The 243,793-nt window shown below is 42.6% G+C and overlaps 5 protein-coding genes across 14 annotated transcripts in view; 3 read left to right on the forward strand and 2 right to left on the reverse strand.

Moving 5' to 3' along the window:
- The window catches only part of plxnb1b (plexin b1b), a 261,451-nt gene extending 209,549 nt beyond the window's left edge, over positions 1-51,902 (reverse strand). Inside the window, exon 1 of one of the 4 annotated variants that reach the window (XM_043707786.2) lies at positions 51,557-51,902. The gene's annotated coding sequence lies outside the window, so the exon portion shown is untranslated. Of the gene's footprint in view, positions 1-45,606; positions 45,626-50,928; positions 50,948-51,556 lie in introns of those variants that run through there. The other 3 variants (XM_087994156.1, XM_087994155.1, XM_087994153.1) reach the window with 3 other exon arrangements.
- Positions 51,903-106,893: 54,991 nt separating this feature from the next.
- LOC122558886 (mitogen-activated protein kinase 14B) lies at positions 106,894-137,307 on the forward strand. Its single transcript, XM_043707798.2, has 12 exons — positions 106,894-107,082; positions 113,641-113,770; positions 113,877-113,935; positions 117,968-118,079; positions 121,332-121,361; positions 122,817-122,864; positions 126,935-127,049; positions 128,741-128,812; positions 129,731-129,810; positions 133,771-133,849; positions 134,239-134,412; positions 137,170-137,307. Exons 1-12 carry the CDS (start codon positions 106,964-106,966, stop codon positions 137,229-137,231), a joined length of 1,080 nt encoding a protein of 359 aa, XP_043563733.1. The 5' UTR covers positions 106,894-106,963; the 3' UTR covers positions 137,232-137,307.
- On the reverse strand, positions 134,435-218,284 carry ccdc51 (coiled-coil domain containing 51). Of its 3 annotated transcripts, XM_043707795.2 has the most exons (5): positions 158,094-158,319; positions 156,352-156,694; positions 154,332-154,496; positions 151,824-152,193; positions 134,435-138,732 (listed from the first exon to the last, which is right to left on the reverse strand). In XM_043707795.2, exons 2-5 carry the CDS (start codon positions 156,640-156,642, stop codon positions 138,485-138,487), a joined length of 1,074 nt encoding a protein of 357 aa, XP_043563730.2. In that variant the 5' UTR covers positions 156,643-156,694; positions 158,094-158,319; the 3' UTR covers positions 134,435-138,484. The 3 variants fall into 3 exon arrangements, with proteins under 3 accessions (XP_043563730.2, XP_043563728.1, XP_043563727.1); XM_043707793.2 differs by lacking the exons at positions 134,435-138,732; positions 158,094-158,319 and adding an exon at positions 218,164-218,284 and having other exon boundaries at positions 144,385-152,193; XM_043707792.2 differs by lacking the exon at positions 134,435-138,732 and having other exon boundaries at positions 144,385-152,193; positions 158,094-158,318.
- Positions 159,099-213,711, forward strand: brpf1 (bromodomain and PHD finger containing, 1). 4 transcript variants are annotated; one of them, XM_043707789.2, is made up of 14 exons: positions 159,099-159,473; positions 164,696-166,243; positions 173,923-174,079; positions 174,809-174,940; positions 180,746-180,874; positions 181,036-181,348; positions 184,771-185,082; positions 195,549-195,836; positions 197,842-197,989; positions 198,383-198,516; positions 201,591-201,706; positions 204,486-204,640; positions 205,510-205,651; positions 213,140-213,711. In XM_043707789.2, exons 2-14 carry the CDS (start codon positions 164,706-164,708, stop codon positions 213,254-213,256), a joined length of 3,681 nt encoding a protein of 1,226 aa, XP_043563724.1. In that variant the 5' UTR covers positions 159,099-159,473; positions 164,696-164,705; the 3' UTR covers positions 213,257-213,711. The 4 variants fall into 4 exon arrangements, with proteins under 4 accessions (XP_043563724.1, XP_043563723.1, XP_087850284.1 ...); XM_043707788.2 differs by lacking the exon at positions 159,099-159,473 and adding an exon at positions 164,084-164,102 and having other exon boundaries at positions 184,774-185,082; XM_087994157.1 differs by lacking the exon at positions 159,099-159,473 and adding an exon at positions 164,085-164,102.
- Positions 218,285-218,454: 170 nt separating the features above from the next.
- On the forward strand, positions 218,455-243,474 carry ogg1 (8-oxoguanine DNA glycosylase). 2 transcript variants are annotated; one of them, XM_087994161.1, is made up of 9 exons: positions 218,455-218,664; positions 222,661-222,803; positions 224,126-224,565; positions 229,631-229,810; positions 235,038-235,216; positions 236,328-236,475; positions 239,602-239,656; positions 239,744-239,793; positions 242,289-243,474. In XM_087994161.1, exons 1-8 carry the CDS (start codon positions 218,641-218,643, stop codon positions 239,757-239,759), a joined length of 1,185 nt encoding a protein of 394 aa, XP_087850287.1. In that variant the 5' UTR covers positions 218,455-218,640; the 3' UTR covers positions 239,760-239,793; positions 242,289-243,474. The 2 variants fall into 2 exon arrangements, with proteins under 2 accessions (XP_087850287.1, XP_087850286.1); XM_087994160.1 differs by lacking the exon at positions 239,602-239,656 and having other exon boundaries at positions 218,458-218,664.
- The last annotated feature ends 319 nt before the right edge of the window (positions 243,475-243,793 follow it).

Consider the following 243,793-nt stretch of genomic DNA (forward strand, 5'->3'; position numbering starts at 1 on the left):
CCTTGTGGATTGTTCAATATGCACCACCAGGCTGCCAGTACCACACTGCATTCACATTGGTCAAGATAGTGATGATGTGCGCAGCTCGTGAAATAAAACAAAAACAGTCAATTGCACTAAACTACTAACTGGCAATGCTGTTTGTGATGTGCCTTGCAGGGAGGTTAGGCGCTATATGGAAGTGAGTTGTTGCTTGCTCAGTGATTCATTCGGATGTTGATATTCCGGATTGGCAGAAGCGAGATGGTGGTTTCAGAGATGCCACTGGTGGAGGTTTAACCTGAGGGTCACTGTACCTCAGGGCAAGGGGTGAAGTTGAGAAGGCAGGACCTTCCTAGAGACCTCAACCTGTGCTGGAATTGAACTCACACTGTTAGCATGACTCTGAATCATAAACCAGCTGACCAGACAATTGAGCTAACCAACCCCCCACCCTTGTTGAGTACTGGAGTCCCACCAGTAAAGGCTCAGCCACAAAGGGTAAATCTAATATCAAAACAGCCCTCCTCAGCAATGCGCCTTAGAGGCACTTGAACCCAAAAACAGAATCCTTATTTTCCTTTGCATTTTCCTGGTTTCAGCAAGGGGATTGTTGCAGTTAGTTGTTATCAGACAACTGATGCTTGCAGGTTTGTATCCTCACTATTCACTACATATTGCTGTATCACTTTTATTTGCAATGTTAGATACAATAACACAGTGATGCTGAGGCATACAGTAATGGGGTAGGATTTGTTGAACTCTGTTCAACCATTAATAGAAATGACAAAATGGCATCCATATCTAAGCAAGGACATACCTGCGCTGGAGGCACTGTAGTAATTAGTTCCTAGGATGACAGGGTTGACCTATGGCGCGAGGGTCATACTCTTTAGAGACCTGGATTCTCTCTGCATTAAAATGTATGAAGGTCTACAGGGGCTTGACAGAATAGACACTGGGGTTGTTTTTCCTGCTTAAGGAATCTAGAAGTTGGGCCAATTATTTAGAATGGCAATGAAAAGGAACCCATCATTCAAAATGTTGGAAAACATTAGATTTCTTCAGCCCAGAGGGTTGTGGATGATCTATAGATGAATGTACTTACGTCTGTTAACAAAGAAGGTAACTGAACTGACGTCTTTCCACATATGCTTCCAGACCTGCTGAGCCTTTCCAGCAAGGCCTGTTTCTGTTTCCATTTCTTGGTTGCCACGCTCATCTGTCCAATCTTTCCTCTGTTTACTTGGCACATCCAGGCTATCTTGAGAGTTGGTGACACCTCACTTTCCAACCCTATACGGTGTTCCATACTTCCAGGTACAATACGGGGTTAAAAGAGAGCAACAGGGTCAATCATTGGCTGGTGCCTTAAGTCATAGAATTGCACAGCATGGAAATAGACCCTTCAGTCCAACTCATCCATGCAAACCAGATATCCCAAATTGATCCTGTCCCACTTGTCAGCACTTGACCCAGATCTTTCTACACCCTTCCTACTTTAGAGTGATATGGGCCAATTACTGGTCCTAGACTGAAATGAGGGCAATAATCTAGCTATGGCTCTCTCCCTGATGACTCGTCCCTACAATGTGAATGGCAATATGCTTGAACATAGAAGTGACACCCCATTATCGCTCGACTCTTAACCCAGAGACCTCGGCAAATGTTCTGGGTTCGAACCCCATCACAGCAGATTATGGAATAAAAATCTGGAATTAAAAGTCTAATGATGACCATGAATCTATTGCCAGTTGTTGGAAAAACACTTGTGGTTCACTCACGCACTTTAGGGAAGGAAATTGCCATCCTTTCTGATCTGGCCTACATGTGACTCCAGAGCCACAGCAATGTGGTTGACTCATAACTGCCCTCTGGGCAATTCCAGTATGGGCAATAAATGCTGGCCTTGCCAGAGATGCCCTTATCTGATTAATGAATTAAAAAGAAATCTCACCAAGGAGGCTCAGAGTACTACAATTCAATAAAATCGATAAACCTCTCTCTATTAAAAATTATTCTATTGCCTTGAATGTCCACGAACATTCTTTAAGAAAACAAATTTGCTTTCCTTACCCAGTCTGGCTGACATGTGACTCCAGACCCATAGCGCCGTGGTCACTTAACCTTCCTCTAAGTGGCCCAGCAAGCCATTCACAACTGAGCTGCGAGCAACAACTTTCTTAGGGAACAATTAGGGATGGTCAGTAAAAGCTGGCTGGCTCACATTCTTTGAATTACTAAGAAGAAAACAAACCTGCAACTAGCCTTTGAATAGCTGCAGATCCAAAACAAGAGCACTGCGACAAAGTAGAGAGAGAGAGAGAGAGAGAGAGAGAGAGAGAGAGAGAGAGAGAGAGAGAAATTAGTTCACCTGGCTGTTGTCAGTATGGGAGCTGACCTTATGAGGTCGTCACACTTACAGACAGAATGAAACGTTGAAATGACTGGAATTCTTTCGCCTGCAAAAACATCATCCCAGGGGAAGTTTAATCTGTAGCTAATCAGACATGATGCAGCTGCTCCTGGGATTCAGCTGGTTCCCCAGAAATGGCAGGAATGTCCCTTTAACCGGGGCCACTTCAAACACAAGTGCTCAGAGTCCATTAGCATGATTTCCAGACGGAATTATTCAACCAATTGGTTTCAGCAGGAGGCGATGAATCCTTCTCCCTCTCCTCCAGGCAGGGTCCTTTCATGCTGGGTGCACCAACAGGGGCGGTGGGCCAGATGGGGTTCAACAGAGACCAATCAACAGCCAGCATTCCAGCGACACAGCACAGCTTCCTTCACGACTAATTAACTGTACCGACATCAAGGAGTCGGGGAGAGAGAACAAACACTGCAAAAATCACCTCAAAAGCAGCAGAAGCAGAAGGGAAGTTTGATTTTTGTTTAAAACCCGTGTCCGTTGGATCATGGATTAAAGGGAGGCCCTGTTAATCTTTCCTGTTGACACAAGCAGATGTTAAATTCAAGAGAAAGGTGATCTCCACAATCTCACCCCCTGCCATCCCCCCACCTACTGATATGATCATAGAACAGTTAGTCACCTCATTACTGTTTGTGGGAATTACTGCCCACATCAAAAACACAGTCTTTACCTAAATGGCAGTCACTTCATTTCACTAAGGAACATCATACAAACTTTTTGGGAATGTCATATTTCAGCAAAGGTGCTTGTCTAACTCAGCTAATGTTCTGGGGACCCGGGTTCAAATCTCGCTATGGCAAATAGTGGAATTTGGAATTAAGGCACTAATGATGACCATGAAGCCATTGTCAATTGTCAGAAAAACCCATCTGCTTCACTAATGTCCTTTAGGGAAGGAAATCTGCCATCCTCGCCTGGTCTGGCCTACATGCGACTCCAGGCCCACAGCAATGTGGTCGACTCTCAACTGCTCTTTGGCCAATAAATACTGGCCTAGCCAGAGGTGCCCATATCATGTGATTAAATTTAAAAAAGGATAGAAAATACTGGAAATACTCTGCGGTTTAGGCAGCATCTATGGAAAGAGAAGCAGACTTAACCTTTCCAAACAGTCATATCAAACATTAACTCTACTTCCTCTTCACAGATGCTACCAGACCTATTGATCTTTCCAGTATTCTCAGTGTTAAATCATTTGAATGAAAAGGCCCTTTCCAAGCTGATCTATTATTTTCTGGTTTTTATTTCGGACGTTCAGCAGCTGCAGCATTTGAGTTTTGTCATGATGATTACTTACAAGCCGTGCAGAGAATACTTCAGTCCAGCTCATTGAGCTGTCTTCATTGTTCCCTCTTTGGGATAGCTGACTGTTGAGTTTGTGTAGAGGATAGAGTCAGGCCTAGCATAGGTACAGGCATTCTCATGATTCAGAATGGTCTCTGTGCTGCTGCAATGTCTTTCTGTCCATCTCACTATCCCTCACTCAGCATGAGACATCTCTCTGAACCAAGTACTATCCCATCCACTGGAAGTTTCTCCTGGTCAGCAGGGGGTTCTGCCACATGACCCAGAGTCAGTACCCGCTGAAGGTGATAGGAGGACTTTCAGCTGGGAGCAGACTGCATGGAGGAAGTGGTCAGGGTGAAGGACTGATTCAATGTAGGAGCCAGCATCAGGCGAGCCCAACCACTGGCAATGAGAGACACTGACCCTAAACAAGCTCCAGCCTCTTTCAGTCAGCACTTTCAACATTCACCAGAGCAGCAAAGTGACTCAGTGGTTAGCACTGCTGCCTCACCGCGCCAGAGACCGGGGTTCGATTCCAGCCTCAGGCGACTGTCTGTGTGGAGTATGCACATTCTCCCAGTGTCTGCAGGTGCTTCGGTTTCCTCTCACAATCCAAAAGCTGTGCAGGTTAGGTGAACTGGCCACGTTAAATGGTTAATGCTAATCCCTAAACATAGTGTTCAGGGACATGTAGGTTAGGTGTCTTAGTAAGTATAGGATAATCAGATAAAAGGGTAATAAATATAGGATAATAGGGGAGGGGAATGGGTTTGGATAGGTTGCTCTTCAGAGACTTGTTGGGCCGAAGGGCTCATTTCCACACTGTAGGGATTCTATGCTATGAGATTTCCCATTCTAGGTCACTGCTCCTCCCACTGCCTATTACAGCTCAGCAGTCCTGCCCCCCCTTCCTCCCTGATAACAAATCAGTGCCTGCTCCATTCCAGTCAGCAATATTCCCATGCCCCTCCGTACAGGTCAGGATGCTTCCCAGTGCCCACACATCAAAACATTCACAGCCAGCTCATGTCTCCTCTCCCACCCTGACCACCTCTTGTGGTCCCTCCCATTCGCATCCACCCAGGGACAGCGTTCTAACCCTCCAACAACACGGCCACAAAACAAACAAATCAGCACTTTGATGCTATTTATTCAACAAATTAAAAATGCACAACACAGACCCATTGCAAATTTGCAGCAGATGGACTGGGAGACAGAGAGATAAAGGGAACACAGTTGGATGAGCAGAGTGTAAAATAAGTGATGACCATGGAATCTGCGTGTGGGTTTCAGACTGGCATTAGCCACGTTTGCAGATTGCACTCAAATTGGGAAGCAGCACAGCAGAGAATGTTTGAGGAGAGCAGGAAGTTACAGAGAGATCTATACAGATGAAGCAAGTGAGATAACGAAGGCAGATTGAGTCCAAGGTGGGGAACTGTAAGGTTATCATTTTCAGATTCAAGAAAGTCAAACAGGAATGTTTTTTAAATTAGGAGATACCAGGAAATGTTGAAAGAGAATGCTGCTCGGGTGTTTAAAATACTTGATCACTAAAAGCTGGAGCATGGACACAAGAACTAATCAAAAAGCCAAATGGAACACCAATCTTTAATGCAAACGTGCTGTAATAGCAAATGAGTGAGGAAGAGCTTTACTTAGAGTCATAGAGATGTACAGCAAGGAAACAGACCCATCGGTCCAACCCATCCATGCTGATCAGATATTCCAAACCAATTTAGTCCCACCTGCCAGCACCCAGCCCATATCCCTCGAAACTCTTCCTATTCATATACCCATCCAAATGCCTCTTAAATGTTGCAATTGTACCAGCCTCCACCACATCCTCTGGCAGCTCATTCCATACACATACCACCCTCTGTGTGAAGAAGTTGCCCCGTAGGTCTCTTTTATATCTTTCCCCTCTCACCCTAAACCTATGCCCTCTAGTTCTGGACTCCCTCACCCCAGGGAAAGGACTTTGTCTATTTATCCTATCCATGCCCCTCATAATTTCAGCCTTCGACGCTCCAGGGAAAACAGCCCCAGCCTGTTCAGCCTCTCGCTATAGCTCAAATCCTCCAAACCTGGCAACACCTTTGTAAATCTTTTCTGAACCCTTTTCTTCAGAACAGCATTCAATTCTGGGCACAGCACTTCAGGCAAGGTCAACTAATCTCGGATATAGTGGAGAATTACACAAATTTTGTTGTATTTTAAATGTTCTTTCACAGGATGTGGAACTCACCTTAAGGCCAGCGTTTGTTGCCCAATTCCTGATTCCTCTGAACTGAGTGGCTCACAAACATACAACAAGAAACAAGAATATTCCACTCTGCCTTTCTAGACTGCTCCACTACTCTAATAAAATCAGGGCTGATCTGCTTCTATCCTACATTCCTGTATATCACCAAAAACGGTTCATCCCTTCGATAATTAAGAATCTCTTCCTGCTTGCTCGGATGTTTCAGAGATTTGGAATCACCTGAAGGCTAGACTGGCCAAGGATGGCAAATTCTTTTACTGAAGGCATGAGTGAACCAGATGGGAATTTTTTTCCTTAAGCTACAAATCAATGGTGGTTGTCATGGTCACCAATACAAATGCTAGATTGATATTCCAGATTTATTAATTGAATGTAAACTCCACCAGTTGCCATGGTGACATTCGAACGCTTGTCCACAAAACAACAGCCTCTGGATTGCTAATCCAGTGACATTACCACAACCCACTGCCTTCCTCCAGTACATATAACACACAGAAACAAGGCATTTCACCCTATTGACTGGCCCTACCAGCAAGTTGTAGGGCTGAAACAGTTAAATCATGAGATTATAGAGTCATAGAGTTATACAGCGCGGAAACAGACCCTTCACTCCAACTCGTCTGCACCAATCAGACATCCCAATCTGACTTCGCCCCATTTGCCAGCATTTGGCCCGTATCCCTCTATTCATATTCATGTATCCATCCAGATGCCTTTTAAATGTTGTAATTGTACCAGTCTCCACCACTTCCTCTGGCAGCTCATTCCATACATGTACCACCCTCTGCGTGAAAACATTGCCTCTCAGGTCCTTTTTAAAGCTTTTCTCTCTCACATTAAATCTATGCCGTCTAGTTTTGGACTCCCTTACCCGAGGGAAAAGATCTTGTCTATTTATTCTAGCCATGCCCTTATGATTTTATAAACCTCAATAAGGTCACCCCTCAGCCTCCAGACAAAACAGCCCAGCCTCTTCAGCTTCTCCCTATAGAACAAATCCTCCAACCCTGGCAACATCCTTGTAAATCTTTTTCTGCACCCCCTGTGGCTACATGTGGTAAAATCAAGTTTAAAAGTTTGAGTGAGGATTTCAAACAAACCAGATGCTGGAATCAAAGACCTAAGAACTATCTACCTTTGAGTCAAGGACTGATTAGGGATAGTCAGCATGGCTTTGTGCGTGGGAAATCATGTTTCACAAACTTGATTCAGTTTTTTGGAGAAGTAACAAAGAGGATTGATGAGGGCAGAGCAGTGGGTGCGATCTACAGGGTAAATGGACTTCAAGTAAGATGTTCAACAAGGTTCCCCAAGGGGACTAGTTAGCAAGGTTAGATCTCATGGAATACAGGGAGAACTAGCCATTTGGATACAGAACTGGCTCAAAGATACAAGACAGAGGGTGGCGGTGGAGGGTTGCTTTTCAGACTGGAGGCCTGTGACCAGTGGATTGCCACAAGGATTGGTGCTGGGTCCACCACTTTTTGTCAATTATATAAATGATTTGGATGTGAGCATAAGAGAGATAGTAAGTTTACAGATGACACCAAAATTGGAGGTGTAGTAGACAGTGAAGAAGATTATCTCAGATTATTTAAGGATCTTGATTAGATGAGCCAATGGGCTGAGGAGTAGCATATGGAGTTTAATATACATAAATGCAAGGTGCTGCATTTTGGAAAAGCAAATCTGAGCAGGACTTATACACTTAATGATAAGGTCTTAGGGTGTGGTGCTGAACAAAGAGACCTTGGTGTGCAGGTTCATAGCTCATTGAAAGTGGAGTCGCAGGTTGGTAGGATAGTGGAGGTGGTGTTTGGTATGCTTTCCTTTATTGGTCAGAGCACTGAGTATAAGAGTTAGGAGGTTATGTTGCAACTGTACAGGACATTGGTTAGGCCGCATTTGGAGTATTGCGTGCAATTCTGGTCGCCTTCCTATCAGAAGGATGTTGCGAAACTTGAAAGGGTTCAGAAAAGATTTACAAGGATGTTGCCAGGGTTGGAGGGTTTGAGCTATAGGGAGAAGCTGAACAGGCTGGGGCTGTTTTCCCTGGAGCTTTGGAGGCTGAGGGGTGACCTCATAGAGGTTTATAAAATCATGAGGGGCATGGATCGGGTAAAGAGACAACGTCTTTTCCCTGGGGTAGCGGAGTCCAGAACTAGAACACATAGGTTTAGGGTGAGAGGGGAAAGATATAAAAGGGACCTATGGGGCAACCTTTTCATGCAGAGGGTGGTATGTGTATGGAATGCGCTGCCAGAGGAAGTGGTGGTGGCTTGTACAATTACAGCATTTAAAAGGCATCAGGATGCGTTTACGAATAGGCAAGGTTTAGAGAGATATGGGCCAAGTGCTGGCAAATGGGACTAGATTAGATTAGGGTAACAGGTCAGCAAGGAAAAGTTGGACCGAAGGGTCTGTTTCTGTGTTGCACAACTCTGACTCTACGAGTGATCACTTTTTAACAGGAACTGATAAAATGCAATATATCACAAAATTCTAACCAGAACAATTTGATTCCAGTTCTATTCAATGCCAGTCATAATCAGGACTGTGTTTTGTGAAGGATTTTTGAGCTGAAGATTTTGCAATTAGAGGAAAATAGATTCCCACCACATGAAATACATCATTATAATTGGGTACGCAAGGAGAGGATTGGATCAGCTGTGAGATCACTGTAGTCGACTGGTTTGTCGACACTTAAAAACAAAGTTCTGGATTAGTGGTGCTGGAAGAGCACAGCAGTTCAGGCAGCATCCGAGGAACAGTAAAATCGACGTTTCGGGCAAAAGCCCTTCATCAGGAATAAAGGCAGTGAGCCTGAAGCGTGGAGAGATAAGCTAGAGGAGGGTGGGGGTGGGGAGAAAGTAGCATAGAGTACAATAGGCGAGTGGGAGAGGGGATGAAAGTGATAGATCAGGGAGGAGGGTGGAGTGGATAGGTGGAAAAGGAGATAGGCAGGTAGGACAAGTCCAGACAAGTCATGGGGACAGTGCTGAGCTGGAAGTTTGGAATTAGGGTGAGGTGGGGGAAGGGGAAATGAGGAAACTGGTGAAGTCCACATTGATGCCCTGGGGTTGAAGTGTTCCGAGGTGGAAGATGAGGCGTTCTTCCTCCAGGCGTCTGGTGGTGAGGGAGCGGCGGTGAAGGAGGCCCAGGACCTCCATTTCCTCGGCAGAGTGGGAGGAGGAGTTGAAATGTTGGGCCACAGGGTGGTGTGGTTGATTGGTGCGGGTGTCCCGGAGATGTTCCCTAAAGCGCTCTGCTAGGAGGCATCCAGTCTCACCAATGTAGAGGAGACCGCATCGGGAGCAACGGATACAATAAATGATATTAGTGGATGTGCAGGTAAAACTTTGATGGATGTGGAAGGCTCCTTTAGGGCCTTGGATGGAGGTGAGGGCACAGGTTTTGCAGTTCCTGCAGTGGCAGGGGAAGGTGCCAAGACTGGAGGGTGGGTTGTAGGGGGGCGTGGACCTGACCAGGTAGTCACGGAGGGAACGGTCTTTGCGGAAGGCGGAAAGGGGTGGGGAGGGAAATAGATCTCTGGTGGTGGGGTCCGTTTGGACATGGCAGAAAGGTCAGCGGATGATTTGGCTTCAAAACAAAAGGTCCAACACATGAATAATGCACACTGACAAGATAGGACAGCATGTTCAGTCAACAACTTCAAAAGGTGGGTGGATGGGAGAAAATTGATGAAAAGAAAGCAAGATAAAAACCAAGACAGCACTGGAACTCCCTTCCCAACCATCACCCATAACCCGTACACAGAGAACAATTCCTATTAATTCCTGTAGGAGACTGAAGCAGCATTGATATACAAACTGGGTTTCACTGATGATCCATGGAGGTCTGTGCGGATACTCCATTCCAACTTCAGAGGCTGCCTTGCCTTCCAAACGCAGTTCGACCGAGCTTATGTTTGGCAGCCAGAGGTATGTGGGCAGCGTGGGAGCTGGCATTCCAGACCGATTGAAGCTCAGTCCCCCCCATGGCCCCTTCACTCACTTAGTCAGAGCTCACTCTCACAGCAGCTGCTGCAGGGCTGGCGAGATGTTAAAATCCACTTCACACCATCCACTAAATTATTCACAGTGGTGGGGGGGTGGGGGGGGGGCACAGAGTACTAATCAACAGACTGCTGGAAAGAAAACAAGGGGGGGGGGCTTAAAAAGCCTCGTATTGGAATCAGAGAATAGCAATGAAGACGAGAAAGCAGCAGAGTGGAACACCAGGACCTTCTTGCCACTGCCATTTCTCTCTAGCATTACAACCACGACATTATTATTAATGCAAGCCCACAGTGCAGACTGACTGCCCATTTACCTGGGTGGGGGTATAAAGGCCAAGCCTGATCCAGTTCCTACTCATTAAGCAGAGAGAAACAGCTTCCAGCTAAGGATGGTGATTGTTTGCTCCGCACCAGTGAGCAGAAACAGGGAAAGGTGCTGACAAACCCACTGACATGGACACAGCAGCAGGGTGGGACAATGGACTATCCATTTACCCTTAGGCTTGGGCTGCCACAATGTCTGCTTACCCAGAGCTGGGTGTTGCAACAGGTTCATTAGTATCTAACTCAAACAATGCTCTGATAACAGCAACAAACCAACTGCTTTTCACAGCCTGGGCTAATGCAGCCAGATCCATCAGGGAGCCTGGCCCGGTCAAGACCGGGAACAGAGCCCAGCAGGGGCTGGGGGACAGCAAGAAACCTGGCCCAGCAGAGGTCAGGAGCCCAGAGGCCAGGGCACTGCAGGGAGCTTGGTTCAGCAGAGGCCGGGACAAAGGAAGGCTGGCCCAGTGTTTATCAGGGATCTGAGCCCAGTACAGGCCGAACTAAAACAGGGAGCAGAGCCCAACCAACTTCCAGGAGAAATCATCCCCACAAGCAGAGACAGGAAATTCTTTACGTGGAGTATTTGATTCGACTCACAGCCACTTAATTTCTGGTTTACTGCCACCAAACAGGGGATTATTATATATTACTATAATGCTTTATCTGATACCCTAATCCTCCATAAAGACCATCATCTGCCAGCTCACTTCTCCTTCCATTATACATGGCAACGGAAACAAGGGAAGCAATGCTGCCAATGTGCTCAACCACAAGCTGGTCTTGAGAGAAACATATGGAAGACTGGAAGATGATTTTTAACATTCCTGGAACCTAACTCTAGCAATGGAACTCAGGCACCCATTAGAAACAGCACAATATCCTAGTGCAGTTCACACAAGGGCAAGTTCGATAAAAGAGGGCCAAATAGGTTTTTAAACTGGCCATATAACATATGGGAAACAGGAGCTGTGCACAGAGTGTAGATTCTGTTTCATAGGCTTTACATAAGAGATGCCAACTAACCTTTGCAACTGTGTAGGAGGGAGCTGACAGATCACTAACTCTCAGATTTGCAGGAAAAATGAGGGTAGGAGATAAGAGGTGAAACAGCACAGAATGTACCAGAGAATGTTTATTCATTGCGACATGAGAAACACTAATTTATTACAGTGAGGAAAGCAAGCATGACTTGTGTTATCCTGTGTATTCTCCCATTTTCTCTCACACACACACACACTCAGCCAGTCTCAGCCACTAGTCTTCCCATGTCAATGGATGCAGAGCAGTGGAAGCCAATGGGCACATCAAACATTTACCAGACCTGCCAGGGAGGGACTTGCATTGATCTGGTATCCCTGTTCCTTCTGCATAGAGAGACTTCAATTGAGTGTTTGGGCAGTTGTTGAGAAGTCCCTCACTCTGATGCCTCCCTTCTATTTGTCAATGAACCATCAAACACTTGAAGTATCATATGTTCCACTGTCAATGCTGAGCTACATCAGTCAGACACCGGAGAATATTTAAATCTTTGTGTTTCAATGTCTGAATCTGTGAGAAAAACATAAGATCACAGGAAAATATGAAGGTGAATAGGTTAATTGGCCCATCAAATCTATCCCATTATTTAATAAGATCAGGACTAATCTGGTGAGGTATTGCCTCCACTTTCTGACTGCTCCTAGAACCCTTGACAACACAGTCGATCAAAAACACGTGCAACGTATGGCCCTGCCTCCACTGTTCACCTGGGGAAAGAATTCCAAACACTTCAAACCCTCAGAAAGGAATTCCCTCTAGTATTTATCGGACGTAAGAGATCCTTCTTATGAAACTCTATTCCTTAGTCCTGGATTCCCTCAGATGGTTCATACCAGTGAAGTTTACAAATGCTAACGAGCTTAGCTGCTGAAGATTGAAGTCAGGGATCTTCATTCAATCTTGCAGTTGCAACTTCATTTAGATTACTTACAGTGTGGAAACAGGCCCTTCGACCCAACAAGTCCACGCCGACCCGCCGAAGCGTAACTCACCCATTCCCCTACATTACCTAACACTACGGGCAATTTAGCATGGCCAATTCACCTGACCTGCACATCTTTCGATTGTGGGAGGAAACCCACGCAAACACGGGGAGAATGTGCAAACTCCACACAGTCAGCCGCCTGAGTCGGGAATTGAACCCGGGTCTCTGGCGCTGTGAGGCAGCAGTGCTAACCACTGTGCCACCGTGCCGCCCTAATTCTTGTGAATTCTATACAACTTTCATAAAGGTTAAATTGTATTCTTAAAAGGTTAAGTTAAACAATCTTTGCATCTTCAAGCAGTGTTGAAGGACACAGCTCAAGTCCTGGTGAACGAGTGATTGAGTCTTTGGACTTCTTGAAAGATTTCAGCCTCACTGTGACTAATCAAGGAAGCTAAAATGCAACCACACAGGAAGCCAGGGTAATTTCTACATGTGCTCTCAGGATGAGGGCATTACTGGCAAGACCAACATTGATTGCCCATTCTGAATGGTCTATCAAGAGGCAATGGTGAGCCACCTTTTTAAAGCACCTCAGCCCATGTTGCCTTTTTCTTAGAGGTATGAAGGAATGTGTCTGGAAGTTACTGTCTTGGAGGAGCCTTGGCGAGTTGTCATACTGCATCTTGTAGTTGGTACACTGCTGCTACTCTATATCAGTGGAGAGACAGTGAATGGCAAAGGTGGTAGATAGGGTGCCAATCCAGCAGGTTGTTTTGGATAAATGGCATTAACTTTATTTATTGTTGGAGCTATAGTCAAATAGTTGATTTAAGGGCTGCAGTGACACACTGTCGTGTTCAGTTGGATATCAACAGTGTGTGGCTATGACCTGGATGCACATGATTTGGCCGGAGACTACCTGAGGGCTGATGTCTGAAGCAGATTTATCTTGGAGAGAAACAGCATCAGAATTGGTGGGTCATTATGAGAGTACGTCTTGACACCAATTGATATTTACAGAATTTCCCAGCAGCTTAGAAGAAACATTGCTGAGGGGTTGTGACAATTGTCAAGCCTTGAAATTGGGTCACTGCAATAAAATATTCGGCAGGCAGCTCCGCACTGATCTCCTATTGGTCTCAGTGTATCTGTGATTTCAATCTCCGAACCCATTAATGGCCATACCTCCAACTGCCCAACTCTTGAACTCTCTCCATAAACCTCACAGCTTTCATTTTCTCTTTCCTCCCTTGATAGTCTCCTTAAATCCTACATCTCTGACCAAACTTTCAGTTACATGCCCTTTTGGATGCCTTAATTAATCTTTGCTCAATTAAACTGCCATGAAGCAGTTTGGGGCATCGTACAGCATTAAAGCAGCAATAGAAATACAATTCGTGCTTTAATCACAAACCTGGACACAGGGTTGGAAGAATATAAATCACACAAAGAATGTTTTGCTGGCTCTCTGCCCCAAATGTAATATTTAACCTTTTATCCAAATACAAACAGGCTATTATGAAAGCACAAGGAGTAACAAATGCAGGGTTAAAATTGAACAGGTTACAATTATGCATGGATTAGAGTGCAGTAAATATGCTGTAGACAAATAAAGTCTTGACTCAGGGGTTGCACTCAGTCTGCAGCATTACTGAAAATTAACTGAACCATCCCTGTACAGCAGATTAATGATGAAGACCAAGTATTTGCTAATAGATATTGGAACTCACTGATCAGATTAATAAAACAGGCTGGCCTGGCTCAACATACAGGCAATAAAAGTGAGGCATCTGTACCAATATAAGGTGGTAGGGTGTTGGAGCAGCAAAAGCAGGCTATTCAGTTCATTGAGGCCACTCCACCATTCAATGAGGTCATGGATGATCTGATAATGATTAGATTAGATTAGATTCCCTACAGTATGGAAACAGGCCCTTTGGCCCAACAAGTCCACACCGATCCTCCGAAGAGTAACCCACCCCCCTCTGACTAACGCACCTAACACTATGGATAACTTAGCATAGCCAATTTATCTAACCTGCACATCTTTGGACTGTGGGAGGAAACCGGAGCACCCAGAGAAAACCCACGCAGATATTGGGAGAATGTATAAACTCCACACAGACAGTCACCCGAGGCTGGAATCAAACCTGGGACCCTGGCACTGAGAGGCAGCAATGCTAACCACTGAGCCACCATGCCACTTCAGCTCCACTTGCCTGATTTATTCCTAAGGCAATGAGCTGAAGCCAGATTGAATGGACAAGCACCTTAGCTGGTGAAGAAATTCTGATCACTTCTCATTTTTTCTTTAAAAGAAGAGGTGACATGATTGAAAACAAAAGGGATGAGCAAGAAATGAGTGTCTCGCAATAGTTTTTGACATTTTAAAACATGAAATATATAAACTACATTCAAGACTTTTATTCCTAAGAATTATAGAATCCCTGCAGTGGCCACTCAGCCCATCAAGTCCGCACCGACCCACCCCCTACTGTATCCCTATTAACCTGCATTTCCCATGGCTAACCCACCTAGCCTGCACATTCCCAGATACGATGGGTAATTTAGCATGGCCGGTCCATCTAACCTTTAGACATCTTTGGAATGGGAGAGGAGAATGGAGCACCCAGTGAAAACCGTGCAGACGTGGAGAGAATATGCAAACTTGACACAGACCATCATGGGGAGGGAGCAATCCAGGTCCCTGGCACTGTGAAACAGCAGTGATAAGCTCTGGCCCACTGTGCTGCCTCAGGTAAAACAGCAATCGAGAATGTTTAAACATGGGTTTGGATGGAAACGCAAGTTGTCAAACATAGTTTCACTCTTGTGGTTCCGTGTATCCATGTGTCTGTACAACTCAAATTAGTAACATAGCTCTGAACTATGCCAAATTGAAGTGCTTAGTACTTTAATATGCATATTCTTGAGCTCTTCCTGCTGCAGGGGAGCTAATGAAGTTATCCTCTCCTTGCTGTACGACTGACTGGTATCAATGAGTCTCCAGATGCCCGTTCTCATAATAATGTCTTTTCACAGCTGCTCATCCCCAATCCCCCAACTCTCTTTGTCCTCCTCCTCCCTTGTCACCATCACAGTGACAGCTGAAACTGAAATTCATGTTGCGCAGAGAATTTGCTTAACAGGCCAATTCAGTCACCATCTGTAAAAGTAACCAGCGCAAGCCTGATTACAGGGCAGTGCCCAACCATTAACATCATCTCCCAAAGCTCAGCTCCAAAAGAACATGTATGATTGGAGGGGGATTTCTGTTCCTTCCTTTAATCATGTCCTCTTGACATGCTTTGCACAGGGTATTCCATAACGTGCTCCAGCTGAAGTGCTCATCATTCTTGGAATGTGTTTGAATCGGGAGACAGTAACAGGAGAATAAGCTGGGCTGCCTAAACTGCTCTTGTGCAATATTAGAGCTCTCATTTCATTTTCCCCCTTCCTCCAAAGGGAGTAACTCTTTCTCGATTCAGTTCCATGCTTCTTAAATGTCTCACCTAAGAAGTCAGTCCATCCATGAATCTACAAACAAGATTTCTTTGTCAGCCAAACTGACCAATCACAACATGTCAGTGCTGTTGTGGTAATGCTAATGGATGAGTAATCCAGAAACTCAGGCTATTGCTTTGGGGACATGGGCTCAAACATCACCATGACACATGCTTTCTGGGCAATTCATGTTAGCCTCGCTTAGCTGGCAACAGCTCCATCCCATGATTATAAGAAATCACACTGTTGAAGCTTTTCCCTTGCCACAACCACATCAATGGTCTTCTGAAGCCAATTATAAAGGTTGCTCCATTATTTTCATGGATTGCTCATGGTACAACTGTGTATTATTTGTGGTATTCCATTTCTGGCCAAAGCCACACATGTCCGACTTGCCTCCAAGCGAACCTAGCACACACCAATTCTGCAATTGCCCTGGTATTAACGGCTCAGTCCCAGAGTAATGACACATGTTCAATAACGAACCTCCGGAAACCTGAACTTATAAAACAAGAGATTCCATTGGCTTACAGACCCCTCTGATGTCCTGGAGCAGTCACAAGGTGAGAATAATTCCATCTTCCTGACACCACTCAACCCCAATATTCTGGAGTACCTACATCAAGACCTTGTGACTTTGACCTTCTCATCAACATATTACATCTTAACTATAGTTGAATTGCCACCGACTCCTTCAATTTTCTCAGTCTAGTGTAGAGACCAATCAAAAGTATAGTTCAATCTCCCTGGTATCCCTTTATATTCCAAGAGTTCCATTGTTGTACTGAACAGATCCTACTTTTTCATTCAAGTCTGAATGCCCTCCCTTAGGCATTTTAATCTTTCAAATATCTTGAAAGATTAAAATGCTTTATATTAGCTCCATACCTCTGTCTTATTAGCCTTTGATATGCTACATGCTTTTCTTAATATCTCCGTACATCACAATTGCACTCTTTACTTGTGAACAGAAATCTGTCTGCATTGCATTCTAACCACCTGGTTAGAAAAGTTCCCATTGTCCACTCTCAAAATCCCCCGGTTTTCTTGGAGTCGTTTAGGCACTGACCCTTTTTTTGTCATCCACCCAATCGACATAACATTATCAGGCGGTTCTCCCTTTCCGAATATTACCTCAAAACTTGTTTGAGCGATGGCCATGGTTTCCTGGGGCTTCCCCTTCGGTCCCAATACCTGCTCACTTCATTAGAACAGCATAGTTCCCAAAAAGCAAGGAAGCAAAGCAACATTCGGATTCAGAAAGCCAATTTACTGACTGCAAAAACCATCTCCTTTGCTATTGACATTAATTATTTAATGAATTAGCCCAGTCTATGTGAAGGCACCTTATTATTTCTGCATATTTGTCTCATTAGAACGACGTTGTTCCTCCTCCATCTCAGTTTCACTGTTTGGGAGCCTTTAATAAGCTCCCAATAGAGCAGCTGTTCCGTTCTTAAGCCAAATAAATTTCCGCTTTCTTTCCTCATTGTAGCTTCGTCATGGAATATTTTGCAGATGCTGGTACTCCTTCACCTCTCCACTTCTTCCCAAATACTTTGCAACAGGAATATTTAGATCTCATTCACATCCTACGCCTTCGCCACATTGCTCTCAACGCAAGATGATATCCCTCAGCACCAACTGGTGGCTCTCCATCAATTTTACTAAGTAAAATGTGCATTTGTGTATGACTGAATTGTGTTTGTTTGGCAAAACACACTTTGTAATTTCTCCTCCTCCAGGTACCTTTATTACTTTGCTGTTATTTTGGCAGAATCCGTGACACTGCTGTTTTCTTCTCTGCCTCGAAATTCATTTTCCTTTCCTGCAGCCGTAACTCTTCCCACTGCACTTGGGAGAAGGGGGCAAAGAGAGAAAGAGGGAAGATGTGGGACTGGGTAGGGAGAAAAGGATGGAGAGAGAGAGACAACGAAAGAGAGAAAGAGAGAAAGAAAGAAAAGAAAGAAAGAAAGAGAGAAAAAGAGAGAAAGGAAGAGAGAAAACGTGACTGAGGGAGTGTGAGAGCACGAGAGCGAGACAGAGCGGGAGCGAGAGACGCGGGAGGAGAGAGAAAGAGACTGAGGCAGAGAGAAAGGGAGCACGCCACAGAGATAGAGTGAGAGAGGGAGGGAGGGAGGGAGAGAGGGCGGGAGGGAGAGTGAGAGGGCGGGAGGGAGAGTGAGAGGGCGGGAGGGAGAGTGAGAGGGCGGGAGGGAGAGTGAGAGGGCGGGAGGGAGAGTGAGAGGGCGGGAGGGAGAGTGAGAGGGCGGGAGGGAGAGTGAGAGGGCGGGAGGGAGAGTGAGAGGGCGGGAGGGAGAGTGAGAGGGCGGGAGGGAGAGTGAGAGGGCGGGAGGGAGAGTGAGAGGGCGGGAGGGAGAGTGAGAGGGCGGGAGGGAGAGTGAGAGGGCGGGAGGGAGAGTGAGAGGGCGGGAGGGAGAGTGAGAGGGCGGGAGGGAGAGTGAGAGGGCGGGAGGGAGAGTGAGAGGGCGGGAGGGAGAGTGAGAGGGCGGGAGGGAGAGTGAGAGGGCGGGAGGGAGAGTGAGAGGGCGGGAGGGAGAGTGAGAGGGCGGGAGGGAGAGTGAGAGGGCGGGAGGGAGAGTGAGAGGGCGGGAGGGAGAGTGAGAGGGCGGGAGGGAGAGTGAGAGGGCGGGAGGGAGAGTGAGAGGGCGGGAGGGAGAGTGAGAGGGCGGGAGGGAGAGTGAGAGGGCGGGAGGGAGAGTGAGAGGGCGGGAGGGAGAGTGAGAGGGCGGGAGGGAGAGTGAGAGGGCGGGAGGGAGAGTGAGAGGGCGGGAGGGAGAGTGAGAGGGCGGGAGGGAGAGTGAGAGGGCGGGAGGGAGAGTGAGAGGGCGGGAGGGAGAGTGAGAGGGCGGGAGGGAGAGTGAGAGGGCGGGAGGGAGAGTGAGAGGGCGGGAGGGAGAGTGAGAGGGCGGGAGGGAGAGTGAGAGGGCGGGAGGGAGAGTGAGAGGGCGGGAGGGAGAGTGAGAGGGCGGGAGGGAGAGTGAGAGGGCGGGAGGGAGAGTGAGAGGGCGGGAGGGAGAGTGAGAGGGCGGGAGGGAGAGTGAGAGGGCGGGAGGGAGAGTGAGAGGGCGGGAGGGAGAGTGAGAGGGCGGGAGGGAGAGTGAGAGGGCGGGAGGGAGAGTGAGAGGGCGGGAGGGAGAGTGAGAGGGCGGGAGGGAGAGTGAGAGGGCGGGAGGGAGAGTGAGAGGGCGGGAGGGAGAGTGAGAGGGCGGGAGGGAGAGTGAGAGGGCGGGAGGGAGAGTGAGAGGGCGGGAGGGAGAGTGAGAGGGCGGGAGGGAGAGTGAGAGGGCGGGAGGGAGAGTGAGAGGGCGGGAGGGAGAGTGAGAGGGCGGGAGGGAGAGTGAGAGGGCGGGAGGGAGAGTGAGAGGGCGGGAGGGAGAGTGAGAGGGCGGGAGGGAGAGTGAGAGGGCGGGAGGGAGAGTGAGAGGGCGGGAGGGAGAGTGAGAGGGCGGGAGGGAGAGTGAGAGGGCGGGAGGGAGAGTGAGAGGGCGGGAGGGAGAGTGAGAGGGCGGGAGGGAGAGTGAGAGGGCGGGAGGGAGAGTGAGAGGGCGGGAGGGAGAGTGAGAGGGCGGGAGGGAGAGTGAGAGGGCGGGAGGGAGAGAGAGAGGGCGGGAGGGAGAGAGAGAGGGCGGGAGGGAGAGAGAGAGGGCGGGAGGGAGAGAGAGAGGGCGGGAGGGAGAGTGAGAGGGCGGGAGGGAGAGAGAGAGGGCGGGAGGGAGAGAGAGAGGGCGGGAGGGAGAGAGAGAGGGCGGGAGGGAGAGAGAGAGGGCGGGAGGGAGAGAGAGAGGGCGGGAGGGAGAGAGAGAGGGCGGGAGGGAGAGAGAGAGGGCGGGAGGGAGAGAGAGAGGGCGGGAGGGAGAGAGAGAGGGCGGGAGGGAGAGAGAGAGGGCGGGAGGGAGAGAGAGAGGGCGGGAGGGAGAGAGAGAGGGCGGGAGGGAGAGAGAGAGGGCGGGAGGGAGAGAGAGAGGGCGGGAGGGAGAGAGAGAGGGCGGGAGGGAGAGAGAGAGGGCGGGAGGGAGAGAGAGAGGGCAGGAGGGAGAGAGAGAGGGCGGGAGGGAGAGAGAGAGGAAGTGAGTGAGGGAGGGTGAGAGAGAGGATGGGAGGGTGAGAGAGAGGGAGGGAGGGAGGGTGAGAGAGAGGGAGGGAGGGAGGGTGAGAGAGAGGGAGGAAGGGAGGGTGAGAGAGAGGATGGGAGGGTGAGAGAGAGGGAGGGAGGGAGGGAGGGTGAGAGAGAGGGAGGGAGGGAGGGTGAGAGAGAGAGAGGGAGGGGAGAGAGAGAGGGAGGGAGGGTGAGAGAGAGGGAGGGAGGGAGGGAGGGTGAGAGAGAGGGAGGGAGGGAGGGTGAGAGAGAGGGAGGGAGGGTGAGACAGAGGGAGGGAGGGAGGGTGAGACAGAGGGAGGGAGGGAGCGAGAGTGAGAGGGAGGGAGCAAGAGAGGGAGGAAGGGAGGGAGCGAGAGAGGGAGAGTGATAGAGGGAGAAACTGAGAGCGAGAGAATGAGAGTGAGAGACGGGGGGAGGGAGAGCGCGATAGCGAGACAGAGCAAGCAACGGGGGGGGGGGGGGGGGGGGGAGGAGAGAGAAGGAGAGCGAGAGTCAGAGAGAAAGTGAGAGGGTGAGAGTGAGTGAGAGAGAGTGAGCGAGAGAGCGAGCACAAGAGTGCGCGGATTAGCGTGAGAGAGTGCAAGAGCTGAGTGCAGTTCCCGGGGGTGTGCTGGTTTCGAAGCTGCCCCTGTTCCTTCCCAGCTGGTTTCTGCCTGCACCGAACCCGGAGTGTACCTGATGTTTAGAGAGCTGTGTGGCCACCTTCCCAAAGCCCGACACATCCAAGGAACTGCAGTTACATCCGAACCTTGGAGACAGCAGCAGGAGTAGGCCATTTAGCCCTTCGAGCCTGCTCCATCATTCAACGTGATTATGGCTGATCATCCAACTCAGTCCTTGTTCCCACTTCCTCACCAATATCCTTTGACCCCCCCCCCCCCCCCCCAAAAACTATATCTAATTCTTTCTTAAAAACACTCTCTGACCCTTTCTGTGGCAGAGAATTCCATAGGCTTACCACTCCCTGGGCGAAAATGTGTCTCCTTATCTCAGTCCTAAATGGCTTACACTGTACTGTTAGACTGGTCAGTGAGAACATCCTTCCTATATTTACTCTGTCTAGTTCTGTTAAAATTGTGTTGGTTTTTAACAAGAGCCCCCCCTCATTCTTCTAACCTCCAGTGAGTCCGGATCTAACCAATCCAGTCTCTCTTCCTATGTCAATCTCATGAATCAATTGATAAACCTTTGTTGCACTCCCTGTATAGCCAGGACATTTTCAGATAAGGAGTCAAAAACTGTGCACAATCCTCCAGGTGTGGTCTCATTGATATAGTGCACAGTTTTGCACCACAACGTTCTCCAGTCATCAGATGAACTACCAGTTAGTATCTTTGCTGGTGAAGATTGGAAGTTGGAAATCAATCAGTCAGTCTCCAAAGAGGCCAAGGAGCACTCTACTCTTCTGTTAGTGTTGTGGGATCTTTAATGGCTCATTGAACATACATTGACCGAGATCCTGGAACGGCTAGCCATGGTGGGAGTAAGCACAGGTTCTGATACAAACATATCAAAAATCCAACAAAAATCTGAGCTACACCAGGTATAAATTTTCAGAGCCGTTCTAAATAAGTTCAAAGGTTGGAGGATTTGAGCTATTGAATAGACTGGGGCGGTTTTCCCTGGAGTGTCGGAGGCTGAGAGATGACTTTACAGAGATTAATAAAATCATGAGGGGCATGGATAGGGTAAATAGACAAGGTCTTTTCCCTGGGGTGGGAGAGTCCAGAACTAGAGGGCATAGGTTTAGGGTGAGAGGGGAATGATATAATAGGAATTTAAGGGGCAGGTTTTTCACGCAGAGGGTGGGTGCGTGTTTGGAATGAGCTGCCAGAGGAAGTGGAGAAGGCTGGTACAATTGGGATGACCTGCCAGAGGAATGGATGGAGGCTGGTACAATTGCAACATTTAAAAGGCAACTGGATGGGTTTACAAATAGGAAGGGTTTAGATGGATATGGGCCAAATGGGAGTAGATTAGGTTAGGATAGTTGGTCAGCATGGACGCATTGTACCGAAGGGTCTGGTTCCATGCTGTACATCTCTGACTCTATGGCTCTATGACTCAAAAAGGCATCTGGATGGATATATGAATAGGAAGGGTTTAGACGTATATGGGCCAAGTGCTGGCAAATGGGACTAGATTAGGTTAGGATATCAGGTCAGCATGGACGAGTTGGACTGAAGGGTCTGTCTCCGTGCTGTACATCTAAGACTCTGTAACAGTAACAAAGCATTGCTATCAAATTCTATACATCAAAAAGAAAAGGGTCTAAAGCCTTGGGTTCACAGTTCACCATTCAGATTTTGACCCCTCACAAGCGCCCATTGTAAAGAATAAGCACTAACCCCAAAACATTCTTTCCTGAGAAAACTCCTTGTTCCCTGTGGCAGGCACAGTCTGTTAATTTTCACTTAAAATTATCTTAGAGGAGAATGAAAAAGAAAACTTAAAAAAAATTCAAAGAATGTGATGACAAGAAAAAATGTTCCTACTCAGTGTTGCAATCAATTGAAAGTTAATATATTAACTCCCGGCTGAAGTAACTGGCCAGTAATTTCTGAACCATCTACAAATCCCAAAGGAGCAGCAAGGCCAATCATTTTCCTACTTGAGCTGGCAAGAGATAAAAATGGTTCTCCTAGACCCCCACCAGCACTTCCAGGTCACGATGGATATTACATTACTGGCTGTTAATGTGGCCCCAGGTGTTAGGAACAGAAAGCAATAGGGAAAATCATTCCTCATCTCAGGTCTGGACACCACAGCCCTTGGGAAACATCAGAGAAGGCAGCCAGCTCCACTATAAAAAGATGACAGGGTAGATCAGTTTACTGCTGTAATAAACATGTTATTATTTCAGCATTAACTGCCAAGAGTTCTATCGACAGTGCAGCGATGGAGAGTGAGCACGAGCGACCAGATGGAGAGCAACACATTCAATCTCTCTCGTGTTAATTTCGGAGGATAAATTCTTGGAAGCTGATTTAGTCCTCTGGTCCGAAAGGCCAATTCCCGTTGGACTGTGGGTTTGACCTTCAGCTCAGATGTCCAAGTGGCCAACTCTCAGCTCGGATGTATCAAAACGTTGCAGAGTTCCCTTTCGGATCACAGCTGTCCTAATCCCCTCAATCTTGTGCAGGCTTAAATGCCAGAAAATCTTCATCGGCATCTTAGTTATTACCTACAATCCTGTGTCGACCAGTTTAGAAAAGAACACTCGGGAAGGAAGCAGAACAAAATGCCTTGAGAAAGGAGGAGTGGGGGGTGGGGGTGGGGGGGCGGGGGGGGGGGGGGGGGGGGAGAGAGAGACAGGAAATTGTTCTCAACAGATTTGATCTTAGTTCAAAAGCAGCAACATTGCTAAACTAGAAAGAGTGCACAGACTTTACAATGAATAAACCCTGTACCAGCACTGATCACTAACAGGATACAGCACAATTTTTTTCAACTTTCTTCATGGCTGGCTAACAATTTCCTTCAATGCTTAGCAGTTAAAAGTCGACCATTTGCCAGAGAGTCTGGAGTCCCACGTAGGTCACGGACCAGGTAAGGATGGCAACTTCCCTTCCTTGGTAAAACAAAAAGGAAGGCAGACGGGTGTTCATGACAATCGAAAGCTTTTTAATCAAATTCAAATCTCACCATCTGCCCCGTGGGATTTGAAGCAATGTCCCCAGAATGTTAGTATGGAGTGATCTGACCACTGCACCAGAGCAACTCAATGTACAGCTTGGCAAGATTACCAGCACACAGTGGCAATCTCTGCAGGAGGACAAAGACTCTCGGGACCATTGGTAGAAATTTTCTCATATTGTACAGAATTAATTGGACATAAAATGGCCAATTTATCAAAAATAATGGAAGTCAGTTTAAAAATAAACAACTAAAAATAGAACTATAAGGGAACAGAGAGTCAAGGGTATGAATGGTGTGGAACATCTTTGAAACAAACTGAGATGCACACAGGCCACTCTGCTCCTGAAGAAGTGTAATGACCCAACGTTGTCTACTCCATGCTAGCCCCTTTAGTCAGTTTGCACACAGTCGGTGCACCCAGCAGACAGGAGTCACCAGAGATGCTTGCAAATTCCTTCACAAACCTGACCCCTCGACCATCCAACTGCATAAAAGATCTTTGTGATAAATGGCTCAAAAATTAAGCTAGCCTTGCCAGCCCCAGTTAGCAGGTGCACTGTCCAGGGTGGGCTATGGTCTCAACAATCCCCATTCTATACAGTTTCTCTCAGGCAAGGCAGTAATTCAGCAGAGATCCTCAGACAGCACCTTCCAAACCCACGACCACTTCCAACTAGAAGGACAAAGGCAGAAGATACATAGGAACACCCCCACCTGCAAGTTCCCTTCCAAGCCACTCACCATCCTGACTTGGAAATATACTGCCGTTCCTTCATAGTTGCTGGGTCATAATCTTGGAATTCCCTCCCTAACGGCATTGTGGGTCACCCCACAGCAGGTGGACTGCAATAGTTCAAGAAGGCAGCTCACCCACCCCCCCCCCCCCCCCCCCCACCAACCAAAACCTTCTCAAGAGCAACTAGGGACAGGCAATGACGTCCACATCCTACATCCTAAAAAAAATACAATTGGCCTCAGCCTGATGGATGCAAAGGAACTCAAACGGTAATTTTCAGTTCTCATGATTATTCAATGATTTGTACTCAAGAGTCTAACGATGGATTAAGCAAAGTAAAAGTTGATGGAAGGTCAGAAATCAAGCTTGGTTGTAAGGTCCAATGCAGTCAAATTGTTTGCTACCTTCTGGATTCGGCTCACATGAATGGCCCCTTTGTTAAACTATTAAAAGGCATATCATTCATGGAAAAAAATCTCAAGCAAGAGGCAACACACTCTGGATCTGAAAAGGGAGAAAATGAACATGCTACACATTCTGGGGAGCAAGGGAGTAAAAAAGTCAGCAGCTAGTTTATTACTGTGCAACTGTATGGGAAACATTCTGATTACAGTGTCACCATAACAACAGATTACGCTATTTGAACCTCCCTGAAGTCAGATTTCATTAAAATCTGATTTTCTTTCTCCCCCCTCTGTCGAACAATACTGTACCAAAGGTTTTTTTTCCAAAAATATACTTTATTCATAAATAATTTGATGGTCTGTACAATTGGTCATGCCATACGTATGTAAACATTTACATACAGAGATCAAAACTTATCATTTTTATACAGGTCTGTACATTTTTTGATCATATGCCCATATAATTAGCTGAGGCGTCAGCAGAGCCCAAATGACTGCATGGGCCCCCTGTTCTTCGTTAGGCAGGCAGACTTTACACAGTGGTCTTTCCCCACCGCGCCTTGGCGGCAGCCGCCCCAAGCTTCAGTGCGTCCCTCAACACGTAGTCCTGGACCATGGAATGTGCCAGTCTGCAAAACTCAGTCGGGGCCAACTCCTTCAGCTGGAAGATCAACAGGTTTCGGATCACCCAGAGAGCGTCCTTCACCGAGTTGATGATCCTCCAGGCACAGTTGATGTTCGTCTCGGTGTGCGTCCCGGGGAACAGGCCGTAGAGCACGGAGTCCCGCGTCACGGCGCTGCTCGGGACGAACCTCGACAAACACCACTGCATTCCTCTCCAGACTTCCTCTGCATAGGCACATTCCAGAAGGAGGTGTGTGACAGTCTCGTTCCCCCCCGCAGCCGCTTCGAGGGCAGCGTGCGGTGCGGCTGAGAGTCCGGGCAAGCATAAAGGATCTCACAGGTAGAGCCCTTCTCACCACCAGCCAAGCCATGTCTTGGTGCTTGTTGGAAAGTTCTGGCAATGAGGCATTCTGCCAAATGGCTTTGACAGTCTGCTCAGGGAACCGCTCGATAGGATCTGCCCTCTCCTTTTCCCGAAGGGTCTCAAGGACACTACGTGCTGACCACTTCCCAATGGACTTGGTCCAAAGGTGTTTTTCTTCATAAATTTCTCCACGAAGGACAGGTGATACGGAACGGTCCAACTACTCGGAGCATTCCGCGGCAGCGAGGCCAGGCCCATCCTTCACAACACCAGGGACAGGTAGAACCTCAGTACATAGTGACACTTGGTGTTTGCGTACCGGGGATCCACGCACAGCTTGATGCAGCCACACACAAAGGTGGCCATCAGGGTGAGGGTGGCATTGGGTGTATTTTTTCCCCCGATGCCCAGATCTTTATACAGCGAGTCCCTTCAGACCCGGTCCATCTTTGACCTCCATATAAACTGGAAGATGGCCCGGGTGACTGCAGCGGCACAGGTTCTGGGAATAGGCCAGACCTGTGCCACATATAACAGCAATGACAGTGCCTCACACCTGATGACCAGGTTTTTTCCCGCAATGGAGAGCGACCGTAGCTTCCATCTGCCCAGTTTCTGCCTCACTTTGCTGATACGCTCCTCCCAAGACTTGGTGCACGCCCCAGCCCCTCCGAACCAAATACCCAGCACCTTCAGGTGGTCAGTCCTGACGGTGAAGGGGATCGAGGATTGGTACCAAAGGTTGCATGGCTTGTTGGTAGCTCACAACTGAGGAACTGAGACTATTTGGCCTGCAAGATTTAAAAAACCTTCATTGAGTTTGAATGCTGTTCAGTTAAGCGCAGCTGATTTAAAATCCACAACATAAAGCTACCAGGAAATGCATCAATGCAGGTGAAGAATTTGTTCAAAGATTTGTTCCTAGAGTTTTCTCCGACAGACTTGAGGAAACGAAACTTTGTGAAAGGGTTTAGGGAAATGTTCATGCACAGGTGTTGAGTGGTTCAATCACTAGGTGGAAGGTTGCTGCACTCAGGAAGTGTGTTACTAAGGGAGGTGGCAGACAATAATTGGCAGCTGAACTAGCCAATTGCAGGACAGTGAGCTGGAATCAGATGGAGGTCACGCCTTTGACTTTGGGTGACAGGGAACCAATTAGACCTTCAACAGAAATCTGGAGAACAGTAAAAGGCGGGACAAGTTTAGGGTCAACTATTTGCACAAATTCAAATTTGGATAAACGTTTTAAAAAAAAACTATTTTCTACTTTGCCAAAGGGGTTTTAGAACACAGCTAGCATCCAAGTTAAGCGGGTTATAGGGAAGGCAAATTAAATGCTGGCATTTATTTCAAAGCAAATGGAATACAGAACTAGAGAGGTTTTACTAAACACTACACAAGACCACAGCTGGAAAATTGTCAACTGTTTTGGGCACCTTATCTAAGAAAAGATACACAGGTGTTCCCCCCCATCTCCATGGGTAATAATGTTCCAAGACCAACCGTTGATCCCCAAAAATGCAGATAGTAGCAAACCCTATCATTGAAATGGGAAATTTACCTCCCCGACAGACCCCGGAATTATTTCTGCAATTTTCCACGTAATTTTTCAGGCCGTGATAAACCGCAGATAATTGAAACTGCAGACACCGAATCCACACATACAGGGGTTCTACTGTACTGGCATTGGAAACAGTCCAGAGAAGGGTCAATGGGCTGATATTGGGATGGAAGGACTTGTGTTTTATGAGGAGTGGTCGAGTAGGTTGGGCCTGTATTCATTGGAATACCAAGTCAGAAGTCACACAACACCAGGCTATAGCCCAACAGGTTTATTTGAAATCACAAGTTTTCGGAGCGCTGCTCCTTCATCATGTTCACCAGAGTTCTACAAACAGGGAGAAAGCAGCATTTCTCCTACAGGGAATGACTCCGTGGAATTCTTTATCACAGAGGGCTGTTGAGGCTGAGTCACTAAGTCTGGTCAATACAGAGATAGATAGCTTTGTAATCCATAAGGGGAACAAGGGTGATAGGGAAAAAGCAAGAAAGTGAAATTGAGGAATTATCAGATCAGCCCTAGCCTCACTGAACGGCAGAGTATACTCAATGGACTGAATGGTCTACTTCTGCTCCTAGGTCTTATAGCCTTGGATTTGAAAAATGTATTTGGTCTCATATAGAAAGTAAACTAGCTTATTAGTTCATAATTGGCCTCCTTTCAATATGTTCATGAAACCTTTATGAAAGGCAAGAGGCACAAAGGGAAATTACAGTAACAGGGGAGGTGATATCCTAGCGTAAGTAACATGATCCAGAAATCCCTTTGTCCCAGATTCGAATACCTGCCATGGCAGATGATGGAATTAGAAATTAATAAAAACAATTTGTACTCAAGAGTCTAACGATGACCATGAAACTATTGCCAATTGTCATCAAAACCCATCCAATTCACCTGTATCTGTAAAAGGAAGGAAATCCAATATTCTTGTGTGGTTTGGCCTCCATGTGACTCTAGATTCAAAGCAATGTGCATGTCTCTTAACTGACTTCTGGGGCAATTAGGGATGGTCAATAAGTGCTGGCCTAGTCAGTAATGCCCACACCCCATGAAGGAATAAAAGAACAAATTCATGCAGGTTTCTTTATCACCAATTTTCTTTCAAATTTAAAAAAATATGCTTTACTCAAAAATATCTTTGTATACATAGTCACTGAAGCATTCAGTTCTGAACAGTAGCCTATGAAAAAAAACAAACATTGGACTTTGACTCTATCTCGCAAACAAACCCAAGACATTTCTTACTTGTACAAGATTATACATGAATGCATTTGAGGCATCGGGATCCAAAAACTCAATGACCCTCATTTCATTTTGGCAGAGAAAGCTTAACTGGTGGCCTTTCCCCACTGAGCCTTGGCAGCAGCTGCCCCAAGCTTTAGTATGTCCCTCAGCACCTAGTTCAGGACCTTGGCATATGCCAGTCTGCAACACTCAGCCTGGGTCAACCCCTTGTCCTAGAAGACCAACAAGATTCAGACAGACCAAAGAGCAGCTGGCACTGACTTGATGGTCTTCCATGTGCAGTTGGTGTTGGTCTCTATGCAGTCCAGCGTCACGGAGATGCTCAGGATGAATCTTGAAGAAAAACTCTTGACTTCCCTTTCAAAGGCACATTTCAGAAGGTGACAGTGTCTGAACATTCTCCTCCCCCTCCCCCCCCCCCCCCCCCCCCCCCCCCCCCCCCCCCCCCCCACACACACACACACACACACACCCCCAAAAAAAACCAAAGATCAGGGCAGAAAATGGCAGCATTACAGGGAGGCTTTGACCTGGAGGTCTCCACTGCATAGTCAGCCCTCTCCTCTCAGGCTCCAAACCTTCCTAATGGACTCAACAAAAGGCTCTGTACAGCACACAAACAAGGCAGGAGAGAGTGGGCAGCCCTGGCTGACCCCAGATCAGATCAGGAAGCTTTCTGATTCCCACCCATTGATGGAGACTGCATTAATGATGTTGGTGTAGAGATTTAATTGCAGATTCGCTACCCAAAGCCCATTTTGGAGAGCACATCCCACAGAGAGATGAGCGATATCCAGTCAAAGGCCTTCTCTCAGTTCAAGCTGATGAGGCAGATGTTCACCTGCACGTAGGCGATTGTATCCCTGAGGATCGCGAGGCTCTGAGATTGTCCTGCCTGGTACCGCACAGGTTCATGATCACCAACACCCAGGACTAACGTGATCATTTGAGTTGATGTCAAACATTAATATGCAAATATCTGATTTAAAGCTCTAAGATTGACTGGTACAGTCAGCACAAGAATCTAGTGGACAGATAAACATCTGTAAACAATCCACAACAAGTTACACCCAACAGAATTCAACATCATAAGGAATTATTCTCATGCACATGATACATTGAGCATATACAAACACATGTGCAATGCATGCGTACAATCATCGTAATAGGACTGACTCTTATCCAGCTCACTACTGGCAGATTCCAGTGCAGTTCAGATCTGATCTGATCTCTTTATTTACACTACACATTAACCATAACCTGTGTGCCTGGGGCAATTGGACAGCAGAGACAGACCACAAAACTCTGCTCAATGTGTGACCACTCATCCAAGTAAATGCCTCATGATTGCTGCTGGTTAAACTTCTTCAGATAAACTCATCGAACAAAGCATGGCTATACAACCAACCGCTCAGGAATTTTTATTTGGATGTTTGCGCTGCCATTTTGAGTGAGTGTTAAAAATCCCATCGCATTCTGTGAAGGGGAGGACAGGAGGTTTCCTCATTTTCACAAACTTCACTCCTCCCTCCCTACACTGCCCCATTTGCATCAGTTACTTACTCAGTGAGTCCAATGAAGACAACTCAAAGGGAATCTCAGCCTCTGACTGGCAAGACTATTATCTGCTTTCCAAATGGACCCAACACTGGACCCAACAGCCCAGTAATAAAAAAAACACCCGATTTCTCAGCACTAGTGACTAGTCTTCCTCCAGGCTCAGATGAAAGGCCTTTCCTCCCAAGAGATTCCCTCACATTAATACTTTGGAGATGTTAAGATGGACACAATCTCATCTCTTTCTGGCCTCTCACGCACCTTTACCCAATGACCATGTCGCATAGTGCACTGCAGTCATTAGCCAGAACGTAAACATATATTCACGCAAATGTTTAAAAATGTTCCACGGCAATTTCACGAGGGTAAGACAAAGGGGACAGTTTGGGCTATCACAGTAAACTCAAATCTTTGTTATTAGACATCGAGTTGCAACCCTTGTGAAATCTATTCATCTTGAACCCACAGGCACAGAGATTAAAGATAGAGCAACACCACAGATTGGAATTAGGACAGGCACCTATAGCCTGTCTAACTCGGTTGTATTTTGGTCAGTGCCTTTATTGTTGAATCACAGAGAGAACGTTGTTCGTTCAATTAACTTCCAAACACACTTCATGTATTCTTGTTCGAATGAATAGCTTCTCACCACCAATACCAAACAAAAATGAAGTCAAGCTTTATCAAGTTTATGAGCGGGGGAATGCATCCTCGTTGTTTCACAGGGAATATGCAAAGAAAAAGCAAGTTGACCAAGTCACAAAAGGAGTTGACCCAAAGCTTGGTCAAAGAGATAGGTTTTAAGGTGCATCTTAAAAGGAAGGAAATGAAGTGAAGAGGTGTAGGCAGTGAAGTCCAGAGCTTGGAGTCTAGTCAATTGAAGACACAGCTATCAATGGGACAATGATGGTAGAACACTGCACAGTTTTGGTTTCCATACCTGTAATTGGATGTACTGGCACTGGAAAGGGTGAACAGGAGGTTCACTAGATGGATTCCGGAGTTCAGAGGGTTGGCTTGCAGGAGAAATTGACTAGACTAGGACTATACTCATTGGAATTTGGAAGAATGGGGACGTGGTGGTGGTGGGGGGGTTGTATCTTATAGAAACATATAAAATTATGAAGGAATAGGTAAGATAGAGAAGCAGGTAGAGGTTGTTTCCACTGGCAGGTCAAACTACAACTAGGAGGCATAGCCTCAAAATAAGGGGGAGCAGATTTAGGACTGAGTTGAGGAGGAACTTCTTTGTCAAAGCGTTGTGAATCTGTGGAATTCTCTGCCAAGTGAAGCAACTGACGTTACTTAGTTGAACTTTTTTATGGCAAAGATAGATAGATTTTTGAACAGTAAAGGAATAAAAGGTTATGGTAAGTGGGCGGGCAAGTGGAGTTAAGTCCACAAAAAGATTAGCCATGATGCAATTGAATGGTGGAGCAGGCTCGAAGGGCCAGATGGCCTACTCCTGTTCCTAGTTCTTATAATCTGTTAGAATCAGGGATGCTCAAGAGGCCAAATTTGGATGACTGCCGTTGTTGCAGTGAGGGATTGTGATTTCCTTCCCCCACCTTCTTCTATTTACATACTACTGATAGCATCTTGACAGAAATTTTCCCAGAGAGTGCTGGCTCATCAACAGGCACCAAATGGCTTCAGAGTGCACCAATCCTGTGGGTCAGTATTCAGCACTTGTTTCAGTGAGGAGCCAGGCTGGTGGGGAGAAGCAGGTGGGGAGGGACGAAGATAGAAACACAAGATCCAAAGTTTGCACACATCTGGTTATTACTTATCAGACAACGGGGGATGGTCTATGTGTGTTAAGCCATGACATTACATCACCCTGACCCCTGTGCCCCCACCTTAGTCAAGTAGGCAAGCAACATTAACCGAAATAACTGAAGAGTTCGAAATTCTCAAGAGACAGGCATACTCCAGAATAAGTCAGCAACTGAAGTCGCAGAAAATCGAAGATTTATTTCCACATATTGACTCGTACAATTATCTGAACTGTGACCCTGTGAAAAATCTCACACAGCTGCTAATTATCAAACTGGATATAACATATACAGGACTGTTCAGGAGTCACATTTTTCACATTCTAGGCAAGTAACAGGAGCTTGCTACTTAGAAACTGCTGTTGAAATAATGCAGGAACATGATTAGGAGTTGACCATTCAGCCTCTCAAGTCTGCTTCATCAGTCAGCCAGACCGTGGCTCATTATCTGTCTCAACACCATTTTCTGCATTATCCCCATACCCCTTGATATCTACAAACCTATTGATCTCCATCTTGAATATACTCCATGAGACAGCTCCATACCAAGATTCAGGATCCACTGGAGTGCAGAAACACCTCTTCATTTCAGACTGAAGTGGCTTGCCCCTATTCAGAGACCATAGTCCCAGTTCTAGACTACTACAGGGGGAAAACACCTTTTTTGCATCTACCCTGTCAATTACTTTAAAAATTTTCCATGTATCAATTAGGTCACGTCCCAAACTTCTAAAGTCTTGGTAATATGGGTCTAATCTTCCTTACAGGCAATCTTACCATCTCAGGGATCTATCTGGTGAACCTTAGTTGCACTCTCCATACAGTAAGTATTTCTTTCCTTCAGTAAAGAGACCTAAGGAAACTGTTCCAATGTCTTAAGTGCAGATTCATTAAGGATTGCTTACTCAAAAGCTTGGTTTACTAGTGTACTCAAATCCCCTTGCAATAAAAGCCAACACACCATTTTCCTTCTTAATTGCTTGCTGTACCTGGCTGTTGGCTTTTTCATGAATCATGAATATGGACATTCAGGTCCCTTTGGACATCACATTTTTCCCCAAGTTCTCTCAAAATCTGCCTTTCTGTTTTTCCTGTCAAAGAGGATATTTCGCATTTTCCACATCGCATTTCATCTGCCATGTTCTTGACCACTCAGCCTGTGTAATACCCTTCAAGCCTCTTCAATATCATCCTTTTCATTAACTCTCCCACATAATTTTCCATCATCTGCGAACATTACATCTGGTCTCTGCTTCCAATCATTTTTGTAGATTTGGAATAGCTAGCATCCAAGCACCAATTCTTGTTGAACCCAACCAATGCCAAGTTGGCAACCTGAGATAACCAATTCTATCCTTTGCTTTCTGTCTGTTAAATAATTCTCAAACCATGCTTCCCAAGTACTCTAATTCTAGTTGCAAACCATTTAGTGCACCTTCATTGAAAGTCTTCTGAAAATCCAAATCCTCCAGTTCTCCCTCATCTATTTTCTTTGACAAACAATTTCTCTTACATAAAATCCATGTTGACTTTTCCCATGCCTAGCACTATTTTCTAAGTGTCCAGTTATAACATCCATTATAATACAATCTAGTGCTTTCCCTACTACAACTATAAGACCAACAGGTCTGTAATTCCTTGGTTTCTCACCATTCTTTCTTAAATCGCAACAAGGGCCTAACGTGCTTATTTTCAGTCCTCAGACATTCTAAAATCTATAAAATTTTGGAAAATTCACCAATCTACCATTTGTGAGAGGGAAGAGAGAGAATCCCACGTGCAAGGGAGTGCTGCATTGCAGTGGCCCATATCATGTACACAGACAATAATCACAGCCCTAGGGAGGGACTTTGCTCATGAACAGTTGAATCATAGAGTCATAGAAGGTCAGCTATCCCAATGTTTCTGGGAAACAGAAACATTTCATGGGAAAATAATGTTGAGTGGGGCGGAGTGAAAATCTCTTGTCAAACATAATGGTAAGGGCAGAGGGAGTGTTGCTGAACAAAGAGACCTTGAAGTGCAGTTTCATCGCTCCTTGAAAGTGGAGTTGCAGGCAGATAGGATAGTGAAGGTGGTGTTTGGTATGCTTTCTTTTATTGGAGAGTGTATTGAGTACAGGAATTGGGAGGTCATGTTGGTTAAGCCACTGTTGGAATATTGCATGCAATTCTGGTCGCCTTCCTATTGGAAAGATGTTGTGAAACTTGAAAGGGTTCAGAACAGATTTACAAGGATGTTGCCAGGGTTGGAGGATTTGAGCTACAGGGAGAGGTTGTATTTGCTAGGGCTGTTTTCCCTGGAGTGTTGGAGGCGGAGGGTTGACCTTATAGAGGTTTATAAAATCACAAGGGGCATGGGTAGGATAAATAGACAAAGTCTTTTCCCTGGGGTGGGGGAGTACAGAACTAGAGGGCATAGGTTTAGGGTGAGGGGGGAAAGATTTATAAGAGACCCTAAAAGGCAACTTTTTCACACAGAGGGTGGTAAGTGTATGGAATGAGCTGCCAGAGAAAGTGGTGGAGGCTGGTACAATTGCAACATTTAAAAGACATCTGGATGGGTATATGAATAGGAAGAGTTTGGAGGGATATGGGCCGGGTGCTGGCAAGTGGGAATAGATTGGGTTGGGATATCTGGGCGGCATGGATGGGTTGGACCGAAGGGTCAATTTCCATGTTGTACATCTCTATGACCGAGCTCAAGGACACCCTTGACACAGAGAATGGGTTAGATTAAGGGAGCTGGCCCAGGAAACAAGAGGAGAAAGTGAGGACTGCAGATGCTGGAGATATATGAGTCGACAGTGTGGTGCTGGAAAAGCACAGCAGGTCAGGCAGCATCCGAGGAGCAGGTGAATCGATGTTTTGGGCATAAGCCCTTCATCTCGAAATTCCTGATGAAGGGCTTTCGCCTGAAACATCGACTCTCCTGTTCCTCGGATGCTGCCTGACTTTCAGCACCACACTCTCGACCCAGAAAACATGAGGGTTAGCTATGCAAGTAAAAGTACCATGCCTACAGCCATCCAAACGGAACAGAAACTAGTAGTTTATGCTCATACCTAAATACTGGGGCCTGGTGTTAAAACTGTAACAGCCAGCAGTAAAGATGGACAACACTAAGGCCAAATCTGGATTTATAAGCAAAGCATTTTATTGATTTTTGCAAAATGTTAGATTCTTTTAAATCTCTAATGGGTGTGAGCATCACTAGCAAGGGGCAGTGTGTCTTGCCCACCCTCGAGAGTATGGTTCTCAGCTGCCTTCTTGAACTGGAGTCCATCTAAAGCAGGTACATCCACTGTGCCAGAATGAAACATTAAACCCAGTGGTAGTGAAAGAATGGTGTTTTAGTTCCAAATCGAGATGATGATTGGAGAGGAATTGTCCAGTTCGTGTTCGCATCCATGCATCTGCTGCCTTGCTCCATGAAGGTGGTCGAGGTACACGTTTGGTAGGTGTTATCAAAGGAGCGTTGATCAGTCACTGCAGGTACATCTTACAAATAGCACACACAGCTGGCGTCATACATGGGTTGGGGGGGGGTGTTAGTGGTGAACGATGAAGCTCGTGGAAAGGGGGGGGGGGGGGGAGAATCAGGTGACTGTTTTGTGGAGTTTGCACATTCGCCCCATGTCTGCATGGGATTCCTCCCACAACTCAAAGATACGCAGGTTAGGTGAATTGGCCGTACAAAATTGCCACAGTGTTCAGGGATGTGTAGGCTAGGGGCATTAGTCAGGGGTAAATATAGAGTAATAGGGTAGGGGAATAGGTTTGGGTGGGATAATCTTCAGAGAGTCAGTATGAATCTGTTGGGCCGAAGGGCCCGTTTCCACAATTCTACAACAATCAAACAGGTGCCTTTAACCCAGATGGTTTTAAGCTTCTTCACTGTTGTTGAAGCTACATTTAGACAAACAGTACACTCTAGAATGGCGCTTTGTGGATGGTGGGCAGACACTGGGACGTCAGGAGCTGACTTATGCCAACAGTCATTCGCTGCTATTTGTACAACAGGCACTTGCTGCTATCTAAAATCAACATGGATGAGTAACCACCCAAATACAAGGGGACATAACTGATCAATTTAAAATGTTCACCTTCAAAAGCAATCCATGTGGATTTTGCCTCAGCCCTGCTTTTTCTTGTCTTGTTTGGCGCTTTGTCGAATTTTCCCTTCTGCTCCCCTACTGCTGATAGGTTGCTGCTCTCCCTCTCTCCCCCCCCCCCCCCCCAACTCCCAGTAGGCCACAGTGCACCCACCCGAAAATCCCGGCTACAGAGCCCTTTCTCTCTCACCCCTGCTCAAGCTGGCTGGACTTCCACTTTTAAATGTCGGGAAGTGCTTTGGCAGTCAAACTGTTCAAAGTAATTACTAGGCAGCACCTGTTCCGGACTTGGAGGATTTGTGCTTAATTTTTGTTTCACCCAAGCATTCTGAATTTTCCAAAGCCCTTGGCCCAGCTTCCTGCCTGACCCAGTGAGGCTCACTGCATCGAAAATCTTCTATCAGCTTGCAGTGACTCACAAAGATCCAGCTACACCCCCAGTGCATTTTCTCCTTCAGGGAATTTAAATTACACCTCTTGGGACGTTTTAGTTACTCAGGGTAATTCATTGATCCTGAAAACATTTCACTGACAGCACTGTCTCTGATCTGCGCACTGAAAGCTAATCCCAGCTGGGATACTGGCAGTGCTCCCAGGTAAGAAAGGATGTGGGTGGAACACGCCAGGGAGTAGGGGATTGGCCAAGTCTCTCTCTCTCTCTCTCCCCGGTTCACAAACTAGCTTCCACATTTCTGTACAAGTGCACATCAAAAGTATTTCATTGGCCGTGATGTGCTTTGTCACATCCTCAGGAGGTTCTGAGAGGCGTCAGCCAAATGCAAATATGTTGTTATTCAATAGCTAATGACTTATGCTGGAGAGTGGATGCCTGTGTGGAAATTTTAGTCATGACAGGATCAAACTTGACACAACATCAAGTGACTGATTGCAAAGGCTATATTCAGGCTTCCCACTTTTGTACGGCCTACAAAAGGGATTCAATAGCCATGAAGCACATCCCACAATGCACATGGCTTCAGACAAGGAAAAATAAATCAGTAGGGAAAAGAACACACGAATCCGTAATCTTCCACAACATTAGTGTAATTGCTAATTTATACATTCACACATTCTGGACATCCTCTGCTTGGCTAGCATTTATTGCCCATCCTTAATTGCTCAAGAAGTTGGTGGTGAGCCACTTTCTTGAACTGCTGCAGTTTGGGTAAATCCACAATGCTGTTGCGAAGGGGGTTCCAGTGACAATGAAGGAACAGTGATATATTTCCAAGTCAGAATGCTGTGTGGCTTTGAGGTGAACTTGCAGGGGTGGTGATCCCATGTAACTGCTGTCTCTGTCTTTCCAAGTGGTAGATTTTGTGGGTTTGGAAGGTGCTTTTAAGGAGGTTTCATGATGGTAAACTGTGTTGCCACTGTCCATCAGTGTTAAAGGGACTGGATGTTGAAGATGGTGTTAATCAAGCAGGTTGCTTTGTTCTGGATGATGTTGTGCTTCAGGACTGTGGTTGGAGCTGCAACCAGTCAGTCAAGTGGAGAGTTTTCCAACACACTACTAACTTGTGCCTTGTCGATGAGGAACAGGTTGTCGGGTCACAAGAAATGGGGAACTCTCCACAGAACTCCCAATTTCTGACAATCACAGTCGTCACATATTGATATAGGTGTTCTACATCAGTGTCTGGCCAATGGTCGCCACTAGGGTGTTGGCTGTGGGGGATTCAGCGTTAGTAATGCCACTAAATGTCAAAGTGAAAAGATTTTCACTTGTTGATCTAGCATGCCACACATGGCAGTGAATCCTTTATCAACTTACTCAAATTTTATGTATTCTTATGACAGAGTGCAATATCGCTCTGCTCCACAACTCCCAGCATAATACAAAAAATACTTCAACTACTAAAACAACCGATATACTTTATAGTATTTTAACAAGATCCAAACACGTTCCTTCATAAATGCAATTATTGGATTATCAAATCAAAAAGATTGTTCAAAAAGATGGTTGACGTGCCAGGTGATTTGGAAGTTTCAAATGTTTATCCCTGTAAATATCTCCAAGACACCCATCTTGATCATGAAGACAGGGGGGAAAAAAAAACAAGATTTCTTGTCAGAGATTAGCTGTCTGAAAAAAAAAATAGCTGGCTAATGTGTTATCCTTGAAGGCAAAAGAATAAAGCATAGGACTTCTAAAGACTGTTGCTGTGATGTTCTGGTACATGTGATCAAATTATTTCTGAGGTCCTGCAGGCACTACTGGCTCAGGTAATGATGTGGAGATGTTCCTTCAATCGGTTTTTCAGAAGAACAAATAGTTTTCATCTCAAATTCAACAAAACAATTTGCTTTTCAGGACTGGGAAACATCAGCTGGGCAGCTCGTTTCTTTTCAAAACAGGCTTTCCTTCAACTAAACCCAATACAACAGGAACCTCCATAAGCCAATCACTTCAAATCAGCTGGTCAACAGCAAAGTAATCGGCTGTCAGCAATCATGGGATTTACAGGAAACCTAGTTTAAAAATGCTCCAAAGTCCACAATGAAGTTTCAATTATGTCTTTAAAAAATCTATTCCAGGTATTTCTACAAACCTGGAAATCAATCCACCAAAATACAAGTTTTGGTGGATGGGCAGCATGGTGGCACAGTGGTTAGCACTGCTACCTCACAGCACCAGAGACCCGGGTTCAATTCCCGCCTCAGGCAACTGTCTGTATGGAGTTTGCACATTCTCCCAGTGTCTGCGTGGGTTTCTTCTGGGTGCTCCGGTTTCCTACCACAATCCAAAAATGTGCAGGTTAGGTGAATTGGCCATGCTAAATTGCCCGTAGTGTTAGGTGAAGGGGTAAATAGGTCTGGGTGGGTTGCTCTTCAGAGGGTCAGTGTGGACTTGTTGGGCCGAAGGGCCTGTTTCCACACTGTAAGTAATCTAATCTGAGTTCTCTTGGCAAAATTAAATAGAAAGCATCTTAGTAACATTACCCAACTGCAGTTGAGGAGGCCAGTCAACTATTTAGTTCACTGTATGTCACCAAGACAAAAGTCACTTACTGGACTATCAGGCTATCATCCAGATGGAAGATGTTGAAGGCTCAGTCAAGTTACATTGACGCAAACCAGAGGTCTGGGGTCAAACCTCCTGGCCTGTAATAAATTGTAACCTGCATCAATAGAGAAGTGCCAGACAGGGAAGGGCAAAGGAAAATCAGCCAAGGTTTCTGCTCCTCATCCCTGATGTCTACGTGACACACCCAAATAAGAGGATGACCTCTCAGGGAAGGTTATGGAGGGTTGTTGGCAGTTCACAGAACACTATCCAGCACAGGTCGAACAGGCAGAGTCGTCTGCTTGTGTACCATACCCTGGTTTGACCTCTCAGAAGTCGCGGTGCCTTATCAAGACAAGGGGAGGAAATTGAAGACAAAAGAACTGTCAGTTTCAGTCAGCACATCACTCTCTGAACATACAGCCAGCTGCTTTGTCTAGTGTACTTTACGCTGGTACAAATAAGTCATGGTTTCATGAATAAGTCTGGTCAGAAATACCACAAGTGCATAAATCGGGACAGATTAAATGTCACATTGCAATAGTAAGATCCTTTATGATGAAGTAAGTGGTCACTAATAAGCTCTTTCTTTTGCCCGAGGAGGTTTTATTATTTGGCAATCTCTGTGCTCAATCCCTGCATCAGAAGATGACAGCTCTTTCACAAGCACTATCTGGAGACTTCAATGGATGTAGAGCCCGTTAGTGAGAGCGCATGAGACGTTAATGAATTAAAATTCAGAGAGAGATAGAAAGTATGAATATTTCAAAAGCAAGTCTATCAGAGACTCTGTTTTGAGAAGGACTTGCACAGCACCTTAAATGAACGGAAATACAGCGCACTTAAATTTCTATTACCATTTCCCACGCTGATTCAGTTTCTAAAGGTGGAGTTACTCTGCATCATATAGCAGGCCCTTAATCAAAGGCCCTGTTCCTGAGAGTTCAGTCACTGCCACCCAGGATAACTGCTGGGCCAAGAGTGCTCCCCTAAAGGAATCCATCTTTGATCTTGCCTCCTTTTAGGACAAAGCTCACAGACTCAGTTTCTGAATGAACAACTAGAAAATCATTATGCAGCAAATGGATACAACTTAAATCCAATCCTCCAATAAATCACTGACTCCAGCACATCATTTCTGACGTCTTGACCTTGAGGAACAGTAAACTGGACAGTGACTCCCACTTGCAGGTGGAAGTAATTTAGATACAAAACACATGCATTTGTTCTAATTAAACGGACTTTCCTCTAAACTTCCTTGCAAAATTTTACACAGTCTCAAAACGTAAACTTTTTACAATGTCAAGGTATGCGGCACACACTCATACCAAAGTAAACCAATCGTTAAAAACCTGGTGCATTGTTGGCCACTACACCATACAAATCAAATGTAGCTTCAACACCATGACACTGTATTAAGCAAAAATAAGCCATTTGGCCTTAGTCTTCTCCGCTATTCAATTAGATCATAGTTGTACTGATAATCATCAGTTTGACTTTCCTGCCTTTTCCCCATAAGCCTTGATTAAAACTCAATCTCACCCTTGAATATATTAAATGACCCCCAGCCTCAACAACCCTCTGCATAAAGATTCCACAGAATCATTACACACAGATGAAAGAGTGCCTCATCTATCTGAAATATGCAACCCCCAACTTTGAGATGATGTCATCTGGTCTTCCCAGACTTACCCACACAAGGGAAGTAACTTCTTAGGATTCTTAGGGGCTTGGCAGGGTAAATGCTATGTGTTTCAATAAAGTCACAGTCAAGAAGCTTGACACCACCCAGGAGAAAGCAACATGCTTGATTAGCACCACAATGCACAAACATCTGCTCCCTCCATCCCAATAGATACTGGCAGGAATGTATACCATCTATAAGATGCAGTGCAGCAGCTCACAAAGACTTTTGTCAACAGCACCTTCCAAACCTGCAATTTCTACCATCTAATGGGACAAAGGCAGCACCTTCATAGGAACACCACCCAAGTACGTTCCCCTCCAAGACACCCACCATCCTGACTTGGAAATATATTGGCATTCCTTCACTATTACTGGGTCAAAATCCTGAACCCCTCTTATCCACAGCATTGCAATGGTACCTACCCTGCATGGACCACAGGAGATCAAGAGCTTGGTTTGTCCAGCTGCCCATAAGGAAGTAATGGCAGAGCAACAAATGCCAGCCTAGCCAGCAATGCCCACATTACACAAATGAATTAATAAACTCCTATGGGCAAGAGTTCTTCATCATTAATTGTTGGAACCACAGAGAAAGGAGTAGGCTTTGCAAATGTGGCAGTTACTTCAGAAATAAAAATTCAATTCCAGCCTCAATGACAGTATCTTCCCATTGAGTTTGTGCGGTTGGAATAACCTTACATTCCAAGCTTCTCAGACTGTTAGTCTGAACATTAGTTGGTGTAAGTGCTCCCCAAACCTTTGCCCAAGTGACCCTGTTTAGCGCCTCAGATTTTGGGTGACTCCAGATAGAGGAATCGCCAGGGGGTGGGTAGGGTTGCTGAATGGGAGAAGAGGGTTAAAAAGAACAGCCGTGATTTGATAGGTCATAATTAAGCTACACCCACTGAAAAACAAAACTTTGAAGGAGCCTCATAGCTGCAGACACTCAGACAGAGCTCCACATCTACCACTGCCTTGGAGCTCAAAGCACAAATTATTACTCATGACCCCACTGGCAGCTGCAGCCCATTGTTGACAACCCGTGTCAATGAGCTGAAAACTCTCCCTAATTCAACACTGATCTCCATCAAAGTAGCACCTGCAGCCTGAGAGGTGGGCATCTGAAGGAAGTTCACCTCTGCCCCTTGAGGAAGCATTGAGCACAGCAAGGCACGCCAGCACAAGTACCAGCTCAGTGACAGAAACAAAGCAAAGTCCAAATCTTCATTGTCCTTAATACCATTATATAAACAGAGGTCAAATCAGGAGTGAGAATGCATATTATCTTGGTAGCATAAAGATACTTTTATATCAAGGGTCCAAGGACATTGGTATAGCAAGCAACCTGCATGTGTCAATCATATATACATGGTAACATTTAGTCATAGCATCAGGGAAAACCTGACTTGGATAACAGGCCTGAGAAACTTTCCTCACAAGGCAATGGGCCAGCCAGACACTGATACTGAACCACTTCCATACGTCAGCGTGCTCATAATCAGGACAGTATTTCACAAAACAACTCCAACACAATGACGCACTCTATCACGATCCTCTCAGCTGGCCTGACAGGAGCCTTTACAGACATTTTAAGAACATGTGAAAGCCTGGGTGTGGTCAAGCAAATGCCATTGCCAAGCTAAGACCATAGGTGGGGTTTGTCAACTGTGCCAGGAGGCACCCATGGAGAGCTGATCACTTGATACTCGATCATGAGATGCCTGATCACATGACCAAATGCTTATCTTCATCCTTTTAAAATGAAAGTTGTGCCTCTAATAGCCCCAAGAGTGAATGGAATTCATATTTTGAGAGTTGGGAATGCAACCTCTACATTAAATACAATCTGCAGTCCGAAACTTCCTTCACAGCTGCTGTAGAAAATACTTCATGTTCATTCTGTTAAAAAGACTCTGTATTCTTTGTCGTTAGGTATTATGCCACTTCAAATGGGGATGACAGAGACATTCTGGACAGTTCCAGTGACCTTGTAGCTCTAGAGTGTTTGCTATTAATGAGCCAACCTCTCCCCACCCCCCACACACACCTTAAAATCCACTCCTTCCCCCCCAACTCCCGAGTCAAGCCAAGTACATCAGAATTAAATGGAAATCCCAGCCTCCAAATAATCAGTGTGTGTACACAACACTCCTCCAGAGACTAATTCATGTTTTAATCATTCTGTCTGCACAACAAAAACAACGACTTTCAATGAGAAAGCTTTTCCCATTTGCTGGGAGTCTGAGCTGAAGAGCGGGTGTGAGTGAGTGAATGAGGTGTACATAACTTCAAACAAAACAGGAATTAAATAAAGCACTCACTACCTTAACAGAGGTGAAATTATCTTTTAGAAAGGGGATGAGAGAATTTCTGTGTCTCTTCATAATTGATGATCTGCCATCAACATGGGTTACCCAAAAGGAAAATAAACACTCATTATGAAGCCATGGATCTTCAGTTCAAGCAATGATAAAGAAAAAGGAGCAGCAATTTAATTTTTGTTTTGTTTAATCTGCCCTGTGTAATTGCCATTCCTATACCTTTGATCCTTTTTTATTATTTGCTCTTGAGACATGGGCATTGAAAAGTTGGTGACGACCTGTCTTCTTGAACCACTGAAGTCCATGTGCTGTAGGTTGACCCACAATGCCTTCGGGAATTCCAGGATTTTGACCTGGTGACAGGGAAGGAACAGTGATATATTTCCAAGTGGTGGGTGCCTTGGAGGGGAACTTACAGGTGGTGATGATCCCATGTATCTGCTGCCTTTGACCTTCTCGATGGAAGTGGTCGTGGGTTTGGAAGGTGCTGTCTGGGGATCTTTGCTGAAATTCTACACTGCTTTTTTGAGGTAGTAGCTGCATTGTACACAGAGCGTTTGATAATGAAGTGACTGAATGCTTGGGGATGTGGTGCCAATCAAGTGGGCTACTTTTTCCTGGATGGTGCCAAGCTTCGGTGTTGTTGGAGCTCCACCCATCCAGGCAAATGGGCAGTATTCCATCACACTCCTGACTTGTGCCTTGTAGATGGTGGACAGGCTTTGGGGAGTAAGGAGGTGAGTAACATGCTGCCGTATTCCCAGCCTCTGACCTACTCTTGTCGTGTCATATTTATGTGGTGAGTCCAGTTCAATTTCTGATCAATAGTCACCCCAAGGATGTTGATAATGATCATAAAACTCTTGAATTTCAATGGCCAATATTTAGATTGTCTGTTATTGGAGACAGTTGCTGCCTGGCATTTGCAGGGCACAAATGTGACTTGTCACTTTTCAGCCCAAGCCTTGATGCAGTTGAATAAAGAGAACAAAGAAAATTTACAGCCCAGGAACAGGCCCTTCAGTCCTCCAAGCCTGAGCCGATCCAAACGTACTGTCTAAACCTGTCGGTCAATTCCTAAGCATCTGTATCCCTCTACTCCCCACCTACTCATGCATTTATCCAGACGCATCTTAAATGAATCTACCGTGCCTGCCTCTACCACCTCTGCTGGCAACGCATTCCAAACACCCACCACCCTCTGTGTGAAGTACTTGCCGCGTGTATCCCCCTTAAACTTTCCACCTCTCACCTCGAACATGGACTGCTTCAGTATCTGTGGAGTCATGAATGGTGCGGAACATTGTGCAATCATCAGTTAACCTCCCCACCTCCAACCATGTGATGGAGGGAAGATCATTGATGAAGCAGCTGAAGATAGTTAGGCTTGGAACAATACCCTGAGGAACTGCTGCAGTGATGTCTTGGAGCTGTTGGCTGAGCTCCCACAGTGGCACAAAACACTTGACAACTTCCTCCCTGTCTATTGCTTTTATTGCTTGAAATTGAAAACAGGATTACAACAGGATCGTGATCAGATGGGCCAATGGGCTAAGGAGTGGCAGATGGAGTTTAATTTAGATAAATGTGAGGTACTGCCTTTTGAGAAAGCAAATCTTATCAGGACTTGGACACTTAATAGTAAGGTCCTAGGGAGTGCTGCTGAACAAAGAGACCTTGGAGTGCAGGTTCATAGCTCCTTGAAAGTGGAGTCGCAGGTAGATAGGATAGTGAAGGTGGCTTTTGGTATGCTTTCTTTTATTGGTCAGAGTATTGAGTACAGGAGTTGGGAGGTCATGTTGTGGCTGTACAGGACATTGGTTAGGCCAATGTCGGAATATTGCGTGCAGTTCTGGTATCCTTCCTATCGGAAAGATGTTGTGAAACTTGAAAGGGTTCAGAAAAGATTTACAAGGATGTTGCCAGGGTTGGAGGATTTGAGCTGGGGCTGTTTTCCCTGGAGCGTCTGAAGCTAAGGGGTGACTTTATAGAGGTTTACAAAATCATGAGGGGCATGGATAGGATAAATAGACAAAGTCTTTTCCCTGGGGTCGGGGAGTCCAGAACTAGAGGGCATAGGTTTAGGGTGAGAGGGGAAAGATATAAAAGGAACCTATGGGTCAACCTTTCACGCAGAGGGTGGTACGTGTATGGAATGCGCTGCCAGAGGAAGTACATTGCAACATTCAAAAGGCACCTGGACAGGTATATGAATAGGAAGGGTTTGGAGGGATATGGGCCAGGTGCTGACAGGTGGGACTAGATTGGGTTGGGATATCTGGATGAGGTGAACCGAAGGGTCTGTTTCCATGCTATACATCTCTATGACTCTAAATCTCCCAGAACCCTGGCAATAGCAAGTCAGGTAGTCTGCCTGGTCATAACAAAAACCACAGTCACATCAGGCACGTGGTATAAATTATTCTCCTGCTAAAAGCGCAGCAGCATATAGCATAATTTGGCCATTTAGAACCAAGGTGCACAGGGTTCTTGTGGTGCAGTGGTAATGTCCCTACCCCTGGAATGAGAGGCCCAGGTTCAAGTCCCATCTGTTTCAGAGGTGTGCAATAACAATTCTGAACACGTTGATTAGAAAACTAGGTTAAGTTTTTTTTCAAATATTAGGTGCAAGGTGTCATGCTCTTGTTGTACAGTGATAATGTCCATACCTCTATACCAGGAGGTCCTGTGTTCAAGCCCCTGCTGCTCTGGAGTTGTATAATGCCATCCCTGAACAGGTCTATGAAGAAAACGAACAGGCGTCAGGACGTAGGGCTCTGTATATGCAGTGGCAATGTCCATGCCTTTGGATCAAGAGATCTTGGTTTGGGTCCCACCTGCTTCAGGGGGTGTGTCGTAACACACAATGCAGATAAAAAGATATCTAGAAACCCAGTTTTAAGTGTGGTACCTTGCTGGCTCACGAAAAGGCTAACTATTCTGAGCAAGTGGTTAGGTGAGGAGAGGCACAGTCGGTCAGGCAGCATCCAAACAGCAGAAAATCGATGTTTCGGGCATAAGCCCTTCATCAGGAATGAGGCTTGTGGGTTGGGGCTGAGAGATAAATGGGAGGTGGGTGGGGAGAATGTTGCTGAGAAAGCGATAGGTGGATGAAGGTGAGGGAGAAGGTAATAGATCAGAGGAGGGAGTTATGGATAGGTGTGAGCCACACCCTACTCCTGGCACGTTCCCCTACCACAGCAGGAAGTGCAAAATCTGCGTCCAAGACCCCAAGGGATCCTTCCACATCCGACAGAAATTTACCTGTACCTCCACCAATGTCATCTACTGCATCTGTTGCACCTAGTGTGGTGCCCTCTTCATCAGGGAGACAGGATGCTAGCTTGTGGATTGTTTCAGAGAACATCTCTAGGACACGTGCACCACCAACCCCACCGCCCCATGGCTGAACATTTCAACTCCCCCTCCCAGTCCATCAAGAACATGCAGGTCCTGGGCCTCCTCCACCGCCAAACCGTTACCACTGACGCTTGGAGGAGGAACGCCTCATATTCCACCTTGGGACCCATCAACCACACAGGATCAACGTGGATTTCAACAGATTCCTCATTCCCACCCCACCCACTGCCCTCTAGACTCGTCCATAACTCCTCCCTCTGACCTAGTTCCTTCCCTCTCACCTTCATCCAGCTATCGCTTTCTCAGCTACCTTTCCCCCAACCTAAACCGCCCCCCCTTCCATTTATCTCTCAGCCCCGGCCCACAAGCCTCATTCCTGATGAAGAACTTATGCCTGAAATGTCAATTCTCCTGCTCCTCGGTTGCTGCCTGACCTGCTGTGCTTTTCCAGCACCACACTCTCGACTCTGATCTCCAGCTGCAGTCCTCACTTCTTCTTGGTTAGGTGAAGAGGAAGGGTAACCTGATCCAACACGTTAATTCGGATTAACTCAGATGCTGCCAGACCTGCTGAGATTTTCCAACAATTTCTGTTAGGTCAATTAAGGGTCAGATTGGCTGTCTTTTCAAAACCAAAAGGTTGCAACCCTTCAAGTGAATCAGCAAATTTGCTCCACAAATGGGAATATTTCTCAGCACCAAGAGTAATTTGATTCTGCTCTTCAGCATTCAATTGTAATTCATAATCACACCAGTGAGAGACTCAACTCAGCACTTGTACAGACCATAATTACACCCTCCTGAACCCAGCAGGCAAAACTCGCCAGGGCTAATGTCCCTTTTGCAGCATTGTCTAAGAGGAATCTGAGTACAACAAATCACTATTGTACTGTGCCCCGAATGCAGCCCCAGCATTCAAATTTTCCATTAAAGCGCTGGGTGAGCTGTTATTAAGTGCTGTGAGATATCCAAGAACTTTGCCTTCACTCCCATCTACATACTGGACAACAAGAAGCCAACAGCTTTACCAGATTACTAACAAAATGTTTACGTGACTTCCCAGTTTATTTGTTAGCTTGACTTGCTTTTAAAATGGTACTTTCTCTAGCACCAAGTCTACACAGTACTCAGTTTGCCCCTGAACCATATGCAGCACTAATCTGGGAAGGACCTCTGACACTCATTTGCATTAACATTAAAAATTTTGCAACCTCCTTTGTGCATAGGAACCAGAAAAGGCATCAGAGAAATTCTAGATGTGGTGTCATTCAGGCGCACTGCTGAAGGGAAGCTTTAGTGCCACTGTTTTGTAGGCATTGCTCAGACACATGGGAGAAAATACAAAAAGAGCCTTTCTCAGACAGAGATGGAAATGCACATGCATTCCAGTTGCCTCTCTGTGATCTTGGCATCCTTTCGCCCACAGAGTGACCAATGCAATTACAATTCCCACATTATGGTATCAGTGTAGCCTTTGGGTATTTCACTGTTTATTGCCTGTCTTTACTCTTTGTACATCTGGTCACATTACTTTTTATTGCTTGTCATTATTCCCTGTTCATCTGATTATACATTGTGCCAATCTGCAGCACACATTATGGTAATGATGGCAGTTTGAGGGTTGCTGAGTACTAAGCTTGGATTATTGCCATCCAGATTTGATCCCTGGCATTCCTTTAACATTAACGGGAAATATATGGAGCTAAAATTTTGGCATGCAGTAGTGCGCTTTTTTGTAAATGTGTAGAGACCCTGCTCTTTTTCAGTGGATTGATCTGTTTCATTGACTGCAAAATAAAGTGTGCCAAAAGGAGTCAAGTGCGTTTGAATATTAGAGACAAATTGTCACAGAAAAGGGGAAGAAAGGAAGGAAGAGACAAAGACAAACAAATGACCAGGGTTTTCTTTGCTGCAATTCTTATTTGAACTCATCCAAACTGAAGAAGGGCTTATACCCAAAATGTCGATTCTCGTGCTCCTTAGATGCTGCCTGACCTGCTGCGCTTTTCCAGCAACACATTTTTCAGCTCTGATCTCCAGTACCTGCAGTCCTCACTTTCTCCTCATCCAAACAACCTCAAGTTTAATTGATATTAAGTAGTATTTACCAGATTTGACTGATGTGTAAGGATAGGGATGTTACACTGTCAACACGACTTAACATTATGCCAGTAATGTTAATTATCAACAAAAAGGCAAGACTGCTCATGATGCAAACACACCATCTCTGCAGCACAACTCTGTTAGACAGCTGTAACACAGGACACCAAGATCCTGTCGACATTTACTGACTCAAATCATCTTAAAAAATGCAAGATACTTCAACAAATTGTTTAATAAGTCACTGAAAAGCCTATGATTCTCAGATTACATCACACACCATCAGTATCATGTACCTAATGAGATAAACCGCACAATAACAAAAATATTCAAACAATTTACAATACCCATATTTTAAAGAAAGCTACAAATTATTAAAGTCAAATCAAATAGTACAATTTCAGTGGTCAGGAAAATAATGAAACAAGGAGGGATGGTTTCTTTATGATACATAACAGGCAGTAACAGACTACACCCAGAAGTCAAACACAGACGACAGCATAAAGTTCACGTCATGACTTGCATCTGATAACTTGAATTCTCTTACAACACTGTAATCATGGACACTGACAATCAGGTTAAAATTTACTGAGTCACAGTACTAATTTGTACAATTCAGTCCACGTGAGGCATTTGTCACAAAGTAGGCACAAGACATTTTTCGAGGGCTACAATCCAAATCTCTCAGTCACTAACTGACAAAAGGATTTGCAGTGCGGTCAGACTCACTTTTGTTAACTCCCTGGCTTTCTCCTATCATCATCATAAGGCACAGCCTGAGTGTACAGTCCCACATATTGATCATCCTCCTTAGCTCAGCAGCCTTAACTTGTTGCGTTTGACCATTTCTGTTCATCTCTGGGAAAGTATGAGCCTGTTCAACAGGGCTGTGAATCCTCATACATCTCCCCATTGTAAAATGGAACACCCCACATAGTAGATATAGCTGGGACCTTTTGTTTTAAAAGATAGCAAAGTTATTCCTCTGGCAACCATGAAACCTATATGTGTGTATGACCAATGTAAACAACACTATCGCAAGCTAATCAAAGGAATCATTTAATGACAGACGATAAAAATGCAAACATTCATTCTAAGAATGCTATAAATCAGAGAAAAATCAATGCCATAAATTCCTCAATCCCTGATCATTGGGGACACATGCAAACTCTGGACATTGTACATTCTTTTCTGGCCCCACAGCAACGACAGGTAAATGAAAGCAGCACTTGGAAAAAGTATGACCTGGGGTCCCCAAATAGCTCATGGGAAAATTGGTCGGGCTCGATTCCTGGTCTGTTAGCTGATTGCGGTTGGGACAGTGGTACAAGTTATTTAGTTTGTCAAGAAGCTGAGGGAACCGGTGTTGGAGTTTCTATTGCTGGTTACACCACCCGCCATCCAGTCATGCTTTCGGACATTGTGTGATCAGGGGTTAACTTGGCTGGGTTGTCCTCCATGTATTCAGATAGCTTGCCATCATCTACGGGAGAGGACAATATATCCGTAACAGCTAGAAACACTGGGAATGACTGCTATCAGGAATCAATACATCAATAAGATAAATTATGCCACAATGTGTGGAGACAAAAGGAAGAAAATTGGATGGAAAATAAAATCTGATATGGATTCACTCCCACCTTCTCATCTCCCCATTTTCCAGTCAGTTTACAACCACAGCGGGTGGTTTTACAAATGGTGCAAAGTGAACAGAAATGGGCACAATTCTCAGGTGGATCATTCAAACTACCGAGTTTCCCATCTCAGATGTGCTGCCCATGAATGTGCATAGCACCTTGCCAGGTTAAGAAAAGGTGGGTATTTTGGAATAATGATCCGAGTGAATGAATGGAGATTGGAGCGAGGAGACAGGAGATTTGAGGTGTGGCATCATTAACGGGAGGTCTAATCTTAATACTCTGGAGGAGTGGGGGAGGGAGGGGTTAAGGAAAGAGCTGAGAGAGGAAGGGAAATAAGTCATTCGTGAACCTAACAGTATACCCTCTAAATCAAAACATCAGCAATAGACAACTGTAAAGTTTACATCCACACTATTTTAAACATGCAAAAATTTGAAAAGGAAAGATCAAGCAGCTGGCTGAGATTGCTTCACACGGAGGGTGGTGAAAATGTAGAACAGATGTTCGGGGAGTCATTGCAGGAGGACAATGTTGGCAAATTCAAAGGAGAATAAGATAGATATTTGGCAGTGGAAACAATCAGGGTTACGCCAGACAGTAGCAGCACAGGGTACAGATGGATCAACTAGCCTTTCCAATATGCCTAGTCTGTTGTTAGGAAAACAAGGTGGCTCCACGTCATTTGCAATCAAAGTAAAGCAATGCTCGACAAACCCTGAGACAGCAGCACCAGGGGATTTGAAAGACCGGCCGTCAGGGAAACCGCATCTTCCCATCCCTCAGAACCGCGCCACAGTACAGACAAGTGAACTTTTAACATATCTGCTTTAGTTCAAGAGTGGTTGCAGGTGTGTTACAGCTGTCAGAAACCGTTTAAAACAAAAGCCTTACCCACAGTCATATCAATCAGCCCTAATTCTTGACTCTGCCCCATTATGACAGGTTCAGAAATTCAGGGAGATCAACTTGTCTTGGGAGAAAGTCCAACTTTTAACTGCTTTTGTTTTGGAAATATAAGCCAACTCCTTTTTTTTGGGGATGGAGGAACTTTACATCTTGTTGTCGCTTGGAAAGTACAGTACAAGTCTCACAGTTTTCTAACCAATAGAATTCAGTCCCGACATTTCACGTTAAATCCTCCCCCACCCTTCTAAAAACAAGGTGCCCCCTTTTGAATATGTGAGCGCTTCAGTGACCCAGAGGAATAGAGTCGCGGAAATAACAGCTGCCGCTGAGTGTCAGCAGTGAATTGTCTGCCTAGCACCCCCAACACTGGCTGTCCCATCCATCCCCCCCCCCCCCCCCCCCCCCCTCTTGCTGCTGCTGCTGCTGCTGCTATTCATTCACCTCAAATAAAGCCAAAACAAAAGAACTCAACTTTCTCTCTCTAAAGTATTCAGGAAAGCAACAAACTGCTATTCCTTTCCAGAAAACAGGACAGAAAGACTGACTTATCTTAAAAAATATACAATTCCTATCACTCCCTGATAAACGAACAATAATCCATTTGTATGCTTACCTTGAAAAGTTTCTCTTTAATCTATCTTTTTAAAACCTCAGGCTTTATGCTTGTGCTTCCAAGGTGTCCCAAAGCTGATCAGTCCTTAATCCACTCTAAAGCTCAGAATTTCTGGGCTTGGTAAACATCAGCAAGTTTTAATTCCAAGGGCTTCCTGCGATGCACCAGGACCGTGCTGCATAAGATGAAGTTTAATTATTTGTTTTCTCGCACTCTCTGTTCGGTGCTGGGTGTATGTGTGTGAGAGAGAAGAAAGCTTCCTTGTGAGGGCTGCTGTTTGTAGACTCTCACTCCCATGCACTTAATGAATCTCTTTCACATTGTAAGCAGCGCGCTAGGAGATCACATGTACTGCGCATTACAAACACAGACAGACAGGTTCTGAGAGACTAAGACCTGCCCAACAGATGACATCATACTCGTAACACCCACTCCTGAGACTTAAAAGGGCAATGACCAACTGCTGTAACCCACTTCTGACCGACTGATCTTATTCAAACACGACACAATCACCCCTGTTGTGAAACTTGCACCAGACACAAGATTCCAAGTAAAATGCACTTTGGTGTTACGATCGAGCCCTCCACTATCACCTGATGAAGGAGCGTCGCTCCGAAAGCTAGTGTGCTTCCAATTAAACCTGTTGGACTATAACCTGGTGTTGTGTGATTTTTAACTTTGTACACCCCAGTCCAACACCGGCATCTCCAAATCATGGTCAGCAATGATTCAATTCGTCCTGTGACAGTCAAGCAGTCAATTCTACCCTAAACACAATCAGCACTGGGTCAATGGATTATGCAATCAGTACCGTTACAGTGTTGATATGGACAGGGTCAGGAATAGTGTAATCAGTGGGATTGTCCACGGTAGTACAGTCTGTCTTGTTATATATACTATCGCAATTGTGCGGTCAGTCATGCTACAAGTACAGGTCTGAAAAGTTACAGCATAGCAAGGGCTACTTGACCTGTCGTGTGGGTGCCAGTTCTCTTCAAGAGCAACTCACCTAAGTGTCACTCCCCTGCCTTTTCTCATGGCCCTGCAAATCTTTCTTCTTCTGGTGATTATCCAATCCTCTCTTGAAGATCTGCCTTCGACCACACTCTCAGTCAGAACTTTACACACTGTAATCACCCACTGTGCTCTTGTTGCTGATTCTGTGTTTACCTTTTGTTGTTGAACCGTTCCTGGCCGTTCTGCTGAAGGAAACAGCTTCTCTCTTTCTCCTGTATCGACAGTTCTCCCCCCACCACCCCCACATACTTTGAGCATCTCTCTATCAAAGGAGCTTGTCCAACGTGTATACATAACCGAAGTATCTTACTCCTGGAACAAGAACAAAGAGATCTTGGAGTGCAGGTTCATACCTCCTTGAAAGTGGAGTCACAGGTAGATAGGATAGTGAAGAAGGCGTTTGATATGCTTTCCTTTATTGGTCAGAGTATTGAGTACAGGGGTTGGGAAGTCATGTTACAGCTCTACAGGACATTGGTTCAGAGTTGAAACTTTATTGCTGGAACAGCACAGCAGGTCAGGCAGCATCCAGGGAACAGGAGATTCGACGTTTCGGGCACAGGCCCTTCTTCAGGGCCTATGCCCGAAACATCGAATCTCCTGTTCCCTGGATGCTGCCTGACCTGCTGTGCTGTTCCAGCAATAAAGTTTCAACTTTGATCTCCAGCATCTGCAGACCTCACTTTCTCCCCTAGGACATTGGTTCAGCCACATTTGGAATATTGTATGCAGTTCTGGTCTCCTCCCTATCGGAACGATGTTGTGAAACTTGAAAAGGTTCAGAAAAGGTTTAATAGGATGTTACCAGGGTTAGAGGATATGAGCTATAGGGAGACATTGAATAGGCTGGGGCTGTTTTCCCTGGAGCGTCATAGGCTGAGAGGTGACCTTATAGAGGTTTACAAAATTATGAGGGGCATGAATAGGGTAAATAGACAAAGTCTTTTCCCTGGGGTGGGGGATTCCAGAACTAGAGGGCATAGGTTGAAGGTGAGAGGGGGAAGATATAAAAGGGACCTAAGGGACAGCTTTTTCACACAGAGGGTGGTGCGTGTATGGAATGAACTGCCAGAGAAAGTGATGGAGGCTGGTACAATTGCAACATTTAAAAGGCATTTGGATGGGTATATGAATAGGAAGGGTTTGGAGGGATATAGGCCAAGCGATGGCAAATGGGACTAGATTGGGTTGGGATATCTGGTCGACATGGACGAGTTGGACCGAAGGGTGTGTTTCCATGCTGTACATCTCTATGACTCTAATTGTTGTGAGTTTTTTCTGTACTATCTCTAATGTCTTCTCATCTAAAAGTTTATAATGTTTGCCCTCTCCACCCAAGCCTGAGTTAATAACATATGGCAAGAAAAGCATCAGACCCAACACTGAATCCCACAATAAATTTTCCCACACTCTGAAAAACAACCATTTATCACATTCATGCTGTCACTCAGCCCATTTCATCCTGCTATTGCGTGTTTTATTCAATCACCTCAGTGCTGGATATACTGTCTTCATCATTCAACTTCCCTCTGTCATCAGGTCAGAAATGAGGATGTTTGCTGATGATCACATCATGTTTAGTACCATTCAAAACTCCTCAAATATTAAGCTGTCCATGTCCAAATACAACAAGATCTGGACAATATCCAAATTTTGAATAATAAGTGACATTGAACATTTGTGTGACATAAGTGCCAGGCAATGCCAAATAAGAGAGAATCTAGCCATCACCCCTAGACATTCAATGACATTATCATCTCTGAATCCTGGTGGTTACCATAGACCACAAATTAAAGGATATCAACCACATGGCTACAAGAGCTGGTCAGATGCTGGCAATTCATAGAGTATAGAATCCTCAGTGCAGAAAGAGGCCATTCAGTCCATTGAGTCCACACCTACCCTCCAAAGAGCATCCTATCCAGAAACCCCCCCAACACTATCTGTAATCACGCATTTGCCATAGCTAACCCACATAGCCTGAACTTTTCAAAAGGTATTCTCAGAAGGTCGTCCCATACCCCATTCATGCCCAATGACTCCTTAGACCCTCCCAACACATTGTTCTTCCATGCTTATTCACCCTATATATTGCACACAGAATCAATCAATCCCCTATTGACAGTGTTTGAAACTGTTAAGAAAAAAAACATCCATTCATAATTTTGAAAAAATCAATTTGCAAACCAATAAAAATGCCAATCCAACAGGCCATTGATATATCAACAGCGGAAAATTTAAGTACTTTAATGCACCTTAGCCTTGTGCACATAAACGTCAAGATATTGGCAAAAGAGATGACAGAAAATTAATTCCTCTTAACATTGTGGAGATGTCAACCAACCAAAGTCAACTCTTCTTTGTACTTGTGTAAATATAGTCATTCACATAGAGTCAACGGGTCATCGAGATGTACAGCACGGAAACAGACCCTTCGGTCCAACTCGTCCATGCCAACCAGATATCCCAATCTAATATCATCTCATTTGCCAGCACTTGGCCCATATCCCTCCAAACCCTTCCTATTCGTATAACCATCCAGATGCCTTTTAAATGTTGTAATTGTACCAGCCTCCACCACTTCCTCTGGCAATTCATTCCATTTATGCACCACCCTCTGCGTGAAAACATTGCCTCTTAGGTCTCTTTTTTTATCTTTCCCCTCTCACCCTAAACCTGTGCCCTCTAGTTCTGGACTCCCCCACACCAGGGAAAAGACTTTGTCTATTTATCCTATCCATGCCCCTCATGATTTTATTAACCTCTATAAGGCCACCCCTCAGCCTCCGAAGCTCCAGGGGAAACAGCCCCTGTCTATTCAGTCTCTTCAAATCCTCCAAACCTGGCAACATGCTTGTAAATCTTTTCTGAGCCCTTACTAGTTTCATAACATTGTTCCGATAGGAGGAGACCAGAATTGCACACAATATTCCAAAACCCTTTTACAAATGTCCAGACTCTCAACTCACATTCATGACAAACCTTTCTGGGAACTGTATCAGCAAAAATATAGATAGTCATATTAGATAATTCACAACCTGAAATTATTATGAATGTTTGGCTGAGTTTCTAAAACACATAAATGCATTAGCTCACCAAGGGCCTGGTATAAGGAGAAATGGGTGCCTAATTTACATGATTGATATGTTCATGAGATTATAATACATTGTTCCTTCTGCAATTTCTTGTATCAATATCTTAGAGTCATAGAGTCATAGAGACGTACAGCAAAGAAACAGACCCTTTGGTCCAACCCATCCATGCTGACCAGATATCCCAACCCAATCTAGTCCCACCTGCCAGCACCTGGCCCATATCCCTCCAAACCCTTCCTATTCATATACCTGTCCAGATACCTTTTAAATGTTGCAATTGTACCAGCCTCTACCACTTCCTCTGGCAGCTCATTCCATATACGTACCACCCTCTACGTGAAAAAGTTGCCCCTTAGATCTCTTTTATATCTTTCCCCTCTCACCCTAAACCTATGCCCTTTAGTACTGTACTCCCCCACCCCAGTGAAAAGACTTTGTCTATTCATCCTATCCATCCCCTCATGATTTTGTACACCTCTATAAGGTCACCCCTAGCCTCACCAATCTCTCCCTGTAGCTCAAATCCTCCAACCCTGGCAACATCCTTGTAAATCTTTTCTGAACCTTTTCAAGTTTCGCAACATCTTTCCGATATGTTAATTCTCACAACATTAAGAGGCAATAAGTGGGTAAAGCTTCTGTAAGTGATGCTACAGTGACCCTATCTGATTGACAAATTTTTTTTGGTCCATTGAAGCAGATATCTGGAATAAAAGCAGAAATTGCTGGAGAAACTCAACAGGTCAGTCAGCATGTGCAGGAAGAAAGCAGAGTTTTGAGTCCAGTGTCTCTTCATCAGATTTCTGAATGGGTGTTTTATTTTCCTTCGTGTTGCCCTTGTTATTATCTGACTCATTGGATCTGTACAAAGTGCATGGAGTGAGTGGGCACAGAGGTGGTCCGGGGCTATGCAGGCAAAACAGTGTCATGGAGAGTTTGTGAAGGAGTGAGAGTGAGTGACGGGTAGAGTGTTTCACCATTTTTAGATGAAGTGTCAGAATACTGCGGAGGACTTTCTAACCAGCCCACGTGGGCACTCACCTCTGCTCCCCTACCCCAAGTCATTTTGTAGTTGGAACGCAGTATGCTCTCCTGCACCCCAGCGAAGAGTGCATTTAATCTGACTGACTAAACCAAGGCCAGTATTGGGAAACAAACACACTGGTCAGCCATATGGATTTTCATGCTAACTCACCTCTATCCTAGTGCTCACTCCGCTCCAACTGATAGAAACAAAGAAAACACAAAAACACATGTGAAAGAGTCAGGTTTGTTATACCCTGCTGAACTGGTCTGGAAAGTGCTTTTCCAAAGCCATGCTGCCAAAGAAAGAAGGAAAGATTAGGTAGCAAGGTACTGCCGAGGCACTAGCAAGGTAGTGTGACAATAAAGCTAATTCACATTTAAAAAGAATTGCACCTTGTACACTTCATTTTACAGCATGCGGCTGAAACTTGGAAATAGCTGGCAGACAGGAGACAAAGGCTGAAAAGGAGAAGCAAAGGTGGTAGAGGACTCAGTGAGAGAGGAGAAAGAGAATATAAATGAGGAATATAAATCAGAATGTGGAGTGAGCAAGAAAGCAAGAACGGATAGTTTTATATCCTGCTTTTCACAGCCTCAGACTATCCCAATACACTATATAACCAGTGAAATTGTTTTGCAGTGCAGTAAATATTGCGGTGCAGGAAAAAGCCTTGTACACAAACATGGATCCTCTTAATATGACATTGACTGTGGTTCAGGTATACCATAGAGGGCAAAACAAAAAGATAAATAATGTACTGTTAGAGGTTTTTGAAAAAAAAACCCGGTGCTGGATGATGTGAGTTTTGTTTCCCGAAACAAAGGCCGGCTTAATCTTTTTGAATTAAATGGAATTTCAAGGTGCTTCCCCACAGAAAATGACAGAAAATGTTTGCAGCGAGTCGGCTGAGGAGGTTAAGTTTCATTTGCCTCCTGGCAATCAGTGGCACTGCAGCACTGGGTAAAAGCCTGGGAACAGGTCACTTGGCTGCTCTTTTTGGACAGAGAATGATGTGTAATGTTGAAGGAAGCGATGGGGAGACCTGGAAACAGAGCAAATAAAAGCATACTGGCGAAGAAATGAGTCGGAACAAACAAGATCGAAGAATTAGACAGTTATTGGATGAGAAGTATCACTAACTCAACAAAATAGTCACCCAGAAGAGGCATATGACAGTGGATGAGAGCACAGCCATTTGCTTTTTTTCACAGAGTTGGTTTGACACTTTGTAAATTACTTCAGAGACTTTTGAAGTCCTTTTAATTGTTAGTTTTACGTTGAATTCCTGAGCTGTTCCATATTCACCCAGCTGTTTCAACATGTCCCCTTTGCCAGGATGAGCCTTTTATACAATAGCCTGTTCCTTGGCTGCGTTATGAGTGAAATCAGGTTGTTTTATAAAAGAAGAAGAAAAGACTAAATGGCTGTGGTCTCCAATTGGCTGTGTGTATGTTTGTGTGTGTATGTGTTTGTGCTCCAGCAGTACAAAGCTGCTTCTCTCTGAATAGCCAGGGCTCTGAGTCTGTCATTCATGGTATGCCACATTCATTACTGAACACTAACTCATTCATGCAAAGAGTCCGCAACCCAACCGACCTATTTAAAGGAGACTGCACACCAAACCTGGTTCGAGCCCTTTAACCCAGATAGAAGCAGTTTCTGTGAAATTATCAACATGTTATTCTGTGGCTTTACCCACAGACGGGTAGAAAGGAGAAAGTGTATTGTGCAAGTTCGCCTGCTGAGTTGGTTGCAAATCCTGGAGCTGTCCATCACTCTGTGAAATGGCTGTATTGTGTCAGCGCTCAGATGGAGGCCTGAATGGAAAGAGACACTGACTGCCGAACCCTGGACAAACTGCACTTTCTGCTGTGCAATCTCTGCGTGTGATGACTTCAACAATCTTCTTCCATTCCTTTTTCTTAATGATAGATGGATGATGCTGAATGCCCTGCCCTATTGGAAAAAGGGGGAAAACACACAAATAAAAACACATGAGTGGTGTAGCGCTGATGTGCTAACAATGGCAAAGCAGAAACACAGGATGGTCATGTTTTTTAGGCGGCAGATGGATTTATTTTGTTAACATTTTGTCTGCTGCTCGTTGAACCTCTAGGGTTCCAGTTTTCTCAATGATGTCACCCTTGCAGTCTCAAGCCCCTGCACGCATTTCTAATCGTTAATTAACCATTGGGGCTATCAGGCAGGGGAGGAGGTACTGGATAGAAATCAGGACTGGGAATCTGACCTGACATTTTCCTTTCCAAGTTATATCTTGGCAGACTGCTATCCATTTGTTCAGACCTGGGATGAAAAATGAAGGAACAAACTCAGCCCCTCTCCAGCTAAGGATGTTCCAGGGCTATTGGCAATGCAAGTGCTTTTGAAATGTAGTCGCTATTAAATGCGATCACTCATTTGTGTGAAAATAAAACCACCCCACATGATGATGGCTGGGCAGTTTGTTTCTCAGTCACGTTTCTTGAGGTAATATTTGCCAGGATTAGAGTCATTTCCCTATTTGTGGGTGTCAATGAGAGTATGCAAAGAGGTAGGGTGGGGTTGGAGAACCTACATTGGAGGTCCCCTGAACCCACTGAAGAGGAAGTTTTCTAAGGTAGCAAGATAAGGCCAACAGTCTCCAATGAGGCTGGTCACTCCAACTCCCAGTGTGTGACTTGCTGCAAGGTACCTTGATTGCGGCCTGCAGGGGATTTGGGAGAAACCATGTTGCTTTGTAAAATCCAGGCCATAGAGGAAGTGCTGCACAGAAATGATTGCATTGGGGGTGGTATGGTGGCTCAGTAGTTAGCACTGCGGCCTCACAGCGCCAGAGACCTAGGTTCGACTCCAGCCTCAGGCGTCTGTCTATGTGGAGTTTGCACATTCTCCTCGTGTCTGCATGGATTTCCTCCGGGAGCTCTGGTTTCTTCCCACAATCCAAAGATGTGGAGGTTAGGTGAATTGGCCATGGTAAATTACCCATAGTGTTCAGGAGTGTGTAAAGTTAAAAATCACACAACACCAGGTTATAGTCCAACAGGTTTATTTGGAAGCACTAGCTTTCAAGGTGATGCCTCTTCATCAGGTGGGTTGTGGAACATAACAATACAACACAGAATTTATAGCAAAAGGGTTATAATGTCATAGAGTTGTAATGATATATTAAACAACTTTAGTTAAAAATCACATAACACCAGGTTATAGTTATTAAACAAGCTGAGATTAAGTCTTCCATCTTTTAGAATGGGATATGGGGGTTTAGGTTCTTTAACATGTAAATCCCAGAATTACATTCTCAAAGTGGTGTCAGTTTATCTAATAATAGGTGCCATCTCAGCTCAGACAATGCTTTAAATGTGTGAAGGTAAAGTCTGTATCAATGTTGAGTCAATTCTATTTCTAAGGTGGTGCTTACAGAATCTTACATGGATTTATGCAATATTTGAGCAAAATAAAATGTAATTCTGCAAATACAAATTCACCCCATAAACTTATATGTGAGAGCGTGCAGGAGAGACAGAGTGGGTGTGTAAGTGAGTGTGTGCGTGTGCATGTGAAAGAGTGTGTATATGTGAGTGTGTAAGCTTGGTCAAGTATATATATGAGTGTGATGGGCATTAAGCCTGTGAGAGGGTGCATGCGTGGGGATGAGTGCGGGGGGTATATTTGTGTGCGTATGAGAGAGAGCTTGTGTATGAGAGAGGGTCTGCGTGAGTGTGTGAATATGTAGCAGTGTGTGTGTATGTGTGAGAGACAGTGTATAGTGCAGCAGGGTCACCTGTAGTGTGACATGAACCCAAGGTCCCAGTTGAGGCCTTCCCCATGGGTGTCCAACTTGGCTATCAGCCTCTGCTCAGCCACTTTGCATTGTTGCTTGTCCCTAAATCCACCTTGGAGGATGGTCACCCGGAGGTCCGAGGCCGAATGTCCTGGACCACTGAAGTATTCCCTGATTGGGAGGGAACAATTCTGTCTGGTGATTGTTGCGCGGTGACTATTCATCCATTGTCATAGCATCAGCATTCCAGGTGAAGAGTAAGATCAGAACAGGTTGATGGGAGCACTTTCAAAATAGGAGATGGTGCAGATACTAAATGAGTATTTTGCATCAGTATTTGCTGTGGAAAAGGACATGGAAGATATAGAATGTAGGGAAATAGATGGTGACATCTTGAGAAATGTCCATATTACAGAGGAGGAAGTGCTAGATGTCTTGAAATGCATGGAGGTGAATAAATCACTAGGACCTGATCAGGTGTACCCTAGAACTCTGTGGGAAGCTAGGGAAGTGATTGCTGGGCCTCTTACTGAGATATGTTTATCATGGATAGTCAGAGGTGAGGTGCCAGAAGACTGGCGGTGGCTAACTGTTTAAGAAAGGTGGTAAGGAAAAGCCAGGGAACTATAGATCAGTGAACCTGATGTCAGTGGTGGGTAAGTTGGTGGAGGGAATCCTGAGGGACAGGATGTACATGTATTTGGAAAGGCAAGGACTGATTAGAGATAGTCAACATGGCTTTATGTGTGGGAAATCATGTCTCACAAACTTGATTGAGTTTTTTGGAGAAGTAACAAAGAGGATTGATGAGGACAGAGTGGTAGACGTGATCTATATGGACTTTAGGAAGGCATTTGACTAGGTTCCCCACGGAAGACTGGTGAGCAAGATTAGATCTCATGGAATACAGGGAGAACTAGCCATTTGGATCCAGAACTGGCTCAAAGATAGAAGACAGAGGGTGATGGTGGAGGGTTGTTTTTCAGACCGGAGGCCTGTGACCAGTGGAGTGCCACAAGGATTGGTGCTGGGTCCTCTACTTTTCATCATTTATATAAATGATTTGGTTGTGAGCATAAGGGTTTAGTTAGTAAGTTTGCAGATGACACCAAAATTGGAGGTGTAGTGGACAGCAAAGAAGGTTACCTCAGATTACAACTGGATCTTGATCAGATGGGTCAATGGGCTGAGAAGTGGCAGATGGAGTTTAATTTAGATAAATGTGAAGTGCTGCATTTTGGAAAAGCAAATCTTAGCAGGACTTATAAACTTAATGTTAAGTTCCTAGGGAGTGTTGCTGGACAAAGAGACCCTGGAGTGCAGGTTCATAGCTCCTTGAAAGTAGAGTCGCAGTTAGATAGGATAGTGAAGAAGGCATTTGGTATGCTTTCCTTTATTGTTCAAAGTATTGACTACAGGAGTTGGGAGGTCATGTTGCAGCTGTAGAGGACATTGGTTAGGTCATTGTTGGAATATTATGTGCAATTTTGGTCCCCTTTCTATCAGAAAGATGTTGTGAAACTTGAAAGGGTTCAGAAAAGATTTACAAGGATGTTGCCAGGGCTGGAGGACATGAGCTATAGGGAGAGGCTGAACAGGCTGGGGCTGTTTTCCATAGAGCGTCGGAGGCTGAGGGGTGACCTTATAGAGGTTTATAAAATCATAAGGGGCATGTATAGGTTCAATAGACAAAGTCTTTTCCCTGGGGTGGGGAAGTCCAGAACTAGAGGACATAGATTTAGGCTGAGAGGAGAAAGATAAAAAAGAGACTGAAGGGGAATTTTTTTCACTCCAAGGATGGTACATGTATAGAAATAAGCTGCCAGAGGAAGTGGTAGAGGCTGGTATAATTGCAACATTTAAAAGGCATCTGGATGGGTATATGAATAGGAAGGGTTTGGAGGGATATGGGCCGGGTACTGGCAGGTGGGATGAGATTGGGTTGTGATATCTGGTCGGCATGAACGAGTTGGACCGAAGGGTCTGTTTCTGTGCTGTACATCTCTATGACTCTATGACTCTATAAGTGAGTAAAACTGACTGTAGTAAATCACAGCGCTATTTCAAAGCAAAAGGGCAACTTTCAAGCCGGGGACTGTAGGGAGTGGCAATAAAGCTGTTTCCCTTCAAGCCTCATCCTCTGTTCCCCTTGCAAACATTGATCCTTACTCTATTCCTAATCATGTTACCTCAAATACGTGCTGAGCTGGGAACGACTGGGCTGGGCACTGAGTTGCTAAAACTATAGCAGAGAAGCTTGAAAGCTGTGAATACACAGGGGATTAAAGCATCAGTGTGAAGTCACCGGTCTGTAGGCCTGCTCTCTCTAAATGTTGCAGCAGGTCAATTTTAAGGGTGGGAGTAACCCAGTTCAGGATCTTGCAGGAATGTGTTACAGGCCTGAAAACAAGACATTCAGAGTAAAACGGTGAAAAGCACTTGTATTTATAGTGCACTTTTGATGACCACAGGGTGTAGTCACTGTTGTAATGTAGGAAATGGAATTTTGTGCACTGCAAGCTCTCACACAACATGGTGTGAATGGGCAGAAATCAATTTAAATGATGTTTACTGAGGGATACATGTGACCCTGGGAGAGCTGCCCTGCTTTCTTCGAGATACTATTGTGGGTCAGAAGATGCCTGGACTCACTGCCTCATCTAAATAAACTTCAGAGAGTGTCGCACTCTCTCAGTGCAGCACTTGAACGTCAGCCTGGATTATGTGCTTAAGTCTCTCGAGTGGAGTTTTGAGCCACAACTTTCTGACTCAGAGGAGTGTGTGCTGCTACTGAGACACAGCTGAACACTAAACCCAAACCTGGACTCGGGTTTCTCCATCTTTTCCCTGGTTCACTACTTCATATTTTAATTGCATTCCTTTATAACGTCAGCCAGGAGTGTTGCAGAAACTCCAGAAAGACCGTGTAAATCACTGTAAAAAGTGCAGATGCTGGAATCCAAAGTAGACAAGCAGTGGGCTGGAAGAACACAGCAAGCCAGGCAGCATCAGGAGGTGGAGAAGCCAACATTTCAGGTATAACCCTTCTTCAGGACTCAACCTGAAACGTTGACTTGTCCACCTCCTGATGCTGCCTGCCTTGCTGTGTTCTTCCAGCCTCCTGCTTATCTACAGTATGAAACATCTGAGCTTCAACAGACATGACAGAAGAATCCCTCTCAGAAATTCACTGCTATCAGTCTCCAAAGCCTTGCTGAGCTTCTGGGCCTCCAGTGACAAAGCAGATTCATCGCAGAATCGACTTGGGCGGTGGTTAAGAGCAGAGAAAATAATTAAGAAACTGTACTGGGTTGTGCAGAACAGATGACAGACTTCCTGAAACCTAATGAATGCTCAGCAGTGCTGATTGAGCTAGTGATGGATTGCTCTGCATTCCAACTTTTGAAGAGAAGTGATCGTGTTCCAGGAAACAGAACTGTTTGGGAGGCAGGACAACGGGTATGTGGACAAGATGAAGGGCTTGCAGACGATGTTTTACAGAGATCTTTTTTAAATTGAAAGCAGCTCTTGTGATCCCTGCAATAAAACAGAAGCTTTGCTAAGAGCAAGAAACCCGAGTCCTGTTTGCTCATAATATAATAGAGAGCTGTCAGGCTGTCAGAAGGGATTGTTAATCCCTGCCAGTGGTGGAAAAGAAACAGGAGGACTCGGAATGGTGTACTGCCTGCACTGAATGCCAACTCTCCAGAATCACCCTGCTCCCTTCCGCTATCCCACAGCTGAATAAGGAAAGCAGCAGATAGACAATTGAGTTGCTTAACTGGGCCTTATCGTCAGAAGGCCAATTGGGATTTTCCAGTCAGTTTCTAGTGGTGTCAGACCATAAGATGTTAGATCAGAAATAGGCCATTCAGCCCATCAAGCCCACTCCACTATTCAATAAAATCATGGCTAATCTGATCATCTTTGACTCCATCTTAATGATTAAAAATCTGCCTATCTTAGCCTTAAATATATTTAATGACTTAGCCTCTACAGCCCATTCTGGTAAAGAATTCCACAGATCACTACACTCTCAGAGAAGAAATTCCTCCTCATCTCCGTCTTCAATATGCAACTTTTTATTTTTAGATTATGCCCTCTAGTCCTAGGCTCTCCCACAAAGGGAAACCACCTTTCAGCATCTCCCCTGTCAAGTCCCCTCAGAATCCTGTGATGTTTCATCTCTCACTCTTCTAAACCCCAATGAGTACAGGCCCAATCTACTCAACCTCTCCTCATAAGACAGTCCCTCCATACCTGGGATCAGCCGAGTGAGCTTTCACTGGACTGCCTCCAATGCCAAGAGATCTTTCCTTAGAAAAAGGGACCAAAACTGTTCACAGTATTTGAGGTATGGTCTAATTCATGGCTTGTATAGTTTTAGCAAGACTTCTGTAGCTACTGGATGTTAGGCCAGGGAGCCAACATTCCAGAGAGGTTTTGAGGCTCTTCCCTCTTGCCTGGAATTAGCAACAACCACAGATTCAGGGCAAATCTTTCCTGTAATCATTGTACAGCTGCAAAAATCTTTCCTTTTTATTTTAAATCTGGAAGAGGTTAAGCGAAGATACAGGAAAATCTTGCACCTTCCCAACCCACAATGTCAGCATCAAGCTTTCAGATCACATACAACCATAGAATGGGTATAGCAAGACCACTCCCCTGCAAGAGCAACTTAGGTAGTCCTACACCACCAATCTCTTCGTATAGCCCTGCAAATGACCTCTCTTTGGATAATTACCCAATTCACTTTGAAAGTCACATTTGTATCTGCCTTCACCATCCCCTCAGGCAATGCATTTCAAATCCCGCTGCGTGAAAATGTTCTCCTTTATTTCACCTTAAATTACCGACCCCCCCCCCCCCCACTCCCGCTTTTCCTGGTACTTCTAATGGGAACAGTTTCTCCATTTCCACATTGTCCAGACTCCCTGATCATTTGAAGGACCGCTACCAAATCTCCTCCCAGCTTCTTCATCTCCAAGGGAGAAGGTCTTGAGCATTGTCAAACACTCACAAAACTGAAGTCTCTATCTCCACAAATCTTTTCAGCACTCTCTCTAACACGTTCACATCCTTCCTAAAGTGTGACGTGCAGAATTGGACACAATACCCATTATTTTATGTAGGTTCATCATAATCATTTTGTTTTTGTGATCTCAGCCCCTATTTATCCTGCATGTCTTATTGGCCATTTTCTCAACCTCATGACCATCTTCGATACTTTTCATGCAGATTTCTGCAAATCTCTTCCTGCACCATTGGAGAATCATATCCTTTGTTTTAGTTGCCTCACCTGTCTCTGCTTGTCAAAGTGTATTAAGACTGGGGTTTTCCCATGTGTTAGGTGGTGACTAACTCACTGACCTCACTGGTGAGGTAACTTGACTGTTGTGCACTCCTTAGGGAAATAAACAGGTGAGTGTCTCATCCCATAGTTACCTTGACGCTGATATGTTATGTCTTCAGAAGCCAATCAGATGCAGGCAGATTCTGTGTCCAAAGGACTACCAGTTGAGACTTACTCATGAGGTAATCCCGGTTTAAGATGACAGGATTTTTTTTTTGCTACTTTCAGTGGTATGAGAGTTGCATGGTGAGGGGACTCAGGAGTCAGAGGCAAGGGCAGTTGAGGGGTAACTTTCAGAGGCCACTGTCTGTTATCTGCACCTCAGATTTCCCACCTAGGCAATCAGGGAGGTGGCAAATTGAGGGCCTACATTTTGCTGGTAGTTGAGCAGTTTTGATTGCTGGTGAGTCGGGAGGTTATCTGTGGACTTTCTTGTCCAATATTTCAGCAAGTTTCTCGCCAGAACCAATTTGCTCAATGATTTTGACTCCTACAGTATGGAAACAGGCCATTTGGCCCTACAAGTCCACACCGACCCTCTGAAGAGTAATGCACCCAGAGCCATTTCCCTCTGACTAATGCATCTAACACCTTGGGCAATTTAGCGTGGCCAATTCACCTAACCTGCACATCCTTGGAGTATGGGAGGAAACCAGAGCACCCGGAGGAAACCCACGCAGACACGGGGAGACCATGCAAACTCCACACAGACAGTCACCCAAGAGTGGAATCGAATCTGAGTTCCTGGTGCTGTGAGGCAGCAGCGCTAATCACTGAGCCATCATGCCTCCCATCCTTTTCCCTCCTCATCTTCTAGGGAGGGGAGAATTCCACGCTAGGTCGCAATCCTCTGCATGAACTTTTATCTGTCAGGTGTCTCCTGCTTTCACCAACTTGTTTGTGTTGTCTCGAAGTCTTCTATTATCCCTTTCACGGTTCACATTGTTTTCAAGTTTGATGTCATCAGCAAATTTCGAAATGGTGGCCTGCACACCTAGGTCCAAGTTGTTTACATATATGAGGAAAAGCGATGGTCCTTGGAGTGACCCCTGGAAACCTCGGAATTCCTCCCTCGAATCTGAAAAACAACCATTCACCACCGCGCTCTGTCTCCTGAAACTCAGCCAACGTCCTCTTTGTGTCGTCACTGTGCTGTGACTTCCATGACTTTAACAGTACGGAGAAGCAAGAATAAAGTGTGGCACCTTATCAAACGCCTTTTAGACCACATCAACTGTACCAGCCTAATGTTGCCTCTCCGTTGCCTCATTAAAAAAATAACTCAAACTGTTAGTTGACCTGCCTTCCGAAATTTGTGCTGGCTTTCACATTAAATGACTTTTAATGGTTATCCTAGATAACCTTTTCTAAAAGCTTCCATGTCACGGTTGACCTGTGGTTGCAGAACTCCCCAGTCTTGTCCTCTTCTACTGTAGCACAGAAAACATAGTTAGATGCACTGTAAACCTCTGCCCCAACAACATGGGCCCAGTCCAGATGTCAGCCATCTTACAACTTTGCTTAGTAACATCACCATGTTGTACTAACTGGGGAGAGTTTTGCAAAGTGGGCTATACTCATAGACATGAGTCTGTGGCCTACCAACCCTCACAACAGGTTACAGGAGAGACTGCCATTCTATCAACCTAAGAGACATATGAACACAAGCTCCAGGGTAAAAGGCTAATTCACAGCTTCACTTAGGCCACATAATAGACACTGTAGCCAATGCATTTGGCAAGAATAGCCCATGTTAATCAATTATTGATTGACAGGGCTTTAACTTCAGTGAGTTCAGGAGCAAAATTAGAAAATCAGCAAACTCAACCAGACATAAACAAGTCTCCATTTTATCACCAAATTGTTATAAACAAGGCATGAACTTTGTGAGAAATGTCAAACTCAGAAGAGCAGCCATTTGCCCACAATTATACCAGATGGAGGAACATTAAAGTTCTGCGATAGAAGGGGTACAGTGATAGTAAATGGAGAATTGACTGGCTAATCCCATTAAAATTGTAGAATTGAGTGTCCAACATATGAACACCAGAATGTTAACCAATATAACTGGTAAGAGTGCCCCAATCATTTCACTGTGACGCAGCATAGTGCCCTGATCACAACACTTTGCAGAGGACAGTACATTGGTTTCACATCAGCTTGCATTTAGTGCTATCAAACAGCATTTGAATCTGAGTCACATGAACAGTTACTAGGTCAGGTGAAGAGATAGGTCTGAAAGATTAGCTTAATGGAGGAGAGTGCGATAGTGAAGTTCAGAACCATCTGGCTGGATCTTAGTTGTATTGCAAATTCTCTGCACTTCTTTAGAAATGGGAGGAATTGAAAGATGCAGTCCCGCCTTACTTCAGAGGGACCAAATTTTTCTGCAGGATGGTGGAAGGGCAGGGTGTAATTTACACAGGAGGGAAACCCGTCAGAATGTCATTTTAACTTAGAGATGAGTTAGAACAATTCCATTTAGTCCATTGTCAGGGCTATAGCCAACGGTTTGAGAATCATTTACTTATTGAGTAGATGAAAATGTGCCTGAAGGATGAATACCATCTGTTTAAAACCATGGTCTGAGTATTTTTAAAGTTCTTGAGTTCTTTAAATATGAGAAAAAAACAGGTTTAAGTTCTCAGAAAGAGTTAATTAAAATTTCCCTGCTGCACTCATTTTATTGTGGGTGGCAAGGTGGCACAGTGGTTAGCACTGCTGCCTCACAGTGCCAGAGACCCGGGTTCAATTCCTGCCTCAGGCGACCGACTGTGTGGAGTTTGCACATTCTCCCCGTGTCTGCGTGGGTTTCTTCCGGGTGCTCCGGTTTCCTCCCATAGTCCAAAAATGTGCAGGTTTGGCCATGCTAAATTGCCTGTAGTGTTAGGTGTAAGGGAATGGGTCTGGGTGGGTTGCGCTTCGGCAGGTTGGTGTGGACTTGTGGGCCGAAGGGCCTGTTTCCACACTGTAAGTAATCCAATCATCATTGAGAGGCCATCTGGTGTAAGAAAAAAAAATTATCATCCGCTCATGCACTTTCAACAGATATCTTTGTTGACATTTCTCCAAGCATATTATGTTTGCATAATTATGAATGCTTGGCTGAGTTTCAAAATAATTAACATTTTCTCAGCAGTGGGTTCTGATGTCACAGTTTTACTAACAGCTTAATCTTATTATCAATAGCCTTACCATCATAGATATTGAGCCTCAATAGAAGGTTTGGAATAGATTAACCATGAGAAGATTTAAAAGCAGTGATTTTTTGTTTGGCTCAGATGTTTTTCAATATCAGCTGTATAAGAGTGAGAGCTTAAAATTTTGAAAGTTTGTTTTATACATCTCCACGTGTCTCCTGAGGTTTGTCTATGGTTAGATTCTATCTGAGTAGCTATGGAAGTGGCATGATCGTATGAAAGGGCATAAGAATGGGTAGATGGGTGAGAGGCAGTGTTCTCTCTAAGCTATATGGTCATGCAGCTGCTTGGAGGTTACCTGGGTGATACATTGACTTGTGATTCTGTCAGCACATGGACCTCAGAGGTCTGCACAGTGGGAAAGTAAATGAGAGAGAATGTAGATGAAAAGTTATCAAGCGTATGTGTTGGAGGGCCCTTTGAAACCTCAAACAACTGGAGCAAAAAGCCCCGAGAACTGAAAGAACTGACCCTCAGCCTCTCGCAACTTGATCCTACCCCCATTTCCCTGTGGGTCTGATGGGCTCCTTTAAACTGACACAGCACCTTCAAAATCTGCAAATTTCCTAAGTTAAGATTTCTGCTTTGAGAGCAAAACTTCAGCCTTTAAACAAGAACATGAGCACTAGGAGCAGACAATTTAGCCCCACGATCCTGCTCCACCATGTAATACGATCATGTACCACGTAATCTCATCCCAGCTTCATTTTCCAGCCCACTCTCCATGACCCTCTGAACCCATTATTAATTACAAATCTGTTTATCTCCTCCTTAAATTTACACTTCCACCCCATTACTCTGGGGTAATGAATTCCACAATTCTTTGAAAGAAGTAATTTCTCCTCATCCAGAGATGCACCATCCTCTGGGCAACTTTTTCACACAGAGGGTGGTGTGTGTATGGAATGAGCTGCCAGAGGAAGTGGTGGAGGCTGGTACAATTACAACATTTAAAAGGCATTTGGATTGGTATATGAATAGGAAGAGTTTAGGGGGATATAGGCCAAGTACTGGCAAATGGGACTAAATTACTTTAGGATATCTGGTTGACCTTGACAAGTTGGACTGAAGGGTCTGTTTCTGTGCTGCAGGTCTCTGTGACTCTATGACTCTGTTTTAAATCAACTACTCCTGATCCTAAAGCTATGACCTCTTATTCTAGATTGTCTCATATGAGGACATATCCTTTCTCTGTTTACTTTGGTCAATCTATTTAGCATCTTCTATGCCTCGATCACAGAATCAGTGCAGATACAAATCATTCGGCCATCAAGTCTGCATTGACCGTCCTAACAGCATCGCACCCTATCCCTGTAACCCCTCATTTATTATGATAAACCCACTACAAGGCAATTTAGCATGGTCAATCCACCTAACCTGCCCAGCTTTGTGGGAAGAAACACGAGCACCCTGAGGAAATCCACGCAGACACATGGAGAATCTGCAAAGTCAGAACCCAAGGCTGCTTCCTGGTGCCATGAGGCAGCAGTGCTAACCACTGTGATAGTCATTCTTCCAAACTTCAGAGAATATAAACCTAAACTACTCAATCTCTCTTCATGAGGCAAAACCCTCATAAAATCCCTACAGTGCAGAAGGAGGCCTTCTGGCCCATCGAGTCTGCACCTACTCTCTGAAAAGCATCACACCAGAATCCCTCCAGCCTCCCCGCGCCCTCTTTCCCACCCCCACCCCCAACCTGACATCAACAATGGTTAACTCCACCTAACCTGCACACCCTGGATACTGTGGGCAATTTAGGATGCCCAATCCATGTAACTTGCACACCTTTGGACTGTGGGAGGAAACCAGAGCACCCAGAGGGAACCCACACCGACATGGGGAGAACATGCAAACTCCACACAGCCAGTCGTCCAAGGGTGGAATTGAACTGTGCTCCTTGGTGCTGTCAAGCAGCAGTGCTAACTGCTGAGCCACCATGCTGTCCTCATCTCTGGAACCAATCTAATGAACCTCCTCTGAACTGCCTTCAATACAATTACATCTGTTCTCAAGCTTGTATGTCATATTCCAGACATAGTCTTACTAGGGCCTTGAACTGTTGCCGCAATAGTTCCTACTTTTGTACTCTATTCCTTTTGCAATAAATGCCAAAGTTGGGGGATTTCTCAGTATGGAATTTACAGCACTCAAAAGTGATGTAATTAAAATTCAGGATGTGCATAGGGCTAGAACTGGAAAGGAGCAGAGACCCTGAGAGTTTTAAAGCTTGCAAAGAGAAAAGTAGCTGGGTGAGAATGTTAAAATCTATGAATTACTAGACAAGGAGTTAATGTGAGCACAGCAGTGACCTTCCTATATTTCCGAGCACTGTGCATTGATTTTGTGATAGTGAATACAGTACACTGTGCTCTCAATGCTCTGTTGCTTTTTCAGGCCTCCAACTGTGGTCATTGACAAACTGCCACTTTGGGAACACATTCCAGACTGAAATCCAGGGGAACCAGCAATCCCAAGCTTAACAGAGACTGAGTATGAACTGAGGAATTTTAGTTATTTATTTGTCCGTATGATTAGGAGATTACATTCTGCAACTTCAATGGGATTAGAAGTTTATAATACACTTCCTAAACTAGCTCACAGGCCTGGTAACTCAGCAGCTGAACTGACATGAAGGAGATTGTGAAAGAAAGCAACAGGAGATACAGAAACTTACTGTAACTGGCACTGTCATTTATCAAGCGTTCCCGATCAGGCTTATCCCAGGCTCTGCCCCCACAACCCCTGTCAGCCTATTAGGACGTGGATAATACAATTCAGTCAAGATTCTTGGCTGCTGCTAATGTGCAGTGTCCCAACCCTTCCGCCATTACATCGATGACTGCACCCAGGCTGAACTGGAGCAGTTCATTGATTTCACTAACAAATTCCACCCTGCCCTCAAATTCAGTTGGTCTATCTCAGCCAAATTATTAGATTAGATTCCCGACAGTGTAGAAACAGGCCCTTCGGCCCAACCAGTCCACACCGACCCTCCAAAGAGTAACCCACCAACCACCCGTTTCCCTCTGACTAATGCACCAAACACAATGGGCAATTTACCATGGCCAATTCACCTGATCTGTACATCTTTGGACTATGGGAGGAAACCGGAGCACCCGGAGGAAACCCACGCAGACACAGGGAGAATGTGCAAACTCCGCACAGACAGGCGCCCAAGACTGGAATCGAACTTGGAACCCAGGTGTTGTGAGGCAGCAGTGCTAACCACTGAGCCACCGTGCTACCCACAAATGCTGCCCCGTTTGCTGTGTTCTTCCAGCCTCCTGTTTGTCTACAATGTACAAATCAGGCCTCCCATTATTCGGTGGATCGTCTCATTTCCATAGTGTGAGGATCCTCAAGAGGGCAGGCCAGATGCTGTTTTGGAGTAAAGCCATTTGAGACAGTGAGGCCCTCTGTGTGAAAAAGTTGCCCCTCAAGTCCCTTTTAAATCTTTCCTCTCTCACCTTAAACCAATGCCCTCTACTTTTAGACTCCTCAACCCTGGGGAAAAGACCTTGCTTGTTCAACCTACCTATGTCGCTTATGATTTTATAAATGTCTGTCAGATCATCCCTCAGCCTCCTTCTGTCCAGGGAAAAAAGGCCCAACTTATCCAGCCACCCTCATAGCTCAAGCAGCCTCAGTAACATATTTGTAAATCTTTTTTGCACCTTTTTCAGTTAACAACATCCTTTCTATGGCAGGGCGACCAGAATTGTACTTAGTACTCCAATGTGACGTTACCAATGTCTTGTACAATTGTAAAATGAGGTCCCAATTCCTGTACTCAGTGGTCTGATCGACGAAGGCAAGTCTGCCAAATGTCTTCTTCACCACCCTATCTACCTGTGACACCACTTTCAACGAACCTGCCCCCAAGATCTCTCTATTCAACAACATTCCCCAGGAGCCAATCATTAACTGTGTAAGTCCTGCCCTGGTGTGTCTTACAAAAATGCAATACCTTGCATTTATCTGAATTAAACTCCATCTACCATTCCTTACCACTGGCCCAGTTGTTCAGGATCCGTTGTAATCTTAGATAACCTTCCTCACTGTCCATTACACCACCAAATTTGATGGCGTTTGCAAACTTAGTAACCATGCCTCCTATATTCTCATCCAAATCGTTGATATAAATGACGAATAGTAGTGGACCCAGCACCAATGCTTGTGGCACACTGCTGGTCACAGACTTCCAATCTGAACAAGAACCCTCTACTACCATGCTCTGTCTCCTACCCTCAAGCTAATTTTGTATCCAAGTGAGGCATAGAGACTTAAGGGTTGAATTTTCAGAATCCACAGTTATTTATAAATAGGCGGAGAAAGTAAGGACTACAGATGCTGGAGATCAGAGTCGAAGAGTGTGGTGCTGGAAAAGCACAGCCGGTCAGGCAGCATCCGAGAAGCAAGAGAGCCAATGTTTCGAGCATAAGCTCTTCATCAGGAGGGACGAAGATTCCTGATGACTCATTTACAAAATGGTGACCAGGAATTGGATCAGTAACTCCTGCCAATCCTTCTGACAGATCCAATTGTGTTGGTGTAGTGGGAAAAGGGAATGGAAAAATTTCACATGGGAGGAACATCCAAACTCTGCAGTGCCCTTTGAACTTTGAACTGAATTCAAACTGATCCCACTCTGGCTGTTGAAGAGGTCGGAACCTGCAGTGGAGGAGTCACATATTTATGCAGTGAATGTAAACAGCTCCTCAAGTTTTCATCAGCATGGTGGCATTGTTTCTATGTTGTCTTCAAAATGAATACTAGACATGGGAGTTTGGGACAAGTCAGGCCGAAGGATCTGTTTCTGTGCTGTATGACTCTTTGACTCTCTCTCTCTCTCTCTCTCTCTCTCCTTCATTAAGCTGATCCTTCAAACCTGTTCACAGCACAGTGCTTTGCTCACAGCTCAGTGCAGAACACACGACATAGTTTTACAAACAACAAAATCAGCCTGCATTTAGATTACATGTTTAACATAGTAAATCATCCCAAGCTCTTCACAGAGATGCTACCAGACAAAATCCAGCTCTCAGTCACATAAACGATTAGAACCATAGAGTCAAAAGCATGGAAACAGACCCTTCGATCCAACTAGTCCACACTGACCATGTCCCCAAAGATTATTATAAGAAAGTTATTAGACCAGGTGCAGATATAGGCTGGAGGAGCAGCTTAATGGAGGAGAGAGATTTTGAGTTTCAGAGCTTTCGGGCAAGATATTTTATTCAGCTGGAAATTCTCTGCAGACCCTGAGTTTGACTTTTCCATCCATTTGTGGCACAGCAGTTCCAGTTAATTCTTACCCAAGGTCAGACAAGGGAACTGCTGGGCAGGTATTCTGAGGAAGACTAGCACCAAAGTTTTAGCAAATAGGCTAGTGCTGGCTGCAAGTGAATGGCACAAATGGATTGCCACCGACTTTGGCACAACTCCAGTTCCTGTCACTAAATTAAAACTCCCCCCATTGTCCCCAGAGTGAATCTACTCCATTAAATTGTCCCAGAATGAACCCATGCTATGAAATTGCCCCACAATGTGGCTCCTTCATCCTAAAGCCTTGCCAACATTTCCACTTTCTCCTGCCTTATCTAATTCCCACCCGGTATTTTTGAAGGACTGCAGAGAATTCCCAACTGAACAAACATCCAGCCGGAAGGCTCTGTACCTCACAATCTCTCTCTCCTCCATTGTGCTGCTCCTCAAACCTATTTCTGCACCTGTCCTAATAACCATTCACGTGTTTTTGTTTTATAGCATTCCTGTGAAGAGCTTGGGATGATTTACTGTGTTAAACCTGCTATCTAAATGTGGGCTGATTTTGTTGCTTGCGAAACCTATGTTGTGTGCTTTGCAGTATCCTGTGATCAGGGCACTGTGCTGTGTAACAGGAAGAATTATTTGAAGACAGAAAATAATACAAAACAGGCTGGTCTATAAAGCTATCAGAACCAGGCATGATTATTGTAATACTGTAATCTCCATGAGTACACCGAACTTTGTCGAGAAATCGTATGCCTGTAGTTAACCCCTACAATTCTGCGAGAGCTTCACTGTCTCTCTCTTTACAGGCATCAGTGTTAAAGTATCACATAGCTCTCATTTTAATCATGATGCAAACATCACAGATGTCCCCCATGTGTTTATTGGCCTTTTTCTGTGACCCATGACTCTGATCCTCTCGTGCCTACAGTAAATCACAATTGCTGGGTCAATTATTCCTGTAATTGAACATTAAATTGATAACCAAAAGTGATTAATCAAAGTCAGATGAATTAAGGGATCGTTAAACTGGGGTGAAGTTCCCTGGAGACTCAGAACGGTCACTGAGCCACTGGTGCAGGTGTGAGATTTATTTCCTCTCTTGAATTGTGTGAGGCAGCCTTTGCTGAGGTGTAAATATCATGCTGTCAATACAGTAGGATGTCCTAAAGCACTTGCAGAGGAAAGGGGATGTAGTGATGACATATAATGAATGTGTACTTGAGTCTCTGAGGTATGCAGTAGTGTAATTGCAACCTTAGGAGTCACATGACAGACACTCTGCTCAGAAGTTGGAATTAGTATAACCTGAGGCAGAGATGTCTTCTGCCACAGCATCACATACATATTGTTGTTAAAAACTGCTTAAAGACACGCCTAACTGAAGAGCAAATTATTCCAACATAAAACAAGGCAGGAAATAAACTGAGGAAAAGATAAGAAGCAGATTCTGGGGCAGTATTTTGCAAATGTTGACAAAGAGGTGCTCAACTTTGAGAGAATTTACGAAGGTCGGGACAGATTAGTAAACTGGGGGAGATTTAAGGAAGGCATTCCAAAGGTGTAAAGGCTAAAGACCCTGCTTGTCCTCAAGATTCCTGTCAGAGGAGGAAACATAATCCACCAAGGTTCCTGGTGACTGATCCAATGTCCCCTTCTGGATTTGCAGGAGTCAAACAGAGATCTGTGGGAGCAGGAAGGATAACTGTGTAGGATTAGGAAGAGAACGGTTTAGATGAGAATATAGAAGGCTTGATTAGTAAGTTTGCAGATGACACCAAGATTGGTGGTGTGGTGGACAGTGAAGAAAGTTATCTAAGAATACAAAGAGATCTTGATCAATTGGGTCAATGGGCTGAGGAGTGGCAGATGGAGTTTAATTTGGATAATTATGAGGTATTGAATTTTGGTAAAACAAACAAAGGCAAGACTTACTCAATTAAAAGTAGAGCCTTGGGTAGTGCAGTGGAACAGATGACACCTACAGGTTCATGTACATAATTCTTTGAAGTCTGTGTCACATGTAGACAGGGTGGTTAAGAAGGCTATTAGCACGCTTGTATTCATTGCTTTGAATATATGCCATTTTGGCGCACCAACCTCTACACCGCTGAAGCCAGGCACCAACTTGAAGACACCTCCTCCTACCACCCCTTTGACAATGACCTCACCCCCCCATCAGGGAGAAAATGAGGACTGCAGATGCTGGAGATCAGAGCTGAAAATGTGTTGCTGGAAAAGCACAGCAGGTCAGGTAGCATCCAAGGAGCAGGAGAACCGACGTTTTGGGCATCAGCCCTTCTTCAGGAGCCTTCCTGAAGAAGGGCTCATGCCCGAAATGTCGGTTCTCCTGCTCCTTGGATGCTGCCTGACCTGCTGCGCTTTTCCAGCAACACATTTTCAGCTCACCCCCCCATCACCAAACCATCATCTCCCAGACCATACAGAACCTCATCACCTCAGGGAATCTCCCACCCACAGCTTCCAACCTCATAGTTCCAGAACCCGCATCGCCCGATTCTACCTCCTTCTCAAGATCCACAAGCCTGACCACCCCGGCCGGTCCATTGTCTCAGCCTGCTCCTGCCCCACCGAGTTCATCTCCACCTATTTCAATACTGTCCTATCACCTCCTGGTCCAGGAACTCCCCACATACATTCGGGACATCACGCACGCCCTCCACCTTCTCCAAGACTTTCATTTCCCTGGCCCCCAATGCCTCATCTTCACCATGGATATCCAGTCCCTCTAGACCTCCATCTGCCATGACCAGGACCTCCAAGCCCTCCATTTCTTCCTCTCCCGAAGTCCCCACCAGTACCCTTTCACTGACACTCTCATTCGTTTGGCTGAACTGGTCCTCACCATCAGTAATTTCTTCAAATCCTCCCACTTCCTCGAGATGTAAGAGGTAGTCATGGGCACCCGTATGGGCCCCAGATATGTCTGTCTCTTTGTCGGCTACGTCGTTACTCCAGCGCCACTCCCCAACTCTTCCTCCACTACATTGATAACTGTATTGGCGCCACCTCATGCTCCCATAGGGAGATTGAGCAGTTCATCAACTTCACCAGCACATTCCATCCCAACCTTAAGTTCACCTGGACCATCTCTGACACCTCCCTCCCCTTCTTGGCCTCTCCATCTCCATCAACAATAAACGACTCAACACTGACATCTTCTATAAACCCAATGACTCCCACAGCCATCGGGACTACACCTCCTCCCACCCTGCCTCCTATAAAAACATTATCCCTTACTCCCACTTCCTCCACCTCCGCTGCATCTGCTCCCAGGAGGACCAGTTCCACCACAGAACACACCAGAAAGCCTCCTTCTTTCCCCTCCCATGTGGTTGAAGATTCCCTCCAACATATCTCATCCACTTCTCAGCTCACAGCTTCATTCCTGATGAAGGGCTTATGCCCGAAACGTCGATTCTCCTGCTCCTCGGATGCTGCCTGATCTGCTGTGCTTTCCCAGCACTACACACTCGACTCTAATTTCCAGCATCAGCAGTCCTCACTTTCACCTATATGTCATGTTGAGGTTGTACAGGGCATTGGTGATGCCTCTTCTGGAGTAATGTGTCCAGTTCTGAACAACCTGTTATAGGAAGGATATCAGTAACATAGGAAGAATTCAGAAAATATTTACCAGAATGTTGCTGGGAATGGAGGGTTTGAGTTATAAGGAGAGGTTGAATAGGCTTGGACCTTTTTCACTGGAGTGTAGCATGTTGAGGGCTGACCTTATTTAGATTTATAAAATCATACGGGGCATAGAATGGTAGGTGTATTTTTGCTAGGGTTGGGGATTTCAAGACTAGGGAGAAATTGTTAAGGTGAGAGGAGAAAGATTTTAAGAAGACAGGAGGGGAAACGTTTTTACACAGAGAGTGGTTCATATGTGGAAAGAACCTCCAGAGAATGTGGTGGATGTGAGTACAGTTACAATGTTTAAAAGACATTTGGATAAGTCCATGAATAGGAAAGGTTTCGAGGGATATGGACCAAGCATAGGCAGGTGGGACTAGTTTGGTTTTAGATTATGGTCGGCCTGGACTGGTTGGATGGAAGGGTCTGTTTCCGTGCTGTATGACTCTATGATTCCATGTTGATTCTCTGGCTATGATTTGATAATGGAAACAAACTAGAACAGTTCCACAACAGAGAAAAGATTTCTGTGTTGAAGGTTGCTTGGAGACAATTGAAGAGGGATGGTTGACCATGGTCACACTCACAAAGAATGACCTTGACCATGGCAACTTCTGCCCAGTAGTACAGGTAGAAAGCTGATTGGAAATGATCAAATGTGGACTTGGAGGAAATTGGATTTGGGAAATGGCAATTGATTCAAGGACTTTGGACAGGAAAGGAGGTTTAGAAGTGAGTTGATAGTTCACAAGGTTAGAGGGGCGATTGGGAGGTTTTTGAGGAGAGAGATGTTGAGAGCAAATCTGATATAAGGGATAGCAATACATCAGGAAAAGAATTTGAACAATATCAGCCAAGACTGGGCTCAGAAACCGGAGCTGATCAGTTAAGAGTTTGGTGGGAACAATATCATGGGAGCAGGAGGTGAGTCTCAAGGCCAAGATGTGGTTGTGGAGATTATTGTAGGAGATGGGATGAAAGTTAAGGAAGTTGTGAGTTCAGGGATAAGCCAGAGGACAAGACTTGGGCAAATTTAAACTGATGGATTTGGGGAAGAGAGGGAAGTGGCGGAGCTGAACTGGTTGTCTTGATTTTTGTGACAAAACAACCCTCACAATTATTGATTGAAGTGAGAGTGAGAGTCAGGTCAGGGTGGTTCAGGAAGATAGTTTGCAGTGGGAAAAAGAAACTGGGGATTAATTTTCGCATGATCTTTGAATAATGAACAGTTTCAGTCATGGAGAGTATAATCCAATAATCCTTTAAGAGGTCCAGACAGACTGAGCAATATACATTAAACCAACTGAATACCAAATATGCTCAAAGATACATCCATTGGACTTAAAGGAGTGGAGGTGATAGATACAAGGGGAAAGATTAATTGAGAGGCATGCTAATGGAGAAGGGGCATTAAAGGTATTGGGGACAGAATACAGTTTAATAAATCATTTTTGTAGACATGTCACTAACACAGAATCACAGAATATCACAATCATTACCGTGCAGGTGGCCATTCAGCCCATTGTGTCTGCACCAGCTCTTCAAATAACCATCAGCACCTAGTGCAAATCTCCTGCCTTTCACCTATATGGTTTCACATCACTTCTTTCCAAATAATATCCAATATCCTCTTGCATACCACAATCAAACTTGCCTCCACCACATTTCCAGGCAGTTGCTTCCAGACCCGAACTACTGACTGTGTTAAGAAAACATTTCTCCCACCATCCCTCCTCCTTTTACAGATCACATCAAATCTATGCCCTCCAGTTCCTTTTTCGAGTGGGAACAGTTTCTCCTTGTGTACACTATCACACCAGAGAGCAAGGTGACTGCAAGCAGAAAGATGACAAAGGGGATAAGTCATCCTTATTTTCACGGCAATGTTGGGTGCTCTGATACAATGGCAAAAGTGGGGACTGGAGATTAGAGTCGAGAGTGCAGTGCTGGAAAAGCACAGCAGGTCAGGCAGCCTCTGAGGAGCAGCAGAATTGTTGCTTTAGACATCGATTCTCCTGCTCCTTGGATGCTGCCTGACCTGCTGTGCTTTTCTAGCACCACACTCCCATGCTCTGGTACAATGTCAACTCAGGTTGTTGGTTAGCTTGGTTGGCTGGACAGCTAGTGAGTAACGCAGAGTGATACCGACAACATGAATTCAATTCCCACACTTGTTGAGGTTACTGTGAAGGACTCTCTTTCTCAACCTCAGGTTAAACCACCACCAGTCATGTCTCTCTTTAATGAGAAAGCTATGATATGGAGGTGCCAGTGTATGGCTGGGATGGATAAAGCCAGAAGTCACATGACACCAAGTGATAGTCCAATGGGTTTATTTGAAATCACAATCTTTTGGAGCAATGCTCCTTCATCAGGTGAAGTGGAGGGAAGTGCACAGGCACAGAATTTAAATGTGGAGAGATAATGGCAAGATAATTTCAGGTAATTAAGAGTGTGTAAGGATAAATACAAATGGTTTGAATGGAGTGTCAACAGGCTGAAGAACAAGCCTTTACAGGTGACTAAAAGTGTCAGATGGTGTGAGTAACGTGTCAGCAGCTGAATAGCAAGTGAAGGGATGACCTATGATCTGATTAATTAAGGCAGAGTTTATTTTAAAAAATCAAAAAGAAGATTTTAGTGGGCGGCACGGTGGCACAGTAGTTAGCACTGCTGCCTCACAGCGCCAGAGACCCGGGTTCAATTCCCGCCTCAGGCGACTGACTGTGTGGAGTTTGCACGTTCTTCCCGTGTCTGCGTGGGTTTCCTCCCACAGTCCAAAGATGTGCATGGTCAGGTGAATTGGCCATACTAAATTGCCCGTAGTGTTAGGTAAGGGGTAAATGTAGGGGTAGGGGTATGGGTGGGTTTCGCTTCGGCAGGTCGGTGTGGACTTGTTGGGCCGAAGGGCCTGTTTCCACACTGTAATGTAATGTAATCTAATCTAATCTAAAGATAGTGCTCGAGATGAACTGACGACAACGAGCATCTCGCCAAGCCATCCCTATGCCTCAACTTCTCGCTTTCAAACAGTTGCCTAACCTCAAACAGACCATCGTCTGCAGCAAACTACCCAGCCTTCAGGAGAACAGTGACCATTACACCACACAACCCTGCCACGGCATCCTCTGCAAGACATGTCGGATCATCGACATGGATACCCCCATCACACCCACCACGTAGACAGCAGATTCTCTTGTGACTCAGCCAATGTTATCTCTCTCATACGCTGCTCTGAGGCATGGTATATTGGTGAGACCATACAGATGCTGCAATAATGGATGAATGGACACTGTGCAACAATCGTCAGACAGGAATGTTCCCTCCCAGTCAGTGAGCACTTCAGCAGTAAGGGCACTCAGCCTCCGATCTTCAGTTAAGCTTCCTCCAAGATGGCCTTTGAGATACACAACAACGCAGGATTGCTGAGCAGAAGTGGATAGCCAAGTTCTGTACGCATGAAAACGGTCTCAACCATGATCTTGGGTTCATTTTGCGCTACATGTAACCCCACCATACCGTTCTGTGTAAAATCTTCCTTACTATTCTGTTTTGATACCATCACCTTAAAACTTGTTATTATCTCTCTACTTTAATTAGTTTGTACAGTTTTGGATTGTTTGTTACTTTGGTTAGATCCTTATCATATGACTCTGATACCTATTATGTTATTCCAGCCATAGTTTGTCTGTAGCACCATCTTTTGATTTTTTTGCAACTATCTCTCTGCCTTAATTAGTTGGATCATAGTTCATTCCTCCAATTGCTATTTAGCTGTTGACACTTTACTCACACTGTCTGACGCTTTTGATCACCTACGGAGACTTGTTATTCAGCCTGTCAACTCTACTCACATCATTTGTACTTATCCTTTCACACACTTTATTACCTGGAATTATATTACCATTACCTCTCCACATATAAATCCTGTGCTTGTGTGCTTCCCTCTACTTCACCTGATGAAGGAGCAGTGCTCTGAAAGCTTGTTATTTTAGATAAACCTGTTGGACGAGAACCTGGTGTCATGTGGCTTCTGACTAATGTGAAGTCAGCCTGCTGGCCTGGTGAGGCCATGGCGACTTCACCTTTACATGACCTGTGTGGAGCTTGGGAGAAACATGGTGTCCTTGTCATCATCGGTTCAGCTCTGCTTCCTTCTATTGTATAATATCTTATTCTGGATGGGAGATGTTAGTGATTGTGTTACAATGTGTTTAGGTCATCTGTCACACCTGAATAGTTGGAGATATATGAAACAGGAGCAGCTCACCTTATTGTAATGTATTTGAAGTCGAGGTGGCAAATCTGATGTTAGGGCTTGATTCCTGACTGCTAGGGGCTGCTAATGGATAAGTGTTGGAAATCTGATGCATTGAGCAATGTGAGTGAATTGGCTTGTGGTTAACAGGAAAGCTGAACACAAAATAGAAAATGATGGCACTAGAAGAGGCCATTCTGCCCATTATTTGTGTTCCAGCTAAAAAGAGCAATCCAGCCAAATCCTATTGTTCAGCTCTTGGTCTATATGCCTGAAGGTTAATCCTTCATTAAGTGTCTATCCAAGTATTTATTTAAACTGTTTTCTGCCTCTAACATACTTTCAAGCAATGAATTGCATACCCCTTGTCACTTTCTGAGTGAAAAACATTTCTCCTCTAATTCTAGTTTAAATCTACCTCCACCTCCATCCCCAGGTGACCTCTCTGCTAAAGGAAAAAGGTACTTCATTTTCCACTCTATTACAATTTTATATGCCTCAAATAAATGTCTCCACTCATCCAAAAGAAAGTAACCCCAGGTTATTCAATTTTTGTTCATAAAGTTCAACATTCCTGACAAAGCACTTGTACCTTAACCTCCTTACACTTTCAGATAGGATCGTGTGTACCTACAACCAGAAATGCACACAATGCCTCATTGTTGGACTGACGGTATGTGAGGATAGAAACACACACACACAGACACACCCACACAGTCAGACAGACACACACACAGACAGACACACACACACACACAGACACACCCACACAGACAGACAGACACACACCCACACACACACTGACATAGACACACCCACACAGACAAACAGACAGACACACACACACAGAGAGACACACCCACAGAGACAGACAGACAGACAGACACATCCACACAGACAGACAGACACACATACAGACACACCCACACAGACAGACACACACACAGAGACACACCCACAGAGACAGACAGACACACAGACACACACACACACAGACACACCCACACAGACAGACAGACACACACACACACATAGACACACCCACACAGACAGACAGACACACATACACAGATACAGACACACCCACAGAAACACCCATACAGATATACCCACACAGACACACACAAATACACACACAACCGCACCCATCCACAGACGCACCCACACAGACAGACAGACACACAGATATAGACATACACAGACAACCACACAGACACACAGATATAGACACACACAGACAATCACACAGACACACACATACACACACATACACTCACACCCACCCACAGACACACCCACACAGACAGACACATTCAGATACACCGAGACAGACACAGACACACACACAGACACAGACACAGCCACAGAGATACCCACACAGACCCACAGACACAGACACAGACACACAGACACACCCAGACACACAGACACACACATACACAGATACAGACACACACAGTCCCCCACACAATGTGGGGGCCCAATCCCTTCACTGGTGCTCCATACTCATTCTTCAGGCTTGCAAAAATATGCTTCCCTTTCAGAGGGACAGACTGTCTGTAAGTTAGAGCAGGCTGGCTGCACCAATGGTCTGTCAGCACACAATGCTCAGCCCTTCTGCTAAACCCAGGCAGGAACACATATCCCTCTCAGAAACACCCTGCTATCTGCAAAGTAAGGAGACCACCCCAAATTAAGATGCTGACTAGTTTCATGGCAAAGGACATGGGCAGGTTGTAAATCATTCATTAAACAATGTAGATTGACTTCTTGGCTAAAGATTTCAAAACTGAGAGATAAAGGTTGGGCAAGGAGGAGACGTTGCCAGGGAAAGAGACAGAACAAAGTGTTTTTTTGAGATAAGGGCTACATGACCATCAAAACAATTCAAACATGGCAAGTTGGGGGGGGGGGGGCGATTTGTCAGAGTGTGTAGCTTTCATTAACGGGAAATATAGATTCACCAAGGTCATGATGCCGTGGTACAGATGGTAAGATCTCTGCTCATGAGTGGGCATACCTTCTGGAGCAAGATCAGGAGACGGCTGATGATGATAGACTATCCACTGGCACAATCCACATCGTTAGAGCAGGGAATGCCATGAGGAAACGTGAGGGGGTTGATGCGATGTGACCTGCGGATGGACAATTCGGGAGTTTTGGGAGAACAGAGTGGCTCACTTGATTTGCTGATCATTTGAAGTGAGTGAAGAGTGCTCAGGTGGGCTTCTTAAAGCTGTCGAGAGGCACAGAAGGCAGCGGAAAGAGTATTTAAGAGGGAGATTAGACCACTGAATCAGTGGGTTATCTTGGGGAGGAAAATTTTATCCAAACTGATATCACGGAACTGCAACTAGGCAACTAGGCTACTTGCATCTTAATAGAAACTCCTGCTGAACTCTGGAAAGTTGCAGGCTTTCTGTTGCCGTGGTAGCAGTATTACTGGCAATCAGTAACAGCTCTCATGTAACATGTAACACAGTAGGCTGTCACCAGATGCTATATGAATTGTACCCTGATTTGTTGGGGTGTTGAGTTCCAGTCAGAGATTTCTCTTTGTTTCAGTTTAAAAGTTCAGATTTGGGTGGCTGGGAAATTCTCCTGATGGAGCAACCTTCGGCCTTGAGGGAGTCTGGAAATACTCAGTACACGCTCCTGAAATTCCAAAGCAGCACACTGTCGCTGGAAACGAAGCTTTCTGCTGCGCGCTGCCAGTACTTAACTACACAAGCCCATCACCGTGGTAACAGGCCTTGTTTTCTTTCTAATGTACGAGCATGTCGTGTCTTGGTTTGAAACAGGTTGTGAGGTGGAGGAGAGGCTGCACTGTCGGCCCACTCTGTAAAAGATTCCGGGCCTCGAATTCCAACTTTGCGTCACTTTTTTTGCAGCCTCTCATAAGGGGGATAAAAGAAAACACCATCTGCCTTGCCCATGGACGTCGCATAAGCTGGTTACCATGGAAGTTAAGCATCAAAGATGAATTATGTAACTTTGTTCGATACCAGAATGTCAGCTGACAGCAACCTTGACGGGAAAAGGATTACCCTGACCTTTTCGCAGGAGGTACACTTTCGGTGAGGTTGAAATGTATATCAGCGGAGCCTGTTAACTGTGACGGAACAGGTTAACCATGTGAAGCACTAGCATTCTGGCTATAATACATCCTTTGTACATTGCTCCTTTCAGTCCCTTCCAACAGCTTCAAAATCCCATTAGCTCGGAAGAAATCACGACCAATTAGTTTGTCCAATGCCTCAGTGGATAAATGTACCATGCAGCGGGGTAGACACCAGGAAAGCCTCAATCCCAACACTACAATTAACTAATCTCTACCGAGGGTCCCAGCTATCGCCCTCAGCTGGGAGAAAAAGGGAAAGAAAACAAATATGGATTCTCCAGACCACCATCCAGTGAAAAAAAAAAGTGCTGGAGAAATTCAGCAGGTCTGGCAGTATCTGTGCAGAGAGAGTTAACACCTCAAGTCTGAAGAAAACTCATATTGAATTCAAAATGTCAACTTTGTTTTTCTCTCCACAGATGCTGCCAGCCCTCTTGAGTTTCTCCAGCACTTCTTGTTTTTATTTCTGATTTCCAGCAGTCAGAGGATTTTGCTCTTATCTGAGGATATGATTGATCTTGGCTGTGATACTCTTTAATAAAACTGCAATGTCAATTTCAGAAATGAAGAGTGGTTACTGCAGCCAAACAGCCAAACATTACTCGGCCAGGGTATGCCTGAATCTATGGCTCAGCAATATGTCAATGCCTCCAGGACAGGAAAAGTAAATGATTAGATTCCCTACAGTGTGGAAACAGGCCCTTCGGCCCAACAAGTCCACAACGACCCTCCGAAGAGTAACCCACTCAGACCCATTCCCCTGACTAATGCACCTAACACTACGGGCAATTTAGCATGGCCAATCTACCTGACCTGCACATCTTTGGACAGTACAGAGGATGACTATCAACAGGAAACACAGCCACATTTCAGGTGACTTGATGCTCATGGAATGTTAATGCTGGCTTAGAGTGTGTTATAAGACCATACGACATAGGAGCAGACATAGCCATTCAGCCCATCAAATCTGCTCCACTCCTCAGTGAGATGCTGACAGATGTGGTAATTCAACTCCTGCTTTCTGCCCATAACCCTTGGTTCCCTCCTAGGGAAGGCCAAACCTTGAAAAGATTAAAATTTAGGGGTGGAAGGAGAAAGTGAGGCAGAGAAAATGGTTTTGCAACTGAGTGGTTGGGCAAGAGAATGGAGTTGGTGTGGCCATTGCCTGCCTGCAGAAGGCCAATCGCGGAACAGAAATAAATCTCAATCCTCACAACACTCATTTTCAGTATAGGCCACGGTTTTTATGTCTGGTACTAGGTAACTAAGAAAGGATGAAGGGAAAATTAACTCAATAAAGCAAGGCTCACAGGAGAGACTGGGGTGCAATGGTGAAAGAGAAAGACAGAATGAAATAGATAAGTAAATGACAAAATGTTTTGGTGCAAATCTCTTCACAAAAATAGAAGCAAATATTATCAATGATGGAAAGCAGCCTTGGCATGAACTGTCAGCTGGAGACTCCCTGTATCAGTTGTCCTTGAGCTTATCCATTTGTAAAGATATATTTCTGTTTGCTGCATCTCACAAGCAGAACGACAGAGGTTTCAATTTGCCTTTAAAATAGAATAGAGCTATAAAGGTTCAGTAATTAGTCCCAATTCCAGCACCTAAGTAAATTATTCAAAAGAGAGACCATTGAATAATGTGAACTGAAAGGCTAGTCTGTAAACTACACGTGGCTGAAGAGAAATTTGTTCTGACTTTCAATCTTTTGTTCTTGATCCCGACAGTACAGCTGCACAGAGCTAAATACCTGAGATAATCAAGTCTCAGACATTTCCTGCTTAGTTACCTGTAAGGGAAGAGAGGTATGTGTGTATCTAAAGATATAGCACAATACCTGCAGTGATCACTGAACACGTTCCCTGATTCTGGAAGAGTGAGTCGCTGGGGATTTAGCTATTAGTCACTGCTAAACCTCGTAGTAAAGTGACTAAAGTTCCAAATAAATTCAGTGTCATCACAAGTCACTTTTATTAGTTCACATCTCACGTATTAACTGATTTGCTTTCAAAATTGACATTTTGTCATCCCAATACCCGTGACATTGGGCAAAAGCAATTTGAGGGTGTTTAGATACCCCACATGATCGGAAAGGTACAAATTTGTCACCTATGCAATTTCCTGTTGGCAAAGCCCAACACCTACTTTCAGTTGTTAATGAAAGCAAATACAGTGGATGTTGGGGGATCTGAAATAAAATTCTGAAGAAGTATCATATCAGAGTGGAAAGGTTCATTTTGGTTCTCTCTCTCTCCATGGCTGCTGCTTTTATTTTATGTTTTTAAGGTCAATTTGAGGCTGCCCACCTTGTAAGATTCTTCCAACTCCTTTTGTTTGCGTGATGCAAGACATAAAGAATGCCTATATTAAGAGGACATCGAGGGTTGCCGGGCAACAGTACATATCCTGAATTGTGTGCAAAGTACAGTGCAAACTGAAGGTGCATGTGCCTTAACTATTTGCATTGTACTGTCTTTTGCATTTTTCCTTGTTCAAACTTAGATTTTTGTGGCAATTGCTTCAGTTTCAGAGTCACCTTCCATCTTCCTTTCCCAACCACTGCTGACTTGGGCGGGTTTCCTGTTCCAAGGTGGTGGGAAGTAAAGTAGAATCTGTCAGGTAGATGATACAGCAGGAGTCATGCCCAAACACTGTTACAATAAACAAGACAAAATGACCTTTCTGGGCCAGTCTGTTTGGAATGGTAAAGAGAGCTGGGATGGCATACCACTGCGGTCACCACTACATTGTGTGATGCCACACTATGCACATTGCTAACTCAGAAGCACCTCAATTCCAGAATGTCATATTGTCAGTAACTCTAAATAAATGCCAGGATGGGGGTCGAAAAGAATCAGTATCTGCTTTGGATGAACGTGCCAAGAAGCTACCAACTATTTCTGCAGCTTCAGACTGTCTTACCTGGCTGAAGATTGTCCCATTGGTGTCTGGGATCAGCAAATGCTATCCGCTAGGAGTATAAGAGGTATAGTCAGTAAGTTTGCAGATGACACCAAAATTGGAGGTGTAGTGGACAGCGAAGAAGGTTACCTCAAATTACAACGGGATCTTGATCAGTTGGGCCAATGGGATGAGGAGTGGCAGATAGAGTTTAATTTAGATAAATGTGAGGTGCTGCATTTTGGGAAAACAAATCTTAGCAGGACTTATACAATTAATGGTAAGGTCTGAGGGAGTGTTGCTGAACAAAGAGACCTTGGAGTGCAGGTTCATAGATCCTTGAAAATGGAGTTGCAGGTAGATAGGATAGTGAAGAGGGCATTTGGTATGCTTTCCTTTATTGGTCAGAGTGTTGAGTAGAGGAGTTGGGAGGTCAGGTTGCAGCTGTACAGGACATTGGTTAGGCCACTGTTGGAATATTGCGTGCAATTCTGGTCTCCTTCCTATCGGAAAGATGTTGTGAAACTTGAAAGGGTTCAGAAAAGATTTACAAGGATGTTGCCAGGGTTGGAGGATTTGAGCTATAGGGAGAGGTTGAATAGGATGGGGCTGTTTCCCTAGAGATTCGGAGGCTGAGGGGTGACTTTATAAAGGTTTACAAAATTATGAGAGGCATGGATAGGATAAATAGACAAAGTCTTTTCCCTGGGGTCGGGGAGTCCAGAACTAAAGGGCATAGGTTTAGGGTGAAAGGGGAAAGATATAAAAGGGATCTAAGGGACAACTATTTCAAGCAGAGGGTGGTACGTGTATGGAATGAGCTGCCAGTGGATGTGGTGGAGGCTGGTACAATTGCAACATTTAAGAGGCATTTGGCTGGGTATATGAATAGGAAGGGTTTGGAGGGATATGGGCCGGGTGCTGGCATGTGAGACTAGATTGGGTTGGGATATCTGGTCGGCATGGACAGGTTGGACTGAAGGCTCTGTTTCCATGTTGTACATCTCTATGACTCTATAACAATCACCATTCTTGCAGAATGTTATTTCCTAGTTTCTGTTCTTGGAGTTTCCTCCTTAGAACTGCAGACAATTCATTTAAAGGTATTTACTCTCGGCCTGTCCGTGATTCTCCATGGTCAATAATATTTTCACTATGGTCTCAATTTCTCCTTCAGCTTTGTGATTCATCTGCGTCACTTTGTATTTAGGTAAGAGACAAGCACCACTGAAGAGTCTTATCGCCACCTACTGGGTCTGATGAGAATCTATGCACTGATTGCAATCATAGTTAAAAATCACTTGACACCAGGTTATAGTCCAACAGGTTTATTTGAAAGTGCAAGCTTTCGGAGTGCTGCTCCTTCATCAGGTAGCTAGTGGAGTAGGAGCTGTGTCTTATGATGCTATTCCGCTGGCTACCTGATGATGAGTAGCACTCAGAAAGCTTTAACTTCCAAACAAACCCGTTGGACTATAACCTGGTTTCATGTGATTTTTAACTTTGTCCACCCCAGTCCAACACCGGCACCTCCACATCATCCGCAGTCATATTATCAGAGTGCTGCTGAGAACATGCCTCACAGACTGTGATATCACTGTTCATTACATGGTTGAGATTATGGACAATGTCAGCACTAGGTGGAACGTCAAAAGCACATGTGTTAGGAACCCAACGTTACAGTGCAACCTTCTCTGACGATTCATTTCAGTCAGTCTTACTTCAAACTAAATCCTTCTTACAGGTCAGTTAGAGATTAGTCCCAACCCTAACACTACAAAATATGCGCTGGGAGTTTGTTTGGGGGAAATCACAAAGCTGACTTGTCCAAATCTGCTCATATTTAAAAATCAACAAAGCTCCTACTGAGTAGAATTTCATTTCTCTTAACTTGATGTTCTTGTAATTGGAGGTGATGAGTACATGAACGCAAAATGTCACAAGTAAGGAAGAGACAGAAATTGTTTTTTTCTTTGATTATGAGATTAGCCATTTCAACAGTGAAGTTATGAGCTGGTTCTAAACAGGAAGAATTGTGTGTTTATGTGCAGTTGAGTTAGGGGTGGCAAAGGCCTAGTTTTGTTCTCACTAGTCGATTAATCTGATGACTCTGGTAATGCTCTGGGGACCTGGATTCAAATCTGACCAGGTCAGGTGGTGGAATTTGAATTCAATAAAAATGTGGAATTAAGAGTCTCATGATAAAGAAAAAATCATTGTCGTTTGTCAGGAAAAGCCCATCTGGTTTGCTAATATCCTCTAGGGAAGGAAACTGCTGTCATGACCAAGTCTGGCCTACAGGTGACTCCAGACCCACCACAATGTGGCTGACTCTTAACTGCCCTCTGGGTAATTAGGGTGGCCAATAAATGTTGGCCTAGCCAGCGACACCCAAATCCCGTGAATGAATAAGACTTGTGTGGTGGAGAGGGATCATGTTGGCAATTTTTGATAGTGGGTTCCTGTTATCGTGTTGGGAACACACATTCTGTAATTATATGCAAGCGGAAGGAATATATATTGAAAGAGCAGTGAACTTAATTTATTCATAACACGCTACACATGTTTATTTTAAAAGCAGACATTAAATCAATTTCTGGTTTTCATTGGTGCTGTACACTTGTTTCGCTGGTTTTCACAGCTTGGCAACTCCAATAGAAATGCCAACTCCAAGAAAATGTATCAATCCCACGACATCGTCCTCATCAACCTGACAAAGGCTTTTAACTCAGTCACTGGAGGGTTTGTGCTATAGGAAGAGGCTGAATAGACTGGGGCTTTTTTCCCCTGAAGGCTCTGAGGCTGAGGGGTGACCTTATGGAGGTTTATCAAATCACAAGGGGCATGGATAGGGAAAATAGCCAAGGTAGAAGTGTGTACTGCAGGTGCTGGGATTAGAGTTAAGATTAAAGTGGTGCTGGAAAAGCACAGTAGGTCAGGCAGCATCCGAGGAGCAGGAAAATCGATGCTTTGGGCAAAAGCCCTTCATCAGGAATGAGGCCACATTTCTGATGAAGGGCTTTTGTCCAAAACATCGATTTTCCTGCTCCTCAGATGCTGCCTGACCTGCTGTGCTTTTCCAGCACCACTCTAATCTTGACTCTAAATAGCCAATGTCTTTTTCCTTGGATGGGAGTGTCCATAACTAGAGGACTTTCTTTTAAAGTGAGAGGGGAAAGATTTGTAAAGGACTCGAGAGGTCACTTTTTCATGCAGAGGCTGGTGCTTGTATGGAACAAGCTGCCAGAGGAGGTGGTGGAGGCTGGTATAAATACAACATTTAAAAGGCGTCTGGATGAGTATATGAATATGAAGGGTTTAGAGGGATATGGGCAAAATGCTGGCAAATGGGACTAGGTCAGGTTGGAATGTCTGGTCGGCATGGACGAGTTGGACCAAAGGATGTGTTTCCGTGTTACGTGACTTTATGACTTTACAAGTGATATGGAACATCTTGTCCACGAATGGCTGTCAGGTGAAACTTATCAACATCCCCTGTCTCCTCCTCGACAATATGTCTGTGACTGTCCTCACCAATGTAATATGATGGAATCATTTGAGGGATGTATCATTGCCCCCACCCTTTCCTCACTCTTCATTGCCACCATTCTTCATCTCATTAAGAGCAAGCTTCCTGATGGTATGGACATGGCCTACAGATGGACAGAAACCTTTCTCAGCCTCAGCCATTTAAAATCCAAAAAGAAAATGACAGCAATCTGGTCTGTGGAACTTCAGTACTTGGATGGCAATATCATCTCTGCTCTCTCGGAAGAGAATCTTCAAGCCTCACTAAATGCTTTTGCAGAAGCATACCAAAGAACTAGTCTCAGTCTCAACTTCAAGAAGACTTGGTGGGCGGCATGGTGGCACAGTGGTTAGCACTGCTGCCTCACAGCGCCAGAGACCCGGGTTCAATTCCCGCCTCAGGCGACTGACTGTGTGGAGTTTGCACGTTCTCCCCGTGTCTGCGTGGGTTTCCTCCGGGTGCTCCGGTTTCCTCCCACAGTCCAAAGATGTGCAGGGTCAGGTGAATTGGCCATACTAAATTGCCCGTCGTGTTAGGTAAGGGGTAAATGTAGGGGTATGGGTGGGTTTCGCTTCGGCGGGTCGGTGTGGACTTGTAGGGCCGAAGGGCCTGTTTCCACACTGTAATCTAATCTAAATCTAAGACTCAAATCCTTTACCAATCCATTTTAGCTCCTTCCCTCCACTAAGATCAATGGAGAAATCTTCCCAAACGTGGAACTTTTCCCCGACCTGGGAAGCTACCTTTCATGTAAGGCTGACATCGATGTGGAGGTTCAATTGCTGTAAGCGTAGCCTAAGGATGAGAGTCTTTCACAGCTGTGACATCTGGACTGACACCTAGATCCTTGTGTTTAAGATAGTCATTATCGCTGTGGGATCCAAAGGAAGTGAAGTGCACAAATATGTGGGATCTGTTGGCGCCTTGTTAAAATAGCTGTTTGCACGTGAACACAAGCAGTAATGTCAGTAGAAAAATCATCATGGAGGCCCAGTTTGCTTTCTAGTTGCCACTGCACTTTATTTCTCATGACAATATCTCTTTGGTGCAGCAATCCTTACCCCACTCCAGACCTCATTCCTGATGAAGGGCTTATACCCAAAATGTCGATTCTCCTACTCCTCAGATCCTGTCTGTGCTTTTCCAGCGCCACACTCTCGACTCTGATCTCCAGCAACTGCAGTCCTCACTTTCTCCCACTTAATCCTTACCGCCACCCATACTGGTTTCAAAAGTCAATCTTTAGATTGAATCCATGGTTTCCAAGAATATTCAGAGAGAACATATGCTAAAGGAATAGAGTATAAAAGTAGGGAAGAGTTTCTGCAACTGTACAAAGCAAAAGTGAGACCATACCTGGAGTACTACATACAATTTTGTTCCCCTTATTTGAGGATGGAAGTAGTTACATTGGAGGCAGTTCAGAGAACGTTCACAAGATTAATTCCAGAGTTGAGAGGTTTGTCTAATGAACAGAGATCGAACAGTTTAGGAGAATGAAGGGAGATTTAATTGAGGAGATAAGATGCTAAAGGAGACTGACAAAGTAGAAGGGATGCTTCCGCGTGGGGTAATCTAAAATGTGAAGTCCTGGCTTTAGGATAAGGGGTAGCAGATAAACAGAGATGAGAAAAAATTACTTCTCTCAAAGAATCATGAATCTGTGGAATTCACTTTCCCAGAGAGCAGTGGATGCTGGGCCATTGAGTAAATTTAAGGAGGAGATAGATAGATTTTAAGTTTTTTAAAATTCATTCATGGGATGAGGGCATTGCTAGCTAGGCCAGCATTTATTGCTGATTCTTAATTGCCCAGAGGGCAGTTACAGGTCAACCACATTGCTGTTTATCTGGAGTCATACATAGACCAGACCAGGTAAAGATGGCAGTTTCCCTTCCTGAAGGACATTAGTGAACTAGTTGGTGACTGAATTGTCTACTCTTTGCTCCTAATTCTAATATTCTTATGTATGAACTGTTCTAGAGCCATAGAGACATACAGCATGAAAACAGACCCTCCGGTCCAACACATCCATGCTGAGTATCTGGGTTTCCCAAACTAAACTAGTCCCATTTGCTTGCGTTTGACCTATATCCCTCTAAACTTTACCTATTCACACACCTATTCAAACATCTTTTAAATGTAATTGTACCAGTCTCTTCCACTTCCTCTGGCAGCTTGTTCCATAGATGTACCACCCTCTGCGTGGAGAGGTTACCCCTCAGGTCCCTTTTAAATCTTTCCCCTCTCACCTTAAACCTATGCCTTCTAGTTTTGGACTCCCCTACTCTAGGAATGACTTCCCAAATGTTTTCTTCACATATCTAACCCTGTTTTCAAAGCTTGTTCTTTTACATGCAAACAGGTGGCTCAAGAACGCCCCTCCATTCAGTGTGGCCATGGTTGATTTGATCACCACCTATTTCCTACTTACTCCTGATAACTCCTGATTGCTTGTTAAGAATGGTGCCTTAAAAATATTCAAAGACCCTTCTTCTATCAACTTTTGAGGAAGTAAGCACCAAAGACTCACAAATTTCTGTGAGAAACATTTCTCCTCATCTCTGTCTTGATTTTTAAACAGGGACCCAGATTATCCCACAAGATGAAACATCCTTTTCCCATGCACCCTGTTAAGACCCCTCAGGATTTTATAAGTTTCAACCAAATCACTACCTTCTCTTCTAAACCTAGCCAGTTCAATCTTTCCTGATAAGACAGCCTGCCCATTCTAGGTATTAGTCCACGTCAGAAGTCACACGACGTCAGTTTATAGTCGAACAGAATTTATTTGAAATCACAAGCTTTCAGAGCACAGCTCCCTCGTCAGGTGAAGTCTGGCACTTCACTTTTCAAAGGAGCAGCGCTTCAAAAGTTTGTGATTTCATATAAACCTGTTGGACAAGAACCTGGTGTCATGTGACTCCTGACCCAGTCCAACATCGGCACCAGCACCTCCACATCCCAGGTAAACCTTCTCTGAACTGCTTCAAACACATTTACAGCCTTCCTTATATAAGACCAATACTGTACACCGTACTCCAGAATAGTTTCACTGTTGCCCAGTATAACTGAGGCGTAACCTCTGTACTTTTGGACTCAATGACCCTCACAATAAATGGTTCCATTCTGTTAACTTTCCTACCTACTTGCTGTACCTGCATGCCCTAATCTTTTGTGATTCATGAACCCGAATACTCAGGTTCTCCAAGTTCTGCAATCACACAACAGAGGAACATTCCTCTTTTTTTATTCTTCATCCCAAAATAGACAACTTCACATCTTCCCATGTTCTGCTCCATGTGCTAGACCTTTACCCACTCACTTAATGTATCGATATCTCTTTGTAGCTCCCTAATGCCCTCTTCACACCTCACTTTCCCATCCAGTTTTTTGGTTGGACTCTAAATGTAAAGGAATTTTAAGTTTCTGGGGAACCTGGTTAACATGAGTGACAAAGCACAAAGATGTCCAAGCTCACATCTCCCAGATCCAGGAGTTAACAACAGGCAACTAGATTGCTGCAACTGACTCTTACTGAAAAGTAATTGACTGACCAGAACAGTCTGCAGATTGTCACTGAGATAAATAACACTGGCAAGACTGTCATGAGCAGAGCTGAGTGGTTCAGGAGAAGTGTGCTACTTTGTTGAACATTGTACCCGTCAAACACAGGTTGATTGAGAGTTGCTGTCAGACGAGAATCGGTAGTTAAATCTTTGAAAGAAAGAAACTGTAATTGTACTTAGGGCAGATCAAAACTTCGGATGATTTTGTGGCTGAAATTGGGCTGCCTAATAAATCCACAATATCAATATTTGTCAAAAACAGAAATCACTGAAAAAGCTCAGCAGGTCTGGCAGCATCTGTGGAGAGAAATCAGAGTTAATGCTCCAGGCCCAGTGACCCTTCATCAGAACTCCTCAAAACAGACTGACCTTTGTCTTGAGCTACTATTCAATGTGTAATTATAGGTTTTATTGATCTTGATTTGATTTTTAATTTATGTTGGGTTTGAATTGATTGTTAAAGTAAAAGTCACAAAAACAGAAATCTTTTCCAAGAAGTATCACTGGACTCAAAATGCTGTTCTCTCCACAGACACACAGAGTTTCTCCAGCAATTTCTGTTTTTGTCTGTTTTCCATTAGTTTATTGATCTTGTTCATTGACACGATTGAGTAAGTTAAGTTTTTATTGTTTATTGATCTCCATGGATCATAACAAAATTCCTTTTCTTTCAGTGATTAGATCTAGGTTTTTTCCAATACCTGTTATGTGCTGTGCTGTTAACGTTTCACATATGATGTTGTAGTGCCATCTGTTGTGAATGCAAAACCGGTGTGTTAGAGAAAGCCCAACTCTTTTTCACAAATCTCTACACGCAGGGCTAAAATTATCTTGCTGTGTGTTTATTGTAAAAACAGTAATTATACCACCTGGAGTACAAATACAGCTTAAGGAAAGCATTAAATAAATATTATTATTGGAGCTCCAGTATGACAGTAAATTTTTAGATTCTGGGAGGGTGTATTCTTTTAAGTCAATGTAATAATACATTGGGGCTTGCCATGGAAAACACATTTACTGCATAAACAAGTTAACAATAAGAATGTAGCACAAAAACAAGAAGCGAAAGGTACAATGTGATGAACATATTTGCAAAGGGTATCCAACCATAGCATTGGAGAGATTCAAACAGTTCCTTAGAAGGAGAGAGGAAGAATCAGGGGGTATTCTTTCATGGTTTTTTGTGTCTCAATTTTTCTTCCTTTTTCTCCATTACATGGTCCACCTCTAAAGCTTTCTGAGAACTTGATTTCTGAACTGCTGTGAATCCCCCTGTTTTCTTTGAGATTTTTGGTAATCAGAACTATCAGCTCCGTGGAGAAAGTGAGGACTGCAGATGCTGGAGATCAGAGCTGAAAATGTGTTGCTGGAAAAGCGCAGCAGGTCAGGCAGCATCCAAGGAGCAGGAGAATCGACGTTTCGGGCATGAGCCCTTCTATCAGCTCCGTGGGCCTTAAGCTCTGAAATGATCTCCCAAAGTCCCTCCACCTTTAAGACACACCTTATGACTGATCACTTGGACCAAACCTTTTTGTCATCGGTCCTGTGATCTTCTTTCCTGGCTCAAAGCCAAACTTTATTTGATCATGTTCCTGTGAAGTGCCTTGAAATATTGTGCTAATTTCAAGGTGCTAGAGAAATGCAACCTATTAATTAGATTAGATTAGATTACCTAAAGTATGGAAACAGGCCCTTCGGCCCAACAAGTCCACACCAACCCTCCACAGAGCAACCCACCCAGACCTTTCCCCCTACATTTACCCCTGACTAATGTATTTGAATATTTTTTAGATTAAATTAGAATTGTGTAGGAATTGGAGCAAAAAAACAGACTGTTGAACACAATGATCTCTGACCCTATTTATGCTTCACACAAACCTCATCTCACCCTGAGGAAGGGTCACTAGACTCGAAATGTTAACTCTACTTTCTCTCTACAGATGTGACCAGATCTGCTGAGTTTCTCCAGCAATTTCCATTTTTGTCTCCTGTCCCTCTTCTTCATTTCATCCTATCTGTAAATCCTTGTATTTGATTCTCCCTCATGCACTTACCTAGCTTTTCCTTAAACGCATCACTACTATTCACTTCAACTATCTCTGTGGTGGTGCATTCTACATTGCAATGGTTAAGAAAGCACAACAACATCTCTACTTCCTCAGAAGGCTAAGAAAATTTAGCATGCCCACAAAAGACTCTTACCAATTTTTATACATGCGCCATAGAAAGCATCCTATCTGGATGTGTCACAGTGCTCTTCCCAAGACTACAAGAAACAACAGAGAATCGTGAACACACCCAGTCCATCTCGCAAACCAGCCTCCCATCCATTAACTCCATCTATATTTCCCGCTATCTCAGGAAAACAACCAACACAATCAAAGACCCCTCCTAGCCTGGTTATACTCTCTTTCATCCGCTTTCACTGGGCAGAAGACATAAATGTTTGAATACCCATACAAATTGATTCAAGACAGCATCTTCCCTGCTGTTATCAGACTTTTGAATGGACCTTCATAGAAGAATCCCTACAGTGTGGAAACAGGGCATTCAGCCCAACAAGTCCACACCAACCCTCCAAACAGTAACCCACCCAGACCCATTCCCCCATCCTATTACTCTACATTTGCCCCTAAATAATGGACCTAACCTACACATCCCTGAACACTATGGGCAATTTAGCAAGACCAATTCACCTAACCTTTGGACTATGGGAAGAAACCAGAGCACCTGGAGGAAATCCACGCAGACACAGGGAGAATGTGCAAACTCCACACAAACAGTCGCCCGAGGCTGGAATTGAACCCGGATCCCTGGCGTTGTGAGACAGCAGTGCTAACCACTGAGCCACCATACCGCCTCTCAAATACTAATTCTGATCTCTCTCTCTCTCTGCACCTTCTCTGTGGCTGTAACGTTATTCTGCACTCTGTTCTGCTACGCTGACGTACTTTGTATGATATGGACTGCCGGAAAACATGCAAAACGACACTTTCCACTGTATCAGATGGTTTTATTTTCATTCTGTGAGAAATACTGGTTTGCCTCAAGACTTATTTGTTTACATGCCCTCTAATGAGGTTATTAAGCCTTTGAGATGAATAATTCAATGCATTAGGAAAGAAACTACTGTTATTTAGTGACAGAGGTCCAGTGTCACAGAGAGACAGATCCATCCAGAAGCTGAAACAGTGTGGGCAGCATTCAGTCAAAGAGAGAGGGTTTGTACCAGCAGAGGTGCTATTAGTTTAGCAGTCTCCAAAACAGGTTGGTTTGACAAGAACTCCTTACTGGACTTAAAGGTCAGTAAGAGAAAAGCTTCATAAACAGAGGGCTGCTGAAGAGATGAGTTTAAGGAACACATATTAAATAATAAGTGTTAGCTGTTTATTTAATGGTTTCAGGAAGATACATTAATTAGTGAAAACAATATCAGAACCCAATTACAGCCACGCTAACTGAATAATGAGCTTTAAAATGGAGAAAGATGGGCTGTGCACTGTGGTTTGAGCATCTGTAGCATTGTTGCTCAAGATAAAAATTTTAGCCTTTATTTCTGATATTTGTAATAAAACAATTTCAAATTTGCATTTTTTTCTTTCACAGAATAAAGTTGTATTTTCTTTTATTAAAAGTACACTGACCGCCTCTTGTGAATGTGATCAGTCACTTACCATTATGATTAACAAAAGCAAAAACAAAACGTAAGATCTGTCAAGCCAGATTTCAGTCTGAGATCCAGCTTGTTAACAATTATCATCAGCTGAGAACATAACATGGTCATCTGGACCGAAAAGCTCATTGTAACTGACAATGTTTTCTTCCCATTTCTTTAGCTTTATTTAAATTCATACTCAAGAAATAATCAGAAATTAAGATTACTGGATACAGAATGCAGTGATCGCTTACTGTAGTACAGTTTGGAAATAATTACTTTTTGGCTGCATTTATTGATAGTGCAACATTAGGGGGAGCACATCCATCACATGTGCAGACGCAGGCAATGACATACTACCTACCTGGAATTGGTTACCTAATCCTTTAAAGGTGAAATGAAAAGGAAACATGGCACCATTGGAAGAAATGGGAAGCAGTGAAATTTCATTTGGAAGTAAATAATGAAAGAAGAAAGCTATTTAAAAATCAATAATAAATGAATATTGAAATGAATCCAAATCACACTTGGAGCTGGTACAGGTAAAGAAGGATCTCAATTATGTCTCACACTGTCAATTTCTAATCTTTAAATGAGTTGACAAAAATTAATGAATAGATTATGTTTTAAGAAAAGATCTATCACCCAAAGTGGAGGTATCATCTTCCAACTAAGTTACGCAGGAAATCCCTGCACACTGCCTTTCCAACTTGTTCACCAACTTGAAATTCTTAACTCTTTCACAGTATGTGGCTAGTACTAACATTTATTGTCCATCCCTAATTGCATTTGAACTGAATGGTTGCTAGTATCACTTCAAAGGGCAGTTAAGAGATTCACCACAATACACTGGAGTTATATGCAGGCCTGACAACGCAAAGCCAGTAGATTTCCTTTCCTGAAGGGCATTAATGAACCAGCTAGGTTTTTATGACAATGGTTACATTGTCACCATTAGTCTAACTTGTAACTCCAGATTTTATTGAATTCAAACATCGCCATCTGTCATGGTGGGATTTAAACCCATATCCCCAGAAAATTAGCGTGGGGTTTAGGATTACTGGTCCAGTAACATTATTACTACACCACCAGATACCCCTGTTCAAGTGAATCAGTTGGCCAGCTGATGCACTGACAAATCCAATATGAACACTCTCAAGAGAGTTTGTAAACTGATCACCCACATTCCCCCCCCCCAAAATATACATTATCCATAATATTTCTGAAAGTCCATAACATGACAGCCTAAAATTGATATAATGTCAAACCAAATTAGTCTTTTCAAGTGTATGTTACTCACTACAATTACAATTATAGCTATGCTTGTTCTGTCAAGGCCCATGTGGAATCACTAATTAATCTCCCTGGGGAGTTTGCTGAATATGAGTTTCCTTGGTAACAAACGATGACCTCACCAGCTGGAACTCATCACCTGAGCCCTTTATAAAGCAGATTCCTAGGTCAGCCTCCAGCTCTATATTGATTTAGCCCCTTCTCTCTCTTACTACCTCCCCCTCAGTTTTGATGGTTTGCATTGCCCATAGTGTGCTTTGCAAGTAAATTTCTAATTGGATTCACGGGTATTACTGGTGGTGCTTTAGTTAAAGAAAAATGGCGATTTGGTGGTGGGAAAATCATTCGGTTGTATGTGGTTACACTTCTAGATATAAAAGAAAAAAATAATGCACAAGTCCTGGGTCTTACTGGAGAGGGAGCACATAGAGTCCATCAATACTCTTGATGCCTTTAGAAAGAAGTGATACTGTGAAGTATGCAGTGCTTTATTTCCACCCGTCACCCCCCACCCCTCCCAATTTAGGTAAAAATAAGGGCTGCAGATGCTGGAAACCAGATTCTAGATTAGAGTGGTGCTGGAAAAGCACAGCGGTTCAGGCAGCATCCGAGGAGTAGGAAAATTGACATTTCGGGCAAAAGCCCTTCATCAGGAATAAAGGCAGATTGCCTGCAGGGTGGAGAGATAAATGAGAGGAGGGTGGGGGTGGGGAGAACGTAGCATAGAGTACAATAGGTGAGTGGGGGTGGGGATGGAGGTGATAGGTCAGGGAGGAGGGTGGGGCAGGTAGCAAAGAGTACAATGGGTGAATGGGGATGGGATGAAGATGATAGGTCAGAAAGGATGGTGGAGTGGATAGGTGGAAAGGAAGATAGGCAGGTAGGACAAGTCATGGGGACAGTGCTGAGCTGGAAGTTTGGAGCTGGGGTGAGGTGAGGGAAGGGGAAATGAGGAAACTAGTGAAGTTCAGGACATGGTTGAAGAGCTTCAGGGCAGAGGAAATGACCTGGGAGTTGCAGTGGGAGAGGGACTCCCTGAGATTCTTGTAGAGAGAGGAGGAAAACTTCTTCAAGGTTTGCTGACTCCATTCTGATTTAGCTCCTTCCCACTGTCCTTAGTTCTCCCATCTCTTCACTTTTGATAGGCTGTATTGCCCCGCAATGGGATTTGCATGTAAATATCCAATTGGCTGTGTGGGTGTTTTACTGGGAGCAGTTAAGAATGAAAAAAAAAGTCATGGTGCTTCGGTGACCAGAAAAAAACATTCAATTGTGTCTAAGAGCACTTATGCATATACATAAAATAATAGCAGGCGCAGGGCTCTCGTGCACATTGATAGTGTCCCCACCCCTGAACCAGGAGGGCTGGGTTCAAATCTGACCTGCTCCATAGGTATGTAACAGCATGTCTGAACAGACTGATTATGGGTATGCATCTGTGTCTGCAGAACTGTCTGACCCGGGTGGGGTTAGCCTATGTATGTCACAAGTGGGGGCTGTATTTTGATGAGAAAGTGAGGTCTGCAGATGCTGGTGATCAGAGCTGAAAATGTGTTGCTGGAAAAGCGCAGCAGGTCAGGCAGCATCCAGGGAACAGGAGAATCGACGTTTCGGGCATAAGCCCTGAAGAAGGGCTTATGCCCGAAACGTCGATTCTCCTGTTCCCTGGATGCTGCCTGACCTGCTGCGCTTTTCCAGCAACACATTTTCAGCTGTATTTTGATGTACAACATTAAATGATGCTCCTTTCCTGAGTTATTGCAGTAGTTAATATTTATTTATTACATGTCAAACATATATCCCAAGGGGATTTACCCCAGTCTCCAGCTCCTCAGTTTATGACAGCAGAAAGACAGTAGCCATTCCCACGTACATTTGGGGTGACTGTTTTTAGCTTCATAATTCCATCAGCAGATGATCCTAGATTTTGGAGTGTGTCTTCAACATTATTCCTTGCACTGGAAGACTAGCATGTTCCAGGAAGACAAAGAGTATCTTTTACTGAATTGGTCATCCTCCAGCCACAGTCAGTGTTTATGTCAGTGTACATCCCTGGGAGTAGACTGTAGAACACAGAATTCTGTGTCCCAGAGTTGTTAGCCTGAACCTTGACAAAGGGAAAACACCGCATCTCTTTCCAGACTTTCTGTGCAAAAGTATGTTCCAGAAGGAAGTGGACAACAGTCAATTCCTTACTGCTGATCCCTCGTGGTCAACATGTGGAGAGGCTGAGACTCTGGGTGTGCAGGTCGGGTTCATAGGGAGGGCAGAATAAGTAGATATTGAGAATTGCCAATGTCGGGTTTTGGTTTAGTTCTCAGAAATTGCCTCACTTGGTCACACCCCTCATGTATATGAAAAAGCATTGGTGCTGTTTGACAAACTGAGTCGAAGTCACATTCAAGAATGTGGGAGAGTACAGCTGGAGTTGATCTGGCTAAAATTGTGGGAGTTTTCTCTGGAAGCCTTAGACAGACAATGAACCGAATTCTCGTGGAGACAGACTGGTCTGCAGCCTTCTTACCTTCAGTCCTAGTCCTTGTGATCTGACATGCGTGAAAATGCAGTCTGGCCTTTCGTGTATGAGCATTCAGCCCATCTGCTGTAAAAACCACAATTTCAGCCCCTAACAGGGGGCAGGCTGTCCCCGTACTATTGCTGTGGTTTGAATCAAACATTTAGTATTTCACCTCCCTGTAAACTCGTCTCTGTCTGTGCTTTGGAGCAATTGAGAAAGATCAGGTAGAGTTGAATTCAATTGTTGTGTCATTGACCACCACAGGAGATTTATTATTCAAAACTGGATCTAGAACAGAGATGTCTCAGTCCTTCTTACCAGCAGCCACATCCACAACAGAGTAAAGGGTGTGCAGAATTGCCTACCACCTGCTGTCATATCATTTGCCTAGATCACCCGTGCCCTCATTTACTGGGAGGTGGCAAGGCAAGTAGTGGGCAGCCACTTGAGGTACTTAAAGGTTTTTAAAGCTGTCATCAGAGACCAGGAGGGATTGTTCAATCAGCCTCCTGATACAGTAGGCAATGAAGGGTCTCGGTGGGGGGGGAGGGTGTAAGCAGTGTGACCATTTGAATTACAGCAGGGACACTGCACCTTACACGCCTCTAAATATCGCCTTGATATATTTGAAAGGGATTTGGTTTGATCCATAACTTTTTTTTAATTTCAAAAATGGACTTTATGCATAAAATATTTTGATGATCTGTACAACTGGTCATGCCATACATACGTAAACATTCCATTTCTTTGCATACAGAGATCAGAATTTATCATTTGCATATACAGGTCTGTATGTTTACCAATTATATATCCATACATTTAGCTAAGGCGTCAGCAGAGCCCAAATGACTGGGTGGGCCCCCTGTTCTTAGGCAGGCAGACGTTACACGCTGGTTTTTCCCCACCGCGCCTTGGCGGCAGCTGCCCCAAGCTTCAGCGCATCCCTCAAACGTAGTCCTAGACCTTGGAATGTGCCAGTCTGCAACACTCAGCCCTGATGGAAATGGTAAAAGATGCCAAGCTGCACGACGTCTTCAGCACCCCTGCAGATGGAGCACAGCGTAGATACACAGGCAGACGGGTCTATCTGCTCAAGAATAGATTACCTGTTTGTGTCCCGAACGCTCTCGGTCAGATCCACTGACATCAAGCCGGTGTTCTTCTCTGACCACTGCCTCCTGCTGGCCGACTGTCACCTATAGGGCAAGCAGCGGGCTGGTAAGGGAACGTGGAAGCTGAACACAAAGCTGTTGACCCCGGGAAACATTGAAGCGCTCAAGAGGGACTACGCAGGTTGGAGAGCCGTGAAGTCCCTCTTTGAGTCCCCAGCGGACTGGTGGGAAACAGTAAAAGGGAACATCAAGAGGTTCTTCATCCTCAAAGGTGTTCAGGAAGTGAGAGAGAGGCAGGGAAAACTGTCCCAACTCCAGGAAAGTATGCAGAACCTGCTCCTGCTGCAGACGATGGGGGTGGATGTCACGGAGGACCTCAAGGAGGTGAAGGGCCAGCAAACCTCGCTCTTTGCCTCGGAGGCCTCCAAGATAAGCTTCCGGTCCAGGGTCTGCTCGGTGGAGCAGGACGAGGCGTGCTCACGTTTCTTCTTCCAGAAGGTGCACAAAGAGAGCTCCGTGCTCAGCAGCCTGAAGGAAGAAGATGGCTCGGTAACGTCATCTCAGGCTGACGTCATGAGGATCAGCAAATCCTTCTATGCCAGTCTGTATGACTCGAAGCCAACCAACAGCGCGGCCTCCCAGTCATTCCTGTCCTCCATTACGGAGGTCTTAGACGACAGAACACGGGAGAGGCTGGACCAGCCGCTAACTCTGGACGAGCTGACCAAGGCCCTCGAGTCCTTTGAAAAGAATAAAACTCCTGGAAGTGACAGCTTACCGGTCGAGCTTTATTCTGCTCTGTGGGACTTGATTGGCCAGGACCTGCTGGAGGTGTATGTCAGTATGCTTCTGGCAGGTACCATAAGTGAATCCATGAGGAAAGGCATCATCACCCTCATCTACAAGCGGAAGGGGGAGAGGGAGGAACCCAAAATTTGGAGACCAATCTCACTGTTGAATGCGGATTACAAAATTTTGTCAAAGGTAATCGCCAACCGGGTCAGGTTTGCTCTGGGGTCGGTGATTCACCCTGACCAAACCTGTGCTGTACCGGGCAGGAAGATCACTGAGAGTCTCGCACTCCTCAGGGATACGATTGCCTAAGTGCAGGACAGAGGGTTGGACACCTGCCTGATCAGCCTGGACCAGGAGAAAGCCTTTGACAGGATATCACACATGTATATGAGCGATGTTCTGTCCAAAATGGGCTTTGGGGAGGGAATCTGCAATTGGGTCAGACTGCTCGACACCAACATTGTCAGTGCAGTCTCAATCAATGGGTGGGAATCAGATAGCTTCCCAGTCAGATCTGGGGTCAGGCAGGGCTGCCCTCTCTCTCCTGCCTTGTTTGTGTGCTGCATAGAGCCATTTGCCGAATCCATCAGGAAGGATGCAAGCCTGAGAGGGGTGACTATTCCTGTAGCAGGGGCCTGCAGGTTAAGGCCTCCCTGTACATGGATGATGTTGCCGTTTTCTGCTCGGATCTGCTGTCTGTGCACAGACTCATGTGCATCTGTGACCGGTTCGAACAGCCCACAGAAGCCAAGGTCAACCGAGGCAAGAGCGAGGCCCTGCTCTTCGGGAACTGGGCCGACCAATCCTCGATCCCCTTCACCGTCAGGACCGACCACCTGAAGGTGCTGGGTATTTGGTTCGGGGAGCTGGGGCGTGCGCCAAGTCTTGGGAGGAGCATATCAGTAAAGTGAGACAGAAACTGGGCAGATGGAAGTTACGGTCGCTCTCCATCGCGGGAAAAAGCCTGGTCATCAGGTGTGAGGCACTGTCATTGCTGTTATATGTGCCACAGGTCTGGCCTATTCCCAGAACCTGTGCTGCTGCAGTCACCCGGGCCATCTTCCAATTTATATAGAGATCAAAGATGGCCCCTGGTTCGAAGAGACTCGATGTATAAAGATCTGGGCATCGGGGGAAAAAATACACCCAATGCCACCATCACCCTGATGGCCACCTTTGTGTGTGGCTGCATCAAGCTGTGCGTGGATCCCCGGTACGCAAACACCAAGTGTCACTACGTACTGAAGTTCTACTTGTCCCCGGTGTTGCGAAGGATGGGCCTGGCCTCGCTGCCGCAGAACGCTCCGAGTAGTTGAACTGTTCCGTATCACCTGTCCTTCGTGGAGAGGTTTATGAAGAAAAACACCTTTGACCACAAGTCCATCAGGAAGTGGTCAGCACGTAGTGTCCTTGAGACCCTTCGGGAAAAGGAGAGGGCAGATCCTATCGAGCGGGTCCCTGAGCAGACTGTCAGTCATTTGGCAGAATGCCTCATCGCCAGAACTTTCCAACAAGCACCAAGACATGGCTTGGCTGGTGGTGAGAAGGGATCTGCCTGTGGGATCCTTTATGCACGCCTGGACTCTCAGCCGAACCGCACGCTGCCCTCGAAGCGGCTGCGGGGGGGACGAGACTGTCACACACCTCCTTCTGGAATGTGCCTATGCAGAGGAAGTCTGGAGAGGAATGCAGTGGTGTTTGTCAAGGTTCGTCCCGAGCAGCGCCGTGACGCAGGAACCCGTGCTCTACGGTCTGTTCCCCGGGACACATACCGAGGCGAATATCAACTGTGTCTGCAGGATCATCAACTCAGTGAAAGACACTTTCCGGGCGGTCCGAAACCTGTTGGTCTTCCAGCTGAAGGAGCTGACCCCGACTGAGAGTTCAATCCATAACACAACTGAGAAAGGTGGGCACTGCAACCCAGTGCCTGAGGGGAAAGACAAGAGTTGCAACTGGGGAGGGATTCGCTTTCTGTTTTTGAATGGGGGTGACTGTGAAAATGGGCACCCTCTGCATAAAAGCTTCCCTGTGGTTTCAGGAGAGACGGGCAGCAGGAAGGAGCCGGAGCTGGAGTTGAAGGTGGATGTGGAGGTGGAGCTGGAGCTGGAGCTGGAGATGGGGATGGGGATGGGGAATGCTTACGGCCCGTGTGCGCAATCGCAAGTAACTGGCGAAGTGAAACTCACCTGAAAGTGCACTCGGGCAGTTCCGGCTGTGCAGCCTTGGGGGAAAAGGTCAGGCACATGGGGACCCCGGTCAGGAAAGGCTTTTACAGGCAAGAGCTGAACAAGACCGTCTGGGAAGTGCCGCTCAGGTACACCGACCTGACCCCGATAGGATCAGGGGCGTATGGAAGCGTGTGGTAAGTGGGCATCAGTCCCTCTAGTTACCTGATTGTATTGGCTTAGGGGTGAAATATTTTTTAATATGGGGATCTTCGGTGGTTGAGTTGAAGGCGATGAATTTTCAGACAGTGGGTGTTTGAGATTTAGACAGCAGACAACAACAAATAATATATAGTATTTATTTAAAAAAAATTTAAACTAGCAACGCAATCTGTGTGAACGGTGCTGTGTAGGGGCTCCAGACACAAACCATGCGTAAACAAACGGACAACTTCTGCATTCTGACAAGGGTGGGAGTAAGATTCTCCCCCCCCCCCCCCAGTGTCAGTGGGACCCTCAGGAGGGGGTGCTCAGTCTTGGTAAATGCCTCTCTCTTCCCCACGCCCATTCAGGGAGTTGATGTCAAGGATCTAAACATTTACAACTTGTCAACTTCAAGTAGAAAAAAAGTTGGTAAACAACATCAACAAATGTCATAGAAAAAGTAAGAGTACATAGTTGTTGAAAGAGGGAAGGGGGGGACAGGCGGCACGGTGGCTCAGCAGGTTAGGTGCATTAGTCAGGGTAAACATATGATTAAATGGGTCTGGGTGGGTTACTCTTCGGAGGGTTGGTGTGGACTTGTTGGGCCGAAGGGCCACTGTAGAGATTCTTAATTTCGGAATTTCATTAATTAGATTAGATGAGATTAGATTACTTACAGTGTGGAAATGGGCCCTTCGGCCCAACAAGTCCACACCAACCCGCCGAAGCGTATACCACCCAGACCCATACTCCTACATTTACCCCATCACCGAACACTATGGACAATTTAGCAAGGTCAATTCACCTGACCTGCACATTTTTGGATTGTGGAAGGAAACCAGAGCACCCGGAGGAAACCCACGCAGACACTGGGAGAATGTGCAAACTCCACACAGAGAGTGGAGAATGGGGAAAGATGACGGGTCTTTCGGGTGGTGGGGGTTGGGGTCTCGTTATATGTGTCTGGTATCTATTTCAGACGTTTGCCTGTCTGCAGTCTTTAAACCAATATACGTGTGCCTCTCACGTTTTAGACTTTGGACTTTTCTCTCTCAGAAGCACTGTCAAGGTTGGGCTGTATAAATACAGGGGAGGAGGTGATACAGCCATCAAAGCTCAGCCACATGCCAACCCAACTACCAACTGTTTCTCCACTCCTCTGAACAATTTAAATTCAGCTCCCTCTATGCCACCCCAGTTTGAACCTGTTCCCCCTACTATTGCTGTGGTTTGAATCAAACATTTAGTAGTTAACCTCACTGTACACTCATCTCTGTCTGTGCTTTGGAGCAGTTGAGAAAGATCAGGGTTGAATTCAGTGGATGTGTCATTGAGCACCACAGGAGATTTATTATTCAAAACTGGATCTAGAACAGAGATGTCTCAGTCCTACTTACCAGCAGCCACATCCACAATAATGATGGCACAATAACACCACAGTATTAGACATAGAGTAACAAAGTCCCATTGTCACTAATGCGAACACATGCCAAAAAATTAAAATGTTCCAATATTACTAATGGGACCAGGCTAATGCTCCTGCAGTGTTTATGTGCTCACAGCATCGGCATCATGAGTTCAACAAATCTGCCCCTTTGGAGCTGGCACCAAAGCAAAGCAAGCATGGACCTGCCATCCCCACTGGTCTGCCTGATATATAGAGACACAATCCCACACTACAAAGTACTCTCTCAATGCCTTTGGAAATGCTTACTGAATTAGTATGCACGCAGAGCTTCTCAGGACAATGAGCCACATGCGATAAATGAAGTCATATCCTGTGAACATGTGCAAAAAACAAAATCAGTGAAATGAGGAATCATAAAATTAAGAGGCTGTTGCAGGTATCTATTCTGCTACCATGTGATGCCAAGCTCATCTGTCTTGTAACGTCCTTATGTATCCACGGTAACTCATCTGCAACAGCTTTGTGATATCCATCATCTACTGACACTGAGCTTGACTTCCCCTTTTTGCTGCCCTGTACTTTATCTTGTTGAAGAAATCTCTGTAGCTAGGCAGTTCTGGTCGAGTGGCTGAACTACTGATATTTCAATGTCACTTTTGCTCTTGCCATTTATAATACCTCGTCATTTGCCTTATGGGCTGTATGGGATTTTTCACGTTTGTCTCAGCATCCACATTTCAAAATCCTCTACTTCCTTTCTTTGCTTATTGTTCAGGCTTTACTTATTGTTCAGGGGCACAGAATAGAATTTATCATCATATGAGTTTTTACTTGTTCCAAGCTTATCTTTTCTTGTTGTTAATGGATCCTTTTGTTTTCACAAAATTTTGTCTGCTTTACTAATATCTTCTTCACACAGAGTCATAGAGCTGTACAGTATGGAAATAGATTCATCCATGCTGACTAGATATCTTAAATTAGACCCATTTGCCAGCATTTGGCCCGTATCCCTTGAAACGTTTCTAGGCCATATACCCATCCAGATGCCTTTTAAATGTTGTAATTGTACCAGCCTCCACCATGTCCTCTGGCAGCTCATTCCGTACATGTACCACCCTCTTTGGCCTAAACAGATGAACTTATCTATTTATTCTAATGTGATAACCATCCATTTCAATTTTCATTCCAGTTTCTTCTAATAGATTCCATCTAACTACTATTGGTCTTGTCTTTTTGGCTTTTGAGTTCATACTCAAAGCATATTCTAACTTTCTAGATTTTACTTGATCTCTGATTTTTTTAAGACCTCTTCCAATTCTGTAATTAGTGCCAAGTCGTCAATATACTACATGTTCTTGCCTTCAATTTTCATCCCAGATGTACATCTAATTTTCTTAAAATTAGTTGTGTACAGATTGTATAATTTTGGCAAAGCCTTATTGTACTCCACCTTTCATTTGAAACATTTCTGATTGTCCCTTTTCGAGCCTGGTGTTGCCTATTGGTCCCATTATAGGCCCTGGAGAAATCTCACATCTTTACTGTCAGTTTCAGCAAATTGTCTGTCCACCTTTGGCAATCAACAGGACTGAATACATTTTCATTGTTAATGAAACAGAAGTAAATTTTGTTGTTTACTTCTAAATATTTATCAACAATTGCTCCCTTTCTTGATTCTACTCTGGGTCAAACTCCAGACTGTATCGTCAGTTTTTGCTTTAAATGTGTCATTTTTTTTCCTGTCATGATTTTAAAGATCACTTTAATCAGATGATTCTTAAGCTTATAGTTCTGAAGTGATTGCAATCCGTTGTTTAGGTTTCATAATAACTGAATGAATAAGTAATGTTTCAAGTCACTTGGAATGTAGACTTTGGTGTATGTTTGATCACAAACGTGTCTGTTTCTCCAAGAGTTTTTGGACCTCCTGGTATTACTTCACCTAAACCTGGAGCTTTACCATAATTAACAATTACAAACTTTTAACTCATCCTTTAACTTTGAAGTCATAATGTTTGGTCTTTCATTTGCTTTCATATCTTGAGGACTCCCTTGATTTAGATCATTATACAACCCACATGTAGACTGTCAAATATTTAGTTTCTGTATCCCTTCTAAACAATATTTTACCATCTTTGCCCATTATTGATTATTATCTCTTGTTAGTCCATTTGTCAAAGATTTCACTTTCTAGTGTATAAGCTTCATTTTATGATTTCTTTTCACTTCCAGCACTTTATTACAAATCTTTAATAGAACTTCCTCTTTAGCCTACCTACATTTTTTTTAAAATTCAGTTTCGTTGTACTTTTTTCCCCTTTTTCTATCATCATTGCTAGTTTCTCCTCAATCATCTTGTCACTTTTTCTTTTCTATTTTAGTGAGATTTGCCTTGCAGCATGATGTATACTCTTTATCATGTTGTTTCATTTTCTTGCAAGGGATGTTATATGTTAACTCATATTGTACAGTATGCTCTCAGCCCAGTGTAAAATAATACTCCCTCAGTAAGCAGTAACCCAATGAGTCATATGGAATAAATCTCGATCTTCAGTATGTATCTAGTGAGATATATAGCATAATCTTGGAATATCCTTTACATCACAGTAACATTTGCCTTCGCTTCATTTGCCTAGACTAGTAACCCAGAGCCCAGGGCTAATATGACATAGGTTTAGGAGTATGACAACTAGGAGACAATATCTGAGATCAATACTAAGATACACAAAATACTGGCAGAGTTGGATAGTACAAAATGAGGGAATAGTAAATTAAGAGGTGGGATCAGGAAAATGGATAAAAGGAATACAGCTTAAATCAGAGTTGCTGTGCATGTATGTGAATGCATGGAGGGTGGTTAGTAAGATTGGTGCAGATTGCCAGGTGGAAATACAATATTGTGACTATAATAGAGACCTGGCTCAAGGAATACTGGGTGTTAATATATGATATTCAAGAAAGATAGAAAAGGAAGAAAAAGGGAAGGGGACACAGTATTGACCAAAGACAGTATTGCAGTGCTGGAGACATGTCCAAAGGGAATAGGGACCAAATCTGTTTGGCTTTAGTAAAGGACAAATGAATATTCAATTCCATTGTAGTCTACAGACCACTCACTGGTCGGAGGAGATTGAGAAACAAATTTAAGGAAAATATTGTGAGGTGTAAGTATGATAAGGTGGTTGTACTGGGGACTTTAAATATCTGAATACAGACTGGGGTAATAGTAAGCAAAGAACACAGAGGGGCAAGAGTTTCTAGAATGAAAGTTTCCTGTAGTACTGTGTGCTAGTGTAACAAAAAAGGAGGCACTGCTAGATCTGATAGTTGAAAATGTGACAGACATGTAGACCAAGTATCAGTAGGGGATTAGTTAGGGCACAGTGATTATGGTGGTTGACAATGAAAGGACAAAGAATAAACCAAAATAAAAATAATTAACTGGAAGACAGCGAAATTCAAAGGGATAAGAATGGATCTGAACTAGATAAGTATGAGTCAAATGTAGGTAGGAAAAACAGAGGCTGTACAATGGGTTGAATTGAATTAGGTTTATTATTATGTATTCATATGAATGAAAGGTTTACAAGTTCCACACTTATGATGCCATCTTAAGTCAAAGGTACCTCGGTACAGAAATTTGGTATCAGTACAGATTATTGGCTCACCTTCAAGGCAGAAATAGTTTGGCACATTAATGATATATTCCCTCCAAAGGACAAGGCAGAATAAATAAAGCTAGAAAAGATTGTTGAGAATGGTTCTAGGAATGAGAATTTTATTTGTGAAGATAGATTGGAATTGTTAGGACAGTGCTTTTTTGGAGAAAAAAAATGACAAAGAGGAGATTTGACAAAGGTATTCAAAATCATGAGATTTCTTGACAGAGTAGCTTGGAGAACCTGTTCTCACTTGTCAAAGAATGTAGTAAGGGGGCACAGTTTTAAAGTGATTAGAAAAGTGAAGCATAAGTGATATGAGAAAGATTGTTTTGGCACAGTCAATGATTAGAGTCCTAGAGCCCAGAATGCATTACCCTAACCTGTAGTAGCAGCAAGTTCAATCAATGCATTCAACAGAGAATTAAACTCCAGAAAGGAAGAAATGCAGGGTTACGGAGCAAGGGCAGGGAAATGGCACTAAGTGAATTGGTTATTTGGAGCTGGTGCAGATATAATGAGCCAAATGGCCTCCGTCTGAGCTGTAACAATTCTGTGAATTTCTAATCCCACAATAAGACCTGCAGTAAATTCAAACTTAGTTAATTAAATAAATCTCAAATTTAAGACACACTTGTAGAAAGCACCCACGGGGGAAAATGAATTTAATATTTTCAGGTAAATTGTTTTTACCTCAATGTTTTGTAACTTAAAGCAGGTAAGCAACTGATATCTCCTTAAATCATGGAAGAAAATCAATTCTTCAATTCTAATTAATGTTACTAAATTTACACAGATATAAACTGAAGACAAATATGATGCATTTTGCAAAGTCATTTCACCTGTTTGTTCTTCACAATGTCTGATTTCCGCTTAATGTACTCTCACAGTGAGATTGGAGAGTTTGTACTTGACAAATAATGGGGCTGAAGTCTTGTCCTATGATTCAGTGGAATATTGTATTTCAGCTCTTGCCACCATACTTCATCAGACGGATATGAAACTTGAAAGGGTTCAAAAAGGATTTTACAAGACAGTTACCAGGATTTGGAGGGTTTGAATTATACGGAGAGGCTGAATACGCTTGGGCTATTTTCCCAATAGCTTTGGAGGCTGTGGGGTGACCTTATAGAGATTTTCCCCATGATAGGGGAGGGCATTGGTTTAAGGTGAGCAGGGTAAGATGAAAAAAGGGCCTAAGGGGCAACTTTTTCAGGCAGAGAGTGGTATGTGTGTATGGAATGAACTGCCAGAGGAAGTGGTTGAGGCTAGTACAATTACAGCATTTAAAGGCATCTGGATGGGTAGATGAATAGGAAGGGCTTAGAGGGATATGGGCCAAATGCTGGCAAATGTGACTAGATTAGGTTAGGATAGCTGGTCAGCATGGATGAGTTGGAAGAAGGGGTCTGTTTCTGTGCTGTATATCTCTATGACTCCATGAGAAAGCCTGATAATGTACTTCTTGTTCCTATTTTGTACAGTTCAGCTATTGACCAGAAGACAGGAGAGAAAGTTGCAGTAAAGAAACTGCACCGACCCTTCCAGTCTTTAACTCATGCCAAGCGAGCATACCGTGAACTCCGGCTGCTCAAACATAACAAACAGGAAAATGTGAGTTTGGGTCATGAGCCTTAGCAAATGAATGCTGAGCATAATGACATCTTAACTTTGTTCATGTTTCTTGTATGTCTTTTTAAAGTCAGTCTTGTTTTTGCAGGTCATTTGTTTGCTCAATGTCTTTTCACCAGAAGACTATTTACATACATTCCAGAGCTTGTGAGTACATGCAGCACGTTTGAAAAAAATGCCTTTCTTCTTGTGGTGTTGTGAATTTCAACATGACATGTACGATCTTGCAATACGCCATAAGCAGCAATCAAATAGTGGGGCATTTACTCATGTTCTCAGTTCTCCCTGCCTTTGCTGCACACATAACTGAATTGCAAATCTCCATTGCATCACAAAAAGAAACCTTTTCCTTTCTGATAGATAGGAGATCAGAACTGACAAAGCAATTAACCATCAATTCTATGCATTGCTGAATGTTTTAGAGCAATTCTAATGCCCATCACCTTCCTGTCAAGACATCCACACACTGTTCTTCCTCACCAACAGGTTGCATGCAACTTTGATGTCCCATTCAACTCTTAAACTGACCTTCAAGTTCCATATTCTTTCAGTCATCGAGACCGTCTATTTGCACCTTTTAAAGAATTGTCTGCTTCTGTCTGCTCTCTCACCCTTAATTAATGACTTTGCCACCTCTAGGCCTGATGTCTTACCTTGCTTTTGTCAATGGCCTTGTTTTGAGTTCATTAATGGGATGAGGACACCACCAGCAGTTGTCCATTCCTAATTGCCTCTTGAACTGAGTGGTTCAGTGGACCATTTCAGAGAGCAAATAGGAACTGAGCACATTACTGTGAATCTGTAGATCAGACATATATGGCAGATTTCCTTCCCCGAAGGGCAATAGTAAAACAGATCAGTTTAGCAACAATAACCTCGGTTTTATGGTTAGCATTACTGAGATTTATTTTCACATTTCCAAAATTCCACCAATTAATAAGGTGGGATTTGATCCCATGATCTACAGCAGTAATCTGGGTCTCTGCATTACTAGTCCAGTGACATTACCACATAGTCATTGCCTCTCAGTTCTATACAAACAGCAACTTGCTCATCCACCCACATTCTATCTGGGTGTTCTGTCTTGTTCAGCAGCACCTCCATTGGCTCCCCTGTTCCCCGCAGCATTGAATTTGAAATCTTCACAAGCTCCATGCAGCACCACCCTCCATACCAATCCATTCTCCTGCAATCTGCTTCCCTATCCAAGCCCTCCAGACTCCTTTACCTGCTTTCCTTTGCCCCCCCCCCCCCAATCCTATTTCATTCCACTTTCTATAGCACAGACTCCAGGTGTCATGGCTACCACCTTGGTCCAGCTGGCTATGTCTCTCACCACTTTCAAAAACCTTCTGAAAATTTACTTCTTAATGCCTTCGGACCCGAACACCACCTCTTGCTCAAAGCCTGTTTATGGCAATGTCTTGGAAAATTTTACTATGTGAAAGACATTATGTAAATATCCTTGATGGGGATATTATGAGACCCAATGGAAGACAAAGGAAATTAAACATAAAAGTTAAGAAAGAGCCATTTAATCTCTTTCTCTCACTTTATTCTTCTCTGTCTGTCTTTTGTTTTTACCGCTCAAACGTTCCCATGTTTAGATCCGTGAGAATATTAACACGCAATAGTTTTGGGAAACAGATTAAGTGTTTAGTTACATGATCCCAACCACCTCCACCCTCTCCTCCCCCAAAGCAGGAATGTAGTGATTGCATAAACTCTCACATTGTCGCTCTGTGTGGCTTTGCTACAACATGCTGAGAAAGTATTGATGCGGATGATGTGAATACAAGCCAAAACAACTTTAACCTTTCATGGGCTGTGGGTACCATTGACAATGTCAATATTTGTTGCCTAATTACCCTTGAACTGAATGGTTTGCTGAGTGTCAGCCATATCACTATGGGTCTAGAGTCACATACAGATCAGACCAGACTAGGATGGCAGATTTCCCTCCCTAAAGCACAGCGGTGAATGAGATACATCTTTGCAACAATCAATGATAGAATATGGAACATTACAGCGCAGTACAGGCCCTTCGGCACTCTATGTTGTGCCGATCTGTGGAACCAATCTGAATCCCATCTAACCTACACTGTTCCATTTTAATCCATATATTTATCCAATGACCATTTAAATACCCTTAAAGTTGGCGAGTCTACTATATTAGCAGGAAGGCGTTCCACGCCCTTAATACTCTCTGAGTAAAGAAACTACCTCTGACATCTGTCCTATATCTATCACCCCTCAATTTAAAGCTATGTCCCCTCATGCTAGCCATCATCATATGAAGAATAAGGCTCTTGTATCCAACCTATTTAATCCTCTGATTATCTTAAATGTCTCAATTAAGTCACCTCTCAACCTTCTTCTCTCTAATGAAATCAGCCTCATGTCCCTCAGCCTTTCCTCATAAGACCTTCCCTCCATATCAGGCAACATCCTAGTAAATCTCCTCTGAACTTTTTCCAAAGCTTTCACATTCTTCCTATAATGCGGTGACCAGAACTGTACGCAATACTCCAAGTGCGACCGCAGCAGAGATTTGTACAGCTGCAACATGACTGCATGGCCCTGAAACTCAACCCTTCAACAAGTAAAACCTAACACACTAAGTGCCTTAAACAACCCTATCAACCTGGGTGGCACCTCTGAGGGATCTATGTACCTGGACACCGAGATCTCTCTGCTCATCTACTTTACCAAGAATCTTACTATTAACCCAGCAATCTTTATTCCTGTTGCTCCTTTCCAAAGTGAATCACCTCACACTTTTCTACATTAAAATCCATTTGCCACCTCTCAGCCCAACTCTGTAGCTTATCTACGTCACTCTGTACATCCTTCAGCACTATCCACAACTCCACTGACCTTAGTGTCATCTGCAAATTTACTAATCCATCCTTCTATGCCCTCATCCAGGTAATTTATAAAAATGACAAACAGCAGTGGCCCCAAAACAGATCCTTGCAGTACACCACTAGTAACTGAACTCCAGGATGAAGATTTCCCATCAACCACCACCCTCTGTCTTCTTTCAGCTAGCCAATTTCTGATCCAAACCAGTAAATCATCCTCAATTCCACCCCTCTGTATTTTGAGTGATAGCCTACCTCATGGAAAATACCTTCTCTATTTATCCTATCCATACCCCTCGTGATTTTATAAACCTCTATGAGGCCGTCCCTTAGCCTCTGACGCTGCAGGGAAAACAGCCCCAACCTATTCAGCCTCTCCCTATAGCTCAAACCCTCCAATCATGGCAACATCCTTGTAAATCTTTTCTGAACCCTTTCAAGTTTCATGACATCTTTCCTATAGCAAGGAGACCAGAATTGCATGCAATGTTTCAAAAGTGGCCTAACCAATGTCCTGTACAGCCTCTCAATTCCTATACTCAATGCACTAACCAACAAAGACAAGCATACCAAATGCCTTCTTCACCACCCTGTCTACCTGTGACTCCACTTTCAAGGAGCTATGAACCGCACTCCAAGGTCTCTTTGTTCAACAACACTCCCTAGGACCTTACCATTAAAGTGTATAAGTCTTGAACTGATTTGCCCTAGCAAAATGTAGCACCTCTCCTTTATCTAGATTAAATGTCATCTGCCATTCCTTGGCCCATCAGCCTATCTGATCAAAGTCGCATTGTAATCTGAGGTAACCTTCTTCGTTGCCCACTATACCACCAATTTTGGTATCACCTGCACGTTTACTAACTATTCCTCCTACATTCACATTTAAATCATTTATATAAGTGACAAAAAATAATGAAGCCAGCGCTGCTTGCAGGCACATCGCTGATCACAGGCCTCCAGTCTGAAAGTCAACCCTCCACTAACACCCACGATTTTCTACCTTCAAGCCAGGTTTGTATCCAAATGGCTAGTTCTCCAGATATTCCTTGCTAACCAGTCTACCATTCTCAGTCCAATGAATGGAAGACTGCCAGAATTTTTACCCATTGATCATCGATCAGAAATAAAAACAACCCTGTTTTGCCTTAGGGTTGCCAAAAACAGTAAATATTACAAATGAAAACTTTACTTCCAAAAATAATTTAACGGAAGAATATAGGAATGTAAAGTTTTAAAATGCATCTGAAATTGCTGAAAGAAATTCAATGCTTATGTGTGTCTGTGTGCATGTGTGTGTACATTCTATTCATAGTTACCTGGTGATGCCTTTTGTGGAGAGAGACCTCAGCCATATCCTGAAAAGACAGAAACTCTCTGAAAGTATGGTGGTGTTTCTTCTTTATCAGATTCTCTGTGGATTGAAGGTGAGCAGAATGAGGGCTGACAGAGACGGGGTAATGGAACAGGGTGAATGTAGATCCAGCCTCAAGCACGATTGTTGTCATGGTGAGGTGAGGAGGGGAAGAAGGTTGACAGTTTGACAGTTCCTTGGGGATGACACTGACCTCAACACAGAAACAGAGTTACCTTATCAGATTAGTGGATGTTAGTGTAGCCAAACACTATAGTAATGCCCAACCCGCTTATTGCTTTGTTCTTCTGTTATTTTCCCTAATTCACCTGAAGGGTTTTATGGCCATCACTGGGTTCCAGTTCTGTAGGTGCTGATCATTGGCTCACCCACTATTCATGTGTGAGACTGGAGGGTCGTTGTTGGCAAACTGCTCGATTGTACAGGTGCAATCCAGTCCCCACCCAACAGATGAGGGGAGTTGATGTCGACGATCCTCCACATTCTACCTGTGATATGGAAGGTGAACGCTCAAAGGCCAATTCACCACTTAATTAGTGAATTGAGGGCTTCTTCCAGTGGCTGCTCTCATTTTACCACTGGCAGATGGGCACAAAGGGAGACTGCCTGGTGAATCTAGATAAAGCAGCCTCGCCTCATCATGGCACTGACTGTTCCTATGACAACATTCTTCCCCATCCTTTTAACTCCTCACATCGCGCCACCCCCTCTTCTTATGACCTGACGGGTTAATCCATATGAATACCCTGCAACCTCATGTACATTCTTGCAATGGCAGTTTCCTTCCTTGCATCCTGGGCTGGGTATAGTCCCAGTGGTGGCCACTGCCTCCCAAGGGTGCAGCTGAGATTGAAGAGGTCTTTGTGCTTCCATTTTAGGGTGCCACTCTCCCAAATTCCAGAGGGAAATCATGGCAAAGCGTATGCCTGAACCAAACTTCTTTCCATCTCTGTTATTTTAACACTTCTGTAATAACTGAAGTTGAATCCAAGCACACCGAAAGCTATTTGGGTAATGTGATAATTATAAAAACATTGGTTAAGACTAAATGATGGCAACCATGTTTTTAACACTCTAATTTACCCACGATGCCTATCAGTATTTTGAGAAGTGGGTTTCTGGATTTGTTCTTAATAAATAATTTAATTTTATTTAATTTGAATTGAATGACTGGTTACACTTAAAACAGAAGGCAAATTGTCTCCCCATCTTCCACTACAATCCTCCTCAGTGATTCAGCTTCTAGTTATAACTCTATTTCAGTTCCACTATGAATGCTGAGTTGGCATTGGGAGCAGATGTCAACGTGGAGAAAAAGGAGTTGAAAAGTTTATTGTGAATAAAAAAGGCTTTTTGACATGTCTGGCAGTGACACGAGTTGATCTGCCAGCAAAAGCCTCTTCATCCCAAACTAATCAGCTCACTAGTTCTGCTGAATTGAAAGGAGCACACATGTTAAAGATTCCCTGAGGGCTAGTGGCCTTGCTATTGCGCTATGGAAGACCAAGCCTTCTGCCTAATTCAGGAAGTAAATTGCCCTGAAGCACCCCTCAAGGATGGCTATGGAGCAGGAGTCCTGTGTAGTGATATAAACACAAATGGCTGTAATTCTATACATATCTTTGAGTACTTGGTAATCTGCACACTTTATAAACTCAAAGCAATCTTTTAACAGATTGCATTGGATCCTTTTCTCGTACAGATGATTTCTCACAGAATCTCAGACTTTGACACTGAAGAAAGGAGAAGGGGGGGACAAGTAAAAGGGGTAGAGTAAGAGGGAATTCAATGGATTTAAATGATATAAAATCATTTTATAGAGAGAAAATTTGAAACAAAGTGCATGCATTCATTGAATGAGCTGTGAGGTTCCTTTGGTTGCCGACTGACATTGTGCATTTTGGGTGAGACTGCAGGATCAGACAGATTACCAAATGCACACCACAGCCTTGCATTTACGTTGTAGAATTTGCTGAAGTCTCCCCAGGTCCCCTCAGGTTAATTATGGATAGCCGTTAAATGCTGACCTAGCCAGTGGGTTAAAAAAAAATTAGCAATCAACAATGCAGCTTCCCTTTATATTAGATCAAAGTGTGAAGCAGATGTTGTGATTACTCAAATAAAAACTAATAAGTTTCAGATACTGGAAATCTGAATTAAAAACAGCTATTGTGCAGAAACTCAGTGGGTCTGGCGGCAACTGTGAAAAGATAAACAGGTTGATGTTTCGAATTCAACATGACTGTTCGGAACTCCCCTCATGCAGGTGTCCCATACACTCATAAAGACACACATGGCTGTAATTTTGCAGTATATCTTTGAATACATTCCTTATAAACCTAAACATGATCTACGTGCCTGAACCTGAGGGACGTTCTGAAGAAGAGTCACATTGAACTCTGTTTTACTCTCCACAGATGATGCCAGACCTGCTGAGTTTCTCCAGCATATTCTGTTTTTCATATCAGATTCTTTGATCATTGTATGTGGCATATTAATTTTTGGCTATGTGTTTGAATGGTATATCATGTACTATATTGATTTTACAACATATTACAAATAAAACACCATGATCATCGACATGGTATATCCCTTTCACAATATATGTTAATGAATCATAAACTGTGGATAATAATTATTTTGTTAAACAAGTCTATTATGGCTGTTCAACTTTTGTTTAGCATTACAGGTGCAATATCCAAATATCTCCATGCTTATTATTTAGTCTCAAGGTAATGGGACATTTTATAGCCTTTTTTCTTAAAGTTGGAAACATCCGTTTTTACCAAATCATCACTGGAAAAAAATCTAAGAGTTGAAGTTTTTAGAAGTCCCTAATTATGTCTGCTTGGCATATACTACAGCTGCTTATTCAGTGGAAGTTTAATCTTCAGTGAAGAATTGGACATCCTCATACACAATGGCATTAGTGGAACTTATCTTTGTTTTTAAAAAAATCCTCCCCAGATCTGAGTGCACTGGTGTGCCCCATGTCCACTCAAAATACAGTGATCTGCATTTTGAATCCTAAAAGTGGGTCAAATTATTCATTCAAAAAGAGGACCACATTTTAGATTAGATTCCCTACAGTATGGGAACAGACCCTTCGACCCAACAAGTCCACACCGACCCTCCGAAGAGTAACCCAGCCAGACCAATTCCCCGACCCTGTATTTACCCCTAACTAATGCACCTAACACAATGAGCAATTAGCATGGTCAAGTCACCTAATCTTTCATCTCGATGTCATGGAGTGAGGCTTTTACTTTGATATTTACTAATATTCTGCCTGGTTTTTCCACAGTACATCCATTCCGCTGGGATTGTGCACAGGGTAAGGCACTTTTTTTCATAACCCTTTGCAGAATGTCACCTTGGGATTCATAACAGGGGATGATGAATATAGTTTCTCCTAGCAGGAAGTAATGACCACCTCAGATAACATTATCCTTCTGCATGGTCTATTTATACCATAAGTAATAGTACAGTAATATACAAGTTATTTGCAAAAGGACTATTCCAAATTATTCAATTGATCGACTGCACAGTATCTTGCTGAATCCCTGTAAAATGACACTTTTGTGTGAATGCTATTCAGGTTGTCTCTTTTAAGAAAAGAAATGCTCCCAGCCTTTTTGAGGCTTCTGCAGATCTGAGATCCCAAGCCACACTGTTGCTTAGTTGGTGTTGCCACAAATTGGATGTGATCATCCCTGGCTTTTCACCATTCCTGATGAAAAAGAATGGAATATCCCTCATAGAAGAAGATGAATCCAGAGCCTCACTGTTTACGTTTCCAACCAGAGAATACCAACGAAAATCTCAGTCCAAACCTACAAGAAATCTGACCGAAGCATCCATAGTCAAATTTCAGCTACAGTTGATAGGAGTTTCCAACCAAACAATCCAAGATTTCATCCCAGACTGAGAATCAGTCCAAGTCAAGTGGAAATCCTAACCATAGCTTGAGTTTAAAACCAATTGACCATTGCTCTCTATGATGATTGGAAAGGATTTTTTGAGCAGTTTTACTAAAATTAGCAAATGAGAAAGATAGTGCTTCTTCTATGGAGATAATTGATGCCAAAATGTTGAGATTATGATTATGTCACCATTGTCCTTTCAGACCATCGGGCTGCCCTCTCATTGGAGAAAGATGACTGGCTGGTGATTTCACCTGAGGGCCACCATACCTCAGGGGAGGGAAGGGGTTGAGAAGGGAGAGGCCTTCATGGTGACCTTAGCTGGTGTTGGCAATTTGAACACATGCTATTGGCATCACACTGCTTCGCAAATCAACCATCCAAGCCAACCGAGCTAAACCAACCCTCGGTATATTAGGAAACCTAGTGACAGTGTGCAAAATTGTTAGGGGTGGTAACAGAATGATTAAGAATAATCCATATATTTCCCTGATTGAATAAGCCACAACCTAGTGATAGACTTAAAGCTAGAGGCAGGAGGATACCTGAGAGGAAACATTTTCACCCAGAGATTGGTGTGTTTCTGGGACTCAGTGCCTGAAGAGATGGTTCAGGTAGAAACCCTTATAACACTTAACAAATCTTTAGATTGGCATTTGAAACACCATGACCTATAAGGCTATGAAACCTACAAACACCATAACCTACAAGGCTATTGAAAAACAGATGGAAAGCACAATTAGGCTGGATAGCAATTGGTAGTTGGCATGGTTATGATGGACCAAGTGGCCTCCTTCTATGCTGTAAATTTATATGATCTGTGCTTGAAACTCTGAAAGATAGTTATTTTTATTGTTTCTTTGCAGGACCTCAAACCTAGCAATCTAGCAGTGAACCAGAACTGTGAATTGAAGGTAAGAATAAAGTTATGACACTAATTTCATGTTCAGTTGAACACAGAAAACAGGAGAGCACTCAAGACATTAAATGTGAGTTGCATTGTACAATTTTAAAGGGGAGAATTGCTCTGTTTTCCAAAGCTGTCAAAAGAATTAATATATGATTTCTTTTGCTAGTAGGGTGACCCTATAGAGATTTATAAAATCATGAGTGGCATGGATAGGATGAATAGCCAAAGTCCTTTTCCTCAGATGGAGGAGTGAAAAACTAGAGGGCACAAGTTTAAGGTGAGAGGGGAAAGATTTAAAGGAGACCTGAGGGACAACGTTTTCACGCAGAGCATGGTGTATGGATGGAATGAGCTGCCATAGGAAGTGGTGGAAGCTGGTACAATTACAGCATTTAAAAGGTATCTGGAAGGGTTTCAAGGAATATGGACCAAGTGCTGGCAAATGGGATGAGATTAATTTAGGATATCTGGTTGGCACAAGTTTGACTGAAGGGTCTATTTCCGTGCTGTGCATCTCAATGGCCTTCTGACTCTAAGAGAGTATTTGGGATGTTTTTAAGTTCGCATCACATTTGTTTGTGCAAAGAATGATCAACAAAATTATGTGAATATTAAAATGAAAATTTGTGTTGCTGCAGCCCAGACCAATAGGATGAAGATTCCTTTTCTTTGCTGGAACTGAAGAGTTCTAAGTTAAATTAAACAAAATCGTACAATAAACTATACTTTGTCTTCGCTACTGGCATATCTGGATCCTGACAAAGGGAGATGGAGAAACACAATTGGAAATTGGATAGAGAAGGAGAAAAACAAACTGGGGAGGGCAATGTGGTCATATGAGAGTCAAAATGGGAGAGAATATCGCATACTGGGCCAGGGAAAAACAGAAAGTGCTGGAGAAACTTAGCAGGTGTGGCAGTGTCTGTAGAGAGAGAAACTGAGTGTAGTGTTTCAAGTCTAATATGACTCTTCGAAAATTTGACAATTCAGGTTGTACTTTGATATAACCAAACTCCTGGAACTGCCTTCCTGACAGCACTGTTGGCATACCTACACCACAGAGATTGTAATGGTTTAAGCAGTTGCACCTTCTCAATGGAAATTGGTGATGAGCAATACGTGTTGGCCTTCTTAACAATGGGCACATACCATGAAAGAATTTTTATGTCCTGGGAGTCTGGTAGCTTTGATGATTTTTTATTTAAGAACTAATTCTCAGCTCCCTGAAGCTGGGTAATGTGGTAGGGTGTGGCAATCAATAAACTGAATTCAATTTGGTGTTAGTTTCATTTTATTATTTTTATATCCTGCTGAAAATTGTAAAAAGTCATAAAGTTGTACAAAGCGTGTTAGAAATTTGTTGCACGTGAAGCCTATGTTTGCATTTTCTTGGTGTTGAGATATTATAGAAATATAGAACATAGAAAAGTACAGCACAGAACAGGCCCTTTAGCCCACAATGTTGTGCCGAGGTTTAATCCTAATGTAAAATATAGTAACTTAACCTACGCACCCCTCAACTCACTGCTATCCATGTGCATGTCCAGCAGTCACTTAAATGTCCCCAATGACTCTGCTTCCACCACCACAGCTGGCAACGCATTCCATGCATTCACAACTCTCTGCGTAAAGAACCTACCTCTGACGACTCCTTTATACCTTCCTCCTAATATTCTCAAACTATGACTTCTCGTATCAGTCAATCCTGCACTGGGGAAAGGTCTCTGGCTATTGACTTTACCTATGCCACTCATTATCTTGTATATCTTGATCAGGTCACCTCTCTTCCTTCTTCTCTTCAGAGAGAAAAGTCTGAGCTTATTCAACCTTTCCTCATAAGGCAAGCCCTCCAGTCCAGGCAGCATCCTGGTGAACCTTCTTTGCACCCTCTCCAAAGCCTCTGTATCTTTCCTATAGTAGGGCGACCAGAACTGGACACAATATTCCAAGTGTGGTCTCCCCAGGGACTTGTAGAGCTGCAGCAAAATCTCGCTGCTCTTAAACCCGATCCCCCTGTTAATGAAAGCCAAAACACCATGTACTTTCTTAACAATCCCATCCACTTGGGTGGCAACTTTGAGGGATCTATGTACTTGTACACCCAGATCCCTCTGTTCCTCCACAACGCCAAGAATCCTGTCTTTAATCCTATATTCAGCATTCAAGTTCAACCTTCCAAAATGCATCACTTTGCATTTATCCAGGTTGAACTCCATCTGCAATTTCTCAGCCCAGCTCTGCATCCTGTCTATGTCACGTTGCAGCCTGCAGTAGCCCTCTATACTATCGACGACACCTCCAATCTTTGTGTCATCTGCAAATTTACCAACCCACCCCTCAACCTTCTCATCCAAGTCATTTATAAAAACTACAAAGAGCAGAAGCCCAAGAACAGAGCCCTGCAGGACCTCACTGAACACTGATCTCCAGGCAGAATACTTTCCATCTACAATCACTCTCTGCCTTCTGTCAGCCAGCCAATTCTGAATCCAGATAGCCAAATCTCCCTGTATCCCACACTTCCTGACTTTATGAATGAGCCTACCATGGGGAACCCTATCAAATGCCTTGCTGAAGTCCATATACACCACATCCACTGCTCGACCATCGTCGACCTGTCTCATCACCTCCTCAAAGAACTCAATAAGGTTTGTGAGGCATGACCTGCCCCTCACAAAGCCGTGCTCACTGCCTTTAATCACACTATGCTTTGCCAAATAGTCATAAATCCAATCCCTCAGAATTCTTTCCAAAACTTTGCTGACCACAGACGTAAGACTCTAATTGCCTGGGATTTCCCTATTACCCTCCTTTTGAAAAGAGGAACAACATTCGCCTCCTTCCCATCCTCCAGTACGACTCCTGTGGAGAGTGAGGAGGCACATATCCTCGCCAGCAGCTTAGCAACCTCCTTTCTCACTTCCCAGAGCAGCCTAGGATAAATCTGGTCTGGCCCTGGGAACTTATCATTCTTAATGTTTTCCAAACATTCCAGCACCTCAACTTCATCATCATATCTCAAGTCATTTTAAAATTTAAACCATAATTATCTTTATAGCTTTCTATTCTTTTGTATTTTTGATTTATGTTTGTCACATTATATCTCCAAAGGTCATATTTTAATTAAGAATTTTGAAACAGGGCAAATATAACATGATTAACTATCATATGATAACAACAACTTGCATTTGTATAGTATGTTTAACATCATAAAGCTTGCAAGGTGTTTCACAGATACATTATCAGACAAAGTTTGACACCAAACTGCAAGGAGTGACCAAGGTATATCTTAAAGGAGGAAAGCTGGGTGAAGGAATAGAGAGAGAGATTTCAGAAGAGAATTCCAAGTTGAACTGAAGGGAAGGCAGCCAGTGGTGAAGTGATTAAAAGGAGGGAAGCACTTAAGGCCAGACTTGTCACTTCCTCAAAGGAATCGCTGTGGTGTGTACTGCTATCCATATTTTCTCAGTGTGTGGTTTCTTTAGGGGCTTCTGTAGCCTTGACCGGGTGAGTGTAGCCACCATTTGATCCAATGAGAGGAGTCTTGTAGAGTAAACAAGATGTCATTATTGCATGTCTGCAAATATTTACAGGTTATAAGAATAGGCTGTAGAAAGGGCTTAGCCTATAGTCTGTCTCCCACACAATCATACTTCACTCACCATATTGGTGTTGTTTATTGCACTCAATCAAATATTAACCCTTTCAGATCCTATAGATTCATATGCAACAGTTATGGAAGTTAGTCAGAGTAGAGTTAGTCAGCTCTGAGTTCTAGCTGTAGGCGTTAAACGACAAACTGACAGAACCCTATTCACATTGACCCCTTCTGTGAAAGTAACTGAATCTAAACAACCTTCATCCTTTCCTGGGCTTGAGTCAGCAACTTACTTGTTAAATCACTAATTATATTAAACATATGATCAGAATGATCTCAGGATTCTGGATTGACTTATTATTGCAAGAAAGAAACAGAAATAATTGGTTATTTTAAACTTTGGACTTCAATGCTTTCATTCTGTCCTATTTGTTTCCGTTTGTTATTATTTCCTGTCTAAATAACTTTCCTCTCAGATCTTAGATTTTGGACTAGCTCGTCCGACTGAGACAGAAATGACGGGCTACGTTATAACTCGTTGGTACCGACCTCCAGAGATCATTCTGAATTGGATGCACTACGGTTACTCAGGTGGGAATCTCTGGTAGCCTGAAAGTATAATGAGGCAGCCTGGATAGTTCACTGAAACAATTCAGTCAGTAATTGTGATGCAAGTGTAAGATTTCAGTGCTGGTTAGTCTGCCTCAGCTGTTGCCAGTAGCATTAATAGCAATATTGGTTCAATATTGATTCAATTGGCTTTTGTTTCCTGGTCATTCATATTACGTGGGGGTTGCTGACAGGACTAATATTTGTTACCTTTCATTAATTCCCATTGAGCTTGAGTGCTATGCTAGGCCATTAACTGCAGAGGACAGTTAAGAGTCAATCACATTACTAAAGATCTGGAGTCACATGTAGACTAGACCAGGTATGGATGGCAGTTTCCTTCCCTAAAGGGCATTAGTGAAGCGGATGGGTTTACAATTTCGCAGTTTCGTGACACTATTATTGTAACTATCTTTCAATTCCAGATTTTATTCATTGAACTGAAATTCCATGAGATGCCATGATGGGAGTTGAACACGTGCTCCCAAAGCCTGGATCTCTGGATTACATTGTCCATGGTCATGGCCACTTCACTACCATCTTCTCATGTGTGTTGAGGCTGAGATTCTAACGTGCCTCAAAACCCATTCATGGAGATAAATTCAGGCCCTGTTGCTTAGCCTGGGCTGTGTTGCCCAAAGGTTGAATAGCCATCTAGCCTTTGCTGTTGTTGCCCACTCATTAAGAATAGGAACTTGGAAATGTAGAATGTTCCTGATAATTGTGGAGGTGTTTCTTAATTATTCTGCAATCATTTACAAGTGAACCTCGAGGTACCAAATCCAGGCAAACTAGACAAAAAGCAAAATGATAAAGATAACCAGAATTTACAGCCAAGAAACATGTCCAAATAATCCTTGTTGCTATCTATGCTCTGTCAAGTCTTGTCCCATCCTTCTTCATCTGATATTATCATCATGACCCTCAATTCCCCTTCTCCCTCATATACTTTCCCTTCAATGCAACCAAACTATCGATCTTAACTAATTTATCGAGTATTAGGTTCCACATAATCACTGCTCTCTGGGTAAAGAAATTTCTTCTGAATTCTCCGCTGACTTCTGGGTGACCATCTAAATATGGTCTTCGCCAGAAGTGAGAATGTGCTTTCTGTATCTACAGTTTTGGGTCCATCTTTGAGTCTTCTCTTTTCAGAGAAAAGAGACATTCTCTGTTCATCTTTTCCTGATGCTGATTTTATGAAATCTGAAAATAAAAAAAGTCTGGGATTCTTAGCCAAACAGTCAAAATTTTATGGTTACGGACGTGAGTTTCCAAAGTAAGACGTCTGGAAGAGATCCGAAACATTGACTGACTGTCTTCTGCTTTTTCACAGAAGCTGCTTGACCCATGTTTCCTTTTTGACCTTTTAGCATGTTACGAGTTTTTGAAAAGAATTGCCATGTATTGTGTATAATTATAGTATTCCATTATCATAAAATACAAACCACTTTCTTGTACACAGGGAGGTGATGAGTGAATGGAAAATGTGATGGGCAGCTAAAGGAGAATGAGGATGAAAGAATTCTTACAATAATATAATTCGTTCATTCGTCCGGTGCTTCATCACATTCAACACCTCAAAAAACGCAATTTTCTTTTGAAGTACAATGTTGTTATTTCTGGTATATTAGTCTAACTCTTGTTTTCTATTCTTTTATCCTTCTGTGCAGTGGATATTTGGTCAGTGGGCTGCATCTTGGCTGAAATGGTCACAAGATCTGTGATCTTCCCCGGATTTGACCGTATCCTTGAGTGAAATGCAATCTGATCGGTTCATTTGAATGAGAAGAAGCTTGATCCATTGCTGGGTGAACGCAGATTTCAGAAACAACAGACGCATTTTGCTTAACCCATAGGTTCAGGTGGAACACATTTTAATCATCCTCTGCCTCTACAAGGTCAAACAATTACTCTCAGCTTAATTGGAAACTTCTGAAGTGAAGTGGAAAGGTAATGGTGTTTAGCTTTGCATGGCCTTCAATATTGCTGGGAATGAATCAGGTATCAGCACCAGAACTGACTCCAATGCAAAAGAACTCTATCGCCTCTTCACTCTGATGCCAAGTTGCAACTTGATACTGAATTTAATTGCATCTACGCTTTAACTGCAGTGGTAATATAATCTGTCAGTTGTTATTTAAAGCAAATAGTGGCTACAAATTTTAAAAAACTCTAAAAATCATGAAATTTTAATTTTTTTTCTGGTTTATTTTACTTTATGACTCCATTTGAACACTTTCAGAACTTCTGAGGGAGAGTCATGTCGGACTTGAAATATTAATTCTGTTTCTGTAAATACAAATATAGATATGATTCCATATAATAATATATATGAAAGTTGCCGGAAACAATGGTAGAGATGAGTATAATTGCAACATTTAAAAGGCATTTGGATATGTACATGGAAAGAAAAGATTTAGAGGGATATAGACTAAATGCAGGCAAATAGGCCGAGTTCTATTTAGGAAACCTGGTTGGCATAGATGAGTTGGGCTGAAGGGTCTGTTTCCATGCTGTATGACTCTGTGACCACAGATGCTTCCAGATCCTCTGAGTTTCTGCTGCGTTTTCTCTTTTTATCCTTCATTTATAACCTGTGTCCCCTAGTTCTAGTCTCTATGGCAAATTACTTTGGTAATTCCTTTAACTCTTCCTTGAAGATTTTGATCAACTGACAAAGATCATGAATGTGACAGGAACGCCTCCACCAGCCCTGGTGGATAAGATGCAGAGTGAAGAGGTACGTATAAGATTACCCAAACCATCTTTAAAAATATTAAAAATCACACAACACCATAGAGTCCAACAGGTTTATTTGGAAGCACTAGCTATTGAGATGGTTCATAAAAATATTGACCATTCCACTTGACAAATATTTACTGTGGGTTTACTCCATTCAGCTGAGAGGGCAAATGGGATCTTTGTTTTACATTTTATTTGAAAGTATTTCCGACATGAATATGCTCGCTGGAGTGTCAGATCGGTTTACTTTTTTTGGGAGTTGATTTCAACCCACAACGTACTGATTGTCAAAGACAAGATCACCATCATTGAGCCACAATGCTGTAAGTAATATGAAGAAAAAGACCATTTTTTGTTGGAGAATAAGAATAGATTTCCAGAAGATCCTTGGAATATTTTTCTCTCTGCCATTGTATACGCTGTATTAATACACCAAATCCATTTGCTAGTCGCTCTGTGTCTTCCTCTGACAGCATTAACTCCTGACAAGCCGTGCATCTTAGTCAAATGACCATTCGTTTACTGTAAGCCAAGACTGAGTGACAACCTATTTAACTAAAAATGCATCAAGTGATAAGCTGATACTTTCACCAGCTGATTTTTGTATTTGTCCTCTTCAGCCACAGTTCCTGAACAGTGTCCAAATGTAAGAAGCCAGGCAAATTGATCTCTTCTTAGAGATTGATGCTTATTATCAGATTCCTCCTGTCATCACAGTTGATAGACATTAATTGCAGGAGGATATCAAAGGGCTTGTTAAGTGGGCAGAGCAGTGGCAAATGGGATTCAACTTCTAAAAGGTATGAGGTAGGGCTTACTTGGATGGGGCTAACAAGACAAGGAATGATACAAGGAATGGTAGGACCAAGGAAAGTACTGAAGATCAAAGAGACCTTGATGTGCATTTCTACAGATCCCCGAAGTTAGCAGGGTAGGTTGCAAAGCCATATAGGATACTTGCCTTTACTGGCTGAGGCATAGAATACAAGAGGAGGGAGGTTATACTGTAACTGTATAAAATGCTGGTTCGGCCATAACTGGAGTATTGCATGCAATTCTGGTCACTGCGTTTAGGAAGAATGCAATTGCGTTAGAGACTTGTAGAGGAGATCTGATCCACCAGGATACTTAGAATGTTTAGAATTGGAATCCGGGTGTATTGTCACATGTACTCAAGTTACAAAAGAGAGTACAGTGGACAGTATAGAATGTTGCCAACACATGGTAGCACCTTTAGGTACAACAAAATAGAGAAAATAAAGAAAAAATTACATTACATCACAGATATATATATGCTGGGAAAATAAGAAATAAAGCTAAGAAGAGAGACATTTCATGTCTACCTATAAGGGCTTCCATGTGGTCTGACTGGGTTCCACCAGTTCCTAACCAGAAGCCATCTCCGCTCCAGACCCGTTGACCATCCCCACTCTGCTCTGGGCGGCTCTCACTCTGCTCCAGGCTGCTGGTCATCCCTGCTCCGCTCCCGACTCACTGACCATTCCCGCCCCCACTCTGCACCGCTCTCACTCTGCTCCAGGCCACTGGTCATCCCTGCTCCAGGCCCGCTGACCGTTCCTGCTCCACTCTGGGCCACTGGTCATCCCCGCTCCACTCCAGGCTGCTAGTCATCCCCACTCCACTCCAGGCCCGCTGGTTGTCCCCACTCCAGGCTGCAGGCTGCCCTCACTCTGCTCCAGGCCACCGGCCATCCCTGCTTTGCTCCGGGCCTGCAGGCCGCCATTGCTGTGCTCTGGGCCGCTTGCCCCCATCCCGCCATGCTCTGGCTGCTGGCAGAAGAGAAAGAAAAGGAGAGGAAAAAAATACAGAATAAAGAGAAAAATATAGAAAAGGATTGTATGGAGTAGACAAGCTCTGGCTGGAGCATTCTACTCTGCCACCATCTTGGAAAGATGGGTTGGAGGGTCTGAGCAATGAGGAAAACTTTTAACAGGCTGAGGTTGTTTTCCTTGGAGCATTGAAGGTTGAAAAGGAACTTCAAATAAGTGTATAATATTGAGGGAAATTGATAGGATGGATAGGAAGGCAATTGTTTTCATTAGTAGAGTTGTCAATAATTAGGAAGCATACATTTAATGCAGAAGGTTAAGAGAAAAGTTGAAGAGAATTTTTCCTTCAGCTAGAGGATGGTAGGCATCTGGAACCCACTGCCTGAAAACGTGACTGACTCATAAACTGTTATAACATTTATGCAGTATTTTGATATTCACTTGCATTGCTGTAACCTCCAAGGCTCTGAGGCAAAATCTGGAAAATGGGATTGGTGTAGTCAGAGCTCTGTGGACCGAAGGGTCTGTTTCCATGCTGTACATCTGTATGACTCTATGTTGACCAGTGCAGACATAATGTTGTGCTGAGTCTCTGGGTCTACGAGATCAGAGATCTCAGCACAAATATTCGCTGGAAATGTGCGGGTGAATGTGGCTCAAATACACTCTGAATTTACTCACTAAGCCATGTGAAATCAAGCCTAAATCACTTTTAATAATACAATGGAGATGTGGGATGTTCACTACTCTGAACTTTGGGTTTCTTCATTTGACATTGTTTGCCAGATAAGTATACCTGCGATAAGAGGGTGATTGCGATGTGTATTCTCTAGAGTTTATAAGAATGGGAGGTGATCTCTTTGAAGCATTGAAAGATTCCAAAGGGGATTAATAGTGTAAATGCTGAGAGATTATCTCCACTGATGAAGAAATCTAAAACATGGGAGAATAGTCTCATGGTAGGAGAAAGATCATTATAGACTGAGATGAAGAGAAATGCGTTCACTGACAAGGTGTTGCAACTCACTGGGGTAGTGTGCTGGAAACCTCGTCTCACCATTTCCAGAGTCGTCATCACAAGTTAAAGATTTCAGGAAGCACAGAAAGCTCCCTAATTTGCCTGACTTTCACATCCTGATTGATAGAAGCACTGACCAGGTTTCTGTCTTGAACACTAATCATTATTTAGACATGGACATAGACATAGAACATTACAGCACAGAACAGGCCCTTTAGCTCTCTGTTGCGCTGACCTGTGAAACCAGTCTGAAGCCTATCTATCCTACACTATTCCATCTTCATCCATACGTTTATCCAATGACCATTTAAATGCCCTTAAAGTTGGCGGGTCTACTACTATTACAGGCAGTGTGTTCCATGCCTCTAATACTCTGAGTAAAGAAATTACCTCTGACATCTGTCCTATATCTCTCACCCTCAATTTAAAGCTATGTCCCCTCGTGCTAGCAATCACCATCCGAGGAAAAAGGCTCTGCTTATCCTGTACGTCTCAATTAAGTCACCTCTCAACCTTCTCTCTAACAAAAACAGCTTCAAGTCCCTCAGCCTTTCCTCATATGACCTTCCTCTATACCAGGCAACATCCTAGTAAATCTCCTCTGCACTCTTTCCAAAACCTCCACATCCTTCCTATAATGCGGATTACAAATAATTTGAGTCTAGCTATAGGTAAACAGTTTTAATCATCAGCATATAACAATAATTAAAACATTAATCCCAGCCATGACCGTATTGAATAGCAGAGCTATGAACTGTATGATCTACTGTAGGGACGGCACGGTGGCTCAGTGGTTAACACTGCTGCCTCACAGTGCCAGGGACCCGGGTTCAACTCCAGCCTCAGACAACTGTCTGTGTGGAGTTTACACATTCTCCCTGTGTCTGTGTAGGTTTCCTCCGGGTGCTCCGGTTTTGTCCCACAGTCCAAAGATGTGCAACTTAGGTGATTTGGCCATACTTAAATTGCCCATAGTGTTAGATGCATTAATCAGAGGGTAATGGGTCTGGGTGGGTTACCCTTCGGAGGGTCGGTGTGGACTTGTTGGGCTGAAGGGCTTGTTTCCACACTGTAAGGGAATCTACTCCAATCTACTCCGTCTTCAATTGTGTAAGCTTTGTTTGCAATTAACATGTTTGGATCTTTTCAGGCAAGAAACTATGTTTGCTCTCTCACACCAAAGCAGAAGAAAGATTTTCAGCAGGTTTTTCCCACGATGAATAAACAAGGTATTGGAATTACTGCCAAAGTTAATTTAGGAGTGTGTGAGGGGAGGCTTTACTAAAGTGGGGGTAATTACACAAGGCTAGTTCCATCTTCTCTATAATAAATTGACATACTTCAGAACAGTAAATAGTCTGGAGGCTTTAGTTCCATCGAGGCAAGAGGAATGGAATAGATGGGTGTAGAAAATTTAAAAAAAACAAAAGTTATAATTAAAGAACAACATGAAAATATGCTAAATAGAGTCTTCATATTGAGAGTACTGATCACTGTTCAAGGAGAGTGGGTGTGGAATAATATTGTACATCAAAATCTGTGTATCCTGGATGTATAGAGCATAAGGCTTGAGACCACATTAACTGATCCATTTCTGTTTCTCCCTCTTCTCTTCTAGCGGTTGATTTGCTGGAAAAGATGCTGCACCTAGACCCTGATGAGAGAATTACTGCTTGTGATGCTTTAGCGCATCCATATCTTATTGAGCATCATGATCCAGATAATGAGCCAGTGGCAGAACCGTATGATGATTCCTTTGAAAATCTAGACCTGAAGATTGAAGAATGGAAAAGTAAATTTTATTCAGCGTTTCTCACTTTGCAATGTACCTTTTTGACTTTTCATAACTCAGTATGGTGACTGTCCATGGTTGAAATGAAATGGAGAGGTACTGCTTCCATTCATGGGGTGATGAGTCTCAACCTCCCAGTGAGCTGAGAATCCATCCTCACTTGACTCTTTATGCTAGTGGTACAGGCAGAACTGTAAGCTGTTGTGCGGGAAAGACTTAGGCATGATTTACTTAGTACACTGTATTTCATGGTATTGTACATTAGAATACTTCCACATTGTATAAAGATTTGTGAGAAAGAACTAGTTAATCCATGGTTTGATATGACCAGGTGAGGATGTGTTAATTGGCTCCCCTTTCCTAATCCTCTCTTGATCTGTTGCAACAATATTTTTATTTATTTTTAGCTTACAAATATATTAAAGGACAATTAAAATATTGTTAAGTAATTACAATGAAGGAGTTCTCTTGAGTGAAAGAGAGAGGAATTTTATTACTTGCTAACCCTGTGATAAATAATAAAGCATATCATCAAGTATGTACATGAATACAAGTTAAAGTTTTTTAAAGAGAGTGTTTAGTAGAAACAGGACAATAAAGAAGATGCAGCTTAAAAAGTCCGAGGATCCTTGAGGATTTGAGTTTAAAAACCTGAGGCAACATTGCTTAAATGGTGAATTATATCCTCAGCAGGAGCAAAGTTTGGAGATGTTCTTTAGTTCAGAGAATAAGTATTTCTCCGAATCGCATTTCAGTAGCCATAATCATTGGAGAGGTTGAGGAACAGGGAAACTTAAGGCAAGACATCTAGTTCTGCTGTTTTGAATCCATTTTCTTCTCTCTGCCCAAAAACTGTTTTGCCTGAAATATAGTTCAGCTGTATATTCCCATATCTAGCATTGTAGTTCTTTCAACCTGTATAACCTGCAAATGATGTTCATCCCAATCTGCAATACTTCCAGAATGGTGTGAATCAAAAATAGGAGCAAGAGTTCTTTCAGATCTGACTGGGTTTTGATGAAATATTAACTTTGGCTCAGACTATTTATCTCACATTATTTTCTTCTCAAGATGTTCAGATGATCACAGTGGCCATCTTAAATTATTAATTTATCTATCTTAAAAACAGCCATTCTGTCAACGACAGTCTCTGGTATGAAGGTCTGACAATCAAAGTTGAAATTGATAGGCTAGACTTTACTGTTATCATGACGGGCTGAAAATGTAATTGCACAGCTGGCAACTTATCTCTGGCAATGTATAAATTCCAGATGGAAATGGCTGCAGATATTTTATTCAGTCAACTCGGTGTAGTTAAATAGTAGTTGGCTTTTCCCGACTGAGGGTAACATGGCTTCTCTGAGGGTAATTCAGTATGTTGAATGCTTTAGTGTATGAAGGGATTCACATAGCTCATCACTTTGGGCTGAAAAACAGTTACTTTTAAAGAAGTGTCCTATTGCATTTTTTATTACATAGGTTCTTTATATCCATAGTCTTCCAAATTAATTTTCTGTTCCTTGCTTATACAGTGATAATACATGTACGACAAAAACTGTCAAGATGTCGAGACAGATAGTTGAATTTGTACTGATTAGTGTCACTTATTCACTGGTGTCTATTTAAACGCTGATCAACTTGTTACAAGCTTATAGCAGGAAAATATAATTTCAGTTAACATTGAAGGGATATGGCCCAGGAGCAGGTTGATGGGACTAGTCTAGTTTGGGATTATGATCGGAATGGACTGGTTTGACTGAAGGGTCTATTTTTGTGCTGTACGACTCTATATGACACAGCTAAAACTTCCTGCACTTTCTTTCTGACGGTAAGAGTGCAATTAAGATATGTGTTGCTGTCCTAACTTAGGAATGCACACATTTCCTGGTTTTTGCAGAATTGATTTCTATAAGCTTTCTGTTGGATTTGGGAAGACATTGACACCTAATTGGACTGAACTCCTGCTACACTGTTTCTCTTGTAATGTTTTTATGTGCATCAGTTTTCCTCATTGCTTACTCCCAATGCTAGGAAATGACCAACACAAGTTTTCTCTCACTGTATCCTGAAACCACTTCCTTAGAATGAATAATTTTGAAAGTGACAATCAGGTGTGAGATTGGAGCATTACCTTGTGGGGAAGAAAATGAAGCTCCTGATCTGTCTTTGCTATTTAGAGCATAGTCACCAATGAACTGGTACTTGCCATGATCACTGTCCCCTACATTTGGAAATGGCTAGTCAGAGGGTACATTTATATGTGAGTTGCGTACCTTCAGGCTCGATTGTGATCATCAATTGAAATGGGTGCGAGATAGAAAGGGTAGTATCTTTTTAGCTTGAGTGTCTATAACTGGATGTGCCCTTAATCAGGTATTGACATTATAATTAAATACCAAAACAGGAACATTATCACGTTTAACAAACAGTAAGGGGCAGAGTACACTATAAAGTGGAGAAATAGCTGGAGAGTTATTTGTGACAGGGAAAGGGTTGGTTTGCTGCGTATCAATAGGAAAGGAATAACGGGGCTTAGAGAAGGAAGCAGAGTATGTTCCAAACCCGTCCTGAACATGGCCAGAAATACTGTTGGACATCATGGGATATCACGTGAATATTTAAAGGCCAATGTGGTTGTCCAAATGTCCTGGAATATGCATAGATTAGATTTTCAAGGAAAATAACAGGCTGTTTCAATGGATATTGTTGCATATTAAATATTTCCATATGTAATGGTTTGTGCTTTTATTTTTGTAGGCCTTCTTCACATGGAGATCACAACCTTTGACCCAGACAATCCAAGACAAATGGCAACATGATGTCTCTCAATCATGCTTCATGATACTTTTAAAATGAGACAATGCTGATTCATTTTTTTACATAATTAAAAACTGAAGTTGAAATCTTTAAGATGTGTCATTGATGCGAATTTCTTTGTATCCATTTCCTTCCTTTGCTACACAAAACAGCAACTTTTCAAATGTAATATCAAAGTTACATCCAGCAAAGGTACAATGACAAGAAATAAAACAGTAAATTCTAGGCAAATGGATTCAGCCCAGACCTGTTGTGGACCAAAAGCTTTCCAATAATATCAACTTATAGCAAGGTTAAGCAGCTACAAATGTTTACTCACAAGTAAATGACCGTAATCCTGCAACTAACTCAAGAAACTTTCTTAAACAGAGTGAGACTCAGGTTACTTTAGATGAATTTTTAAAGGTGTTACTTGGATGTATTGCAAAGCAGGACTCGTGCAAAGGCATTAAGGGCCCTGCACAATCTTTTAGCTTTATGACCCTGTCTTTCTCTGTCCTCCTGATTCACTTTTGGAAATCAATATTGTGCATTGTTCTGAAAAAGTTCTGATTTATACTTAGATTTACTTCACATGATAAAACAAAATATTATGATAATGAATGTACATTATCATTACTTTACACACTTCACAGGTTTTGTATAAGAAATGCACTTTAAAATATACAGGTTCATAATGTGTTCTTGCAACAGTTTCTAGATTATTTTATGCACAAGTTACACAAAAATATTATTTTATATTTTCTGAATTGCAGTTCTTAAAAATTCATGTAGATGTACAGATTTCCAACACAGCAGCATAGATATGAAATTTTCAGAAAGACAGAAATATAAGTACATTGAAATCTATGTGTCAATACGTGTGGATGTAGATCAGTAGATTTATTTTATGGGGTGGCACAGTGGCTCAACACTGCTGCTTTACAGCGCCAGGGACCCATGTTTGATTCCAGCCTTGGGTGACTGCCTGTGTGGAGTTTGCATGTTCTCCCTGTGTTAGTGTGGGTTTCCTCCGGGTGCTCTGGTTTCCTCCCACAGATCAAAAGATGTGCAGGTTAGGTGAATTGGCCATTCTAAATTGCCCATAGTGTTAGGAGCATTAGTTAGAGAGAAATGGGTCTGGGTGGGTCACTCTTTGGAGGGTTGGTGTGGACTTATCGGAACAAAAGGGCCTGTTTCCACACTGTAGGGAATCTAAGTCTTTTGTTCCCACTGCTGAAGTCTGTTTCTTTACTTAAGCAGCTTCATGAATAGTTCATTGTTTTTGTGCCACCCAAATTTTGCTCCTCCAGGTAACTACTTGGTGGTTGTGCCAGTCCTGATCTAAAGTTCCCATCGATTCCTGATTTGTGCTGAGTTGGCTGTTCTCAACCATGAGTGCTGCAATTGGCCTCAGAGCGAGGCAAGTTTTTAAAATATATAAAAACTGAAAATAATTGCAGATGCTGGAAATCAGAAATGAAAATCGAAACTGCTGGAAAAGCTCAGCAGGTCTGGCAACATCTGTGGAGAGAAAGCAGAGTTAATGTTCAGAACTGAGGAAAGGTGACTGGATTCGAAATGTTAACTTTTTAAAATATTGCTTATTTTTCCTGCAGCCTGATTGCTGTCTACTGACCTCTGCTGGTCATTGGCTATATGTACAGAAGCTACTACATGACAGAAAAGCCAGTTGATACCGTTCCACGTGGAGGTAACAGAGGTGCTCAAAGCCATGGAACACAACCCAGAATCATTCCAGAACGTCATAGAAGAAAACTAGTTTTAAAAAATTAGAACCCCAGTTAACTTTTTCAGGACATACTTCATTTGTTTGTTAGTTGTTCCATGTGCTGATAGAGGCCTATAGCAGTAATGGAAGAATTCCAATCATGTTGACTATATTGAGTAGTGAAGCTGATGATGTCTTTCAGAGACCAACTTGACATCAAACGTCACATCAATGGATAGGGTAAATAGACACGGTCTTTTCCCTGGGTTGGGGGAGTCCAGAACTTTAGGGTGAGAGGGGAAAGGTATAAAAGAGACCTAAGGGGCAACTTTTTCACACAGAGGGTGGTGCATGTATAGAATGAGCTGCCAGAGGAAGTGGTGGAGGCTGGTGCAATGACAATATTTAAAAAGCCTCTGGATGGGTATGTGAGTATAATGGGTTTAGAGAGATATGGGCCAAGTGCTGGCAAACAGGACTCGATTAGGTTAGGATATCCAGTCAGCATGGATGAGTTGGACCCAAGAGTCTGTTTCTGCGCTGTACGTCTCTATGACTATACTGGATTTCTGACAGATTCAAAAACTGTATGATTTTTGACTTTGACCACCCCAATCCAACACCAGCACCTTCAAATAATTTCTGACAGATGTCAGTGAATAGTGATAAGGATCACTAGCTAGTTTACCACTCCCAATCAACATCCACACAAGTTAAACCTGTTCTATATGATGTAATTATTTCCCTGACAACTCACTGTGCTGTCCAATAAACTATTCAAAAATAGTTTCTCAGTTTCTCTTCATTTAAGCAACAACTATCACCACGTAACTGTTGATCAATCCAGCCTTTGTCACGTCAGAAATCCTCACCACCGAACACTATGTTACATTGTGCTAGTTTCTCAACGTGGGATAAGTTTACTGCTAACGTCCTCATTTAGGGTGGAAGTTGTGTTAGAGGAAAACCACTTGCTAGCCTAGTGAGAAGAGGCATGGGCATTATTGCATATTAGCAGGCTAAAGATAAGGGGCAAGCCAGTCAGGACTGAGATGAGGAAGAATTTCTTCACTCTGAGTTAAGAACCTGTGGAATTCTCTCGCACAGGAAGTTGTCGGGGCCACTTCATTAGATATATTCAAGAGGGAGCTGGAATTGGCTTTTGCAGCTAAAGGGATCAAAGGGTATGGAGAGAAAGTGGGAGTAAAATCCTGAAATTGTGTGATCATGTTGAATGGTGGTGCAGGCTTGGAGGGCCGAATGGCCTATTCCTGCATCTATTTTCTGTGTTTCTATGAATACAAGTTACGCTGATACAATGTACATATTACAGAACCCGAGGAGAAGGACATGGATGGTTTGTCACTCAATAATTTCACACGCAATTTGTACAAAGTCTAGTATTTTACTCCATTGATATCCAAAGCTGTTTTCTCATCAGGTCTGGTATAATTATAGTGGTCACACTTTACTATTAATCCTTTCAAACTCTTATACAACACAACACCCTTCATCCTCCAGCTATGGGCAATCTTGGCCTGAACTATCTTATTTGCTCTTAAACAAAATGCCCATGTCCTTCGAGTTTTAAAGAGGTCAGTTCCTCTTGTGTATGAGACACTTATCCCTCAACAACTCTTAGCTGCCTAAAAACTCAAGAACATTTCATTCGTAAAGTATATTAATAAAGCACTTTTAACATTATAAAACATCCCAAGGCATTTCACATATACATTATTAAACAAAATAGAATACTGAACCATGTTAGATAATGGCAGCATTTAATGCCCTCCCATGAGGAGCCTGTTTTCCAGCTTTTCAGTCACAAACCTGAATAATTCTATGGTGGGAAAGCTCATGGTTGACCTTACTACTAACTGACACTAAGTGACAATTGATGCCCACTTAAGGTGCAGAGAAAGGGAGGGATCCCTCACTCTAAGCCACTCCGGACCTAGAATAAAGGGAAAGGTGATTGCTGAAACTGCCCTTCAATACCTTTCTCATGACTCCCATTCTGCAGTCACTCCCAGCTTTGAACAAAGAATAAAGAAAATTTACAGCCCAGGAACAGGCCCTTCAGCCCTCCAAGCCTGTGCCGATCCAACTCCACTGTCTAACCTGTCACCCAATTCCTAAGCATCTGTATCCCTCTGTTCCCCACCCTATCATGCATCTGTCCAGATGCACCTTAAGTGAATCTACTGTGCCTCTACTACCTCTGCTAGCAAGGCGTGACCTCTCTTTATTGAATCCCTCACCCTGGGAAAAAGCTTATCTCTATCCACCCTATCTATACCCTTCATGATTTTGTAGACCTCAATCAGGTTCCCCCTCAATCTCGTTTTTTCTAATGAAAATAATTCTAGCCTACTCAACCTCTCTTCATAGCTAGCACCTTCCATACCAGGCAATATCCTTGTAAACCTTTTCTGCACCCTCTCCAAAGCGTCCACATTCTTTTGGTAATGTGGCGACCAGAACTGCACATAGTATTCTAAATGTGGCCGAACCAAAGTCTTGTACAATTTTAACATGACCTACCAGCTCTGATACTCAATACCCCATCCAATGAAGGCAAGCATACCATATGACTTCTTGACCACTCTATCCACCTGAACAGCCACCTTCAGGGTACAATGGACATGAACTCCCAGATCTCTCTGCTCATCAACTTTTCCCAAGGCTCTTCCATTTACTGGATGGTTCGCTCTCGAATGAGATCTTCCAAAATGCATCTCCTCACATTTGCCTGGATTGAACTCCATCTGCCACTTCTCTCCCCAACTCTCCAGTCTATCCATATTCTCCTGTGTTCTTGAGCAGTCTCCTATGCTTTCTGCTACTCCACCAATCATCGTATCATCTGCAAACTTGCTGATCAAACCAACAATGCCCTCTTCCAGATCATTTATGTACATCACAAACAATAGTAGCCCCAGCACTGATCCCTGTGGAACACCGCTGGTCACCTTTCTCCATTTCAAGAAATTCCCTTCAACTACTACTCTCTGTCTCCTGTTGCTCCACCTAGCTAGAACACCTTGCACACCATGTGACTTCAATTTCTCTATTAGTTTACCACGGGGAACGTTATCAAATACCTTACTAAAGTCTATGTATATGACATCTACAGCTCTTCCTTCATCTATCAACTTGGTCACTTCCTCAAAGAATCTATTAAATTGGTAAGGCATGATCTCTCCGCACAAAACCATGTAGCCTATCACTGATAAGCCCATTCCCTTCCAAATATAAATAGATCATTTCCCTCAGTATATTCTCCAGCAATTTTCTCACTACTGACGTCAGGCTCACTGGTCTGTACTTATCCAGAATATCCCTACTACCCTTCTTGAATAGGGGGTCAACATTAGCAACTCTCCAGTCCTCCAGCACTTCACCTGTGTTTAAGGATGCTACAAAGATATTTGTCAGGGCCCCAGCTATTTCCTCTCTCACCTCCCTCAGCAACCTGGAATAGATCCCATCCGGTCCTGGGGATTTGTCCACCTTAATATCCTTTAGCCTACCCAACACCTTCTCCCTCCTTATGTCAACATGATCCAGACTAAACAAACTTCTATCTCTAATCTCAACATTCATCATGTCCCTCTCCTCCGTGAACACTGATGCAAAGTAATCATTGAGAATCTCACTCATTTTCTCAGGTTTGACACACAACCTTCCTTCCTTCCCCTTTCTCTAGTTACCCTCGTTTCTTATATATGAATAACAGGCCTTGGGATTCTCCTTAATTCTGCTCACTAATTTCATGACCCTCTTTTAGCCCACTTAATTAGTTTAAGATTGGTCCTACTCTCCAGATATTCCTCCAGGGCCCATTCTGTTCTTAGCTGCCTGGACCTTCTGTAAGCTTCCCTTTTCCTCCTGGCTAGTCGCACACTTTCTCCTGTCATCCATGGTTCACATATCTTGCCTTTCCTATCTCTTGTTTCCAAAGTGACATGCCTATCCTACACTACCTTCAACCTACCTTCGAAAGCCTCCCACGTATCAAATGTGGACTTCCCTTCAAATAGCTGCCCCCAATCCACATTTGCCAGCTCCTGCCGAATTTTAATTTGATTGGCCTTGGTCCAGTTTAGTACTCTTCCCTTAAGACCACTCTCATCTTTGTCTACAAATATTCTAAAACTTACAGGATTGTGGTCACTATTCCCAAAGAAATCCCCCACCACAACTACTACCACCTGGCCTGGCTCATTTCCCAACACTTTTTTCCTGTCTGGGAGCAACAGGAGACAGAGCGGAGGTGACGTTGGGACTAGGAGGTTGCCAGAAAGGTAAGTAAATAATATAAATACTTACCTTTGCAGCCCGCGGCATTTTTCTTGTCCGGGAGCAGCAGGAGACAGAGCGGAGATGATGTTGGGAAGTGACATTTGCCTTTCCATAGCAATCCTTGACCTTAGATAGGTGCATTACCAGCAGCAGCCACTTCCTCCCTCATTATGCTATTGGTCAATGAAGAGATGCTGCACTCTGAGTGACTGCAACTCTCAGTGAACAGGGCCTCCACCCAGAATGCCCATTAGGTCAGGTTATCAAAAGCTTCTTCAAATAGGTAGGCTTCAAAGAGTATCTTGAAGAATGAAAGCCAGGTAGAAAGGAAAGGTATAGGGAGGGAACAGATGGGAGCAGATGTCTAAGAGGGCTGTGGGACTGAAGGAGATTGGGGATAAGGAAGAGTGAGACCAAGGTGGAATTTAAAAACTATTTCAAGATAAAAATGTTTCTTGAATGGGAGCTAATATAGGTTAGTTAAAGATGATAGTTGAACGCAAACCAGCAGAGCTTTGGGTGATCACAAATTTATGGAGGGTAAGATATGGGAGGTTGGTCATGAATGTACTGGATAGTTAGGCTGAAAAGTAACAAAAGTACGAATGAGTATTTCAGTGGTAGATGAACTGAGACAGGAATGAAGTCAGGTGATGTTAGTGATGTGGATATCATTATTTTTTAGTGATAACACAAATATGCAGTAAGAAAGATGCCAGGGAACAAATATGGCACCAGAATTGCAAATAGATTGATCTTGTCTTACACTGTTGGACAGGAACAGAGTTGGTAGCTGGGCAAGGGAGTTTGGAGCAGTAAGCAAAGCAATAACTTCAATCTCATTTTGGAGAAATCATTCACGTGCCTCTCTTATGGAGAAAGAAAAGCTCTTTCTTGCCTGGAACATCCATGACAATCAATTCCATCTTTTGTTTGATATTGTGGTGCGCTTCAAGATCAAATAAATTTCTGCCCATTAATAAAAATAGGCAATAAATAACAAATTCAACACCAAGATGTTCTACCAACATTCTATTCTCCAAGAAGTTTTTAAATTCCTCAATTGTACCATATAAACTTTGACCTCTAAGATTGAAGTTGCAAAGTGAATCAATTAATCATTACTGTACTTCATAAAACCAGTGTTTTGAAATGTTTATTACTTTCAAACAGCTAAAACAATTTTCTCTGTGTAGCACAAAGAAAAGATATGACTGATGATGTGTAGAATTATCATTGTTTGATCATTATTCCAACCTTGGAATGCCCATTTTCTTACACCATGTGGATTTGTTACTAACTTGGATACAATGTAGCACATGTAAGTATCTAGCTACAATATATGTATTCAACAGATTCGTCTGCATGGTCTGGAGTATTATCATAGAATCCCTAGTGTGGAAACAGGCCATTTAGCCCAACATGTCTGCACCGACCCTTCAAAGAGTATCCCACCCAGACCCATTTCCCAACCCTATTACTCTAAATTTCCCCTGATGAATGCACCTAACCTACACATCCCTGAACACTATGGACAATTTAGCCAATTCACCCAACCTGCACATCTTTGGATTGTGGGAAGAAACCGGAGCACCTGGAGGAAACCTACGCAGATACAGGGAGAATGTGCAATTTCCACACAGACAGTTGCCTGAGGCTGGAATCGAACCCAGGTCTCTGGCGCTGTGAGGTATCAGTACTAACCACTGAGTCTGCGTACAGAAAATTTCCAGTATTCAGCTAATTGTTAAATTGGCATTATGTGGCCAACAGGGATTAATCTCTACTGTTCATTGAGCTTTAAGCCTGCTGCACTTGTTCAATGCTTGGTTTGGAGAACTGGCTTCACGAAAATTGACAAGAAAACTTTCAACAGGGATTACTGGATTCTGAACAGGAGTAGAATCTAATCTTTTTCCCAGGAAGAGCATACTGTAAAGCTCTGTGAAAACAATAAACCATTTTACACTTTAGAAAAGGTCTCCTGCTTCATCTCGTGCATGCAATGATCTGTGTGTGTGTCATTCAGTGTCAGGGAATGCAAGTTCTACAAAACTGTTTTGTTGCTAAGCGTGAGGAGTGCAATATTCACTCTAGAGCCCAGCAAATACGGATTATAAACCCAATTAGGCCTAAAATGAGTCATTGCTTCACCTACTCAGGATATGCAGCCGTCACATTTGTGGGGCAGGACTGACTGACCAGCTGGTCTTTTCCAGCCTGTCATTTTTTAAAATATTCTCCCAATCCAACCATTACCCTTGTACATATCTCTTTAAAAACCCAACCACTATAATATCCAACTGGCAATACTTTTATTGATTATAAATCAAATAGGTAAATTAAGTTTCTGCTGCAGGCAGGCTTCAAGTTACTAAAAATAAACAATGAGGGCTAGATTTTAAATAAGTCGGCATCAAATTGTTTTAATATGTTCCAGTATGTTTATCCATGTATGATTAAATCCATCAAGGGGTGGCACGGTGGCTCAGTGGTTAGCACTGCTGCCTCACAGCACCAGGGTCTCAGGTTCGATTCCAGCCTTGGGTGACTGACTGTGTGGAGTTTGCACATTCTCCCCGTGTCTGTGTGGGTTTCCTCCGGTGCCCTGGTTTCCTCCCACGTGCAAAGATGTGCAGGTTATGTGAATTGGCCATGCTAAATTGCCCGTTATGTTGGTGCATTAGTCAGAGGGTAGGTTACTCTTTGGAGGGTCGTTATGCACTTATTGGGCCGAAGGGCCTGTTTCCACACTGTAGAGAATCTAATCTAATCAAAATAGCTACTATCATGGAATGTGAGCTGAAACTTCAGTTCAAACCAGCACAACTGCAAGTGGTGGCACTTCAATACAGGGAAAAGGAGGAAAAACAGTCACAGATAATTGAGCTGAGGAGTTTTCTTAAAGTGTTTTGGGGTAAACTCAACCAATATACTGATCCAGAGACATGAATAATAAATAGCCTGTACTGAGAGATACAAATAACACTGGTCAGTAATGAGAAGTAGCAGTTGGTGTGCTACAATGGGCCTCAGTGTCACTGAGCAAAGTGTGGGTAGAAAAGAAAAAAAACATTCAAGTTCTCTCTCTACCCCACTGCTTATGAAGTTCAAGGTCAAATACCAACTTTATCTTATTCCCTTAAATATCGCACACATTGGGACAGGAGATCCAGCCTGCATCAGTACCTTTGGGAAGAAATTTTTTATTCCCTGATAAACACTACAGAAAATGCAAATTCTGTAAATTATGACAGTGGAGTAGCAGGACAGAAACCAAACTGAGTGATGTCAGAAAATAATCTTTTCATACAGGATGGCTGACAGGTGAAAAAGGCTGCGTAGAATCATTTCACTTTTATGTCATGTCCTGAGAGAGCTGAGTGAATGGGCAAGGCTGTAGTGATTGTAACACGGTCAGCCAGGTGGATCTCAGAATATCAGGACCCTGATTGGTCCAGATTAACAGCTCCAGTCAAGGAGCCCTGCTGGACAGATATGATCAGGGGTTCTGCTCACTCCAGGAGCCAGCTCTGATCTAGCTGGGTCAGTGTCATATACTATGCACGTGTAAATAAAGTGTGACTTGGCAATGGGATACTGGCCTTCGTGTATATATTTCGGTGGCAACGAGTGTTATTAATTATGTAACAATGAAAAAACATCTTCTTGCCAAAGCCCAACTGGACTTTGAACAGGGACCACAATTAGAAAACGTGGCAAATACAGCTTGAGTTACAAGATAGTCCGATGGAAGTGGACTGCCAATCTGACTGAGCTTGGGGAACATCACTTGAGTGAAGGCAATTGCATAGCCTCACTCTGGACATACCCTGAACACAGGAACTCCAGGTCAGCCCACAACAAAATCCCAAAACAAAGCCCAGCCTTGGCCAAATGGTTAAAATTTTCTGGAGGAGCCGGGCTGGCAGGTCATTGTTGTTGCTGCCAGTATGTTGACATGAGACAGCAAAAGAGTTCAACTAGACCTGAACTGAGTAAGAGAATTCATAAACCAGGATCCAGGAGAGTGCACACCCAGAGTGGAAAGTCCATCTATTGCTGGCTTGGAACAGTGAAATTCCTTAGCAACATCCAAATCAAAACCAATCACGATAAATGACTAATCAATGATCACCCAGTTCTAATGTGCCATTTTCCAGTGCACGATGGAGAGCACTTTACAAGGGCGACCCAGGTTTCCATTTACCTGTATGCTAACAACCAAGACAACAAATAAAGAGCATTTAGAGAACTTGGACATAGTATTTAAATATTTCTGCCATGCAGATGTGCCAGGGAAAAATGTGTTCCATGCACCGAAATGGCCTATTTGTTCTACCGAGGTGACAAAACGAGGTTACACCCGTTGGAAGATAAAACGAGGTTACACCCGTTGGAAGATAAAATGAAGACAATCAAAGGTGCCCTGGCTCCCATGTCTGTACCAGAGTTTAGTTCCTTGCTTGGGTTGGTGCATTTTAATGGAAAATTCATACATAACCTGGCCTCCATCCTGGTACGCTTACAATTTCTACTGAAAAAGGGTCAGCCTTGGAATGGTCTCGTTGCCATGCTGCTTTTAGGAAAGAGAAGCAGCAGCTATAGCTATCTAAGATGCTGACACACTACGAGATGTGGTGCTAACATGCAATGCAGTGCTGACGCCAAGTGCAAATATGCCCAGATGGAGACAGAAGGCTTGGTGGTCATATTTGATGGGAGAAAGTTCCACCAACACTTTTCTAGACGTCAATTCATAATAGTAACAGACCACAAACCTCTGCTAGGGCTACTTAAAGAGGACAGGGCAGTGCTGCCCATTGCTTCAGATTGAATTATGATTCTTATTGCATACAATTACAAGTCGGAACCCTGTCCGGGAGATCAAGTGGCAAATGCAGTTCCCTGGATCCGGCTCCCACCGACTCCTGCTGATGCTGCCACGAGATAAGTCCATTCTAGTATTAAACTTTCTGGACACTTCCCGTCACCACTGACAAGATCTGACTGTGGACACAAAGGTCAGCCAGGTGTTTTTCATAGAATACGAATTCCCTAATTGGGGCCGTTAATCTGGTCCAGTCAGGGAGTCCTGGCTGACAGATACAAAACAGGAGAGTCTGAGAGCTGGAAAGGGCATAGAGGCGGGCTGCCTTAGAGTGACGGAAGGTGGGAGGGACGGGGGCTTGCTGGGTCTGTATTGTATGCACTTTTGTATGTAACAGTATTGTCTAATGTACAAACGTCATTGTCACTGTCTTGTCATATGTGGAACTGGGATTTGAGGTTTGTCCTCATCTCTCTGTAAAATGGTTGAACGGTAGGATTTGGGGCCTACCTTTGCTGCTCCTCTCCCTTGTAAAATTGCTGTCTCTTGTGTACAGCTGTAAATGTTAACTGTTTTTTGTAAACTGTTTTGTAATTTGTTTAATATTACAAAACAGGAGAGTCCGAAAGCTGGAAGGGGCATAGAGGCGTGCTGCCTTAGAGTGGCCAGAAGGTGGAAGGGACGGAGGCTTGCTGGGTCTGTATTGTAAGCACTTTTTTTTATGTAATTGGATTGTCTTTTTATGTACAAATGTCATTGTTGTTGTCTTGTAATGTTTCAAACTGGGATTTGAGGTTTGTCCTCATTTCCCTGTAAACTGGTTGAACGGTAGGGTTTGAGGGCCTGACTTTGCTGCTCCTTTCCCTTGTAAAATTACTGTTTCTTTGTATACAGCTGTTAACGTTAACTGTTTTTTGTAAACTGCTTTGTAATTGTTTAATAAAAGAAATAAAAGAAAAAAAAATAAACAGGAGAGTCCGAGAGCCAGAAGGGGCATAGAGGTGGGCTGCCTTAGAGTGGCCGGAAGGTGGGAGGGACGGGTGCACTTTTTAAAAATGTAATTGGACTGGCTTGTATATATTTGTTATTGTTTTGTGGTGACTGATAGTGGGATTTGAAGTTTGTCATCAATTCCTGAAAACTGGTTGAACGATGGGGTTTGGGACCTGGTGTAGCTGCCCCTCTCCCTTGTAAATTGCTGTTTTTCTGTAAACAGCTGTTAATTGTTTATTAAACAATGCACAGTTTACAAAAGTAAAAAAAAAATGTAACTACGGAAAACAAACCAGGAGTGTCAGGGGTTTGCTCACTTCAGGAGCCAGCCCTGAGCTAGTTGGGTCAGTGTCATATACTAGGCATAATTGGTGAATATGAAAATGATCTAATGCTATTTAGTACAATGGGGCTAGTGTCAAATTAATCATTCTAGGTTGAAGAGAAATGAGACAACTACTAAACAAATTGTGTTGGCAATTTGCTTGGTGACCAGATTCTAGTCTTCGTAGAGTTAATTCAAAGGCCTTTTCTGCTGGACTCCTCGCTATATATTAGGAATATAGAGAACTGCATGGACAGGGAGCACTGGTGCTGAATGCTGAAATCATATGTCAATCATAACACAAGGACTGCATGTCACTGAACGTCACTGAAAACAGTTTTCAAAAACTTTACTGGAGGCAGAAATTGTGACAAATTGCCTGACTTCTTTCTAGAATCATTTTAAAGAAAAAATTATAACTTTTCATTTGGATAATTGCAAAGCTTTGATTTTTAAACTCTAATTGGGTAGGAAGGTTTATCTCTTCTGTGAAGCAAAAGAAGTCTTCATGTATCGTGTATTTTGAAATAAAATGTTCCTTTACATTAAAAGAATCTCTTGATCTAAACATCTCTTATCCATATAGACAAATGCTCCATGGTCTCAAGAAATCAAGATATACAGGAATTCCTGCTCCTATTTCATCTATCCTTATTTTTCATCCATTTGGAAGTGGGTGTAATGCATAAAAACTAATGCCTTTTTAAAATTCTCAACTTCCAAGCAAATTACCAACAGTTTTTTTTAGTAGTTGTCTTATTTTTCTTCAACCTAGAATGATTGACACTTGCTGGAAATGTGTTGCTGGAAAAGCGCAGCAGGTCAGACAGCATCCAGGGAACAGGAGAATCGACGTTTCGGGCATAAGCCCTTCTTCAGGAATGGGCTGATTGACACTTGCCCCATTGTACTAAATAGCATTAGATCACATTGACATTGTTTTCTGTGCCAGACATTTTAGAAAAGCTGAAGTGAATCTCCCAGAGAGCAGAGAAATCTGATTTGAGATTTCTACTGTGGTGATCCTGGAGTTTAAACAATGGTTTGGAATTGGACTAATGGATTCGAGGAGTTCTCATCACTTATATAATAATAATTTGAATTGGCAAGAAGAATGTAGACTGTGGTTGTCAAAGGGCTTACATGATTATACTATCTTAGAAAATTAAAATCTTTGAGTTGACTCTACAATTGCGAAACTCTATTATACAGCTATAGTTAAGACTGCTTTCAATTTTGGAAGCCTTGCCCAGTGCAGCTATCTTCAGGAAACTTACTGCTTAAGAGTACAGATATTGGTAAAGTGGACAAGAAAGGTTTTAAAGAGTTGATCTACTTTGATGAAATCTGAAAGAGTTTTGCTAAAAGATGTCATGAATAATGAGAATTACCTATTGTCTTGGTAGGTCTGCTGGACGCCTTCAAAGAGACTATAATTCCTCAGATGCAGATCAAAGTGACTCCTGAACTTAAATGCGCCATTCTCCTGCTGAACATATAACAAAAGCTGATGTATGGGCAAGGATATGTTTTCAATAGATTCACTGACTGATTATTCGAATATCCCTGCAATTGTTTTAATACATTTTAAATTAAATATAGATTTGTGACTTTGTCTATTATTTACTATGCAATTTATTTTAACAAGAACAATGCACCCAAAATGCATTTCCCTATGGAATTTTCCAAATGGGAATTAAAAGTGAAAATAAAGTGAATCCTTAGGTTTGAAGCTTCTTATTCCAGAGTTCAGTTGGTTAGCAATATTGAATGATCTGCATAATAACAGTGACTCATTTCTAAAGCAATCTATTGGCAAAATGTCCAAAGGGTGTGAGAGGCTATTTAAACACCGGTTCTTTCTCTCAAAGATAAAAAAGAACAAGGTCAAGATAATACTGCTCACAAAATTTAAAAAAAAACTTCAATTGCCAAAACTAATTGTCCCAATTACTGGAAAATAATATCCACTTTTCTCAAAACAGCACAAAGCCTACGTGCAACATTCACGCACTGCAGTGTCTTTCAATTCCCTTTGAAAAGCACATATAACACTGGCAGGGTGAGGGCGAACGCAGCATATGTCAGTACAGTGTTATACACAGAATTTGCTCGGATATATGATTCTAGCCTTTTCTCAGTCTCTGCTAAGCCATCAATCATATTCTCTGTAGCAAGAATCTGCCAATCCTGTGTCAATCCTGAAGAAACAGTCTGTGAAGCCTTAGCCTGTGTGACAGATTTTACTGTCTTAATGTCAGATGCCATCTTTCCAAGTGCCTGTTCTACACCAGTTAATTTCAATTCTAGTCCTTCTAATGCTACACTGGTCTGTTTTGAGGAGCTTGCGTGTTTCTTCAAAGCATCCATGACATGATCTGGTTTCAGACCAGATTCTGCTTTTTTCAGTTTAGTGGTGGCCTCCTTACCTGCTTGTTGAAATGCACTTTCATCATGTACTAGCTCCTTCAGACTTGTTACAAGTGTACTGAGTTCTTGGCTTTGAGTTTGGTGTACGGAGGCTTGCTCTTTAAGAGCTTCTTGCAAGTTAATTGGCCCTTTCTGTGCCTCAAGAAGTAATCCTTTCAGCTCCTGCAAGCGAACTCTGTTGATGTAGGTTGATCCCAGAACCCCAATCATTGCACCCAACACAGACCCAATCACAGACCAGTTTTTTGTTCTCTCTGCTCTAGTCCGCTCTTTCTCATGGCTTTCTCGCACTGCTGCAGAAAAGTGAGCGAATGTTTCACGCTCCAGCTCCTCTGCATTTTCATGAGCTATTCGGTGTCGTCGCTCTTCCTGATCAGAAAAAGAAAATTACAAGGAGGCTTAATTTTACACTTTCCATTTAAGAAATTAGGACAGGTAACATTACGTGAGGGGACAAGTAATGCGGCTAAAACAAAGTTGGGCTCAGATTATTCAGACCAGATTACACAGCTCCCACAATTATCCGAATATCAGTTATCCAAATATCGGATTATCTGAAGGAGATCTCAAGGTCCTGATAGAAACATTACATGAATGAGCTGTTTCAACGGTGATTGTGTCTTTTGTTTACACCGATTAAAAACGATCTCTGCTGAGAACAGTCCTGGACATCGATGGGAACCCAGGCACCGTCACCAAATGACAGATGTCCCGCCCTCTCTCCGTCTCCCTACACCATCCCTGGAGTTCTACATAGGGGTGTACGCTAAACCCCCTTTCCCCAGGTATTCTCTCTAACATTGCCCTGTTAGAGGTGGAACTTGTCAAAAAGTTGCAATTAAAAGGTTGTGTGTGTGGGGCTGTCTGTGTAAGTATGTGTGCTATTTGGAGACTTAGCCCAGAAAGGTAGCAGCAGTCTTACTGTTGGTGTCCAGTCCGGCTCCCCTGGAGGGGGAGGGAGGTGGCAGAGGCGCATGGGGAAGTGAGGGGGTGGTGCTGGACAGGGTTGGGGGGGTGGGCGGAGGGGGCAGTGTTGGTTGGGTTTGTGGGGGGGGGTGAGCGGGCTGGGGCCGGTGTTGGACGGGTTTGGGGGGGGAACAATGCTGGTCGGGTTTGGGACGCGGGCAGGGGTCCATTGGACAGGGTTTTGGGGGCAGGCATGGAGCAGACGGGGTTGGGGGGGGCGGGGCCTCACAAGTAGTGTGCTGCAGTCTCCAGAACAGGGAGCAGATTTAACAGAAAACTCCTGAGCCCCAGAGGAAAGGCATTGAATCGATTAACCGAATATTCAATTATCCGAACGAAATAGTACCCACCCACCTCGTTTGAATAATCAAGGTTCACCTGTATTCAGAATTCTAATCATATTATTACTGTCATAGACCATTGATGGCAGGGTCCTTGTGCAAAGTGGTAATTACCCTATCTTTGAGCCAGGAGGCCCATGTTCAAGTCAACTTCCTCCAGATGTGTGTCATAACATCTCTAACATTTGATTAGAAAATATCTAGGGCTCTTGTGGCTGCAGTGGTAGTGTCCCTATATCTGAGTCAGGAAGTTCAGGTATACATCCCAATTGCTCCAGGGATGTGCAATAGCAACTCTTAGCAAACGGATTTAAAAAAAAACCTAGAATGTTTGCAGCCCAGAAAGGTACCATCTGGCCCACTGCTTCTGTGCCGTCCAAGAAATGAATTGTTCAGCCTAATCCCACTTTCTAACCTTGGATTCATAAACCTGTAGGATTCATCAGACCCCAATCGCCCTCTCGGCAAAAAAGCTTTTTCTCGTCACCTCTCTAACTTTTCATCCACTCACTCTAAATCCATATCCCATAGTCAGTGAGCACTCTGAAAAGGAAACCAGTTCTTCCCATCCACTCTATTCAGGTGCTTCACAATGTTGTACGTCCCAACCAAACCATGCCTCAACCTCTTCTGTTGCAAAAAGACAATAACAGTCTATCCAAGTTTCCCTCATTGTTGCAATTTTCCAGTTCTAGCAACCTCTTCGTAAATATCCTCTATATTCGCTCAGGCAATTGCATTCCATCTGTACTGATGTAACAGGAACTACATGGTGAAAGCAGCAGTTGTACACAGACTAAAAAGTGGGATTAGGCTGCACAGTTACATTTCTTGGCTGGCACAGATGCAATGGGTCAAATGGTCTTTCTGGTACTCACTTTGTGGTCTAACTGATGATTTATACAGGTGCAGCAAAAGAAACCTCTCTGCTCTGATAAAATCAATAAGATGGTTAATAAGGGCCTTCTTAGGCCTTCTGAAACCACTGTATCAACTTCTGTCACTTTCAAAGAACAACATTCTCTCCAAGATCCTTAACTTTCTCTATACTTCTCACTGTCATCCCATTATTTGTTTCATTAAAAAAAAAAACACAGGTCAAATGCTTTATACTATTTTAATTTACAAACAGCCCGAATCTTAGCAGGAACACAATGAAAAAAAATCGAGAAGTAAAATGAAAAAAAAACATTTCCTCACCTGTAGCAGCTTATGCTCCTGTGTGGCCAGTTCTAGATAGCGATTGTCCTCTCGTGAGACTCTGTCTAATCTGTCTCGAACTTCCTTCAGTTTCGACTGCTGATTTTCAAGGGTTTCCCGACTCTGTCGAACAACACCTCGAGCCACCATGAAAGCTTTCTCTGCCTGACAGAAGTAGCACACCCAGTCAATCAAAACAAGTTTAGTATAGTGAGCCTTTTTACACTGGAACTCTAGTTTACTTTGGACAGTTCCAATGTCTTGTAGTGACTAAAAATGTTATTCAGATTTAATAGTGCTGGAAGAAGGTAGCATTTACATGCCATTTTTAATGCAACAAAAGATCTCACAGGAGTATTAACAAACGAAATTTGACACTGAGTCACAGGTGGCCAAAAGTTTTTTCAAAGATGATAGAGATACTATTTATTAATGATGATTTGATGTAACACTTGCTTTCAGTGGTTTGACATCAAGCCACAATCAAAACATCTTCCTGGTTTATATAACCGAATCCATTTTTATCTGCTAACACACCACAATCTTTGTATTTCAATTCCAATGAAGGTTTATTCCTGAAGCGTTAACTTTGTTGTTAATTTCCAGATGCTATCTGACCTGCTGACTGTGTCCACTGCTTTCAGTTGCAAATTCAAATTTCCAGCATATGAAACATGTATATATAAACATACAATAAAATTCCACCTTGTAAGCTCTTTACAGTCATCTGATATCTGCAGGCATACATATTACAACAGGGGTCATTCCATTCTTTTTATAGGGAAATCAAGAGACACAGGACAAGTATGGAAATGTGGATGTGAGGAATGTCAAATCAGTAATGATCGTATTGAATAGAGCAGCAGGCTTGACATGCTGAATGGCCGACTCTTGTTCCTCTTTCTTATGGTCTTGTGCTGCATGATGCACAGGACCCCTAACTTTCTTTTTTAAACTCCTTTGGTAAATGGCGTTAAGACCACTTGGTGCGCCGTCAGTAAAGTCAGCACAGACCAGGAATAAAACTTGGTCATTGGACCCAAAACAATAACTCTGATTTCTTTCCACCGATGCTGCCTGACCTGCTGAGATTTTCCAGCAATTTCTGTTTTTATTTCAGATTTCTAGCATCTGTAGTTCTTGTGGATTTTTGAGAATCTTTCTGCTATTCAAATCCTTAACTGTACTGGCCAGCAGTCTACAATGGGCCCAGGGTAATACTTTAGGTCCCTGGATTTAATCCTATCATGGCAGTCTGAATTCAGTTAATAGATCCATTGGTGGGCGGCACGGTGGCACAGTGGTTAGCACTGCTGCCTCACAGCGCCTGAGACCCGGGTTCATTTCCCGCCTCAGGCGACTGACTGTGTGGAGTTTGCACGTTCTCCCCGTGTCTGCGTGGGTTTCCTCCGGGTGCTCCGGTTTCCTCCCACAGTCCAAAGATGTGCAGGTCAGGTGAATTGGCCATGCTAAATTGCCTTTAGTGTTAGGTAAGGGGTAAATGTAGGGGTATGGGTGGGTTGCGCTTCGGCGGGTCGGTGTGGACTTGTTGGGCCGAAGGGCCTGTTTCCACACTGTAATGTAATGTAATGTAATCTGCAATATAAAGCTAGTCTGAGTGCTGGTGAACATGTCAACTATCATCAATTGTCATAAAACTCATCACTAATTGTCTTTTAACGAAAGAAACTTCCTGTCCCCACCTGGTCTGTCCTACATGTTACTCTAGGTCTGTGGTTAACTCCTAACTGCCCTCTGAAATGGCCAGGCAAGTATCTCAGTTCAGTGATAATTAGGGATAGGCAACAAATTCAGTCTTGACTGTGACGCCTACATTCCACGAAAGAGTAAAAATGTTAAAAATTAAATTAAAATTTAAAATACTTTCACTTTCTCTCCTTGCCAGTGAGAACAGGTTTAACTTTTTTAGGTATTCTTCACAATCCAATGGTTTGATGCTATCTGGACCACAGGTTACATATCAGCATATAAATAGCAAATGAAAGCAGCAGCATAATACCTCAGTGACTTTGAACTGTGCCTCTTGCACCTCTTTCAGTCCAACAAACTCCTCATATTTCTCCCACATGGAATTGGTTGTGATTCGAATATGCTCTACAGCCTTTTTGCTTAAATCTTTGCTCAGTTCCACCCACTTCAGCTGCGTAGCACTGGTGGTTTCATATGGAGTCTTGGAGATGGGTTTTTGGGTGGGCTGTGAGCAGTAAACTCGCACTCGAAGATTGTTGCTTCTTGCAACATGGTAGCAAGATACACGGGAACACATCACACTGAGCAGGTGCCTCTTCATCTCGGAGTTCACTTCAAAGGGATGTTATTCAGCCAGGTCTACAAACAACAATCTGTGAATACAGAGACAAACATGACTTACAGACCTCATTCAGCAATGTGAATACTAGCCAGCATTTAGATCGAATTTAGATAAAATGGCAAGTTGCTTCACAGAAGCAATATCAAATAAAACGTGATATCAAGCCACATAATGAGATATTAGGGTGGGGCCTTTGGTCAAGGGGTAAGCAAAAAAGGTTAGAAAAAGTGAGGCAGAGGTTTTAGGGAAGGCATTCCAATGTGTAGGCAGCTAAAGAGTGTCAATGTTAGTGTGATTAAAATTAGGAATGGTCAAGAAGCCAGATAATTTGGAAGAGTGCAGATATCAGAGGCCAGTAAAGTTAAAGAAAATCACAAAGGGAGGGGAGAACATGAGCATTTTAAAAATTGAAGTGTTAGTTGGGAGTCAATATAAGTCAACAAGTATAGAGGTGATTGATAAATAGATATGGTGAGAGTCAGTTCTGCTCCCTGTGTTCTTTAGATGACTTCTCGTATAAGGAGGGTAGAATGTGGAAGGGCAGCCAGGAGAATATACTGAAACAGTCAAGTCTACAAAGGGGTGAATGAGATGATTTCAATAGAGCAATAGTGAAAGAGATTGAAATCGTAAATCATAGTAATTTTGCAAGTAGATGGTTAACATTCATCTTTGGGTGAAACAAGGTCACAAACAACCCTTTGCTGTTTGGTAATGAAAAGCAGCTCTCCCAATTACTCTCTACTCCACATATACCAATTCATCCATTCAAGGTTAAAAATCATACAACACCAAGTTATAGTCGAACAGGTTTATTTGGAAGCACTAGCTTTTTGAGCGCTGCTCCTTCATCAGGTGGTTGTGTGGTATAAGATTGTAAGACTCTGTGTTTTGTGATCTTATACTCCACAACCACCTGATGAAGGAGCAGCATTCTGAAAGCTTGTGCTTCCAAATAAACCTGTTGGGATTATAACTTGGCGTTGTGCGATTTTTAACTTTGTAGACCCCAGTCCGACACTGGCATCTCCAAATCATGACTACTGTCGTCCATTCAAGGCATCATCTAAAGAATGTAATTGAGTTGTTCTAGAAGTATGAACAATGTAAATCTTCCACTTGTTTGTTTCAAAACATCTCATTCACTTCAAGTTACTATAAAAGTAAAAGGAATAATTTGCTTTCAAATCTCACCAACATTCATTGACAGTTATGATTTAAGTCCTGTTCTATCATTGTATTGTTAATGGTTCCACTATCTTGACCATGGGAAATGCAGGGTGGTGGGTCTGGGTGAGATACTGTTCAGAGGGTCAGTGTGGATTCGATGGACCGAATGGCTTGCTTCGACACCCTAAGGATTCTATGAGACAGTGCAACATCGCTGTTCCACACAATGAGACGACCAGTCACTTTCTACAGCTTCATACCTTTGCTTCATCAAACTCACACAACCCGCTCCGCGACAGAAGTCACCGGCCTTTGGGGTTGGGAGTAATTCACCTCGCGCTCCTCCGTGCGACAAGGCTGGCTCCTTTTTAAATATATATATATATATTTAAATATCGCTCTCGGTGTGAGCGGCAATTGCAGCAGATTCCTAGACCCAGGTTGGAGTTTTTGTGCCGACTGCCGCATTCCTGCTGAGAGCCTCTGTCTCCCTCACCTCCCCCCTCTCCCAGCTCTGACCTTTCACCCCAGCTCCGACCTTTCACTCCCAGCTCCGACCTTTCACCCTCACTGCGATCACGGCGCCTCCGCTGAAAGGAACCGGTTTCCCTGGAAACCGCAGCCATTCCCCCCCTCCCTCGCTGCCGCCCGCCTTGACAACGGTCGTTTGCTACTCCCTCCCCACCCAGCACACCCGCGATGCCGGGTTCCGCCCAGCGACATTGCAGCGAGCTGAAACCATTACATTTGAACTAATTTACGAGAGCCCCTCCCCGCCTCCCTCACCAACCGCAAACGCATCCACTCAGTTTACCATCCGCGTCAACCGATTCGTCTAAGTCATGCCGGCAACTGACATCTCATATAGAAAGAAACCCGGCAGTCTCCCCTTCTGTTTAGAATATATTATTCGTACTTTTATTTCCAGTTATTGCCATTGCCACTGAGTGTCCATTTCGGAATTAATTCTTTCGAAAGTGCGGTTGATAAACAAGTCACTGCATTTGCTGCCCGGATTGTCACTCCCCATCACTCCCAGCAGATTCGCTTCTTTCATTCATTCTGATAATTCAGGCAGCTGGAAAACAGAGTTGCTTGTGAGCGCTCAGAATGAATGGACCAGGGCAAATCATCGCAATGCATATATTTCTAGTCAGATTTTCCTCTTTGCGCCTTGCGTGTTTTATCCCAGGAAATTAATGTGGTGTGGATTGTGTTGAATGTGCTGTATACTGAATGCAGAGTCAGTTGTTGGTGGAGGAGGCGCCTTTGTTCCATCTTGTGAGTGGAACCCTGGGTTAACATTCAAACTGAGGGGGAAAGAGCCATTTGGTAACAGAGAGAGGGTAGGAGAGGCTGGAGCAGGTCTGGACTCTGTGTCTGTGTGAGTTTGGCTCTGTGTTCAGTCTCCTCCTGAACCCTGGCTTCCTCTGTGTGTGAGTGGGGGTGGGGATGCCCATGGGAGAGATGCTGTTGTTATGGAGCCCACAGCCTGGTTCCTTTACTGACTGACTGGTGGTGATGGGCCTGCTCTGGAACAGCACACTGCAAATCCCCATCATCTAATCACACACACCATCACCTCTCTACACTGACATCACCACAGGAGCACAACAGAAATGATCCATCCTCTTAACTTGGTAATATACTTAAATATGTATGTTTTTCAGTTGCTCTATTCTTAAATGCTTAACCAGTCCAACTCCCGCTCCTCAGTTATAAATATTTGTTGTACAATATGCTGATAGATGGAAGGAAACTCAAAGAACAACTTTAATTTTGATACATTTTGTCATTTATTTGCAGAGCTGATGTTTTGTTGAGGCTGCCAAAAGGATCCAAGTGTCACTATGGCTGATGTGGTTTTTCAGCAAACAGTTGCGGAAAATTGAAAATTTAGTTCACAATTATTGTGCATGTATGCTGATTTGGCAGGCCAATGCTACTATTACCATTGAGCTGGTTATGCTTATGTTTGTTATGCTAAGAGCTATCTCCCTGATATGTCATTGTTGGAGTTAAAAGTTACCTTGCAGTTTTGTGAATATATGATGAATGAAACAGATAGAATTGGAGTCAGATGCTTGTTGGTATTGATTCGTCATTTGGTTGCAGTTAAATTTGTTCTTTGTTGTGTATGAAGGATGGTATTTAAAGCACCATTGCAAATGTGGTCAATGTCTTGCTTGCAGCATGATGTATGAAGTTACACTTTTGCTAATGTGTTCTGTGTGTGGAGTATTTTTTTCTTTATTCATACATGGAATGTTGGCATTGCTGGCAAATCCAGCATTTGTTGCCATCCTTAATTATCATTGAATAGAGTAGCTAGCAAGGCATTTCAGAGAGCATTAAGGGTCATCACATTGCTATTGATCTGGACTCACATATAGGCCAACCAGGTTAGGATGGCAGGTTTTTCTTCACGAAAGAAAGTTAGTGAATTAAATGGATTTTTGCAACAATCAATGACAGTTTTATATTCCAAATTCAAATTCTACCAGCTGCTGTAGTGAGATATGTCCCCAGAGCATTAGACTAGATTAGCCTAGTTCACAGACTTTATCACTACACTGCCATCATCCCATTGGTGCAAGCATTGGATTTGAAATATTTCAGACAGATTATTATGTTGTTTATCTGACAATTACTGCTGTGCACACAACACTGAACTTGAAAATGTTTGTGGTATTGCACAATTTTATAAGCATTGCCCATGGATGTTTGTTTTATGCAGACAACGTTGGATCTGGCATCCCTGGGTCAACATAATGCTGTGCACAGACGATGTGCCTATGCGAATCACTTCACTTTGAATGTGGTTGATTATCACTTGGAGTTGCATCTGTCATTGCTAAAGAAAGGTTGTAGCTTTTACAATTCCACTTTGCTCCATGAACATTCAGTTTTCAAGCCTTTTATTGATTACTGGCTGATCTTCCATGGTATTGCTCTAGATTGGCTTATTGAATGACTGGGGCTGTTTGTACTGTTCAGCTATCAAGTCAGCCTGTCTCAGACCACTGCTAATGTGCTTTGCATCAAGAAGTTATTTCTGTTAGTAATTTCTTTGGCTTTTTTGGAACTAAACTGAAATGGAAGTGTTTAACTTTCTGATAGCTTCTGCCCTGAGGTAAAAGCCAGAAGACAAGTAGGAAACGCTTGGATTGATTATGTTCTGGTGTTTCAGGGTATTCAATTCTGATATGTTTTGTGCAAAGTAAGATCTAATGAAAAATATAACATTGAGTTTATGCACTCCCAGATGTAGTTCTAGTATTTAAAAACATTTATTGCTGAATGTTCTACATGCCCCTTTCTTTGTTTGCAAAGCAAGTGGTTTAACTGCTTGTTCTGCAGCCAGTACCAGTGGCTGTGTCATTGAAACCATCAGGGTTGCAAACGCAGTCCTGGCTGGCATGGTGTATTTAACTAACACATTTAACCTATGCTATGAAATAGAGAAAGTCTTACTTTTATGTCAGATCACTTGTTATGTCTTTTTATGAATATACGATTAGCTTGTTCCAAAACCTGTTCAAGTGCTGTCCTGACCAACCTCCCACTTGGGACCCCTGTAAACTTGAGCTTATCTGCAGGTGAGCTGCTCACTTCCTAACTCAACAGGTGCTATCACTCACCGGTTCATTGACCTACGTGGGCTCCTAGCAATCACCAGTTTTTAAAACTCTAATCCTTGTTTTCCAATCTCTCTATGGTCTGTCTCCTAACCATCTTTGTCAACCACTTCAGCACAACAATCCTTTGATATCTCTGTACTTCCCCCAGTCCAGCCTTTGGACAGCCCATATTAATACACTCTACCTTTGGCAGCCGTGCCACTGCCTGGGCCTGAAGTTCTGAAATTCCCTATCTAAACCCCTGGAGTAATTTCTGCTTCTTTCAGATGCTCCTTAAAACCTATGTGACCAAGATTTTTCACTTGACTTTATATTGCTTTATGTGGCTTCATGGCAAATTTTATTCGATAATGCTCCTGCAAAGAACTGAGAGATGTCTATTGTTTTTGCTGTGGCAGGGTTAAGTATCCATAATGTCATTCCATGAATAATTATTTGAAACAGCAACAGATTTAGTCTTCAAACTCTCAGAATTTTGACTGTATGAAAGGAGACAAACTCACTTTTCTTTTAGATTAGATTCCCTACAATATAGAAGCAGGCCCTTCGGCCCAACAAGTCCACACCGACCCTTCAAAGAGTAACCCACCCTGACCCATTCCTCTACTCTATATTTACCCCTGACTAATGCACCTAACACTATGGGCAATTCACCTGGCCTGCGCATCTTTGGATAGTGGGAGGAAACCGGAGCACCAAGAGGAAACCCACACAGACACGGGAAGAAGGTGCAAACTCCACACAGAGAGTTGTCTGAGGCAGGAATCGAACCCGGGTCCCTGGCACTGTGAGGCAGCAGTGCTAACCACTGAGCCACCGTACCGCCCACTTGACCAATAACATTTGCAAAATACTTAAACATGTGGCAATTCTTATGTGGCAAGTTGTCAATAACTAGTTCAGGAAGCTCTAAGTTGAGCCCATGTATTTTTCTACAAGGAAGTCAAATTGTGGAATGGACAAAATTGTGCACCAGTTGTGTGCATATCCTAATTGTAAACATGAGTTATCTGTTAGATTGTAGGAGCAGTTTGCACCTCATGCTCAGATGTTAGAAGGAAGGAGCTGGATTCACAAAGGAAGGAATAAATATAGTTCATAAAATTTAAGTTAAAAGTTAAAGATAAAAATGCCGAAGCATTTCCCTGGATTTGTCAGTGTTTGAAATTGTGCTATGTTAAGGATCCTTGCAAATTACCATTCTGTTTTTCTGGTAAGTGATGAGTTTGAACTCTCTTTGGGGATTTATATATTCAGTGACCATGAATACTTTCGTTTCATGGCAGCAATGTTGAAATCAGAAAAGTCCGCAGCGAGTTCTCAAGTTCTGCAAGCAGGATCAATAAACAGGAGTGCAAGACAAATGTGGGATATTGACATGGATTTGATGCTGTGTGTGGGATAACTTAAATTGTCCAATTAGTGCACCTTCCTGGTTTTGTTCCCATTCTGATATCTTGTTATAGAGTAATAGAATTGTACGGCTTTGAAACAGATCCTTCGGTCCAACCAGTCCATGCTAACCCTAATCCTAAACTCATTTTATCCCACCTGTGCTAGACCCACATTCTTCCAAACATTTCATGTATTTATCTAAATGTCTTTTAAACGTTGTAACTGTGCCCGCATCCACCACTTCCTCTAGAAGTTCATTCCACACGTGAACTACTCTCTGTGTAAAAAAAAAAAAATGGTCCTCATGTCTTTTTAAAATCTTTCTCCTGTCCTCTTAAAAATATGCTCACTAGTCTTGAAATCCCCCACCCTAGAGAAAAGATACCTGTCATTTACCTTATCTATACTCGTCATGATTTTATAAACCTTCATACAGACACCTCTCAACCTCCTAAGCTCTGGTGATAAAAGTTCCAGCCTATCTGGCCTTTATTTATAAGTCAAGCCCTCAATTCCCAGCAACATCCTGATAAATCTCTTCTGAACCCTCTCCACTTTAATAATCTCCTACCTATAACTGGGAAACCACAACCAGACACAGTACTCCAGAAGAAGCCTCACCAATGTCCTGTACAACCTCAATATAATGCTCCAACTCCTATACACAGAGGCCTGAGCAATGAAGGCAAGTGTGCTAAACACCTTCTTTACCACTCTGTCTACCTGTGACGCAAATCGTTTTTTGACTTTTTCGTGTTTTTCCTGTACGATTCAAGCATAGTAACATTTAATGTGCTGAATGAAACTCCACACAGTCAGGTGCAATAGTCGACAAGTATACCATCTAAAATGAAACATATTTATTACAACTTAAGTACACGCTACTGTGATTCAAAACTGATAGTAGATTCGGTCATTTAGGCACCGCAATAGCATTAATGTCATAACAAACTGAATGCTCTCTAGCTCAGTTTAGCACAACACTGAAAAAAACATGAGCTAGTTCAAACACAGCAGTGTGTTGCTACCAGGTGACATTGCTCAGTCTGACTAAACTTTTCACCCAATGTCTTTGCACCACACTGTGCTGAGTGAATCCTGCCCATTCAAGGCACCGTGATGTATTTGACTTGTTAAGTAAGATCATGAATAATGAATGGTCTGTGACAATTTTCCATCTGTTTTTATTACAGTTGCTACTGTGCTCTCTGTTGAGTAAATTACAATGGTTAGGTAAGCCTTGTCACATACTGGAAATAGATTAAATTGGTTAAATATCTCAAGTGCAATACTTTTGTTTTATTTGGTTATACCCACTCAGCATGGTCAATGAGCAACTACATATCTCATCACCACATCTGGTTTTGACACGTTTTGTGATTCCAACATCTGGCTGAAGCAGAGCAGTGCTTTGTTTCATGACCTGTCAACTTGCCATTAAACTGACCTGACTTGTGAAGAACATGTACAGCTGACGCTCGACTTGTTCTCCTAACCTGTCACCCTGTAATCATGCAAATTATCCTTGGTAGTAATCTTCCTAACTCAAAAAACATTTAGATCAGTAGATTAGATCAAGTCCCAAATACTTCAGTTTCAGGGATATAATATTAACAACCAAGCACAGCTTGTAAAGAAATGTCAGAGAATTCCAGAAAGGTTACCATCTTATGGATTTTTATTTCCTGCTGGAGTCTATTCCCCAGTGGCACAACTCCATATCTTGAACTCTGTAATTCAGATGATGTTAACAGATTGTATCTAATGAGGCTGTCCTGTTGATATGTAGTATGTAACACTGATTCGATTTTTGTTTCTGTTTTCAGGAATAGCAGGATGGGTCTGGACTTTGATGTGAAAACATTTTGTCACAACCTGCGTGCAACCAAGCCTCCTTATGAGTGCCCGGTGGAGAGCTGTCGGAAAATCTACAAAAGTTACAGTGGCATTGAGTACCACTTGTACCACTATGATCATGACAACCCCGCTCAGCAAACCCCAGTGCGGAAGCCTAAGAAGAAGGGGCGTAACTCGCGGACGGGCACACAGCAGTCTCCGAACCCGTCGGAGATCTCCCAGTCACCGACCCGGGAGATGCTGACATATGCTCAGGCGCAGCGCTTGGTCGAGGTGGACATTGAAGGACGGCTGCACAGGATTAGCATTTTTGATAATCTGGAGGTGCTGTCAGAGGATGACACGACAGCAGAGGATATTGTTGAGTGCAACAGCAACAAGGAAAATGCAGAGACTCCGACGGCAACCCCGAAAGCCAACAAGCACAAAAACAAGGATAAGCGCAAGGACTCCAGCCATAACACCAGTGCTTCTGCTACCAAACTGCCTGAAGTGATCTATCGTGAAATTGACCACAGTGCGTCAGATGCTCCTCCCCGCCCATTGTCGTATTACCGTTACATTGAAAAGTCTGTAGAGGAATTGGATGAGGAGGTTGAATACGACATGGATGAGGAGGACTATGTTTGGCTGGACATCATGAATGAGAAAAGGAAAAACGAAGGAGTGAACTTTATTCCACAGGAGGTGTTTGAGTACCTCATGGATCGGCTGGAGAAAGAATCCTACTTTGAAAGCCACAACAAAGGAGACCCAAATACATTGATCGATGAGGATGCTGTCTGTTGTATCTGTAATGATGGCGAGTGCCAAAATAGCAATGTGATTCTTTTCTGTGATATGTGTAATTTAGCTGTACACCAGGAGTGCTATGGAGTCCCCTATATCCCTGAGGGCCAGTGGCTCTGTCGTAGGTGTCTGCAGTCTCCTTCACGGGCAGTAGATTGTGCATTATGTCCCAACAAGGGTGGTGCATTTAAACAGACAGATGATGGGCGATGGGCACATGTAGTCTGTGCCCTGTGGATCCCAGAAGTCTGCTTTGCAAACACTGTTTTCCTAGAACCGATTGACAGTATTGAGCACATCCCACCAGCGCGTTGGAAGTTGACTTGTTATATCTGTAAGCAACGAGGGTCGGGGGCATGTATCCAGTGCCACAAAGCCAACTGTTACACAGCATTTCATGTGACCTGTGCACAGCAAGCGGGACTGTACATGAAGATGGAGCCTGTGCGGGAAACTGGTGCGAACGGCACCTCATTCAGTGTACGCAAAACGGCGTACTGTGACATTCACACACCACCAGGGTCAGTACGAAAGCCTCCTGCTCTTTCCCATAGTGAAGGCGAGGAGGAGGAGGACGATGAAGGAGAGGACGGGAAGGGGCCCAGTTCAGAGAAAGTGAAAAAGGCCAAAGCCAAGTCGAGGCTAAAAATGAAGAAAGCACGGAAGATCTTAGCAGAAAAACGGGCTGCAGCGCCTGTAGTTTCAGTACCTTGTATTCCACCTCATAGGTAAGTGTGTTTCAGAGTGTGCACTTTGTAATGGATACTTGTTAGTCTGTGAATTGGATCTGAGCTGTTATAGGTAGTTGTCAGCTATGACTAAATAATACAAAGCTGTCTCAGTAGGTATTAGACTTCAAGGGGTTAACTTGTTATGCTAATCAGGGAGGGATGGTTTGAAAATGCATACCAAAGTCCCCATGAGTGAGGGCAGTGTGTGATCTTTCTCATGATATGTACATTTTATTTAACATCCTTGGACATTTGCTGAACTAACAGTTGTTAATGATGTCTGTTTTTAATATAACAGTATTTTTACGTGAATTGAAACAGATAGTCGTATTGGAGGTGAGAGTTAATATTTGGAGTAAGTAATGGACAGCACACGTTCCAATGTGTATTACAAGAGATTTTAGCTGTGGATGGAATAGGCTAATGTCAGACAGTGACTGCATTGGGAGAAGAGCCTGTCAGGAGTTACTAAATCTGACAGTGTGAAGGAGATGAATAAGTGCACACCAGTTGGAATAAATTTATCCCAAGAGACATGGGATTGATGATGGTATCTATGTTGGCATTAATTTACTTCCTCACTCCGGCTCGATAACTCTGAGCTAAATTTGACACAAAATATCAGCAGCAGCAGCAGACAGGATACTACTGACAGTTTTCCAAATTCAAATTGCAAGTCATCAATTTAGTGTTTTTAAGGATGCATTTTAAAAAAAACTGTTGCTGTCTGTTAGCTGTTACTACATCTAGGTATATAGTTGGCAGTGCAAAACAGTTACCCTTAAGGCTATGTTTATACCTTTGCGAGTAGCCATTACAGAGTACTGGGGAGCAATTTTTAATAGCATGTTAACCTCATAATTATAACTAAACTTACCCACTGGCCCTGAAAAGCTAACTATATATTTGTGCAATGTTATATTTCTGTCTAAAGCTAAATAAATTTTGCATATTTCAAAAAAGACTTAAAAGAAACTCCTTTTTTGCATATTTGCATGGACTAAGATGGAATCTAAAACAATCATAATTGTGTAGAACTCCATTGAAAATTTGAATTAAAAGTGAGGCGATTCACCACACCATAACCAGCCTCCCCTCTAGCCAAGCTGTTTCAGTACAGTTACAGCACTGTTATCAACCTAACAATATGGAAAATTGTGCAGCTACATCCTATACACAAAAAACCAAGATAAATTCAACCTGGTCAGTTACCACCGTAAGAGTCTAATGTCAGTTATCAGCAAGGTAAACCAAAGGGTCGTCAATTGTGCTATCAAGCAACACTTTCAAAGAAATGTAACGGTGTAACAATTGAGCAAAGGTAACTACAAAGAGATGAGGGAGGATCTGGCTAGAGTTGATTGGAAGGGGAGCCCAGGTCCTAAGATGGTGGAGCAGCAATAGCAGGAGTTTCTGAGGATAATTCGGGAGGCACAACAGAAATTCATCCCAAGGAAGAGGAAATATACTAATGGGAGATTGAGACAACTGTGACTGACACAATGTGTTAGGAACAGCATAAAACCAAAAGAACAAACATATAATTGGCAATGATTTGTGGGAATCCAGAGGAATCAGAAGTCTTTAAAAGCTAGCAGAGGACAAGTTTAAAAAAATACTAAGGGTGGAGAGATAAAAAATGAGGTTAAGCCAGCAAGTAATATAAAAAAAATTGCAAGAGCTTTTTTCAGATATGCGAAAGGAAAGAGACCAGAAACCGGACTGCTGGAAACTAAGGTTGCAGAAGTCGTAATGGGGAACTAAGAAATGGCAGAGGAACTGATTAGGTACTTTGCATCAGTTTTTGCATTGGAAAAAGCTGTAGAATAGAAGCAGAAATTCAAGAGGGTTAGGGAGTGAGGTGGCCATCACTAAGGAGAAAGTGCTCAGGAAGCTGAAAGGCCTAATGGTACATAAATCTCCTGGACCGAATGGATTACGCCACACCGTTCTGGAGGAGATAGCTGAGGAGATCATGGATGCATTGGTAGTGATTTTTCAGCATCACTGGTCAGGGAGCATCCCAGAGAACTGGAAAATGGCTAATGTAACACCTGTGGTTAAGAAGGGAGAGAGGCAGGAGAAAGGAACATACAGGTCAGGTAGCCTGACCTTGGTTGTTAGTAAGATTTTAGAGTCCATTATTAAGGATGAGGTTGTGGACTGAAGTGCATGGTAAAATAGGGCTGAGTCAACCCGGCTTTATCAAGGGGAGGTCATGGCTGATAAATCTGTTGGAGTTCTTTTGAAGAGGTAACAAGCAAATTAGACAGAGGAGAGCCATGGATGTGATATATTTGGATTTCCAAAAGGCCTTTGACAAGGTCCTGCACAGGAGGCTGCTAAATAAGATAAGAGCCCATGTTGTTAGGGACAAGGCAGTAGCGTGGATAGAGGATTGGCTGACTGGCAGAAGCAGAGAATGGGAAGCTAGGGTGGGAAGCCAGTGACCAATGGAGTCCTATAGGAGTCAGTGTTGGGACCACAAGTATTCACATTATACGTTAATGACCTGGACGAAGGAACTAAGAGCATTGTTATGAAGTTTGCAGATGACATCAATATAGGTGGAGGGACAGATAGTCTTGAGGAGACAGGGAGGCTGCAGAAGGAATTGAACAAACTAGGAGAGTGGGCAAAGAAGAGAGTATCTCGTCATCATCCCATGGCATTCAGTGGTATCACCATTGCTGAATCTCCCAAGATCTGTGGGATTACCATTGATCAAAGACTGAAGACCGACAGCAGTCATACAAATACACTCTACAAAAGCAAGACAGAGGCTAGGAATTCTGTGGTAAGTAATTCACCTGTCTGCCCAGAGTCTGTCCACCATCTATAAAGTGCAGGTCAGGAGGGGGATGGAGTTGCCTGGAAGGGTGCTGTTCCAATGACACTCAAGAAGCTTGACACTATACAGGATAAAACAGCCTGCTATATTGGCAACTCATCCAGCACCTTCACTATTCACTCCCCTCACCTCAGATGCATAGTGGCAGTCAGGTGTACTGTTTACAAGATAACTGCAAAATTCATCAAGGCTCCTCCAACAGCACTATCCAAACACATGACTTCTCCCACCTAGAAGAACAAGGGCAACAGATGCATGGGAAAACCAGCTGCAAGTTGCTCTCCAGGTCACACTGCATCCTGACAGAATCATAACACTATTCCTTCAACATTGCTGATTCAAAATCTTGGAGCTCTGTTCTGAGTAGTACTGTGGATGTGCCTACACCCTAAGGAGTGCAATGCTTCAGGAAGGCAGCTGACCACTGCATTCTCAAGCGCAATTGTGGATGGGCAATAAATGCTGGCTTAGACCATGTCGCACATATGAACAAATAAAAAAGGAATTACCTTGTTGCTATCTGAGAAGATTTCAATAGTTAACCTGTTTATTGATGTCCATTTGACTTGGCAGCAGAGTTAAATTGCGATCAGGAGACAAGAAAACATTGCCATAAGGATTGCTAGATCTTTGAGGGCTGCTTTCTTTGAGGTCAATGCTTTTATTTTAACTGCAAAACTTTTTGGCTGAATGAAACTTAGGATTGTGATATTTAAACACTTGAAAGTCCTGGGTGACTTTCATCTTCACGGAAATTGAGATAATCAGTTTGGCGGAGGAAGACATGAGGAAGAATTCAGAGTATATTTGGGACAGTTTCTAGAACAATATGTTGAATGAAGTCATCTGGTGCTGTGTAATGAGGCAGATTTAAGAAATGCTGTTGAAATGAAAGTTCCCCTTGGAAACAGTGACCATAAAGTGGTAGAACTTGGTATTCAGTTTGGGATGTGCAGGCGAGGTGGATTAGCCATGGGTAATACAGGGTTACAGCGATAGGGTAGAGGGGTGGGTCTGGGTAGGATGCTGTTTTGGAGCGCAGTGTGGATTCAATGAGCCAGATGGCTTCTTTCCTCACTGTAGGGATTCTATGAGAAAGGCACGTGTCCTGAATGTCTTAACTACCTTATTAAACTGCCCTGCCACTTTCAGAGATTAATGGACATGCACCCTGAGATTCCTCTGTTCCTCTGAGCTTCCTAATATCTTACTGTTCATTGAGTAGTCTCTTCCAAACTGTATCACCACACTTAGCAGGGTTAAATCCCATCTGACCAATTCTTTATATCCTCCTGTAACTGAAGACCTCCTTCCCCACTTTTAACCATCTGGCTAATCTGTGTGTCATCTACAAACATACTTCTTATTCCAACCACGTAGGCATATTCTCATCTCTATCATTTATGTACATCACAAGCAATAAGGGACCCCGCACTGACCCCTATATTATGCCACTGGATACCAGCCTCCAGTCACACAAGTAGCTTTCCACCATCACCCTCTGTCTCCTGCCACTGCACCAATTTTGGATAATAATGGCAGAGGATTTGAATAAGTACTCTGCAGGAGTTTTCACATAGAAACCAAGAATAGCACTTCAAAATTACTAAACAATCAAGGCACCTTTGCTGATGTTTTCTTTGCAGATTGAAGGAATTAAAATCTGTATTGCAGGGTGTATTTTCTTGTCTTCCAAAACAGACAGAAGGGAGACAAAGAGAGCTAAGCCTTGGTGAAAGGCTCATTGCTGTCAATACTTCTTCATTTTTCATCACATTAAGTGCTCTGTTCTCACCTGAAGGAAGACCACACCCATTTCAGTTACTTGTCAGTGCAAAGCTGCATGTTGCTATATTATAACGTGTAACTTCATAATATTTCCCTGACTAAGGGATTCCCATCTTCTGTATCCTTTCGGATTAATGTAATTGAATTAATTTGTAAAATTGCCCTCTTTAATGTATTATATTTTCCCAATAGGATAAGTGGGGTGAAAGCTATGGAACCATTTAGGAGGTAGTTAGACACTGATCAGAGATGTAGGTTTTCTGTGGAGAGTTGGAATACGAGATGGACTAACTTGTCCATCTTTTTGGTTTGTCGTCTTTTTTTCTGTCCGTCTACCTCACTATAATAAGGACACCTAGAGGATTCACAATTTTAAGTTGCTTTGCTTATGTATCTATCTCACCAATTAAAAATAATGCACTGCCATAATTGCCTGTTTTTCATTATGACTGTAGCAGTATTGAATACAGTGATGGATATAATGAAGCGATATGTATTTGTGAGAAATTATTTCTTGTCTGTTAGCAATGCATGCTGTAGTAACTTGTATGCTTCTACAGTGAAATTGATAGGATTTAAATTGATTTCTAAAAGAGCATTGTAGTTGTAGGTTTGTGCTGGTGAGGGTCAGTTAGTGATTAAATGCTGTGCAAACAAGACCTTTTTTTGGCAATGGTGTAAGAGTATGATTGACGTAGAGGAGGAAGAGATAGTATAGAACACTCATTATAGAGGACTGGATTATGATAATGATTGAATCAAATAAATGCATCTGCAGAAGTTAATGTCGCCGGGCACTTATTCTCACAGTCCAGTTCCCTACAATGACTGTGCAACTTTGTCATTTCCTTTAGTACAGTCATACTCTTACACTGGCTTGTCAAATATCAAAAAAAAAAGTGAGCTAGGCAAGACAGAATTCAACTGCAAGTAACTGCAGTAAATTTAGCCTATAGTTACATTGATCATTAATGTGCGTATATTATATTATGTTAATAACCTTATTCTAGCTTCAGCAAGAACAGGAAAACAATTCAACGGAAATGTGAAATGAACAGGGGTGTTCAAACCCTGTGGTTTAAGGTTTAGCCCATGACTGCCCATGCTTGGGTTGGTGATAGCTGAATAGAGCAGACTGCCTGCCTTTGTGGCTTGTGTCATGATTAATATTGCGGATGTGGTTGATGGAAATTCAAAAAAGGGTTAAAATTAAAACCCAGTACAAGGGGAGACAATGAAGCTCACTGTGAAAATGACAGTTGTGCAAACTTCAAAATACAGATGGATGTTGTACGCACTGTTCAGCAGCGCGGCAGGGCAGTAGCACCAACTATCTTTCACTAACCATTCTTTGTTCTCTGTATGAATGTTCAAATCATTGGGAGGGTTAAAAAAAGCAAAACCTGTGGTTTGCTTGTGCCGTTGTGCTTGAAAGGACTTGTGGAAGTGTAGCTAATTTTCTTGTTTTTATTACAAATGCACTTTGGGAAAAGCCTGGTGTAGATGCGTTGGTTAATTTTAATGTGTAATATTTACTGTACATACCCATACATGTCCTTGGAATGTGAACTATAATGGCAAGGATGCATTTTATTGCCCACCTATCATTGCCTTGAAATTACTGATGGGGCCTTCTCTTTGAATTGTGCCGTCCTTGGATTGATAGTGGCGCCATAATGGTGTCCCATAGAAGCGGCTGACCAACTGCCTAGTACAAGGTTGAGAGTGTGTTGGGAGTGGCATGTTTTTTGGCCAATATTCGAGTGAAATGTTTGATCAAAGAAAGAGCCAGTGAAGGAAAATAAGAGCAAAATCGACAACTTGTGAAAAGTTTCGTCTGCTTTGAATGTGAACTAGAATATAGCCCAGCTCTAGCATACTGATTATAGCGACAATTCTCAAAATTTAACCATCACTTCGAGTATTCCAGAGAACAAAGGCGTAGCAATAAATGCTGAATTTCTTAAGTAGATGTTTAGAATTTTATGGAACAGCAGATTTCACATGGTATGCGTTTTTGTCCTTTTCTTTGTTCAGTGTTAACACTAGCATCTGTAGTAAGGAATCCTCCCCCTTCCTCCCCAATTCCATTACTTTCAAGCAGCTTGCTTTGAAAGTATGTTTCTAGAAAGATGATAATATTATCTAAAATTTAGGATCTTAATAGGAGACACAATCGCTGTGAAATACTACGAGTTATAATGCATATCTCTTGTTAAGCTGAATGTTATATCAAGCCTTTTAAAACACAGAATCGTAAAGCATAGAAGGAGGTGATTTGAATCTGTTGTGTTTGTGTTGTTCCTTGAATGCATTATCTCATTGACTTTTTTGTTTTTCAAATATCTGTAGAACAGCTTGGACAGCAGCTCTCCTAAATGTTATATTTTTTCCCTGTTACTCTGTGTTACACCACTCAGTGCATAATGAATCATTGATCAGCTGAAATGTCAGGCGACCTCAGTGTTGGGAAGCTACCCCATGGAGCTTTGAATTGGTGTTAGAGTATCAGGAATATGATTCACATCCTCTCCCATTGGAAGTGCCTAGCTCTGCCACCTCTCTTCATCCTCCAGAAATTTAGTGGCGGAGAGAAGCAGTTATCTATTGTGAAGAAAAGAAGAGGATTGGAAGAATGGTTCCTGATCTGTAGCAGGCAAAGCAGGCTCACCAATACTGGTAACCCAAGTCACAGTATGAGCTGGAGTATAATAGAGGGGAGGGTTGAGAGAACTTTATTTGGAGGACCTTTTTCTTATGTCTTTATTGTGACAGACTCTCGATCTCAGTGAGGGTATGTCCTCTGTGCTTACTGTGAATAGTTCAACAGCAATGCACAACCTAATGTCTTCAAATAATATGGAGAAATCAGAGCTATTTATTCTGGTCTTTTCACTGACTACTCACTGATATTGTATCGTATCTGTAACGTCATCTGTTTATGCTGATGAAGCTTTTATGTTCCATTCTCAGTATGCATTAATTACTATCATTTTAAATAGAAATAAACATGTTATATCCTATTATTTATTTTTAGGTTAAGTAAGATTACGGGTCGACTATCTATTCAGCGGAAGAGCCAATTTATGCAGCGACTTCACAGTTATTGGACGTTAAAGCGACAGTCAAGAAATGGTGTCCCACTCCTTCGGCGGCTGCAGTCCCACTTGCAGTCTCAGCGAAATGCAGAGCAGGTACACTTGCCGTTATGTGGTTTGACCAGGTAACAGACTTAATCTGTAATGATAGCTAGAGCTACCAGTTAGAAAATAACATGACAAATGATTTGAAACATCAACATGTTTTCTTGCACTCATTATTGTTGCAGTGATTAGGGGCAAGCAGGAAGTAGAAAAAAGCTCATTCGTTGGCCCTTGTTCACCTATTGTTTAGATTCTATTCAGAACAAACGCTAAACTAATTTTTATTCCCTCTCTGCCCTGATGCAAAGTTAGTATTCTTTCAGCAAGAAATAGCAAAGTTTAATTTTTCTTCTCATAGCTAAAATACAATTGAACCAGGTTGCCAAACTTTGTGTTCCTTTATGTCATAGAATCAGAGAGTCTTTACTGTGTGGAAACATGCCCTTTGGCCCAACAAGTTCATACCAACTCTCCAAAGAGTAACCCATCCAGACCCATTCCCCAACCCTATTACTCTATATTTACCCTTGACTAATGTGCCTAACCTACACATCCCTGAACACTATGGGCAATTTAGCTTGGCCAATTCACCTTACCTGCATATCTTTGAACTGTGGGAGGAAACCAGAGCACCCAGAGGAAACCCACACAGACAATGGGAGAATGTGCAAACTCCACACAGTCAGTCGCCCGAGACTGGAATCGAATCTGGGTCCCTGGGCGCTGTGAGGCAGTGAGGAAATGTGGAAGTGTTTAATACTGTTTTCTTTTTAACTTCAGAGAGAGTCAGAGGAGAAAAATTGTGCGTTGAAAGAACAGCTGAAATCATGGCAGCGACTGCGACATGACTTGGAAAGAGCACGGCTGCTAGTGGAACTAATCCGAAAACGAGAAAAGTTAAAGCGAGAGGAGGTTAGGCAGCTCTTTAATTTAAATAACTGTGTGGTCTGTTGTAATGCTAAGTTTTTGTATGTATGGATTCATTTTAACTTTTAAGTTTTGTTATGTATCTATAGTTTGAAAAACCAGTTTCAAGGTAAACAAAATACTTAACATAAATGACTGAGGTTGCTTTGTGACCAAATAGAGGTCTTTACATTTATCAAAGGGTTTGATAAGGCAGATACTGAGAATATTGTTTCCACTTGTGATAAATACCTCCTGGAGGGATCATAGGTCTAAGGTAGTCACCAGTACATTCATCAGAGAATTCAGAAGAAATCTGTTTACCCAGAGTTCTGAGAATTGTTAACTTCCTATCGCAAGTAGTTGAGACATATAGCTTGGATACCTGAAGGAAATTAGGTAAGCACATGAGTGAGAAAAGAATAGAGGTTATACTGATTGACTTAGACAACTTAGATGTTTGTGCTGCAGACTCCAAGTAATTCTGTCAGAATAATTGGCTCAATTGTGGGGAATCCCTCTTTAAATATAGCGAATATCACTTCATTAATTATTACTGTTAATATACTCTAGCCATATCTCATTAATAACATCAGTTCATCTGTTAAATGGAAATGAGGTGAGCCAATAGATGAAGTGTCTTTGGGAAAACACTTGATGTGACTGCGGAAATGGATGATGAACAATCCAGAGTGAGGATAATTAATGGGGAAAATGGGGTCAGGACAATCTGGTTCAGTAATTGGAATCAAAAATTGGCAGGCAAAACGATAGCTAAACAATGGGTTGCCTTTAAAGAAGAAATCACTCCAGCACAGTCATCACATGTTGCTTCGAAAAGGAAAGGTAGGGCAAACAAATCCAGAGTTGCCTCGATAACAAATGAGAGAGAAATTACGATGAAGAAAACATGCGCATGTGACTGATGTCTGATAGAGAATGCAATTTAGAACCTGCTGAATCCAAAAGGTTCGTAGAGTGGTAGTAAAAAAAAAAGACAAATGAGGAAAACAAAGGGAGCATGAAAAGAGACTGGCAGTGGAACCCGAATATATTCTGTAGACATTTGGATATATGAATGTTACAAAGGTGGTAAAAAGAATGACAATTAGGTGCCAAAAAGAGGATGTACATATATGCAGAGGTCGTGATTGATGCTAAATTTAATACTTCAATTCCGTCTTCACCAGGCCATGGTGAGAAAGGGGGAAATTCAGTTGCCGGAGTGTTTAAAATTGTCAAGAAGTACATATTGGCTCAGCCATTTTACTTAAATGTTGATAAGACACCAAAATCATACATTTTTTACTCATTTGAAAGTATGTGGGCTTCAGTAGCTATGCATATGTTTATTACGCTAATTGCCCAAAAGAAGGAGGTGATGATGTGCCTTCTTGAACTACGGCGGTCCTTTGGGTAAAAGTGCATTCAAAATGCTGTTCGGTAAAGAGTTCCAGGATTTTAATCAGCGAATGTGAAGTAACAGTGATATAATTTCAAGTCAGGATTGGGTGGGGCTAGGAGAGGAACTTATATTTATTGCCCTTGTCTGTCTAGGTGGTAGAGGTCATGTGTTTGGAAGGTGTTTTGTAAGAACTTTGGTGAGGCGTTGCAGTGCATCTTCTAGAAGCTGGTGAAGGGAGTGAATGTTGAAGGTGGGCTGCTGTTCCTGGATGGTGTTGAGCTTCTTGCTTGTTATTTTAGCTGCTCGGCAACAGGTAAATGGAAAGTACTCTGCCATACTCCTGACTTGTGCATCAGAAGTGATGGAAAGACTTGGGAAATAGGAGATGAATTAGCCTCCACAGAATTACTGGCCCCTGACCCGTTCTTGTAGAAACATTTATGAGACGCCGTTCCATTCTCACAGTTTCTCTGTTGCATCTGTTTTCATAATGCCATCTTCTGCAGGGGTCTCAGAAATAGAATCATTGAATCATAGAATCCCTACAGTGTAGAAGTAGATCATTCTGACCATCGAGTCCACACACCCTCCAAACAGCGTCCCACCAGACTCACCCCACCCTTATCCCTGTAACCCTGTGTTTCCCATAGTTAACCCATTGAGCCTGCACATCCCTGGACACCATGAGCAACTTAGCATGGCCAATCCACCGAACTTTCACATCTTTGGACTATGGGAGGAAACTAGAGCACTTGGAGGAAACCCATACAGAACATGCAAACTCCACACAGACAGTCGCTGAGGCTGGAATCAAACCCGGGTTCCTGGCGCTGACAGGCAGCAGTGCTAATCTCTGAGCCACCGTACCGCCCGTACATCCACTTTTTTCCTCGACCGTGGGTTCTCCACTACTGTGGTTGACAGGGCTCTTAGCCGGGCCCAAACCTTTGCCCTCATCCTTTCTTTTCCCTCCCATAGCACAAATAGAGTCCTTCAAGTCTTCACGTTCCACCTCACCAGTATCCACATCCAGAGGATCATAAGCTGCCATTTCTGCCACCTTCAGTGGGATGCCACCACCAGACACACATCCCCTCTCTTCCCTTGTCAGCACTTTGCAGGGATCGTTCCCTCTAGGACACTGTGGTGCACTCCACATCCACTCCTAACACCTCTCACGGCATCTTCCTATACAATTGCAGAAGGTGCAACACTTGCCCATTTACCTCCTCCCTCCTCATGGTTCCAAACACACCTTCTAGATGAAGCAGCAATTTACCTGCATTTCACTCAATCTAGTCTACCCACAATATGGTCTGCTGTGCACTGGGGAGCCAAAGTGCAGACTGGGTGACTACTTTGCAGTTCTGACTGTTAAAAATGACCCCAATTTTCCAGTTGCCTGCCACTTCAACACACCACCATGTTCCCTGGCTAACGTTTCTGTTTCAGGCCTGCTGCACTTCTCCAGCGGGATTTGGTGCAAGCTGGAAGAATAGCATCTCATCTACTGGTTGGGAAGCCTGTAGCCTTCAGGACTCAATACCTATCAAGTTCACTTGACCATCTGCTTCCATGTCCTTTACCCAGGCTGCACCCCAGGCCCTGCCCTGACATGGACTGTTTTCAGCACAGCCAACTCCATTTCATTTACTCATTGTTCCATTATCAGCTTTCCATCTTCCCTGGCTTACTGTCAACTATCCCTTTGTCTGCCTAACTTTCTTTCTCTCTCTGTCAGGATTCCATTTCCATCTATCTGCTCACTATTCCCCTCCCCCCCACCCCCTCCTTGTCATCAGTATAAATACCACCTTCTCCTAGCTGCTGTCAGTTCTGAAGAAGGGTCACTAGCTTCGAAAAGTTATCTCTACTTCCTTTCCGCACATGCTGCCAGACCTGCTGAGTTCATCAAGCATTTTCTGTTTTTGTTTCATATCTTCAGCATCCACAGTTCTTCGTTTCACTTCAATCTTTGGCTACAATTTCAAAATTTGCAGCTGATACAAAACTTGGAAACGCTGTAAACTATGAAGGGTAATAATGTAGAACTTCAAAAGGACATAAATAAATTGGTGGAATAGGTGGATAGATGGCAAAGTAAGTTCAATGTGGAGAAGTGTCAGCTGATACATTTTAATCAGGAGAACATGGCAAGACAATATAAAACTAAGGGTACAATTCTAAAAAGGGTGTGGGCGCAAAGAACCTGGGCACGTATGCATGTAACATAATGTGCGTAATGTAGGGAAGGTTGAGAGAACAGTTAATAAAGTACGGTAGACTGTATTAGTAAGGGCATAGAGTACATGCAGAGAGGTTATTTTAAACTTGTGCAATATATTGGTTTAGTCTCAGGTGGAATATTGTGCCCTGTTCTGGGCATCACATTTTATGAAGGACCTAATGGCACTGGAGAGAGTGCAGAAAGGTTTTACGTTTACAGGGATGAGGAATTTCAGTTCTGAAGATCGAATGGAGAACTTGAGATTGTTGTCTTTGAAGAAGAGAAGGCTGAGAGGAGATTGGATAGACATATTCAAAATCATCTAGGAGAAAGTGAGGACTGCAGATGCTGGAGATCAGAGCTGAAAAATGTGTTGCTGGAAAAGCGCAGCAGGTCAGGCAGCATCCAAGGAGCAGGAGAATTCATCGTTCAGGAAGGGCTTATGCCTGAAACGTCGATTCTCCTGCTCCTTGGATGCTGCCTGACCTGCTGCGCTTTTCCAGCAACACATTTTTCAGCCATATTCAAAATCATGAGAGGTCTGGACACTGTAAATAGGGAGAAAATGTCCCACTGGTGAAAGGATGCAGAAAGAAAAGGTACACATTTAAACTATTTAGGAAAAGAAGTAAAAATTATATGAGGAAAATATTTTCCACACAAGTAGTATTTAGGGGCTGGGAAAGCACTCCCTGAGAATGCAGTAGAGGCAGGTTTAATTGTAGCATTCAAAAGAGAGTTTGATGTTTGTGGAAAGGCAGAACACGCAGGGTTACTGGGAGAAGGCTGAAGGTTGGCAGTCGGTGGGATGCTCATTTGAAATGCTGGCACAGGCACAATGGGCTGAATGGCTTTTTTTTTTGTAACTATCTTGTGATTCTGAATGTTATTGTCTACCCAGGAATTGCAAGTATCATAGTTTCAATGTTATGACATTGACAGTTGTCTTCCCAATATGGATGGCCAATATTGTGAACCTGTGTTACCCTTAATCCTGTTGTCTTGCCAGGAGTGGCCCTTTAGTTGGCAGTCTGCAGGCACCTGCAGGTGTCTATAACATTTGTGAACTTAATGGAGTACTACTACAGCTGAGTTTTTTAATAAAGGATTTCTGTGTTACTGACTTAGAGTTGGATTCTGCTAAGTTAAGCTTAATGCTGGCTCTGTTCATCACAAACACATTTCTCAATGGGATCTCTCAGCAGGTGTTAGACTTCTGTTGACACAGATAATGCTGTTTTAGGCTTACAAATTTAATATCGGGATCAACACCAATGCACATGCAATCCCACTGTAAATTAGTGGACTTTGTATCCTTTCTATTAACCAAAAGTGGGTGCAGTTCATGCTAATTTCTACCCCCTCATGTTCCATTTCAACAATTTATTTTGCTGTACAATGCTCCTGTACCTGTCGCAGGCATTAATAGATTAATTACATTTGGTTGAGTTGCCTTCCAGTATTGACATAAACAAATTCTGCTTAACACAATGGGGGAGGTGCATGACAGCAGAGGTAAAGAATCATTGGCTTATTTTGCTAAATGATCCTTTACCAGGGCATGGTTTCAAAAATTCAGAATCAGTGAAAGATATAATTTCAAGAATTGTTTAGCATATACAGCATTAATTCTGTGTGCTTCGCTGAATTTGTATAAAACATTTTGTAGTGATTTATTAGAGAACTGATAAGAAAATTCCATATATTTATATAGTGACTCATGTTTGAAACATATGTCTAAATGCTGACACAGTGAGATTTCACCTTTTTGAAGTGCATCAACTTATATGGATGTAAAAGCACAACCCTTGATACCACAAAAAGCAATGAGAGAAATGGTCAATTAATTATGCTTTTAACAGGATTGTTTGAGAGGGCAATGTTAATTTTAACATTGACTGAGATAGTAGATGCAGCTTCAGTTTAATGTCTCACCCTGAGAAATGGGACCTTCAACAATGTAGCCAAAGAGTACTATGCTGAAATGGTTGCTGATATTATGAACTTAGCTTCTGAAGTGGGGCTTCAAATTTCAATTTTTGGCTCAGATATGAAATTTGTAAGTTATAGTAAAAAGGGCTGTTTGAACAGAGAAAATATTTTAACATGAAAGAGAACAGTGTTGTACATTGTAAATTATATTTCTAATTTGAATCTTTTTGATTTGGTTGTAACCCAGCTTAAGATACAGCAGTTTGCAATGGAGTTGCAGCTGACTCCGTTCCTTATCCTTCTCCGTAAGACGCTAGAACAGCTCCAGGAGAAGGATACAGGAAACATATTTGGTGAACCTGTGCCCCTAAAAGAGGTAAGCTTTTCTAATTGTGAACTTCTGATAATTGACTTTTGTATTTGAATACATTTCTAGCTTTGGAATATTAATTAAATGTATTAAATCCTAAGTAAGTTAAGTGCCAGTTAAAAGACAAATGACATTAATTCTAATAATTGACTTTTTATAATGTTCAGGTTCCGGATTATTTGGATCACATTAAAAAACCGATGGATTTCCAGACCATGAAGACACAGCTTGAGGGCCATCAGTATCGGACGTTTGACCAGTTTGAAGAGGATTTTAACTTGATTGTGAATAACTGCTTACAATATAATGCCAAGGATACAATCTTTTACCGTGCAGCGATCAGGCTAAGAGACCAAGGAGGTGCAGTGCTGAAATATGCTCGCAAACAAGCAGAGAAAATTAGCTTTGATTATGAAACAGGAATGCACGTACCTGAACCTGTGCCAACGGAAGATACGGGACAGCTCTTCTGGGAAGATGGTGAGTTCATTTTCAATATTTGATAATTGTTTTAATTGGAAATGCCACCCATTTATGGTGAGAAGTGCCAGGATATCAAATTCCTTCTGTTCTAAAAAGATCTGTTTACCAAATGTGAAAACTCATTGTGTTCAGTTTTACTTTGGATCCCAATTTGAGTTCTCAAGTCAATTTATTTAGTCCTTGGCTACAGAATAGAAAGTCTGTCATTATCTTTGAAGCAAAGAGAGGCAAGATGTTTTACAAATTGCAGTGTTTCATATTCCATGTCTAATTTGTTCCCTTTCTGCTATGAATGTACTAATTCCTGGGTGGAGTGATGTAAATTATCTGACTTTATGTGCCGTCTTAGATAGTGAGAGTCAGTCAGATAGCCCTTCAACTTTGGAGGTTATCAACATGTGAGACTGAACCTAAGGTCTTAAAGTAAGTGGCAGCAGAGATAGTGGATCTTTTGCTTATAAAATTGCAAAATTCTCTGGATTCAGGAAAGATTCCAGTGGATTGGAATATTACAAATTTAAGCAGCCTTATTCAGAAAGACAGGGAACTAGAAAGTAGGAACTACAGCCCTGTCAGTTTAGTATGTTCTTGGGAAATTGTTAGAATCCATTATTAAGGAAGTAATAACAGAATGATTGAAAAGTCAAAATATAATATATTGGAGTCGTCATGTTTTTTTATGAATGGTGAGTCACGTTGGATTAATTTGCTGGAGTTCTTTGATGATGTAGCAAACAACATAGACAATGGTGATCCTGTACATGTGGTATATCTGGACTTCAAGAAGGCATTTATTAAGATGCCTCATAAAGGTTTATGCAGAAGGTAAGATCAGTGGGGTTGGGGTAATTCATTAGTTTGGACACAGGATTGACTAACCGTCAGAAAGCAGAAAGTTGGAATAAATGAGTCTTTTACTTGCTGGCAAGATATTTTTAATGGGGTGCCACAAGGTTTGCCTCAGGGCTGTAACTTGTTTCAATCTATATAAATATCTTGGATGTTGGGGTAAGAAGTACTTTAGAGTCAAGATTAGAGTGGTGCTGGAAAAGCACAGCAGGTCAGGCAGCATCCTGATGAAGGGCTCCTGAACAAAATGTTGATTTTCCTGCTCTTCGGTTGCTGCCTGGCCTGCTATGCTTTTTCAGCACTACTCTAATCTTGACTCTAATCTCCAGCATCTGCAGTCCTCACTTTCGCCTAGGAAGCACTTCAGCCAAATGTACGAATGACACAGATGGAAGTTGCTATGAAGAAATAAGAAATTTACAAACGGATATAGATAGATTAGGTGAATGGACCAAAATTTGGCAGATGAAGTTTAACATGGATAAGTGTGAGGTTATCTATTTTGGCTGGAGGAACAGAAAGGCATCATATCATCTAAATGGAGAAAAGCCTCAGAATTCTTCACTGGAGAGGGATCTGCATACCCTCAAGCATGAACTGCAGAAAATCAGTATGCAGGTACAGCAGGTATTAAGAAAGGCAAATTAGATTTTGGCATTTATTGCTAAAGGAATAGAGTATAAAAGTAGGACAGTGATGCTGGACCTATACCTGGCATTAGTGACACTGTACCTAGAGTATTGTGTACAGTTTTAGTCCCCTTACTTGAGAAAGTGCTGGAGGCAGTTCAGAGGTGGTTCACTCGATTGACTCCAAAGATCGGGGGTTGTGTTAAGAAGAGAGATTGAGCAGTTTAGGCCTAAAATCTGGAATTTAAAAGAATGAGAGGTCTAAGGTATATAAGGTAGTGAAAGGGATTGACAAAGTAGACACAGAAAGACTATTTCCTCATGTGTAGCAATCTGGAGTGAGAGGGCATAATTTTCGGATAAAGGGTATCATACAGATGAGAAACTACTTCATTCAAAGAATTATGAATCATTAGCCCAGAGTATGATGGATGCTGGGTCATTGAGTAAATTTAAGGAAGAGGTAGACACATTTTTAGTTAGCAATGGGCTGCAGGGTTGTGGAGAGCAGACAGCAAAGTGAAGTTGAGGTCAGCCACAATCTTGCCAAACGGCGGAATAGTCTCAAGAGGGTAAATTATCTGCATCTGCTCCTAGTTTTTTAGATTAGATGAGATTCTCTACAATATGTAAACAGGCCCTTCGGCCCAACAAGTCCACACCGACTCTCCAAAGAGTAACCCACCCACTCATTTCCCTCTGACTCATGCACCTAACACTATGGGCAATTTAGCATGGCCAATTCACCTGACCTGCACATCTTTGGACTTTGGGAGGAAACCAGAGCACCCAGAGGAAACCCACGCAGACACGGTGAGAATGTGCAAACTCCACACAGACAGTCGCCTGAGGCTGGAATTGAACCCGGGTCCCTGGTGCTTTGAGGCAGCAGTGCTAACCACTGAACCACGTGCCGCCATGCCTAGTTCTCATGCTCTTAGAATCTTATGCATATGTAGAAGTAGAAGTAGCTGGTTGATAGCCAGCAGCAGAAACCTTGGCTGATGTTATTTTGGTTTTATTTAATCTTCTCTAGCACTGGACTTTCTTGGCCCTTCCACCATTATCCAAGCTGAGATTACAATTTAGAGATAAAATGGGATTTGAGATCAACTAGTTCACCACACCAGAGATCAAATCTGAGACATTCCTGGGTTACACGATACCTAATATAGCCCTTGTTAAAACTTGGAGTTCAGTCTTGAACAAGTATATTTGATACTGTAAGGCTCAGCTTGAGATATAGTTAAATGGTGCATTAAAAATAATGCAACAAGTCTGCGTGGACTGGTTAGGCCGAAGGGCCTGTTTCCACACTGTAGGGAATCTAATCTAATCAAAAAAAGCCTAAATTGTGGAAGGTAGTTTTTTTGGAAAATAGCTTGAATTTTAACAGGATGTTTGGATTTCAGAAAACCCCACCCCTTGTACTTAATTGATGAATAAAAGTTTGAAATTAGTCCAATGGTAAGGACAACAGTAAACACATGGGAAAGGTGTCCAGTTCAGTTCCCAGTCTTTGATGTTAACTCCAAACTTGATACAAGTACTGTAGCCTAGGACAGGAAAAATCTGCACTGCTGAAACAGACACGTGGGTGTGATACTCATTGGAATGTACAATTTGTTTTCAGTAATTAATCTGATTTTAGAAGAACAGACACTTTGCTGTGAGAACAGATATCTGTGGAAGTGTCCCTTAACAAGAACCAACATCTTCCAAAGAAGAAACTTGTCAAAATAAAAATGTCATTTCCATAACACTGACATACAAGTAGCTGGTTACCCTTTATAAAAAGAGGTTTGGTCACTGGTCTGCCACGTGCTATATCCTGCACTGGAATACGTGTGATTTTTGAATCAAAATCAATTTCTTGTTTCCTCTGTCACTAATGATTTCTTTGATTGCTTTGGTCTTTCTCTGGTCCCCATTTCTTGCCAGAAGTGGATCGACTGCTGATTCCTGAGAACAGATCACATATGTCACTGGAGGAACAGCTGAAATTGCTTCTTGACAAACTGGACACAATGGGCTCGGTGAAGCAGAATGTTGGGCGCTCACGTCAAGCTAAACTTCTGCGAAAGGAAATTGCCATGATTCGACGGAAACTTGGTCAGCACCGAGAGCCAAACGCAGGATCGGATCGGCATGGTGCTCCGGGTCGTGGATCTGCGGCTGGGCTTAACCCATCAAGTAAAGATGGACAGACAGACAGTGCTGCTGAAGAAAGCAGCAGCCACGAGACGGGGAAAGGTAGGGTGAAACCAAGTTCTCAATTTCATACTAGGGCCTACAGATAAATTTTTTAAAAAAAATTTCTGGATGAAGAATGACTAAACTAGTTCAAGCTTTTAAAGAAAGATATATGTATAGGGCCATATTTACTTCAGGTTGGTATTTAAATCACTTTAGGAGATTTGAATCCAGTTAGGTTAAGGGAGAATCAGTTTGTCCAGCGATTGGGTGTTTTGGAAAAATTATAGGCTGACTTGTCTCTCAGCAAATGACATTAGAAATTGCTGATTCTTGCTTGGATGGGTACAGCTCTAATGACTCAAGAAGCTTGACACCATTCAGGATAAAACAGCCTGCTTGGTTAGCACTCCATCCCTCCATTACCAACACTCAGTGCATACTGCTGCTATTATCTACAAGATGCATGACAGAAATTCACCAAGATCCTCAGATAGTACTTTCCAAACCCTCAACCATTTCCATCTGGAAGGACAAGGGCAGCAGATACATGAGAACGCCTCAACCTTCAAGCTCCTCTCCAAGGCACTCACCATCCTGACTTGGAAATATATCACCGTTACTTCACTGTCACTGGGTCAAATTCCCTCCCTTATAGGCATTGTGGGTCAGCCCACAGCAGGTGGACTGCAGTGGTTCAAGAAGGCAGCTCACCGCTATCTTCCCAAGAGCAAATAGGGACGGGCAATAAATACTGGCTAGCCAGCAACACCCACATCCCACAAATGAATAAAAAACAAATCTCATGAACACTTATTTCTGGTACCGGGGAAGGAAATGCTTCCTTCGGTTTGAATTTTTACTATGAAACCATGTGCTGTTGCACTATCTACAGAAAGTTTTGAGATTTGCTTATTAAAGGGGAAGTGCCTTCTATGAATTTTCATGTAGTCCTATAAGTTATAAAGTGATGGTAGCAACATATTTGTTAGAATTTCTCAATTGTCTATTGTTTTAACGGTTAAAGCTCCAAGCTACGTATCCAGGGAGCGGGCTGTTTGCTTTGAAGGCCCTAGCATGGTCAGCAGAATGGAAAGCCATGTGCTGCTGCAAGGGATCCAACTTGTTTTGACATGAAATGCTTGGAATTGTGTTTAATGCCCTATCTTTATTTACTGATTACTGTTGTTCATAGGAGACCAGGCTACAGATCTAAAGTGAACAGAAAATGTTAACATGTTCAGCTCAGGCAGTCCTGGCAAATCCAGTTCTCTTTAGGCAGCCTGTGTTACGATACAGTTTGTAAAAGCTAAATAAAGTATTGAGAGATGACTAAGATCATTAATATGCAAATGCCTCAACTCTTAACAACAATTTGGTACAAAAAAGTCCATTAGTATGCAGCAGTTATAGAGTCAATAGACAATAGGTGCAAGAGTAGGCCATTCTGCCCTTCGAGTCAGCATCACCATTCATTATGATCATGGCTGATCATCCTCAATCAGTATCCTGTTCCTGCCTTATCCCCATAACCCTTGATTCCACAATCCTTAAGAGCTCTATCCAACTCTTTCTTGAAAGTATCCAGAGACTTGGCCTCCACAGCCTTCTGGGGCAGAGCATTCCATTTATCCACCACTCTCTGGGTGAAGAAGTTTCTCCTCAACTCCATTCTAAGTAGCCTACCCCTTATTTTTAAATTGTGTCCTCTGGTTCGGGACTCGCCCATCAGCGGAAACATGCTTCCTGCCTCCAGAGTGTCCAATCCTTTAATACTCATATACGTCTCAATCAGATCCCCACTCAGCCTTCTAAATTCAAGCGTATATAAGCCCAGTCGCTCCAATCTTTCAGCATAAGATAGTCCCACCATTCTGGGAATTGACCTCGTGAACCTACGCTGCACTCCCTCAATAGCCAGAATGTCTTTCCTCAAATTTGGAGACCAAAACTGCGCACATTATTTCAGGTGCGGTCTCACTAGGGCCCTGTACAGCTGCAGAAGGACCTCTTTGCTTCTGTACTCAATTCCTCTTGTTATGAAGGCCAGTATGCTATTAACTTTCTTCACTGCCTGCTGTACCTGCATGCTTGCTTTCATTGACTGATGCACAAGAACACTTAGATCTCATTATACTGCCCCTTTACCTAACTTGACTCCATTTAGGTAGTAATCTGCCTTCCTGTTCTTGCCACCAAAGTGGATAACCACACACTTATCCACATTAAACTGCATCTGCTGTGCATCCGTCCACTCACCTAGCCTGTCCAGGTCACCTTGTATTCTCCTAACATCCATCTCACATTTCACCCTGCCACCCAGCTTTGTGTCATCAGCAAATTTGCTAATATTACTTTTAATACCTTCATCTATATCATTAATGTACATTGTAAAAAGCTGCGGTCCCAGCACTGAACCCTACGGTACCCCACTGGTCACCGCCTGCCATTTCGAAAGGGAGCCTTTTATCACTACTCTTTGTTTCCTGTCAGCCAACCAATTTTCAATCTATGTCAGTATCCTAATACTATGTGCCCTAAGTTTGCTCACTAACCTCCTATGTGGGACAAAGGTTTACTACATCCACTGGATCTTCCTTGTCCATCTTCAGAGTTACATCCTCAAAAAATTCCAGAAGATTACTCAAGCATGATTTCCCCTTCATAAATCCATGCTGACTCTGACCCATCCTGTTACTGCTATCCAGATGTGTCGTAATTTCATTCTTTATAATTGACTCCAGCATTTTTCCCACCACTGAGGTCAGACTAACTGGTCTATAATTCTGTTTTCTCTCTCCCTCCTTTCTTAAAAAGTGGGACAATATTAACCACCCTCCAATCCACAGGAACTGCTCCTGAATCTATAGAACATTGGAAAATGATCACAAGTGCATCCACGATTTCTAGAGCCACCTCCTTCAGTACCCTGGGATGCAGACCATCAGGTCCTGGGGACTTATCAGCCTTCAGACCTAATAGTCTCTCCAACACCATTTCCTGCCTAATATAAATTCCCTTCAGTTCAGGTCCTTCAGCCACAATTATATCTGGGAGATTGCTCGTGTCTTCCCCAGTGAAGACAGATCTAAAGTACCAATTCAACTCTTCTGCCATTTCTTTGTTCCCCATAATAAATTCACCCGTTTCTGTCTTCAAGGGCCCAATTTTAGTCTTAACCATTTTTTTTCTTTTCACATACCTAAAAAAGCCTTTACTATCCTCCTTTATATTTTTGGCCAGTTTACCTTCGTACCTTATTTTTTTCTTTGCGTATTTCCTTTTTAATTATCCTCTGTTGTTCTTTAAAAGCTTCCCAGTCCTCTGATTTCCCACTCAACTTTGCTATGTTATACTTTTTCCCTTTTGTCTTTATATGGTCCTTAACTTCCCTTCTCAGCCATGGCCACCCCTGCCTCTCCTTAGGATCTTTCTTCCTTTTTGGAATGAACTGATCCTGCATCTTCTGCATTATACCCAGAAATACCTGCCATTGTTGTTCCACTACCATCCCTGCTAGGGTATTGAACCATTGAACTTTGGCCAGCTCCTCCCTCATAGCTCCATAGTTCCCCTTATTCAACTGAAATACTGTCATTTCTGATTCTACCCTCTCCTTTTCAAACTGCAGATTATTGTGGTTACTACCTCCTAATGGCTCCTTTACTTCGAGGTCCCTGATCAAATCCGGTTCATTGCACAACACCAGATCCAGAATTGCTTTCTCCCTGGTAGGCTCCAGTACAAGTTGTTCTAAGAATCCATCTCGGAGGCACTCCACAAACTCCCTTTCTTGGGGCCCAGTACCATCCTGATTGTCCCAGTCTACCTGCATGTTGAAATCCCCCATAACAACTGTAGTAATATCTTTGCAACAGGCCAATTTCAGCTCCTTATTCAACTTACACACTACATCCAGGCTACTGTTTGGGGGCCTGTAGATAATTCCCATTAGGGTGTTTCTACCCTTAGAATTTCTCAGTTCTATCCATACTGTCTCTACATCCCCTGATTCAAGGTACCCCCGCGCAAGGGACTAAATATCATTCCTTACCAACAGGGCCACCCCACCCCCTCTGCCAGTCAGTCTGTCCTTACGATAGCATGTATAGCCTTGAATATTCATTTCCCAGGACCTGTCCACTTGAAGCCACGTTTCAGTTTTTCCCACAACATCGTAACTGCCATTTTCCTAATTAGCTTCAATCTACCTTATTTCTAATGCTTCATGCATTCATATATAATATTTTTAATTTGTTACTCCCCTCACTCTTCTTATCAATCCCTATTTCACTTGACCTTACGGCATGATAGAGGTGTACAGCACGGAAAAGAATACTCTGATTTTGTATTAAAGCCTTTGAGCCAAACGTTTCACTAATTGCAGACTGGAATAAGAAAATGCAAACAGCAGGTAGAGATAGGGGAAGATGTTAGTGTTGTGGTAATTGAGTAATTCAGAGGCCCAGATATCTTAACCTCAGAGTCATAGAGATGTACAGCACAGAATCAGACCCTTTGGTCCAACTCGTCCATGCTGACCAGATATCCCAACCAAATCTAGTCCCACCTGCCAGCACCCGGCCCATATCCCTCCAAACCCTTCCTATTCATGTACCCATCCAGATGCCTTTTAAATGTTGCAATTGTACCAGTCTCCACCACTTCCTCTGGCAGCTCATTCCATACATGTACCACCCTCTGCATGAAAAGGTTGCCCCTTAGGTCTCTTTTACATCTTTCCCCTCTAATTCTGGACCCATGCCCTCTAATTCTGGACTCCCCCAACCCAGGGAAGAGACTTTGTCTATTTATCCTATCCATGTCCCTCATGATTTTATAAACCTCCATAAGGTCACCCCTCGGCCTCCAATGCTAGTCACAGGTGAGGTGCCAGAAGACTGGAGATTGGCTGACATGATGCCACTGTTTAAGAAGAGTGGGAAGGACAAGCCAGGGAACTATAGACCAGTGAGCCTGATGTCGGTGGTGGGCAAGTTGTTGGAGGGATTCCGAAGGGACAGGATGTACATGTATTTGGAAAGGTATGAACTGATTAGGGATAGTCAACATGACTTGCATTTGTAATAAGGGGAACAAAATGAACATATATTTTTTGTCAAAAATCAGATTTTAAAACAGAAGATAGGCTGGGACTTTTCCCAAGGAGGCTGAGTGGTGAGCTTTTTAAAATCATTGCATAGGGTGAATAACCAAGGGCTTTTCCACAGGGTAGGGGAGTCAAAAGCTACAGGGTAAGGTTTAAGGTAAGAGGGAAAAATATAAAAGGGACCTGAGATGCATCTTTTTCACTCAGAGGGTGGTGAGGATATGGAGCGAACTGCCAGAGGAAGTAGCAAGCTCAATTACAATTTTTAAAAGACATTTGGATTGGTGCATGAATAGGCAAAGTTTAGAGATGTGGGCCAAATGCAGGCAAATGGAACTAGCTCAGTTTGAGAAATCTGTTTGGCACAGACCAGTTGGACCAAAGGGTCTGTTGTTGTTCAGTATGACTCTATGGCTATAAATATGCAGTCAAATGGCACTAGTGTATTGCCTCTCGTGTCTTTTACTTTGGTTCTTATAATGTTTTTATTTAATGCCTTCAATCATTCTTGGCCCCAGTTTTCCAGATTACTGGTACTGCTGTGCAAATGTGGTGGCAGTTGAAGGCTTTACCACCACAAGCATACTAATGTGTGAATTATGAGCAGGAGTACATCATTTGACCCCTTAAGCCTAATCTGTTATTCATTAAGCACCTGGCTGATCTGATTGTAGCCTCAGCTCTGCATCCTTATCTCCCACCCACACCCTTTGACTCCTCTAGCCTGATATAATGGTCATCTTGCTCATGTTGATATCTCTTGTACAACCTGTGCCTCCGTCTAAATCTTTTGCTCTGTACATCTTTGCTTCCTATGATCTGCCTGTACTGTTTGTAAACAAAGCTTTTCACTGTACTTCGGTACACATAACAATAAATCAATCAATCCCTTGTCAATTAGAAGTTTAGGAAGCCTCCATAGAGTTCCACAGACTCATGGCTCTCGGAGAGAAAACAATTCTCACTTACATCTTAAAATGAGGAGCGCATATTCTTCAAATGGTGTCCCCTAGTTTGTCTCATCCACAAGGAGAAACATTGTTCAACATCCAATCTGTGAAGTCCTTTCAATTATTTGTATGTTTCCATAATATGACTGCTGATCTAGTAAATTCCAATGGATGCAGGCATTAAAACAAACCTATTCAACTTCCTCGTAATATAAGAGCCCCATCCCATTTCCAGGTTTTAGTTGGGTGAATCCTATCTGAACTAGACCCACCACATTTCTGTTGTTTCTTAAATAAGGAGACAAAAACATTACTCCAGAAATTAAAATTGAATATGAATTTTGTCTTTTAACCATTGAATTGAATATTTAGACGTCAGTGGTTTGCTGATAACCCGAGATTTGTTTAGATTTTACCAACCTTTCAAGTTGTCTGTTGTGGGAGGTTCAATCTGTGATTGCTGTTCTCATTAGACTTCCCATGTGTGCAGAGCTTGTTTATTTTAAAAAAAATCAGCTTCATTCACCTCTTAGAAAGATAATTGAGACAAAATCATTTTTGCTTATTGTCAGGTGTTACAGATGGAATAGTCAAAGTGTGATGTACACATATACTTGGGAATTGAATATTGCTTCTGGCTGTTTATACTAGTTAGTTTACCATTGAGACAGATCATAAGACATATAAGGGTGCCCAGGGGTATTGCCTCGATCCAATGTGTTTATGTACATTTCTGCAGAATAAAACAAGGAGAAAGGAATTTGAAGGGGCAGATTGGAATGAAGTTCCAGAGTCAGCTCTCAAGTCCTGTGTGAGTCTAATTCTGGATTCTTAAGGTCCAATTGGATCGTGTAGTGGGAACAAATGAAAATCCAGGAGGGAGACGGAATGCATGGAGGGAGCGTGTCAGGGATTAGAATCTATTTGGTTAAAGGTAAACAATAGAAGTGTCATTACACCCTACAGATAAGTTCATTGAAAGTTTGTAAAGGACCAGGGATTTAGGGGAATTTAATTTTTCTATGGTAGGCTAGGATAGTTCTAGTAGCAGAAAAGGGGAAGATTTCCTGGTGTATTCAGGAAAATTTCCTTCATTGTCTTTGACTGGGCTGACCAGGAAAAAGGCAATGCTAGATATGATGTGGAGGTCCTGGTGTTGGACTGGGGTGGACAAAATTAAAAATCACACAACACCAGATTACAGTCCAACACATTTATTTGGAAGTACAAGCTTTCGGAGCGCTGCACCTTCATCAGGTAGCCAATGGAGCTAGATATGATTCAGACGAGTGAGGAGAGGTCAAATGAATCAAACATCAGTTGAGAAAGGTTTTAATGAACAGTGATCAGTTTAGATTAGCTAAGATGAGGAAAAATCTCTAGGAAAATACTGGGGGAGGATCAATTTGCACATTGGAGAAGGTGAATTGACAGTGGACCTTTCCCAAGTAAATTGATGTGGAGGTGCTGGACTGAGGTGGACAAAGTCATAAGTCACATGATATGAGGTTATAGTCCAACAGGTTTATTTGAAATCACGAGCTTTCAGAGAGCTGCTCCTTCGTCACCTGATGAGTGCTCTAAAAGCTTGTGTTTTCAAATAAACCTGTTGGACTATAACCTGGTGTTGTGTGACTTATGGCCAATTGATTACAAAAGTAGGGAAGTTCTACTTCAGTTTTACAGAGCATTGGTGAGACCATGTCTTAAATACTTTTGAATAGTTTTGGTCACTTTATTTAAGAAAGGATGTTAATGCATTTGAAGCAGGTCAGAGAATGCTTACCAGATTACCTGGAATGAGTGAATTATCATATGAGGAAAGTTTATAGAGGCCAGCCTTGTTTCTATTGGAGATTAGAAACGTATGAGGTGACTGGATTGAAACATACAAGACCTTGAGAAGTCTTTACAAGGTATATGTATAAAGGATCTTTACTCTCATTGGTCATGGAGAGAGCCAAAAAAAAAGGCATCATCTCTGTTTTAAATGGGCAATCTCTGGTTTTTAAACAGAGGGTCATGAGTCTTTTGAACTCTCTTCGAACAGCAGTGGAAACAGAGACCTCGAATATATTTAAGACAAAGATAGCTAGACCTCCTTATGCAAAGCAGTGAAATGTCATCAGGGATAGGCTGGAATGCAGATTTGGATGTATAAGAAGATCAGCCATATCTTACTGAGTGGTGCAGCAAGCCTGAGGGTTGGAATGGCCTACTCCTGCTCTTTTATTGGTTTTGATGTTCAAAGAAAGATATGAGAGATGATGTCAGAGCATTTGAGCTTTGCAAACGTTACACCCTGCATAAACTGCAGTCTGATAACTTAAACCTTATTGGTGAGAAATCTTTTCGGCATGATAAGATGTGGATTATTTAAGATAAGCTAGCAAGGATTTGTTAAAGATAACAAGAGTTGCTTAAATTACTTCATTAAAAAATTAATTTGGAGGTTATTTACGAGTCAATGCAGTTCATAGAGTCATAGAGATGTACAGCGTGGAAACAGATTCTTCATGCCAACAGATATCCTAAACTAATCTAGTCACATTTTTGTTACGATCTACATAGAATTAGAAAAGGTTGTGCAAAATAGGAAAAGTACTACATGATTGACTCACCAGCAAAGTTGAAGCCCAATGGCATAAAATAGGCAGTGATAGCTTAGACCAAGTTGGCTAAGTAACAGGAAACAGATTATTGGTGATCGACGTATTCCTTATTCAAAAAACAGTGGGGCTCGGCAATGGTGCGTGATGGGACCACTGCTTATCTTGATATACATTAATGGCTCGGATGTGTAGGGCCATTTCAAAACTTGCTGTTGACTCAAATTTGGGAGAATTGTAAAGCAGGTAGAGAATTCCAAAGATTTATAACACTTTGCATGAGGAAATTCCTCATCATCCCCTTCCTAAGTGTTCATTGCCTTATCTAAGACTGTTCTCCAATATTCTAGAAACAACATCTGTGTTTAACACATGGAACCTGTTCAGAATCAGATCATTCTCCGTCTGTTTGATTTGAGGGAATACAGGCCAAATTTACCCAGAAAAACCTCTCCAGTGTTGTTGTGATAAACCCTAATATAATTTTAGACTGGGCATGAAGGTTTTAGAGGGAGTGCAATAAAAGAAAAATAAATAATAATGGTTCCGGTGATGAGGGGCTTCAATCATGTGGATATGTTGGAGAAGCTGGGTTTTTTCAATTTTGGGGAAGAGAAGGTTGAGCAGAGAAAATTTGAGGGGTTCTAAAATCGTGAGGGGTCCAGACAGAGGGGATTGAGATAAACTATTCCCAATGTTGGATTGATTGAGAGCCAAAAGACACATATTTAGGTGACTAGCAAAAGGGCTAGTAACCAGAATAGTTTATTTGAGAGTATGGCAGAGGTAGATTCAAATTATGGCTTTCATTAAAAGCATTTGAAAGTGAAAACAAAATTGCAGGACTATGGGATTAGGGCTTTTGAGAAGATCTAGCATAGACCTAGTGGGGCAAATGGCCTCCTTCTGTGCTAATAGAGTCATAGAGATGTATAGCATGGAAACAGACCCTTTGGTCCAACCCATCCATGCCGACCAGATATCCCAACCCAATCTAGTCCCACCTGCCAGCACCCGGCCCATATCCCTCCAAACCCCTCCTATTCATATACCCAGCCAATTGTTGCAATTGTACCAGCTTCCATCACTTCCTCTGGCAGCTCATTCCATAAACATACCACTCTGTGTGAAAAAGTTGCCCCTTAGGTCTCTTTTATATCTTTCCCCTTTTAACTGAAACCCATGCTCTGGACTCCCCAACCCCAGGGAAAAGACTTTGTCTATCTACACTATCCATGCCCCTCATAATTTTGTAAACCTCGATAAGGTCACCCCTCAGCCTCCAACGCTCCAATGAAAACAGCCCCAGCCTGTTCAGCCACTCCCTATAGCTCAAATCCTCCAACCCTGGCAACATCCTTGTAAATCTTTTCTAAACCCTTTCTAGTTTCACAACATCTTTCCAATAGGAAGACCAGAATTGCATGCAATATTCCAACAGTGGCCTAACCAAGTCCTGTACAGCTGCAACGTGACCTCCCAATACCTGGACTCAATACTCTAACCAATAAAAGAAAGCATACTAAATGCCGCCTTCACTATCCTATCTACCTGCAACTCCACTTTGAAGGAGCTATGAACCTGCACTCCAAGGTCTCTTTGTTCAGCAACACTCCCTAGGACCTTACCATTAAGTGTATAAGTCCTGCTAAGATGTGCTATAGCTATTCTATGAACATTAGGAAGAATATACCCCTGTGCAAAGGAATTGGATTTGATTTTAGAAACTGTCGTGTGATCATTGTTCTGCCATTTGATTGCTTATTTCAAGTGATGCAAAGGACAGTCTCCTCTTGAACTATCGTGAAGTGTTGCCTTCTATCACTTGTTCTTTATTAAAAAGTATTTGTCTTGTAGGTCTTGGCACTACTTCTTCATCAGCGTCGGCAGCAGAAGTTGGTAGACGGACAAAATTCCTCTTCACGGCAAAATCCAAGAACAAATGCGTTGGATTGCCCAAACGTCCAGGGCGGCCACCGAAGAATCGCGACACTCAGCTTCCGCCGAACCAGGGCAGTAGCCCTCAGAACCCAACAGCAGCACAAACTCTGACCAGGTCCAGCCAGCCAAGGAAACGAGGCCGGAGCCCCAGCACGAGCTCTGAAAGTGACAGTGACAAATCAACTGGAGGTGGTGCACACATAGGTAAAACATAGTGTTTTACACTAAGCTGAGAAAGCAATTTAACTGCCTAGATAACCAAAGCTAAACATTTTAAATTCTGACCATTGAGGCTCCAGTTGAAATACTGCAGTTGGAGCAGCTGGTTAGAATTTGAACAATGTTAACCTCTGTTCATAATCAACAGGTGCAAAATGTATCCCAATGACTTTTTACCTCTGGAAACTGATGATGAATCTAGTCATTATTGATGGAATGCACATCTCCCTTTTGTATGGATTATGCAGTTCCCATATGGATTGTTGGCATTGTCAGTCTAGTTGCCCATGAAGTTGTACATCATACAGAACGAATTGTAAATTAGTATATGTTGATATAAACCAGAAGGACTGATTTAGAGTTTTGGCTTACTGCCCAGACTGGAATCTAGCTGGGGGGGGGGGGGTGGAATTGCTTGCCTTATAAAGTGCTTACATAATACTTACAAATTGCAAGTAGTCTGTTTCACCAGATTACCTTCCAAATAGTGAAGTTGAAAACCTACACTGTACCTGACTCAGAGACACTGGAATGCATCCTAATCTAAGCTGGTAATATTCAGTTAGGGAAAACTTAATATGGGCAGCAAGCAGTAAAGTAGTCTGTTTTGACATCCAGAACCATGATGAGTACCTGAAAAAAAGTTGAATATGCAGCTTTTCCTTTATGCTGACAAAGTTGTTGATTTGCTTTATTCCCAATGGAAATTACAGTCCTGACATTCAATCAAATTTCTCATATTAGAATTAGCTTTATTGTTCACGTACTCATATGAGTACATGAAAAGTTTACAAGCCACCGCTTATGGTGCCATCTTAGGTACAAATGTACTTAGGCACAGATTCTTAAGCACAATTTCTTAGGAAAAATTAGAAAAATAAAGAAATAAAAAGTCCAGCATGATAGACCTTCACACTATTCTTATGTACAAAAGCACAAAATCATAGGAATAAATTAGAAAAGTAAGGAAATAAAAAGTTGAGAATAACAGTTGTCCTAACGGAGTCTGCATTGGCAGCTCACCTCCAGACAGAGCTGGTCTTGCTCTGGAGGATGGGAGTCTGCGCAGTCCACACTGTGGCCGGAACTCCGCGCTGGCTTCATCTCAAGGCCAGGGGTCTGTGCTGATTTTACTTGAGGCTCCAGGATGGTGCATAAGAAGAAAGAAGCAAAAACAAAAAGAGAAAAAAAGAAACAAAATGGACAGAGCATGCGAGCTCCAGCTGAGGAGTCCTACTCCATTGCCATCTTGGAGAATATTCCATTGTGGATGATTGATAGCAATATATACAGACTTATAACCTTCAATACTTTGAGCTCTTGGTAATCTGTCTGATTGGTACTCTGATAAGCTGGGGTTATGCTCAAGTTTTCAATTGTAGTTTTTGCTGTGTTGGAGGTAGCAGGGAGATAGTTGACTGATACTTCCACCACAGAGGTGGAGAAAACATTGTAGTTTGCCCTCCTTTGCCAGTCTACAACGGCACTATTGGAATGATGGCAAAATAATTTTGTGAGAAAGCTTTGGTAGAACACAGAAAAGAACAGAAGGCCATTGTGATCATCAAACTGGATTTTCCATTGACTCCTTGTCTGTTTGTAGGCCAGGTCAGACCTGTTATGTGGTTTAATTTATTCAACCATAACACATTCAATAAAGTAAATATTTTGTAATGCCTTTTTTAATTCTGAAAAGTAATTGAGTAAAACCCTGGGACTGTCATCAGTTTGCTGCATCCTAAGAAACATGTACAGTTATAATCCTTATTACTAGTGTGTCTGAAACTATAAAATTTTAATCTGGCTTTGGTAGCACATGGGGCATAATTCTACGCTTGACGGAACAAATGGAGATCTAACCATAGTGCAATATCTCATGTAATTCCTGTACGGTACATTGATGTATGGAGGCTGTGAGAAGAATGAGGAAGAAAATGATCATTACCAAAGTGATTGTAATGTGAACAATGAATGTGTTTTGTGCTTTCAGGTTTGCCAACAAATGGGTTTGATGGAGGCAGTCAACCCGTGAATGAAAGTTTTCGTGTATATCGGAATGAACGAAGCCTCCCACGTAGTAGTTCTGACACTGAGTCCAGTTCTAGCACAAGCAGCAGTGCAGCTTCAGATCGCACCAGGTAACGGAGTTTCTTTTTTATTATGTATTCAGTGCTGACATCAATGTCTCTTGGCTTCTATGAGTTAATAACATGTAACCACTCGTTGTGAATAGCGGTCTAGCAGACTGTTGTGTATTTGAGACTTCCTTTTTGATGCTGTGTTTTCATGGTTGGAGTAGATGTGTAACGTGTGCTATGGAGGTTGAAATTGTCTGTCCGTGCTGCAACATACTTCATGATAGTACCACTTCTCTTTAATATAATGTCAAAGTTTGTATCCGAAAATGAGGATGCAATTGCAAGTGTGAGTACCACTACCAGTCGTTCACTGGGTGACAAGTAGAAGTGTGCTGAGCAAATAGCAGGAAATAGCACATCTGTCCTAAAAAAGAATCTTCTTCCTCACACTAGCACAACCCCTTCGAAGCAGGGTCGAGGGAAGCCTTCCTTTTCCCGAGTGAATTTCCATGAAGATAGTAGTGAGGACACTTCCTGTACAGAGAATGAATCCTATCCAATTGGATCAAGCAGACATGGACATGGTGGTGAGTCCACTTTTGGAGGGGGTTAAACAAGTTTTAGAATTTCTCAGTTAAGTTCTAAAACATTTTTCTTTTATCAAGTCATAAACACAAATGGTACTATCAAGCAAGGAAGATGAATGTTTGTTCTGAATGAGGTATGTCCCATCAAGTTTGACAACAGCACCTGATCTTTTAGAAGCAAAGTACATGAAAACATTGTGTACGCACGTGTTTATGTGCACATATGTTCATATGTGACATTGTACAAAATGCTACATTGTCTCTTAAATGTTATTCTAATGTAGCATATTATTTTTGAGCAATGTAGGATGCAAAGTGAATAAGGAGAAAGTTTCTATGTGTAACAAAAATGTATTCCTATAAAGATTACAAAAGCATAAGATCAAAGTTTATTGTAACGAGGCCAAAATATAATTGCATAGACACAAAGCTTGAGCACACATGGATAACATCAGTTAATATTTTACATCTGTACATTTGAAAGGTTAATGGATCTTTATTCTTTACAGTTGCCAATGGACTTGCTTTGTGTTTCCAGCATTTTCAGTTCATTTGACAAACTCCAGTAAAAACAAATTATATTTATTGATATTTAATGTACTATCATAAGAGGAATGTCAAGGTTTGAATTTCTGTGCATTGTACTCCTTTTTCATTAATTTGTTTGAGTTATGTTGTGCATGATTTCTGTGACCAGTGTTTTCCCTTTCACTTTGAATGCAGAATCCATCTTTTCTGTCTGTCTTGCTTCAGTGAACCCGACAAGCATCACAAAAAACATTAAATTGCTGGTGAAACTCTGCAGGTCTGGTAGCATCTTTAGGGGGAAAGCAGAGTTAATGTTTCAAGTTCAGTCTTCAGCTTCTGATGAAGAGTCACCAGACTTGAAATGTTAACTCTGCTTTCTCTCGCAAATGTTACCAATCTGCTGAGTTTCACAGCTTCTGTTTTTGTTTCAGATCTTCAGTATCTGCAGTGCTTTACATTATACCCACGAGCATCACATTAGTTAGTGCATATGGATTGGATATAACCTGAGGAAAAAAGATTTGGGAAAATATGTGCACTTTTCTGGTTTCATATCATTCTTTCCTTGTACTGTGTAGAAACGGCATATATTCTAATTGAAAGATCATTTTAATGAAATCATAATCTGACTCTCCATTATGGATTTTGTATTGTATCACTGGGAAAACTGCTTGTTTATCAGTGGTGTTAATAAGTGTTTTTCAAATATTGGAAATGTCCAGATAAATTTTGTCCAGTCCAAATGTCCATCCCTCCATGTCTTCCAACTCACCCTCACCTTTAATCGTCAGTATTGCCCTGAACAAGCTTTGCAGGTAAATTAATCAATTGGAAAACATAAATGGTTAATTATCATGGGTGCTCTGGTGATGGGGGAAAGAAAACATTTAGTTGCTTGCAAGAGCACTTCTAGATTTGAATTTTTTAAATGAAAATGTTCAGAAAGGGCTCTTATGGTATAGTAGTTGGTCCCTACCTCTGAACCAGTATATCCAGCTTCAGGTCTCACCACCTCTAGAGGTGTGTCATAACATCTGAAAATAGGCCAGCGAGAACTCTTGTGTAGGGGCAGTAGTACTGTCCCTACCTCTAAGCCAGATGGCCTGGGTTCCAGTCCCCCCTGCTTCATTTGAGTAGGTCAATCAAAATATCTGAAAATGACCTGGAGAGGCCTTAATCATGGTTGGGGGGGGGGGTGGGGAGTGTAGGTGCTCATACTTCTTTCCTGTTTCTGGTGCCAAGTGGCGATCAGAGAGAAACCAGTCCCACTGTTAATCTGCATTATATTTGAATTGTTAAATAATATTAATAAACATCATTTTATTCTTGGGGAAACACAACATTTTCATTCAATCTAAGTCAGAAAAGACTTCATTAATCATTAACTATTTATATATCCAAATACAGTGTACGAGGACGAATAATCTCCCTTTTCCAGTAATGTCTTACCACTATCGTACCGACCAACTCTCCAAAGCCCATTATTTAATCCCAATCATTTGCTTTCACTAAATAACATATACTCCGAATGCATATTGCAAACTCCTCAAATTTCCTTACCTTCAACTCATCCAAACATTAATGCCATTACTCAGTCTTCTCAAATACTCACCACATATTGCCAGTACCACTATTTTCCCTCATCACTAACTGCTAACTCTCCAAATACTTAACTTGTGGTTATCATAAAAGACTAGTGTTTCAACAGTTTTTTCTCAGCTATTCCGGGAACCAAGGAGGAAACCAAAAGTAAATATATTTCAGAATTCTTCTATCACTAACTGAAGTCTGAGCTAAAATAACACAACTGTAGAAATACATTTTGTAACTTGGTCAGTTCTATATTTAAAGTTACATTATTAAGTAAGTGATTTAAACACCCTTGTATTAGCAGTTACTGAATTTTATTTGTTTCCTATGACTAACATAGAGCTGGGATTCGTAGTTTTCCCAGAGCTATCATTCCATCAGTTGAGAAGGGAACAAGTTTATTTTCAAGAAATTTTTTTTAATAGGTGCATTCATTTATGGGATGTGGCCATCACTGCCAGGCCAGCCTTTGTTCCCATCCAATGTCGTGGTGAAAAGATTGTAATGATGATAAAATAGTGGTAACTTAAGATGGGGTCACATAGGTGAATAGTTTGTGAAGCAGTGCCTGTGTACTTTGGTTCCCTTCATATATGTATACAGTCTAGCAAGGTCATGTATGGACCTTGTATTGTTGCTATGAACTTTAACCCCGAATTACATGCACTATTGCTGTGAATGCTGAAATACTGAAGTCACTGGTGATTTTATACAAACTCATTGGCCCACGGTCTTTGTGGGAATAGAAGTTAAACAAAGTCCAGTAATCTGAAATGGCCTAGAAGCATTTTACATTTCAGTACAAATCATAAAAGTGCTATAAATACCTGATTTCTATTACAAAAGAAAATTCAGATCTTTTGTCCTTAGTTGCTCTCACTCTGCATGTGGTACAGAGAATTCTTTTAAAAATCTCTATTGAATATCTCTTTTCTAAATCTCTCCTTTTGTAACAGTGCGTAAAGGATTAAGCCGATCTACGGGCTGGATGTCAGATGATGAAGACAGTCCTTTGGAATCTCTGGATTTGGTCTGGGCAAAGTGCCGGGGATACCCATCCTATCCAGCCCTGGTACGTCCTTTGACTTAAAAGTGTATGATGAAGCAGCAAGTGGGCAGGACATTTGCCTCTGAGCCATTCCTCGATGCTTCTTTTACCATGTGTCACTTCTGAATCCATAAGTTATAATTTTGTTCAAATAATGAAACTTGGACATTTTTTCAATTAGTTTTGTTAACATTAGAGTTTTACTTTGTGGGCAGCATCTCTGTGGGCTAGATATGATAGTGCTGATCCCTCTTGCCTAAGACCATATGAACAAGGAACAGGATTGGGCCGTTCGGCTCCTCAAACCCGCTCCATCATTCAGTAGGATCATTTCTGATCTGACAATCCTCATGTCTACTTTCCCGCCTTTCCCCATAACTCTTGATTTCCCCCATTGATTAAGAATGTATCTTTCTCAGCCCCCTGATGGTCCCGATCCCCCTTGCCTCTCTCCTGCCCCTGTGTCTATTCACATACTGGCCCTGATGGTGCTGACCATCCCAATACTCCCTTTCACACCTGACAGAATTTACCCTCTCCCTCCCTGTCAACCCTCGTCACTCTAGCTGATGCATTTAGCATTTCACTGGTTTCATACCTGCTTTCAAAAGTTGTAAGTAGATCCACGTAAAGTTCATGTAACTGTGGGCCAAATAGTCCTAAGATCCATGGTTCTTGGCATCTCATCCCAGTGTTATTGGAATCACAGAGCAATATGAGCAGGGTTAAACTGAGAATGGGAACTTCAAACTTCCCACATAAGTTCTGTGGATGTATTTGTGTTGGGGACTTACTTAGGATCCTGAAGTGCATCAACAATGTTGGGTCAGAGGTCTCTCGCCCAAATTGAAAGATTTGGGCGAATGAATCAGCTGAATTCTGGTCTGTTTACTCATCAGTGACAGAAAAGATTTGAATTGATGTAGTGCCTTTCATGACCACATGCTGTCCTGAGTGATTTACAACTAATTAATTTTTAATTTGAACTGTGGGTCACTGTTGTATTACAGCAGCTAATGAGCACTTAGGAACTCCCACAAAGAGCATTGTAATAAAGACCAGATATCTTTCTTTGTGATGTTAATTGAGGGATAAATATTGGAGGCAGTGTTCTCTCTAAGCTGTGCATGCGTGCAGCAGTTCTGATGTTCTGGGAGTCACTGCCATGCATGGACCTCAAAGGCATGTGAAGCCAGTAGGAAAATTAGGGGGAATGCTGATTGGACATTAAATCCTTTTCCTTTCCTTTTTGATCCTGATTTGACTATAAATAGGTATGCCTTGCTCAATCTCCCTCGAAGGGAGACCATTACACTGACATCACTGAGCAGGGATCTCTCATGTGATGTCACTAACTTCACGCCACATAAAAATACTGTTGTGTCTGATTTGATAAATTTAAGTTGTAAAATACGCTGGTAGTTGGAATAAAGAGGAACCTTTTGGCTCTTGTGAGAACCTACCAGCCCCAGAATATACCTCCATACCTCTCAATGAACTGATAGCACAGATCCAAATTGAGACACAATGTTGACACAAAATTATATTGAAAACAGTGTATTATTATGCTGATAATATCCCTGTCCCAGTCAATCAACATTCTGATTGAAAATGAAAGTTTCCAGACTTTTCAGAATGCACAATGAATTAAAATTATTCTATGCATGTAGAATTCCGTACCTTCCATCTGAGAAAGTAGTATTAGTGAAATGGCCTCATGCAAAACAGCACAGCCATGGGATCAGTCTATATCGGGTCCTTCATTCTGGTGAATTGTTGCAAGACACAATTCCCAGCATGAGCAAAACCAATGTAGTGTACAAAATCCCATGCAAGGACTGCACAAAACACTACACAGGGACAAACAGGAAGACAGCTAACGATCCGCATCCATGAACACCAACTAGCCAAAAAAAAAACAGGGGATTGCCTGCCAAAAAAAAAAGGGAGTAAGGGCAGTGTTTGTCACTGGCCACCCGGGTGTAAAAAAAAAAGAAAAAAAAAAACGCCAACTAGCCATGAAACGACACGACCAGCTATCCTTAGTAGCCACACACGCAGATGACAAGCAACATGAATTCAACTGGGACAACACTACTATTATAGGACAAGCCAAACAGAGAACAGCCCGGGAATTCCTAGAGGCATGGCACTCATCCACAGATTCAATCAATAAGCACATCGACCTGGACCCAATATACCGGCCACTGCAACGGACAGCTGGAACTGACAACCGGAAGCGGCAGATTCAAACCACTACAAATGCTGGAGGAAAGATTACAGAAGCGCTTCACAGGAGGCTCCCAAGCACTGAGGATGTCACCTAGACAGGGACGAAACGTCTGCAACACAAACTCCCAGCTCAGCGAACAGAACCACAACAATGAGCACCCGAGCTACAAATCTTCTCACAAACTTTGGTTTATTTAATCACTTGTAAACCTGATAATCCTAATAACTCCTGTGAGATTTGGAAACTAACAACTACCCACAGTTACTACAGATGCTCTTACTTTGTCTACACAATGAACTGGTGTGAACATCTTGCACTTATTCCCTTTAACAACTGAGCCATCAAGATTTGCTATAGTGCAATTAAAGATCCAGAGCATGGAACATGCCCACTTTACTCCTCCATTTCATTCTAAATTAAAAGAGATAATTGCAAAATACAAACCTAATAAACTTTGTGTTTGTAATATTACTAAGAAGACAAGTTAGTTGTTTTAAACTGTGGTACAAACTGCGTTTGAAAGGAGATCATATTCATTAAGATGTTGTTGCATATGTGTAACTACTCTAGATTATTGATCCGAAGATGCCTCGGGAAGGGCTTTACCATCACGGTGTTCCGATACCTGTTCCACCACTTGATGTGCTCAAGCTGGGAGAACAAATGACTGTGGAAGCCCGGGAACACCTCTACCTCGTTCTTTTCTTTGACAACAAGAGAACATGGTAATACTGAAAGAACTTCTCTTTCTTGTTCAGACCACATGACTACAGAGTTGAATCAGATTAGTTAGGCTCGAGGACATCGCCATTTTAAAATAGTCACTGACCGTAAGGGAAAAGTAAGTAAATACTTGAAGCACAGCAAGATAAAAGGAATAGGAGACAGCAAGGTATTGGGATTAAATAAGATTATTCTAGCAGATTCAGCATAGATGTGTTGGTCCAAACAGCAACTTTTGCACTGTTAAAGTATATGTACAAATTGAGCTTTATAGTGGGGTTCGTAATCTCAAACATGTTCTGCACTTGGTAAGCATTGATAAAACGTTAATAAAATCATTAACTTGAATCTGATTATAAAGCCACAATTTGTACATTAATGTCTTCTGTAGATGTTTAAGACAGAGATATGTAAATTTACACTAGTCTCCGAGAAAAAAAATCTTCAACTCTAAAAGAACAACCTACAACTACCCAATTGCTCTAACTGATTAGATAAAAATTACTTAAAAATAAATTTTAAAAATAAATTTACCCTATCAAAACAATAATTTACTTTTTGTTTCTCTGATATTTGTCATGAGATGAGTATTCGAAATATCTTTGCGAACAATCCACAGAGCATAAATTCAGGTCCCACAATTGCAGAAGAAGAAACATTGCTACTTCCTCAGGATGACCAGAAAAGAACAATAACTAGGCCTTTGCAATGAGTACATATAACTGATACATATAGTTAAGTGGAGGGAGTGTGGAAGGAAAAGGAAAGAGTTTGAAGATGATGGAAAATAAAGTATTGTGAAAATATTTATATACGTTATTTATATAAGGCACTTTTATACAATACTGTACATAATGTTTTTATTACTCAGGCAATGGCTCCCTCGAACAAAGCTCGTCCCTCTTGGTGTGGACCAGACCCTGGATAAAATGAAGATGTTAGAGGGGAGGAAATCAAACATCAGGAAATCGGTGCAGATAGCATATCATCGTGCCATGCAACATCGAAGCAAGGTGCAGGGCGAGCAGAGCAGCGATTCCAGTGACACTGACTGACCATAGAAATTTCATTCATTTTTTAATGTTTTATTTTTTTAAAATAAAAATGGACCTGCAACTCAGTGATACTGAGTGTAAAATGCAGAAGACAGCACCGTCTCAAAGCACTGAATTTTAAACTATAAAGTACGGAGCAGAGACAGAACAGTGCTGGCCGCTAGACATGAGCCGATGGACAGCCGAGGGTTCTGAAAACAGGAAGCAGAGCAGCTATTCTGACAGTACTAAACTGTGTTAAACAAGAGTCAAACCATTCTTTAAAACACAAAATTAAAATAAGGAATACAGTCATCAGATTTGGCTAAACCTCTAAGTCTAGATTTTTTTTATATAAAGTTGGCAAAATCGGAAACCACACAAGTGGCTTTAATTAAATTCAGAGCATAAAATGAGCAATATAGAGCATCGGATACTGTGAAGCCATGGATTGCCTTAACTCTTACTTGCTTAGAATTATGAATAAGTGATATTATGGACTTGCAATTCCTGTATGAAGTCCATTTCTTATGATCGTATTTACATAATGAAAACCCTCATAGAGAACAGGTTTCTCCATTACATTACTTATCCATAATTTCCAGTTGAGGAAAGCTAAACTCAACTAACACTGATGACCTAAAAAGGAAAGTGAGAAGGGTGCTCTGACCAGAGGGAAGTAAAAGCTGAAAGCATTGACAATAATTAAATGTGGAGAAAAGTGACTAACATAATGAAATTGAGTAAGTTCACTGCTAGATTCATGTTTGTTTACAAATTACATAAGACAACTCTAATTGTTTTGGGACAGTAATTCTAATTTAAAACCTGCTGCTAAATACCACACTTCAAAAAAGCAAATTATAATATATACACTGTCATTTCATTGAAGTTATAGCCATCTTATTCATCCCATAAAATCAGTGAAGACTTATACTATTGATATTAAATATACTGAGTACACTTATCTATTCATGTATACAGTTGCACATATATCTGTTGCACTTGGGTTTCTCTCAAAGTCACATTTGTGCTTCCAGATTTAACCTTTGACTTGCCTGTTAAATTACTGGAAAACTAAAGTCTGACCTTCTGCAAAACAAGTTAATCTGAGAACATGCCCAAAAAGAACCCATTCAACTTGTTTTTGTCCTTTGGCTTAAATTATGCTGGCAGTACTTTCTGAACTCTGGGATAGATGTGTTTTTCTTGACAGAAAATAAGTGAGAAAGTGAGGACTGCAGATGCTGGAGATCAGAGCTTAAAAATGTGTTGCTGGAAAAGCGCAGCAGGTCAGGCAGCATCAAAGGAACAGGAGAATCGACGTTTCGGGCATAAGCCCTTCTTCAGGAATGAAGAATGAGAAAATAAGTGAGAGTCAGTTATCAGAGTTTTATAGGCTGTTAGAACTGCATTTTTTCCCAGTCTTAGTGTATAAAAATATGCACAGCTGGGATATTATCTCAACTTTTGCATTCTTGTTCAATCACATTTTCACCCTGTCTGTTCTGTTTGGGAAAGGGTCAATATCTTCTTCAACAGGATAATTAACTGGTGAAAGGTACCTTTGGTAGGCTACATAGGTAATTGAATGAACCTATGAACTCAATTGTTCACTGCTCTGAATTGAACATTAAGTCTGTATTTTAAAAAGACTGTGGTGAACAGGATTATTAGATTCCCTTGAGAGAGGCTGATCACTATAGGGATGTGGAAAGGCCATCTCCTTCATGTCAACAACTTTGTTGCTACATGTAACATTATTTTTAAAGCAAATAGTTTTTGTTGAGTTTCTCTGTTCAGTTTTTTCTGAACAATTTGCCATTTTCCATCCAAAACAGACACTTTATTTGGTCAAGGGGGAGTAACTTAAGAGCAAGTTGTGTTATGTAATTATCAGGCAGACGGTTTTAAAGCGACTTCTGGTTTGATAGAGGTTTGACAGAGTCACCAGACAGGTTGGTGCTGCAGAATTTCACAGGTACAGTATTGTGTCAGGTACATGGTACCTTCTGTTCTCCTGAAGACCATACTTAAAACTTGATCGTAGAGATTGAGTTCTGGTGAAAGTCTATGTTACTGTAAGTAGAAAGCTGCGATTGAAAGCTAAAGTTTTTAGGAAGAAAGCTGGAACACTATGTATGTCTCAGGGAAAGGGAGGAGTACTTCCATTGTTAAGTACGTTAATGCCTCTCCAGAGAAAATGGAAAATAATTAATTAGAACATATCTCATTGTGGTTAAATACCTTGTCAGGACTGTCTGATAATGTTAATTCATATAAACTAAGGAGGTCCCAATACTCTCTGGTCTATGGTGACTTCAGTTTGGGTATAAGTGGAGATGCTATAGTTGATCGCAATGTTGGGTGTTATATGAAAGGGGAATTAATCGGCTTGGGTCTCTGCTCCAGCTACACATTTTCAATGCCAGCATTTTTGGTAGGGGCCAACACATTTTGTGCTTATGTATAACATTGCTACATGTAAAAGAGTTAGTACTTCATGGAGGTGAAGCCAAACAGAAATCAAGTATATTCTTCCCAAGAGCAAATATTCCTTGGAAAAGATTCTTAATGACCTGCTTATTTTGTGAGGCAAAAACATAACTGGAAATTATTTGTTCTAAAGTTGTGCTATTATTGTGCCTCCATCTGCTGTGGGAATTATGTCAGTCCAACACTATTGATAACTTTAGACTTTGCCAGTATTTACAATAATGATAAACTTTTAGAATACCTAACCTTATTGAAACCCTTAAAGTACTTCACTCTATAAAGTACAGTAACTGTGTCAGCAAACGTGATATTGCTACTCCTGGACTGAAATTGGAGGGTGGAAGCAATCCCTAACTCCATTCATAGGACGGGCTGCAGTGAGAATACCTGTCCTTGGCCAGGAAATGTCTTAAGTGTATTCTGAGGGTCAAATTCTAAATAGTAAATATTGTCCTCCTTACCCAACCCCGTAATTACTGTTGGTTAAAGAGATGTACAGTCACTCCATTAAGTGCTCAAATTAATTGTTATGTACAATCATTCACTGCTTTTGAAGTGTCGATAATTTAGAAACATCTTATCAAGAAGACTTTGGATAAAGCCCCAAGACAGATTTATCATTCAGTATCTTTCTGCAAATGAAATCCTGAATCTAATTTGTATATCAGATGTTTTGGGGAGGGGGGGATGAATTCAACTACCTTTGAGTTTGTTTCGCCAACTTCTGTTCTACTTTCCTGAGGCTCAATGTGAAAGCACACGTTACTCTCCTAACCTTGACTCTATTACTCATGCTGCTTGTTGAATCCAGTGACTGAGAGGAGCATACATAGCAAAATTTCACATAATTGTGCTCAGCTTCAAGACTCCCAGAAACATGTTGGCTTTCACTATGAGAGTCAGACATAAAAGTTGTTGAGTGCAGCAATATGCTGTGAGTAATGCAAAATTTTATCCACCTATGCTATGATGGGAGGCATTGAACAGAAGCTAGACACTTGGCTGTTAGAGAACCAGTAATGACCAGCTGTTGGATGACTTTAAACTGACATGGAAAAAGGCTCAGGTGACTTGGTCTTCCATTGTGTGTGTATGTAGAAGATCTGAGGAACGGGCTGTATTTAGAAAAGCTGTTTTAAATCCAATGAGGACATGCATTTGCAGAGGGTTACTTAGGGTTAATGCATTTATGTGATTGGAATATCCCTGTGGGAAACGTTTTCTTTTAAAGTAGATATAAAATTTGCTAATGGCTTCAGTGTGGACTTGTTAGTTGGTGATATCTAATTCTTCTGAAATACCACTTAGGGTGACATGGTGTCAACAGTTGAAATCAAATTAGCAAAGATGAATAACTTTTTATGAATAACTTTCCAAATTGCAATAAAATTGCAATAAAAGCAAAAGGAGATTGATAGCATTAAGTCATCAGTATTGTCACATGCATCAACAGTGCATTTCAGTCCCTCTTATACCCAGCAGGTGCACATAACTTCTCACTTATTAGAACACCATCCCAAGGCAGGGATAGAGCTGCAAAAGAGAAGCAGTCAGTTGGACAGCTGAATCTCTGTGAATGGTATCTTGTGCTGCAATTGCACGGAAATATCTAATTAGCAGGTGGATACTATTACCATTAGAACTTAGCAAATACTTGTAATTTCCAATTTCAATCAGTGTTGATGCAGGAATGTTCAGTATATTCTATTTTCTGCTGTATGCTATTTTAAAGAAAACATTGTCTCCCCTTTCAAATGACAAAAACAGGATTCTGTCTCTCGTAAAATCACCAGCAGTAATTTCTAGTTTTTAAATCCATTCACATTTCTGGCCAGTTCGAGGATTTAAAATGGAGTTGTTTGTGTAATCATTGTCTTTCTTGGAAATACCTTTAGTGTGCTTTTTGAACACATGCCCTAGTTTACATCCAATCCACTAATGACCTTCGCTGAATAAGTGCCAATATGGTTCAAGGCTTTATTTACTGGTATTCAGAAACGACATTAACCAGTCAGTTTTTATCCTTTCTATAATGGCTAACTGAAATGATAGCCACCTATTGAAAATTGATGAGATCTAGCAGTAAGTGGGTGAATGAGCCAGAACTTTCAAAGTCACTTAATATGTAAACGCAATTTTATTAATCTGTCCATGAAAAAAAACACTTTGCTGGATAAATTTGTCAGCTTTAATTACGTGTGTATGTTTTGTCTATAGTTTTTTATACAAAGCAGTGAAAAATAAAGACAGACATTAAAACACTTGCTAATATCCTAAAACATAAATTAGAAATTCCATTTTTTAAAAAGTAAACAGAACCATTCATATTTGATCAGCTTAGAGCCGCAAGCTTCCTACATATACATACTGATTGGGTAACAGTTCCTTTCTCTCATTGCTTACTGAATGCAAATTAATTTATAAATCAACATCAAAAATCATGCTAATCTTTGATAGTGAACTTCCTCTGTTGATTGATTTATTGTTACTATGCTCTTTAATTAATTTCATTTTATTCTCAATACCACCACACCCTCCCAAAAAAAAGTCTTCCACTGCTGGGCTCACTCTGCCACAGGTCACCATTCTGAGCATCCAGTTTGGAACTTGTCAAACCTTTAAATAAGAATAGAAGCATTCTTTTGTTGCATGCTGGGTTGGGTGGGGTTGGAGGGGGCATATCTACATTGTGTTCATACAAGTTGTAGCGTTTGTGGCTTTGGTGGCCAATGAAAGAGAAACAAGTGATGGGCTTGTCCTTTAGATGTCTGTGACCCTCTGGATGTTGGATGTCAGTACTCAGTGCTCGAATTGCTGAGCTTCTCCTTTATATTTGTTTCTAATCACTGTGTATTTTAGACTAAATTGGGACACAAAAATAATTCTGTTACTAAAGATCTAATTTGTTTTGAGTTTTAAGATAGGTTCAGTAAACTAAACTAGAATTCCATGCAGCAATTCTTATTTCTTCTAATCCTTTGAGAACATTTTTGGAGAAATGGCTTAAAATGGCTTTGGATGGGTTAAAGGGCTTTGAATGGGTATGTTTCATTTTAGTTAGATCCACAAATAAAGGCCTCTGTTTTCATAGCAATGATGGCTTCTCAACAGATATGTAACAAATTAGACTTCTGGCTGCCATTAGGGAATTGGATTATTACAGAGGTTTCAGCTAAAGAAATCTTTTAGAACCCATGCAATGATAGTTCCATCAGTGCAATGCTGGTATATAGCTTATGTCATAAATTCTCTGGATATTTCAAACTCCTTCCAAAACACATCTGGAAACACTCTGTTAAAGGAATAGGTGATGCAATGAAATTCTTAATACTTTCAGTTTACTTCAGGGATTTTTCGTGCTCCCAAATACTTAAGTTTACTATTTGCTTTTCGAAAAGAAATGCCAATTCAGGGCAATAGCAGGATTAAAAGGTGGCAAATTTTTCAAGACCATTGACACTGGTTAGAGGCTGTGTAATTTAGCCGTGGTGCAGAGCACTAGGCTTAATGGCACTGATGTTCAGTTTATTAACAGCTCAACCATTTTCTATTAATTCTGTGTCATACATACTTTACAGCTAACCCTGAGTTTAGCAAGATGACTCATCTTGGGTAAGAAGGAATGGTTTGATTATTTGTCTTAGAAAATAAATTGGTTTTTTTTTTAAATTGATGAAGTTTTAATTAATTCCTTCTATTTTGAAGCTTTTCGACAAATCTGTTTGTCAGTTTTCACCTTGTTGTACATCTAACACTTTTCACTTTGTTTTATTAATACTGCTTTTTTTTCTTTTGTTTTATATAAGCTCACCTATTATAGATGTGATATTAGATCTGCAAACAAGGAAGAGACCATGCTGCTATTGCAGTCCACCTGCAAAGCGAAGCTCATGTTCTCTTTCTTGTGGAATGTGGACATAAAATTCTCTTGTGTCCATTTTGGAATTTCACTAGGTGCCATAATTTTGCTGTAACCCGAATAATTTGTAAATTCTTATTGGATCAAAATATTGGATTGCACTTGCAGAATGTTGTGTACATGCCTGCTGTTATGGATAAACTTTTTAGGGGTATTTCACAACATTGAAAGTTTTTTTAAAAATTGACTTAGAAGGATGTGAATAATTCTTTGACGAGTGTGCTTTGTTAGTACACGAGATGGTCAGTGTGGTAAGTAGTTACAGGGGAATAATTGAGATCAGATGAGTAGGGAAGTGTGAGGGAGTAATAATGTTCCAAGGTTGTTAAATGCAATTGCAACTATCAGGGGAAGTATTCACAGCATAAATACATCTTTGTCTCCTGTACAGCCTAACTTTTTCATGGAGTTGTTCTGACCTATCAGAAAAATAGTTGTTAAAAAAGAAACTCCATTTCAAAGATAAACCTGGGCAGGAAGACAAAAATAAAATTAATTTTGATCAGTCTGCACTCAAAAATAGCCATCATCTTTCCTGTTAATGGCTCCCCTTTAATGTTTACATGACATTAATTTGGCAGTTTTCCTTTATACAATGATTTAGTGCCATGCTTGACTTGAAAATATTCATTTTCTGAAGTAGAAAAATTGTCACCTCCTTTTTCAGCCTCCTCCTTTTCCAGCCGCCTCCTTTTCCCTTTTTAAAAAGCCTCCCTCCCCAACCCCTGCCGAGCATCAAGTGGTTTCATAAGACAGTTGAACAGATTGACTAAAAATATCTACAAGAGCACTTTTATACATGAAGGTTCAGACAGTCTGATGTAACACCCTTTGATCAAACTCTTCAAAGTGTGATATTTTGCAGCATCCCTCATTACATTTGCATCAGGTGTAAAATTATATTTAAGTTGTAATATGGATATATTGAAGCCTGCAGATTTGTTGGGTAGACTCCCCCCTCCCAAACAGACTTTTTTTAAAAAAATGTAATTTGCTTTCCAAAAGAAGAAGAAACATGTAAAAAAACAAACCCTCTGGTCTTTTACACACAGGACATGGGTACCAAAATTGGTGGTTCATTGGTGGAGAACAAGGACACCAAACAGTGCAATGCAGAAGAAAGTTGTCTACCTGGAAAACGCATTTTATATAAAAGCTCTGTCTGTTAACAGGTGAACATGAATCGATGACTCAGTCAGCTCAAGGTTATGCCCTAGGCAAATCCGTTGTAAATAATGTACATTGTTATGCTAAGGATTTTTAAATTATTTTTTTGTTTGTAAACATCTCTTGACATTTCTAGGCTTTCAGCAAAAATACTTCTTTGAGTACATTAAAATGGACATCATGAAACCTTTTCTAAATTTTTGCAGGTAATTCTAGTGGGCAGCAAACTGGTGTGGTGTGATAGCAGACACACCTTTTTAAACAAGTACAATTAAAAATAACCATACAAAATACAAAAACCCTTTCATACTTTGGGCTGGGAGCATGGTACTCCAATCCAGCAAAAAAAACCTAGATACTCCTTTAATTTCTAGAATGTTTTCAGTTTGTATTTATTTTGGAAGAAAAAATCTATCTGATTCTTAGGAAAATAAATAAATGGCTATTTGAAAACTTGTCACTTGTTTCACATTATTCAAGCTTTTGCCAATTCCTCCTATCTTTCTAAAATAGAAAGGAAGACTGATGACAAAAGGCCTCTCCCACCTTTAGAATCCCACCAATTAGAAAATACATTGCAATATAATTAATTTCTATCTGACATGGGAATGTTAACATTGGATATCTATGGTAGTGTTTTGAGGGGCTTGAAACGCAGACGGACCTGGAAGTGCATAATTGCAACTCCTTGAAGATGGCACAGCAAGTTGATATGGCAATTCAGAAGGCTTTGCAAATTTGGGGAAGTCCTGTTAAACAAATAATTTGTTAGACCTTGGATAAAATTAAAAGAAAAATTTTCATTTATTTAACATGTCATGTGACTACAGGATTATCCCAAAGCTCTTTCCAGCCACAGAAATGCAGTTACAACTATACAGTAGGAAATAGCAACCAGTTTTCACACAGCAAACTCTTACAAACACCAGTGTATTCATGATCAGACCCTTTTGATTTTGAGTGAGATGGGGGACATATTTGCCGAAACTTCAAAGATAACCTCCTCCTCCGCAATAGGATAGGATAATGGGAATCTTTGTGTCAAATGGGCAGCACCAGAGAAAAAAAAAGTTGGGTGATGGGTGCTTCTGTATAATTTTCCCCTACACACTTTCTGCCTACTTTAAACTTTTCCTCCATCAGGCATGTAATTTCCCTTCTTCTAAGGCTTACATGTCAATTTAATTTAAGCTTTTCAAACTCAATCATCGACTCCACAAATTGCAAATATTTACAACGTTTACTTATCCATTCTTAGAGTCATAGAGATGTACAGCATGGAAACAGACCCTTCGGTCCAACCATCCATGCCAACCAGATATCCCAACCCAATCTAATCCCATCTGCCAGCACCTGGCCCATATCCCTCCAAAACCTTCCTATTCATATACCTATCCAAATGCCTCTCAAATGTTACAATTGTACCAGCCTCCATCACTTCCTCTGGCAGCTCATTCCATACATGCGCCTCTCGGTGTGAAAAAGTTGCCCCGTAGGTCTCTTGTATATCTTTCCCCTCTCACCCTAGACATATGCCCCCTAGTTCTGGACTCCCCAACCCGAGAAAAGACTTTGCCTAGTTACCCTATCCATGCCCCTCATAATTTTGTAAACCTCTATAACGTCACCCCTCCACCTCCGACGCTCCAGGGAAAACAGCCCCAACCTGTTAAGCCTCTCCCTATCGCTCAATTCCATTCTGGATGTCCTTCTTGCGTGGTTCATTTTTATGACAAAGCTGCATTTCAGAAACTATTTGGACTGAATGTTGTTAGAATATAAAAAGACAAATTTTCAACATTTGAGAATAAAGGAGTGATATCAGGATAAAAAATAATCGATAAAAAGGAGAATCTAAAGTTATCTTTTTATGGCAACAAAAAATAAATCCATCTTGGCTTCTTCCTGAGGTGCCCACTATCTCAAATGCCAGTTTTCAGCCAATTTGAGATAGCCAATGTGATTCACCATATGATAACAAGAAACAGGTGGAGGCACTGGATGTGAAAAGGCTATGGACAGTGACAACCTTTGGAAATAGTACTGAAGAGGGTGGTTCAGAGCTTGTTGCATGCCCTGGAAACCTTTCACTAGAGCTACAACACAGACATCGAACCCACAATGAGGAAAATTGCCAAGGTATATGCTGTACACAAAAATCAGGACAAATCCAACCCAGAAAAGTACAGCACTGTCAATACTTTTAATTGTCAGCAAAATGATGGAAAATGGTAGTGCTACCTAATGGCACCTCCCCAGCAATAACCTGCTGACTGATGCTCAGTTTCAGTTTGCCAGGTCCACACAGCTCCTGACATCATTGGCACAAACATAGACAAAACAACAAGGCGGAAGTGAAGTTGACTATTCTTGATAGCAAAGCAGCATTTGATTAGGCATGGTATCGAGCAGCCCAGGCAAAACTGAATTCAACAGGAATTAGGGAATGTTCTCTGCTGTTTGGAGTTGTACCTAGCACATAGGAAAATGGTTCTGGTTAGATGTCAATCATCTTAGCTTCAGAACACGACCCAGGCCTAACCATCTTCAGCTGCTGTGTTATAATGTCATGGGGAATATTCATGGATGACTATAATATTATGCACCATTTGCAATTCTTTAAATACTGAAGCAATCCAGAAGCAGCAAAACCTGTAGAACTTTTAGTCTTGGGCTGATAAGTAGCACTTAACCCTAAGTGCCAGGTAACAACCATCATTTTTAATTCATTCACAGCATTTATTGTCCACCCCTAATTGACTGGCAGGTAGTTGCAAACTAATCACATTGCTGTGGGTCTGGAATCACATGTACATAAGACTGGGTAAGGATGGTAGATTTCCTTCTCCAAGAGCATTAATAAACCAAGTGGGTTTTTATAACAATCGTCAACAGTTTCATGGTTATCCTTAGATTTTTTTTTTAAACATTGGAATCCAAGTTCAGTCATCTGCCACAGTGGGATGTGAAAACATGTCTCCCTGAATGTGGGCTAGGTCTCTGGATTAATAGACTTGTGTAATACGATTGTGTCATCACCTGCCCTGACCATCTCTCTCAGAATTCAATGGCATTACTATTTCTGCATCCTTCCCTATTAATATCTTGAGCATTACCACTGAGTAGAAACTGAAGGGACCAGCCTATTAAATATTGTGACTACAACAGTAAGTCAGAGTCTCGGAATTCTGTGGCCAGTAATGCCTCAAAGCCTTTCCACCATCAACAAAACCCAAGTCAGGCTGTCATGGAATACTCTCCACTTACTCTCACAAGTTACAAGCAGCTCAGCAGGATCTACAACTTATCTACACCCTTTCAAAAGTGCCTTCCAAATGTGTGACATCTACCATCTGGAAATTCAAGGGCAGCAGATGCATGAGAGGACCATCAATTGCAAGTTACCTTTCAAGCCAACACTATCCCGACTTGGAATCATATCACTGTTCCTTTAGGTGCATTGTAATCCTCAAACTCCTTTTCTGAAGCTCTCTTGAGTGGCCCTACACTACACGGATTTCAAGAAATGGCTCACCACCACTTATCATGGAGAATTAGGGATGGGCAATAAATACTGGCAGACACCCATATCCTGCAAAACAAAATCTTGAAATACTTTTCGGTCACCCCTCAGCCTTTTTCAAGAGAAAAATGGGCCAAATCTTTTTTTTTGGCTAAGTGTCTGCTGATCAGTTTTTGGACAGTTTTTCACTGTGAGGCCTAGCAAGATTTCTCACCATATCTTACCACACTCACTTTATTAACTCCTTGCCACACCTCTACAGCATTCCACTTGTCTGATTCTAGCCCCATTTTATCACAGCAACTCAACACTCAGCAGATAACTGCTGAAAGATCAGCATCATTGGCACCCATGCCATAATTAAAAGACAGCTCTGCACACGGATGAGCACTGGCATTCTGAAGCTGACCTGCTCAGACATGGATATTCAGTCAGAAGATGTCAGAGTGGTGAATCCTGCATGATTATCCGACAGGGGCCTGGTACAAAGGAGAGGGGAGACCTCTTCTGGGAGGACTGGCTCACAAGGGCAGCCTTATTCCAAAGGTGACATCTGGGCCCGAGCCATCTCCATGGTGCAGAGGAACTGCACATAACACTGCAAGAAGCTCAATGACCTTCTGCACTCTGCCAGCCATAGGGAGCCAATGCTTTATGAACACCAAGAATTAGCAAGTTCACAACTCTGATTCTTCCATGCTGTATGGATCTATTTTTCATTTCATCACAATTAATGACCAGGGGTACCATTGACCAGAAACTGAACTGGACCAGCCACATGTATGTAATGACTACAACAGTAGATCAAAGGCTACGAATACTGTAGCATTTAAATCACCTATTAACTCCTCAAAGCCTGTCCACTATCTACAAGGCACAAGTGAGGAGTATGATGGAATACTCCCCCTTGCTTGGATAACAGCAGCTTCAACAACATTCAAGAAGCTTGAAACCATTAAACAGCCTGTTTGATTGGCACCACATCCAAAAACATCCACTCTCTTCCAGAAGTATAATATACTGAAGAAATTTGCCAAAGATCCTTTGACAGCACATTTCAAATCCATGAACACTTCCACCTACAAAATACTTGGGAACACCAACATCTGCAAGTTTCCAAGCCACTCACCATCCTGACTTGGAAATATACCGCTGTTCCTTCTCTGTCACTGGGTCAAAATCCTGGAATTCCCACCCTAGCAGCACTATACTTGCAGCAGATGGACTGCAGCTTAGCACTACCTTCTCAAGGGGAGCTAAGAACAGCCAATAAATGCTTATATAGTCAGCAACACTCACATCCTATGGATGAATTAAAAACAGTAAGTCTATGCAAAATGTTAGTAAGATCTCAATCAGCAAGATACTTTAGGGAAGTGTACTCACAAACTCCCTCCAAATGTGTAATCCAACTTGAGTGCTTCTAAAACGTCCTATATTTAAATGTGTAATGTATATTATTACATGTGAAGTATTAAAGGATATGTTTAAAACAGCTCAAGGTTTCTTCAGCCCTACATCACTTGCTGCTCGTGCCTCTGCTGGTGTTTTGGAGAGACGGGAAAACCTCGGGAGACATACACTCGGCCAGCCTATAGTGTGGAGGAGGAGGAGAAGGAGGATGAAAGCAAATACCCCGCAAAAAGCTTCAGTCGGCCATCTCGGGGTGAGGCTCCGCGCGGCGAAGCGAGGCCCAGCTATCGGAAGCGACGAATCTTATTAATAAACCGGTACCGGGGGTAGGCATACAGGGCAAGTGGGAAGGTGTGAAACCAAAACAAGTAAAATTAAAGTCTGAATTTAGCTTTCAGCCTCTAAAAGCCAAGCGGGAATAGAGCGGACATTACCAAATGGACGGATTGGATGAAGTTTGTGTCTGTTAGTGACGTAAGGCGGAGCTTGTTCCTGATTGACGGAGGTGGGCGGGGTTTTAAGACGTTAACGAAAGGGGCGTGGCTTATCTCCGTGTGGACGTGTACGGGGCGGGATTTGTCTCTGGGTGACTGGAGGGGGCGGGATTTGTGTAAAGGAGGCGGGATCTGTCTCTGAGTGACGGGAGGGGGCGGGGTGTGTCTCTGAGTGACGGGAGGGGGCGGGGTGTGTCTGAGTGACGGGAGGGGGCGGGGCGTTGAACTTGGGACTGAGTGAAACTGAGTTGTCAGGCACAGCCTAATGTGGAGAAGGTGAGGACTGCAGATGCTGCAGAGTCAAGAGCATGGTGCTGTAAAAGCACAGCAGGTCAGACAGCATCCGAGGAGCAAGAGAATCGACGTTTCGGGCATAAGCCCTTCATCAGGAATGAGACTTGTGGACTGCTGGGGAGGTGTGGACCGGACAAGGGAGTCCGAGGAGAGAATGGTCTCTCTGGAACGCTGATAGGGTTAGGGAGGAAAATATGTTTCTGGTGATGGGGTCCTTTTGGAGGTGGTGGAAGTGGTGGAGGATGATGCGATGTATATCCTCCGCCACTTCTGCCACCTACATACGGACCCCACCACTAGAGATATGTTTCCCTCCTCACCCCTGTCAGCGTGCTGGAGAGACCATTCCCTCCGTGACTCCCTCATCAAGTTCACACCCCCCACCAGCCCACACCCCACTCCTGGCACCTTTCCCTGCCATCGCAGGGAGTGCAAAACCTGCGTCCACACCACTCCCCTCACCTCCATCCAAGGCTCCAAAGAATCCTTCCATATCCAACACAAATTTACCAGTACATCCACCAATGTCATCTACTGTATTCATTGCACCCAATGTGGTCTCCTCTACATCGGAAGACAGGATGCCTATTTGCAGGTCATTTCAGAGAACATCTCTGGGATACCTGCATCCACCAACCCCACCACCCCGTGGCTGAACTCTTCAACTCCCCCTCCCACTCTGTCAAGGACATGCAGGTTCTGGGCCTCCTTCATCGCCAAATCCTTACCATCCGACACCTGGAGGAAGAACGCCTCATATTCCGACTTGGGACCCTGCAACCACACAGATGTTGACCGTTTCTTCATTTTCCCTTCCCCCACATTATCCCAGTTCCAAAACTTCAACTCGACACTGCCTTCCTGACCAGTCCATCACCTTTCCCATCTATCTGCTCAACCCTCCTCTCCAAACTATCACCTTATCCCTCATCTTCATCTACCTACGCTTTCTCAGCTACCTCCTCCCCCCCCCACCAATTCCACCCCCCCTCCCATTTATCTCTCAGCCCTCCAACCCACAAGTCTCATTCCATTTGAAGGTTTTATGCCTGAAATGTCAATTCTCCTGCCCCTCAAATGCTACCTGACCTGCTCTGCTTTTTCAGCATCACACTCCACACTCTCGACATAAGATATAGGAGCAGTATTAGGCCATTCAGCCCATGGAGTCTGCTCTGCCATTAGATCATGGCAGATATGCTCCTCACCCCCATTTTCTTGCCTTCTCTCTATATCCCTTCAACCCATTATTAATTAAAAAGCTGTCTAACTCCTCCTTAAATGTACCTCCCTGTCCCAGCATCTACCGCACTTTGCGATAGCAAATTCCACAGATTCACAACCCTTTAAGAGAAGTAGTTTCTCCTCAACTCTGTTATAAATTTGCAACCCCTTATCCTAAAACTAAGACCTCTTGTCATAGAATTCGCCACAAGAGGAAGCATCTGCTCCACATCTATTTATCATCACCTTGAATACCTCAATTTGATCTCCCCTCATTCTTCTAAATTCCATTGAGAATAGGCCTAAACTGTTCAATCTCTCTTCATATGACGAACCCCTCATCTCTGGGATCAATCTTGTGAACCTCATCTAAACTGAACTGAGTGCCTCTAATGCCACTATATCTTTCCTCAAATAAGGGGACCAAATGGTTTCCCCATTGTAAAATTTCTACTACCTTTACTTCCAACTTTACTCTTTTTTTTGCACTCCTAATTAGTTTTTCACTTTTCCTGCAAAATTGTAGGAGTCAATAACTGTGTGTATTACATTTTAAGCTCCAGCTAATGTCTTAAGTAGAGGGCTGTGACTAGCTGAGTTCTTGCAGAGACAGGATGGGCTGAATAATCTCCTCAGTTAGAGCCAAAAGCCTGCAGATGCTGGAATCCAAAGTAGACAAACAGGAGGCTTCAGTTTCGGGACTGGGGAAGGGTTATACGTGAAACATTGACTTCTCCACCTCCTGTTTCTGGCTTGCTGTGTTCCTCCAGCCTTCTGTTTATCTATTCTGAATGATGTCCACAGCTGGTGATGAGAAGGGTCTGTGAGATCCTTTATGTACACACAGTCAGTCTGTGCCATCGCATTCTGCCCTCAACGTGGCTCTAGGGGGGTGTAGAAACTGTCGCACATCTCCTTGTAGAATTTGCCTTTGCAAAGGAAGTCTGGCGGAGGTTCACCCTGTGTTGAGGTTCACCCTGAGCAGCTCCATGATGTGGGACTCTGCTCTATAGTCTGTTCCCTGGGATGCACATCGAGACAAACATCAACTGGTGGGACCATCAACTCGGTGAAAGACACTCTTTGGTCTGCCCGAAACTTGTTGGTCTTCCAGGGCAAAATGTTGACCCCAACTGAGTGTTGCAGACTGCACAATCCAAGGTCCAGGACTACACGCTTGAGGGATGCGCTAAAGCTTTGGGCAGCTGCCGCCAAGGCGTAAAGTCTAAGGTCTTCCTGCTAAAGTTAAATGGGTTCCATTCAGTTATTGGATCCTCCTAGTGCCTCAACATATGTAACTATTAATATTGTATGTGTAGGAGAGGTCTTTGGTTTTTTGGATAGAATCAAAGTCCAATGTTTTATCTATTTACTTGATATGCAACTGTACAGAACCGAACTGCTTTTGTGACAATGTATGTACACAATTTTTTTTATGAATAAAGTATGGTTTTGAAATATAAAAGACTTTCTGCTGCACAATTTAGTGATTCTAAAAATAGGTGTATGGTGGTGTACTGGTCATGATACTATACTAATAATTTACAGGACTTCAAATCTCATTTGAGAAATTAAATTAGCTGGCATCTGTAATAACACCCCAAAAGATGCACTGATGTCCTGAATAGACCTACTATTCTGACATGCTGACTCCACTCCTACATCGATGTGATTAACTCTGAATGCCGAGCAAGCTGCTGCTACATCAGCTGTTGTGGTGTTTTTGGAAGGTAGCCACCACTACCTCCTCAGGGCAATTAATCCAGTGATGCCTTTGTGGCAAAAATCAGTGAATTAAAAATTATTTCCTCCCCTGAGGTTTTCATTTTTGTCCTCTTCTGAATGCCTCAGGTTGGGACCTTCTAGTGCTTGCTACTGCAATTGTCTGGGCCACTTCTGTTCTGATCTCTCTGTCCTCGGGTTCCTGTGAAACACGTTGGAAGGCTGAGGATCAGCATCTTGTCCTTCAATTATGCTTTTAAAACGCGATGTTTAGTTGAACAATATCTGATTATAACCACTGTTCCTATCTTTTTGGAGAGCTGTAATGAGATTACCGTTCTGACTACCAGGTTGACTGAGCGCCAGGGACTCGGATTTGATTTTAGTCTTGGGAGACTGTCTGTGTGGAGTTTGCACGTTTTCCCCTTGTCTGTGTGGGGTTTCTTCTGGGTGCTCTGGTTTCCTCCTACAATCCAAAGGTGTGCAGCTTTGCTGCATTGGCCGAGCTAAATACAAGGTTTGAAGGTTGGATTTGGGTGGGATGTTCTTAAGAGGGTCGGTGCATTTGTTCTGTCTTTCTCACACCTATCCCTGCCTCTTTGTTTGCTGAAGACTTGTTTACAAGTCTGCTGAAAGTCAACGTGCTGAAATATGAATTGTTTCTCTGTGCATTTCTCCAGAAAGTGAATTTTTATGTTTCTTGTAGTAAAATTTGTTCACTCAAATATTTTTACAGGGTAATTGGTGTAGTCAACTGATAAACAAAGTCATGCAGCGACATGCCACACTGACTACAGATCCAGCACTGTGGAACTTCATCCCCTGCACTCGCTCTGAGCTGTGGCTTGACATCGTGCTTTCTTGTGGTCAGTCATTCCGGTGAGTTTACGTTGGTGAGATTTGGTGTCAATTAGAATGGGATGAGTGTGCTTCACCATTATGGAATTAATTCCAGTGAAAACAAAGGCACATGTGAATAACACAACTGTTGTGTAGCCTCAAAAGGAAAGAATATCAGGGTCAGATATAGATGGGATCATGGTACAGAGTGTTATCAAACACTCCAAGGTCAGTTTGCACATGACTCTGATGAAAGGACATTGACTTCCTCCATTGATATCGCCTCACCTGCTGAGTAACTCTATCATTTTCTGTTTTTATTTCAGTAATAACATGGGTTGAATGGGGTGTAAAGATTCTGTCTCCTGTCATACAGCTCGAATTGCATGCCAGAGTCTCCACCTTGTGGGATTATTCCCACAGGAACAGTGCGGCATTCACAATTGTAACTCCAGCCACCATTTCCCTTTTCCTTCATAGTTACTGGCAGTATCCCTAGGATAAAGTGATAGACACAAGGTACGATTAGAATTTTTAAAAGCAATTTGATAAGTTCATGGATAGGAAAGGTTTAGAGGGATGTGATCCAAACGCAGGCAAGTGGGACAAGTTTAGTTTGGAAACTTGTTTGGCACGGATGAGTTAGACCGAAGGGTCTGTGCTGTGTGACCCTATGACTGGGTCTTACTCCACTCTCCCATCCAATATCTGTGTAGGATACAGGGACAAAGTCCTATTCCTACATCCTGCCCTGGGCTCAGTTTAACACACAGCCCCTCCACCAGTGGGAATGCTGGCACTCTCTTCCCTAGTTGCCACATGTCAATGTTGGCTGGGGAATTGGGACCCAGTTCTATCCATACGGTTGCTGTCTCCATCATGTCTAGCCACTGACAGGAGAAGAATGTCAGTGGGACCTGGGTCAGCAGTGGCTCAGCCCTCTAATGGAGGGACACAGTCAAGAATTGGGCCCTCTTACTCCCTAATAACTTCAAAACCATAATACCTTCTAAAGGACAGGCTCAGGTCACAGAAGAGAGAGGAGACTCTGCCTTTGTTACTACATGCTAGAGAATAATTCAGTCCCAATGATTCATTCCCAATTCTTTTGACTCCATTGAGATTAAGCAGGCTGAATTTGTTTTTTGTAAGGGTGGTTCCTAACATTTTGAATTGTGAGGCACGAGAGCTGAGGAGAAAGTTTGAGTGAGAGATGACAGGACTTGTAACTGAGCTAGAGGACAATGGGACCTGAAGGGCAATACTAACAATGGTGCTTCAGCAACCAGCAAATAGTTGGAACTGAAAGGCAGCAGGCAAATGTAATCGGCACTAGCCTGAACAAGGGTTTTCTGTTGCAGATGGCAGGAAACAAGACCTGGGCACTGGACAGGCGTCTTAGCCGATCGTGTGTGGACCCTGACACAGATGGAGGATAAGATCTGGTATCGGACGTATTCCGAGGAGGCAGAATCAACGAGAAATGAGAAGAGAAGAGGACTTTCCACAGATAGTATTGATGTTGAAGTGAAAAATGAAAGTGGAACAGAGGCTCAAATTAAAGTCAAAGATGGGAATTTCCAAGCGACAGAGATGAAGTCTCCTCAGGTGAAACTAGAAGCCGTGCAGCATGCGCAGGATGCCACACCCGGACGATTGAAGTTGGAATGCAGTGTTGTGGATGGAGAGGAATGCCGGATTTTAACCGACTACTTTCAGCTGCATGTCTGCCTCTCGGAGCTCTACTCACATTGGAGTCAAGCAGACAAACACTTCAAGCGAGTAGCACAAGATTTCCCTGGTGGGTGGGTTCCTGGAAGAGTTCAACAACTAGTATTCTAACAGAATATTATTTCATTTGAGGATCTGATTAATATTTTGTCACCCAGCACTGCAGGTACCATATAGGTTATTAGAAGATACTTTATGAGAAGAATAAGAGCAGTTTTGAAAGCTTTGAGTTTCTAAGGGAGGCTCGACAGGGTAGATGCTCAGTCGATGTCCCTCTTATGTGGGAGTCTAGAACTAAGAGACACAATGAGGAGTGTAAATTGTGAGAAACATCGCTTTTGATTGCATGAGGATATAGACGGGGGCTGGTCAGTGCCAAATGAAATTCAATCTGGATAAATGTGAGGTGATGGACTTGAGCAAGACAAATGATGCATAGGAATTCAAGATGAACAGTGGGACCCAGGGAAGCACCAAGGATCAGAGGAATATGTGAATGTCCACCGGTTCCTTAAAGTAGTGGGACAGTTAGATAAAATGTTTAAGATGGTACATGAGATACTTGCTTAGCTGAGCATAGAAATTAAGAGCAGGGAGATGATGCTGGAACTGTGTAACACATTGGTTAGAGGACAGAACAACCTCGGTTATCCAAACATCAATTATCCGAATTTTGGATTATCCGAACAAGATCTCAAGGTCTTGTAAAAACGCTATCCGTTATCTGAACAATCAGTTATGCGGACAAAATGCTCCCCACCCATCTCATTTGGATAATCAAGGTTGTTCTGTATTTTGTGCAATTCTGGAATCCACATTGTAGGAAGAATGTCATCAGAAGTCACACGACACTAGGTTATAGTCCAACGATTTATTTGAAATTACAAGCTTTTGGAATGCTGCATCTTTGTCAGGTGACAAGGTCACTTCACATGACGAAGGAGCTGTGCTCTGAAAGCTTATGGTTTCAAATAAACCTGTTGGACAATAACCTGGTGTTGTGTGACTTCTGACTTTGACCATCCCAGGCCAACACCAGCACCTCCACATTATAGGAAGGAAGTAAGTAACAGCACTGGAGAGGGTAGAGAGGAGATTTCCCAGGATGTTGCCTGGGCTGGAGAGTTTAAGCTATGAAGAGAGATTGGATAATCCGGGGTTGTTTTCCTTGGAGCGGACGAGACTAAGAGGCAATATAATTGAAATGTATAAAATTATAAAGGATATAGACAGGGTAAGCGGGAAGAAACTTTTCCCCTTGGTGGAGGGATCAAAGACTAGGAGCATAGATTTAAGGTAACTAGAGGAGATATGAGGAAAATGTTTTTCACGTAAATACTGGTGGGACACTGAAATTCACTGCCTATAAGGCTAGTAGAGGCTGTAATAGACCAGACAAAAGTCCTCTCAAGATATATTTAGAAGATATGCTGAATCCTAACTTTTTCTTATTTTGAAGATAGGTGTAAGGTGTTGCGTTTCCGATGCAATTCGATTGGTCAAACAACTTGGCTTTAAGCAAAACACTCTGTATTTTAACTGTAATGTAAAAATAGACAAAATAACAAGAAAAGAAAAGATTTGGCTTAACTGTAACTATCAACATGCTTAACAACATAATATATTTTAATTACTGCTAATTAACTGTTCCAATATCATGACATCCCATAAACATACCCTTGCCAAAGACAAATCCAGTAAAATAGATTGGCTCACATGCAATTCTAGCAGCAGGAAGAGAACCCCAGCTCTGAGCTGTAACAGAGAGAGGAATAACAGCTTCCACATTCGGCTTCAAGACCCCAGGAACAGCTGAAAGCAACAACTACAAATCTCAGTTCTGTGGGAGCTTGACCCCACCCATTTAGACAGCTTGTATTGTTCCAACTTAAAAAAAGACCTCACAAGCTGTTTATTGGCACTGAGCAGAATGCTCGACACCTCTGTCTCAATCTTCAAATAAAAGAAAGGACAAAGTAAACCTCTTAAAGCCATAATATTGCCACAAGGTAGAAACCATGGGGGTGGTACGCTGGCTCAGCGGTTAGCACTGCTGCCTTACAGCCCCAGGGACCCGGGTTCGTTTCCCACCTCGGGTGACTGTCTGTGTGGAGTTTGCACATTGTCCCCGTGTCTGCGTGGTTTTCCTCCGGGTGCTCTGGCTTCCTCCCACAGTCCAAAGATGTGCAGGTTAGGTGAATTGGCCATGCTAAATTACCTGCAGTGTTCAGGGATGTGTAGGTTGGGTGCATTAGTCAGGGGTAAATGTAGTGGAATGGGTCTGGGTGGGTTACTCTTCGATGGGTCGGTGTGGATTTGTTGAACCAAAGGGCCTGTTTCCACACTGTAGTGATTCTATTCTATGGATTCTACGAACCCTTATAACATTAAGAAGTATTTTGATGTGTATTTGCCATGCCAATGCATGTGACACTACTGACCAAGCACTGGAGAAAAGGATGAGAGTGGTTAGATGGTTATTTTTGACCAGTATGAACACGATGGGCTGAAGGGCTTTTCTCCTCAATGCACATCTCTGACTCTATGAGGACACTTTTCCTCATCTGAGTCTTAAATCACAAACCCCTCATTTAAAAGGAGAGGCAATCTGGAATGTACCCGTTTTATTGACTTTTTGATGCCTCAAGAGACGAATCCTTAAATTCCATCTAACACATATTTTACCTACAAGAGCAGAATTGCTGTAAATTATTTTTAATCTACCTACTCAAACATGTTATGATACACCTCTGGAGGCAAGTGGGACTTGAACCTGGACCTGTTTGTCCAGAGATAGGGACATTGCCCCACACCACAAGATCCACCACTGACATCCTGTGCGACTGTAATTGGCTATCCATCTAATTTAATTAGGGATACATTCAGAAGTACCTCTTATCATGACAGAAACATCCGTGTTTGGGTGCCTTGGGGCAGCACTGTGGCTCAGTGGTTAGCACTGCTGCCTCAGCGCCAGGGACCCGAGTTCAATTCCAACCTCGGCTGACAGTATGTGTGGAGTTTGCACATTCTTCCTGTGTCTGCATGGGTTTCCTACGGGTGTTCCGGTTTCCTACCACAATCCGGTGAATTGGCCATGCTAAATTGCCCATCGTGTTAGGTGCATTAGTCAGGGGCAAATATAGGGTAGGGGAATAGGTCTGAGTGGGTTACTGTTTGGAGTGTCGGTGTGGACTTGTTGGGCCGAATGACCTGTTTCCATACTGTAGGGAATCTAATCCCAAAGCCTGTCACAGAAGTGTTCGCAAGCAGGATCTGATCCTGAGCCACATAAGGACCCACATGCGCTGTTCCGTATTGACTATGTTAACTTACTTCGTCCAGTTAAATAGCAATCTATTGGGTTGAGGTTAGGGTGTATAATTTTAATGTAAGTTCAGATTTGTTTTACTGGGAATGAGGAGAATGATGAAGTGGCACCTGAAATATTCCAGTAAGCTAACAGGGTGAAATGATGAGGGTAAATTGCTTAGACTGTGGTCCCTCACAGTTTGGTGATTGTAATTTAGATTTTTATAGGATTTAATAAAGTAAATAATTATTTTTGCTGGTGGGACGAGTCCAGAAAAGAGATGATAAATAACCTTATCTTTAGGATTAAGATCATTCAGATGTGATGTCAGGAAGCACATTCTCAGAAGATGTGGGAATCTAACATTCTTCCTCCAAAAAGCTACTGGGGCTCAGTGCCAATTGACAGCTTTCAAACTGTGACTTTTAGATTTTTGATAGGAAGTGATGTCGAGAGAAAGAGAGAGAGAGAGAATCGAACAGGTAATTGGAGCTATGGAAGAGATCATCCATTATCTAATTGAATTCAATGGCAGGCTTAGGGGCTGATGGCCTGATCCTGTTCCTAAGCTGTTGTGCAGTCTGAAGGGTTCTCCATTAGTCTTGCTGCTATTTAACTAGAGGCTGCAAGGAGCTAGTGGTATTGAACTGTGACTAGATTAGCAATGCAAAAAGCTTAGTGTTCTGGGAACGTGGGTTCAAATCCCACCATGGTAAATAGTGGAGTTTGAATTCAATAAGTATTTGGAATAAAGAGCTGGTCTAATTGTGACCATGTAACCATTGTTGATTGTTGTTAAAACCCTTATGGTTCACTAGTGCCCTTCTTTAGGGAAAGAAATCTGTCATCCTTTCCTGGTCAGGTCTACATGTGACTCCAGGCCTACAGCAATGTGGTGACACTTAACTCCTCTCTAGGAAATTTATAATTAACAAATGATGCACATACCCCATGAGCAAATATTAAAAAAAACAGTAGGTGGCCATGTGTTCCTGCTGTGTAGTAGGGTCTTGTTGGTGCTGCACTTTAAGGGGTTAGTACCACAGTGTGTGTTTGCATGTTAGCGACAATATAGTGATTATGTTACTGGGCCAAAATTCAAGAAATATGAGTTAAGAAACTAGTTTGATTATTTAAATTGAGTTTTAAAAATGTGCTAAAAGTTAAGATAAAAAAATGACCATGAAGGTCATTGGATCAATGTCAATGACCTTTTGATTTGAATTATTTATTGTCACTTGTACTGAAGTACAGTGAAAAGCTTTGTTTCCGAGCAGTTCAGGCAGATCATAGTCAGCAGGGATATACAGAGCAAAGGGTTTAAAAAGAGGCATACAGGTAACATTGTATAGGACGTACAAGAGAGATAAATGTTAGCAAGATCAGCATTATTTGAAGTTAGAGAGTCCATTCAATAGTCTAATGACCTCAACCTGTTACCTAGTTTGGTCTTTATGTGGCTACAATTCATTTCAACATGATTGTCACCATTGTCTCTAACCAGGGATGGCCAGTAAATGCCAGTCCAACCTGTGACACTCACGTCCTAACCATGACTAAATAAAAACATTTCTTGCACTGTCACTTCATTTGCAAACAGAATGCCCTTCTCAGCAGATTTCCTTAAACTCATTTAGTTCAAGAATAATTTTCAAGTCCAAAACTTCTAGCATATGATGAGATAAACCAATGCATTACATTCAGGTGATTGTTCAACATGCAAAAAGAGAGCGTGCTGGTTATTGTGGGACAGTTTCTGTATTCAGCTCTGCAGTGAGTAATGAGTTCATTTCTAACTTGAGCATGCTCTGTGCTGTTTCAGGTATTCGCCTCCTGCGACAAGATCCCACTGAGTGTCTCTTTTCTTTCATCTGCACCACCAACAACCATATCTCGCGTATCAGTGCAATGATCGAGCGTCTGTGCCAGACCTTTGGAGAGAGGCTGTGTAAACTGGATTCGTACACCTACTATTCATTCCCAACATTCGAGGCCCTGGCAGGTTAGTGTCACAGCAAGAAGAAGTTGATCTGGCTTCTGACTAGTGCAGGGTTTGTGCTATAGCCCATTTTGATTTGATTTATTATTTTCACATGTGTCTGTGTGCAGTGAAAAGTTTTGTTTTGCATGTGGTACAGGTAGATCATACCATAGAAAGTGCATGAGGGTATAAAGCGAGGACTACAATGTTGTGGCTGCATAGAATGTGCACAGAGGGTGAAATAAAATTAAATTTAAAATCTGAAACGTCCGTTCAGAAGTCTAATAACAGCAGGGATAAAGCTGTTCTTGAACCTGTTGGTACATTTATACTTTTGTATCTTCTGGCTGACAGAAGAGGTTGGACAAGATTATAACCAGGTGGGAGGGATATAGAAAGCATGTATAGAAAGCAAGAAAAATTAAACAGGAACCCCACTCCTTGTCACTCTCCAGTGACAGTGCCCACCCCTCCTTTCCTGGAACAGGGAAGCACAGATCTACAAGCATTTTCACCCGTGAATCAGAGTTTGGGGCTTTCTTGTGATGCCCAATGTGGTTGAGTAGTCTCTAACACAGCACTAAGGCTTAGGCATGAAGAATGGCTCAATGTAGTGGAGGATGGCCAGTGGGATGTGAAACTGAGTCAATGCTTTGGGTGTTGAGGAAGGATGGATCTCAGCACCAGTCTGAATGAGGGTTTTCTGTAGAAGATGGCAGTGGAGGGGACAACACATCGAGCTCAACAGGAATGGATTTTGAATTGTATCTGCCTGAGTCCAACCTGGTGATTTGAAGTTGTTTCTCTGGCCTCTGGACACCCCAAAGGAGATCACAGCCAATGAAGTACTTTTCAATCATTTTCACTGCTATGGCAGCAGCCAATTTGAATATAGCAAGCTCCCATTAACTGAGGGTTTGAGCTATCAGGAGAAACTGAATAGGCTGGGACTATATTTCCTGGAGCAACAGAGGCTGATGGGTGACCTTCTAGAGGTTTATAAAATCATGAGGGGCATGGATAGAGTGAATAGCCAAGGTCTTTTTCTCAGTGTAGGGGAGCTCAAAACTAGAGGGTGTAGGTTTAAGATGAGTGGGGAAATACATAAAAGGGACCTAAGGGGCAATGTTTTCATACAGAGGGTGATGTGTGTATTGAACGAGCTGCCAGAGGAGGTGTTGGAAGCTGATACAATAACAACATTTAAAAGGCATCTAGATGGGTACATGATGAAGAAGGGTTAGAGTGATATGGGCCAAATGCTGGCAAATGGGACGAGATTAATTTGGGATATCTGGTTGGCATGGATGAGTTGAACCAAAAGGTCTGTTTCTATGCTAAACATCTCCATGAACATAGGAGGTATAGTTAGTAAATTTGCAGATAACACTAATATTGGAAGTGTAGTAGACAGCAAAAAAATGTTACCTCCGAGTACAACGGAATCTTGATCAGATGGGCCAATGGGTTGAAGAGTGGCAGATGGAGTTTAACTTAGATAAATGTGAGGTGCTGCATTTTGGAAAAGCAAATCAGAGCAGGACTTATACACTTAATGGTAAGGTTCCGGGGAGTGTTGCTGAACAAAGAGACCTAGGAGTGCAGGTTCATAGCTCCATGAAAGTAGAGTCGCAGGTAAGTAGGATATTGAAGAAGACATTTGGTATGCTTTCCTTTATTGGTCAGAGCATTGAGTATAGGTGTTGGGTGGTTATGTTGCAGCTGTACAGGAAATTGGTAAGACCACTTTTGGAACATTGCATGCAAAATGTTTTGTGCAGTCTTTGCATGGAATCTTGCACGAAACACTCTGTAGGACAAACAGGCAGAAAATTAGCAATCCGTCCCCATGAACACTAACTAGCCACTAAACACCATGACCAGCTCTCCCTAGTAGCCACACAGATGAAAATGGCCACAAATTCAACTGGGACAACACAACGATCATAGGACAAGCCAAACAGAGGACAGCCAGAGAATTCTTAGAAGCATGGTGCTCATCCTCGGATTCTATCAACAAACACATTGACCTAGACCCAATATACCAGCCACTACAACGAACAACTGGAACCGGCAGCTGGAAGCAGCAGAAACAGAACCAAATAAATTCCAGAAGACACAATACAGCAGCGCTTCACAGGAAACTCCATAGCACTGAAGATGTCACCTAAACAGGACAAAACATCTGCAAATCAACTTCCCAGCTCGGCAAACATACCCACATCTATATTCAGGATATTCTGTTCCTGGTTTTGCAGTATAATCTCTGACTATTGCATTTCCCTGTTACTGAGAATCATTTGAAAAATGTTTTGGTTTCTTTTCCCCCATTTATTTACCAAATGAAAGTTGCAAAATGTTGCTGTGGAAGGAAATTTCTTGAAGTATCTTCTCAGTGGCTTGCCAAGTTTGTCAACTGATTAGCTGACCAGGACATCCTGCTGAACATGTGCTGACTTGAGTATTGTCCAGAATGAGACTTTAATACTGTCCAACGTTAATGACTGGGCACATGATTGGTTAACTTGAGTCAACAGCCCTTCTGGGTTCACCTGCAGTCTTCAGAATAAAAGGTTAACATCGCAGACTTGCATGGTTGTGAAGATGGAAGTGAGTTTAATAAATGGCACTTTCTCTCTGTGCTGAAGTGGACTTGTTTAACCAAGCTGTAGATTACTTTTTGGATCGTGGTGAATTCTTCGCAATTATTATATGCAGTCACAGAATTTTGTAAATGTATAACCTGTATTTTGCCAATGGCTCAATCAATTATCTGTGTAACTGTTGTCAAGTAAATGTGTAACCACTTCCAGGTAGTCCTATGGCTACAGTCATGTAACCTTGTAAATACCAGTAAGTAAAATCAGTCAGGTAATCATATTACCAGGCAACCAGATAATCATTGTGTGACCACAGCAAGTTACCTGGCCCTTACTGCCAACGGAAATCAGTAGGTAAACTGGTTATTCCATTGTAAATGAGTTTCAAGCTATTCACTGTCCAGAGTATATCTAGAGTTGGCAAGTCTATTAATAAACATTTGAGGGAGTACTTGTGGATGAATGGAGGTTAATGCCTAACCATGGATTCGCACCCCAGCAAAGTATGAACACTTTGAGGAGGTAGGGAAGATAAGAGAAAGCAAATAATCTTGTAAATTAGATTATTAGCAACTGGCGCGGACAAGTTATATGACTATGACAAACATATCAAGGATTGTACCAGTGAAGAGGTTGCATTTGTAGCTTTTCTCCTTTACCACAAGATGGCAATAATACACTGGAAAACTCTTACGTTTTTAAAAAGTAATGAAAGAACAGGTCCACTGCCTCCAAATGGTGCTCTTCCAAACCGCACCAGTTATAATGGACCAAGTCTTGGCCTGCTGTTCCACAGAAGAAGTTGGGAAATTCTGACGTCTCCAACTTCTGTCTTACTGGATTAACTTTGAACACTGTGATCTCCAACCATTGTTGCTTTCAGTACAGATTCCAGCATCTGAGTAATTTACTCCTAAGTTGCCAAGTTTTGTTGAATTCTTCAGTGATCTGCTGTTTTGGCGTTATTGAGTGATCAGACAGTGTAAATCTTAGGTGGATTATTTGTGTGATTTTGGTTGTGGGTTATTTGTGTGATTTTGGTTGTGGGTTATTTGTGTGATTTTGGTTGTGGGTTATTTGGTTTTTGCCTTTCCATTAGAAGCTTTAGCTACTTGGTGTAATGAGTATGTTTTAAACTGCAAAGTGTATCAATAACTCGGATTAGCCTTGTTTCAGTCATCACTCTCTCCCTTTAGGTTACCCCTCTTTTAAAACTGCTGCTGTGGAGATTTAGCGCACTCTCATTTGTGAGAACCTGCTCTTCAAACATTAGCTGCAATGTTTTGCTACAGATGACTATGATTCTAAGGTATTACGTTGGCTGTAAAGTGTTTTTGAGCCATCCCTCAGACCATTAACCAGGAGATGCAAAAGGAGACAGGCTGATAGACATACATTGCAATCATAGCAGGTAAACTTTAGAGGCTCTAGCATCAGAAATGATCAACTTTAGTCAGTATAATAGGTGAGTTTGTGTACAGAGAGGTATTGCGTGAGATATGTACACAGGGTAAAATGATTAATTTATGTAATCATGTACCAAGCACAAAGTGGAACAGATTCAGTGAAAGATACCACTAGGCAGGGAATTCAATGAGGTATAGTTTCAAGTTAATCAGGAAATGAAGAACCAAAGAATATGTTGATTTTTATGTTCAGGCAATGATGTGCCGTAGCAGTGTTTTGGATGGAAGATGATATGAGCAGGATCAGGTCAGAGAATGCAAAGGTTCTGGCAACAATGGGGGTTACCATTGATCAGAAATAGAACTGGATCAGCCATATAAATACAGTTGCTACAAGAGCAGGTTAGACTGGAAATTCTGTGGCCAGTAGTTCATTTCCTGACTTCTCAATGCCTGTCCACCACCTACAAGTCACTTGGCTGGATGAATGCAACATCAAAAACACTCAACACTATTCAGGATTTGGAGGTACAGGTGTTGGGGTGTACAAAGTTACAAATCACACAACATCAGGTTGTAGTCCAACAGGTTTATTTGGAAGCACTAGCTTTTGGAGCGCTGCTCCTTCGGAGCAACCACCTGATGAAGGAGTCTATAACCTTGTGTTGTGTGATTTGTAACTTTGAACATTATTCAGGGCAGCCTGCATGATTGGCATTCTATCCATTGTCCCCTTCAATAGTCATTCCCTCTATCACCAGTGGCAGCGGTTGTACCATGTATAAGATGCACTGAAGCAACTGGCTCAGACTGTTTTAATAAAATATTCTGAGCCTTCGACCTCTACCACAATTGGAAGCAACAGATGCATTGGAACGCCACCACCTGCAAGTTTCCCTTCCAAGTCACACACCATCCTAACTTGGAAATGTATTGCTTTCATTATCAATGGGTCATGCTATCATAATCTCATAACGGCCCGTGGATTTACCCACATCATAGAGACTGCAGTGATCCTGGATTGCAGCTCACCATCATGTCCTCCAGGTCAGGTCTCGCTTGTAGGGGTTTCAGCATTCAGTGAATGAGGTGGATAAAAAGGAAATGGTAAGAAGGGAGATTAATATGGCAAAGCACAGGCAGGATGGAGGGTAATGTGGGAAGCGTGAAGATGATATGAAAGAAGACATTTTTGCTGGGTTGTTGTAAAAGATAATGATTTCCTGTAATTTTTCCACGTAGGAGATGATGTGGAAAAACAGTTACGGGCTCTGGGATTTGGATACAGAGCAAAGTTCATCAATCAAACTGCGAAGATGATACTAGAGACACATGATTCAAATTGGCTGAATTCACTTCGTGAGGCACCTTATGAGGAAGCAAAGCGTCTGTTGCGTACTTTACCAGGTGTGGGGGCCAAGGTGAGTCCGCTAACCTGTAAATGACGGGATCCTCACATTCTGGGAATGATGGGATTGTAAACATTTTGCTTCCAGAATTCTAAACTGAAAGAAATGTATTTCATTTTCATCAATTTGAATTTTCTAATTGCAGGTTCAGCAAGGAAAACACAGAAGAGAGTTAATCACGAACATTTCTCTGTGCTTATTATTCTGTTTGGATTGTGTGCTAATCATAATGACAGCCAACAATGCTGGGGAATTGAACTCCCACTCTACATTAAAGCTGCCTAGTGACATTGATTGCTAGTATTAGACTGAAGGCATTTATGAAGTCAGTGTTTGAGATTTGTACCAACAATTAAGAGCCAGATTTAGTGGCTTTTGCATTCTGTTTCCATTCACTCCTCTCCCATAGAATTGAAGTGTGAAACAAGCAGAGTTTTTCTGAGTTTGTGGACAGTTCACACTATGTGTTTATACCATAGATACCTGCACAAACCATTCATTCCCTGCAATCAGTTCCATCATTCTGTTAGATCATTGCTGAACTGTATCTTAATTCCAAAAGAACTGCATATGGTGTAAATCAGAAACACAAATGGAAGTTGCTGGAAAAGCTCAGCAGGTCTGGCAGCATCTGCGAAGAGAAATCAGAGATAATGTTTCGGATCCAGTGACCCTTTTAAGGAACACTTTCTAAGGGTCACCAGATCCGAAACATTAACCCTGATTTCTTTTCACAGATGCTGCCAGACTTGTTGAACTTTTCCAGCAACTTCTGTTTTTGTATCTTAATTCCATTGACCAACCGAGAATTGGGTGATCTCAGTGTTAAATTTTATTTGAGCCAGAATCCACAGCTTTTTGGGGGAGCAGTTTTAGATTTCCACTGTTGTTTTGTGTGGAAAATAATGCTTCCTGATCTCCATCCTGAAAGACCAATCACCATTGTCCTTTTGTTTTGAATTCCTTTATTGGGCAAAATCATTTCTGTTTTGAATTTTCCTTTTAAAACCCACTCTGTGTTCTAAAATCAAAGAAGTGCAAACCAAATTTATGTAGCTTATTTCATCAGGCAAGTTTTGAAACAATTAATTGACACAATTACTTCCCTGATCTCTGGCTCTAGGTGGCTGACTGTGTTTGCTTGATGTCTCTGGATAAGCCGGAAGTTATTCCCGTGGACACACATGTCTGGCAGATCACTAAGCGTGATTATCTCTCCTACTTGGGGGCAGGTCAGAAGACCCTTACTGACAAGGTGTATCGAGAAATCGGTAAGAAAAAGATAAACTCTGGTTGTTAATGGGATAAATAAACTGCATTGTCCCCATCACTAGTTAGATAACTATTTATAGATTCACTGAATCATACAGTACATAAGGTGGCTATTTAACTCCCTTAGATTTTGCCAGTCCCTTCAAGAAACAACTTATTTAGTCCCAGTCTCTGGTTCATTCTTCATATACCTGCAATGTAATCCTCAAGTATTTACCTAACTTCCTTTTTACAAACTACAATTGGACCTGCCACATCAGACACTACATTCTGGGATCTTAATCGTTCATTGCTCAGTAATGATTTTTCTAAGTTACCTCTGGATCTTTTGCCAATCATTTTAATTATCATTGGTGAACCTTCTGTTATTGGAAACAGGCTCCATTTTACATTCTCCAAATTATTCACTGATTAAAACTCCTCTGTCAAATCTCCTCCTAGACTTCACGACGCTAAGTATTAACCTCGTTTTGTCTAGTCTATCCAAGTTACTGTAATCCCTTATTACTGAAACCATTCGAGTAAATATGTCTTATACTGAGTCCAAGGTCTTCAGGGTTCCTTCTAACATGTGGTGCCTAGGATTGGCCATCATATTCCAGTTGGCCAGAACTAGCATTTGATATCGGTTTAGCTTTATTATATCTCTATATAAAATATATCTCTTTATAAAATCCACAATCTCATTTGCTGATTTATTAACCTGTCCTGTCACCTTCAAAGACTAGTCTGAGGTCTGCTTGTTCCATACGTCCTTGTAAAATAGTATAATTTAGTTTGTATTGTCTGTTCTAATTGTCCCTGCTTTTCCAATTTTCTGCATTGAATTTTGTCTGTTAAGACTATGATGGGAAGAATGTGCTAATGATCAAGCCCCACTGCACCAGTCACACCATTGGTATAAATGCGTTGATTCAAACCCAAAATGGTCAATTGTTTCTCTTTTGTACGACTGTCCAGATTAACAGAGACTTTCACTCCCCTCCTTTAGTTAAGTCAAAATCCATTTATTGTAATACCCATTTATTTTTAAAAGAAATGACAAAAACTGGTTAACATCTAAACTATAATCTGCAATTATAGTTTCGAATCTTTGGAAAATGACTACCAGTTAGCTTTGCACGGCTTTTGAGTTAGTTAGAAATACTGAAGTTTGGAAACTTTATCAGGTCCTCAGAAACATCTATTGAGAGAAGAAGAGAGACTTAGGACCTCTGGCACACATCATGACTGACATCTTTGGTTTGTAAAACAGAAAATTGAGGCCAGTAAGAATTGCTAGGCAACCACTCCACAGAGACCCCATCGTCTTCCCAAAACCTGGTTAAACGTCATAAACCCCACTTCTTATCTCCTTGAACATTTTGCTTGCCTTTTCTCCAAGGTTTCTATTGTCATTTTCCTGTCCTCTGGGACCTTCCCTAGCTTCTAGTAATTCCTGAAAGATCACCACCAATGTCCTTTCAGCTATCATCTTCCCCAGCAGCTTCACCTTAATGTAGGCCACTGCACTCACCTATGCCCCCTGATTCCCTTCAAGTTCTGGGATGCTGCCAGTGTCTTCCACTATGATTCTTCTAAACTGTAAACAAAGCTAATTTATTTACTTCTTGTAAGTCCCTCATTAGGTAAACATTTTTCCACTAACACTGCATGAGTTTGCAGTCATCTGCTCTCTGACAATACTGGGTTAGGGCACTGTTTCTGAAGGACTTTCTGACCTTGTTATTTTTTAAAGAAAACCCTGCCCAAAAGTAACCAACACCATAAGCTATTATTGTGAAGTCAAAACTCTAAAATACATGAGTAAATTATACACCTTTCATCACATTTGACACATGGTAAATGAGCCATTTTCAATCCAGAAAACGCCCAAACAGTTCTATATCTTCCCATTTTTCACATAATCCTTAAATATGAGTATGTATTCTTAACACCAATACTGTTTGTTTACCCAGTCCTCTAGCTGAAAGTACCCTCTTTTTTAATATATTACCATCTTCCTCCCCATTTAATACATTGGCAGGTTTTGCGCAATCTGCTAATTTTGGAATTGTGGTCAGTAAACACTCAACTCCAGGGTAAAAACAATGACTGCAGATGCTGGAAACCAGATTCTGGATCAGTGGTGCTGGAAGAGCATAGCAATTCAGGCAGCATCCGACGAGCAGCAAAATCGACATTTCGGGCAAAAGCCCTTTATTCCTGATGAAGGGCTTTTGCCCGAAACGTCGATTTTGCTGCTCGTCGGATGCTGCCTGAATTGCTATGCTCTTCCAGCACCACTGATCCAGAATCCAATCAACTCCAAGTCCAAGTTATTAATGTACAACCAAACCAGCAGTGGTCCTAGTGCTGCGCCTAAGGTGGCGAATGCTTCTGGATACCTCCCTCCAATCAAGAAAACCCACCTGAACACACTATGGAAATTCCTTCCCTTAACACTGTCACTGCCTCATCTTGCTTTGTGCATTCACACACAGGCAACTCAAACTTTTTATTTGTTTTCTATGATCGCACCTAACTCTGTATTACTTCCATAAAATCATCTTTCTCAGGTGACCTTTAATCCTACTTTTTACCTTGTTGCACGATCTATGCTGAATAGTTTGTTAAATAGGTTACTTATCCATAAATAGTCCTTGCCGCTATATCTATGAAAAACTGTATGCAGAATCTCTTGGATGCCAGTACCTTGCTGTCTAACATGCTCATTATCTTCTCAAAGAATTCTATCAGATTTGTCAGGCATGACCACTCCTTGATGAAGCTCTGCTGACTCAGCCCTATCTTACCATGCACTACCATCATCCTTAATAATGGACTCGAAAATCTTACCAACAATCAAGGTCAGGCTAACCAGCCTATATTTTCCTGACTTCTGCCTTCCTCCCTTCTTAAACAGGGTGTCCAGTCCCCTGGGACCCTCCTTGACTCTAATGATCACTAAAAGATCGCCACTAATGTCTTCACAACCTTCTCAGCTATCTCCTTCAGGGGTGTAGTCCATTTCTAATTCACTTTATTATCTAATATGGTTTTCTTACATGTTTCAGCTTTATTCCAGTGCTTTTCTATTCTCTGATCTCTGATATGGTGCAATTATGTACATTTATATCTGGTAGAAATGATAAACACAAGGTGTTACTGTGCAGAACCTATCACCAGATCATCATATAGGTGAGCTTTCTATTCTATACTTCTAACATGAAGTTGTTTTATTGTAATATCGGAAAACTTTGACTAGTTTCAATATTTTTATTTCAGGCGATTATTTTCGTAGCCTATGGGGTCCTTTTGCTGGCTGGGCACAAGCTGTAAGTAATAAAAATGCACAATTCATTGACAGCTGTAAGAATCATAATGATCAATAGAACCATAGGAGACTAGCAGAATTCTAGAATTTGTAACAAGTGATAAAAGTGAAGAGGTAATGATGAATCTGTCTAACCTTAATATGACCTCAATTAGATAGGGTGAATGTCACATTGAATAAGAGTATTGAAGCATTATTGAGGGTCCAACAGAGACTGAATAGCTACTGTCTGTATAAGGAAATCAACATTGAAAGATGCCCTTGAAGATTGCGGCCTTTTTAATGAATAATGTAGATTGCAGGGTGATAGGATAGAAATGTTTAAAATTTTGGAAAGTTTGATGAGTAAGAGTAGAATGCTTTTAGTCGTTGAGCGAATAGGAGGCTTAAGTCAAGGCAACGGGAATTTTCAGGGTTTATTTGACCTGATCATGTGCCATGACCATTTGAACCCAGCCGTCTGAGGAGTGGGAGTGTCCAGTGTCTGCCTGCATATTCAAGGCTTTCTGTAGCTACTGAAGTGTTTCATCAACATCTGAAACTTTCGCCTTTATGAACACGTGAATTAGACGCAAGAGGAGGCCATTCAGCCCATCAAGCCTGCTCTGCCATTCAATCAGATGACTTGACTCCAATTACCACCTACTGCCAATAACCTGAACTGATCACACATTTGATGGTTAACCACCTTAACTGTGTCATCATACCCTCCCCCAACAAGACAATTGAACTCATGTCTCCTGTGTGATAGGTAGGGAAATTAACCATGATCTCATAAAGTTAAATCAAGTTTGAATTTGATTTGTTAAGCCTCTTCAAAGACCGCAATTTCCCCTCTCAGGTGATCTGGAAGGTGAATAATGCCTTCCAGATCATCTCCTCCACTTCCCGCAACTTTGCCCTTGAACTCCACCCCTCCCAACGCAACAAGGATAGAACCCCCGGTCCTCACCTTCCACCCCTCAAATCACCAAATACAACACATCATTCTCTGCCATTTCCGCCACCTACAATCAGACCCCACCACCCGAGATATATTCTCTCCCCTCCTCCCCCCACAATCCTATCTGCATTCCGCAGAGATCATTCCCTCTGTGACTCCCTCATTAGGTCCACGGCCCTCACCAACCCACCCTCCACCCCTGGTACCTTCCCTTGCTGCCGCAAGAGGTGTAAAACCTGCGCCCACGCCTCCGGCCTCACCTCCATCCAAGGCTGCAAAAGATCCTTCCATATCTGGAAGAGATTTTCCTGCACACCCAAACACCTCATCCACTGTGTCCATTGTTCTCAATTTGGTCTGCTCTGCACTGGATGCCAATTTGTAGAATGGTTCAGGGAACATCTCCGGGACACACACACCCAACAGCCCCGTGGCCAACCACTTCAAGTCCCCCTCTTGAAGTGCCAAGGTCTTCAAGTCCTGGGCCTCCTCCACCAGCAAATCCAGGTCTCCCGACAACTGGAGGAAGAACACCTTGTCTACTGCCTTGGGACCCTCCAACCACACAGGATCAAAGTCGATTTCACCAGTTTCCTCATCTCCCCTCCCCCCCCCCCCACTTTATCTCAGATCCAACCCTCCATCTTGGCACCACCCTCTTGAACTGTCCTACCTGTCCATCGTCCTTTCCACCTATCAACTCCGCCCTCCTCTCCAACTTGTCACCATCACTCCCTACCTTCATTTACCTATCGCCTTCCTAGCTACCTTCCCCACAGCCCCATCTCCTCCCTTTTATCTCTCAGTCCCCTTCTCCTCCCTCACATTCCTGAAGAAGGGCTTATGCCCAAAATGTCAACGCTCCTGTTCCTCGGATGCTGCCTGATCAGCTGTGCTTTTCCAGCGCCACACTTTTTGACTCCTGATTACGGTAAATGTCAATCACGGTCAGCAAAAGGATTAGACCAAGAGGCTATAGGTAAAAGGTTAAATCTTAGACTTTTGGAACAGGAGAGCAAGAGGATCATTGCATAATTGTGTATGCATTCCAAAGTTAAATAGTTGAGACAGAAACTGTTGACTTTCAAGAATAAATTGGATAGGTGGAAGAAGGAAGAAAAGAGCTAACAAAGGTATGGGAACAGGATGGTTAAATCTGTTCAATTTGAGAGTAACTACCAGCTTTGATTAGATAATCTGCACAATTTTTCTTGCATGTTGGCATTTCTGAGTAATCTATGTACTTTAATGATTAATCGAATCAGACAGAACATTGTATCTAAATTCAGTAATCGCACGATAATCTCTTTTGGCATTCTCCCCAATCTGGAGAGAGCTGCAAGTGTAATTAATAAGGAGTTTGTACCTGGCTTGAATCAGTTATATGATTTGTGATAATTCCTTCACCTTGGCTGATATATTGGTGCAAATTGAAAGGGCAGCAGTTATAGAATTAGACAGCTTTTGGCAACAAATGGACTATGATTTGTGTAGCCACTGTGTGTCCTTTTTTTGCCTCAGAGTAACTAATTGCTTATACTTCCCTTTGCCAGGTTTTGTTTTCTTCAGATTTGAAGAAATTTCAGGGGTACAAGTCTAAGCAGGATTTACAGTAAAACTGAGAAAGCAGGAGCTACCAGCAGGAGTTACTATTGGTCCCATTTAATGTAGAGGATGATGGGATTACGGTTTTTCGTTCCTCCAATGATATTGTAGTTGTGACCACCATCTTGCCTCACTGTTTAAGCTTTCCCTCCAGCACAGCCTGGGGCCCAGTTTCGCTTTCCCTGTGGAGGAACACAGACTTGTCTCTTTCTCCAGTTTGCTCATCTTTCACTTTGCAAATGTTTGTCAGAATTATCAAGGCCAGACATTTTGAGCTCCTATTTTCTGTCATGATTTTTATTCTTAAGAATGCTACAGTGGAGCAGTACTGCAATCATACAGCAAACAGAAGAGTTTCCAAACACTATTCGAACTGGGGGGGGTTACTTGGTTTTGTGTTCACCTTAACAGGAGGCAGCCTGGGTGTTACTATCAAATGAGAGTATTCTGTAAAGTAACTTTTAAGCAAAATCCATTTCAGTTATAGATGAAAATCTCATTAAGTTACTGTTTAAACCACTAGGCATCCAGTGCTACAAAGCCCCTCAAACTCCCCCAAATCCCCCCACCCCACCAGTTTAAAAAGTACATGCTTCTCTATTTCTGAATTTTTAGCCAGAGTTTGGGTGTGGTCTGTTAACATAACAATGTAAGAGATAGGAGTGAGACATTAAGCTGCCTTTGCTATTCAGTAAACTCTCATCTAGGCCTCAACTCCACTTCCCACTCGTTCCCCATAACCTTTAACTTGCCTTTATGTTCGTGAAAGGGACTGTTATAGGGTAAATTGGAGATCATGTTGCTATTTGAGGAAGCTAAAACTAGGTTTGGTAAATATAAATTAGATTGTAATAAACTCCAGTGGGTAATTCAGGAAGTGGAACACAGAGCAGAAGGATCTGCTGATGGGAGGGGATGTGTGGACCATAAATGACCATACAGACCAGTTGCGCCAAGAGACTCCATGCAATACTTTCTGTGTTACCGAAACTCCGTCAAGCTGCCTTGGAAGGGAATCTTTGTGGAAAGTGTACATGTGTATATGAATTTAATACATGTATAAATGGCTAATTGTTCTATTAATGTATTTTTATAAATCTAATAAAGAAAAAATGTTGCTAAAATTGGATTTGACATTGACTCATTGAACATTATTAGGAATCTAGTTCGAAGCTGAAATGTAATTGAAGTCTTCTGGTATAATATTAACTATGAACATTATTAACTATATTAACTATAAACATTTTATTGGAAGACACTTACAGAGCTATGGAAAAGGAAACAGAGAGCGGGATTGATTTGATGGCTGTATCAAAGAGCAGGTACTATGAACCAAATATCCACTTGTTTAACTGTAAAGATAGTCCTCATTCTGTATTCCCACTTCACATTATTTCATTTGAGTTGCATTTTTAGGCTCTGCTTCTTCAAATCACATTGACATTTCCAGTTT

This window comes from Chiloscyllium plagiosum, unplaced genomic scaffold (assembly GCF_037043375.1).
Source record: "Chiloscyllium plagiosum isolate Xiang-an unplaced genomic scaffold, Cpla_swu_hap1 HiC_scaffold_14, whole genome shotgun sequence".
Classification (NCBI taxonomy): Eukaryota; Metazoa; Chordata; class Chondrichthyes; order Orectolobiformes; family Hemiscylliidae; genus Chiloscyllium; species Chiloscyllium plagiosum.

What these genes read in the sequence shown, in the direction of transcription:
- LOC122558886 (XM_043707798.2), top strand. Translation starts at nt 106,964, where the DNA reads ATGGGGACCCCGGTCAGGAAAGGCTTTTACAGGCAAGAGCTGAACAAG. An exon ending in CCGCTGGGATTGTGCACAGG is followed by an intron (nt 121,362 to 122,816) that starts GTAAGGCACTTT and finishes GTTTCTTTGCAG; the next exon opens with GACCTCAAACCTAGCAATCT. An exon ending in ACCAGAACTGTGAATTGAAG is followed by an intron (nt 122,865 to 126,934) that starts GTAAGAATAAAG and finishes CTTTCCTCTCAG; the next exon opens with ATCTTAGATTTTGGACTAGC.
- ccdc51 (XM_043707793.2), bottom strand. Translation starts at nt 156,642, where the DNA reads ATGAAGAGGCACCTGCTCAGTGTGATGTGTTCCCGTGTATCTTGCTAC. An exon ending in CACAGTTCAAAGTCACTGAG is followed by an intron (nt 154,497 to 156,351) that starts GTATTATGCTGC and finishes TACTTCTGTCAG; the next exon opens with GCAGAGAAAGCTTTCATGGT. An exon ending in AGGAGCATAAGCTGCTACAG is followed by an intron (nt 152,194 to 154,331) that starts GTGAGGAAATGT and finishes TTTTCTGATCAG; the next exon opens with GAAGAGCGACGACACCGAAT.
- brpf1 (XM_087994157.1), top strand. An exon ending in GCAGCTTCAGATCGCACCAG is followed by an intron (nt 197,990 to 198,382) that starts GTAACGGAGTTT and finishes TCCTCACACTAG; the next exon opens with CACAACCCCTTCGAAGCAGG. An exon ending in TTTGACAACAAGAGAACATG is followed by an intron (nt 204,641 to 205,509) that starts GTAATACTGAAA and finishes TTTATTACTCAG; the next exon opens with GCAATGGCTCCCTCGAACAA.
- ogg1 (XM_087994160.1), top strand. Translation starts at nt 218,641, where the DNA reads ATGAAGTTTGTGTCTGTTAGTGAC. An exon ending in AGTTTGTGTCTGTTAGTGAC is followed by an intron (nt 218,665 to 222,660) that starts GTAAGGCGGAGC and finishes ATATTTTTACAG; the next exon opens with GGTAATTGGTGTAGTCAACT. An exon ending in AACATTCGAGGCCCTGGCAG is followed by an intron (nt 229,811 to 235,037) that starts GTTAGTGTCACA and finishes TTTTCCACGTAG; the next exon opens with GAGATGATGTGGAAAAACAG.